This window comes from Crassostrea angulata, chromosome 4 (genome assembly GCF_025612915.1).
Source record: "Crassostrea angulata isolate pt1a10 chromosome 4, ASM2561291v2, whole genome shotgun sequence".
NCBI classification, from domain to species: Eukaryota; Metazoa; Mollusca; class Bivalvia; order Ostreida; family Ostreidae; genus Magallana; species Magallana angulata.
In genome coordinates, this window is record NC_069114.1 from 38,069,617 (window position 1) to 38,357,974 (window position 288,358).

Here is a 288,358-nt window from a genome sequence, read left to right on the forward strand (position 1 = left end):
AGAATAATATCTCATTTCATGTTCAGAAACATTTAAAAGAGAAAAAATAAATAATGTTACTGTTCAATTACACTTATCTCACTTTTTTGGGTAGAAGTGTCCTAATAAGAACTATTTAAAGTTTCGTACAATTACTAGTTTATTCATAGCAAAATAAAATATATAAATACTGAATATTATTGGAAAAACGTCGTAAAAAATCAAAATAATTGAATCCCAAAATATTCACCTGTTAATATTTTAGCAATTTGGAAGTCAAAAGCTGTCAATTGATTATGAATGTTTGTTGTGTTTTTACAACACCTGTATTCTATGAAATTGGGGGGGGGGGAGGGCTATTCTTACTTTTTAATATTTCTTGAAAATAGGTAATATGTTCGATCAGTAACAAAAATCAATCTCCCACTTGACTTGTGTATTGTTTGATTTTTATATTAAAAATTAGTGAAGATACGGAACAAAAAAAATAAGATGAAAATCAATTTAACATTGCATGAACTAGACCATGCTTTCCGTTTTGGTCACTACATAATCATTCTAAATAAAACGAAGGTAAACTTAAAGAAAAAACAACAACAGGTGAGTTGTTGATTGTCATTCTCTGTAAAGATTATTAAGCAACTGAAATAATGGTTCCTCTCTGAATAATATGTATTATTTCCAATTTGGTTTTAATATAGATGAAAAATTGTAAAATTGCAAAAATATTATGAATGATAACAGATAAAGTTTAAGAGATTTTTAAATGTTTTTATTTACACTTTTGATATAATCTTATTGTTAAATTGCAATATATTATGAATGATAACAGATAAAGTTTAAGCGATTTTTAAAGGTTTTTATTTACACTTTTGATATAATTTTATTATTGTTAGATTGAGCAAACTTAACATAATGATTTTATTTTTTTTTTAATAGTGCTTTATTTAATTTATTTATTTTAAAATCAACAACTTATCTTGCATGGCAATTAGTTTCTAGTCTGTATTTGAATTACGCACTTTTTTATAATATGAATTTTAGACTTTTCCGACAAGAATTTCTAGAAACCCCATATGAATCATGTTGTGTAATATTTAAAGATAGATTTCAAACTATGTATTTATAATCGAAGCAGTTCTAAAAATTGTATGGATCCAAGCACTATTGATATCGAACTCTAGTCTCGTTCAACCAGACTCTCGGCTGTCTCCGTTAATCTCCGACAAGCAAGAGAGTTTCTCTGCTTGTCGGAGATTTACGGAGACAACCGAGCGTTGGGTTGAACGAGGCTATATTAAATTCTGGCGTAAGAATACATGAGACTATAAAAATATCTAAATTGTTTGTATTATATAAAATCTGACTATTTACCAAGTGTTTATTGATAAGTTTCCTTGAAAAACAATGCTTCAGCATACATTACATCGATTTTTTCTATTATTTTCAAGAACTAAGTCTTAACAACGGTTATGATTTGTGCTTAGGTCCGAACACTGTTTCACTTTCGGTTTGCCAGAGTAACTGCATAGGAGAGTTGATTAAAATCAACTCCCAAAAAGTATAGTCATGTGTGCAAATGTTCAAAATACCTTGTGGTATTATCTGCACATTAGACATTGGCCAAATTTGCATTTGATTTTTAAATGGTTAGTACGATAACAATATTGAAATTTTTTCGTTTATAAGTTTGAAAAAGGCTCTAAGCTTTTATCTATTTGAAGATACGGAAGAGTTTTTGTGCCATGGTGACAATTTTAATCACTTAAAGCTAGCATATCAAAATAACACTTTAATGTCTAAACTTGGCATTGACCCTCTTGTGAATAGTTGTAAAAACGCATTTGTTTCTCTTTTCTTCGTAAATAATTATATTTTGTATATACTCAAAAGGTTTGAAGTATTCTGTGTCAATATCTACCGAATTCATGATCTTCAAAGGCCAGAATCTAAATCTGCATATGAAATGTATCCGTTTATCGGATTTGTAGGAATATATAAGAAAAAATGACATTGCTGAATACTGTCAACCTTTAAAAGGCCATTTTGATATTACAGTGAACTTTTCGCATGTATATACACTAAATTTAAAACAACATTTTCACTCTCACTTGTTATGATACAAATAAAAAAAGACAAACATTGTTTGTTTACGTCTTTTCTTGATTGATGACAGTTTAGAATATATATTTCTTTAATTTTTAATCATAAATATCATAAATATGTATCTAGTTTCTTTATTAAAAACATAACACCATTCATAAACAGAATGCATGAAATATTTTTATTTTCTTTCACTACACAGAACACCAACAAAAAGAAAATTTAAAACACTGTGTTCATTTTTTTCCTCCATGCCAAAAAAATATTTTTTAACATGTAACGTAATCTTGATGACAAAGTAGATAACATTTTCATTCCCGAAACTGGTTTATATCGCATCTGTAGCCTTTTTCCGCCGGAACTGTGGAGCAAGACTTGGCTTTCTGTGTGCGTTTTGTAAGAATTGCGTTAGGTTTTCAATTTGTTCACCGGAAGGGCACGCTAGGTTCCCGCTATATTTCATACAGAAACGGTAATTGCTTCTTTATTATCGTCCGATCAAATCATTAAAAACTATCCACGTAGGTCGTAATAGAGCATGATTGAGCTTTGCGTCTTGTAACATTTTCTGTCATTTTGAATCCTTGTAAACGACCTGCAGTCAGCTGTCGAAATCTCAAGAGAGAACCATTTCTCTCTGTATAGTAATCAAACACAGGCGTCACCCCGACCCCACTGTGATCTCTCAAGTGCTTATGAAACATTTGTACCCAGCTAAATGCTTTCCTTTCTGTCAGGGGAGATGTATATTGTCTGTTCTTCTTTGACTGAGCGCTTCTTACAGAAAATACACGGAAAATATCTTACGAAAGTACTTTTTTCTAATATTTTTATTAGAGGGAACATATGTCATCTTCTAATCAAATGCACATTTTTTGGTACCGATTGGTTTTAGAAAAAAAACAGTTTGTTCGGCACTTGTGAATCAAATCTATTTCCTAAGTGGTCTGGGAACGCTCACATGCCGCTAAGAGACGGAAACAAACATCCCAATTGAAATAAACACGACACCCCGATACATACACTCTCCCCCTTTTCCCCATTCCTTATTACTTTCGATGGCTCTTATGTTAGTTTCAGTTTTTAGTTTTTGACTTTTGGATTTTAATGAAATGATCAAACCACACGTTACGTGCACAAAAAGTTTCATAGGGTCAAATCGCTACAGATGGCTGACTTTTTTCCGGAAAATCCTATTTTATCTTACTTTTATCAATTGACACACCATTGATTTGAGAGAAGATAATTTTTTTTGTATTTTTTGAATATATCTAACTTTTATCAATTGACACACTATTGTTTTGAAAGAAGATGATATTTTTGTATTTTTTGAATACATAAGTATGATTTGTTTTAAATAATTTCATAAATCGTTAATCGAAAAACGTAACAACATATGCATTTCAACATGTATTTCCAATCCTCTGTTTTTGAAAAGGTTGTATTCCATTATTTAAGAAAATATAATAAACGAAAAAGACCTTACAAATAAAAAGAAGAAATAGACCCCTGTCTTAACTTTACATTTTCGTTTATTACCAAATCATTTATCAAACATTCTCTTCAATTTATATTTTTATAATTAGTAATATTCGATAATGATTAAATAAAATTTAGTCATCCATTATGATTTATAATTTTCAAATTTTTATTACCTGAAATTTAAAAACATTCAATACCAAAATAAAACAGTCTTCCGACTCTTTCTTGTAGATATTTTATATCGGATGCTGGTTGCAACAACAAAAACCATGAATCATATGATAATAAAGGCATACACCGGTTTATTGTTCGTCGATTTTCACGTACAGTAAAGAAATAACTCTATCATAGAAGGCGAATAGATGCTGTTTTCAAGTCTGCATGTGTATACTTAATTACACTTAATGCTATCTTAGAACGGGGCAGGAATCCCGATAAGCCACAAAAGGTCTTCACGCGATCGCTTTGATAGACAAGGGTTTCACCGGGGGTTGGCGAAATTCTCGTCAAAGAACAAAATAACATCTTAATCGTGTTTTGTTAGTTTGCATATCACTATATCACTACATTTATAACGCTCTTCTTAAATGAGATTCTTTTATTTTGATTTTATCGTGGAAATTAGCATAGACTTTTATATAAAACAAGATAATAAATAGATTGATCCGTTTCATCTTTTAATTCACATTTCTACCTCCCGTCGAAAAGAGTTCTAAATTCAAACATTTTGGATCGCTTTGTATATGAAACATTTAATTGCAATGATAACATATGGTAATTAGAGTGGAAATTAATTTGGTTATGTTATTAAATTTTTAATCCAACAATGTCGATTTCAACGGGGGAAAAGAACATCAAACGTTGGCTTATCAGAAGTTGACTGCAGGGTTTTAAGATTTCAAACTTGACAAGCAGAAGTAGACTAATTTTCTTTGCCACAGCAACAGTACAACATATCAGCAACCCCTGCAATGAAAAAGAAAACTACTGCAAACCAATTGTGTAATATTTTCTAGCTTTCCTACGTTCGTTTGAAATACTGCTCTCTCATCTTTGCAGCATCAAATCTGTAGTGATTCAAACATGTTAGTTTTTAATCTGAGTTAAAAATTTTAATAAATTTTATATATTTTAACTGACTAAATTATATCTTTTAAAAAGTCGAACTAAAAATGATACTAAAATGGGTTTGAAAACATACTCAAATATAAGGAAACACAATGTATTAAATGTAACCGCAGTTTTATATACTGTTGGTTATTTATTTGTATAATTGTCAGACTTACACAAATTAATACATATACAGTGTAAATAACCCTGTATGTTACTTGATTTGCGTTGAAGTTCATTTCTAATTGCTGTGTTTTATTGTACTAATTTAAAAAAAGAACTTTGCAACTTAAATAAATTATATACAAGGATAGATTTTTTCTGAGATAAAATATGACATTTCAGAAATTTAGAGCGAAATACAAGTAGATTTTGCAATGAATATTTTTACCTAAAAAATTTATGATATATTAAATGACTCTAATTTCAAATGTTTAACATGAATTATTTGTGCACCTGGTATCAACAACAAACAAGTGCAAAAATCGTGCATCTGTTGTTGTTTTTTCACTATAGACTCTATCTGGTGAATCAGGGGAGGTATTCCCTGGGGCCATTAACATGCTGTGGTTGATTTACATAAGGAAAAAACAGTTTAGATATCACTTCACCCACAAAACAAATACAAAAAACTTTAAAAGAGATTGTGGACTCTCTGACATGGTCAGTGTTTTTCTATGTGCATTTGCATTTGATTTGTTTTTTATCCAAACATTGCCGTAAAATTAGAGCCAACTAAACAATTCGCACGAAAATTTGTTTAACATTCTTATTCTCTCTTTCCCTTTTTTTATAGACAAAGCACGTAGATTGACGAAAAAATAGAAAAGGACTACAATTTCTAAAACATCAAAGTAATAAACTTTGTTTTGGAGGAGTGTTTTGTTTTGTTTTGTGGATATTGTTGTTGTTCGGTTGGGTTTTTTTTTTTTGGGGGGGGGGGGGGGTTCTTTGGTGGTTTTTTTTTGGTGGTTTTTTTTTTGGGGGGGGGGGTTGGGGTTAGGGGGAAGTTGTTTGTTGGGGTATTTTTTCGTTTTGTGTCTGGTGTGTAAACACGAAATTTATCGTAGTTTAAAAGAGTGTTTTTAGACTCTTCTTTATAAAAACAAAAGAAAGAAACATCTTTGGTATCTAAGTTGGTCTTTTCTACCTGGTCAAAACCATCATCTAACAGATCATAAAATTCAGCCTTATTTGGTATAAAGAAACATTACTACACAAACCTATTACACGTACATGCATTTTGAAATTTCGTCTTATGAAGTAAGGATTTGTTAGTGAGTCAGACACTTATAAAGAAAAAGACTGCAGAAAACCAGAAAGGAGGTGGCAAATTGTATAACAATACGTAAAAAACAAGTGTATGAGATCATTTTAGATACAAATTTTAGAACTCTTGTTATATGTGACATTATGTATTCTATTCCTACTGTTGCTTTTGGTTTTTAGTCTTTTAGGGGCGGTAGGGGTACGGAAACATTTTTTCCTTCCCTGACTAAATTTGCTTAACATCTAAAATAAGATAAATACTATATTTTTTTAAAAAGGTTATTAACGGTTATATTATCTAAAATGCTACATTAATTTGTGGAATGAAGATTTATTTTTTAAAATTTTATGATTATGAAAAAGGATTAGATGACAAAGTCATTGATATGATGGCGAACTCTTGACAAGACTTAGATCTACTCTTATGCTTCCTATTTTTAGATGAAGTATGTTAACCTAATTTTGCAAATTTTATTTAGTTCATCCATATTTATATGTCCAAAATGCGCAAAAAAGAAATAACGCTCTGACTCATACACTGAGTGTACACAATATTGAGTTCAGGAAAAGTCATTATGGTTTAGCGTACTCGTATTTTTTAGCATCTTAGTATTTTGTATACTTTCTGAAATGAGACAATAGATATTCAATTTGCATTGTTTCCAAATGAAGAAACACAATATTTATATATTGTTTCGAAATGGAAGTTTCAATAGCACGTTAGATATACAATGTTGCTAAAGCAGTTTAATGTTCTTTCCGGAAATAAACTAATTGAAAGGGCGGCGGACATCAACCGAGGGTACTTCACCGACAATTACTTAGGAAATGTAGTCTAAAATTCTATCACATTGAAGTAAAAAAGAATTTTGAAATCCGTCGATTGTTATTTATCATCCATAAATAATACAAGACATTTATTCATGTCAGAAATTTAGCAAGCTAAATCCTTTGTGATAACATGTCTGTCAAAAGGAAGCCAATTTTATTGGTCTTGTTAAAACTGAATCATACCCTGCAAAACTTGATTAACTACAGGTGCTTTCGTAAAAAATTAATGTAAATCTCTCTCTCTCTCTCTCTCTCTCTCTCTCTCTCTCTCTCTCTCTCTCAATAATCCACAAGATGTACTGATATAAATTGACTCTCTATTTTGAACAATATGATAAGTTATTTATAAAAGAGGGGAGAATTAAAACTGTCTGCTTTAGGGAAAGATTTTCAAGTGTGGTTTCCGACCCTAAGTGAGTAAGATTTGATGACACATTTTCCCGTGATTTGCTTGGTTTCATCAGGATGGTTACTCTATCACACTTCCTAACACTTTTTAGAAAATCATTGAAAATTGTTTAAAAGTTTGTATGACCAGTCCACTTGATATTTCCATGTTGATCGAAAGTGACAATTTCCGAATCTGAAGATATATGATAGCAGGATGGTAGATTTCACCAATAGATTTCTAAATGGAAATATTGAGCTACCCAGCGCAAACGAGAAAGAGAAGTGGAGTTAAATGTTGTCCAATTAAGCATATTGGAACTCGAGTTATATACTTTAAATTGATTTAAATCTCAATTAGAATTATTTACTGTTTCAATGCGTAATGTAGCATTGGTTGATATTTACGAAATATGGATAGAGGTTTTCAAGGTCTAGGGGGTGTTCGAATTAAATCCCGGTTTGTTGAATAAGTATCAAAATATGTGTAAATATTCTTCACATTGTTGCTTAAACTTTGCATATGGAAAAGTTTGTCGACTAGTTAACTTATTTAAATCTCTTTAGCTATGAATAGAGGTTTTCAAGGTCTAGAGGGGATGTTCGAATTAAATCCCGGTTTGTTAAATAAGTAACAAAATATGTGTAAATATTCTTCACATTGTTGCTTAAACTTTGCATATGGAAAAGTTTGTCGAAAAATTAACTTATTTAAATCTCTTTAGCTATGAATAGAGGTTTTCAAGATCTAGAGGGGGTGTTCGAGTTAAATTCCGGTTTGTTGAATAAGTATCAAAATATGTGTAAATATTCTTCACATTGTTGATTAAACTTTGACAAGTTAACTTATTTAAATCTCTTTAGTTTGGATATTTAATTTGAAACGCTCAACTGAATGTAAAAAAAATTTAAAAAGCAGAAAGAAGTGATCTGTGTAAAAATATGTTTTAAACAATGCAGGTGTAATTTCGCCTAAATGTATAAACGCGTTCAAATGCGTCCTACTACACTTATTGTAAACGTAAAGATAGTACCGGGCGTAATTTTGCGCATGTAAATCTCGAAACTTGCCAAAGTTTTCTCTATCCTTGTGCGAAGTCTATATTTAGTCAGAAGGGTTGCAAATAATTTTTCTTATTACTTTTTGTGTCCCTGGGGTATTGAAGTAATTTGAACATACAATTAATTATGAATTCTTCCAATAACTTTACATCTGCAAAATATACACATGTTTTCCAAAATATTAGTTAATACTTTTTTACACAGTTGTTATTGCAAGTGAACGCATCGCAAACCTCAATAACATTCCTGGGGTCTTATTTGCATGTATTAGTTCACCTGGGGCCATAAACTCATTGGTATTTATCTTAAATCATAATACGTATTCCTCGGTACATTTGAAAGGAATATACATTTAGCTTTTTCAATGCATTTTATTGATAGTTTTTTGCTGTATGTATAGCAGATCTATATTTTTTAAAAGCATTTTAAAGATTGAAACTTCTTTGACCATAATCTTCTTAAACAAAATATAAATTTGAACAAACGTTAAAAAATTGGTCAACATGAATATTTCTCATACACCCATTAAGATAAATGTCCTGCTATGTTAACATATCTGGAGTGAAGCTAGACCAAAAACAACTTATATAACCAGGCATGTAACAAGCGAACTCATTTAAAAATTGGATGAATAAGTAATTAAAAAAAACACTGTGATTCTTTTTAAAGGCTAGATATATCAGTGTAAGTGCAGAGTAAAGTTGTCCTCTTAGTAACCACAAGGTCAAAACTTCAGTTCAAAGTTAAATGTTCGAGTGCTTTAATGATCAATCATGATTTTCAAGTTTGACTCAAAAATATTCGTACCTTACATTAGTTAACGAAACTATCATCTGAAAAACTTTCAAACATTTTTATTTCTAAAAAATTCAATAAAATTTGATCTTAAACAAAGTTTTAATCTGTAAATCTGGTGTATTGTTCATGGTTACATATGTATGTCATTGGGTTTTTCCAAAATGTTATTTTTATAAAAAGAAGGGGCAATTCTCAACAACAAAAAAAAAATAAAGTGTCACCGTAGATGATACGGTTGCCTCTGTAGGAATACGATAATGGCTCTAAACAAAATGCTCTCCAACTTAAGTGTTGTTCTCTACAAATCCCTGATGACAATAGAAGCACCAGGCACATCATTGTCTGTTACAAGAGTCAATTACAGTTTGGGTGCTTCTGGATGCATTTGGCAGAATAAAATGTACTTACATCACATGACAATGAGTGTAAATTGTAGTCCAACAAATAAAACTAGTGTATGGTTTCAAAGGTTATCCTAAAAGGAGAGGGTTATGATTCAAAGTCATAAAAGTACAAATAAATGAAACATTATACTCTTAAAAGACAGTATTGGATACAGATCTTGGTTTTAGTTTTCAGGTTCTTCATAGTTTTAGTTACTTTTGTGTAACTAATATGTAATTAAGACAGGAATAAATAGTTGCTGAAATTTTAAAAAATTTCCTGGCTACTTTTTAAAATAATTAATGCAAATTAAAGAAAAAAGCCCTTTTTCGTTTCATAATTCGTTTTATCTGTACATGTATATGGTTGTTGCTTAGAAATTACACATTTCTGCAATTTTGTAACATTTGAAGCATCAAATTGTACTTACTTATTACTTAGGCCTGTCGATGGAGGAACATAGGCCATCGAGAACAAAGTGTGTATAAAAATTAAAAATATTTGCATCTGATACGTTTAAGCAAATGCACCAAATATTTGCGTGTCTAGTATTTGTCGTTTGTATTAACAATTCATTGTATTTATATTATATGAGACTCATTTTAATTTAAGCCGCGTCTTTGAACCGAAGAAGAAGATAGGGGTATTTGCATTTCAAAACAGATATATAAAGCTTTTATATTCTAGTAAATGGATATTTATTTGGCCATGGGGTTTTTATACACATCAAACTAATCAACAAAGACTAATCGAAATGGTACATGTATGTTGGGTCAGATTAAATAGTGTTTTGTGTGCATTTAGAATCATTAGAATCATCAAAAGCTTGGACTTTGGGTAGTTGTGTCAATCGGCGTTGTGACGTAGGCTTGTCTATTTCATTGCAGGTCACTCAGCCATGGCTCTTTGAAATCAACAAGATTTGTCTGGCTTTTGAGCAAAGACTACGCAATCGGTGTATATTTCGCTTAAAACCAGCGTCATTTTAACTTGTTTCGACTCAAAAATAGAAATTTACATCCTACTGAAAGTCGGAGGCCTTGTTAAAATGGTTCTATAAATACACCAATGGTAATTTTTTATTGTCAAACTCCAAACCTTGGAGTTTGACTAGTCTGGTCAACTGTAAATATCTACTTTCTTCCACGAAATTTATTAATGACATATTATTACAGTTGCATAGACTTGGGCCTTTTTTTTGTCATAAAACTCGTTTGATAAAGACAGACACGCATAAATACCATTCTTTTACATAATAAAACTAGGTTGTGCTGGAAAACTACATTTATTATATAATTGAGCCGCGAAACAAAATAACGGCATTCAAGCAGGAAGATAAGGATCACACCCTCTCCCCTAAAGATTTTCTCAAATTTGATTTTAAATCTGTTAACTTATAAACATAATGGGTGATCCATTGTTTATAATAGGATGCGTCTTGCAAAGGAAATTGCCAATTAAAATTAATTTTCAAATCAAACTGTTAAACACGTTTAGCCCATTTTATTATTCATATTAATTATTTATTACATTTTTATAACAGATAGAACAGATTGATCACATGTCACTAGGTTGTTTTATTTTTTTTAATATATACATGTAGGTGGTGTGACTATCTGCTGTTAGGGGGACAGTTTATATTGAATTGTAACTTTTCTACAAAGTCAAACCCCAGAAGATCATCTACATCTAATGCTACACTACTGTATTTTAAAATGGTAAAAATTAAATAGCCATGGGTTTAATTTGTTGAAAATTTTTTGATATTCTTATTATATTTGTTCATGTAATACTAGTACACGAATTGTCGTGCTGTTTTGATAAGAATACATGTAATTGTTTTATACATTTTAGATATGTAGCTGAAGAGTTATTCTACATTTACAAATGATTAAGCCTAAGCCCTAATTCTCTTGCTAGTGGCCATTTAATATTTCTAAACAAAATCATCGAAACAAAAAAACAATAACAGAAGTTTTCTTCAGTAGCAAATTCTACCATAGATATTAAGGTCAAGATCTAATGAATGAGAGATGCCTACAGGTTTATGCAGTTTGATAAAGGAAATTGTTAATCAATGCTTGATAATTATATGTATGACTTTGATTTTGTTGATGAAAAACTTTTAAACTGTCTTGTTAATGGAATATGAATGAAATCAGTTACAAACCTTTATCACACGTCTGCTAATAGCAATTTATCCATTGTAGTTAGTTGTATATTTTTTTCTTCAAAATGTAAAATAATTACAGTCTTATTAATAATGATTTATCAATCTTTGTTGTAGATCTTTTTCTTCAAAATGTAAAATAATTATGTCAGTCAATATAGATATTCATATTTGACGTCATATATGGAACTAAAATTTCTTATGGCAAATTTATTTCTGCGGAATGTTTTATCTAAAAATATTTAATATCACGTTTTTAACGTCCATAGTGAATGTAAACTGCATTTTAAAAGATATTTATAAATGCAATATAAATGCTCATGATTATCGAAAAGAATTGATTGCACATATATTGGCATCCCTGTGTGTGACAACTTTTACAATTTTTAACTAGGCAGTTAAAAAAAAAACTTCAATTCGTATGCACTGTTAGGTTTCTTCATCGCTGATAATGAATAATATTGTGGAGTAAACATATTACCCCATCATTACCCAATATGGAGATTATGCAGCTATATGAGGATTATAGACAGTCTTATTATAGTAAAGGATTGGTAAGTCTGTGTAATAAAATATAATTCGTCATCACTAATGTTATGCAACACATCAAGATGTAATATTTCTCAAGAAATAACATTACATGATGAGCAATTTCGGTCAAACTGTATTCACTTAGAGAAACTATTAAATTTACTGATAAACATGCAATTATCTTGGAGGCGTCGGTAAGCTCAAGAAAAAGAAATGTGTGGGAATGAAAACGAAATCTTAAGGTCTTATGACGTACACCTAAAACTTGTGGATTACTTCTTTTAATCGCAAAAAAAATATAGATGTATAGACACTTGAGTGGCCTTTTGCTTAAATGCATAACTTTCGGGATTTTTACCTTCATAAAACATACAATATCAAACAAAATATTTCCAAAATTTGATATTCCTTATTGATATCATATTGATATCATATGTACATGTATGTTCCCACGACTTAGTATTTATGCCTATGTATCAAAGTCAAGGATTTCCAAAATAAAAGATGAAAAAAGTAATTAAATTTGAATACAGACTGATGTCTCCATGTAGATACCCACTTAATCATATGATGACCTAATTTTTAACAGTAAACACAAAATCTTACTACCAAAGCTACGGAAAAACACCATCGATAATAGAGGAAATATACGTGTCAACGAAATCCCCAAACCGGAAACTGCGCACAGCTAAACCTCTGATCCGCACTCTCCTAAACAGGAAAATTAGTCCCTAGCAAGTTATGGTGAGGCCCTCTGATCAAAGCTAGATATAAACTGCGGTCGTGCCCTCACTATTTGTCCCCAATTTAAAATCCGGTAAACAGTCACACCATTAACTAGTTACATGGTTAACTGGTACTAAAGGTCAAATCTGTATCAATACAGAAACACAATAAGAATGTACTAATGTACCTACAGTGTATACGTAGAATTTCAAACTAGAATTGACCATTTAAACTAAACGGGTACAAGTTATTGAATTCTTTTCCTAACGTAGATGTGATATTTGAAATTATATCCCTTCTTTCTTTCAACTGTATATTCTTTATTTGTATGCTCTGTTTTCTTGAGTTAATTTCAAAATCAAATATTCTAAACAGTAGCTATCCATAGATGTTTACAAAGAGCCATGAACCTCTGAACTGTAAATATTTTAAAATTTTTAAAGATTTAGATAATCCAAGAAATCTTATCGTGGTTTTGAAATTCTTTTTAACAGAACTCAAGATGATTCATGTTTCAAAATTTTCAAAGAACTATCAACAAAGAAGGAAGATCAGAAAAAATGTCACACAATAAGAAGGTGAGGCAAAGATGGTGCACAATCTTGCACAATAAATAATTGCACCCATGTTGTCTTCTATGATCAAACTAGAATGTTTGCTTTTAAGATTCTTGTGTATACCGCAATATGAAGCAGATATTAATTTGCTCCCTTAAAAACTAGAGTAAATTGCCTTGAAATCGACCTGTAAATTTACTGGATGGGTGTAAATACATTTACAGAATTTACCCACGAAAAACATTTAAATTTACAACATGACAAAATTATTTTAAAAAGTTTCACTCGGTCATAGACTTTTAACATTTTCTTTCTTTCTGAATTTGCAATCTCTTTTTTATTATTAATATATTCAGGATTTTTTTGCAAATAATTATTATTAAGGGGTGATATGAAATAGATATGAATTTCGAAAGATTTTTATTCATAAATTTCGTTTCAATCTTGAGAATGGAAAAGATAATAAAGAAAATTGAGAATCTGGTGTGCGGAAATGAATATCTGCTTTGAAGTGAAACTAATTTAAAGTTTATATATATGTTTGTATAACTCTTGGCTAACGATATTTGTTTCATAGTAAGATGAGTACTCTTTATTTTGTAACAACATGTATTAATTTCAAGGCTAGATATTTTTTAACATTCCAGTCGGATAAAAATATCATATAGGATTGTTCATCAATCCATGTTTTATATCTTGCTCGGGATAAATTATCATTGTTCTTAAGATTATTTGAAAAAAGTCAATATACACTTTCTTTAAAGACCCTTTCACGATAACTGCGGTACTGTTCTCATGCAGGGCAAATTGATATACCTTCCCGAAGTTTCAATAGGTAGATAATTAAATGACGTAATTGAAACAATTGACGTACGCCATATTTCACCAAACGTAGTAATTTAGCCCTGCAAAAGAGCAATACCGCAGTTACCGTGAAAGGGTGTATTCATTTATTATCAAACTGAAATTCAATCGATAGCAATGCTTCAAATTTTAAATTACTTCCCATGTGGGTTCTTTAAAAATATATAACAAATTGAAGAAAAAAGTAGCTGTCGTTATTTATATCAATCTGAAGTGCATCTCACTAGGACAAGATACTTCTTAAGTGTCTTCCCATGCAGTCTTTCATCTTATTCAACCAAAGCATTGATAGAAGTTGTTGTTACTCACTTAGGGGCTCTCTTAATAAAGTGTGGTTTGGTTTTCGTTTACTACTTATGGTTGTTTACTGGTAGGTTTACGTAGATTTCCCCCCTCAAATCGATTACGTTTATCAATAAGATACAAGTGAAGAATGTTAATAGTATATCTTGCATAGGAAACCAGGGGCTGTCCGATTTAACTGATTAAGAATACTCTAGTGGATTAACGCCTTTGATTAAGTGTTATCATTATGACTAATCCCGTTACTTGAACCCGATCCATTAATTTGGCAGTGGTAAACAGAATTTAGAAATTATTTTTAGTCCAAACAGAATTTTTTTTCAATCAATCATAAACATTTATTTCTCTTCCTACACTCCAGTAAATTTTCCCTGGGCGTTTTTGTATGCCGAAAATATCTTACTTTTATTTAGATAGAAATATGCATTTAATATTTAGTATAAACACTAAATTCAATAATTTTGAGAATATTTTATCGAGTTTCTTGAAGTATACAATAATGTTAAAAGTGGATGTGGGATTTTTAATAATATTACATTCTGACAGCTGACTGCATTTCAAATAACAATTCATTGTTACTTTTTATAATCAACTTTTATAACCGTATAAGAATTCTATTAGCATCAACCCATAGAACTAAATATAATTGCTTTTGATGAGAGAAGTAAATGAAACCAACTTTTCCGTAAAGTTTTTATTTTTGGAAAAATGTTCCCATACCGTACCAAAAGGCATCAAGTGGACATTAATTGCTAAAGTACTTTGCATCAAAAGGCTCTCGTAAAACAGGTGACAATTTTCCTGAAATTTAACGAAACACGCAAAAGGGTAATTTACATGTGACTATTGCAGATTGAGACACTTTGGAACTAACTTTTAATAGTGCATACATCAAAACTTAATTTGATTTCAAAGTTAAATCCACATGAAATATTTTTAATTAATTTTGGGTTGGAATATTTAAAACTTCCACTTTGTTTTTAATCACGTAATTCTACAGCATATTTTAATTCTTTATTTCTAAATTTTGATAAAAAAAAAATAAATAAAAAAATGAATTCATCTGAAGAATAGTTAATACATTTCAGTTCACATCGCCATAAAATTTACAAAGAACAAATTAAAAAAAAACATGTTTAGCAACAAAATCAACAACAAAAATATCAGTAAAAGCTTTCGAAATCAATTTAAATAAGTGCAAAACTATGGATTCTAGAAAAATAATAAATGCTTTACTTACATAAGATTTTAAAGAACTTAATATCCATGGTGTTTTATGTAAAAGGATAAACATAGTAAAAGCATATCTTCACATCTTATCTGACCAACTGCCAAAATCTGTACATGCTGTATTGTGAATATCTTGTTATTTTAAGTCTTGTTCTACTGACAATTACCAATTATCAACTCTTGATGGCAAGAGAAACTTCTGTAGAGACCGACGCGATAACAGTAGTCTGTGTCAAGTAGACTAAGTTTGGAGCAAAGAGGCAGCAACCGTTACTGGGTGTGTTTGAATGGACCCGACGTAATCATCAATTTGTGATTTACCTTTTGGTTTTTCCCAAGAAGTGTAGTGTTCAAAAAATGTTGTGTTCGTCGGCAAAAAAAAAGGGGGGGGGGGGTAGAGTTTTTGTCGTATGAGAGAGATAGAGGGGGAGGGGGGCACTTGGGCTACAAGGTTTTATAATTACATTATTTTTTTAATAATGTTTTTCAAGTGTATACTTTTTAATATAATAATTTGAAAAATTTCATTTCATTTCATTGCTTTGCTTTTTAGTGTATCACAATGTTATGAAAATAAAATTAATCTAAAAATAACTCATTTGATTATGAGTGTAAATGTCGGTATATCGAAGACATCTTTTTAATTAACGCACATATTTTATAACGTTATTAGTGCGATTTAAAATTGTCATTATGATAATTATCAAATACAAAATATTCAGTTGAATAAAAATTTTAAAACACTAAATATTTGGAAAACAATTTTTTTAAAAATCGTCTGATATTGACAATCCGTATAATTTTATCAATATAAATTGAACAACGTGGTTAAAAAATAAAATGAGAAAGGAAAAAAATGATATACTTACATTCATTCCATGTGTAAAACAATTTAACCTGCAAATAAATAAGATTATAATGCTATTAGGTACTCATGATATATCGATATTCGATAAGGAACTAATCTTGTTTTACTTAAAGAGAGACGGGAAATCTTCAATGCATCAATTGTATCGCAAGTACTTCTTCTGCACTCAGGTTTACTCGATTACTAACTTCATTGTACCGTACTATTCTCTTTTTCAAAATTAAAAGATAATTTGAAACAGGACAACTTCAAAAAACCGTTAACAAAATCCATGTGCGGAAAATCCTTCATGCCTGTGTCATGTAACAACTGTTTCTCTGGGTCGCAAATTGAGTGAAAACAGTCAAATTTTAAGGATGATTTAAAACCCATACATCTGTGTAACAAAATGCTTAATAAAACTCGCCAAGATATACTAAAACATGCATAGGAGATATAATAAAGATAGACCGGGGCCAAACAAAAACCAGCATTCGCGAGGGAGAGAGAGTGAGAGAGCGAGGGGGTAAAAAGATTAGGGCATGTGGATTTTCGCAGTCAGAAGGGGTTTTTTTTCTTTCGAATAATAGGAAAAGTTGAATGAGACATTATTTGTGGAAACTAAAGCCTCTTTTGCCATAAAGCATACGAGCTGAATGTAAAGGCCCGACGACAGGCTGACTGGATTTTGTTGTTATGCTCTATAAACTAAAACACGACATTGTGGCGATCTCACATGCAAGCCATGTCGGGCAGTGTACGATCGTCGGGTTTGAGAATAACCACCCCCTCCTAGCGGGCGGTAAACGACTCGCTCCTCGGTGATTCGGGGCATTAATCTACGTGCGATATCGGGTTTTATCGAGAAAAATGTCGTTTCACTCTTTTCCAAATGATTTCAATTTCATACAAAACAGTACTCTGTGTAAACATCCTATTCTGAAGAATAACATTAAGCCACATTGTTGATACGAAAATTGAATCGTTTAGTAAGCGCAAGAGCTTAAGAGTAATAAATAAACTAGGCTTCACACGTTGTTTCAGTTTGGTATTTATAAAGACAATGATTTCAATGAAAATAATTACAAAATAGCTGACATTTTTTCAATGAGAGAAAAATTGAAAAAATTAAAAAAGCCAAAAAAATTGAGACATCTGTTACAAAAATAAAGCTATTTATTACTACGTGACCATTTTCTTACGGATTAGAAATTTGCGACAAAGATTATGTAAAATGTTTTTACAATAATAAATGCGACTCTAAGCCTTTGTGAAATACTGGAGCTCACGACGAGGGGGGAGATTCGCCTTTTCCTGCTTGAATTTTACAGCAGGAAATTCGCCGTCATTGGCAAAGCGCGCGGTGATTGGACGACGCCTGAGCATAATTTGAGATGCGGAGGTCTCTCTATTATCGTATGGAGCAAACACTTGGTCGTGACAAACAGGCTCTACACAATCTGAAAGAGTTTTGACAAGAGAGTGTAGCATAGTGAAGTGGATTTTTGGTAGTGTGGACATGTCTATGCAATATTCCAATCATTCCGTAATGAACTTGTTAAGCCCCGGCGGTCCACCTTGTTGGCCCGAGCACCAGACGATGCACTTGGACTATTACAATGGCTATGGGATACCAATGGACAACAACAGGATGGACCAGCTGCATATGTACAACAGTAACCAGGCCTGTATGTACGGAAAGTCCCCGTCTCCCACCCTGCATTCTCCAATACAGCAGGGTTACACTTTGACAAACCTATCCTCTTCTGTATCAAACGGTATGTCTTTACCTGTGCAAACTGGCGACAACCCTAATATCAAGACGGAACCGGACTCTCACGTACCTGGAGATATCCGAACCTCACAGTCCTCGCCGGATCTGATGTCTCCCGGATCTTCATCGATGTCCACAGAAAACGGATCCTCCATCACTCCCAAAAGCGAAAGCAACGAAATCATGGAAAACCTTGACAAACGTATGTATATTGAAAAATAACATCTTCTTCTGCGGTGGCAATGTTTTTAAAATGTCTGGACTCATTGAGGCTGATCAAGAGTCTCTTGTGGCACAAGGGGTACTTCGAAATCTCCTTCTGTCTTTCAAAATTCGTGATTTGTATCATCAATATAGGTAGCTATGAAGTGGTCCACTTAGATGGTTAGGGGGGCTCAAGCATGCTTTTAATGCACGTTGATAGGTGTTACATAAATCTTATCATCTGCAAAAGGTGAGAACCATTTCCAAATCTCTTGTAATCTTGAGACGCGATTTGAAATTTGATACTCATCTTAACAACACATCTTCTTCATGTTGAAAAGTGTCTTCGTCATCTTCGTCAATTGCAACACTTGGAAACTCTTTAACAAACATTACTTCGCCTATATTTGATTATTTTTTATTCAGCATCTGTTACGTAATATGAAATGGATAAATAATATTACAATAACCACCCTCTAATTTACTTGAAATATTTCTCAGATAAAAAAATATTTCTATCACGTTACTTGATCCGAAACAGGGATTGACTTGAAAGCGAATGCGTTGCATCACGCCATGTTGTGTAAAATGATGATGCATTTTAATAATTCAACATTGTGTACGTTTTGTTAAAACGGATTTTTGTTGTAGTCCCTGAATCTAATGTCATTTTTGTGTCAATCCCTTATCTATCGGAAACAGAATCGGATGTTTCACAAACTCTGATCATAAAATCACTGGTTGGAGAAAAAAAAAACTTTTTTCCAACGATATGATTAAACCTCTAATTGCGTAAACTAAAACTATTAGACTTGTCAATCTTTAATTAAATTGGGTTTTTATTCTTCAAAAATTTAATTTGTGAATTCAATTTACATTAGTAATGGCAAGTTTTTGAAAAGTTTGATAATTGTGTGGTAGGCTTTTGTCATTAGTTGTTTTATTTTTATTACTTTTATTTATTTCTTTAGGTTTATTTAAACTTTTTTTATTCAGTCATTAAAATCATGGTTAAAAAGAAAACAGATACTGAACAATATATATTTATCATTATAATAAAAAATTTTACAATCAACTTGAGATATAGACTTTTTAAAATCCGACCGTGTAAGCTCATCAATTTGCATTCAATTTATTTTGGTTGTAAATGTTTAGCTAAAAATTGCTTCGTAAACAAATAGAAAAATGCAGAAGGCAAAATGGTAAAGAACGTGGGGCGAAAATTTTCCTTGAGAAAGTTAGTATATTAGGGCGATATCAGGGGTTGCGATATTGAATACATATGTACATACACATGTCGAAGCGAATTTGATGGGAAGATATACGACAGAAAAACGGTTTTATCACACTGGTCTCTGCAAATTTCATCCCCGTCTCCGTGGGGGCTCCGGAGCGCGGTCGAATTCACAAACATTATTTCTGTCATAATTTTCAAGTTCAAAGAAGACATACAACCCAGACCAGGGGCATTTGGGTGGACACGGGGGAGCATTTTTACCGAGATATACGCCGTGAAACGGCTCGCCACAGTTTCAGAGCGTGCAAAATTCACAGTCGCACGAATTTTAATTTGGATTTAAACATTTTTTTCGGTTTACGGTTTCCGCAAAAAACGGAAGCTTGGCTGGATGATTAGAGCTAATTATGATGTATTCAAGTACTAATGTTACAGTTTATATTATAATTAATATCTCGAGTAAATGTCTGCCAGAAAAAAAAATTGTGCGATATGTCTTTCTAATTAATGGTTTTAATTTTCCGTTTGACTTCTTTGTTTCTCAAGTGCTTGCCTTTCTTGAAAGGCTGCTATTTGCCTATGATTAGATGTACAATTCAATCCATGCTAAGACGTTTCTTCAATCATTGGATAATTTTGGAGGAGATTTTAAGTATATTCTTCTCGATATTACTATTTCACAGTGTGAATAAAATAATATTTCCTTGTTGACTTTTTTAAGATGTAGATTTTTTAAGAGGTCCGTTCCATGGCGTACTTCCTTCAGAACAGATAGTTCCATCTTTAGATTTCCTTTATCCGCTATGTGACGCCCTCTATATCCATTTTACACAAGTTTGAGAATACAGCTTTTTTTCTGCCTGCATGGTTGGTGTTTTTTTTTTCTTCGACGTAATATACACTGATAAAAATCAAATTTTGGAAGGAAAAACTGTTAATTCTTATTTCAACATTTTCTAATTTAGAATGTTACTACATTTATCAGTTGGAGATGTAAAAACCTGCGGACATGTTTGGTTGCTTGCTCAGTTAGCGGGGCTTTGGCTGGGTAAAACCGATTCGGGCTTTATTTCTTCGTTAATTTTGTGATCTTATCACTTAACATTACCCACAATTTGCGATACATTTTTCTAATTACGATGTGGAACTTTGGGCAATCAGATACGGCAGCAAAAATACTTCAAAGACGCGAAATCTAGAAAAACTACGGTCCCCCACCGGCCGCTAATAAGTCTTTTTATTTATAATCCCCGGTGGAATCAAAATATATCATTTAATTTAAAGATAATTTTTAAAATATACATGTGAAGATTTTTTTCAGTTGATATAGAAATTCAATTTTAGTGAGAAGTCTATAAATATGTGCACAATCTACAAAGCAAATTGCATAACATTTAACGACACCGAACAAATTTAAAACCTATTTTTGAAACATATTAATTTTTAATGGAAACAATTAATTTTCTGCTAACCCCTATTGTTAGGAGTCAGGAAATAACAAAATATCGAATTGTTAGTAAATTAGTTCTAACTTCTTCCTGTCCCTAAATAAATCAAATCCGTGGCAGATTTTTGCATTTAATTTTTATACACCATGCCGCAGAATCACAGATATACCGAATTCCAACGATCATCTGTGTTTAAGAAAGACAGAGTTCATCGGGTTCAGGGGATGTTAAAAAGGGGGGAGAGGGAGGAATTGATACCTCCACGATAGCTGTATTTATCTCATAACGTTTACGCTTGGTCGTCGAGCTCAAAACTGCAGAACAAGATCACTAGATCGCCATATTTATTGGACATTAAATACTCTTGTGATGTTTTACTCCGCGTGGTGGCGCACTGTCATGCTAGGATAAAAAATGTCGGGTATTTCACGTGCTCCCGGGGAGGAATTTAACAAATCAATTAAGTTTTATGATAAAGTAATTAGAATATTATCAGCGATGGGCCCAGTAAAGTAAGAATAAAATGGGGGAATTTGAGGTGATGGAGAGCGGTATCATATGTAAATTCATGTATATCGATAGCGCGTGGATAGGAAAAATTTTCATTTCTTTCATAATTAATATCCAAGTTTAAGTTATAATTCTTACATATTAAAAGTGAATGAAAAATTTGACCGAAAAATCTATTTGCGATATGAACATGTATACCAGCTCTCGTGTTCTGTATAGAATGGAAAAATCAGATTTAAAAAAAATAATAATACATAGAATTATTTTAATCCTTATTAGAAATTTTACGTGTATTAATGAAAACAAAGAAAGCTTTTCCTTGACTGGAGTTTCATAAAGATACACACCGCACACTATCAGAACCGCTGATAAATCGCGCTATTTTCTATTTTCCTTTCGGAGGAAACTTGGGGAGTTCGTGAACAGGGGGATATCCGCTTATGGGGGTCTCGTAACCGGATACATTTACAGATCAGGGAACACGCGCGTGTCGCAAAGAGTCGCGCTAAAAAAAAAGGTTCACCCGTTTAAGCACTACTCATGCTTCTAAAGTCTGCGTCAATCTGTTGAGTAAACAGATTTATTGATTGAATGAAGACAAACTTCCTTTGTTTGTTAATATCTATAGCATAATCCTCTTATCAGTGGGGTAAATTTCTTTAATACAAATAAATAAAGTCCGGAAATATGGTACTTTGGGGTTATTTTTACTTTGAATGTATATATTATTTTGAAACAACAATTTCAAAATTAGTTTGATAATATTTATAGTACATTCTTAGACACAAATAATACATGATACTTAATACTTATTACTCAACTGCTGTATAGGATTTTGTAATAGAAAAACATAATGTGCATAATACATTTTTCTTCCAAAAAAAATTATAATTTGTAATGTTAAATTAATTAATATATGATAATAAGAATATTTTTCATATCAAAATGATAATTTGGCATAACCTAACAAGCCAAAAGCTATGCATTTGGACGTACTCAATATGTTTTGGAATTTTGTATCAATTATCGTTTGATTTCTTTCATCAAAGAAAAATAATTATATTAAATATATAAAAGTTGGAAATTGTAAAATAGATAGAAAACGTATTTGTTATTGCCGTTAAATAAGTTCTTCGATATTAATCAGTTTTATCAGAAAATAATGCTGAGAAACATGGATATATTTGACAATTTATCTTTTGAACAAACGGTGATTTGATTCCTTTATCAAGAGGAACATCGACAGTAATTTCACCAATAAGGAGAGATATTTATATTTCAAGATAGTCCACACGAACGCCATAGATTCTTTGCTTAGTTGTTCACAAATCATCACACTGCGTTTTTATTTATACTCCGATAAAAGAAAAACGATGATATTTTGTCATGTGGTTGGCTTCTCTTGAAATAACGTTTACAAGAAAAACAAGCATAAAAAAGCGATCAGAAAAGAATGAATGCGATGATAGTCTTGAAACTGCATTTATTTTGTAGCATTTTTTGAGTTGGATAAATAAATGGCCAATGTAAAATATTTTTAATTGTTATTCATCGAGAACCCCCTCTTCTTACAATTAGGAAAATTGAGAGAGTTTGGATAAATTATTTTTTAAGACTTTTTAATTATTTGAATGGTAAAAGGATTATTGTGTGGCATTCTTCATATTCATGTAGAAACTTGTTATGAAAACGAACTTTTAAGTAAAGGGACGTGTGTTTTCTGTTCACGCTCTTCTGTCGAAGATGAAAAACACTTCTTATTACTCTGTCAAATATATGATAATGTAAGAATGATCATCCAAATAATAATGATACGAGTTAATTGTATAAACCGTTAAATCAAAATTACCAGATAAGATTAGCCAAATTTGTACATACAGCCGTAAACAGAAAAAATCTTTTGCATGTGTAAATTTATATAATTTAATGGAAAATGTGACTTATTGGCCCAGTGCAGTTTAGTTTAATGTTTATTTTGATTATAAACAGTATAAATTACATTGTTTTTAATAAATACTGTCACTATATTAAACGATTACTTACTAATTTGCTTACTTATTTACTATTGTTCATAGACCTATGTGTATCAATTTAAACGTATTAGTTTTGTCTATACAATAGGCGTAAGAGCTTAATGTACCAAGAAATAAATACACTTCTTTTTAAATTCTATAATCTGCTTATTTCATAACTATTCTCGAAAAAAAAAATATATTATAGAATTTTCCGCGGAAGACGATCAACTAAAAACTTTTTTCAAAATGTTGGGGAAAAAATCTCTCGCCATTTTTTTTTTGTTAACTTTGTAACCGACAGTTAAACGCTGCTTTCATTATTCATTTACCAATTTCTGTTTGCCGACATTTTAAAACTTGACAAACTGTTGCTATTAATTACTTGGAAGCATGGGGTTTGTCTATCTTAAGACAGCGAAACTTCCCACAAGAAAGTCAGAGTTTCAGATTTTTTTTCTTTCTTCCTTACCATTTTTCCCGGCATATGTTTCGTTTTGCTAATAATAACTTAAAATATATTAATTGAGCCCCAACACTTAAGTGTGTCTTGCGACTGTTGTGTGAAGACGTGCCTTTAGAAAGGGATAATTTCATCGGGAAAAGAAAAATATTATTGAGAAATGATATATAAAGATGTTGAGCCTCCACGGGCCTGCCGAGAAGCAATTATCACAACTGTTGTTTTCCCTTTATGCGGGTTTCCGCCCCCTGCAAGCAATTGAAGATTTTCTTTAAGTATCGGGTGTAAATCATGCCGTTGTGGGTCTGTATGTTCAGGCATAACTTCTTAATAATTATTGTTTGTGAGCTGTTAAACGCTACAGGAGGAATGTCGGGGTGGGATTGATGCGCGCGTCAATCAGAATTCAAAAAAAGAAAAACTGAGGGAAAAAATCCTGGAAGCACTTATGAAACGTGTAAACGGCATCAGTCGAAATAGCGACAGCATCATTAAACAAATGGTATCCATTAGATGAACAACTGCTCTTACTTTTAATACACAAAAAAGAAGCATTTGATGAGTTACATTTTTCATAACGAGAAGATGAGAGTTGTTCATTTTTCTTAAGTGACATATACAAACGGAATTTGAACTTTGCATTTTTGCGTATTTATAAGAGACGTAATAATTGTTTTTTGTCGGAGAGACGAGTTCACGAGTTAATTAAATGAATTTTTTTCATGGCCCTTTTTTCTATTTTTGCATTTTACATTGATTCTAGAGAACAAAATATTTCAAACGCAGTATTTATACTCTTATTAGTTTTATACGTTGAAAACTCTGAAAATATATGCCACGAGACCTTGAGCAATGTATTTTCATTTTTAGTTCTTTGAAACAATTCTGTCAGTTGTGTTTATAAGTTAATTGATTTGTGTTGACAAGATAACCAGTTTACGATAGGTTTCCTCTAAAGACATGGTCGCGCGCGCCTTTTCCCCGTCACTCCCTTTCCTAAGAGGATTACAGCGCGTCTCTCTTCCCCCTTTACTTATTGCAAGGGAAGCTGAATGCTTTGATCTTTGTGCGAGTTGTGCGTGGTCCTCTCCCATTGTGACACAGGAAACGCTTTGTCATGTAGCGACAACAATTATTTCAGAGATAGTTTTAATTGTGTACATACTTATAGAATAATATAATTTAATGAATATATAAATTTTAATTAAAACTACAGTGCAAACCAAAAATATATTAGATTACACCAAGTTTATTAAAACGCTGCTGCCAGTGACACACTTTTATCAGATAATTTTGTTGCGTTAAAATCTTTAAATAATTCCGTCTTTTCTCAATAATTTTGGTGGAATTTTTTCTCTGCCTTTTCTATATCTTAGAATTGTGTATAGTCCTTGAAATTATCGTATGAACATTGTATAAATTGTATTTAATTTCTTGATTTTTTTCTTCTTCAGATAATGGAAACTGTAGTCAAGCCCCTTCGCCATTAGATGAAAACGACAACGACAAAACTTCGGAAAAGTCCGGAGAATGCAATCTTATGAAGCAGCGTACCCGACGAAAACCCAGGGTGCTATTTTCTCAGGCGCAAGTGTTCGAATTGGAAAGAAGATTCAAACAACAGAGATATCTATCCGCGCCCGAAAGGGAACAACTCGCTAACTTACTCAAACTGACTTCAACACAGGTGAAAATTTGGTTCCAAAACAGAAGATACAAATGCAAACGTCAAAGGCAAGACAAGAGTTTAGAACTGTCTTCCATGCCCCCACGACGAGTGGCCGTTCAAATGTTAGTACGTGACGGTCGGCCATGTTTGCCGCAGAACGTCCCAGGGGCCCCTTATTCCGCGTCATCATATAGTTCCCCCTATTACCCTTCTCTGAACAGTCATGTCTCGTCGGCCGTTCCTATTAACCCCATGCAGCAGAACCCGTATGCAAACTCACAGATCGCCCAAGGGATACGGTCTTGGTGATTTTTTTATATTTGACATCTTTTTCGTTGTAAATATATTCTATTGTTTGTAAATAAGAGTTGTATTTTCATATAAGAATTATGTGAAAAGGGAGTTGTGTTTCATGCCAAGTCCATTTCATTTTCTGATTTTTTTTAATGCATCGACTAAAAATCTTATACGATTTTTTGGAAACATGTCATGAACATGAATTGTATCTCGTGTGACTGGAGAGTGCTGCAAGATAAATACGACTGAATATGAAATGGATTCTTAAATGCTCTTTTAATTTTTTGAAATTAAGAGAAAAATGGATCATTTATATTCATTCGAAAATTGTTAACAATTTGGATTATTTTTTTATTTTACAATTTTATACCTTCATATATTGATGCCATGTTTTTGAACAAAAGAATTGTTTTAATTTGTACAAATGATGATGAAAAAAAAAATAAAGATTAACAAACCAATATCAATCTTTCATCTTTAACTGGCTTGTCATACAAAATTGTAGTATGAAAATTAAATACATAAAAAAGGGTGGGATAAGACAAAAATGTGAAATGAAAAAAAATAACTCATCAAATAAAAAAAGACATTCCTTTTTTTAATTTGACTAATGAAAAAGATTCACGTTTTACGAAAAATAATAATAATGTAATAAAGTGAATGTAATAACAAAGGATAATGTAATCAGGTAATGATTGTAATAAAGCATGGTAGTTCTTAACAGCTGATTATGAATTCAAGGCATGGCAATCACATATCATTATACGTGCAAATATATGCAGTAAGAAAGATGGAGCTATTTTCTAAAGAAACAGTCTTTGTTTTGTCAAGCGAGAAGTGCAAGTGCCCATATAGCATACTGTGTATCCTGCAGCAATATACAGTACCTACCAAAGAAAAGTTGAACTCTTTTCCTGACCAAATCTAAAATTTTAAATATGGAAGAACGATGGCGACAGGTTTTGCGGCAATAAAAGGAGAGGACCCAGCACTTTGTATTCTCGGTCATTACTTATTTCATTGTTTCATTACTGAAAAGGGGTTCATAGCTTGCTTAACAAAAGCTTTAGAAGGACAAGAATTGTGTTCTTTGGATTATTTTTTCATTTCATTGCTGAGTAGGGCGTTCATAACTTCCTTAAAATTATCTTAAACGGAACAAAAATTCTGTACACTGACTTTATAGTTTATTTTTTTCATTTCATCACTGCAAAGGGGGTTCATAGCTTACTTAAATAAGCTTTAGAAGGGCAAGAATTGTGTACACTGGTGTTATGAATCTAAAACAATGTCGAGTCTGTCCTTAAGTGGTGCACACAGTTTCTCATGGGAATACTTCAGCAAATATTGTACCAGCCTCGTCATATTTAGGCGGAGTCACCTGTATAAATGAGACTGAGATATTGAATCATATATTACACATGCTGTAGAACAACTGTATACTTGTATAAGTCTTGCAACCAGGTTGTTTCTTATACGACAGCTATACTTCAATCAATTAGAAAGCAATTAAGCGCTGGTAGTGGATGGTTTTATTTCGTTGATAAAATTACTTCAGATAAGATGGCGCGATCTTAACATCGAGTGCCCCCTCTAGGGACTTGGAGGACCATTGTCAAAGAAACAAACCCACATTGTATCAAGGGACACATCCTCTAAAAATAGAACAGCTGTAAACAATGACGTATTACTACGAATCGTGTTTTGTTTATTATGCCCACAACTACTTCCCCTTTATTTTTCTATCAATTTTCTAAAATCTTTATTTGGGAAGTAAATTTGATCTTGAATGAAATCAGGAAGATATCCATGCTCTTACATGCATTTAATCTTCTGACCATCAAAACATTCGTAGATCATTTATTCGTTTATCATTGATTACTGTATTTCTGCAATATGCAATCACTATAGACATATGAATCTTAAAGTATAAATTACACTACAATTAATTCAAGTCGATTCAATTTATTGACCAATTAAGGGCCCTAAGAGGCAACAAGATGATTATACAATTAACACGATGCACAATTAACATACACAAGAAGGAAAGAGTTTGAAAGGAGATAGACAAACATTTGCATACTTAGCTTGTATTTTTATATACTTGATACGTATTAATATATATTACACTCATATATTACATACAAATCTTAAATAATTTATCACATGACGAGAAACCTATGTTTGAAATACAAATAAACGCAAAGCATTTTGTAATTACCAATAGAGTATAACATGTCTAATTCTTCACAGTTTAAAGATATGAATCAATTATAAATGAAATTGCACTTGTCAGTCTAAATGACCAGTGGACACGTGAATCAACTTTTTTTTAACTAAATGCATAACAAAGATTTTTCCGGTGAAAAGAATGCTTATAAATAAAAAAAAAAGAGGGGAAAATTTAAGACTTGGTATTTTCTTTTTTTTCTTTATCGCGTTCATTTACTGATTTCTGTGTTTTCTGAAACTTGGAGAAAACGGGTTTCATTGTCTTGGTCCCCGAGTCATTAGGATATGACTGGCCGTGAGCCGGATACGTCATATTATAAATATTCCCGTCGCTGCATGGAGGACGGAAGTTTGCGGGACCGCCATTAGTACTCACTCCCACGTTTACATTCTCAGCAGATGAATGGTGACCACTAAATTGGGGGGGGGGGCTCTCAGCAGAAATATATATACATATATATCTCAAATAAATAAATGTCGTTGTAATGGGCGGAATCTGTGAGACGCAATATGCTTCATACGTACAATTAAAATTGCTGAGAAAATTCAGCGCACGCTTTCTGCATACAAGAAATATAAATGCAAATGAATGCAGGCCTTTAAAAGTGTCTGGGTTTTTTTCGGATTGAAAAATATAATGTGAACCTTTATTAATCGTTTAAACAGTCATCAATTTTAGTTATGAGTTTATTCATTTATTATTTTTGTTTCTCTCTCTCTCTCTCTCTCTCTCTCTCTCTCTCTCTCTCTCTCTCTCTCTCTCTCTCTCTCTCTCTCTCCTCTTGGCGGAATTGACACTCAATTTAAAAAAATGAAATAAATAAACCTGATTAATTGTAAACCACAAAACCCGGATATGAAACTGAAAGTTGTCTCAATAAGTATTTTCTTGAGACTCAATTGTAAATGTACTTGAGAAAGATAAGTCGATTTCCGATGTTATAAGCACAAAAACAAATTGCTTTGATTACTCCTTAAAAAATACCGGGTAGTATCTTTTTTCTGAATGTCATTATTGATATATAATGCTCATGCGCGTTGTCAAAAACTGCCGCACAGAATGCAGAGGTTGTAGATTACAATTAAAAACAACAATTGTTGATTTTTTATGTACGATATATTTATGAATACTTTATTAATACAAAAATGCATTATATTATATCATATTGTAAATGTTTCAGACTTGTCTTTATACGCATTGTGCTATGCTTTGCACTTTAAAATGATTTTGAATTGCAATCATCAATGCAGTATGATCTTTTTTTGTCTGCAATACGGTGCTATAGTAATCATTTTGTGTTTTTGAAACCTTAATGATTAATTTTATGAAAAATTCCTAAACAGTTGGACATGTTTAATTTACTTTATGTATAGGAATCAATTTGTGACAATGCTATAATATTGAATTTGATTAAACAGTTTTCTCAAATTGTGAATAGCAGATATTGATTTAAATTGTGTCTACATGTATATATTTTTTTCTATCACTAGAATATAGATTTACATTTTTACAATAAAAAAATATATGGTCATATTGTTTTACACATATTGGTCATTGCATATACATGTAGTTTAAAATCATTGATTCCAGATTTCTGAAAATTAATTGCAATAAACTTAACAGATTTGATTAGTGACCGAGGAATAAAGAGATGATCGGTCATCGGATTTATTTATTTATTTAATCATTTATTTATTTATTTATTTTCATTCATTTTTGTATTTTTATGTGTTTGCTTCAAATCTTTTCTTTCCAAAGCATTAAATATCATATTGGCCAAACTTTGAAAATACGTCGCTTAAATATGATAATTCATCTACAAAAAAAATAGCACGTGATTGCTGAAAATCACGAGGTCGTTTAAGACGTTTTGGCGATGTGCTTTATCAACTTTGGACTTTGTCCGTAAACTGAATCCTCCGCGAGTTAATGACTGTTTATGATTTTTTTCTCCTTCCTTTCTGTATTTCTCTCTTTTCCTTCACATAAGTACTTTCCCTGAATGAAAGTAAGCCCAAAATTTATATCATAAGTGTCTGTCATTTTTATTCGTTAAATTGTTGTAAGTGTTTGTTCTAGATGCTCCGAGTTGTCATTCTCTGTGGAACGGGTGTTGAATTTCGCTGAGTGATCTACCTTATATTGTGGTGTTCCTAATTGGTTTATCTTAAACTCGTTGTCACGTACTCAAAATCTACTCAAACCACGCTGAATGTGCACTTCAAATGAAAGGGATTATTGACACATTTTTGTAAGGTTTACCCCATAAAAAGTAAAAATGCTGAAGCACCCAACTCTTATGAAATATACACAGAGAAAAAAATCCCCTTAAAATTTCATCATCATCCTCTGACCACTTTAAGGAAGTAATTCCGCACCTCCCTCTTTTCTCTGAATCGTACTCACATTTTTACAGAGCTAAATTGTGTTTTTAATGTGTATATACACATACGTACATGAATACATACCATCTCGCACATTTATTTATACATCTCTAATAATGGAACGAAAGATATAATTTGTTAACAGCCGACTACAAGCGAAGGTCGGACAAGTTGTAAATATTTCTTTTCGTCGGGAGACGTTCAGACGGTGAGGTATGGCTGCCTGTATAGGGCACCCCCCGCCAGATGGCTAGATGGCAGTAAACGTGCCGCTCACTCTCTGCCCTGCGCAGTATCAGGTCTGTACAGCGCAGACCCAACACCACGCCGCCATATCTCCGCTATAGGTTGACAACCAGACAGGCCATTACATTTGTTATATAATGAGTCACAGAATTAAAAGTAAATCAAAGTGTCGTCGAATCTTGATTGTATAGTTTGTTTATATATATTCATATTTTTTATAGCATATTTTTTTAACACCGAAGTTCGATACAGTAAAAAGTGTCGTGTTGGGAAAAACTGATACCAAATGCATACCTGTATATACAGAATATTTTAGAATCAACGATTCAGTGGTGTTCGTTTACCCCCCCCCCCCCTACCCTCCCGACACACACACACACACACACACACACACACACACACACACACATTTGCAGTTAAAATAAAATCCTGATTATGTGATTGCAAAAGATAAACATACTTTAGCGAAGAAGGGACAATATATTCTTTACAAGCATAATTTTCAAGACATTCTTCATTTTAAAATAAATAATGGGAAACGACTATAACGACAAAAAAAATAAAGGAGCGGATCGTGAATCTAATATTGATCAGATTAGTATTCGAATTCAATTTTATAATTTATTTCTATTTACGATAATTCATGGTTAGAAAACTCGTGTTAAAATTCTAAATGCGAATCTTTTGGGTAATTTGTTGCTCAACCAGTCTCCTTTACAATTTGCTTTTAAAAATGTCATTTTCATACATTAGAATACCTTTAAGTATATAGAGTAATGTGATTTCATGAAAGGGTTTGGTATTTTTTTTTATCGAAATAACTTTTTTTAACACTCAATATGGCGTAAACCTTTTATACTAAACTTATAATTACGTTTATTTCATATTAATTTGGACATTGCAAAATGCTGATCTGCTCTGATGTGACATGTAATTTAGAAGTCGGAGAGCCCGATTGTGGGCGGAAAAACCAAGACAAGCTGGGGCTATACCGCATCCGTGTCTGAAAGCATGCAAGGCCAAGCGACGAGTAAACATGTCGCTCTTGATACTGATGTTCGTTGAAGCACGCACGCGTCCTTATGTAGGGTTATGCTATGTAACATGCGCGGATCTAGAGGGGGTCGGTGTGGTTTTAAACACCCCACCCCCCCCCCCCCCCCCCCGCAACCAACATTATCCCTCGGAACGCCTTTACCCAACCCCTCCCCAAACATTTATTAATCTGATCATGCTGATATATAGCTTGTCGGTGAACAACATAATGCACAACATGATTTATTGGTTTAATGAATATCGGATAAAAGATAACTGATTTGCGTATATATAGGCTAAGCCATTGGTCAAATAGTTTTATTCCATGACAGGCACGTAGCATCGTTTTTGAAAGTGGGGGGCCAGACCCATCCAAAAAATCTTGACAAGTTTTCCAAAAATCTTCAAAATCCTAATCCGTGGGGGGGGGGGGGGGGGGGGGGTAGACTCAGCTCAAAAAAAAAATTCTTCCCTACCAAAATTGTTTTCCCTCCAAATCATTTGCTGCTGCGAGAAAAACTGGTGGGGCCAGGCCCCCCCTGGCCCCCCATGATGCTACGTGCCTGCATGATGATACCAAAAGAAATTACGATAAAGCTGAACTTCTTCTTTCCTCTAAACTCTTTCAAACAGAAAGAGCATAGTTAATTAGTTAATATATTTATTAACATTTTTATCAACTATTCGCCAAATATTTATTATCAAATTAACTTAAATATCGATCCATTATAATTTGTAAAATCAATTCTGTAAGGTTAGATTTATGCTTTTTGGTGGTGACCCTAGCTGCAGGATGGTAGCTCTCAGTCTGAAAAAAATTCGGATGTACGACCATCCGAATTTTATTAGACCGGGACCTTGGACTTCCGTCCGACTTTTTTCAGGCCGGGAGCTACAGACCTGCAGCTAGTGGTGAGCCATGCCATATTTTCAAAACGCTGTAATGATTAAGACACCACAACAATGATCTGCGTAATTGTTGATCTTGAACGTCAACAATGTAGTTAGAGATGGATTCTTCAGTTAGATACCTCTTGGAGAAACGACAAAACCCCATAATCGTGTCTGGAGTCGTCACCACAATATTTGCATATTTAATCTTCAGACTTTTTAAATGGGTTAGCAATAGGCTCCTTTATTCTCAAATGGATCCATATGAGTACTTTGAAAACATTGAAAACTCAGTAAGTTTTAAGTTTTTGTACAAACCGACTTGTGGATGAAAGGGTGAAAGAATTTCTGATATATGTTGATCAATATAGTTTATGAATATTTGTACATGTATAATGACATATTAAGAACAAAGGTAGAATGCGTGTGCGATGTGTTGAAGGGGGCGGGGGTGTCCTCCAGTTTAGAAATAATAAACTCATTGTAGATATACCATATATAAAAGCCGGTGTTGCAAATTTTGCAATTGTACCCGATGGAATCTTTGTGAATTTCGGAAATCGAAATTTTAATTTAAATTATAGCATTTCTATAGCATATACTAAAATTATGTTTGACTATCTACCATACAATATTCAAGATACGTGATACGTGCGGCGCCCCACCCACCCCATATCCCTCTCCCAACACACAAACACACTGATTAAGATTTCGAGAGGTAAAGATTTTATTAAATGTGTTTGTTTGTTTGATTTTCTTTAGGTTTCATTGTCCCTCACCCCGACCTCCACAATCACTTGTTAACACACTTCCAAAAACGATGAGCAGCAACTACTTGCTTAAAAATGAAAATTTAATATACGAATTTATAATGTATTCAACCTAAATCACTAACCCGACCCTAATAAAAGAAAGACAACTTGTTATTAAAAATGATTGTCTCTTCCAAAGGTGAGTGTGTATAGATCGGTGACATGTACTCGAATACATGTATGTTAAAACTTAGCTCCACGGGAAAATTCAAGTTGACAAACTTTCCTCCCATACAAATAACGTGCAATTTACGGCGTACAAAAACTAGTATAAAAGGTTAAAACTAGTTTAACCGTAAATTGCACGGTTTTTTTTGGGGGGGGGGGAGAACTGTTACAGTAGCTTTATGGCCTGTCAACACGATCTTTACCATAGAGCTACAGATTTGCAGCTGCCAATCCGAATTTTTCACTATCTAAAATGCAAACTAGCAATAATGTTACTTGATTTTAAAAAGTTAAAAAGGCCTGTTCTCGTAGAGCAGAGAAAAGAAAACGGAAGCAAAATTAAAGTATGCAAGGAAATATTCGCTCCAGTTTAATTTTCGCCCCTTTCGTACTCATTATCACCGGGCGAAATCCAATGTCTCAAATTATATCTCTTTTAACACAAAATCTGCATGAGCGAAGCCGTTTGCCTGTGTGGTATGGCGAATGTAACCCTGTAAATAGTAACGCCTTTTAAGATGAAAAGTGTTCATGACTGTGTTATGCATGTATCACCGTGCAACAAGTACATTGTGAAAGTTGAGGAAATATTCAATGTAGTTTGGTTTTTTTTATCCCACAGACCGCTCTCGATCCTCCACGGTTACGGGTGCTTGTGGTGGGACTAGATCAGAGCGGAAAAACCGCGTTCGTGGAGTGTCTGGAAAAAGGCAAGAAGGAGATTTTGAAATCCGAACCTACTGACTGCTTCAGCATGAAGTTTGTCACCATTGGAGACATTATGTTCGACATATGGGATGGTAAAAAAGAATCTCTTTTTCAATCAAAATATATCATTCATTAATTCCTAATATGGGGTGAAAATATAAAATATTATGCGTTTATAGTTTTCAATCTATTGATTATTGTGATCAATATTGAGGTGTGTTATTTTTTTACCCGGTAATTTAGATTTTTGAAGGGTAGGAATTTCGAAACACCTTGCATGGACATCCTATAAATCCCTTTTGATATCTTGTTAAATTTTCTTATTATAAGCTTTAGTTTATGTTTGTGTATATATTCATCTTCTCCATGAAACGCTACTTTTAAGAGTGACTAATCAAAAATCTAAATATGGTTGAATTTTTATTCTAGTTTCAGGTTCGGAATCTGTTAGGAAAGACTGGAAAGAATTTGTTAGAGATATCAGAGTTATTGTCTGGGTGGTAGATTGATCAGCCAATGAGGCGAGGTTTCAAGAGAATTCAGAAGCCTTGAGAGATTTTCTTAGGCTTAAAGTCACCAGAAACATACCAGTCCTGTTCCTTGCAAACAAGCAGGTATAAACAAGGAAAACTGATTCACCCCGGACATAAAACTATGTCAAGGGAAAATATTTATTGAGGTTGATTTTCGAATAAAATTATAATTCGCTTGAATAAAGGCAAAACAAAAGATTAATTGCTGTTAGGACTTTGAAAGCGGCATAAAAACTACAAGAGTAAAACTTTTTTTTATTTTTAACCATGTTAAACATATAACCAACTTTATCGTACCTGCGAAATTTATTGAAAATCTACCATCTGGTTCATTTTGGGGTCATACCAAAAGACGGGTATATTTACTTTTCACACTACTATGATGAACATTTTCCTCAATTTTGGAATATGTAATTACATGTAGTACGATCGTTTTCTAATAAAATATGTAGAAACGGGTTATTTCAAGATATCAAAATGCACCATTTTTTGCTCTTTATAACCTCCCCCTCTCCCCCCCCCCCCCACACGCACAAATAAAGTTTGGTTGGAATAAATAGGGATCACCCTGTCCATCCGTCCGTCTGTTCGTCTGTGCAGAATTCGTGTCCGTTCTGTATCTTTCTTTTGGAGAAATATTGAAAGTTCCACAAAAATTGCTTATGACCAAAGGGTGTGTCATAATTTTTTCCATGGTCGTTTGGGCAAATTCAAGGTCACTGGAGGGAAAAGTGCCTAATTCGTGTCCAATCCGTATCTATTTTATGGATAAAAATTGGAAGTTCTTACTTCACATAAAGATTGCTTATGACCTGAGGATGTGTATTGACCTTGACTAGGGTCAGTTGTGCAAATTCAAGGTAATTGTTTAAAAAGTAAGTAAAGTGCATCCATTACTTTCTATCGAAAATTACTTGAATTATGATATCTTCATAAACGGTATCAAAACAATTTCTATAACGGTGTAAATACACGTGGTATTATACAGGAATCCACAAAAGCATATACGCAATGATAACCAAAGTCGACCCCCTTAATTTTTTTCTGATATGCAGGATATGTATTTAATATAATGATAATATACAAGTACTAAAGGTATACCTCAGATTATCATTAGAATTATTCGTATAGTACCACCAATGCTCGGTGGTTATATAATCGATCAAAAAATAAAATCCCAAAAGTTGTTTCACTACTATATGATTATATATTTGCTTTCAAAACAAATATAATTATGTATTTGCGTGGAAAACACTAATTGCAGTGAAATTTCAAATGCATCTATAGCTTTTTTTCCAGGATTGCAAAAATGCACTGAGTCCCCATGGAGTGCTGCTGAAGATAAAAGCAGATGCCATAATTAGAAAAAGTCGTCAATATGTAGCAGTTGGGACAGAAATTCCACCAGGGGGAGTTAGAAAGGGAATATATCAGGCATATCAATATATAAAACTCTTGTCTTCCTAGATCTATATGTAATATTCATTTATACATGTATGTTAGTTTAAATTAAAATAGTAATTTTTTGTGGTAGCCCAGAGGAAAAGACTTGCCTTCTGATTGGTAGGTAGAGGAGTCGTACCTCGGTCGCGACAAACCATACGTAGCAAGCGCTCGGTGCTTTGAAAGGAAAATTGTGAGTCTTTCGGATAATACCTTAAATTCCTGGGCGCAAGGCCACGTCAGGCGTCGGCACGATAAAGAGTACCCCTTGCTTAATGGCCCCAAGTGCCGAACTTGAGGCCTTTCACTAGCAACTGTTATTTGTCCATAAACTTGAACAGGGCATAAAACCACAATCACTCTTCATGTATAATCCATAAACAATTATCCTATTCTGTAATATTAGATTGTAGAAGTTTAATTTTTTACTTATTATATTAAAGTAAGAATTTGTGATTTTTACTTATAAAAAAACCCAGAACAAAGTCATATTATTATTTTTTTTTTTTATTGCAAAATGTTTTAACGTTGAAGTTAATAAAAGCCTCATTAAGAGATTATAGTCTTTTTGTTTTGTTCTCTCTCTCTCTCTCTCTCTCTCTCTCTCTCTCTCTCTCTCTCTCTAAAGAGGGAGAGAGAGAGAAATTGACTATAAGATTTAACCTTTTTTTCAACGAGTCTCCCAAGAGTAATGCAAAACCATACTGTGTATGTGCATGCGTGCGTGGGTGTACACGCACGCACGCGCGTAGCGCGCACACACAAACACAAACACAAGTTAGTTCGCGTTTTCTTGTAAATGATATATCATGATAAAAGAAATAAGGTGTTTTTATGAGCTTTTCTGATCAAAATTTGTCCGTTGACCGTCGTCATAAATCTTATACATTTTCATCTTCTTAAAACCGCCGGCCAGTTTCAACATTAAATTTTTACACAAAGCATTATTGGGTGAAGGGGATTCAAGCTTTTTCAAATGAAAAACCATACCCTCTTTTGAGGGGTGAAATTTTTTCAGTTGTTGAATATTTATTGGTATTTTTCAAAAATCGTCTCAAAAACAATTTGCCCAGAAAAACTTCTGTGAAGGCTCTACGGGTAGTATAGATTCAAGGTCGTCCAAATCATGATCCCCAGGGTTAGGGTGGGCCCATACTGGTTGATCCAATTTTTACATAGGAATATACAGTGAAAAATCTTTTACAATTTTCTTCTCACAAACCAATTTGCCAGAAAAGCTTAAACCTGTGTGAAATTTTTTTTAGGTAGAGTAGATACAAGTTTGTTCAAATTATTATTCTCGTGAGTAGAGTGGGGCCAAATTCTTATATAGGAATAAGTAAAAAAAAATCTTTAATAAATTCTTTTTTATATTGGCAAAATTGTTCATAGTTCATAGTTCACCAGATTGTTACCAACGGCAAGTTCGGTCCCCAATGTCTACAAATGGTCCCCAATGGTAGCAATTGGTTACCAATGTTGACCTTTCAATTTCAAATGAGGTCACCAATTCTACCAGCAGCCTAGAGCTTAAGCAGGTTTGGTGGGTGACGTCATTATGCTAATTCAATATGGCGGGTTATAAGATGCCTCTAGATACTGATGTAAATAAAGACTTTAGAATAAAATATATGCATATCTTATTGAATGAATATTTTGAAGACAATCTTAGACAACTGAAGGCTTCTAAAATCGCTTCTATACCCAGAAACATATTATAATAGAAAGTATGTGATAGAGAACCATTTTGATATTCGAGCCTGGACTTTCGATAGGACGTTACTATTTCTTGCATCAAACCAAGTTAAATGATGCTTATATCGAGTGAAATATCCCCAGATTGTGTAGGAATTTATATATAAGCCAGACAAATCTTGTTGATTTCAAAGATCCATGGCGGAGTGGCCAACAAAAAAATTATTGACAGGCCTATGTCACATTGCTGTTTGATACAACTACCCAAAGTACAAGCTCCTGTTAAAATTGGTTCTAATTAATATACTTTTGCTTGCATTTAATATTTATTATTAATTTTGCAATTAATCTTTACTTACTTTGAATGATAGCTAGATTGGTAGTCATTTTGTAGACTTCTTTATATGATTGGGAATAAGCATAATAAATCACCCAATGAAGCTGTTTTAAAGCGAAATAGTCATGCTTCACAGAGGAAAGGTATTTTGTTTTGTTTTCAACTGTTTTATATGTTCAGATGGTTACAATTGGTAACTAAGTGTAACCAAAGGCTACCATTTGTTTGAACTTGACAAAAAATCGTTCATGGTACATATTGCTACAAATGGCAGCACTCGGTGACCATTGGCTACCATAGTTCACCGATGGCAACCAAATGCTGTCAGCGGTAAATCTCAATTTCACCAACGGTATAACTCTGAACGCACATGCCGGGCGGAGGGTGAGGCGTGGATCTAGAGAGGTTTACACAAGTTTCTGTTATAATCCGTTAATCGTGGTGTGAAACGACTTCTCCAGTCGGCGAGTAACGTTTGGACGCTGTTCATGCAGAAGTAATTAATAAGTAAAAAACTGATTGATTTTATAGTCCGGAGAGAGTTTTCACTCATTTTTTTAAATTAAATTTTCGACAAAATCCATTTGAAAACAAGTTTTATACTTGAAATAGTGAAGTGGAATACACAGGAAAATCTTTGAAAACTAGGTCACTGAAGCGAGGGGATGTATCAAAAATACCAGTTCGAACCGAAAGTTTTTGATCAAGTATCTCCCGTTTGTTTGATAAAACAAAGGTTTATCACACGGATGCCTATGAGATATTATATGATAATGATGAATTTATGACATGTATACAGTAAATTTTATACTGTCTATAGTAAGAGCACTCTCTTTTTTTTAAGATGATGTGCAACCATGATAGATGGTATATAGACACGGTTGACTCTAAGCTATCGAACCCATTAACGAGTGCTTTGTAATTATTATTCTTGAGTTGAGGGCGAGTGATCTTAAGTTTCTTTCCTTAAACGTATGTGGTGTAAAAAATAAGTTAAATTATCAAGAATTCACAGACTTTATTACGAATTATGATGTGGTAGGTTTCACTGAAACCAAAACCGACGACTGTGATAATATTCAAATACCAGGATATGTAACCTTCATGAAAAACAGACGTAAACTTACAAATACCCGCTCTGGTGGAATCATCTTGGCGGTCAGGGATAACATTGTTAAGTATATGAAAATAATTAACACAGACTGTAAATATGTGTTTTGGTTTAAATTAGACAAAATGTTACTAAACTCCACTGACGACTTATTATGCGGCGTTGTTTACATACCGCCTGAAGGTAGTAGATATGCATCACCCGACTGTTTTATAGAAATAGAACAAGAGTTAATTAATATTACAAATGAATCTAAATGTTTTTGTCTTATGGGCGACTTTAATGCCAGAGTTGGTCATTTGAATGATTTCTTTATTTCTGATGATTTTCTAGCGCATCTAAATGGATGTACAGATATTTTTCAACCCGATATTGTTGAACGGGCATTGGTCTTTGAAAGCTATAATATACCGCTTAAGAGAATTGTTCAAGATACCATTGTGAATAATTATGGATATAAGTTAATTGAATTTTGTAAAAATAATGAAGTCTACATTGTTAATGGCCGATTTGGCAGCGATAAAAATATAGGCGGGACAACTTGTAAAAACAGTAGTACTGTGGACTATGTTCTAGCTACTACGAATGTATTTAGAATTTTACAGAACTTTGATGTCACTGATTTTTGCAATTTTTATTCAGATGTACACAATCCTATATCGTTTTCTTTTTCATATTGTAATAAGGAACCAACCCACAATTGTATAGGTGAAAATCACCCAAGTGTAAAATTATGGTGTCCAGGTAAAGCGGACGACTTTTGTAACAATATCGATAGATCAGCTGTAATATCTATTGATAACAAATTACACGATTTGTCAATGCTTGGCGAGAACATTAGCCGAAGCCATATTACCAATATTACCAGAGAATTATGTGACGTTTTTTCCGGAGCAGCTAGAATAACATTTGGCTTAAAATATAATAAAAACTTTTCGTCGGATAATACAAATACAATGAACAAGAAACCATGGTTCAATGGAGAATGTAGAGCAGCAAGGAAGAACTTTCATTTGGCTAAACGTATTCATAAAAAATGTCAGTCATCTGAAAACAAAGACAACCTTAAAGAAATGAGTAAAAAATACAAGCACACAATAGATAAATGCATCAAAGGTTACAAAACGGATTTAACTAGAAAACTTAAGAACTTGCGCTCTACAAACTCCAAGGAATATTGGAAAATCTTAAATACATCAAAATCATCGAATAAGTGTGCTGTTGATATTAATAATATTTTTGATTACTTAAGAGGTATTAATGATTGTGAAAATGACGATGAACCCAATATAGAATATAGTGATTTTTTATCGAATGCTGAAATCGAAATGTCTGATGCTATTCTTAACAGTACCATAGGAGATGAAGAAATATTAGAAGCCGTAAAGAAACTCAAAAATAATAAAGCCGCTGGGTATGATGAGGTGCTTAATGAACACATTTCGGCAACAGTTTCTTTATTTCTACCTTTATATAACAAGTTGTTTAATATTATTTTTGACAATGGTTTTATTCCTGATGAATGGCTTGTAGGTATTGTGAAACCCATATATAAAAACAAAGGCGACCCAACACATCCTGAGAACTATAGACCGATTACATTATTAAGTTGCCTAGGAAAACTTTTTACTTGTATATTAAGCAATAGATTAGAGATATATGCATCAGAGATTGACGTTATCAGCGAAAGCCAGGCAGGTTTTAGAAAAAACTATTCAACTCTAGACCATATAATGACACTACAGTTTTTATCCCATACTCTTATGTCCATGAAGAAAAAACTTTTTTGTGCTTTTGTTGATTTTAAACAGGCATTCGACACTGTCTGGAGAAATGGTCTTTGGAGTAAGTTAATCAAAAATGGAATAAATGGGAAATGTTTTAATTATATCAAAAACATGTACATGGAAGTTAAGTCAAAAATTAGTATGAATGGCTTATCTTCCGAATTTTTCAGCTGTAATGTTGGAGTACGCCAAGGTGAAAATTTGTCGCCATTTTTATTTTCGTTATATATTAATGACTTAGAAAAGTTCATGATTGATAAAAATATAATTGGGTTACAGAGTGTTACCAAACCTTTAGAGGATGACCTGTTTATGTATTTTAAACTATGTATTCTTTTTTATGCTGACGACACTGTAATTCTTGCTGAAACGCCTGATGATTTACAAAATGCTCTGAACGAGTTTCATTTATACTGTGAGCAATGGAAGTTAACGGTTAATATAAATAAGACAAAAATATTGGTATTTTCTAAAGGTCCAATGATAAAAAGGGAATTTTACTTTAGAAATGAAATAATTGAAAATGTGAAAGAGTTTAAATACCTTGGAATTGTTTTTTCACGTTCAGGGTCTTTCAGAAAAGCAAAAACACATCTCTGTGAACAGGCACAGAAGGCTATGTATGGGGTCATTAGGAAAATAAGGCAATTTAATTTACCTGTCGAGTGTCAGTTAGACCTTTTCGATAAAGTAGTAATGCCGGTATTATTATACGGATGTGAAGTATGGGGCTTTGAAAATATAGAAACTATAGAACGTATTCATTTGAAATTTTTGAAACATATACTGAATTTAAAAAGCTGTACCCCATCATACATGGTTTATGGAGAAACCGGAAGGTTTCCGTTATCTGTTAATATATATACTAGAATGGTTTCATACTGGGCAAAATTGTTCACCGGGCCAGAAAATAAAATTGTTCATATACTTTACAAATACTTATTGAATCAATATAATAATGACTTTTCTAAAAACCCATGGATTGATTGTATACATTCTATTTTTAATAAGTGTGGTTTTTCAAACATTTGGAATGAACAATGTACTGTAAATGTTAATTGGATTACAAATGCTGTCAAGCAAAGGCTTAAAGACCAGTTTGTGCAGAAATGGTCGGCTGATATTGCAAATTCTTCAAAAGGTCATATATATAGAACTTTCAAATTTATTTTTGGATATGAAAAATATTTGAGTATTCTGCCATCAAAACTTCGAAAAATTCTTGTTAAATTCCGTACGTCGAATCACCGACTTCCTGTAGAAACTGGTAGATGGTTAGGCATTCCTCTTAATGAAAGATGTTGCACATTATGTAATAAAAATCAAATAGCCGATGAAATGCACTTTATATTAGAATGTTATGCTCTTTCATGTATTAGACAAAAATACTTGGAACCTAGATTTTGTGTAAGACCAAACACTTTTAAATTTTGTGAGTTATTGTCTACTTTAAAACTTAAAAAACTCAAAAAACTCTGTTTATTTATAAATGAAATTTTTGAATCAGTCTGTCCTCCTTGAAGATTTGTACTTTTTTCTCATATTTTTTTTTTTCTCTCTAATTTGTACTGTACATGTACCTCTGACTCTATACATACATTTGTAAATATTTATATATATATATGTGTACCTCATGTACCGTCATGTTGACGGTTTGAGTGAAAATAAATTGAATTGAATTGAGGGTGGGAGTGGGGCCGGAGTTGCTTAATTAGAGCAAACTTGGTCATTTTTCATTTACCACCAAAGTGGTATAATTCTTGGTACCCTGTGAGAAAAGAAAAATAACTCGTGAACAATTTGAATAATTGAATAATTCGTGACTGCTTAGCCAGGGGAGGGGGGGAGGGAGGGGGTCAGTGGCATGTTTTATTTGAACTGTACAATTTTCGCTAAAACCTGAAAAAGCATTTTTTTTTAAATGTATGTATTTCTTTATATTGCAGTAAGTACAATGTGAAGTCGATGTTCAAATATTCTATGTAAGCTCTGTACTTTTTAATCCCACAGACCGATCCAAATCGACCAAGTCTGCGTATGCTTGTGGTGGGATTAGATGGGAGCGGGAAAACCGCGTTCGTGGAGTGCATGGAGAAAGGCAAAAAAGGGAATGTGAAACCAGAACCTACTGCCTGCTTTAGAATGACCATTGTCACTATTGGAAACACTCAATTCGACTTCTGGGACGGTAAAAAAGAGTATTTTTTGCATTTCATGATTTCAAGAATATTTGTGGAATTCCTAAGATGCATTTGAAACATGTGAGTTTACAGTTTTGAATCTATTGCCGGATTATTTTGAACAATGTTTGAGTATGTAATTGTTTAAATTTTATTTCTTATGAAGAACATCTTGCATACATGTACATGTTACAAGTTCCTTTTTATCGTGTTAATATTTTCTTAGCTTTAAACTGTAGTGTATATTCATCTTATCCATAACGCTCTATCTTCCTTTAAAGAGCAACAATACAGCCTAAACATGGCTAATTTTTCTAGTGGCAGGGTCGGAATCTGTCAGGAAAGACTGGGGAAATTATGTCCAACAAGACACCCTTGTGATTGTTTGGGTGGTGGATTCAACAGCCAGTTAGGCGCGTTTACAGGAGAATTCTTAGTCTTGAAGTCACCAAAGATATCCCGGTCCTGTTCGTGGCAAACAAGCAGGTATTAAAATAAAAAAGAAAAGCTAATCCACTTCACAAACACACACTTGTTAGTATAACTCCAACCCCACCCCATCCCCCGAAAAAAAAGTTTGTGGTTGCTCTCAGTTGCCTATAAAAACTCTTAAGTTTAAGATGCATTGGAGCACATTTTCCCTAGTTATTCGATATTTTATATTTATAAATATTTCGGGGTTCAAACGACATCTATTCACTATGATAAGAAAAAAGCTTAAAGCACGAATCAAAATCTTGACAGATTGAAGATCGGCTAAAAATAAAACAGTCTACGGCAATAATACACTGCAAACGACGAAGATAGGATGAAAAACTGTGGGAAGACGTATTTTGATTATTCTAAATGAAAAAAAAATATTAGATTGCTTTCTTGGTCTATCAGCCTATAATACCCGCAAGTGATCAGTATATAAAAAACACTTGAAGAGGGCCACATTATAAGTACTAAAATAATGGGCAAAATTCTACAGTTTTACATCAGGTTTTTTTTTATTAAAATTTATGCAAATTAGAATATTTTTGTTGGAAAAAATGAGAGTTGGATTTAGAAACATACACAAAATGCTTGTGATATACCTAAAATTGAAATTGCATATATAATAAATAAAAAAAAATCAACTCCCATAAGTTGTTTCACTACTTTGCTTACATGTACATATTCTAACTCGATTTTTTACAGGATTGCAAAAATGCACTGAGTCCTCAAGAAGTGCTGCAAAAGATTAAAGCAAAAGACATTATTAACAATAGTCGTCAATACAAAACAGTTGGCACAGAAATCCCTCCAGGACTGAGAGCTAGAAAAGGAATTTTCCAGGCTTATCAATATATAAAACTCTTGTGTTCTTAGATATATAATGTTCAATTCATTGTATTCATGAACAGTTATTTTCTGCGGTAGCTCAGTGGTAGAGGAATCCCTTTCTGAAAAGTACATGTAGGTTGAGGGTTCCTCAACAGCGACAAACTTTAGTCAATATAAAATATTTAGCAATGGTACTTTCGCCAAGCTCTAGGCACTTTGAAGTGGAAGTTGTGGGTATTTTGGAATATGCCACAACAACCGGGATCCCGCATCGGGACAGGCATACGATAAAGAGCCATCCCTGCATGTACAATGGCCCTACATGTTAGTGCCGAACATAGGTATAAAATTGAAGCCCTTCACTGGCATATGGTAACGACCCATAGAATTATGATCTTTAATACAAAGACTCAAGATGTTTTTCTCACGTGGTAGTTTTGTAGATCTTTTTCTCATTTCATAATTATGTAGTTCTTATTTTGTTGTCCTGAAGAAGGGACGGGTTGTCCCGAAAAATTGACAATATTTTTAATAAATTAAAAATTACTTTATTGTTCGTGTCGTTGGTTGTTGTTTTATATATATAAGAAATATAAATAGATCTATAAGAAATATAAGATTAATGTCACGATAAATATGCATGTACATGACTCTATCCTTTGGGTTTTTTTTTAAATCAAATTCACCGCTTCTTATATACTTCCATCTCGAATAAAACACAACATTGACACAATTTTTCTTATATATTTATTATTTTTTACATTGGCGTCCGATACAACTAGTCGGTCATCAAAAATATCCTTTACTTTCAAAATACCGCATGCATTCGCCAAAACCAATTTGAAACCAATCGCCAAAACTTCACGACGTTTTGTCTACCTGACAAGCACCTTGTCAGTTACACTAAAATTGTGCATGATATAAACATCTTTGCTACATTCTAATATGTTCAACATCTTTAATTCTGATATTTAAAAAAATCTACTTTCTCGTGTTGTCCGGAATCCTCAAAATGAATACTACACTCGAACATAATCTACGTACCCGTATATTACCTGCGAACCCGTTCTATCACATGAATAATCATCATTACCACAATACAAAATATTTTCAATCTAAATCACTGCGTTCAAAGGAAAGAAAATATATTTTTTATGGATAGTCATGTTTAACTAGTTCTATAAGGTTCACGGCAATTTTTCGGTGATTATACGCATAAATTTTCAAACGCTGTAATGATTAAGATACCAAGACAATGATCTGCGTTAAACTTGATCTTGAACGTCAACAATGTAGATAGAGATGGATTCTTCATCAAATTCATGGGTTAAATACATATTGGAGACACGGCCAAGCTCCATTATCGTGTCTGGGGTCGTCACCACAGCTTTTGCATATGGAGTCTACAGACTATTCAAATGGTTGAACAACAGACTTACTTATGTTCAGTTTGATGAATACTTTGAAAACGTCGAAAACACGGTAAGTTTGATCATTTGATGTTTATGCACACATACATGTACAGACCTATGCATGGAAGTATTTCGTTTTTGGTGGACCAATATTGTTTGAAGATATCAACACATTTTTTTTAAATATGTAGATCTGCAAGGCAGAGATCACAGAAGGCTTGTGTAGATTTTTTTAAAAATACATGTAGTATTTGCTATATAAAGCGATATACATGTATAGTATCCGCAAAAAACATTTTGATATTTACATTATATTAGCTATGTTAATTCTTGCAAAATCGGTGTATATGCATTCATATAGTCTTTGAAGTGTTATTATAGGTGCTAATAACCGAAACATTGATTGCATGGATCCATAGGGTAGAATTTAGTGAGTCCAGACATTGGACACTTTCAAATAATCAGACTTATTCGGTTCATATCATAAATAGAGGATATTCAATGCGTTGTAGTTAAATGCGAAAGTTGCTTCACGAGTGATCTCAAAAGATTATTTTTTTTAATAAATATATTTTCACAAGTGCGGAGTACATGTACGAGTGAAAATATAAAAATAACCTGTCCCATGAGTAAAATAACTTCCGCATAAAACTACAAAACAGTGAATTTTCTGTTTATTGCATTTCCCCCGATTTTTGTTTACCCGTATTAGCCGTCTCCTGTTGAGGCCATTCAAAACAATACTGCAAGGTGAATATACATATGTAGGTCCATAAGAAAATTATACGAAGTGATCATCACAACATATATAGACAACTTTATAACTTTTATATATAAAAATTATTAGAATAATTTCATTATTTAAATGTTGAAGATACAATAATAAATAGATCGCGCATGAATAACTTAAATTATTGTCTCGGTAACCCAATACCATTTTCATTTATACTTTCACAGTGTGGAAGAACAATATCATCATTTTTATTCAATGGATACTAGTAATTAACAATATTTCACCGTTGAAAATGTAATAAAACAGCAAAAATAGGCATTGATCACTCAACCCAACAAAAGCAACCCCTCCCTCCCCAACCCAGGACAAATAATTACAGGATCGAGGTCTGCATGATTGAACATATACATGTTAGATAATTTTATAGAAAATTTTAAAGCTTGCTACTGCAAATTTGTTTGTACAAGAAACGCGAAACGGAAATGAAATGTTAACAACAAATACTAATTATACATGTACATGCACAACATAAATTACTCTCTAATTATCACCCATTTTCTTTGCATTTCACAGACGGCCCCTAATCCCCCACGGTTACGAGTGCTTGTGGTGGGATTGGATGGGAGCGGAAAAACCGCGTTCGTTGAGTGCTTGGGGAAAGGCAAGAAAGAGAACTCCATGCCTAGACCTACTGTCGGCTTCAACATCAAGTCTGTCACCATTGGAGATACTCTGTTCGACATCTGGGATGGTAATAAAGCAGTCGATCTTTTTAAAAATAATATCTGGTTTTAATCGAATTCAATTACTGTTATCATGGAAACAACCTTAAGAATAAATAAGAATTAATAAAATATGTGTAACTTACAGCTTGATACATTTTCTGATTATTGAGATGTTGTTGTGTTTAATGCGTAAACATCTTCTCCGTGAATAAAAAGAAACAAAACTTCAATGACTGTAGTCTAAATATAGCTGATTGTTTGCAGTGGGAGGGTCGGAGTTATGCAGGAAATACTGGAAAGAATTTGTCAAAGACATTGACGTGATTGTTTGGGTGGCGGATTCAACGGCCGATGATGCGCGGTTACAAGAGAATTCAGATGCCCTCAGAGAATTTCTCAGTCTTGAAGTCACCAAAGACATCCCGGTCCTGTTCGTAGCAAACAAACAGGTATGAAAAAACCAAGTATTTTGCTTTTATACCACCCCCCCCCCCCCCCAGAGAGTATTAAATTTGACGTGATTTTATCAACACGATCATTCCCCATGAGAGTTGAGGTTCCTGGCTTGGTGGGTTTTTTTTAAAGAAACCTCTTCACACTTACATGTATTAGAAATAGGTTTTATGAATTTTGTGAAAATATCATCACGTTTGGATGTTTATTTTGGCATTCGACGTTTACCACAAAGAATTAACTGGTGAAGTTTCGATGAACAGAAATCGAAGTTTACATTTTCACTGAATAAACTCTTCTTAAATTGCAATTGTTTTTTAATTAAATTCTATTTGACATTATCGATAAAGGGTAGATCAGGCAAGTATTGTATCGCGGCATTTTAACACATCGAGTATAAGATTGAATTACGTTTTGACGATTTTAAACCTAAATTATTATTTGCATTCTATAAAGCATCAAATGCCCATATTATCCTTTAAATTGGTAGGTATTTCATTGATTTTCACATTCCTTTTTTTTATCTACATAACAATGACTTGCGCTTAAAATCTGCATGAGTAACGACTGGCAGAAAGTTGCATTATAAACAATAAATTCAATAGCTACCAAATGTATTTAAATTTTGAAATGCTTTAAAATGCTGGTAGGAAGGAAGCTAGAAGGATTGAATGAAAGTAAAACTTGTTATTTCTGCAATGATCACTACCTTCATTCTGACAAGCCCATTTGAACTTTGTTTTATTCACTTCTTTATCCTATATGAATCTCTCTTTAATTATTCATAGAAAATGAGGAAAATGGGCACATTATATTCTTAATGTCTATCAGTATATTGCATATAAATAATTACATTCACAACGTATTTCCCCACTATTTCTTAGGAAAATCGATTGCAATTCAGACACCGAAAAGTATGCGATCCAGTAAAATGACCCCTCTGCGTATGAACTAACGCATTCCTTAGACAACTCTTTAAAACTGCTTTCGAATGCATTGTTAAACTAAATATCAACCACAGAACTGAAATAGCTTTAAAAATGGTTTTTTGCGTCGTTCATTTTATGTAAGCTAAATTTATTTGAGATCACGGGCTGACTAAAATCTCAGCAAGATTCGTCGGGGCTGAAAACTTTTGACTTACGTTTCTTTCGGTCAAATTTTTCAGTCTCGTCGAATCTCGCTGCGATTAGGGCTTACCTAATGCTTTTACATTTTACAAGATTAGTCGTGACGGAAAAAAATTTACTGACGTCTCTTCCGGTCACCATTTTTCAATCTCGATGAATCTCGTTGCGATTATGGCTAATGTAATGTTTTGATGTTTCATGTGCTGGCTATGAAGTTAGCGATCAGTACAAAAAAATACATGTACATAACAAGCTAACGTGGACTGTGTATTTTTCTGCAAATCAAGCCACTTTTATACCCTCAAGAATCACCAATTTGTAAACTGCCAGGGGTTTTTTGTGATCGATTGAAATTTTAATGATATTAAAAGCACTTGGATGTAAACAAATTAATGAAAAAAAATTGAAATTGAATTTCATCTGCTTTTTTTTTAGGATCGCAAAAATGCGCTGAGTCCCCACGAATTGTTGCAGAAGATGAAAGTATGTGCCATAATTAACAAAAGTCGTCAGTATGTAGCAGTTGGGACTGAAATTCCTCCAGGGGGAGTGAGAAAGGGAATTTTCCTGGCATATCAAAATCTCAAATTCTTATCTTCTTAGCTATATACATTATATAAGTGAAAATGACAATTTTTTGCAAAAATATTCTAATTATTTTGTAGATTTTTTTTACCCATATTCTTTTACTGTAGAACAGGTAATATGTTTACATAGCTCTGATATTATTATTATTCATTTTTAGATCAACATATGCTGTTTGCTTTTTTAAAACTTATAATACTTATGCATCTGTTTTAAAGTTTGCATACTTTTTTAGTGTTGAGATTAATAAATGCTCATAAAGAATATCCTTCTCGTTTTTGCTTCTTCTTTTTATTTCTTTTTCTTTTTTGTTTGTTGATGAAAACTTGAAAACTAAGAGAGAGAGAGAGAGAGAGAGAGAGAGAGAGAGAGAGAGAGAGAGAGAGAGAGAGAGAGAGAGAGAGAGAGAGAGAGAGAGAATATGTAAAGATAGATAAAGCGTAAATGCAAGATTGGAGTATGGACAAAATACTGTAAATACATATATGTAATAGGCGTTAAACTTACAATTTTTTTTGTAAACAAATCCACATTCGTATTATTTTCATGTACGATTTCGCCTACAAAATTGCGTTTACAATATTACACAATATTCAATAAAGTTTTTTTGTTTTTTTTTTTTAAACCCCAAACTGAACAATTACCTGATTTCGTGTACGACATCAATAAAATCTTCACGTTTTGTAAGGAATATTTATATAAATAGTTAGCATGCAATAAAGTTAGATATGATTCATTTAAGTATTTGAACCACTTTCATTAAACTAATGAAATCGTGTTAACATTATGTTCTGTATGCAGGTATTGTGGTACACGGTTATATTGAATATAATTCCGGCAATAATTAAGTGCCTTTTCTTAAACATTCGTATATTAAAAAGACATTAGAAAAATCAGGGACGTATATACGTCCCTGGAAACATTGGTTGTATGGTAACACGTGTTTTTTATTTCGTGGTCGCTGGACGATTCCCAAATGAAGTAAATAAAAGACGGTTTAAATTACAAAACATGTTTTATCTGATATTTTTTCCAAATCCTCTTTTATATAAATTCTGAGAATAAAATAACAAACTTGATAACAATATACTCTATTCACACCTTTCGCGGTTCAGAATATCAACTATATGTACACATAGTTCTAGGTTTGCTGAATTAATGAATTCAATGCTTACAGTCTCCATTATAAAATCAAAAATCATAATGCGACAGGTACCTGGTTTTTTTTTTCAAAGGTTTTTTTTTTTTCGTTCAAACACGGATGAAGAGGAAATAAGTTGAAAACGAGCAATATACATAAAAGGCGCTTGAACACGAATATCTTTGGAACGAGTTATTCATTTATTCTTCGAACGACTTAACTAACTGGCGGGAAAAAACTTTGCTTACTTGCAAGAATGTAAACTTTGAAGCGTTTTGTAAGTTTTCTTTAGGTTTCATGGTCCTTTATGTGTTGCTTTGTGAGAGTAAGATATTTGATTCACTGAAAAGAATCAAGTTGTATGAAACAGACGACCCATCGTTTCCGATGAATTCAGTTGTCCTTGTTGATTGATGACAGTTGTCATTATAATCTCGCTCTCTGAGAAAAAAAGACGCCAGTCAAAAATAGTTTTTAGTCTTGACGAATAAGACTATATTCATTCTTCTCATCCTTGACTTTTTATATTTTTCTGTGCTGTAAGAGTTGAGTATTTATTGTTACATTTGTTGGTCTATTGGTTTAGTTTCTGAAATGATACGTCTGAAAGTTTCACAAATACAGGATTGAAATAGAAATCATATGATACGCAAGATAATGTGGCAAAATTCAAACTTACCATACTAATTATTATGTTATTTTAATAATACCAAATAATGAAAAATAATGAAAACTGAAACAACCCCACATGATAGATATTGGATGTGTGTTTCTTCATCTTAATATCCAGGTCCAAATGAAAGTAAGATGGCAACGCCATACCAGAATATTATGGCTGGGACTTCTGTGCATCCGATCTTACAGCAGATAGACCAGCTTAATGCTTTGTACCAACCAGCCACCCCAACACAGACAGGAATTGGACCAAGCTCTCCAACAGCCAACAAAGAGAATGAGGAACTTAAACTCCAAGATGAAGGTGTTCAAGAAGCAGTCAGGTACAAGATAAGTTTCAGAATAATGTCTCCTGGATACAAATATAAATGGCCCTTAAACTTTCAGATCTGTTGTTAATGTTAGACTATTTTGTTTTTCATTAATTGCAGCTCAGAAGTATTCTCAGTTTACCAGCATAAAGAGATTGTGAAAGGCTGTTGTCCACACCCTGGTGATATTGTGGAGGCTGGGCCATTAGCGGTAACTTAATTTGTATATTTAAATTTGGGGAAGTAGATGTATCCTTTGTTTAGATGAAAAATGTTAAAGATAAAGCACTGCATTCATTCAGCATTTGGAGTTGCCCAAAATTTTTGAGGAGCATCAGACATTTGGTCTCTTTTGCAGTTCCGTTCACATTCTATCTTCTTTTTTTTTATGCCATTTTCTTTATGGAATTATTTTATTTCAGATTGAAATAGACTCTATGGGTTTAAAAAATCTATGTATCCATGTATCATAATAATCAAGTTATACATTGTTACTGAAGATTAGAATTGTTTTACAGGCGTTGAGTCAGCCGGACCCCATGTACCCACTCACAGAATCCTTGCCAGAGGAGGTGATCAAAGAGGGCAAGCTCAGCAGTCTACAGCTAGAAGGAGTGCTCTATGCTGTATGTATGCATGTGAACAGTTTGAAGTGAAAGGAGGAGCTGTTGTAAACATTTATTGTTTTGCATCTGGGTAGTTTAGAAATAATAACTAGTATTAAAAAAATAATAATAATTATAATAATATGTGTATTTGTCTGCATTTGATCACATTTCCAAGAAATAAATAAGCAAAAATTACACCCAAATTTATTGTTGTCGTCATGGACTTGGTAATTGATAACCTCACCCCAAGTAAATCAGAAACAGAGATATCTATGTGTCATAGGGTGGTTGAGTTCATTATAGCAAATAAAAATCAGTTTAAAATGTTTACTATCATACAGACAGGGGGAATAATGTTTAGTTTTAATAAATTCTGGTAAAATGTAACATAAGTATATCCAAAGAATGTATTGACAAACTGAAACAAATTGAAAGAGGTCATGCAGAGTAAACAAATAAAAAGAGATTTTTACTGAAGATGTATTGGGCTTCTATTTTAGTGCCAGCAGCATATGAGAATATTGCCGAGTGGTCAGAGAGCAGGCTTCTTCATAGGGGATGCAGCAGGTGTGGGGAAGGGGAGACAGGTAAGATAAGTCATGTCAGGGGTGTTGGCAATTGTTTTGTGGTTTTGTTCCAAATGAATTTCAAATCCTATACGTACCAGTAACTTGTATGTAGCAGTACTGTAACTTTATGTATACATGTATAAACTACTTTTATATGTACCAGTAAAATGTACATTTATAATTCTTAAAGGAGAAAATTAAAATAATCTGAAGCATCTGTGAATTCTTTTATTACTGAAAGCAAGCCATACATTCATGAGATTTGCTTGGAATGAGATGAATTCATTGTGATGCTGTTTTGTCGAACAGTTTTCTGTTATATGTATACCTGTACTGCTTTTTAAAACAATGATTTCTTTAATGCATGTGATTTTAGATAGCTGGAATTATACTAGACAACTATGCAAGGGGGAGAACCAAGCATATCTGGTTCACAATCTCATCTGACCTTATTGTAGACAGTAGAAGGTGAGGAGTCAGAGCACTGGTCAAGATTTCAATATTACAACATTGATTGTGCTTTATTATTTTTAAAGATGTGCATTTCCGTAAAGTATTTTCTCTGGGTGATTTATCTGTCAGTTGTTTATTTAGATTTTTATGTTGATTCCTAAACAAAGATGATCGACCAATATTTAGTTTTGCATCTTTTATATCTCTACCAAAAAATAAACTTTCAAAACCACTGTTAATGATAACTGAACATGTGAATTGTTGACATAAAATATGTGATATATACATGTATATGTACCAGTATTGTTAACTTAATTGCAGGGATTTAACAGACATTGGTTGCCATGTTAGAGTTATCGATGGATGTCAGGAACTGGACAGAGAAACTAGGTAGGTATATCTAAACAACTAGATATTTGTATTTAGATAAAAGATGCATATGTACAAGAAAACTTAGACATACATCTAGAGAACGTAGGTTTTTTTATGTAGGAAAATTACTTGTGTATCTATACAGATTAGGTGTTTGTATATAGAAATACTAGGAATGAAATGTGTTTATGTACATAGAGAAACTGTTCTTTGTACTATTAAATCGTAATTGTGATTGAAGATTTTTTTCACTATGGGCTAAAACTTGATCTTGAAACATTTTGTAAGTCTCTGATTATAGAAAGAATTTATTATAATAAATTATATAGTTAAATTCAATGTCCTAAGTATTACATCCATTTTTTGGTGGTACAGTACATTTACTCAAACTTTATCAAGTGTGAATGAGGTTCATGTTCTCCATCTATGTACCAGGGTTCTTGGATTGCCCGCTGATTTTAAAGAAGGCGTTGTGTTCAGTACTTATGCTACACTGGTGTCTTCAGTCCAGAGAGGTAAGATATTTCTATGGAATCATTTGAATTTCTAAAGGTCAATTTATTAGTGATTTTTTATTACTGAAAAGTATGTTGAATGGAAATTTTAAAGAACTATTCATACAATAAATACAGATTGTTTTATCATTTGTTTGTGATGTATTAGTTGTGTGTGAAAAGTCATCGCAAATTTTAACGATTCTACACAGTCTTTGCAAAAGTTTTTTGGACCACACAGGACTGAACCAAATTTTGTCAGACCGAGAAATTTGATTTTGCGACCAGAAATTGAGTATTTGACATTTTTGTGACTGAGTAAATTCTGGTCAGCGATCGTCTATTATCTGATCGGGATCAAAGTTCAAGTTATTTTTACTAAACTCTCAGTCAATATTATCTTTGTTGAAATAAACTTATGAGTAAGTAGTTGAATAAAGTGTCCCTGGGATTTAGATAAAACAGTGACAGCATGGCAGAAAATTTCGATTAAAAGAGAGCTTAATTTATTGAAGTTTGGATTTAAGAAGAAAAGAAAGAAACTGACAGCAATAAAAAACATTGGAGGATAAAAGTAAAAATTGTAAAGCTCAAAACTGGACACTGAGACATGGGACATTCTGGTCTGGTGTAAAAAATGATGCACTGGACTAGAGGCACTGCACATCGGTCAGGTCTGACGGTCCGATGTCTTTTGCATAGACTGTCCACAGTATGCTACTGTTCATGTGTAATTTCAGAGTACAAATATGTATGGGATGAATGTTATGTTTTGTTTTTCTTTATAAAGGGGAGGGGGTGTAGATTTCAGTCTGCGGTATTTTATAAGAATGTGAAACTGTAAATCTGATATACATGTTAGTCATATTAATTGTACATGTATCTTAAGTTGATGTCAGTCCAGTATAGGGGAATGATAATTCCTGTGTAAATTTTTAGATACATCAAGTATTCAACACGGAATTGATGATTTGTTTGCTGATTTGTAGGAGTCTTCAATGGCAGCAAGCAAAGCCGTCTACAGCAGCTGGTGAACTGGTGTGGAGGAGAGGAGTTTGATGGATGTCTGGTGTTTGACGAATGTCACAAGGCCAAAAACTTTGTTCCTGTATGTACAAAGTATACTATTAACTCAGAAACTTGTCATTTTACTTGTTGAAAGAGGATTTAGTCTTCTTTCATTTGTCAGTTTTATTACTTTAAAGTACCTGTACATGTAAAATGTCTTTATGACAGGTTTGCTAAAAAAAAAAAAGGCTGCATCAATGTTTTCACACTTGCCTCTGGTTTAAATTGTGTACATTTATAGCAAATTTTCCTGTTTCATACCATTTTTGATTTTATTTACATGTATGTAGTCTATGCTTTTTACCAGGGAAAAGAACAGGCCAGCACCAAAGTTGCTTTAGCTGTTACAACAATTCAGAGGTACAGTTTTGCCATGAACGAAAGAATATTTTCACATTTGCTTTTGTTTAGATATCTGAAGATGGATTTTATTTATTTAAAGTATTACTATCGTAATGAAACATTGATATACATATAATTTAGATGTGAAATTTTTTTTCTAAACAGGTTGTTGCCAAAAGCTAGAGTTTTGTACTGCAGTGCAACAGGAGTAACTGATGTTAAAAATATGGTAAGTATTCCACTGGTCCTGCGAACTCTGCAAGTCGCAAAACACAAATGCAGATGATATAAAGCAGGTCTTTCAGTGTCAATTGAAATACCTTTATCATTGAAGTATGTTGGATTTATTCCAGGCCTTCATGGAGAGACTAGGACTGTGGGGTGTGGGGGCACAGTTTCGCTCCTTTGAGCAGTTCATCGAGTTTGTCCAGAAGAAGGGACTGGGTATGGCGGAGATGTTGGCCATGGAGATGAAGATGTCTGGGATGTACGTGTCCAGGGGACTGAGCTACAAACAAGCTGAGGTAAAGATCTAGAATGCACGTCTATAGACTGTAGTGTAGGGAGAGGTACTGTTTATATACAAATGAAATTTAGTTTACATCATTTAACACTGGTACACATGTAAATACATTATATCTGATTATGTCAAATGATTTTTATCGTGATCAAAAATTTGATTTGATTTATTTATTTTTTACAAGGAATTTAAAATATATTTGTAAAGTTATTTTGATAGTACAGTTATGATCCCAGGAGTTTTTAAAAGTTATCTTGAATCTTGATAGTTTAGTACTGTGGAGATCCCACTGACAGAGGAACAGAGGAAGGTCTATGACACCGCAGCTCATGTATGGTAGGTGCTCATACAGAATCTAAGTAACCGTGATTTTAAAATCTTGATTCTCAGTGACATGATGTTAAATGAACACAAGAAAATGAAATAGCATTTATCTCAAGAGTAAGTTATTATGTGCAAATAAATTGATTTTCTGTCTTTCCCTTACAAACGAGCTTTGGGAAGCCCTGCATTGTATTACTATGATTTAAAAGATTTGCTACTCATTGGCATAATGTTAAACTTGTTGACAGTTTCTGGTCTTTTCTTCAGGAACGAGCTAAGGAAGGCGCTGGAGAGTGCCATTGTGCGGACTAACTACAGCGGCAGCAGGATCTGGTCCCAGTTTTGGTCCTGTCATCAAAGATTCTTCAAACACCTCTGGTCAGTGTGAATGATAAACCATCACGTCCCTCCCTGAAACAATTTTTTGAAATGAGCCACTATTCAGATTCCTGTTATTTCATTAAACCCTTCCCTTCACCATCTTGACAAGTTATGCAGTGTTTTAATCATATTTAGCAAAGGTGTTGCAATATGTTTACCTGATGAACAACGTGATTCACCTTATCCTATCTTTTTTTATTGCATGATTGCATGACATGTTACCTGACCAAGTAAATGTGTCAAGAATACATACAGTAAAACTTTTAGTATGAACAAGGATATATAGCGAATTCTCAGATATAGCAAAGTTTTTTTGAGTCCGCGGTAAAATTCTTAAGAAATCTTTGTAAAATTTTACGGTTATAACGAATTCGGATACAACGAATTTATGGATATAGCGAACTGATTTTGAGTCCAGTAGAGGTAAATAATAATGAAATTTAACACTTTTATAACGAATTTGTTTGCAGTTAAAAAAGTTTGCACAACTATTTAACAAAATAGTTTGAATGAATTAATTTTTGTATGATTTTTTTAATTTACAATCCGATTTTTAAAGATACCAAAAGAATGTTTTTTATTCTAAGCCTCATATTAGCAAAAATTGTAGTCTGGTTAAAGAAAATATGTATATAGTGAATTCGCTATAGTTAATATTACAAGTTCGCCATATGGATATAACGAATTATGGATATAACGAAGTAAATCCATTGGTCCTTAGGATTTCGCTATTACCAAGTTTTACTGTACATACATTTTACAAATCTATAAGGTGTTATTTTTGGGATAATTTTGGCAGTGGAAAAACTTTTTTGTTTCAGCATTGGTATGAAGATTCCGACCATTGTGAAGGAGGCCCAGACATCGCTGGAAAATGGCTGCTGTGTAGTGATAGGACTCCAGAGTACTGGAGAGGTACATGTACAAGGATTTACCAAAAGGATAGAACTTGTTCCAATTTCCCTGAAAATTTGAAGAATGAATTTTAATGTGTGTAAAGTGGAGGAAATATTTAGATGTAGGTTATACAAGTTTTCTTTTCATCTGTTTGATTTTTTAGGCTTCATTTGAGAGTGAATTTAGCAAAAACAAAGGAAAAGTGACTGGATTTGTTTCCCTTTGTAAGGAAATTTTTTCCCGATTCGTTACTCAGCATTTTCCAATTATGATAGAAAGTCAGGTAAGTATTTACATTAACAGTTTCAGATTTATACACATTTCATGTATTATATTCAATCTTTTTAACTAGCTGTTTGAATTTTAAGATAATTTTATTTGATTGTCCAAGCACTTTATGGACATTTTCTAATTAGGTATATAGCTAATTCCTTTATTTTATGTTGAATACCGATAATGTAAGTGTATTTTTTTAATGTACATTTATTATTTATAAACTCTTTTCATTTCATTTAAAAATAACATTAAAGTGAGTTGTGTGTTACTGTATGATTTTGGCGTGACAGAACAAGGAGGAAGTGTTGGTGGACGAGTGGAGTAAACAGGCCAGGGATCTGCTGCTTGGATTCGCAGAAAAAATCAATCTACCTAACAGGTATTGTCTGCATATTCCAGACAGTGAGGCATTAAAGGGTTATGAATGTGTTGTATTCTTGAAAATTTTAATTCATTTAATTGCTATTAATTACTTAATTAAAAAATTAATTGCTGTTAATTGCTATCCGTTTTCGTCCGTCGTGGTGCGACGTGCATCGTGTGTTAACAATTTTACATTTTTAACTTCTTCTTAAAAGCTACAAGGCTGATTGTTACCATTTTTGGTGTGAGGCATCTCTATGGTAAGAGGAATCTAAATTAAGAAATTCATGGCTTTACCACCCCCGGGGCGCCACATGTGGGGCCAAATATGCAAAAATAGCCAAATTTTCAAAAATGTTCTCTACTCCCACACATGCGATGAAAAAACTGGTTGCATAGTTATGATGCCCATGAAGACCTCCACCAAAATTGTGAAATTTATGGCCCCTGGGAAAGGGTTCAGGCTCTAGGGTGGGGCTAACATGGCCGTATAGTAAAAATGTATTAAATCTTAGAAAATCTTCTTCTCTACTCCCATATGTACATGTATCTGTTAAAACTAAATGCCTGGTTATAATGTCCATAAAGCCCTCTACCTGAATTGTGAATTTCATGACCCCTTTGTTAGGGGTTCAGGCTCTAAGGTGGGGCCAATATGGCCATATACATGTTGTAAAAATGTTTTAAATCTTAAAATCTTCTTCTCTACTCCTACACATGTGGGCAAAAACTGAATACATGGTTATGATGTCCACTAGCTCCTCTACCTACATTGTGAAATTCATAGCCCCTGGGTCAGAGGTTCAGGACATATGGGGGGGGGCAATATGGCAATATAGTGTTAATGCATATAATGTTTAAAATTTTCTTCTCTATTCTCACACATCTGTACAAAAAACTGACTTATAATTATGTTTACCAGGAAGTCCTCTACTGTAATTTTAATTTTCATGTCCCCTGGAGTATGGGTTTTGACTCTAAGGCAGGGCCAAAATGCATTAATAGGTGTTAATGCAAATAATGTTAATAAATTATCATCTTTACTCCCACAGCCACACACCTGAAAGGAAAACTGAATTCATGATTTTGTAGACCAGATCTTTAAGGTTTTTGCCAAAATTATAGGTTTCACAGTTCTTTTTAAAAGATTTCAGGCAGGGAGGTGGTCGTCATTACAAATTTATAATTTTTCTACTCCAGAATGAAACCTAATTAATTAAATGCATATATGAGACTCCTCGACAAGTTTGTGTATGGGTTATATACTACTCAGGTGACTGTTAAGGCCAATTGGCCTCTTGTTCTGAATTTAAATTCATTTATCTTTTTCTGAAGTTCTGAAAATGTGATGGCAGATGCTTCTCACTGCTTTTGAAATTTTCTTAACCGTTTGACTTAAACATAAAAAATTTTAGTAAAAGACACATTCAAAATTGTTTGATACTGCTATTTGTAAAGGGTGAATTGCAAGTAAATGTTATTTGTACAATTATATCTAATAAATTGTGAAGATAAACAGCATTTTAAGTTTCCTAGTGTTATAATTGTAGTCCCTTGGATGAGATAATAGACAAGCTGGGGGGACCACACTGTGTAGCAGAAATGACAGGCAGGAAGGGGAGGATCATTAGACACTCTCCGGAGGAAACGCCTCGCTATGAACTACGCACTGCCAATGCCGATAGTTACGGCGGAATCGAGAGTCTTAATGTGCAAGAGGTGAGCGATTGTTCGAGTCCAATTTTATGTGCTGTAGATTCCTAACTAAACACGAGGAATTAGAATCTGTGTTAAATCACAGAAATCACAATTCACAGATTTTAAAATCTCCCTTTTATTTTCAGACAGATGTAAACTAAATGAAACTGTGAAAAAATTTGGCTTTCACGATTTTTTATCCTCACGATTTGATGAAAACTGTTGAATCACAGAATTAAGTACTCTCTTAAATATGAAATCTACAGTATTACTTCAGAAACAAAATTTTTTTTTAGAGAAACTTGTTCATGGAAGGGAAAAAGCTGGTGGCTATAATATCTGATGCTGCTAGCACAGGTAAGTGGAAAAAGGCTCTCTTTGACTTAAAACAGTTGTACAACAATGAGGTATTATCTTTAATAAATAAGTGTTTGTCTTGTTTAAAAAAAAAAGTTTTCTTATTAAATCTTTGTTTATGAAAATTTATCAGCCATAAGATAGTTTGTGTATTCAATATCTGCAGGGATTTCTTTGCATGCTGACATTCGTTGCCCCAATCAAAGAAGAAGAGTACATCTTACAGTGGAGTTACCATGGAGTGCCGACAAGGCCGTACAACAACTGGGACGGTCACATAGGTCAAATCAGTCAAGGTCAGTGGTTTAGTTGTTTCATGTGTAAGTAAAAAAAAAAAATATATGAAGTAAGAAGGATTGACACAAAATCACCCGTTTTAGAGAAGACATAGGTTTTATACATAATTTGAAACATTGTTTAAGTTCAAATTATGGAGGGTGATATTGAGAAAAATTATTCTAGTAAAATTCATTTGTAAGCGGGTTACAAACTTGCCCCACTGGGAAACTGTACCATTTTCCTGTCATATGTATGGGGGTAATATATGTTTGTTGTGATCTTCTTTTAGTGGACCTTTATACAAGCTTTTGACTACAGACTTGGGAGGGGAGAGAAGATTTGCAGCTGCTGTGGCACGTAGACTGCAATCTTTAGGTGGGTAATGCTACTAATTATTGAATGTAGAATTATGTTTTTGAGCAGACTTAAAAAATCAAATGTTTATTGAAGCAAGAAACATGAGAACATTTGTACGTGTATTGGATTTAGGCAGTGTCAATGAATCTAAACCATTCAGCAGACATTTACTTTTTCTTAAGGACTGGTTAATTAAAGTACCTGTGCTGATTTGAAATGTTTTTAGCTCACCTGAGCTGAAAGCTCAAGTGAGCTATTCTGATCACTTTTTGTCCGTCGTCCGTCCGTCCGTCCGTCTGTCCATCCGTCTGTCCGTCTGTCTGTCCGTCTGTAAACTTTTTACATTTTGAACTTCTTCTCTAAAGCCGCTTATCCAATTTCAACCAAATTTGGCACAAAGCATCCTTATGGGAGGGCGAATATAAATTGCAGAAATAAAATCCGATCTGTATTCAAAGCGGAGAAAACCTTGAAACTGTAGAAAAAGGGGGGTGCATTTTAAAAAATCTTCTTCTCAAGAACTACTGATTCCAATTCAACGTAGTTTAGCATAAATTATCCTTATGGGAAGGAAAATATAAATTGCAAAAATTAAGGTCTAATTCTGTTTCAAATCTGAGCTATTACGAAAATAATAATAAAGGAAAGGCGTGTTTCAATCAGTTTAATAGCTTCGGATTCGGCATCCGGTAAAATGGGTAGACAAGACTTGGCCTTGGCAAAACAAAAGATTGGCAGTTATTAATCTGCCAATCTCATTAAAATGTCAGGATATTTGATGGACCAGTATATTTGTATTTGCTGTAAATATTGCTGCAAAATAATGCGTATTTGGAATTGACGATTGCCGATCTGCCCCGGCTTTTATTTTGCCACGGCCCGGGTTTGCGTACCCATTTTACCAAGACTCGTATTCCATACATCTAAAACGAGGTTCTTTGTTTAAAGCAGCCATGACATTATACGAAAAATGGTCGATCTGACTATGATGAATTTGCTTGTAGTGCAACAGTTCGCGAATGAAGGGAAATTTTTGAAACATGCAAAATATATTGGTGCCGATTTTGTGAAGTAAATTGAGGCTAAATATTTCAATGCGTTGACAGTTTTCACACATGACGTTGGTGTTAGCTTGTTCTGATTTTCGTTTCGTTTTCATTATTTATGCTTTGTAACCTGGGAACTATCGTCTGTATTTCGTGATTTTTACGTATCAAATCAAACGGAGACTTCGGTAAATCAAACAGTTAACTGTTTACCTGCGCAAATTAAGCAAAATCTGATGTATCAAAAAAGTACTGAAATAAAATTCATTCTATCGGTAATTCGGCATTATATTTTGCGTAATGGTATATTAATGCAATAGGTTTTGTTGAGATGCTCGGCATTTTCTCGAGTTTATTCAGTTTAAATAGAGTTTGGTATCGCTGTCAGAAATATGTAGGTATATACATGTACATGTATATATATGATTCATTTCGAAAAAATAAATTGTGTTCTTTATTTGTTATAGTGCATGTTTCTTGTGTTTTAATTGTTTACAATTTCTATTTACTAACCATATTTGAGTGTTAAGCTTCGAATTATAAGCAAGATACAGAGATTTGCTCACAATTCTATGTTTGTACACAGATCTTAAAAACTAAAGATTAAAAAACTAAAAAAAATTTCAATATTTATTATGAAAATTTTCAAAGTCTCTTCTTCCAGAAACCAACTTTAACAACTTATTGTATTGTAAACTTAACCTTTTTTAGCTCACCTGAGCCAAAATCTTCTCAAAAACTATTAGGCCAGGAAAGCTCAAATTTGAGTGGAAGCATCCTCAGATAGTGTAGATTCAAGTTTGTTCAAATCATGGTCCCCGGGGGTAGGGTGGGGCCACAATAGGGGGATCATGTTTTACATAAGAATATATATAGAAAATCTTTAAAAATCTTCTCAAAAACTATTAGGCCAGAAAAGCTCAAATGGAAATGGAAGCATCCTCAGGTAGTGTAGATTCAAGTTTGTTCAAATCATGATCCCCGGGGGTAGGGTGGGGCCACAATTGGGAGATCAAGTTTTACATAGGAATATTTTGAGAAAATCTTTTAAAAATCTTCTTCTCAAAAATATTTGGCCAAGAAATCTAAAATTGGCAAGTAACCATCCTTAGGAAGTGTAGATTCAAGTTTGTTCAAATCATGGTCCCTGGGGGTAGGGCGGGGTCTCAATGGGGGATGAATTTTTAAAGATAGAGAAAATCTTTAAAAGTCTTCTCAAAATTATTAGGCCAGGAAAGCCCAAATTTGAGTGGAAGCATCCCCAGATCATATAGATTCAAGTTTGTTTAAATAATAGTCCAGGGGTAGGGTGAGGCCACAATGGGGGATGAATTTTTACTTAGGAATATATAGAGAAAATCTTTACAAATCTTTTTAAAGAATTTTTGGCCAGAAAGGGTTTAAACTTGTGTAGAGGCATCCTCGGGTAGTGTAAATTCAAGTTTGCAAAATCACAGTCCCTAGTGGTAGGGCGGGACCGTGATGGCGGTTTGAATTTTTACATAGGAATATAAAGAGAAAAACTTTAAAACTATTCTGGGAAAGTGTTCGGTTCAAAACTCAGTACTTAGTGTGAAAGCAAAGGTTATGCAGATTTAAGTCTGATGAAACCATGATTCCCTAGAGAAAAATGGGGCCATGAAATGGGGGGGGGGGTATATAGGAATAGAGACAAATCTTTTTACAGGTACAACAACAAAAGGGGCTTGGTATTTACCAAAAAATAAGAGGTTGATAAAAATTGGCAGATTTTCAATTTTTTTAGCAAGATCTACTGTACTCAGTTGTCAAGATATTTTGATACTGTAATGCTAATTTGATCAGAATTAAGGCAATTGTTGCTCATGTGAGCGATGTGGCCCCTGGGCCTCTTGTTTATCAATCACCCGGATACAATAAATGTGTTTGTTGGTTGTTAAGGATGACGTTTACTCAGAATGAAAAAAAAAATTCCACTGATGATAATGAAAAACCAACTATTGTGTGTTATAGACCTTTTATTGTAGTGTTAATTTTCATTTTCAAAAAAGTAGGTCAATGACCATTGTATATTTTTGGAAAATTTAAGGAAAATCACTCAAAATTTTACAATATGATTGACAATTTTCTTAATTGTGAAAATAATACAAATTGCTCAACACTTTTGAAAATGAAATACAATTTATGAATGGCAGTGACACTAAATACATACAAAGCATTAAGTTTTCCTTCACAATTTTTATAAATATTCCAGTCCGAATTTCCTCTATCACTTTTCAAATTCCTACCCATTTTTGATCCAATTTTACAAAAAATTGAATGATGATAATACAAAAACATTTATAGTATTAAACTACTTAAATTGACCTTATTCTGTTGGCATATAATTTATATGAGGTCAATGATCAAAATTTTGAGATATGGTGTCTTTTCTTGTTTTTAAGCATATTTCAATATTTTTTAAATTCATGCCATAAGGTTATTATAATGAATAAATGAGGTAAAACTACCAAAAAATATGCAAAATTATATAGACTAAAATATAAAATCTTAACTTTTAATATTAGAGTACTTCCAAAAATGTTTAAGCAGAAAACAAAATCTGCAAAATTTAGTCCGAATTTCCTCTGTTTGGCTAAAAGTCTATTTTTGTTTTGGCATAATCCCATAATATAGTAGAAATATCGAATGTTATGTCAGTAATAATTCATTTCACAGATACTTTTTGTGTTTAGAACAAATTTTACTCATGACATTGAACTTTATAACAATCCGAATTCGAGAACTCAAACCCTGAGTAAACAACACCCTTAAAAGAAATGGAACAGGATTTCTTTGATGCAGAAATGGAATGTCTTGACAGAAGTTGTCTTTCTTTTCATGATCAATTGTATTTCATGTAACAGGTGCCCTAACCAAAGGAGATAGAAGGGCTGCATCGGGAGCTGATCTGACAGAGTTTAACTTTGATACACCCTACGGAAGGAACGCCCTGAGAGCCATGTATCAGAGTGTTTGCACGGTAAGCCGACTTCTGGTTCTAGAGCCTATGGTCAGCCTAAACAGTTTCAGAAATATTGTGAAAAAGTTTGACAGAAATTCACATGTATTTCATTGCTTACTTTTTCATATTTTTCAGTGCATTAGTTATAGGTATTTCTTTTGCATTAAGTGTTGTGTTTCATTTGAACATAAATTTTTATAGATTGTAGTTTAAAAGTAATTTCCTATAATAAATTGATTGATCAATACATAGGGGAAAATAGTGTGTTTAATTTCATGTTTATTCTTTTATTTTTATCAGAGGAAGCTTCTTCCTGGTATAAACATGAAGAGTGTATCTGAAAAATATAATGAAGAGGACTTTCTGGCTGTCATGCAGGTACAGTAAAAAATATCAGCCAATAATGCTACTAATTATTATGTCTCCCCTTTCAAAGGGGAGACATATTGTTTTTGTCGACTTTCTTATTCTTCTTCTTCTTATTAGGGTCTTCCGTTTCCAACGGAAGACCCTCTTGTTATTCTTCGGTTTCTTTTTAGGGTTTTCCGTTTTTCAACGGAAAACCCTTCTGTTATTCTACTGTTTCTTATTATTATTTTTTTTTTTTCCCGCAAATTTTGTGCACGAGATTTCTCGAACATTTTGTGTCTGATTGCTATGAAACTTTCAGGGTATGTAGATGATATTAATATCTCTAGACGTTTTTTTCAAATTTTAAAAATTCACTTCCGGTTATGAGTTATTGCCCTTTAATTGAAAATTGGGGGGTCTTTTGTCCAGAGTTGATCTCGGGAACTACAGATGATAGATGCATGAAATTTGGCGAAATTGTCGGAAACATTTTATAATTTTGCTGGCATGAAAATTTTGGTAATTTCTTTGTTAGTTTTTGAGCTATTTGTCGCCAAAGTTTAAGATTTTTTCGGGGCTGAAATTTTGTTGCTTTTTGTATTATAACCTTTAAACTAAAAATATTTTGTTAATACATATAGAACAAAAGTTGTTTAGAATAACGAGAGCTTTCATTTAAAATTAAGAAAAAAGGGCTGGCCCCTATAATTAGGGGTCAGCAGCTCATACACGTATTTTTCTGATAGCAAAAATCGTTATCATTTTATGAAAAAAAATTAATTTAGTTATTGTTAATATATTAAATAATGTCATTTGGTATCAAATTAAACAAGTTCTGTCCCATTTTTTTTTTTCAAATTTCATAAAACAAATATGTGAGAATCGTACATGAACGAGTTAATATGTCTACATAGAAACACAAGCGAACAAATGCCACATTAAGGCCCAGACATTTACTGCATTACGTTGTGTTGCGTCTTAGATAAATTGTTGTGATTCAATTTCATTTTTTTCATCTATATCATTTATGAATTCAATGAACACACATTATTTAAACGTTCTATGTGCAACTATTTGTCGGGGCGCCCCTGTTTGTGACCCCCGCGCGCGCGCCGAATGTAAACAGTAACGAACGGCATTATAGAAAAGAGAGAGCCGTAATGCAGAAGAGAAGTTGTGTATTCTTTCGGTGTACACATGCATTTTCAATTTGCTGTGAAACATATGAACATGCACAGGGAACAATACTACATATTTGTTTAAGGAGGATATTTTTCTCGTGTGAATCGTTTACGAGGAAATTCTGACAGACACACTTCTGTCGACGATCAGCCGTTGATAAGCTACGAGTAATAAAGGAGAAAAGATGGACATTAAAGTGTGTGATTTATGTGGATGTTACTGAAGAAGGTGAGGCTTTTACTCCTTTTAAAGTTTCTTGTTAACTGGTTAAAATTTAGTATATAGTATAGATGTACATGTAAGTACGTGCACACTGTTAGATGTTTTTGTTATGGTGTGGGTGTTTGTTTACTAACGTGTAATTTTTACATGTTTCATGGGTGTTTAGACTCGCTCGAGGTTCATGGGGGACTGGAAAGGGTAACTGAATTTATCTATTTAAAAAAATAACAGATTGTGAATTTTCAACTCAAAATTCAAAGCAGGGTCTAATTAGAAACATATCATATATTCTTGTGCAGAGGACTCCAAATGTAGTCATGAATACCCTGTAGACATAACTTCAAGTAAATAAAATTGTATACTTCAGACTTCAGAGTTAAAACATGACTTTAATATCTTTATGATGCCGATCATTGTATCATTAAAGAGGTATAGCAGACCAACGGGTACCCGGTACATGTACTTGTACATGTAGGTTACAAGTTAGAACTATGCCTACCATTCTACCAGTTCACATAATTTTTCTTGTTTAGCAGTTATGATGTGTACTTAAATTGTCCTTGTTAATGTTTTAAATGTAATCTTTTATTCTCTTTTTTTAATCTGACTACTGGCAGTACTGGCGTGCGAGCAGTTCTCGCCGAGGACCATTTCTCGCTGGTGCACTGTTACATCATATTTTCGTATATAATTTTATGTGTTGATAAAATGACGTAACAATGCACTGGTGAGAAATGGTACTCGGCGAGAACTGATCGCACGCCAATATTGATTAATTACAGACAAAAACTGAAGGTTGTGAGTGTTATTTTTAATTGAACAACATTGTTTAAAATAATTCTATATATATGTGACGATCAGACTAGTTTGAATACCAGTGCGAGATAACTCAGTTGGTAGAGCACCTGACTAGAGATTCAGGGGGCCCAGGTTCAAATCCCTTCATTATTTCTCCCATCCTGTTACAATATTGGTGTTGTGACCAACCCCTGGAACTAACAGGTTAACTCGATCCTGCCAGGGATGATCTTCGAGGGTGAAGATCATTTAAGGGGGAGGAATGTGACGGTCAGACTGGTTTGAATACCGGTGCCAGATACATGTAGCTCAGTTGGTAGAGCACTTGACTAGAGATTCAGAGGGCCAGGTTCGAATCCCACTTTGTTCCGTCGTTATTTCTCCCATCTTTTACATATACATGTATATCAGATATATGACAGATGATTAAGGTCATCACATGTTTTGCAAGATGCAATAAGTGTTAAAAACCTTTACTTTACAACAGAATACATTTAAGTGAATATTTATGTTTCTTATTATTATTTGGTGTGGTTTTCTTGACAGTGTCGCATAAACAATTTACCCGCTCCTAAAACACAAACTTTCTTTTTGTGGATTCAGCTTACCGCTGATTGGCTGCTGTTGCAGCAGACAAATAAGATATGCACGCACAAAACACAATGAACTTATCAGAGAATGAGTTGAGTTTATTTAAACTGTTGGAATTTGGGTATTTTTTTTTTAAATGTATACTTGTGACAAAACATATATGTGGTACATACAGCTGTAGCTTTATGAAGAAAATTTTGGTTAGACCATATATACCTATCATGCAAGTAAATGATATTTACAAAAAACTTGCAATTTATGGCGCACGAAATATACGCTAGTTTTATAAAGATTGATATACATGTAATGTACCACATTCTTTGAAAAATAATCTATTAAAAATTCTTCATTAAGTTTACTCATACATATTTTATGCTTATTACACGTAGTATTGTTTTTAAAACATGTAATTTATAAGAAAATAAACAAAAACCCTCGCTAAATTTATTTGCAAACAAAAAATACACAGTAGAATTGATAAAAAATGGTATACCAGAAGCTAATACCAGTACATGTACTTTGACGCTGTTCGGTGGGTAATATTCGTTTGTGATTTCCGAATTGAAATATTGACTGTTGCACTACAAGTATGGTAATAAACTCTCTCTCTCTCTCTCAAACTCTCTCTCTTTCTCAATTTGATAAGTGTTTATACCTATGAAAATTTTTTAATATTATATTATGACTTGATATGCAAATTTTTGATCTTGTACTGCCTAAATGTTATGTCATGTATTGGGATATGTCATACTTATTACACTGCATGGTCAGTGTATTTTTTACAGAAATACTATGCATATGTTAATGTAAACACAGCTATTACTAGTACATGTATGTAAACACAGCTAATTATTTTTTTTATTTATTTCAGCTCAAAACAGACTCTTGTTACCACATGGCTTTTACCGGTACCTGTTGATTCTTGTGGGTCAGCTCCTGAGATTAACCTGTCACCTCTATCCACATGCATATTCCTTGTGTTCTACAGACTATTTACTGGTAATTCAAATTAAATCCGATAATGCATGAACAATAATGGAACTTGAAGAAAGCATCATACCATGTTGTGGTTTGTGTTTGATAAGAAATTATGAAAACAAAATTAAGGCTGTTTAAAGAAATTCATAATTGCTGTGAAAATTTGTTTTTCAATAAAAGTGTACAATTATGTTTCCTTTATTTTTTATTTCATAAAGATATTTAGATGTGTTTACATAATTGAACCCCCCCCCCCCCCCCCTCTATTTAATTGTCTGCATTAAGATTACATGTAGGATATGTAAATGTACATTTGACTTTGAAATAACATCTGCTATGATAATTACTTTTGAAATGAACAAGAAACAACCTATTTCTACCTTTCTAAGGTATATATGCATAAAAAAGTAGAAAAACATGTCAAATTTGAACATTTTTCATTGAAATCAACTCTGTCTCCAGCTACCTGGGTGTGTTTGAATTTGATTATAATTTAAGGCAGATGTCTAACTTGTAGGTTGTAACTTACTGTTTTAGCATGGTTAGAAGAAGACTAGAAATCAGAATAGATTAGATATTCACTAAATATGATTGTTAGCTTACTTTTTTCATGAAAACAAGAAATCACAAGCAGGACACCTGTCTATTTGTTAATTAAAATGGTACAAATTATACAATAAACAAATAAAGATCACATTTTAGAATCATTGATGATTGTTTTCAAATATGTGTGAGAAATGACTCAAGGAAATTGCCACATGTTTCATAAAATTAGGTAAAACATTTCAAACCATGACTTTTTATGAAAATCAAAAGATTGGGGGGTGGGGGGTATACATGTAAGGGTATTTCTAAGTGATGTGAAGCTTTTATCATGATTATATCATGTAGGCATATGTTGTATTGAATAAGGTTTCTTTTTAAAGGTGGTTGAACAAAAGTTGACCTCTAAAAGGTCAGATAAAGATGTTTTACTATGGAGAACCCTGTAAATCTGTGTTTACTAAAGGAAATTGGAAATGGTGGGTTCACTTAAATGGCCATATTTTTATTAAACCTCAATGGAATTGGCAATATGTGGTATTCTTTTTCTCAGAATTGCATTAGCTTTCTTATTCTAAGACAAACCGTCTTTTCATAAAAATGTTAGTGTACTAAGTTAAAGATACAAGGAACAGTTTCGGATAAAGTACCGTCAATATTTTTGTAAAATTGAGAGTGACTGTACTTGAAGGTTTATCATTGTTGCGTAGATTCATGAAATGAATTTTAATGATTACCAATAGTTAGAGGGATGTCTCTTGTTGGAATTGGTAAGCAATATTAAGGCCCCTAATTTTAAGTACATGAGAAGCAGAAATAAATTGTGAAACTTGCGGCTATGACAGATATGTTGACTTTACAGTGAAATTGAAGGTTACAAACGGGAGGTTATATAACATGAAATGTAGGTGGATGGGATATTATATGCCTATTTAGTATTTACTGGGTATGAGGACAATAGCAAGTTTATTGTCCCCCAAGACAGCAAATATTTAATGAGGCAAAGCCAAGGGAAATAGTAGCTGTTGAATGGGACAATAAACTTGCTATTGTCCGAATAGTCAGTTAATTGGTATTTCATTATACAGAAGAAAACTTTATTTGTCAGCGATGCAGAATTTCTTGATGATAAACAAATTAGAGTTAAATCAAACTTTGTATTTAATACAGCGATCTTATTAGGTCAGAGGTGTTCCGAGTTTAAGGTGATATGGGACACTTCCATGTTGTGACGTATTGTTTATCGAAATAAACAATAAAATAAAGTGTAATTATATAAGTACATGTAGTTTCTTCTCAAAAATGGTCACCTAATTCCTTAGCACAGTGGGTTAGAGGGTTTACTAGGAACCTGTAAGTCATGAGTTCGAATCCCGCTGGGGTTTTTACAATTTTTACCTTTTCAAATATTTTTAAAAGCTATTTTTTGGTTAAATATTGTAAAATTTGAAAATTCTAAACCGGTGAAAAGTTTTCAATTATATAGTACTTTAATCCACATTAATATCGACAGATGTCCCATACCACCTTAAAAAGGAGGGAAATCAAATTCTGCTAATGAATGGTTTTGATGACTATTCACCATGGGCAGATAGCATGGATACTATTTTAGATTAAAAGGCATGTTTATGCGGGCGCCTTCTAGTGATCAATTTGTCGGTCTGTCCATCCGAGATGGCTTGACAGGAGCATAGCTTCTCTCCCCTTGGCCCAATCTGGCTCATACCTCATCCACAGGGTTCCTTTGGTTGAAGGATGTGCAGTGACCTTGAACCATGTTTTTAGGTATAAGGTTAAGGTCATAGCAGAATTATATATATAAAATCCTTGTCTGGGGCATATCTTTTTTCCCATTGGTCCAATCTGGCTAATACTCACAGAGTGTCTCTATGGTTAAACGATGTGCAGTGACCTTGCATGAAATTTCTAGGTAACGGGTGAAGATCATATCGGATCATGCAAAAATCCTTTTTTGAGAGCATATATAATTTCTACTAACCCCTATTTGGCTCAGACTTCACATAAGCAGAGCTTTTGAGTAAAGGGTGAAAGGGTGTGTAGTGACCTTGAACCTATTTTCAGTGAAAAGAAACTGTGAAGGTCATATCAGAATTATATTTTTAAAAATCCTTGTCCGGAGTATATCTTCTCTCCCTTTGCTCCATTCAGCCTCATACTTTACCCACATGATGCCTTTGTTCAAAATATATGCAATGACCTCGAATGATATTTGTAGATGAAGAGTCAAGGTCATATCAGATCACACAAAAATCCATATTTTAAGAGCATAGATATACTCTCCTTTTAGCCCCTATTTGGCTAATATTTTACCTTTACAGAGTTTATTGGTTAATAGCGTGCAGTGACCTTGAACCAAGTCTGTCAATGTGAAGGTCATAGCAGATCTTTTTAAAATTAGTCTTAAATAGTAGATTATTTTCCAAATATACTTAATCTTGGTCAGATTGAACAAAAATACATGTATGTTAGGGGGAATGAAATTGAATTAAAAGTTCTATGCCAGCTGGAAAAATTTCAAGTTATAGGTCAAGGTCAGAATTCTCTGAAATAACATAAGCGGGGCCCTTTGAAATGTTCACCATTTCAATGTTGTCTGGTTCATAGTAATTTTACATAGAAAATATTCACAGAAGTACAGTAAAGTAAACTTAACATCGATAAGTTTCTGACAATTAATGACGCAACGAGCACACAGTACGAAAGGTCAACCTTTTGAAAAGCAGTGAAGAGGAAAAGTTGCTCAGAATTATGTTTTAAACAAAATTGATTTTTTACATAAATTTTAATTTTGCATTCTGGGTTAAGAAAAAAGATGTTAGTTCAAGGTAAAGTAAACTTGTACCTTAAATGAAGTCAAATTTGTTAAGTCGTACTTAAACACATTGGTTTTTTTGTTAAGTCGTTCTTAAAAATGGTTAAGGGTTTTTGGTTAAGTCGTACTTAAAAACATTCGGATCATGTTAAGTTGTACCAAGAATCATTCGATTTTTTTTATCTTTTTGTACTTACGTTTCTTTGTTACTAGATTAAGAACTCTGCTTCTTAGACGTACTTCTAGCGTTGCTTTCGACATTAGCGGAAAACCCACTCGTTGCTTTGCAACGAGCTTTGCTCTAGTTATTATTATTTTTTTTCTTTTTCTTTTTTTTCTGACTCCTTTTCGGCTTCATAACTCAAAAAGTTTTCAACTTATTTAGAAGAAACTTTCAGGGATTATGTGCAATTATAATGCCTCAAAGATGTTAAAGTTTCCATAACAACGTCACTTCCGTTTTGACGTTACGTCATTTTTAAACTTTAAAAAAAGTAATTTTGTCCGCAACATTTCTCAAAAACGCTTTAAGATAGAGTCTTGAAATTTTCTGTGGTTATGAATTTGGCAATTTACATGTGCAATAAGGCTGGAAATAAAAATCCGTCACTTCCGCTCGAAACTGGAAGTGAAACAAATTTTTCGAAAAAATGAATTTTCTGATCAAATCAAAAATGAATATGTGTTTTATAAAGCTTATCAAGCTGAATCTAACACTGAAATCCATTTTAAAATCGGACAATGCATTAAAGAGATATCGGGGTTTAAAAATTGATTTTTCCGGAAATTTTGTTTCCGCGTCCTTGGTTTAAAAAATAGTGTAATGTTCAAAGTAAAGTTAACTCGTACCAAAAATAATTGTTAAGTCGTACTTGAACACATTCGGATTTTTTTTGTTAAGTCGCTCTTGAAATCAAGAAGGTATTTGTTAAGTCGTACTTAAAATCATTCGGATTTTGTTAAGTCGTACCAGGAATAATTCGATTTTTTCATGTTTTTATTTAAGTTACTCTTGTTATTGGTTCAAGAGCTCTGCTTCTTACAGGAACTTCCAGCTTTACTTCCGCCATTAACGGAAGACCCACTCGTTGCTTTGCAACGAGCTTTGCTCTAGTTCTTCTTATTCTCATCCAAATTTGTCCAAGCCGTAACTTAAATACCCTTTGACATTAAGACTTCAAACTTAGAACATAGGTAGATGGTATTGAGAAGGAGTGCACGCCACCAAAATTTTTGACCTTGACCTATTTTCTTTTTCAAGGTCAAGCATTTTATAAAAAAGAGTTTGGACTATAACACAAGATTCCTTAAACATACAATCTTTTAACTTGTATCATAGATAGATGGTATATAGTCCAGTTGAACCTTACCAAAATTTTTGACCTTGACCTTAAAATTTTATTTCAAGGTCAAATCAGAAAAAACTTCATTGTTCATCTCCTAAATATTCTTTGACAGAAGGACTTCAAACTTTACACAAAGAACAATTATAATACACTGAGGTGTACTATTGATGAATATTTGATCTTGACCTTGTTTTACTCAAGGTCAACTTGAGAAAAAATAATTAAATTTTGTCTGGGTGGTACCTTAGATACCTTTTGACATTAAGACTTCAAACTTGGAACATAGGTAGATGGTATTACGAAAAAGTGCAGGCTATCAAAATTTTTGACCTTGACCTATTATATTCTTCAAGGTCAAGCATTTTATAAAAAATATAGTCCGGACCATAACACAAGACTCCCTAATCATACAATCTTTTAACTTGTATCATACATAGATGGTATATAGTCCAGTTCAACCTTACCAACATTTTTGACCTTGACCTAAAAATTATATTTCAAGGTCAAATTAGAAAAAACTTCATTGTTCACCTCCTAAATATTCTTTGACAGAAGGACTTCAAACTTTACACAAAGATTAATTATAATACACTGAGGTGTACTATTGATGAATATTTGACCTTGACCTTGTTTTACTCAAGGTCAACTTGAGAAAAAATAATTAAATTTGTCTGGGTGGTTCCTTAGATACCTTTTGACATTAAGACTTCAAACTTGGAATATAGGTAGATGGTATTACGAAAAAGTGCAGGCTATCAAAATTTTTGACCTTGACCTATTATATTCTTCAAGGTCAAGCATTTTATAAAAAATATAGTCCGGACCATAACACAAGACTCCCTAATTATACAATCTTTTAACTTGTATCATACATAGATGGTATATAGTCCAGTTCAACCTTACCAACATTTTTGACCTTGACCTAAAAATTATATTTCAAGGTCAAATTAGAAAAAACTTCATTGTTCACCTCCTAAATATTCTTTGACAGAAGGACTTCAAACTTTACACAAAGAACAATTAGAATACACTGGGGTGTACAATTGATGAATATTTGACCTTGACCTTGTTTTACTCAAGGTCAACTTGAGAAAAAATAATTAAATTTTGTCTGGGTGATAACTTAGATACCTTTTGACATTAAGACTTCAAACTTGGAACTTAGGTAGATGGTATTAAGAAGAAGTGCACGCCATCAAAATTTTTGACCTTGACTTATTATCTTCTTCAAGGTCAAGCGTTTTATAAAATATATAGTCAGGACCATAACACAAGACTCCTTAATCATACAATCTTTTAACTTGTATCATACATAGATGGTATATAGTCCAGTTCAACCTTACCAAAATTTTTGACCTTGACCTAAAATTATATTTCAAGGTCAAATTAGAAAAAACTTCATTGTTCATCTCCTAAATATTCTTTGACAGAAGGACTTCAAACTTTACACAAAGATTAATTATAATACACTGAGGTGTACTATTGATTAATATTTGACCTTGACCTTGTTTTACTCAAGGTCAAAAAAAAAAAAAATAATTAAATTTTGTCTGGGTGGTAACTTGGATAGCTTTTGACATTAAGGCTTCAAACTTGGAACATAGGTAGATGGTATTGTGTCCAGGTAGCGTAGTGGACAATGCACTCGCTTTTCACCGCTGCGACCCGAGTTCGATCCCCGTGATCGACAGAGGTCGTATGTGATAGGGTATGGCGGTCGCCCGCTTGGACACGTGGGTTCTCTCCGGGTACTCCGCCTTCTTCCCACACCAATGACCCCCTCGCACTAATATCCGTGCCAACGAGAGATATTAATATAAGTTGTAGAACTTGTTTATCAATCGTTGTAAAATAAATAAAGTTCAGTTCAGTTCATGGTATTGAGAAGGAGTGCACGCCTCCATAATTTTTGACCTTGACCAATCTTGTGTCTCAAGTTAATTCATTTTCTAAACTGTATCATATATGGATGATATCTAACATATAGCTGACTTCATTCTTTTTCACTTATTAAATTTGCCCCACATTACAATCCTTTGGGAGAAGGGGAGACATGTGTTTTTTTGTATAAAAAAACAATACCCACTAGTTGAATGTAGAATTATGTTTTTGAGCAGACTTAAAAAATCAAATGTTTATTGAAGCAAGAAACATGAGAACAATTGTAAGTGTATTTGATTTAGACAGTGTCAATGAATCTAAACCATTCACTATAAAATACCCTGAAAATGATGTCAAAGAAAGATTATGAAACCACAGTCCAACATTAATGCCCACATCCTTCATCTTATTACATCTTTTATCTGAATGTCAAATTTTATGATGTTTGAGTATATTGTCAATGTGTATAATCATAATGCCTTTTATCTATGATGTTATTTCATTTACAGAATGCTAGAGTTAATTCCTTTATTTTTATACATTTGCTACATACAATGCTCCTATAATGTAACTCCCCTATAAAACCAGTTGGTCGGAATAAGCTCAGGTGTTGTGTCTTGTTTTTCAGGAGTCCCTGATTCTGATGGGTCTGATTGATGTCGAGGCCCTGAGGGTAGGGATCCAGATCAAGGACAAAGATGCAGGGGACGTCTCCAGATTCCTGAACCGCATCCTTGGGCTCTCAGTTGCAAAACAAAACTGTGTAGGTACTTCATGACTGTCTATAAGTCAACAAAGCAATTTATATTTTTTGAGTTTTTCTTAAATATGCTGCTGCAGAATTTAGATTTGTCTTTGAAATGGGATTCATTACTTTGTGTCACTGCATATTTAGTCATTGTTTGTCTTTGTTTTGCATTTGCCCCATTCACCCATAATTAGGCAAAATTTGAATGGGACCTTATCTTGTATTTTGATAAAATCGTTTACTCAAGGTAAACTAGTTTAGAGCTATTGGGTTATTTTAGTGCCATTCAGTGAAAGTACATGTATTTTGTGGGTGTATTTGACTGTGTATAGAGTTGCAAAACAAGTAATTTTAAGCAAAGGTTGGATGTTACTTTTGTATCATCTGTTCTATTTTAAACCAGATATTTAAGTACTTCATGGAATGCATGACCGTATCCATAGAGAATGCCAAGAGTGAAGGTCGTTACAATGAGGGCTTGTTAGATATCACAGCTTCCTCGGTGGAAATGGTGGGCAAACCTAAAGAAGTGTTCACAGAATTCAACAAAAACCACGCAGTTACAACGTAAGTTGTACATATTGAGGGACAGTATATATGTAGTTAGATTTTCATTAACAGATTATAGACTTCAAAACTTTCCCCCTGCAATAATTATAAGAGGAATGTTTGTCTTCAAATTTGTTTTTTTTAGAGAATGAAATGACAATGAGTTAATTTGTAACCTTTAAATGCATAATGTATTTTCAACATTTGAATTTGATATTCGAACCTTATTCACATCTAAATGGATATGCATGTAAAATATACTGTGTTTATGCTTTATCCATACCAAGGTGATATCCATAGTATACAGGTGTAAGATGGTATGGGACATATGTGGATATTAATGTGGATTGAAGTACATTATAATTGAAATACTTTTACTGGCTTTCAAATACATGTATCACAATATTCACTGTGGAATCATTTAAATTCATGGGGGCAAATTTTCTGCATATTAGTGGGGATGTAATTTTGTGGATGCATCGTAACAACTCTTTCACAATTTGTTTTTGTTGAGGATTCGTGGGGAATGGTTACCCACGAATACCACAAAAATTCATCCACCACAAATTCTAATGATTCCACAGTAACCAAAAAATATGTTTTTAAAAATATTTGAAAAGGTAGATATTTTAATAGCACCAGGGATTCAAACTCATGACTTACAGATTTGTAGAGATACCTCCAACCCAACTTTGTATGCGGTTAGGTGACAATATTTAAAATTACACCTGATTCTATTGCTTTGTTTGTCACAACATGGAAGTGTCCAATACCATCTTAAGGGAATATACACAACTGTATTATATCAAATCTTCTGTTCTTTAGAACTTCTTTTAGAAGAAGGATAAGAGTTCATATATGAAATAAATGCCAGCATCAAAATGATATCTACAGTACACTGGTATAAGGAAATATACACAATAGTATAATCCTGTATATGGTCCATGTAATGGGGGTTGAGAGTTCATGTGAAGTAATCATCAACAAAGAATTCAATTCTAAATCATGTGTTTATCATTCTAAATCCACTCCATTGTAAGCTATCCAAGAGAAATCTTTCTGATAATTTAAGATCTGTTGAGCTGATGGTGGACAGAGGGATGAGTTGGGAAATGGCCACCACAAGGGCAGACAACTTCAAGGGTAAATACGACGGGTTCTACGTCTCCAAACGAGACATGTACGGAAAGAAGATGTACCTCCTAGCCACTCAGAAAGAAGGCTCATCTCATCTCTTCACCATTGCCAGGCAAGTAGAGCATTGTAATTTGTTAACAGTGCACATATATGATTTGGTTGGTTACAATTGGAATTTACCCAAAAAGTTTTGGGCCGATTAAATGACATTTTTCATATAAGTTTGGGTTACTGGTAGGAAACATGCATTGCCTATATGTACCCGCAAAATGCTTGGTTGTATTCTCTATCGTTATGAACATTACTTACAGACCCAACACAGGCCTCTCCCAGTTTGATGAGGAGAAGACCGATCTGATGCACAGATACAGCCCAGTCAGTGCAGACAAAGCAGGTGGGTCAAAGGGTTCTGTAGAATTCAAGGTCTGACCAGGTGGGTCAAAGGGTTCTGTAGAATCCAAGGTCTGACCAGGTGAGTCAAAGGATTCCTAGGATCCAAGGTCTGACCAGGTGGGTCAAAGAATTCCTAGAATCCAAGGTCTGACTAGGTGAGTCAAAGGATTCCTAGGATCCAAGGTCTGACCAGGTGTGTCAAAGGGTTCTGTAGAATCCAAGGTCTGACCAGGTGAGTCAAAGGATTCCTAGGATCCAAGGTCTGACCAGGTGAGTCAAAGGATTCCAAGAATCCAATGTCTGACCAGGTGGGTCAAAGGGTTCTGTAGAATCTCTGTAAACGTATTACATTTTAACAATTTTGGTGGAATGCAGCTTCTGCTAAGTCAAGTGCATCATCAAATGTCAAGTTTGTAGGTAAATAGATGCATTAAGAAATGTGCTAAATGTTCAGACAAATACTGTACAAATATTATACCTATACAGTATTAGGATCTCAGAGAGCTGGGCTTATAAGTCATCTGACCATGGTGAAAAGTAGGATAATGAGCTGTGCACAGACCAGACATTGAAGATTGTGAAAAGTTTACCGATTTTACAATTTACAATACCAATTTTTAATAGATAAGAAAGAATTTTCTTGAATTTGTGGCAAGGGCTAAAATGAATTTTGTTTCTCCCATTCCAAAGAACATTTTCCTTGTAACACATCAATTGATACTCCTTAGAAACTTATTTTATATGAATTAAATGTTAATTTAATGTAAGGCCCACCTCCCTCTTCAACATTTAATAAGGGCCAAATAAATCTGTCATCATGCCTTGTTTCTTTAATTTGTCGACAAGATTTGGCGAATGCACAACCCTTATATTGACAATATTTCAATTCTGTTGGGAACACTTCCAAGCTTTCTACATTTTGAGTGGGTTGATACTGTCTCGTTAATTGAAAAAATTGAAAATAAAATCCAACATTAGTCAATAACAAGTAACATATGATACAAACTTGTAATTAGGAATCTAACACTTTCAATTAATGCCAGTGCAGTGAGTGGAGCATATTGCGTTACCCTTACAATCCTTTGCCATTCCCTTATAGAGGTTTTTAAAACTTTGCTATGCTTGCCGATTTTGAATTGGATTTTAGGTGGCCCTGGGGAAGTTAGATAATTTGCTGTGTGTGTGAGGATATTCAAAGCATTGGAGTTATTTTTAGGTACCCGAGTCACTTGTATCCTCTATTCCTTGGTATCTAGCAGAGAAACTCAGTACATTGTTATGATGAGCAAGGAGGACTGTATTAAAATAATTATGCCCCCTTTCGAAGAAGGGAGGGCATATTGCTTTGCTGCTGTCGATCTGTCGGTCGATCCACCAACAGTTTCCGTTCATTTTCTTTGCAAAGGATGCACATATTGAAATGAAATTTGATATATGGGTTTATCATTTTATCTATGTCACGTTTGATTTTGGGTACGATCGAGCAGTTTTCGACAGAGTTGTGCCCCTTGGATGTAGAAAAAGTCGATTTATTTGCAGTTTCCGTTCATTTTCTTCACAGAGGATGCACATATTGAAATGAAATTTGGTATACAGGTTTATCATAATAATATCTAGGTCAAGTTTAACTTTGGTTACCATCAAGCAATTTTCGTCAGATTGTGCCTCTTGGACATAGAAAATTCCAATTTTTTGCAGTTTCCGTTCATTTTCTTCGCAGAGGATGTACATATTGAAATGAAAATTGGTATACAGGCTTATCATAATAATATCTAGGTCAAGTTTAACTTGGGTACCATCAAGCATTTTTTGACAGAGTTATGTGCCTTGAACTTAGAAAAATTTCAATTATTTGTAGTTTCCGTTCATTTTCTTCGCAGATGTGTCCAAGGGAGGGGGACATAAGTGTTTTACAAATATCTCTTGTTTTTAATAATATATATTGTAGATTCCTTATTTTACACAAGTACTTAATTTTATAATCTTGCCGTTGTTTATGAAATCGTGAGTATATTTAATTGGAATATATATTCTTGGTGTATAATAAGGAATATACACTAGTATTATGTACCTACATGTTCATAATTTTACACGTACTATGCAACTCTTTAGAAATGATTTGATCTATAGGGAATGTTTTTCTAAAATTGTTTCATCTATATGCAGGGGAACAATAGCTCAAATTGCTATGCTGTTTTCGATGGAATCCTGATATTTGGTACTTTTGTTTACCTGGTATTCGTTTAAGTAGTCATAAGCAATTTCCACTGGTCTCTTAGATCATCAATGTTTTGAGAAGTACCTAATTAAGGTGCCTAGATTGAGAGAGTATTGAAATACCTGGTACATGGAATACTTTGTCAGGAAGTTAATTGAAGAATTTTGACTGCTTTAACATTGACAAAGGTCAAGGATGATTGGATTAATCATGCATTGCCCATGAATAGACTTTTGGCAAAATGCCATAATTTTATTAAGGTGCATTGCTTACCTTTTAAAATGCAATATTTGTTTTCTTGTAGATAATGTAAGTCATTCACATAAGTTTGAACAAGGTTTCTTCCTTTTTGCTGAATGCATTTGAATGTAGGTTAATTGCCATGATGCTTTGTAATGAAATAGTATTTCTTCAACAAAGTTTTAAAGAAATTTTATTACAAATTTACTAAGAGAAAGCAGTTAATGGAAATTTGCAATGGTGCAGAGCATACAGTTGCAAAAATTGGAACACGAAAAAGATACATATATCGTGTGATTAGTGATTTCTTCAGTCTAAAAAGATGATTTTTTCCATTCAAAATGAAATGGATATAGGTCAAGGTATGTGCATGTACAAAGTTACAAAGACAAATATATAAAAATCCATTATAATGACACCAGACAACTATAAACAGTCATTTACAGATGATTTTAAATAGGAGGAGAGTTGTAAAATTAAAAAAAAAAAAAAAAAGGTATTTGAAATTAGACCAAAAAAATCATGTTATTCTACAAAGAGTTCTATATAAACATGTACACAAGTATCACAATTGTAAGTGTTAGTGTATAATTACAATACATATACATATATATAACTCAATGTGGTATACTGTAAATTCCTAATTAAACGTGAGGAATTAATATCCGCGTAAAATCGCTAGAAGCCCGTCTCGTGAATTCTAAAATCTCGCTTTTAATTTTAGGACACATGTAAACTACATGAAACTGTGATAAAATTTTGGCATTCGCGATTTTATGTTCTCACCATTTGATGGTAAATCATTGAATCGCGGAATTAAGTACTCGCGTAAAATAAGGAATCTACAGTAATTGACAATTAGTAAATTATTATAATCTAAAAGGAAGTGATTATACAAATTATTACGTGTACACAAGTATCCAATATATTGCACAATGTTATCAGCAGAGATGTATATATACAATCAAATGCACTAATGCATATATCCCTGTTTGAAAAGTTGACATTGTGAGACCTAGAATGTAACATTTGCATTAGCTTCACACCGTCACATAAACAAAGAAAAATATTCCACATACAGGTATTCCATGATCTGGTACATTTTGTTATGTATCTACTGTAAACAGGGAAATATTCACCCCCATTTTATTTTTACCCCTTTCGCCCTTGTCAGCAGGTGAATTTAAGACTGGTTTAATTCCAATGTCTCATATTATCTCTGTATAAACACAACTGTGTATGGGTTAATTCAAGAAGGGGCAAAACTGTTTGCAAGTAGAGAAAGTCGAAAATTACCCTGTATACAGTATGTGAAAACCAAGGTGGTATTGTCAAGATATATTATTTCTTCACAGCTTTTGATAACATTCAGTCAGTGATTGTTTTATCAACTTTCATAGCCAGTTGGACCTTGCATGAGAAGATCTTTCACATGAAATTTTCTCACATGAATTTCATTTGATATTTTTTGCACTAGATATTACCAAATCATCTCAAATGCACTTTAACATAAAATTTACTTCACATTAGTTTCAAGTGAAATTTTCTTGGTTGCAATTCATTCGAGTGATTTTTTTTTATTCTAAATTTTTATGTGAGACACAACTGTTTGCATGTCATTGTGATTTTGTAAGCAACAAAGAATTGCTCCGTCAATTGTCTATCATGATCAAATCTTGGAAGATAGACTGTTTAATCTGTAGACTTGTGAAAGCATGTGGCCACTGGCCAAGAACCAATGATATTGGATTTCATAGAAATATAAAATCTTAATAAAGTTTCCAAGTTATGCATATGAGCACAGATTGCCAGGATTAATGGAATATCCATATTGCAATGCTTATTTAGGTTATTGGCAAAGTTGGCGTGATCAAACATGCTATAAACCAGGCTATATAAAACTGTACTAGTCAATAGTAGGCTAATGATCAAGAAATTTTTTTAACCATAGTCTTTCAATACAAGATCTATGCTATGTCAGTAAGTAGGACTGTGTCCTAAGATACTCTTATATTGGGGCCCAGGTTTGTGCAGTCATCTAAATTGGTCGATTATATACAATGTTAATGGCAGAACTGTAGGGAGATTCATTTGTTTACCAGACCTATTAATTACAATGGAATCCAAAGTATGATGGAGCTACTTGAAAGAAAAGAGATGGCCATAAAATGATGTACTAAGCATGAGGAAATTGATTAACCCCTAGATTACTATCGATTGAGGTAATTAATGCATTTTCTATCGATGCAAGTTGTCGGAATGTAAACTTAATTTGACAGAAAAATGACATATGTCGGGAGAATAATGGTGAAAATTGCAAGCACAAACCTAAACGATGCAGAACTAATGACACGGAACTTTTTTTTTTCAATATGTACAGTGATTTGGCAATATGGATTTTGTGGGGGTAAAATGCTGTGTTGCCATGGTTTTGTACTCCTTGTGTGCACTGAGCATGCCTTCAGATACATCAGATGATATAACGTAAAGTCCTTTGCATATAGTAATAAAATGGGGAAAAATGAATATTTATAAATATTAAAATCTGATTGTATTTCTTTCTTACCCACCGAGTTTGACATTGGTCTGCCAGTAAAACCCAATCAATTGCCTTTTTATTCAGTGACATTATAAAATGAACTTCCTTTAGTGTCTTAAATAATTGAAAGTTTGCAATAGTGACTGATTAGATTGCTTGCTGCCAAAAAATGACCATTAAGAAAGATTTTGAATTGCATGAAGTGAAATGATTTTAAAGTACATTTCAAATTCAAGATGATAGAATATCCTGGATGCAAAAACTACCATACACTCAATATTGACGTGCAAGTTTTCAAAATGTATGATTTTTACAGATAATACAAGTATATCACTGAATATGGTACATATAATCTATAGATCTAACAGTATGACAAAAATTGAAAAATTGGCCATTGTGTACTACTGTAATAAACTCTATATCATTCAAATATTAGAAGAAGAAAAAATCTGAGGCCTTTTGCTACAGTGAAATTGAATGTCAGTCACCACTCCATTGTCGTTCTTTTTCCTGTCACTCTGCTGGTCCCTGCAACGACTCTTGTTAAATTGACCTTGGAAGCTTTATCCAGAGGTAAACCCCCTCATCAATGTTTCCACCTGAATAAAACCCGCCATGATTTTATCATGTGATCACGTTTTTATCTGAACGGTATTGATTCTCTACCTCCCCGCGGGTAATCAGGGAGAAAAAATAAATTAATACTTTTTCCCCCTGGCCGTAGATGCTGCATAGAAATGAGTGACGTCCCTCTCTCTACCAGCAGGAGGGTAAAAATCTGTTTCTTTCAGCACATAATCTCACCAAAAAAACCAATCCTCCATAAAAAAGAAAAAGTACTGGAGTTGGTGCGGTTTTGCAATCAGTGAAATTCCTTATTTTATTGCAAGAACCTAGGGAATAGTACTGGGTTCGAAACTTTCCCAAATGTCAAAATACTCACATTGTTAAAAGAGAAGACAAAGTTACTGATTTTCCTTCCATTACTTTCAGAGTCGCCGTGGAAGGAGCATTATGAGAAGTCCAAGAATCAGTGCATGCACGGCCGAGGATGTAAACACGGAGCATCCTGCAGAGGTACAGGAGGGGGAGGCCTGGGATAGGTTACACACGATACAGGACGCGTTATTGTAGTGGCACTGCTTCTTCACAAACTCCTCACATCTCTTTTCTGTCAAAATAAAATTAAAAAACTCCTTTTTAAAGCGCTAAGCATAGTTCAGCGCTTTATTGTCGTTAGACTTCTATTTCCGGTGCATCGAATAACCGCCCCCTATCAGCAGAAGTTTACATCATTTAAACAGGAATTTGTGCACATAACTGCATGGGCTATTATAAATCTAATGTACGGGCTATTGTGAATTTAATGTATGGGGCTTACATACATCATTGCAGTGGCTGCCACGCAGTGATGAGGAAATATAGTGCGTATACAGAAGATGAAATGTTATATACATATATCTGTTATATACATACAGAACCTGGGTTAGAGCTTTTCAGAACTATCAGTACTTTGATTAACATTGCACTTGTCTTTATTTAGACACATTTTATAAATATACCAGAAAGTAAAGTTTAAACCAATTTTTCTTAATTTTTGCAAGTTTTTATGATATGATAGCTTCTTCTTCGTTGATACATCTCGCCGTGAATTAGTTATTGTTGTATAATGAATATAACAACATGAATGTTGGTAAGGCTTGGCCGTGACGAAGAGGTCATCTCGAAATAAACTGGTTGCAAATTAAAGTTTGTTTACGGTAATTGTAAATCTATGTGACTCCAATATAATATTAACAACAACTAAAACAATTCTTTAAGCTATAAAAAATGTGGTGGGGAGGGGAGTGTTTGAATAATCAGTCTCATGTTTCTTTTACACATCTTCATAAAAGTTATTAGAGACATTTTCTTCTGTTGACAGTTGGTAGCAGATGCTACACCATCCACTTGTTATGTGGCAACATCCTAAGCCACATGTCAACCTTGGAGAATGCCTTGAGCAGCAATGCCCACAAGTTAGGACTCAGGTAGGATGGTTCTTGGTAATTTCAAGCTAAAGGAGAGGTTTCAGTAAGATTTTGTTTTGGTTAGCATGCTGGTTTTTTGGTGTTTTTTTTTTTTTTTTTAAATATAAAATCAAAAGACTCAGTTTGAAAGTTATTTGATAATGTTTGACATGTCAAGTTTTCATTATGCAAAAGAAAAACATGAAAAATAGGGTTTTTTGCAATGATCGAATGACAAGAATGCGGTACTCTAAATCACCTTTACATTGAGTATATGATGGAGTGTTATACTGATTAACTTCTTATATAGCACATGTTGCATTGAATACCAAAACCAGACTAAGCAATTGGAAATTTATATACCAAATTCATTAAACATAAACTGTTAGGGTTTTTAGCTCACCTGAACCGAAGGTTCAAGTTAGCTTTTTCTGATCACCCGTTGTCCATTGTCCGTCCGTCTGTCCGTCCGTCTGTAAACTTTTCACATTTTTGACTTCTTCTCAAAAACCTTTGGGCCAAATTTAACCAAACTTGGTACAAAGCATCCTTATGAAAAGGGATTCTAAAATATTAAAATAAAGGGTACAACCCTTTTTAAAGGGGAGATAATTACAAAACAGTGAAAATAGGGTGCATGTCTTTAAAAAACTTCTTCTCAAGAACCACTGCACCAGAAATGCCAACATTTACACAAAAGCTTGTATATATAGTGAAGATTCTAAATTGTAAAAAGCATGACCCCCGAACCAAAACTGGGGCCCCAGGTGGGGTTCAAAGTTTAACATTGAAATACATTGGAAAAATGTTTAAAAATCTTCTTCTCAAGAACCACTGCACCAGAAATGCCAACATTTACACAAAAGCTTGTATATATAGTGAAGATTCTAAATTATAAAAATCGTGACTCCCGGACCAAAACTAAAGCCCCAGGCGGGGTTTAAAGTTTAATTTAAAAATCCATAGGATAAATGTTTAAAAATCTTCATATCACAAACCACTTCACCAGAAAAGCCAATATCCACACAAAAGTTTTTATATATAGTGAAAATTCTAAATTGTAAAAATTGTGACCCCCGGACCAAAACGGGGGCCCCAGGCGGGGTTCAAAGTTTAACATGAAAATCCTAAGGATAAATGTTTAAAAATTTCCTTCTCAAAAACCACTGCACCAGAAATGCCAACATTTACACAAAAGCTTGTATATATAGTGAAGATTCTAAATTGTAAAAATCGTGACCCACGGACCAAGACTGGGGCCCCAGGCAGTCCGGGATACAACTTAAACATGGAAATGTGTAGGAAAATTGTTCCAAATTCTTCATATCAAGAACCATTGCACCAGAAATTCCAATATTTATACAAAAGCTTGTATGTATAGTGAAGATTCTAAATTGTTAAAATTGTGACCCCTGGGCAAAAACTGGGCCCCCAGGCAGGGTTCAAAGTTAACATATATAAGAAAAATGTTAAAAAATCTTCTTCTCAAGAACTACAATGCAACAGTTTGGGATATCACTATGCATACATCCTTTGCAATTGTAGATTCTAAAGTGATAAAATCATGACCCTCGGACTAATACTGGGGCATCACGAGGGGTTCAAAGTTTAACATAGAAATATATAGGAAACATGTTTAAAAAATTCTTTTCGAGAACTACAATGTCATACTTTGTGAGATTACTTTACTTGGATCCTCAAATAGTGAAAGCTTTAAATTATAGAAGCGATCTTATACTGGGGCTCCAGGAAAAGGGGTTCAATGTTTCACATAGAAAGATAGGAGGGAACATGTTTAAAAATCTTATGGAGGAGATCTACAATGCTTCAATTTGTGAGATTACTATGCAAGCATTCTCAAATTGTAAAGTTTCTAAATTGTGGAAGCCGTGACCCCCAGACTAATATTGGGGCCCAAGAAGGGGTTCAAAATTAACATAGAAATATATAGGGAACATGTTTAAAAATCTTCTTCTCAAGAACTACAGTGCAACAGTTTGTGAGATTACTATGCAAGCATTATTGGCTATTGTAGATTCTAAATTGGTAAAATTGTGACCCCCGGACTAATACTTGGGCCCCAAGACCCCCAGACCAATACTGAGGCCCCAAGTGAGGTTCAAAGTTTAACATAGAAATATATATGGAAAATGTTTAAAAATTTTCTTCTTGAGAACAACAATGCTACAGTTTGTGGGATTACAATGCAAGGATCCTCAAATAGTGTAGTTGTTAAAGCCAACCATAAACCCGGAACCAATACTGGGGCCCCAGAAAGGGGTTTAAAGTTTAGAAATAACATATGCTATTAGATAGAATGTTACAAGGAACTGTTGTTCAGGTGAGCGATGTGGCCCATGGGCCTCTTTTTATTTTACACAGCAAGTGGGAGTCTACCATTAGAGTAGTGAGAGTCAAACTGAACAATGGAGAGAGGGTGGTGGGGGTCAGGTACCCTGTGGCTCTGATCAAGTTTGTGGAGAGAATGATGAAGGAGAAGAGCGACGCGGAACAGCTCATTTTACAGGCAGTGAGTATATACACATACAAGGTATATTTGTGTTGTGGTTATTTTACAGGCAGTAAGTAATTACATATACAGGGTTTATTTGTGCTGCTTATTTTACAGGCTCTAAGTATTTACACAAAGGGAGTTTGATTGTGTGGTGCTTGTTTTGGCAATTAGATCCAAAATATAAGCTGCTAAAATGCAGCTTAAAAATATATAACATGAAAGTTCTGAAACTTAACCCAAATTTAATACTTAACAAAATATCAAGTTATCCTTGTGATGCCCCTCTTGAATTTTTGCATATTCAAAATATATATATGTACTGCATTTACCCATGTAGTGTGAACAGATTTTATTTCAACTAGCATGCTTTTAAGATATCTTTAAATAATACATGAACCTCCATTGAATTAGTATGAGGAGTAAAGTTTGAGACATAATGTGATAAGGTGACATAATGTGATAAGGTGACATAATGTGATATGGTGACACAATGTGATAAGGTGACATAATGTGATGTGGTAACATAATGTGATATGGTGACACTTGACATCTCCCAAGATTTTTAAAGTTCTCTATTGTATTTGACATATTGTAGATGGGTTGGGTGAGGAAAGATCAGATCATCAGATCAATACATGAGACATTTTCATCATGTTGCTTTATGAGTTGTCCTCAAAGAATTTGTTTGTCTCAAATACAGTATATCAAAGTCTTACAGTGCTTCAAATAATGTGTCCGAGTTTCTCCTAGTCATGAAGGTCATTTGAGTAGAAAAAGTCTATTCCCTTATCAGAAGAATGTTAATTTCATTTTCAGTTTACTTTGTTCTGAGCATTTTGTTTTGACTGCTTCTGAAATCAATTTAATCAATATGTTAGAACAATAATAATTTGAATTCAATAGTCTTTAATCCTAATATGAGCTTGTTCAGGTCTGGGGGTTATTTTTTTCAAATTTGTTGGAACAAAAAGCAAATAAACCCCATATGGAGAAGGAAAACTTGAGACAATATTTGACCAGGTTTAGAATTCCTGGCATTCTGGCCTGTTGTACTGGTTGCCAGTGCACACACTAAATGCAACCTTTACTGGGTATTATTCTTATTTTGAATAGCCACCATCTCAACCTTGATTATTTCAACAGATGACAAAAATCCAAAGCCCTTCTTAATGATTGTATAGGAAATCCATATAATTGCTTATGAACAACTTTCTTGAAGACAGTTTAATGAGAGATTTATTGATTACAATGATAAACAGCAAAGTAATGAGTTCACCACAAGTCTGCACAGTTCTTTTAGGCAATTAGCTCAAGCCCCACACGTTAATGCTCAGCAGTTCTGTGTTTACATACCCCAGAAATCCACCGAAAAAACCGCCAAGGTGATAAAGACCTCAAGCAAAGTTGATGCTCTGCCGATGTATAATAGAATACGGCAAAAGAAAAAAAGGACTGCACTCTTGTTTACCGCCGAGATTGATTGTGTAGACCAGAGAGTGCAAGGTCTTTGATAGGGTTCTCTGCTGATCAATACAGAATATGCTGGACAGCCAATTTCTTGGTAGTAATAAAAGGATGAAAGGGTTCTATCCAAAAAGCAGTCTGCAATAGCAAATCTAGATCATGTAATTTAAAGAACGATTGACAATAATCGTGGGTTTCTGAATCTTGATTTCATTTATCATCGTCTGTACAATAACAAGAAGAAACTGTTTTTTAATGAAAGAAAAATGCTTAAGTGTACTGAAAATTTCTTAGTTCAAGGTTGCAGGAATGTTGCATGTTTTGACATTCAAGTTAAAGTAGAATATTTGCAGGTGATGAAGTGGAGAATGAAAAGATTCGCTCTGAAATATTGAGCAATGATTTAATTAGGCATTCATTGTAAACCCAATTTCAGATAGGAAAAGTACCAAAGAAGTTTTAATAAGATATGATAAACAATATTTAGAGAGAAAGAAAATTAAACTGATATTTGAAGTTAGGTTTTAGACTAGTGTAAATAGATATTCATTTGTTAGTTGATCAAACAGCAAATATATGTGCATTGATTGGTATGGGGTTCAAATGCAACCACATACAATGTACATTATTAATTAAGAATGACCATTTGTTATTTTTAAGCACATGTATACAGGTGTTGTAATTTGTTTGAATTAAAACTTTATTATACATGTATCAGCAGAATGGAGCCCAAGGGGCAGGATTGACCTTGAGCCAACCAGACCAGGGTCAGGTCAGACAGCTCATTGTGGAGGAGGTGACTCCTGTCAATCCCAAGAGCAGGAGCAGGGCACTCCGACCTCCCGTTACCCTCAGGAACTTTTTCAAACCAGCACTTAGTAGTACTGACCAAACATGCAGAGAAGGGGCACCTGCTACTGAAAAATCATCAGACAGTGCTGAAAGACTTTCTGAACCAAGCAGAGGAGATTCTGAGAAATCTGTGTTAAATGAGGACTCAAAATTGAAAGAGCCAAACAAACCCTTAATCCCAGTTTCAGATTCATCAAAGATTTCCAGGAAGCGGGCACTAAATGATGTGGACTATTCTCCTGTGAGCAAGAGGAAAAAACAGTCTAATTTAGCTACCATGTTTGCTAATGTGACTAAAAGGAAGAAAGAGACGAGCAATAAAACCCAGCTTTGTCCTATATGCAAGGAAGAATTTAAGGATATATCTAACGCCGATCTTAATGCCCACATTGATAATTGTCTGATTGAGTGATAGTGCGAGGAAATTAGGATAGAAATGGTACAGAATTCAGTGTCTTATTGCCGTTTTGCGGCTAGTGATTTTAAAATTGTCACCGAAGGTTCACTGCTTTTGTCTGATAGTGCTGATGCATGTCTTTGCATGAAATAGATTTTGATGGGGTTTTTTTTAAATTACATAAAATAAGACTTTTTAATTATTTTTCAGTTTGAAACTGATATTTTTAGATATGATCTTTATTGACATTATGTGCCTTAAGATAAAAATTGTTTAGTTTTTAATGCACGTGAACGTCTTTTTTCAAATTCCTTTATTTTAATCTGGTGTGCAGAACTTTTCAAAATTTAACTTGCATTAAAATATTTTCATCCTAATGCTATGGAGTTTTGCATCATTTCTGGGTGTATCAATTGAATTGATTTGAAATATTCTTTTTGTCCAAGTTCTATTGAATGGATCAATTGTTTTTGAAGATAACTATTTTGCTGACAGGTGTCTACAAACAAATGTTTTCTGACAAGGCATGGGGTCAAAAACGAGTTTTCAATACAAGTATATAGTTAATTGAATACCGATTACATTGTTAATGTATGGAAGAAAATAAACAGAGAGAGAGAGGAGAGAGAAATTCGTGTACGTTGTTCGTGTATGAAAAAAGAACTTCAAAAGAGAGAGAAAGAACGATGGAGAGATGATTACGTCTTAAACCATGGTACTTCGATGAACCATCTAAAACTTGAACAGTTAATGCAGAAAGCACAAAAATATCGAACAGATAACAGATGGTTTTTTGATGATTGAGTAACTCGAGAACTGAAGATCAAAATGAAACTAAACGCTAAGCTTCTGATACAGTGATTATAGACTGTAGTATTTGAAGTGGAGATCATATCGAGGTAATCCTCAATCACGCGCAAAACTATAGCAATTTCCTAGGTTTGAAGGCCAAGTTGCCTGTTGCAGACGGTGAAACCAATACTTGTTAGAAAAAATGCTTTTGCTGATACCGTGCTTTGAAAGATGGTTATATGTGCTGTAGATAAATAATATTTTAATTATCAAAAAACCGAGAAACCTAATTGTGATAAACATTTAAATGTGACTAATATTATTTAATGATTTAGAATGTAAGAATACAGTAAAATGAATATATTCGGGGGGTTTTTTGGTGTATTTTTTTTTTTAGAAAAAAAATATATTTTTGGGTTTTTGTTTTTTTTTTCGAAATTAAATGGGATGTGTCTCAGATACATGAGCAGATAGATTTTAACGAAACGATTCGACCTAGACGATCAAGTATTTGATGCGATAAGTTGGGGTGTTGACGTCTGCAAGATTTCACGTGTTGGAATTCACATCTCGCCGTTCCACGTTATCACTATCTCAAAACGAGGTCACTGATAGTTAGCCTGCTGTAACTGTGATGTCACACTATGAATTAAGAAGCAGCATCAATACACACTTCGAATTGGCGCGTTTCGCCCCTAGGTTTTATCTTTTCAATGAAACATCATGTCTTGTAAACGATGATTTGTGTGAATGTTTACGTTATGTTTCATTTTTCCGAATTGATGTAAAAATGGCCTATATTGTATTGTTATTTCCTAAGAAAATTCCGAACATGAGAAAGCGATTAAGAATTGCGATGAACTGATAAAGAACGATAGGATTGTAACTTTTTCCCATTTTAACCAGTAAATTAAGTTCACGTTATTGTAGATGATGTCTATAAGTTACCCTTAATAAACAAGATTGTATTGTGCCTCTATACACTGTCACAAATACCAATCATAATTATCAACTTTTTAACAGAGACCCAAGGTAATACCAATAGTATTCATTCAGCCTCTTGCAGACATTGACCTTAGTTTGTTTTTATGAAACGCGTATAGATCGCTGTTTGGTACCATTGGTGTCTGGGAAACATTGGGAGTTTTACCATTGCAGGGCGCTAACACCCGCCGCATTGTATAAGTTCCATTCGAGGGTATATCGGGGTCTTCGGTTTATCAAGGTCATACAATTTTGACCTTTAGTTGATTCCGAGTCCTAGAGCACAAATTAAAAAAAAAATGTTTATTTGGGTTTAGCTTGTAGTACTTTTAATGCACTGCTATACAAACAATTGCTTCCTTTTTGAGCATGGTGGACGAGGGAATCTGTATAATAACCCTCTCTTTCTTCTTTACCCTATACACGAAACAAGCCTAGCTTCTACTGATAGAGTTTCCGCATCATCTTTCTGGGATAACAAAATTCACAAGACTGTCGAATTTTTGAACTGTGGGTAAATGTCTCGTCCAAAATAAGGGCAACGAAAAGATAAATACATATGTAATTCAATCTCGATCGGATATTGTAATATTTTCACTTATATTTGCAATCTCAAGTGTGTCTGTGATTACACTACTATAATTAAAGTAACATATAGTCCAATACAATTCACAAATGACGTAATATGGGGGTAAGCGGGGTTTGCATGATTATACGAAATTAAAATAATTTAACTATTGGTGAAAATTATATACTAGTAAGCAGTAAGGAATCATTAATTTTTTATATTATGGGGTGATCAAATTTAGTCGGGCATGGTCAAATTCATCATAAAGCCCCCCCCCCCCATACTAAAAGGAATATTTCTTATTCCTTGAAGAATAAAGATAGAAGAAGTACGAGGACGTATTCCATGACATTACATAGGTATCCCAAAGTTGTAACGCTTATTAACCAACAAAGGATATGTGTTTTTCCACTTCCAGACAGTTGTTCAGACAGGTGTTTGATATACCATTAAAAGGACCTTTGGTAGAAGAAGGCAAGCATGATGGAAAAGTGGTAAATGCTATTACATGTTAATGGCTTTGTATTACTATATTCTAGGTTGTGCATTAATATTGGGCGAAGCCGAGCTATCTATGAATTTTACCAACCTGACATATTTCCGTAGACAGTCAGTTATAAACATAATAAGTGCTCTGCTTTGCGGTGACCCAAACTTTTTGTATGTCTTATAATAAATTACAAAACGAAATACATTGTGTATAATGAAAAGGTCCTTGCGACCACCATGTTGCTGTCTATAGTTTGCTTTTTGTCGACAATAGTCATATATACGACAATCACGTGACGCGTTTTATCCAATGACGCTGCGTCATTCTAATCCGAAGCAAAACATTTTTTAAGTGGTCTTGCAATTACTATACTCGGTTGTGCAAAACAACTTGCGCGGATCCATATTTTTATTTCAGGGATAATTGTGTTTGGCCGGGGGAGAGGGGCCCGATGCTTTTTTCACTCTTTGAATTTAATAAACGTAGATTTTTTCAGGCTGGGGGTTTGACCGACCCCTTGTAGATCCGCGCATGCAAAATATGGCGTAAACTTCTTAAACGAGGCGAATGTCCTAACTCTAACCACTAAATAATGAAAGATGTCAGTTATTTGAATGAATATCATGCTATAACAAAGTATTGTGTTTTGTTCCCAAATTGATCTACAGTTCAGACACACGCACACTGATTGTGAGTGTGCTTGGACTTGATGCGGTATCGTCTGTATTAGAAAAAAAAATGGACGTAAGAAATTGCCCGCTACAATGTAGTGTGCTTGGTAGGGCATCATTGTATGGTTTCCGAGAGTCGAATTCTTGACAAAAACGTAACAATGAAACTTGAAAATGATTTATTATTTGACTCATTAATTAAGCCCCTGTCTATGGAGCACTGCACGACTGAAGCCGGTCTTCGTAGCTTTTGACGAAATTTTCAAACTGTCTCTGCCACTGGACCATGTAATGTGTTTTCCATTGATAAAACTCTAACTTCCATTCTCGCTCTACGTCCGACATGTTGGCTGGAAGAAAAAAAAATGAAAGGCTGTTTTAAAATACTTTAAGAATTCTCGGTAACTAGAATTAAAGCTATTGTATAGATCTCTTTTTCTTTCTAAAAACTAAATAGATTATGAAATGTTCACGTTTAAAGATTTTATTGCATAATATTTTTTGTTCTTTGTATTTGCTTGCTGCTTCTATTCTTTGATATTCTGTACAGAATTTTGCCCTACCAATGAAGTCGATAAGGCATATGTTATCACATACATTTTTGTAGAACTTATGATATAAAATTATGTCTTGTTTATTGCTATAAAAAGGCAAGATTGTTTATTAAAGAGGATTGGTGGTCACCAAATTAACCATCAGATCTGCCTTGTGATTTTAGACAAGGTTTCTTTGGCCATAAAATACTATTTAGTATAGAAAATTCCTGATATTTTATATTTGAAATTTGAACGTTGTCCTATTGATGTGGTCTAAAAATAGCCACAACTCAGTCCTCTTAAATTGCATGGTCTTTACTCACATACTGAAAGCTAAAACTTAAAACAACCGTTGAATGCAGTAGTATGCCATACATATTTAGAGTTGAATACTGTTGTTTTAACAGTTTTCACAGTTAACTAATTGAACTTACCTTTCCGGCAACAAAATCTTCAGCCAGTGTTAGTATTCACTCCAAATCACACGACAATCAGGAAAACAAAGCGTTAGTTTGCAAACGGACTGTTAATAGACCAATAGGATGAAGAAGTGGTCTCGGGCAAAAACTTGTACCGATATGATTGAAAATTCTTAAATTATTCAAAAGGAGTATTACTAGAATTCAGACCAGCCGCTATCAGCATTTCTTTCAAATAATAATATGAATACTAGTAAATCATTTTCATTTCAATATAACGTTAAAACAATTTTCGGGTTATTTTTTTTTAACTAGAAAGCACTGCAATACCTGTTGTTTGCATGAGATAGGGAACGTATTTCAGCCAAAACGCGCACTTGTCGACTTTGAAAGCCTTGTCTACCGTGGGTTTTCTGTTGTGGTCATGGAACGCTGTGTCCAAAACAATGTACTCCCTCTCTTTGTACGTGTGAAGGGGCCAGTCATCCAGGCCTCTCTCTTCCCCGGGCTCTTTGTTGGGATCTCTATTGATAAACCAGAAAAGTGAGCTGAAATCTTTAGCAAAGAGTATATCATTTCATTTTTTAAATAGAAAATTTTGAGTGGTGTTAAAATACATCTTCTTCTTTACTTAATGCATGTATATGTATTCAAAACTACGTATTAAAAGAAGTATGTTAAATTGTATTCCAGATGTTTTAAACGAGTTTATCTCAACGTATGCTAAGGTTCAAACCCTGTCTGCAACCGACGGAAAATTAATTAACTTACAGCCAAACTAATTGATTATGAAATGTAATGCCATCCCCCTACCTCAAAAGTCATTTTTATAGGCCATGGATAGTATAAAATCGATTAATATCTTTATAATTTAAAAATAATCCCAGCAGTTTACTTCAGATTTAAAATTAAAGCGATGTGATTATTTGAAGATAAATCGTTGATTGCAGATGTAGTTTGACTGCACAGACTGTAAAAAATAATTAACTTTGATATGGGGTGTATTTTAGAACTTTTATTGCTAGATTTCCTTTTGATTTTGTTTTTTGTGTTCCTACAGTTATCTTGCGATTTATGGCCTTCCCGGTAGTTATTAACAAGGTTTTTTTCCGCTTTGATATCAATTTGAACAAACTCTTCGTCAGTTTATGCAATAAAAAAGATACATGTCATATTGATTTTATATCTTGTGAATAATGATGTTTTACATCCTTGAACATAAGTCAACGGCCCCTTTTCATACTTTTGATATTTTTCAAATGCAAGTTAGAGTGAAAAAAGTGACACATTTTTATAAGTGTGAATAGCTTTGATCGCGCAATATTTGAATAATCGACGCAATATCGATGATTTTGTAGATCGCCAAAATCTCACCAGTAAATGATGCTGGGTGGTCAACAAATTAGCCAGCTGACCTACTTTCAAAGTTTTAGATATGATTATTTTAGCCACAATGTTTTATTCAGTAAAAAAAAAAATTAATATATTTTAGCTTTAAAATTTGATGATTTACGTTATCAATGTTGTCCAAAAATGGCCACGGCCTCTTAAGGGAAAACTGAGCCATCAGAAATAACATCCATTGAAAATACCAAAATTATAAATAATGCATTCGCGTAAAGAATTTAATTGCATATATAATCACATCGAACACGCTTACCGGTATGGATGTCACGTGACACGCGAAGTACAGACATGTTAAGCGACTTCACAACAGGTAAACAACATCAAGTTATTATGGGAAAGGCCACCCGGACATTTGAATTTTGTTAAAGGTTACATATGAACGCATTGAGGTACATTTTTCTCCTTTCACATAAAAATAGATTTCGACAAAATACACCGGCCTCCTAAAGGAGAAAAAAGTACCCAAGTCTACGGGGATTGAATGTAAGCAATGTACCCCTACTATAAAATTAAGGAATTAGGAATCATTCTTTAAATGGGACATGGTCACGATTTTGGTCAAATTTCATTTTTCTATTTTTAATGTTTTTAATACTTTAGAAATGCATTTCTAATGATCAACCGAAATGTGAGTGCCAGTCGTAGAGATATGAGCAAGATATAGAACTCACAATTCTTTGACATGTGAACAAGGCTCTGCCCTGTTTTGTTTTGTTTTTTGTTTTTTTTTTTACATTGGTTCAATAAACCGGTAAAAATATGTTTTTCAAGCTGATTTCTCTGTTCTAATCCGTTTTAAGCATAAACAAAGGTTCCTAGTGCTTATCGCATGCATATTGGGTCTAAAACCGAAATTTGAATTTAACATTCAAAACGTAAACAAAGCTTTGTTCATATGACCAAGAATTCTGAGCTCTGTATCTCGCTTATAACAAGACGACTGAAACTCAAATTTTAGTTGACAGTTGGAAATGCCTCATTGAAGCATTGTAAAAATTTAAAACGAAAAAATAATTTTTGACCAAAATCGTGACCATGACCCTTAATGTATTATGAGGTGATCAAATACGATTGAACGTAATCAAATCCATTAAAGCCCGAAGGGCTTTATGGTAGATCTGTTCACGCCCTACTGTATTTGATCACCTCATTATATTCAAATGATTCCTTATTACTCATATTGATAAAATTTTCAGCAATTTTATGATTTAATATTAAAATAGTCATTGGTGAAATGTATTGGATCAAACATTAAAAAATCGATTGGCAGTGTTATAACAGACAAAGCGACTGAAAATGTTAAAATAATGACGTATATATTCAATGTGATTGTTTTATCTCGGATAAAAAAGGGATTAAGATTGCATATAATACAAAAAATTAAGAACATGCAGAATGAAACAAAATTTGTTAAATTTATTTTTTGTCAATTTACTGGGCCGTATTTCACATTATACTTTATAATATAAACAAATTTATTTTCTTGATATCTTTAAATTTGTACAGGTTCGGTGGGGGGTGGATTTGTTTCTTTTAAATAAATGCATAGAAATACTGGTTTTTTTTTTAATTCATTAGCTTATAAGGTACCCGTGTAATCAATAAAATTTGGTCTTGTGTATTTTGGGGGAAAAAATGCAATTTTCTAAATCCTGTGTACAGTTAGTACAAATTTACCACGCCCAGTTGTTCTTTTTAACTTTAAAATATTAAATTATTAATTGACAATATTTTTAGTGATATAGTTTTTTCTAGGAAAAGATTAATCCTTATACCCAGATTATTACCCTGTTTTGGCAAAGTTCGTCCAATACTTCATCATTTTCTTGCTGAGTCTCTTTTCCTTTGTTTCATAATTAAAATTATTGTCCAAAGGTTGACCGAAGATGAACATGATTTCGTCCCCGTGCATGACCCCCATCCACTCACCCCAGGGATTCACGGAGGAGCGATGATTGAATAGGTAGAAGTATACATTCTGTCCGACTTGTGCGTACTCACGAGCTAGATCAACGGTGGCACAGGTAAAACTGTAATCACCCACGGCCGCTTCGATCCCGTCTCGAAGAAGATACGGATCGTTCGGGTCGGTCCAAGGAGTATACTGGAACGCTATGGCGTCTAAAACAAATGTATTAATTTCTATAGGGTATTGGGGAAAATGTCTGAATTGTTCCTGCATCTTTATCTTGAACTCGCTACTTTTTATTGGACTGCTGTGTGATTTGTTGAAACCTTCCGCGCCATATACAAGGAAATAGGACCCTTCGTTCTTGTTTGCTCCAAGAAGTATTGGACAGCGTTTAAAATTTCCGTTATGAAAAGAAACACTTGGACGTTCTATGAGAAAAACCCCATCAATGATGGGAACAAATGGAAATTGTAGAATGTTAGCATTAAGAATGAAATCATTCGGTGGAAATTTATTTGCGGGAACCTGTCTCAAACATTCCAGTGTGTCCGCATCTGAATCTTTTGTACAGTTGAGTTCCCTAACTAATAATTTTCCTCTTTCAATGGCCTCTTCTTTTGTTATAGTGGCCCATGGGGCATCCGGGCCTGCACTTTGTAGAATGGCTCGTTGAAACTTAAAGCGACTCAGGGGCGAAAGGAGGTGTAATCCAATAGATGCAGCCCCAGAACTTTCGCCAAACAATGTCACATCATTCGGCGAACCTCCAAAATAATGGATATTTCTTTGAACCCAGTCAAGTCCCATAAGCTGATCAAATAGCCCACAATTCCCCGGTGCATCCGGAGAGTTGCTGACAAAAAATCCGAGGGACCCTAGCCTATATTGTATAGATACGACAATGACGTCATTTTCTACGGCTAAATATTTGCCATTATAAACGTCTAACGATATAGATCCATAACTAAATGAGCCACCGTAAATCCACACCATCACGGATTTGTTCCTGGATTCGGTGGCTTTTGGCACCCATACATTGAGGTATAAGCAGTCTTCATTCACTGGGGTGTTGGGGTTCCACATTTCGGATCCCGTAAAGTTCGGGAAAAAGGTATCGTGTAGTTGCTGACATGCTGGCGGGAGTTCCACCGTCTTTTTAGCTTCATTCCACGGGTCAGGGGGTTGTGGATGTTTAAAACGATATTTTTTTGTAGGGGGTTTTGCAAATGGAATACCATAGAAAGCGTCTAAAGTAAATCCTTTAATACGCGTCCTTACACCTATGACTTTCCCCTTGTCGGTTTGAACTGGTTCTGTAAGCTCATGGTGAGTGGCCGAAAGTAAGTCACATGACCAAAACATGGACACAATGAAGAACGTCTGGTCCCAAATTTCCATGACGTCATCACAGTTTTCACTTTGGTCTAAAACAAAACAGCAGTCAATTTGTTAACAAGTAGCTGATAAACTCAATGCTTACAGCCAAATCCAAGTCTATTAAACATAACTGGTTCATTATAATACTTTGAATTAATTTTCTGTTAAAAAAAACGCTCCTTATGTGCTCTCGAATCTCTATAAATGACAAGCACACATTCAAAATGCGAAAAAACCTCACTTTTAAAGCAGATGCATACTTACCTAGAAGATTGTTTAACGACAGGTATCATTTCCCCTTTTTAAATCACTTTTAAATACCTTCCATCAAGAAGAATCTCTTTTTACATTAATTTAACGTACGCCTTCAGCGTAAAGATTTTCACTTGACCTAATCCTCAAACGTGACACCAAAGGAAGGGAGAAGAGAAAAAATGGAATTGATCATTAAAATTTGTTAACATCCGTTTTAATATGCTAGCGGTAGCTGCTTTGTAATTAAATCTATATTATTAAGAAAATCGTTAAAGATCCGTTTCGGAATAGAATCAATGGTTGAAAAGAGTTTCACCTCCTAAACAAGTATAGTGTTAGTTAATCAACTGCGAGAGGGAGAGAGAGAGAAAGCTCCGAAGATCAGCAGTGCTTGTTTCTTTGTATAACACTTGGATCTTTGCTGCCAGGCCTATCGATAAAAACCAATGTAATTTATATATACCTCGACTTGCATTCGGTATTTAAAGAAATAAAGTACATTATATATGAAACATGACATGGAATTGACCTTCATTATTGTGTATTGTGTATTTGAGCTTGTCTGTGCGTGATGGGGCCATGCAGATACAGATGCTATTATTGATTCCAAATAATTGATGGCCGAAACCATGTGTGCAGAAATCATGTTCAATAATTTTTGACATTAAAAGTCCTGTAACATGAAAAAAAAGGTATATAACACCTACTTTCGATTCATTGTAATAAATTGTTAAACTTTTCGTAAATGCTGCAAACACAAATGTTAAGATTCAATCTTATAACATTTTGCATGGAGGGGGAGGGTGTTGTTTCCTTTATCATGCGATATTAAAGAAATATTTATACATCGATTGCAGCTGATATTACTGCAATAAAGAGGAAAACAATGGAAGAGCTGCAACCTTTGTTACTCAAGATCTAATAATTGCCTGTGTAACTGAACTAGCTGCCAAGAATGACGCGCGCCTCGCTAGATTTCTGGCGAGGCCACTGTTGGTATCATTAGGTGACTGCCAGAATATTGAGAAAGACAGACGGAAATACTATTACGATCGCAGGCGCGTTTGCGTAAAATATCTTACGTTGAAGGAAAATTATATAAACAAACGAATACAGGGAACACAACGATGTGAGCTGTACAAAATGAGGGGCTTATTTATTTATGTATTTTATTGATGAATATTTTTTAATTTCTACTGCTGAATATTTTTTTATCTTGATCATCAATCCGATGCAACTACCTCAAAAACACATCTTTCTGACATTCAAACTAGGATGATTTCATTGTGATTCATAGTCCTTGTATATGTAAATTGTGTAAAGTGTAAAGTTAGGGCTTCATTGTTCATCTATTCCATTTTGACGTAAAGTGACCATGATGTCCTATTTACAGATTGAAAAGTTTTTATGATGTTCAATTAATATTTTTATGGGAAAAAATATTTAGATCACATCCAAAAGACGTTCAACCATTACAGCCAACCCATTTTACTATTTTTCATCACTAAAACATTCTATTTCATTACTTTTTTCTCATAAGATAATCCTCATTCGTAAATGTGTTTCTTGAAAATCAAGAGGGGGGGGGGGAGATGAGTCTTTATAGTTTTACTGCAAATTTGATAGTAAATGTGTGTTCTTTCCACTACTGTGTCATGTTGTAAGTTTTGAATTTATCGGGTGGCAGTAAATACAAAATTTACAACATGACAAGGCAGTAAATACAAAATTTACATGACAACTGCAATGTTTTGCGTGTATAAGAATCGTGAAAGGTCTAGATCTTTGCCAACAAAGTGTTGCTACAACTTCTACCTCTGATTTTACTGCTTCTCATTTTAAATTGGATCAGTGCACAGTTGATTCCTTATTCGGCAATGCTTCAGAGAAAATTATGAAATGTCTCTTCTGAAACTTATAAATAAGCCACGATATGCAATATATTTGATTTTTTTTACCATTCATTTTAATATTTTTCACACTCACTGAAACTTAACTTTTCCTCCAAAGTTTTATTAAGAAGGCTGGATAGTATTGATTATTTTTAAAGACTATTTCAATCTCCCGGATGATAAGAGTTTTGTATTGAAATATATGTATGGGGAAGTATTACATTTTTTCCCCCCGCAAAAACATTTCTTTTTGGCTTTTTATTTCTCTGCGAATAAAAGTTTAATGCTAGAAAAGTCATATTTAAAATAATTGATGGACCTGAAGGGTGTTATATACCGGTATCTGGACCAACGAGCATCTTTAAGGAAAGAAAGCTCATATCTCTAGCAGTCTTATATCTAAATTGGTTCAGGACTTCCATGCATTTTTTTTAAAGAATTTTCATCAATATTTACATTATATAGTCATAATACAGGGTCTTTTCCACGAGTGAAACGATTTTACATTATTTCGTTAAAAAAATAAACAAGTTGATATGTTGATAAAACAAATATGAATCCAAAATCAAAGCAAGGCTAGTGGAGAAATTCGAATTTTACAACTGGGAACGGCTCAGTTGATGTGCCGTTGTAATCTAAGCCCTTGAGTGATCATTTTATCTCTAGAGAATATTGATTAGCTAATAACAATTATTTGGGTTTCATTGTCCTCTGCATGTGTATATGACTCCATGCTTTTGATTTCCGAGCTTACGTTGCGTTAAGTAAAACTAAGGAGCAAAGAAAAGTTTGAATGTGGAAGATCTGACATGAACTAGTATCATCGTATTCATCTTTTGAAATCGATAATACCTTTTATATTGGAAGATTGTACAGTTTATTCACATGTCGGTCCTATATGTGGTCTGAGTGAGAGATTTATATGTACTTTTAATTACTTGTAAAGATTTCAGAAAGTTAAGCAATTTTCTTCAATATGATCTCTAGAATCATTTAATTGCTGTCAAAAAGAAATTTGACATATTGCTTTGCGTCTTAAAATGGAAAAGAAATAACACCTAGTTCGATTTTTGTCTCTTGTCATAAAATAAAGCGCACTTTTAAAAGTGTTTTCGCCCTGACTGAGTTTTACGGTTTGGTTTTTATTAGGCATGATAGCATGTTCACAGCCTTCAGATAGTTTTTCTGTCGATGACAACAATTAGACATGTAAGATAAAACCAACCACTAGTAATGATAGCGTCACCGTCTTCTCAAAAATAAAATTGACATGCTTTTTCAAAGCGAAGGAGATATGGATCTTTAAAAATATAATTGTCAATAAAAAGTAAGCCAATAACAAAGAAAGCTGCGAAGTCATCTGTCTCGAAGCTGTGAAGATTTACCAGAACCAAATCGGCAACGAGGATGCGAGAGTTATCGCAAATAATCTCTCTAAAAATCATTGAACTGGAATTGCAACTGTTCAGTGGTATGGCACCTGTCATAACTCGATAATACGAAAAGCAAAAATATTATCACAGAATTCCATAAATACCTTCTTTAGAAACCCTTCGCGGTTAGTTTCGATAACGCTCTATTGCTACGTACAACAAAGCAAACCAGTGACAATTGTCTATCTTGTGTGTTTCTGGGACATAATCGTTTGAAGTGAAAATTCGGATCGACTAACGGATTGGTGTTGGGAATTGAAATATGGTAGCTAGGGGAATTGTATCATAGGATGATATGGAATGGCTTTATATCTTGTCAATTATGGGACATAAAAAATCAATTAATCAGAATTGTTTCTCTTCAATTTGAAAGGCGATTAACAAATACGTGTACGCACTGACCAAACTGAATTTTTTAATAAGAATTTCAGCGTTGACTCATTATTTTCAAAGGTATAGTGTCATAACTTAAATTATGCGCGTTATGAAAGTTGTCCTCACCACTTCCGTGTACCATTCACTTTCAAAAAAAAATGTTATTTGTATTGATATAATGTGGAATTTAGATTATAATTTCTTTAAATTTTCCGCTGTAATCTCGTATGAGTATATATTAACTTCTTATTTTGGAATATCCTATTTTATATACTGTGCATGCATATGTATTGATTAATGAAAAATTTGAGAGGGGGAAATACCGAACAAGGCAAGTATAATTTCAACAAATGAAAGTAATTTCTCAAGTGCTGCAGGGATATGGTCCCTTTTAATGGAAAATTGACATATTATTGAAAACGACAGTGGTTCTCAATGACAGACCCATGAATTGAAGCCATACAATTCTGCCGCTCTCTTTTGGGGCTCTACGAGAATTCAGACAACTGGAGGCAAAATTAACAAGACAATGCATATCATGATATGGTTAATTTGGCCATATAAAACCAATAAATTAGCATGCCGTCATTCAAATGCGCCATTTTGGCCCGCCGTGGCACATATAAAGTTGCCCGGACTATTGGAAATCTTGATACTTGGAACAATTAATGTCGATTTTACACGGTGGGAATTGGTTCCAAGACATGAAATATACATGTGTTTCGAAATAGAAAAATAAAACTACTTGAGATATATCAAACAGAATAGCAACTGAAAGAGATGCATGGGAAAGGGGCGGATTCTTTGACAGTCGGAAATGATAGAACATTTTTATATATTTCGATTATAAATATTTGTTTGAATTTAATAACTTAAAAAATTGGGGCCCTAGATCTCGATTAAGAAGAAAAAACTGTGTCAACTACTACTCTCGAGATTCTAAGGTAAACTTCTGATCAAATATGTATAAAACTTTCGTCTTCAAGTGTTTAGCTTTGTACTGTACATTCAAACAAAGCGAAGGAAAGCACTCAATAAAAATTACACACAATGACATAATGCAAGAGAAACGCCTCCATGTCAGATAGAGAAGTGTCAATATTTTCCGCTTTTTAATTGACGCTTTGAATTTCAATGAAGATAAGAAAGCATTATAAAGTACTTCAAGTGCATCAGCAAACATGATTATATTTAATCAATATATCTTATCGTAAATACTGTAATATCGCAATTAATGAACATGAAATGAAAACTAACTTTATGGCACTTTTATAGATTACCTTAGGACTTTCCAGTTAATCCGGCAAACGGTACGCAATGGTATCGTAGCATGCGGCGGTCGAGAACTGCTCCAGAAACAAGAGTTATTATCTCTCGGCACGATAAAAGACATGTTATTAAAACAAATATATTTTTTCTCAAACTCTTAATTCTTTTCAAAGCTCGGTTACAAGTATATACCTAGAGCAATCCGAAACATATGTTTTACGTTTAGATTTTTTTCAAAGTAAATATTTATACAAAAGTCTCCCAGCCAGGAACCTATCTTAAAGTACAGAATATTATTACTATGGAGAAAAGAAACCACGCTCTGTCGTCTGAAAACGTAATTTCATTTTTCCCCTTTTCATGTTATAATACATTGGATCTGTTTGTTTTTCTTAATATTTGAAAATCAGCTACGGAAAATAGGATATTGTCAGCTTGTTAATGATCGCTCCAGTTTAGTGTCAAAAATCTCAGATACAGGGATATTAGGATAATAAACGGTTGTTGGAATGAGTCCTCGCGGTTTGCGGCATCGATAAAGGAATCTATTATAACTAATATCAGTTCTCTATTTGCACCGGAATGCTTTGCAGATTTTGGGCAAGTTCCTTTTGAAAATCGACAAAACAGGTTACCTTGGCATGATTTTGTGTAAATACTTAAGCAAAATCATTTATTTTTTGCATTTCAAGTTAAATGAAAAATGGTTACTCACTTAGGTTGTTTTTAAGTCTCCAGAAAGTCCTGTTCCTGAATACACTTCATTCTGAAGAAACAAATGGAAATAGATACGGCAAATTCAGTTCGGCCGTTCAAGATTGCAGGTGATAATAAAAATTCAGTTTTTTATTCATTGCAGGCATCGCAAATGAGCTTCATTTGATAGCATTAAAAGTTTAGCGGTTGCAACTTTCTTTTCTAAGGTTCCAATTTCGTACTAAGGTCAAGAAAAAATACAAGTATTTCAAATAATTAACCCTATACTCACCTGTTCAAGTAAGATTCTCAATTAGTTGCAGGTGTTTTAGGACTTTATCAAAAAACCAAACATGCGGCAATAATCATGATGAAATATAGCTCCGAGGTCTTACCTCATTGACGGGAAAAGTTCCAGGCTCATTTGCGCTCTCCTGAGAAGCTTCCTATCGACTTCAAACCTTTGCCAGCCCCGTGGACACACTGGCACACTCGGTTCTGTTTGGGTTTGTTTTCCGGCCTCCCCGCTAAGACTCACTCCACTGCTGACAATAGAAAATACACCTATAACATTTAAATCGTGTTGCGGAAAGACATTGGCACCATTTGATTGGTTATGATCATGACCGGAAAATTTGCGATATTTCTCCTTCATCATCATCATGCGAGTCGCGTGCCCTCTCGCTCTCTCTCTCTCTCTCTCTCTCTCTCTCTGTTTTTTAATTATTAGAGAGGTATTCAAAGAAGAACTCATTACTACATCGAACCGAAGATGAAATTTACAATGTACGTATTACTCTGATTTTTCGAATAATTATTCATATTTTCAGCTAGCAAGATTGGTGATGTAAACAAATACTTATCAACAGAGCTTTACCGGGATGTTTAACTGTGCGAATAAAAACGTGAAGAAGGGAATTTTCTTTCTTTATTACGCTATTAACACAGATTTAGTTATTGATAAATCTATGTCTTTCGACTGTGAAGGCCAATCGCAATTCTATTTGCAATGATTCTACGAGACTCCTCTACTTGCGTTTCTACTTGAACACAACTCGAAGAATCCGGGTCGACGCTGGGGGAAATCGGCTCTTTATTTCCATAATAAAGATGATTAGCGTTTGCCTTATGTCTTTACATCAAGTTGATTCCCCTCTAAATGGGTACTCATTATCATCCGAAAATTATTTAAACGACTAAGGAAGATTCAATTAGATACCATCGCCGAAGAAGTCAAAATTGCAGATAATGAAAAGGAACCAACACAGAGACATCAATCACTGTATTTGGGTTTCTTTTAGTGAAAAAAAAAAAGAAAAACACTTAACGTCTCAGACTTTATAAGGCGATTGTATATCGTTTGCGAGACATGTACCGGAGAATCCGATACTGTTTTACTCGAATTTGCGTCTGTCTTGATTAAGAATGCACTTTTTTTTTGCATCGTATGACAGTTTTTATATATACGTAGTGTAAAACAAGTATAACAAAAGATGCAGCTAGTGTAGCAAGGCTTAAATCGCCATTACTTGCTGAAATGATTTTTTTTTATGTGAGAGTCAGTATCTTTCTTAACGTTTGTGGTATCGTTCAATACATCTGAAAAGACGAGAATAATCAAAGCTTAAATTTGCAAGTAAATTTCTGTAGAATATATTTGAAAATGAGATAAATTGCTTGTTGTCCGTTAATTAATTTCTTAATGCTCACTAGATTACAAAAATAGGGGGCCACATAGTTAAACTCTCATAACGGTTTTATGGAGTTTGTGTTTCCGTAAGAGGTATTTTGTTTCCTTTTCATCTATGAACGTCATCGATGCCGGCTAAGGATTTATTAATGTGGTTCCAAAGTCATAAAACTGGTTCTTAGACTCACTTCTCCATTCTATACATTTATAGTAATACACACATATAAATATAAAGTAAGACTTGCCTTATAATTGAGCACGTCAGAGGTATTATAATATTGCCCCTATATAAACCGAATGTGTCATGCCGTGACATAGTTTTCAATCGCAGCTTCTGGGGCCTTTCCGGCATGCTCGGAAAAACACCTCGAATTTATTACATAGGCATCCCTGACAACCACCCTTTTTAAAAATCTTGAGATCAATACAGTGCATTTTACGATCTGTTGAGACGTGAGCTTAACTTCATTAAAGTCAATCATATATTTGCATTGAATCATTATTTTTTGAAAGGTATAGTCTCATAACTGCAGCGGTGAGTGCATACAAATTGAGTAACGCGCGTGTGCACACACCACTGCAGTTATGAGACTATATCTTTCAAAAAATAATGATTCAATGCTTATATTTACATTTTTTTTTAACTTCTTGCCTTGTCTGCGAATGTGATTTATACGTCAAAATTTCTGATTTATTCTAAGGGTAGGTTCATGGAAGAGCCACTGTAACAGCCACAAGCGTGAACCTTGATTCTCGCTTGTGACGTTGCATTTTTCAGGCGTTCAACATTTGTGACGTCATAATAAGACTAGTCATTTTAACCTTTGGGTATCCTGTGTGTGTTGCGGCCTTATAACTGCAGTATCTTTTCACATACATTACATGCAAAAAATATTTGGAATGTAAATATCCTAAAATATACCGAAACGACATAAAAGGCTGTCTGGTCGATACTTATTCTAATGGGAAGCGGTTCCATTTTGTATAAAATTCTAACATCCGGTAATGTTTATACATTCGAGGTTGTCTGAGCTCTGTCGGAAAGGCCCGAGAAGCTGCGATTGACATAGGGCGCTTTCCATTAATGTTGCCTCGCCGGCGACGTCATCGGAAAACGGTGACGTTAATGGAACGGTTGGCAACGTCACAACAATTCCAATATGGACGATTGTTCTTTGACATCTTTAACTGTTTATATTTTGATATTTTTAACTGTTGCCCTCCCAAACAGGCACTCTTTATTTTATTATAATGAATGTTTTAATCTTAAAGAAAACTTTACCGACTTCTTTTGGAATGACGTAAATTCTACGGCGAACCGTACGCGCATAATTTACGCGCATGTAATAATTCGTTTTGTTACGGAAGGAGTTTTCTCGTTATCAAACATACTTCTTATAATTTCCTGAAATTTGAACACAGTAAAACAGATCATATCAGGCAAGTAGCAAAATTTTTTGGATGAGTCTGCCCCCCCCCCCCACTTTCAAAAACGATGCTACGTGCCTGCATATAACCAAATGATTCTATCAGTTTAATCAAATTACATATAACCTCTTTGTTTTCGCATAAAGGTCAGGTCAAGGTCACTACCTTTTTCATCAACTTAAAGGATGATAAAAATAAATGTAGTTCTTTGCAGTGATGTAGATATCTGTTTAAGATATGAGCATTTTAGTTTTCAATGAAAAATGATAAATTATCAGAATTTGCATCAGCTTATGCTACTAAATTGGAATAAATATTGAACCTAAAATTTAGCTGGCATTTCCTCTAAGTTCTTAAATTTTGCAGATATTTTGATTATTTTATTTATGCTTCCAATATTAAGATACTAGTATTTCTGATTTTTACGTTTTATGAAGATTTTATATAAAGATATAAATTGACTGATATGCTAATATATATATTGATTATTTAATACGAGAGAAAAAATTATTTTAGTGATTTTTTTTTCACACAAATCAATGTATAAAATGGGCGCTTTAAAAAACTTATAAAAATGTAATTTGGTAGGCAAGTCTTATTCTAAAATCAAATTCTGAGACCCAAGTATCTGAGCATTAGTTCAGATTAGTTTAAAAAATCCAACATCTATGTTATTATTTGAAAAATGCTAAAACAGAGTCATAAATCTACAGCAATTCTGAATTGCGAAACATGTGATTTTTTCCTACGCCAATAATCCGCCAAATATATAGTCCTTGTTAGAATCTCAACATTGATTCCTATTTCTATGTCAAGTTGCATGAGAGTAAAAAAGAAAAAAATATACTATTTCAATTTCCTTTCATCTTGATTTAATGAACAAATAATCAAATTTAAATTACGTTGGACAAGTCGAAAACCAGAAAAGACTCCTTCCTTAACCTTTGCCAAGTGTGTTGCTAAGGGTAATATAACGTTGCTGAGGGTAATAAAACGGATTATAAACGGCGTCCAAACCAATCAGATTTGGTTTTCAGTACCTCCCAGCTTTTTTTCTCCTGCTACTTGCGCTCACGAGCTAGAACCAAATGGACTTTCGTAGAATTAATTTGAAAAACTGTTGTCCTATTTTCTTGTCCTTTATTGGTGCTTATTTGACTTATGGCGTTGTCCAAAACTCTACTGATTTTTTAGTCACTTCTGTCCAAAAATATTGGGGATCAAAAGAAAACCCTCCCCCGTTCCGGATGTTTTTAGAAACACATTGTCTATAGTACTATCCATCGAAAAATAATCACATTTAAGGTAGTTAACGCGAGTAATGCAATATCTTCGTGCTGTGTTAGATGTGTTAGCACTATGAGATAGCGTGGGTGGCGCATCAATTATGTATCGTTAACCTTACACTCGCGTAACGCAATCAAGGTATGCATATATAGTAGGCCAACAAAATTTATCCGTAAACAGATAATTGATTAATTTATTTCATACAAAGGACAAATTGCTTTTTCTGCAACATCGTTTACTTTATTTGATATATTGCGATGGTTTTTGCCTCCCGGCTACTTCACAAATTCATCAATTTCCATCCTCCCACGATAATTTCAAAGATTTATTCAGTTATATAGAATCTGAAAATCTGCAGGATGGGGGGGGGGGGGGGGGGGGGGGGCTCACCTTATATTGACTACGAGTTAGTGTGGAAATGTTCGTAGAACTTTGATATTTAACTCCATGCATTGTCAGTACAGTAACGTCGTGCGTCAAATGCCGCCGGTCATTATTAGAGAACAGAGGAAAAAAGAAAACGGAAATCAAACGCTCACGAGGAGAGTCACAATTTATGTGGGAGTGTTTTCTTACAATAAACTATTCCTCAATAAACATTTTAAACTCAAACAGTTAATTCGCCCGAGTGTCAACTTTTGGTAATTATTTTTTCCCATTTGACAAGGACGTCACAGCTTTATCAATAGACCATCACTGACGCCTGTGTCTGGATGTAGGTGTATAATTCGAACACACGCTATACAGTGAAGATAAAATACTTACTCCTAAGAGTTCCCAAGACAATAACCTTGTAATTAAATGTTGCATGTCGCAAGGTTATGCTCATCACGATTTCTAAGATACGACCCTTTGAATCTGTTTTCCAGTTCCTAATTTGGAAATGATGGGGTATTTGTGTGATCTGCAAATGTTTCCATTTCATCATTAGTTCTAAGTTAATGTATGAACTGTCTTGTTATTTTCATCTTTTGTAATCGTTCTATTATCATAACTGATAATCTTTTATATTGCTGTTTCATTTAACTTCTTAAAAATTTTTCTGAATAGATATATACACAGTAAATTTAACTTCGTTATAAGCGTAATTCGTTATATCCGTCAGGTTTACAACATAAAATAGAGTCTTGAGGAATGAAATTCACTTCGCTGAAAGCGTCAATTCATTACAAGCGTTTTCGTTATAACCATATTTTACTGTACATGTATTAAAGACTTTAAAAAAATTATACATCATATATTTTATAAATGATTATAAGCAGGTATATTTTTATCATATCTCTTCGATAGATTCATTTATGTACAGTATCATCTTCACGCAAAAAAATTTCTCAAGAATCTGATATCTTTTAAAATTCATATGACGATTATTTGTCACCATATTAAAAAATTACCAGGCTGGAGAAATTACAGGTATATCACAGGTAATCTTTAAACATTGGATATTACATATGTTACCAAAAGTACTTTATATAGTGTATTTGCCATTTAGTTACGAAAGAATATTTCGATTTTCATGGTATTTATCGATGCATTTGATAGGTAGAGTGCTTTATACAGGTAGCATACCAAGGATAAATGATACAAAGGGTTATAAAAAAGACCCCCCCCCCTTCCAAGGTTCGCGAACATTTCTTGCCGCGAACAGTTCTCAATAGTCTCTTGTATACCATTTTCAAGGCAATCTATAGCGACTTACCTTAAACGCGAAAATTTATCACCACCAACTAGTTTATCTCCTAATACATAATGTGGTCGCGAATAAATGTTAGTTTACAGTATGTTATTTTAAAAAGAAATCGATACATTGAGAAAATGCCTATATATTATTGAGAATACTTTATAAGTGGAGTAACCGTTACATCATGGTCATCACCAGAAATTATATTTATTCGAACATTCGATATGTCAAGTTTTACTGAGGATACACAGTATGCAAGATAAAAATCGGTACATTTACTCTACTGTGAAAACTTGATAAGTAGAATTCGAGGTGGCTCAATTTTCGTGGTATTCGTGGGTACCTCTCACCCACGAATTTACATCCTCCACGAAAACTAATTATAAAAGATTTTACTTTTCCTTCTGAAACTGAAAACCGACGCATCCACGAAATTACGTCCCCACGAATAAGCAAAAATCCCACAGTCCACGAAAATTGGCCCCCACGAAATTAAATGATTCCACAGTATCGGAAGTAAACCGAAGATATTTGATGCAATGTGTTGTAACCAGTTTTTTATGAGTAGGATAACTGGTATAGTACCGAGAATACTTATGCATGTAAGTATTGTCATTACCGATATATTGCCAAAAATACTAATTATGTAGAGTAATAACTTTTATGGTATATTTATGAAATTACATGTATGATACAAAAATGATTGATTCATAGAACAACATTATTATCAAAATCATCAGCAGGCATGTTCACGAAGCTGTCTTAGGACTATGGTGTGTCCTAAGTACATCTTAGGATACGTCTTAGTCTTAAGTCTGTTTCTCGAAGCTCTCCTAAATTTAGGAACCGCCATAACTTTGTCCTAACTTTAAGACATCACCTACCTTGTCCTAAGACCATCCTAAAGCTATAAAATTACGTTTTTGGGGATATTGGGATGTTGTGAAGCCTTTCCTTAAGACTGGTAGAATAAAGCAATATTTTCCACAGTTCCAGCATTTTCGACAAACATCAAATTCTTAATCCGGGAGGGGGGGGGGGCATAGTCAATTATTCTATCATATATGTTCATTTTAACAAAATGATGTGGAGGGGGACCCCGAACTCTCACGACTTCCCCGTTGCTACATGCCTGCCTGGGAGTTGACAAATTAAGAATTTTTTTTTTCGCAAATACTATCTCTGTTTGACAAATGAAAGTTATTTACTTATTTTTTTTATCTACACTGTACACTAAATGACTTACATTCATTATTTTGATTATGATAATTTTTAATAACAATTATTTAAATGCCCTTTGCTATAAAAAGTAAATTTACATCGGGTTATATAAGCCATGTGTGATCATTCCTAATTTTTATCACTTTATTCTGAAAAAAAAAAAATCTTTAAAAAATGTGTAATGTTGAATGAATTGTATTTATATATTTTCGAGATATATTACAACTTATCTCTTATTTAACATGTTCGTGTATTCTATATATTGCAGATTAAAGGGGCATGGTCACGATTTTGGTCAAATTTTTTTTCTTCTGTTTTTATTATTTACAATGCTTTATATATGCATTTCTAATGATAAAAAAATAGGGTGCCCGTCGATAAATTTTAAGCAAGATACAGGGTTCACAATTCTTCGTCATGTAAACAAGGCTCGTGCCCTGTTTTTGTTTACATAGGTTCAGTACACCAGTAAAAATCTTTTTCAAGGTGATTTGTCTGTACTCTTATTCATTTTAAGCATAAATAAACAGTTCCTAACAATTAACATATTCATTTCAGGTCCAAAACTGGAATTTTCACTTCAACATTTATAATGTAAACAAAAGCTTTGTTTACATAGCGAGGGATTGTAAGCTCTGTAACTCGCTTCTAACTCAACAAATGACACTCAAGTTTTGGTTGATTACTAAAAATGCCTTACTGAAACATTATAAACATTTTAATTGAAAAAATAATTTTGACCAAAATCGTAACCATGCCCCTTTAAAGGGAAACTGGTTGTGTTTGTACGAGTACATGTGTTTCCCCATGTAACGCTTCAAATTCTATGAAAATCGCGTGTTTATGTATTACATATACTTGAATGACAAGATTCTCAAATGTTAATTATCAAATGACAATACACACGTGTTGTTTACATAATTATCTGCTTGTAAGCCAATTCTGTCAGATACATATTTAAAAAAAAAAAAAGAAAAAAAAAAAAGAACAGTTATTTTAATTTGTTGGGGCTTGTGATATTTTTTTTATTTTAATATTTCTTTGGGGGGTTCATTAAAATAAAACCAAACTAAATTGTTATTGGTAACTGATTTATATTTAGGTAAATGTAAAATTATTAAAATGTATACATAAAAATTACTGGTTTTAGGCCTTTTGTGTTAACTACCGAGACGTACAACTTTCTCTGGCAAAATGTATAATGATTCATCCCTACACAAGTCTCTCAAATTCGATCTGAATGAATAAATGTGAAAAATAAGAATGGTTGTAGAAGGTTAGGATATCCTAACTTAAGATGTTCCTAAGTAACCGTCGAGCTACATCTTAAGACGTGTCCTAAGTTGATCTTAGGATGGTCCTAACTTTTTTCCTAAGTCATATCTTAGGAACACACTTAGGTCATATCTTAGGAAAGTTTCGTGAACATGCCTGCAGATCGAGTCCGCAAAATCCTACCTGTTTTGTTGATATCCGCACTCCGTGGACCCCTCTGGAAAAGCCAAATGAAATAAACAATTGATTAGATGAATATTTGCCATGATATTTACAAGCAGTATTATACCCAAATGCAACGAGTTAAGGTGGATATTTTTTACTCTCCTGTCAGCCGAGACAGCGAATCCGTTCGTCGGTGCTGGGTTCTTTCAGTGCACATAATGTTTAGATTTTTATACCCTTATTTTTCTGGGAATTTCACCCCTTTTGTACATAGAATGTTGACCATTGTTGAATGCACTTTTGAAATAGTTTTTAAGCACGACTCATCTGAAACCGTTAAATAAAATTTTATGAAAGTTTGTAGTGATAAGAACAAGATGAGCAACTTCGCATATATACAGGATATTATTTTCTAGTAATTCTGTCCCCGCTGTTAGAAATGGGTCTTTTATTAAAAACATGAGACTTTAGTAATATTTCACACATATTATAACAAAATAAACAATAAAAATTATCTTAACTGTATTTTCAGTAATACTTTTAAACTGCTTATACCCGATTTTGCGGATTCCGCGATACCAAATTTCGTGGAATAGTTAGTATGCCCGTCTGCCAAAACGCAATACATTGTCACTAAATTTTAATGCTTTTTGTCTCAAAAGTGTTGCAAAATGTTATAAAAACAAAAACACCATGTATATTCCCCGCTTCCAAGGCGGTTTTGCATCCTTATAGGGTGATGAAATAAGACCTTTTAAATGAGTATGATGGAATTAAAGCGTCAGAATGAGAAATCTGTATCGTGTCAAACTGTTCGTCATCGTCTTTTTCATCATTCAGCTATCAATAAATTTACGACCCGAAAATTGACTTGTTTCGTTGTGATCTATTCATTTTCAATAACCCTACTGGGAAATTTATAGATTTAAGGATTCTTATTAAACATGATCTGCCCTAACCCAGTTGGATATGCTGTAATGGTATAAATTTTCATTTTTAGTACTAATTTATTTGTATCCCCATTTGATGGGATTTTGAGAGAGAGAAATTTCCATTTATATGAAATTTTAATAATCTTGCTGGTGTTTAACACGAAAATACCTGATTTACGAAATATAAATCAATTTAAAAGATTGTTTCCGTATCTCGAGTAGTGTCTGAAGATTTTATATAAGGGTCAATGTCGATTTATGCTATGAATCACTGAGTTTCGTTTTTCATTTGTAGGGATCTTGTGGTAGGAGGAGTTCGATTACAAAGAAAAATTATAAACACAATTTTGAAAAGCGTTTCCTGGTGAAAAAGTCTTGTACAAATAAGCTTGAAAAAAAAAAACCCTGATTAAATTTTCTAGAGATGGGTCTCTGAATGGGTCTTTGACAGATTAAGATATTCATTCCCTTGTGTCCTCCACTGCACATTTGTAGTCTTTAGATATTAGTTCAGGCTTGGTTTAGATTGTTTATTGAAATACTTTTTTTGAAAGGGGGGTTAGATTAATTAATCGAGAGCGACTATTAATGTACCGATCACTGGAATTGTGGGGCTTTTCTAAAGATTGAAACACGCCCCCCCCTCTCTCTCTCTCTCTCTCTCTGCTTCACAATAATTAGCAATCTTAATCTAATTGAATTAGATACAGTCAAAATTTTCAAAAGAATGCAAAAACCAATGCATGTTTGAGTATCCTTATCGTCATGTTCATATACTAGTACTTACAAATAGCATCCTGCAAAATAATTCGAATACCATTGAAAATTTAGCCCTCTCAATATATCTGTTACTATTTTAAGGCACCGATCGAAAACAACAATCGTGACAAACATGTTAATTTCAAACTTTTCTGTTTGAAGCATGAACTTTTAACAGGTTGAATGTAAGCAGAAAGTAGCTGGTTAGGTATGGGCCAAAACTACTCTCACTGAACTTAAATACTTTTTGTTTTATCAAATGCACTACGCCATTCAAGTCATTTCAATCGAGATCTTGATTGGTTCAAAAGAACAGGTCCCTATAAATTCTTTTAAGTTACGGCCATATTAATTGCGAGCGCAGCTCGCCGGCGCGCAGCGCCGGCGAGCGAAGCGAGCTCTAAGAACCAGTGTGCGCGGGAAAAAGAACGAGCTAAACCTACAGTTCATCAAACAAATTTTTTTGTCTACGCCCCAAAATGCTCTCTAATGTTTTCACCCGTGGTGCTATGCCAAAAATGGCCGACTTTTAACTCGTAATTTACGGTGACTTAACGAGGCCGAGTACAGAACGAGTACGCACGCTTTCGCGCAGCGTTTCATTTGTATTGTGACGTCATCTTTTTGCTTTGTTGACGCCATGGCGTGATAGTTTCAACTGCACATATTCAGCGAAATTTGTTGAAAATAGCTCTTTTGATGCGTAAAATTGATATTATATTGTGGAATAAACATAAATGTCTCGAAGAATGAGCTATATTTGGGCTCGGGTTGAAAACGTGAAGAGGGTTCAGCAAGCCTAGCCCTCTGACACGTTTTCTTAACCCGCCTAAATATAGCTTAATTCATATATTTCAAAACAGTAACCATGTATTTTATATTAATGACCTTTAATGTGTGATGTTATATATTTATCTATTACTAAAATATGTCTGAATGTTTTAATAATATTATAAAGATCACCATTTTCGTCTTTGTCAAATAAAAAATAGCCATTATCTGACAAACTGGGAAATTTGGCATACGAAAAACAACTTTGATAAGACCCCTGGAACAAACCAGGAGGTAAAAGATTTTTTTTATTTGACCATTTGATGCCTTTTAGCAATAACTTTAATAAGTAGAATAGAAAAAGAAATCCCTAGGGCAGAAGTTTAAGAAAATTGTAAAAAATGTGCAAAATTGATGCATTTCAAGCAAAATCCCGTAGGGACCTATGTTAAAAATTAACAAACTTTGAGATGACCCCTTAAACAAACGGTATGGTAAATGTCTTATTTTTTTATCTTAAAATAATAATTATATCAGTAGAAATTCGTGTAAAAAATTTAATTCAAAAATCTAGGGCAGAAAAAATTAGACCCGGCCTCGTTAAAATTTGAAGACACGTTTTGAGTACGGCATATACTTTGGCGAGACTCAAAAGATTTGTTACATGCTTCCATACCTTCGTATTGAGTCGAGAAACATAAACAAAGACGAACAAAGTCATGGATGACGTCACAGTGCACTCGTGCTATATTTCCCGCGATAAATTTAGAGGTGGATCAAACATCTGTAATGAGTGTACTGGCTATTTCAGTATAGACTGCGATACCTGCCTCATTGACATATGATTTGTTTTTAATCTTTTTTTAATATAGAGATTTTATATTTATATAATAGCAAGAGCCATACTTTACTGTCATATCGATCCATTTTTAAGCTAATTGTGCATGCATGTACAGTAGGCAGGTAAGTATATGAGTAGGGAGGAAATAAACAATAGGACATATTGAACTAAATAAAAAGGAATAAAATGAAAAAATAAACAGGTAAAAAAAATTATGTAGATATTGCATATAGTCAGATCATTACATTTAAAAGTGGGAAATTACACACCTACAAACAGGTACCGGTCTCTCTCTCTCTCTCTCTCTCTCTCTCTCTCTCTCTCTCTCTCTCTCTCTCTCTCTCTCTCTCTGGGTAGGGGGTTGCGCTGTATGTATCATAACCATTAAAATTAGTACCTTTGGCATACTTATTGTAGAGCAATACTCTCTCAAAAATTCTTTGAAGTTCGTTTATACCTAAATAAAACTATTAGTTGACAATGATGCAAGGTATGTGTAATTCTTGCTGCGCTCGCCAGAACGGTAGCACCGTAAAACATATTAAGTAATTTGGAGAACTCCGAGTGATGATGCATCTTCTGACACATATATTCTTGACAAGCTTGGATGCCAAACCTGAGCTGAAGGTTTCGGATGCTGGACGAGGTTGAAGTTTTTGGACCTCGGGACCAGGTTTTCCTGCGATGGTCATATCTAGGATATTACTGGTCCATCTTTTATCAATTTTGAGTGTAACATGCATCTTGTAATACTGTAACATGTATACGGCATTCGATGTAATTTTATGCAAGGTTGGGTGCTGGAGGAAGTTATATTTTGGAGCAGGTTGAAGTTTTTGGAACAGGTCACATATCTAGGTAAATAATTGGTCCCAATCTTTTCAACCGACGGTGCATGGTGGATTGAACTAACATGCCGCTATGTTCATGAAATACAACTATTTCATAGATAATGTTCAGGGGATTAATCTCGATTTTCCAGATGCCACAATATTGGCAGGCAATTATAAAGTATTTGATTGAAGTGGGTTATTAATTATAAAAGTCTTGGAGTGGGTTAATTGTATGTTCATAGGCGTCGGAACCGGGGGGGGGGGGGGGGGGGGGGGCTGGGGGAGGGGGGGATTAGCTTAGCCCCCCCCCCCTTCCCACTTTTTTTTGCAAAGTTAGACCTAACCATTAGGCACATAGCATCATAGAGGGTTCAGCTCCCCCCCCCCCCCCACCTTTTTCTCGCAGCAAAGATAACTGTTCCCAAATTTACCTTACCCAGGCCTCTTTCGTAAGTCTGAAAGGGGAATTAAATTATATAAATGCATTTTAATTAAATAAAAAAGGGGGATGGGAAGGAGTTGACACTCACTACTTTCCCGCTAAATGATGCCGATGTGTCCTTCCTTATGTGCGGTGAAAATATTGTTTGTTTTTGAGAAAATAGTCAGTTTTTGCGTTGTGTAAATTTTGAATTTCCCGCCATAATATAGGAAAAAATGACAAATCCATAAATTATCTCATACAGTGAAAAACCAGTGATATTTCTTTAGAATATCAACATATATATGTTTTTATTAATGACACTTTCGTTATATAGCGAGAAATACTATTTGTTTACGTTTACTTCTGAATAATCGGAAAAGAATTTTGACCAATAAAATGGTACCACATCACCAGCGGATCTACAACATGGCGGCCCCCATTAACGTAAGCAACTAACTTTCTATTTCCAAGATATTTGTGAATATTTGTGAATAAACTGACGATTCTGAACAAAATACCGTTTTGGTATTCGTTGTTGTCGTAGATTTCAGTACGATTAATTTTGAATACGCTTTATTTATATCTTAAACGAGGCAACACAAAAGCGGCGACAGACAGTTCAATTAACAATGTTAATCATTTGTTAATTACCGGTTGCTTTATGGAAGGACGCATATATTAACGGGATACCTTAATTCTTTATCACAATGTTTTCATCCTGAAATATCTGAGAACTCTTGACAAGTTTTGCATACTACGTTTGTTCATGGTAAAATATTGTGAATCCATCTCTTCCTCTTTTAAAAATCCTGGAGATAGTTTTTGGTAATCTCAGCGAAACTGTAACTGTCATCTTCCGAAAAGACGTCAGCCAAAATTTCAGCCTCAACGAATCTCGCTGAGATTAAGTTTTTGGATAGTTTAAATATGTAAAAGAATGGGAGCAATGATGACAGCTAGACCAACTTTGGCCCTTGAATCACTAGTATAAATTGAGGGGTAACTAGAATTACCGAAATACCCGTGATTTACCGAAATGCCCTTCAAAAACACCGAAATGCCTCATTTGAGCACAAATATTTAACATCATAGTTTAAATCTAAGTGTTTAAATGTATTTCCCCAATTTTTAGTTTGATAATGTAAGTATTTTGACATAAATAGCGATTTTTAACATGTGTAGACATTGGGTTAAGAACGATAACTCTTGCATGAATCGCTTTTCACTCGAATAGAGGTGTGAAATTTTATTCCCAGAATAAAATAACTAAGAATTAAAAATAACAGTTTATCAGCTTTATTTTTTTAATATCATATAATAATCATCAAAAATCCATATAGAGTGAAAGCAACTATAAAAATAGCAACTATTTTAAGACGTAATTCCTATCCTATTCCTCCTTTCTCTTGCACATGTATATAACACAAGTTCAAGTACAGTATTTTTATTCAAAAAATTAACTTAATATACAATAACTATCTATATAAAATACTAGACATACACTCTTTATGGCGTAATAATGGGCATTTTGGTGTTTTTGAAGGGTATTTCGGTGTTTTCACCGGGTATTTCGGTAAATCGCGGGTATTTCGGTAATTCTATGTACCGTAAATTGAGTTTCTGTATACAGGGTTATATTCGCCCCCATGTAATTAATTTTCGCCCTTTACAATACTTGCAAGCTTTTTCGCCCCCTCTTGAATTTGCCCAGATGCAATTGTGTTAACAGAAATGTAATTTGCAACATAGAGTTCGCCCAGTCTTAAATTCGCCCTCTGACAACTAGGGCGAAAGGGGTGAAAATAAAATGGGGTGAATATTTCCCTGTATACAGTATCTGACACTGGTGATCAAACTTGTCTGACTGTCACATATCCCCCCCCCCCCCCCAAAAAATACAGTGCCCGACTAATTCATTGATATTTCGCAAAGTTGTTCAATTTATAGTTGATACTACATGTATTTACAAATTGAAAGTACTGGATAGTTTATGAAAATATTTAACTATGATTTTGTTTTTAAAATTAAATTCCTGGAAACAAATTCTACAGCAGTATTTCAACAAAGCCTGGTTTCCCCACTTTTGAATCATTCTCGCAATCCTTTTCAATGTCTTGTAACTTCAAAGTCTCTGTGATGTTGGGTAATTGTTTCAGAACATATTTTATTAATTGCACCATTGAAAATATAATGCCACTCAGGAAAAATTTTTACAACCCCTGATACACAAGTATAAGCATGTCCAGATATAGAGGGAGGGTCACCCCCCCCCCCCCATGGAAAATTCAAAATTTTTTAGAATTTACATAGTAAAATTACCAAAAAGCTATCCCTTAGACCCCCCCCCCCCCCTTGGGAAATTTCCTGGATCCGTGCATTTATAAGAGACCTGTTCATAAATGTACATGACAGTTTTGATTCAAAATATTAAAATAGTTATCTAAAATTAAAATTGATTTGAAATCATGTACAGAGAGACCTGCCATTGTTTCTTATCCTGCTAGTATACACATCCCTGCATTTATTATGTATTTAGTTCTTTAAAGAATTTTAAATTAATTTACCAAACCAAGCTGAAATACCATATTATAAATCAGTTAAACTACTCTAATTATTTATCATACAATTTTTTTTCAGATGTGGTGGATATTAATTTGGGCCTGTATTACAGTGGCGTTTGCCAAACAGAAACCTGTTACTGTGTCCCTCAATGCCAAATGGTCTTCCACTCCACTGTTACTTGAAGCCAGGTAAAACAAGTTATAAGTTAATAATTCACTTTAGTAATTTTCTCAGAGAGCAGTGTGTTTTAGAGAATAGTTTTCCTGATTTGACAAAGAATTAATACAGTCCATAGCTTTAAGATTACCTATGCAAAAATCTACCCGTACACATATTTTTGATATTAGTTAAATACATTGTACTTTTGAGTTGATAAACTGTGATATTAATGTCTCCATGTTCACTTTACAGTGAATACATAGCGGGAGAAAGCAATGACAAGTTCTGGGAATTTGTGGATGGTGTTTCTGCCTTAACCCCAGAACAAGTTCAATCAGGTGTGTATACTGAAACCCAAATCTATCAATTAAAAATGATACATGTAAATATCAATGATTTCGAAACTTTTCCACAATAACCAGAGTCATGTAAAGATCTTGCACATTGGTGTGTGTGAACTGAACTGACCTGACCAGATGTTGTTCAAATTTTTATTCACCTCGTAAGCACAATTATTTCTTGACGTGATTTTTTTACTTGAAATTATCTATATGTGGACATATGGAAGAATCCAATATGATATGACTTCATTTTGCCCTAACTAAGGGTAAATTTTTTCTTGTTAAACTATTTTTTGATTTTTTATTATTTGATTGACAGACACAGAACAGTCCAATTACCACTTAATTCAAAAGTACGCTGCTAAAGTGTTGTCCCCGTTGCACGTACGACTGATGAAATTCTCCCTATCTCTACGCAGCTTCTCCCCAGCAATTGAAAATTTCCAGCAGGTACAAATATTTGCTTTTATTAGTCAGTGGTTGATAGAGTTCTATAAGCCAACTTTTACTTGCTTTGACTATTAATTTAGATTGATTAGGGATTAAATGATCTTTCACTACAGAGTTTCACCTATGATGCATAAAATTTTCACAAATAAAGACATATTATGTTTACCATTGCATGATCATGTTGAGAAATATTCATGATAACAAATTTCTTGCGTATTTTGCAAAATTTTCATGATATAACAAATAAATGTTGGTTAAAAACCTTCTTTTGAGTTAGCTATTCTTAAAAAGAATTTAATCTCCAATCAAATGAACTAGGTACAGTTGCATTCATATTTGCCCTGTTTTAGAGGGATTATTGAAAATATCACATGAAATAGAAATTTAACATTTATTTTCACAAAAATACCCATAAATTAAGAATCTATAAAGAGTTACCTGATTTAACTTTTATAAGGGAAAGTGTGGCGTCATAAACGGTGCATTTTCCCATAATTTTCATAAAACTGAGCAGAAGATATCAATTCTTCAGCTGTTTTTTGAAATGAAAACTATGTCCACAGCTGTTGCCCATGATGAAACTCTCATTATAACTTTATCATGTGATACATGTATCACATAAAATAAATTGATTTCGTTGTGGGCAACAGCTGGGGACACATTTTCCTCTTCAAAAGCTAAGAGAAAATGTGCCATTTTTCATCATATTTGATTAAGTCTTAGAAATATGCCAAAGTTTTGAAGTCATAATTATTTTTTGAAACAAGATAAAAGTGTAAAACTTAATGATATTTATATATACACATATTCAGGATCACATATGTTTATTTTCATGAGATTTAAACAACTTTTGAATTTTAGGGTATATATTGAAAGAAACTGTAGCTTCTTTGTATTATGAGCCTACCTTAGATTATCTTACTGTTATTTATTAGATGTCCAAAGAGGAACCAGCCCCAGAAGAATGTGACATGTTTGTCAGCATCAATGGAGAAAAAACTTGTGATGTCAGCAAGGTTGATGATGTCATCAAAACAGCAGCAGACAAGTAAACCTGAAAGATTTTTCTCCCACTTTAGCTTTTATATTTTGTAGCTTGTAAGAATTGAGAATAATTTTTTTTTTATTCATTTACACGTCATATATTGAGCAACATTCACTGGCATTTCAGAACAAAGACCCCTGTGTACAAGTTTGACCATGTCTACCCAGGAACAGCAAATAAGGATGTAGTGGCTGCCTTATATGGAGAACTCGGAAAACCTGGTTTTAGTGAATTGCATGAAAAACTTAAATCCCTGTCAAAACAGAAAAAAGTAACATATGTGCTACGACATTTTGTGAAGGTAACTGGCTTTTGTATGAATTGTTATTAATGTAGAGAATTACCAAAAAAAAAAACAAAAATTAAAATTTAGTGTGCATATGTTCAGACAATGACAGAATCATACAACATGCAGGTTTCAGAAAGAGCCATAGATAAAAAGATGCTGATCAGTAATGATACATGTACCTGTACATGTTTATTTTAGAATTATAGCCTTGATAGTTTTTTTTTTCCATTTTATGTACATGTAAAACATTGAACATATTATAATTATGTACAAGTTCAAGTACTTACAAATAACAATAATTTCTACCTATGTTTATATTGATTTTGTACTTAGTTTGTGCATACAATGCACTTTAACCTGGTTTTTAGCTCACCTGAACCGAAGGTTCAAGTGAGCTTTTCTGATCACCCGTTGTCCGTCGTCCGTCCGTCCGTCCGTCTGTCTGTCTGTCTGTCCGTCCGTCTGTAAACTTTTCACATTTTCAACTTCTTCTCAAAAACCACTGGGCCAAATTTAACCAAATTTGGTACAAAGCATTCTTATGGAAAGGGGGTTATAAATTGTAAAAATAAAGGGCACAGCCCTTTTCAGAAGGGAGATAATTGCGAAACAGTAAGTATAGGGTGCATGTCTTTAAAAATCTTCTTCTCAAGAACCACTGCACCAGAAATGCCAATATTTACACAAAAACTTGTATATATAGTGAAGATTCTAAATTGTAAAAATCGTGACCCTCGGACCAAAACTGGGGCCCCAGGCGGGGTTCAAAGTTTAACATAGAAATACATAGGAAAATGTTTTAAAAATCTTCTTCTCAAGAACCACTGCACTAGAAATGCCAATATTTACACAAAAACTTGTATATATAGTGAAGATTCTAAATTGTAACAATCGTGACCCTCGGACCAAAACTGGGGCCCCAGGCGGGGTTCAAAGTTTAACATAGAAATACATAGGAAAATTTTTAAAAAATCTTCTTCTCAAGAACCACTGCACCAGAAATGCCAATATTTACACATAAGCTTGTATACATAGTGAAGAATCTAAATTGTAAAAATCGTGACCCTCGGACCAAAACTGGGGCCCCAGGCGGGGTTCAAATTAACATAGATAACCTTAGGAAAATGTTTAAAAAATGTTCTTCTCAAGAACCACTGCACCAGAAATGCCAATATTTACACAAAAGCTTGTATATATAGTGAAGATTCAAAATTGTAACAATCGTGACCCTCGGACCAAAACTGGGGCCCCAGGCGGGGTTCAAAGTTTAACATAGATATACCTTAGGAAAATGTTTAAAAAATCTTCTTCTCAAGAACCACTGCACCAGAAATGCCAATATTTACACAAAAGCTTGTATGTATAGTGAAGATTCTAAATTGTAACAATCGTGACCCTCGGACCAAAACTGGGGCCCCAGGCGGGGTTCAAAGTTTAACATAGATATACCTTAGGAAAATGTTTAAAAAATGTTCTTCTCAAGAACCACTGCACCAGAAATGCCAATATTTACACAAAAGCTTGTATGTATAATGAAGATTCTAAATTGTAGAAATCGTGACCCTCAAATCAAAACTGCAGCCCCAGGCGGGGTTCAAAGTTTAACATAGAACTACATATGAAAAATGTTTAAAAATTTTCTTCTCAAAAACCACTTCACCAAAAATGCCAATACATACACAAACGGTTGTATATATAGTGAAGATTGTAAAAATCGTGACCCCTGAACAAAAAGTGGGGCCCCGGTTGGGGTTTAGATTTTAACATATATAGGAAAATGTTTTAAAATCTTCTTCTCAAGAACTATAGTGCAACTGTTTGGGATATTACTATGCATACATGTACATCCTTAAATAATGTAGATTCAAAAAATTGTAACTCCTGGACAATTGATGGGCACCAAGAGGGGTTCAAAATTTAAACATTTTAAAAAACATAAAGGAAAAGTTTAAAAATTTTCTTCTCAAGAACTACAATGTTTTAGTTTGTGGAATTTCTATGCCTTCGCTCATGTAGATTCCTAATTGGTAAAATCGTGACCCCCGGACCAATACTGGGGCCCCAAGATGAGGTCAAAGTTTATTATAGAAATATAAAGGTAACGTTAAAATATCTTCTTCTCGAGAACTACAATGCCTCAATTTGTGAGATTACTATCATGCATACAACCTTGGATAATGAAGGTTCGACAGTTTTAAAATAGTGACCCCTGGACTAATACTAGGGACCCAAGATGGGTTTAAAGTTAAATGTAGAAGTACCGGTATATATGGAAAATGTTTAAAAATCTTCTTTTCGAGAACTACAATGCATCAATTTGTCAGATAACTACGTAAGCACCCTCAAATAGTGTAGATTCGAAATTATAAAAGCTGTGACCTCAATCTAATACTGGGGCCCCAAGAGGTGTTCAAAGTTTAGCATAGAAATATAGAGGGAAAATGTTGAAAAATCTTTTTCTAGGGAACTATAATGCTTCAGCTTGTGAGATAACTATGCAAGCAATCTTAAATAATGTAGATTCCAAATAATTAAAACTTTAGCCCTGGACTAATACTGTGGCCCCAAGAGGGGTTCAAAGTTTAACATAGAAAGATATATTGAAAATGTTTTTAAAAAGTTTTTCTCGAGAACTATAATGCTACAGTTTGTGAGATTATTATGCAAGGATCCTCAAATTGTGTAAATTCTAATGTAGTGAAATCAAGAGTTATCTTTCTTTATGTTCTGTACAGTCTGAGAGTTATTTCTCTTGAAGTGGAACTCTGCTACGTTCAGTTTTTCAGGTTGTGTACGTGCGGTCCTACCGCAGTGCTACACATTTTCATTCCTATGTTACTGTTTATGTTGTTCAAGCCAACCATAAACCTCGGACCATAACTGGGTCCCCAGAAAGGGGTTCAATGTTTAAAATAGAAAAAGCATATGCTACGAAATGTAATGTTACAAGGAACTGCTGTTCAGGTGAGCGATGTGGCCCATGGGCCTCTTGTTTTTATAGAGTCCCTCAGAGAAGAAAACCCGACTCTCAGGGTATGGTGTGGAACTTGCCATTAAGAGTACGGAGTACAAGGCAAAGGATGACACCAAAATAGAAGGTAAATGTGTGTGTGTGTCTTTGTAAGGGAAGATCGAGATATGTAGTCCTTGAAGATGTGTCAAGTTTTTTACTTAAAGATTATTTTATGTAAAGAAATTAGATTTTGTACTGTAATTTTGTTAATTTGTATTATCACAGGGTTGTCTCTAAAAATTGAAGTAGAAGGAAGAAATAAAAAAAAGTAGAAAGGGGTCTAGCTCATAGCTAGAATGTGTTTGAAATGCAGAAATAGGCGGGTAATTACGCCACTTTAGGCGGAGGAATTCCCCCCCCCCCCCTTCCATGTCTTAGAGACAACCCTGCTATCAATATGAAATGAAAAAAAAGGTATTCTTAATTTATTCTATACTGGAACCTTAATTTCATTAAATCACTGTTTTCCAATGAGGAGAACATTGATTTTCAATAAATTTAGATAAATTTAACTGACATTTTGATAGATTTTCACATAACATAAGACTTATAGAAATTAAACTTAGTATGCAAAGATGTATATGTGTGTGCATGAAAAAGAAACTTGCCAAGAAGAAAGGCATTTTCACTACTAAGCTAAAACTCAAATAAATAAAGCCTGTCTAATTAATCAAATAAATAAATGACTTGAATAATGAATCACACATTTCTTTTGCATGTGCATGCATACAATAAATATCACTTTATCTTTAGAATGTATAACTGTATTTAAGTTGTTTACAAGTATAATATTTTCAATTTGATATCATAATTTTATATTTTTTTCTCTTTAGTAAAAGGTAAGATTTGAAGGATAGACAAAAAAATTTATTGATAGAAACTTTCTTCAATATGACTCTGAAATTGCTATAAGGAGATGGTGAATATACATGCATACAAGTATCAAACACTTTTACTCTATCTCTCTTCTATGTATTGGGAACTGCATACATTAACCTGTTTTTATTTACACAATACAATGTACTTTGAAGCATTGCATTTCTTTTCACTGCTACCACTTGGCACTTATCACTCAACGCTTTTTCAAAAAAGACCTGTAACACTGAAATGAGTTCTATAAAGGTGGAAGGATGTAGGTACTTTAAAACCAATAGTCTGATGCTATAGTATTCCCTTAGTTTTATCAGCACAGAGGAACAAAGTTCTGGCAATGAGCCAATTTTGAGTGGACATATACCTCTTCTTAACCTTTTGCCATGCCATCTTGTTTTAATCAGAAACATCAAGTTCATTACTTGCTTTTTCTTCACAAGAAAGTTTTCCAAGGGATAGCTGCATCAGCACTTTTAATGCTTCATCATTTTAGTACATGTATTTTGATAACCATCCAGTTTTTCCTTAGATTGTAAATGGCTGGGATATCAGATATCAAGTTCATTACTTGCTTTAATTTTCTTCACCTAGAGTGATCCAAAGGATACCTACATGTATATTAGCCTTAATTAATTTGATGGATCATCTTTTAAATAATATATGTACATGTATTTTGATACCAATTTTTTTCTTAAATTTTAAAGTTGCTAAGATTAAAGTGCTGCATGTTTTTTTTTTATTCGGAATGACTGTACTTTTTTTACTTTTTAGATAAAAAATCATGATTTACATACATTACATACATGTTCATGTTAATGTAATTATTGGGTATATATGGAAAAGCTGCAATTTTTATTCGGAATGTACTTTTTTTACTTTTTAGATAAAAAATCATGATTTACATACATTACATACATGTTCATGTTAATGTAATTATAGGGTATATATGGAAAAGCTGAAGTGTTTGGTTGAAAAAAATCTAAAATTCTATCATAACTACCGGTATACATAACTTCTATTTAACTATATCTGTGCCAGGGAAAAATCAAATTGTGGTTATATAAACCATTATTGGGCAAAAAAGTAACAATGTACAAAGTATTTTACAGTTTTTCTTAGTTTCTGAAATATTGATTTTAGGGGATGGAACCAATGTAGATGAAGAGGACCAGCTAGATGATGAAGTTCAAGGATTTGACTTTGCTAAACTGAAGTAAGTGAGTCCATGAACTTAGCTTAAATATTTATAATTGATTACCAGGGTGCTTAATTCATATAGAAACTGGTCGTTTCTTTAGAGAAGTTGTGATCTAAATTTAAACTGTAACAATTCCATAGCAAAATATTCATGATAAACTGTTGTATTTTTATGAGAATTAGAAAATATGAATAGTTGAGAACCTGTAGTTTTAAACATTTATTGTGTAAATATATTAACTTATATTTTGTTACATAAAATCATTTTGATGATCCACGTCCTGTCTGTTTTATAGAGAACTCCATCCTGATCAGAAAGAGGACTTGAGGAAATTGAGAAACCATTTGATTTCTTCCTCATCGGAGTTAGCAGCACTGAAAGTCTGGGAGCTTCAGGGTCAGTTCATAACTAGCGCCAACAACACAGTTCAGCTGTGATTTGATTACAGTTTCGGTTTTTGGGGTCAAGAGATATTTTCTGCCCTATATACCTTCTCACAAAAATGCAGATAGGGGGTTATGAATCAATGCAAATACATGTACCAAGCATTAAACACATAGTGCCCCCCCCCCCCCCCAAAATGATTTTTTTTATCTGCAAAGGAATCAAAGAGGTTTATTACTAGCAGTTTTGTTGAGAAATTAAAAAGAAAAAATTGATTCAAATGTACAGAGTTTGGGGTTGTATGCCAGTTTAATTTTTTTTTAACTTGTTGATGGCAGATTTAAGTTATCAGGCTGCCCAGAAGGTTTTGAATGCCGACCCAGAGGAGCAGATAAAGGTTCTCCAGGACTACAGCCAGAACTTCCCATCCAGAACAAGGTACTTCAAGACTCACACTGATGGACAGATGTTTTGAAAACTAAAAAGTTTTATGATTTATCTATTCTGAATGGTTGTCTGGAAAACTTTTAACATTCAGAAATTTTTAAATGCGTACTTTATGTTCTGTTATGCTGGTTAAAATTTTATGCATCGTTACTTCCCACAAAGAAGTAAAACATGTACTATTGTTATGATGACTTTTATTTTGCAGATCTTTGGTAAAAGTTCATGTAAAGAATGACATGAAGAATGAAATCAATCAAAATAAAAAGGTAATATCAACTATTATTAGTTATAAGTACTTACAATGTAAGCAATTTGTTGACTCTGCTTTTTACCTGTTCTAGCTAGGCCTTTCTATAATTAAGTGGGGGGAGGGTTGAATTACAATATAGAGGTGGAAAAACAAAGAATATCCAAACCCCTCTCAAAACTGTTGACCACAGGGCGAAAAAAAAAATTCAGATTTTATACTGTTTTTTTTATTTTGAAAACTTGACAATGCTTTTCGCCGAATTACAATAAGAGGTGGTAAAACAAAGAATATAAATGTATATAAATATATCGATGTAAAATGTAAACCACCTGGCAAAATAGGTAATAAATTTTTTTTTTATACAGTTCCTAAAACTTTCGTTATATGATTTTCTTCCATTATATGATTTTGACCACTTGTCAATGTTTTTATGCATTGTAGGTATTTGAGAGTGCCTTGAGCTTGGGGGCAGGAGAATCAGCCATGTTGTTGAATGGTATTCCTGTAGAGATGGAAGTTTACGATGTTTACACCCTTCTCGATCTGATGAAGTCCGAGGCGAGGCTAATGGAGGGACTGTTCTCACTAGGATTCAAGGCAAGTCTTCTAAAATCAAACTCTGTCCTCAAGTAGTTACAGGTAGATTTGAAATTTAGGTTGTGGCATTTATACACTAATTATGTGATGGTTATTTTAGAAGTCATCTTGAAGAACACTCTTATGACAGACTGTAAGCTTTATTAAAGGAATGATGCATTAGTTCAATTAAAAATACATTTACTCCAGGATAGTTATACAGTGTATAGTGTATTCACTTGGTCATTACTTTAGTTTTGATGAATGTATTATATGAATGTGTGATTTTGAGCATTGTAGGATTAAATCTTAATCAAAGATATCCCTACCTTTCTCTATCAATTTCATCCAACTGCCAAAATAGCTCCACATAGACACTTATGATTTTGTAGAAATACCGGTATATAAAGCTTTGTCTGTTTTTTATTTAATCGTAAATTCTTTTTATTTGCATATCTAGGGAGCAGAGTTAGAAAAGTTCATGCGGTTAGACTTAGGAGGCGACTCAAAGGAGTTTGCTTTGGACATACGACACACTGCAATCCAGGTATAGTAAAGACCTATAATTATCATTGTAACATTAAGACACACAGCTACGTGTATGTATCCAAGTAGTTTTGTCAAAAAGCTAAATGTACTTCGTATCCTTATAAAAATTGTGTACATGTACATGTAGGTGTATCTCATTCTCCTTTGTGCAGTTTTTAAATGACCTTGAAAATGACCAAAAGTACAAGAACTGGCCAAAAAACATACAAGACCTGCTCAGACCGACCTTCCCAGGGATGCTCAGACACGTGGCCAAGAACATATTCCATCTGGTATGTATATCTCAACATACTTCATCTAGTATGTCTAACAAAATGTAAATCTATAAGTCTATCCCAACATACTCCATTTAGTATGTCTTTAGCAAAACATACTACATCTTGGATGTCTATAGCAAAAAGGATGGCTTACACAACATGTAGATATTCCATGTTATGCTTAATTCGACCTTATACATGTATGTCTTATGTAACATACTCCATCTGTTAAATACAACATGCCCCATATGGAATTTCTAAGCATATAGCGTTAGCATTTTCACCCCACCATCAATTTAGCAAAAGCTCTTTTTGTGTCTTGTTTGTGTTGATATAAGACAAAAATGCAATATTATTTTCTTTATTCTTTTTTTAAAAAAATCAAAAGTTAACATATGTATTTCTATTTAAGGTCTTCTTTGTGGATCCAACAAGTAAAACAGACATAGAACTGATCAAAATGGCTGAGGCTTTCCTTGTTCACAGTGCTCCAATCAGATTAAGCGTAGTATTTGTGGTGAACTTTGACCAGGATGCAGATCCCAAGGAAGATGCCAGCGTTGCCATCTCCAGAGCGTTTGACTACATCAGACAAGAACATACTTTCCCCAAAGCTCTATCATTTGTCACAGATGTAAGTTTTTGATTCTGATATCTTTGTCCATGATTTCAGTATATTATTGTTCATATGGAAAAAGTTTTACTGTATTGATGAATTTAGCATAAAGATAAAGCTGAAGATACATGTATATATTCTTTACATACATGGACTATTTGCAGATTTATGAAAAAGCAAAGGGAGAGGAAATTACTGCAAAGATGGTGATGAAAGAACTGAAAAAGAAGTATTCCGACACGGATGTTACGGAAGTGTTCGGCAAAGATAATGATGAATATGACGTCCTCAGAATAGTAAGTGCAATCATAGAGCATCAACAGTAAACGTATTACTAGTATATATTTTTTATTTATTTTTTTTATTCATTTTCAATACAAATACATCTATACCATCATTCACACCACACCACTCCCACACATATTGGGAAAGTAAATATAAAAATAATAATACAATAATGATAGGGTCTTACTACACATTATGCCACGTCAAAGAGGCATACCCATCTTGACCATTTCTTTTGGTAAAATCTATTTTCCAACATTAGTTTCTCTAAAGAATAGTAATTTTGTAAATATTTCACAATATTCTCAAATGCAATATTAGCAGATTTTCTGGATTGCATGACTAAAGATATGTCTCTTAACTAACATGATAATTAGGTTTATAGCTAAGTATTTCTTTTCTGGAACACCAAAAATAACAGTTTTGGCATCAAATACAATTCTTTCACCAGACTTTCTAAAAATCCAATCAGACATTAATAACCATATCTGAAAAAAAATAGATGGACAGTAAAAGAAGAGATGTGTAATTGTTTCTGGTTCTAAAAAACATATTGAACATAGTGGGGAATTTTTAATTTTACACATGTGTAGTATTTTGTTAGTACCTAATATTCTGTGGATAATTCTATAGTTAAACCATATCAGTCCTGAATCTTTTGTGGCAGATCTAGGGTTTGAATAAGCCTGTTTCCAGTTAAAATCTAGAGGTAAATTTAAATTGAAGGCCCATTTGTTTTCACAAATAGGTTTATGATTAGATTTTACCATCAAGTGATCATAGATATTCCGTGCTCCTTTTTTACACAAGCAAAGTATTTTGATAGATTCAGGTTGGTATGGTTTGATTATTACTTGATGTGAAAACTGCTTAACATTTGGCCAAGCACAAATAATTGCACGTTTCAAACCTTCATAAGTAGTAAATGGAATCTTAACTGGATATTCATTAGTGATTCTCTCATAACTAATGAATTCACCTTGAGTATCAAATAAATCATGAACAATATGAAATCCTTTCTCATAAAGAGCCTTACAAAATACATATTTATTTTGAATCTTTACTTTATTATTGTACCATAGTGGCTGAAGCATGATATTGATATTATCAGTCTCTATAGTTTCCAAAAAATCACATTAATAAAATAAGGTTTCTTTCCAAAAATTATTACGAGTGGCTTTTGCCCTCTGTCTACAATATTCAGATCCAAACTGACATAGTTTATAAGTATGACACCCAGTTATTTCAGAAAAAATACTTATCCAGCTTGAGTTAGTTGTTAAAAGTCTCCTAATCCATGTTAGTTTAAGAGACTTAATAAATATTTCAACATTTGTCATTCTGCATCCCCCTTTTTCATAATTTAATTGCAATGTTTTTCGAGATATTTTGTCTATTTTATTTCCCAAAATAAAATTATACAGTGTTTTTTCAAATTGCCATATCCATTGAGTACTTGGTTTTGGAAGAGAGGTAAACAAATGTGTGAATTTTGATAAAAGTAAACTTTTACTAGTATATTTGGCATGTATGATATTTGGCATAAAATAGTTTTTTGAACATGTTGGCATGGATTTGAATAAGCATATTCCTAAATGTTCCTTTTTGTATACAAACGGTGCACACAAGTACCCGTATATGCATAGCATTTAGCTATGCACTTCGTTTAGCAGATGCCATATTCCTCCAAAAATTCCAAATAGAATAAACGGCCAAATTTAATATGTTTACATGCGGTTACTGGCTGTGTGCATTTTATCTTTGTTTTTGTCCATTTTTTTTCTCAAAAAGATATTTCTGTTGGTTTCAGGGAATAAGTTGGTTTTTTATTGAGATTATCACTAAAAGAAAATGTTCTTCTTTTACCAGGCAGCAAAAGATTACATAGAGAGGTCCGGACTGGCAGATTTCCCCCAGGTCTTGCTGAATGGCATCCCCCTGAAGAAGAATTACCTGACGGAGGATACCTTTGAAGAGGGTGTGGTGTCCCAGATAATGGCCCAGACCCCTGACATACAAAGGGCCGTCTACCAGGTAACAGGAAGCATATTTGAAAGATTAGAATTTTGTATCTTTCTCATTTAATGTGATTTTAGTTCAAAAGCGTTTTCACATCACCTATAGGGGTTAGGTGGTCATTTAATATATACTATTAAAACCTTCTGGAAAAAAAGTCCAAAAAGTATTAGATTAACCAAATATTTGGGAAATATTTTGGCTAGAAAAATCAACTGTGGATTGGATAAAAGTTCAAGTTCTAATTTTAATTAGATTGAAAAATCATAATTTGAAATCCAATTGATCTGATAAGTGATATATTGACAGTTCAGCATGAATTACCACAAAATGTACATGTATATTGTAGATAAAATGAAACTTTGTTATCAGCTTTTCAATACTAAATTCAGGGAAATCTCCATGACTACATGAATGTACTGGAATATTTAATGGAAAAGGAACATGTTCTACCAAGGCTGAACTCAAGAGTTCTCTCCCCTCCCACACAAACCTTGGACTTCTCTTCATCTATAGGTAAGCAAAATTTCAATTGACTTATACTGTAGCAACAAGTATTTAGTTGTGTTGTTCTGAGAATTGAGGGTCATACAGCATCAGATTTTGTGTACTTTGATACTTACAGATGACTCTCTGACTCTTGATAGTCTGTACCAGAAAACCTCAGGCCAAATCACAGCCATCACAGCTCAAGATATGAAATATCTCAGAAGAAAAGGTGAGATTCTTTGGTTTATGCAGATTAATCAAAAACCTGAATCATCTGACATTCATCTTGAAGAGGTCACTTATGAGACAAGTTCTCAGAGATATATATTTGTATGTAGCTGTGAATTATGTATGCATGTAACAGTTCTTTACAATTTATCTACATGTATTTCAATTTTTCTTCCCAAAAAATCAGACGAAGAAAGCCTGACACCTGTCACTGTGTGGGTCGTGTGTGATGTGGAAACTCCCAAAGGGAGAGAACTGCTATATTCTGCCATCAGACAACTTGTAAGTTTATCAGATATGGTGTATTTCAATCTCCATTAATAAATGTGGGGACATGTACATGTACCTATGGACATAAAAATTTAATAAACTTTTCAGTAAATATTTGCATGTACATTAAAGCAACATAGACAAATAATTTTAAATCTTTATAAATGTGATTGGTTATATCTGATGTAAAGTTTGAATATGTTTGAATACTAGGAAAAATGAAAGTGTCTTCACTGTAAGCTTCAATTCATTATATTAAGCATGTTTGCTGTAGCCATGTTTTACAGTGTAATTTGATTTACTCAGGGTTCAATCCATAAAAAGGAAACAAAATCAAAGGATTGATGTCTGTATCTTTTTTTTTCAACTTGGTTGGAATGTCTTTGTGTCTTTCTTTTGGAAGTTTTTAAGAAATGGTTTTGTTAATGATTATTTTACTTTCATCAAACTGGTTTTTGTTTGAAGGCATGTAAAAACAGTGTATTGGTTTTGGGTTTTTTTCCTTCTAAAGAATTATCAGAGAAGTTAACTTGATTAAAGTTAATATGATTTTTTTTACTACAGAAACATTCACATGAGATGAGACTGGGGGTGGTATTCAACCATGACTCGGTGCTGACCAGTGATCTGGCGGTGACTAAGGCGGTGTATGTGGCACTGCAGAGCCTGGACAACAACCATGCCAAGAGTCTGATCACCAAACTCATCAAGGAGGAGAATGTGGAGGCACTCAAGTCAGGAGACAAGAAGATAGAGGACCTAGAAGTTCATGTAAGACACTAATTTCTTTTTGCAATCTTTTGTTAAATTCAGTATTTTTAATTTATAGGTTATGAATGTTATAGGTTATGGCCCTTTGCATTTTGCACCATTTTATGGATGTGATCATAGTCAAATGAATTTCCTTTTATTGTACATGTACATTATACACTAAGTTATCAATCTTCATTCATCCCATATTACCCTATAGTTATACATGCACTGATAATTGTTTGTCAAAATGAATTTCATTTCATACACTTAAAAACTACAAGTTTACTTATCAATCTTAATTTCTTCCGATGATTATTTCTGTGGTTTCCTTAGGGAATGGACATGAAGAGCTACATGGCGGCCCTGGAGAAACAAACCACAGACTTCCTGAACCACCACGGCATGTTCGTCCGGAACGTCTTGGGCTGGGGGGAGGGGGATAGGGGTCTGGTGGCCAATGGAAAGGTGAGTGGACCTTTGAAGTGATATTGAAAACAAAAGAACAACACTGAAAATTATGTAGCAGAAAATCTTTGTATTGTTTTAGAAAAACAAAAGGTTGTTAAATTTGGTTCCTCATTTTGATAAAGTTTGACCTAGAGTATTATTGTGTACATCTTTGCTAGCCAAGGTTTTTGGTCCTCTTTGCTCCCCATAAACCCTTGGCGGATTTCAATACGAAAACTCGGTGATGTGGTGGCGCTATCTAGCGAGCAACTTGAGTTGCTTCCCTTGCATATTTACATTTTAATCAAATTAAACAATGGGTTATATACACATCATGGCATTAAAACAACTTGAAAACATATTGACTACCAAATATCGGAACATAATTAACAATGCTATTAAATACGAATTAAGTTATAACCTAGGGAAAGCACAGGATGTTTTATTCATAGTGTTTTGTAAGGACCTGTACCGGGAGTGAAAAAGTCATCGATTTATATGTACTGTGTATGAAAGCTTTTATGCCATAAAACCAGGTATCGTTGTCGTGAATATTGCAGACTAAAGAAATTAAATAAAACGCAGCTCATTGAACCCTTAAAAGCAAAAACCATAAGCAGAAACTTATATACTAACGGGATAGGCAACTTCTACATTCGCCATGTTTACTTCCCATGCTATCACGCAAACCTTGACAAGTTTGTAGAACTATGTTCAATCCCAGTAAAAGTGATCTGGTTTGACCATTGTTGGGGAGGCATTGTATTCGAGAACTTGTGTCTCAACTTGTTAAAAGCACCCAATGTTTACCAAAGATCACACATGTGTTTTCTTTTAAAGTTTATATTTACAAGCACTGGGATTGGATCAGCTATTCGCAGCTGCAGCCAATCATAAAACGGAGCTTGTCACCAAGTTTCGTAATGAAATCCGCCAAGGGTTTATGGGGAGCAAAGTGGAACGAAAACCCTTGGCTAGCGAAAATGTATTGTGTAAATCTGACATAACTTGTTAGGCATCACATATATAACACACTGCATATTAGATTGTTGATGAATGAATATTTTTGAATGCTCTTATACAAATACACCTCCTATATCTGCCTTAAAAAGAGTGATATCATTTTAAGTCCCCATTAATTCATTTTATTCACTTGACCTTCCCTAGGTGTGTGGGCCATTAGACGAGGATGAGAAATTCACCACTGAAGATGTGGATCTGTTGACGAAGGTGGAATACCAGAATGTGGCCAGGAGTATCAAGACACAGATGATGCTGATGGGCATCGACGGCAGCAGGTAAAATATAGAACTCTAATGTTTGGAGGCAAGATGGTTAAACGTTGATGGGCATTGACAGCAGGTAAAATAGAGCCTTTATGAATTGTGGCAAGATGGTTCAAATCACCAGATGTATGTGATACTTTGACATTGTACAAGAAAAAGAGGTGGGAAAGTAGAGGTAGTTGATGGAGAGAAAGGAAACAAATTAAAAAAGGATGGCACTAATAGGGGGAAATGAAATGAGCAGATAAAAATGAAAGAAAAATGACAAATAAAAATATAACTTAGCAATAACAAAGCTACCAATTACTACAATTTATATGGTTTATTTGTTAGCAAAAAATCTTTCATGCAGTATCATTTTCATGAACATGTATTTTATTGATCAGAATAAAAGTGACCCAAAAACAACTGTCATGTACATACATATACATGCACAAGTACAGACTGGTACATGAAAATTACAAGTCTTCATTATCTATTCAGTTTCAGTTGTTGTGTACATTGAAATTGTATGTTGTTGTTGGAATTTTTCAGAGGAAGTGAGCTCATCATGAAGATATCATCACTTTTGTCATCTAAAACCTCCACAACAGAGAGGAAAGAACTAAATGAACTGAAGGATCAGCACAGGTAAACAAGAATTCTGTTGTTATACTTTGTATGAATACAGTCAAACTTTGTTATCTCAAACTAGATGGGGCTGTTTAACAAATTAAGATATCAGTGTTTGAGATATCATAGTTCAACTGTATTTTCAATACATCTTATTCATTGGATGGCTTTTAAGTGGTTTGCATCATTGTTTCAGTGCAATAAAGCTCCCAGCAGATCCAGACACGCCGGCTTACCAGATTGAGGTTGTCCTTGACCCAGTCTCTCAGGAAGCTCAGAAAATTGCACCTATGATCAAGGTATGGAGCACTGTCAAGTTGGATGTAATAAAGCGGTTGAAAATAATTATCCTATAAAGTTATGAAAAGTTGATAAAATATTACAATTTATACATATGAATACAGATGTTGAATAGAGGTTCAGATTCTTAAATTGACCAGGATATGCACCTAACTCAAAACCTGGCAATTTCTGTATATGCTTTTGATAGTGTTTGTACATTTAGATACATGTATTAAGTTCTTCATTTCACTGTGTACATGTAGGTGCTGAGAGAAGTTGTCAATGTGGATGTGAAGATATACATGAACTGCAGGGACAAGCTTTCAGAGATGCCTGTGAAAAAGTATGTTCAGCAAACTTATATCATTAAGAAATCATAATATATCTTCCATATTCTGAAATACTCAATAATCTATTCATTAATAACAACCAATAATAATCTTATGACATGTTGTATTTTACTAGTTATTATCGCTATGTGTTGGAGCCAGACCTAACCTTCAGACCTGATGGTAGTTTGACCTCTGGCCCAGTAGCCCGCTTCACTGATCTCCCACAGAAGTCTATCCTGACCATGGGGGTCAATCCCCCAGAGAGCTGGCTGGTTGAGTCCGTGAAGGCCCCCCATGACCTTGACAACTTGTTATTGGAGGAGGTAGGGAGAATGAAGAAAACTAGGCATCTCCCAGAGGACTTCTGTCCATCTGTGTGTGTGTTGGAGGGCCTACTCAGTATAAGAATATTTTCAATTCGCTTTCACAAAAGAAGCAAGAAACACATACTTTTTTTTACATACTTTTTGTTACGGTAATTGGAGAATCCCTCCTATTGTGAAAAATTACCGTACCCTTATACATTGTGGTGCAATCCTGAGAATCCAGTTTAAAAAATCTATTCAGTTGGATTATTTAACAAAATCTGTTACATATCAAGGATTATAAATACACTGTAGTGGAAGTTTAGATAAAGCAAAGTTGTCTTTTCCCAATTACAGGTGGAAAGTGGAGTCAATGCAGAATTTGCTTTGGAGTATATATTGATAGAAGGTATGTACACAGCATGAGCTGACTTGAGTTGAATTCTTTAACATACAGCTATATTATATTTTGTCAATAACATCATGAATTCAGCTATACTGTCCTAATACCCTGGTACATTTTATACACCTACATGTACACTGTCTTGTATCATGTACAGGTCACTGTTCAGATGTCACAACTGGTCAGCCTCCCAGAGGATTACAGTTCACACTGGGTACTAACGCCTCCAAACCATCTGTGGATACCATTGTTATGGCTAACCTGGTAAAAATATAAATAAACTGTTCTCTCTCGCTCTTTCTCTCTCTGTCTTTCTCTCTCTCTCTCAAATAAGAATGTAATATGTTGTTTCTAACATGTTTGCCCCAGTATTCATTATATATCACTCATTTATTGCATGTTTGTTTTTGAAATGACAACCTCAAAAATAAATCATTAAAATCAATAATTCTGTCACAGGGTTACTTCCAACTAAAGGCTAACCCAGGAGTGTGGTTCCTGAATCTGAGAGAGGGAAGATCCAGAGACATCTATGATATTGCAGGGTAAGGCCAGGAACAAGCGGAGGAATTTTCTCTGCTTAAAGTTGAATACAACTTACATGAATAATTAGGCATCAGTATATGGGTACATAAACCCTTTGATTTCATTACACTTGATTGTACGCCTCAAATTCACAGACGACATGTATTATTCCTTACACTGCTTTAACTCTGTTTGGTTATTTGCGTGCTCTTTGGACATTTCGGTTTATTCATAATGCATTGACCCATATTTCTCATGTGACTTTTCTCCTGGCTTTGATGAAGTGCATATAATTTTTAAAATTTTATTGCAACTGAGTAACACAGTGATATAAGATGTATGTCCAAACAGGTGAGACCTGTACAGCAAAATACTTTGAACTGTTAAGAGATCTTTCGCATATGAAGAGGTTGTTGCTAAGCGCAAAATCTAGATTCTCCTTATATTTTTATTTATATAAAGGTTACATTTAATGAAGTTATAATCTCAAAATATAGTGTGCTCTTTGACGACTGTCTTTGACAATATGTGAAAGCTTTCTTTGATGATATAGCACAGTCTTTGACAGTATAATGCTGTCTTTGACAATATAGTACAGTCTTTGACAATTAAGTACAGTCTTTGACAATATATTTATGCTTTCTTTGACGATACAGTACAGTCTTTGACAATGTAGTGCTGTTACTGCTGTATTTGACGATGTAGTGCTGTCTTTGACAATATAGTGCTCTCTTTGACAGGCATGAGATGACGGACACTCCACAGGAATCAGACGATGTAGTGGTGTCCATCAACAGCTTCAAGAGTAAAATCATTAGGGTCAAGGTAAGATCATTAAGGTCAAGGTCACAATTCAAGTCGGTTATAAAATGTTAACATTGTTTAGCCCAGTGTTACAGTAATACATGTATGCACTACAATGAAGTAATTTTACCCAATATGCCATTACATTAAATATACTTCGAACCTGTGCCAACTTTCTTTACCAATCTAATTGCATGTCATTTGACTGATTAGGGATGAATTTCGCCATTTTGTAAATACACATGTAGGTTTATATTAATTGACATGAATCAATGAATTTTCAGGTGGAGAAAAAGAAAGATAAGATGTCAGAACAGCTTTTAAAGGATGAAGATGATGACAAGAGTATCTGGGATTCCATATCCAGGTAATCTGGTTCTACAAATCTCAAATGCACGTATACTTTCCTGTCCATTTTGATAATTTGTAATTGTCTGTTACAGCTTATTTATAGCTATACTGTAGTTACAGATGATATTTTATGGAGCTTCCAAAGTTAACAGTATTTCTCTATTTCCACAAGTGCTTTCCAAAAAGTATCATTGTACTCTATTGTAAGCAAGAAATTAGAATAAATATTCACTAGGCAAGAAGGATAGCATAAATAATAGTTATTTTTAAATTGATCAAAGATTTCCTCCTAATACATGTCATCTTTTTCATGATGACACAAGGATAGTGATACGTATTCATTGTAATGTTTTTCATTCGTTTTGAGTTTTTTTTACAGCTCATTCAAACCAAAGGAAGAAACGGAAGAAAAAGTGTTGAATATTTTCTCCCTAGCTTCAGGACTTATGTATGAGAGACTGATGAGGTAGGGTGAAAGTTGAACAACTGCAGTGAATCTTTTTAAATGTGAAGAAAAGTTAAAACAGAAACTTATGAAAGATGATCCAAAGAAACAGCCTTTTATATCTTCATGTTTATCACTTTTTTGTTGACAGAATTATGATGCTTAGTGTCATAAAACACACAGAATCCAAAGTGAAATTCTGGTTTTTGAAGAATTATCTTTCACCTTCTTTCAAGGTATGCAACACAAATGCTCAGATAATGGGGAGTTTCTATAGTATATGTACATGTATATTACAATATATTCCACATAAACAAATGTCCTCTTTTCAGGATTTCATCCCTAAAATGGCCAAGGAATATGGCTTTGAATATGAACTTGTTCAGTACAAATGGCCAAGATGGTTAAATCAGCAGAAAGAAAAACAGAGGGTCATGTGGGGGTATGTACATGTTAAAAGTGAGAAATCAGTGTTTAATGTAGAAGCAACTGTTTTGTTATTCATTCAACACCGAATCCATTTAGTACTTTTGATACTTTAGTATATGGCATATACATGTAGGTGATTTAAATAGTCTGAGGTGTGTTTTATTGCAGATACAAGATTTTGTTCCTGGATGTGTTATTTCCCTTGGATGTTAAGAAATTCATATTTGTTGATGCTGATCAGGTAAATAAGAGAGTTTCCAGTAATTTTAGAATTTTTTTCTATGAAGTAATATGCTTTATTGTTAAGGAGGCAAGGATGTTTTCTTTTTCTTCTTTATTTACTTTTCTGTCAGTAAAAAGTAAAAGGCAGAAAGATACTCCATACTTTAAGATTGTGAAGGTCAAAATGATTGGTAATTGACAGGTTGATTTCAAGACCATAATGTCAAGGTCTTTACATGATTAGATTGGTTTCCATTTGTTGTGAGATGATTAGAGCCTATTGATTAACTAATATTCAAGTTGCCTTTTAAAGTTTTAGAATGCTTTTATGAAGAAAAAAAATAAGTAAATGGAATAAGATTATCCCAGACATATATGCTTAAAATATATTTCATTTTCATATACCTAAGTTTTGCATTGACAGGTTGTGAGGACAGATTTACAAGAGCTGAATGACCTTGACCTGGAAGGGGCCCCGTATGGATACACACCTTTCTGTTCAAGCAGGAGGGAGATGGATGGATTCAGGTTCTAATGATTTTCATTGTCTTCATTCTTAATAATAAGCTGCACATGATAACTAGAAGTACCAGGACAAAAAGTTCTTGTTTTAATTTATTGTTCTCCTATCACAGAAGTAATCTCTAAAGTAGAAAGCTGATTGTTTTAGGATGAAGATAATAAAATGTTAAATGTTTTGTTATTTTTTTCTGCAGGTTTTGGAAATCAGGATATTGGGCAAGTCATTTAGCAGGAAGAGAATATCATATTAGGTAAGTTTATTTGTACATGTACTAGATAAAACTTGAAAGAAGGAATAATTTTGTAGTGCTGTCATGTTGAAAATGCGAGAAATTTTTGCAAGGTTCGCGCAGAAATCTTCATCACGAATTTTTCTCGCTGTGAACCATACATTGTCGTATGGTTATTATAACAAGACTGGTCTGGAGAAGGCTTGATCGTGAACATTAGTCATTGCTAACCAATTCATCGGAAGTAAATTGAGAAATAAAGTCATCACAAATTAAAGTTGGTTTATAGTATTTCAGTATTTCCAGTATACAGAATTTAGAGTCAATATTTCTTGTTTAGTGCCTTGTATGTTGTGGATCTGAAAAAATTCCGGCGCATTGCGGCAGGGGACCGTCTCAGAGGCCAATATCAGGGACTGTCTCAGGACCCAAACAGTTTGTCTAATTTGGACCAAGATCTGCCTAACAACATGATCCACCAGGTGGCGATCAAATCGCTACCACAGGACTGGTTGTGGTGCGAGACCTGGTGCAGTGATGAGTCCAAGAAGACGGCCAAAACTATAGATCTGGTAAAGAAGAGAAAGAGATCATTAGTACTGTAGATTCCTAATTAAACACCAACTTGAAGAATTTTTATCCAGTAGTTAAAATAAAGAAAGCAAAATGCATCTTTCAGGGATTTTAAAATCTGGCAATCATTTTTTGAGTAGCTGAACTATATAATATTCTAACAAAAGTGTAGTAATTGCAATTTAATATTCTTGTGATATAATACAAATCAGAGGAGTAGAGTAATGTTACATTTGCATAAATAAGGAATCTACAGAAGATGCATTTAATATGAAAATAATTTCTATGATCTAGTAGCCTTTTGGCACCATTATTTAAATGTTGTTTGTATTCAACTTGATCAGTTGTATAGTATTGTAATTGTGTATTCAAATGTTGTATATTTCAGTGCAATAATCCTCTAACAAAGGAGCCCAAGTTGAAAGCAGCACTGCGTATATTACCTGAATGGAAGGAATACGATTATGAGGTGAAAGTGTTATGGGATAAAGTGTATAATACAAACACGAGACTACAGGTCGAATACGAGCCGCCAAATATAGACGAGACCAAGATAGGTAAGAGTTTTTTTTTCAAGATGAACATACTTTAAAAGTTACTTTTTGAATTTTCTTTGCATTTAGATTTTTCTTGAACAAAAGCCATTTTTCAGATGTCCTCATTCAGTATTAAATAGATTTCCTTCATTTTTCAGGTTCAACATTACATTCACATGATGAGTTATAATAAATGTGTCACTCTAGTGACATTTGTTTGAAAGGTCATATTCCTTACACTTAGTACTTAGAGGAAGGAAATGGATGGACCACATTGTTTTTGTTACAAACTTAATAATTTCCAAAAATTGCAATTACTGAGTAATTCTTTTTAAGGTGATCTCGATGCTCGAAAGAAAGTGTGTCATATATTTAAAAGTTTCTTCAAACTGTATACATATTATTGTTTGATACAATTTAGTTACTGTGGGTAATGTGGTTAAATTATGTGTGCATGATGGAAAAAGGGATAATAAATAATCATGATTGTATCTACATAAAATGAAAATTAAATGTCGTGAAGGTGTGTTACATGTACTTCAAGTAATGTAGTCTATATTCATCAAGCCATGTAAAGGATATTTGATTTGGGGATGCATTAATTTTCATGACTTTTGTCTTGGTTTTTACAAGAAAATTGTGTCATTTTCTTTCATCTGATCTGTGTTTGTGATATCAGATTGATATGTACTCCATATTTAAATGTGTGCTGAATGAGTGTGAGAATGTGTTGAAATTCATCTTCCAGTGCTGTACATGTAAGTGTGAATGAGTCTTAGTTATTGTCTTTTGAAAACTACATTTCATGTCAGCTTTGTCCAAAGTCATGCAAATTCACAGAAAATTGTAATATTTTTATCATTATGGTAAATATTAATGATTTTGAACAGTTTACTTTAGGAAGAGTAAGGTTGTTACTTGTAATACCTAGTAGAATTTATTTTTACTTTTTACTCCAAATACATTGCTTGATAAACAATCCAATTCATACGTGGAAAAAATGATAAATGATGGTGTAAATGCAGAATGAGAGGAAGAGGTAAATGCAGAAAGAATGGAAGAATATTGTAGCCTAAACTGTTGGTATGTGGTGGTACATGTTTATGCGGTGCTTTGCAAACAGACTTTGTTGTTTACAGAAATGTACATAACCATGAATACATTATGTTAAATCTAAAAGTACATAATATTTGTACAGTTTCTGGAATGACATTAGGTGCTAGAGTAAGATGTCTTATTTACCATATACATTCATTCTGTTTGCAATTTTAGGGGAAGCTAAAAATTTTCATTATTTTTTTTTTTTTTTGTAATTTTTAATTTAATTTGATTATTCAATTGCTACCGGGGTATCTGTTTAATCTGAAGTTTTAAACATCTGACAATGTAAGAAACATTAGACAGTTGCACATTTTCTGTTCAATGTAGTATGTTTTTAAAAAGATGAAATTCACTGTTACAGTAAAACATGCTTTTAACAAAGTGCCGGGGACGGGCGATTTTGCTTTGTTATAAATGTACATGTAATTTGTTATATCCATTAGTTTCACAATATGTTTAAAACTCACGGGGAATGAAAATAACTTCATTACAAGCGTCAATTCATTATAAGTACATTCGCTTTTAGCATGTTTTACTGTATTTTGTTGTGGCAATACTAACATGTAGTACACATACTGTACCTCACTGTAGAAGACTGCATTTCAGTTAGAATTTAGTTTTTGAAATGTCTCAAGGTTGCAAATTTGGCATAACATGTATAACACTAAGCAGTAAGTTGTTCTTATACTTCCACAGAATTTTCAGGTTTATCATATTTTGCAATTTTCAAATTTTGTCAACATTAACCACATTTGCTAAAGTATTTCAAATTCTTGCATTTGAGACAAATGTTTGCATGCATCCACAATTTCACGTTGTGAGAAAGAGGTGATGATGATCATGATGATGACAGTAAAGATTTATTTTGTATGAAAGTATTCAGTGTTGTATTTATTTTAACTAATTTGGTACTTCTTTAACTAACTTAATTTCAGTCTGTATGTATGGTTTGAACCAGAGCTTTAACCTCAAGACATCTAAGGAGTTTACCATCTCTTCTCCATATCATAGATTTCTGTACGGAAACTAGTTATTCCAGTCGTTCAAATTTTAGTGAAAATTCCTCTCTGACTTAGATAAGTCGCCTAGGTGAGTTCGCCAAACAAAATTATGTTGCAATAAATTTTGCGACATTTAATTTTGGCGGCATAGTTTATACGCATCATTTTAGCGCGACATTGCAGAATTCGACGTTAACAGATTAAAGTGCTAAAGACGTCAAAAACATGTCGAAATGGTGTCACTCAATAAAGTTTGTTGTCATAATTAAATTGCTAAACTTTGAAACAATAATATATGACAACATATTTATGTGAATATACCGCGGTCTAACGCAGCAATGAGAGGCGGATAAACGTTTCCGTATAGATCTGCCATCACTTGTCAGATAATTATGTCGACTTGTCAGATATTTATGTCAACTTGTCAGATCTTTATGTTGACATGTCAGAAAATAACCATATTGACTAGAAACTCAATATTTTGTTGTTAAAGCGTGTAAGTGCCACTAACTGCCATTTACTTGGCTTCATATTATCTGAAAAGTCGTCATAAAGATTTGACAAGTTAACATAATTATCTGACAGAGAAAATAATATGGCCACTAGTTAAAGAAAATTATCATTCATATTATAAGTCGACTTGTCAGATAATGATGTTGACTTTTCAGATGTTATGTCGTCAAATAATTATGTCGACTTGTCAGATAATTATGTCGACTTGTCAAATAATTATGTCGACTTAAAAGATGATTATGTCGACTTGTCAGAAAATATTATTTCAACTGGATGGCACAAATTTGTCGTGGAAAGTGAACGTGTTAAATTTTTAAACACGTGAATAAGTGACAAGTTGACTTAAGGAACTGACAAGTCAACATAATTATCTGAAAAGTCGACATCAAGATCAGACAAGTCGACATAATTATCTGACAAGTGATGGCATATCTATGCCACCATAGAAGGATAATTTTCTTTAAACTAGTGGCCATATTATTTTTTCTGTCAGATAATTATGTTAACTTGTCAGATCTTTATGTCGAATTGTCAAATAATCATGTTATTACTTGTCAGATCTTTATGTCGACTTGGCAGATATTATAATGACAATTAAATGGCAGTTAATGACACTAACACGCTTTAACAACAAACTATTGAGTTTCTAATCAATATGGTTATTTTCTGACAAGTCAATATAAAGATCTGACAAGTTGACATTAATATCTGACAAGTCGACATAATAATCTGACAAGTCAACATAATTATCTGACAAGTGGTGGCAGATCTATGCCACCATATTGATTAATTCGTGGCGGCAGATTATATTTCGTTCCTAGGAAATAAGATTTGTTCCAACGAAATAAAGATTTGTGACCACGAGTTTCGTTCATGCAAAAGATTTTTTTTCCCTCGTAACAACCAGATTGAATATGGGCGACACATTTTGTCATTCATGCTAGCTATTGATTTGTTACACTTGCCACTAACGTTAAGATTTTTATATTGTTCCATGTACATTGTACTATAATAATAATAATAATAATTAATATATCTTAGTGCCTTTAAGGCAGAGAATTGTTTTACTGTAAACAAAAAATATAAGGCCAGGTTTCTGTGTTTATACTGTCAATTTATTTGTTACATTTGAAAAGTTTAAAGATAAAATCACGTAGTATGACCATTGAAAGGGCTCCTACATTTAATTTAGTGATTCTTTTACAGCTTTGGAAATCACCCATTCCTCAATCTTGATATGTGGCTAACTTATTCAAAGGAAATAACCGGGGGGGGGGGGGGGGGGGTGTCGTGTTAATTCATATTTGGTACTTGACTGGGAAGAAACACTGTAGTTAAAACTACTTAAAGTATCCTCAAAGTTGTGGGGGGGTTTTCCTGCCATGATTACTTCTTACATAGCAAAGAATACATTTTGATACTTATACATGTATCTACATCTCAGTTTGACTTTATCCTCAACTCCTCAACTGTCGACAGAGGTTACTTAGATTACTTAATGTAAAGCAAACCACTTTTTGTTATAATCTTTAGAAGAATTAAATTCACGTTAATATTTTACATGCCATTATACTTAATATATCGCAAGTACAAAATAAAGTTTGAATTTGGTAGAAATTATTTAGGATATGTTTATTCACAAATCAATCAAGGTAGAAATTATATTCACTACTAGCATGACTAGTACTGTTATAACATGCGTTTAATTAGCAAACACAAACTATAGTAATGTATGAAGTATATTGTTGTGTCAACAGAGCTCTATAGCTACAGATCACGAGCAGCTATAACAAATTCACGTTCATTACTCGCTGTTAAACTTCTACAGATCGAATCCATTTCTGTTATGATGTTCAACCAACGCATATATATTGTACTACATGTATTCGTGATATTTTTACTTTTTTTTTCACCTAATAAAAATTGTTTCCAGTTTTGATTTTTGACACATTTCTCTATTTTGTTCCTGTACTTACATCTCATTTTACACCTCTCATTTCTGCAGTGTATGCAAGAGGCCTATGGCTTGTGTCCTTTCTGACATATATTATTTTTCACATAATATTGCAGATATTAATATTATTCAGCGGCGTCGGAAGCAAATTGAGAGGGGGGGGGCTAGACTAATCCTCAGAATCCGAGGGGGGGGGGGGGGGGAGTATACCTATGGTATCCAAAAAAATATTTATCTACCAATTTTTTTTCCCCAAAACCTGAAATGATCCATGACTCTAACATCTCAATATTTCCATCTTTTCAAGGTAAATTTATGACTCTAACATCTCAATATTGCCATCTTTTCAAGGTAAATTTAGAAACAATTATCTTTCATGCGCGAAAAAGTATGGGAAGGGTGGGGGGTTGAACCCTCTATGATGCTATGTGCCAAATGGTAAGGTCTACCTTTGCAAAACAAGTGGGGTGGGGGAGGCTAAGCCCACCCCACCCCCACCCCGCCCCCCCCCCCCCGGTTCCGACGCCTATGTTATTTGAAAAATAATATATGTCAGAAAGGACACTTGTTTCCCGATCCATCAGCATGTTTATGTATTTGAATTTATAATGAATAAATATTGTTTAAACTATAAAGATCGAATCCATTTTTCACAAAATATTACAAATCCATTTGAATTGGGTATGTGCAATACTTTGCCGATATAATGATCGAAGGGTTAAATATTGAGTATGACGCGTGTTTCTAAATTCTGTTGTTACACGTATTAAAAACATCGAGTTCCTACATGAGGTGAATATTGAGAGTATGAAGACAGGTGTCTGTCGATATCGAGAACGGTGGAGGTTAATATCGAGATTGCGGGGCAAATATAGAGAACGCTGTGTGAATATCAGGAACTCGATCTAAGGGTCGTTTTCTTTGTGTGATCTTTTACTGCAACTCTTTTTTTTCAGGGTATATGCATATTTGCATATAAAACTTATATTTTACAAGAGTGCCACTTTGAGCTGCTTCTTCGGGGGGGGGGGGGGGGTATTTTCGTTTTGTTTTCGGGAGGGGATGTTTTTATTTTCGTTTTGTGTGTGTGTGTGTGTGTGTTGGGGGGGGGGGTGTAATTTCTTTTAAATTTTTAGTTCTCTTCTTTTCTTTTCTTTTTATTAAGCTATATATTGAAAGAGTTTAAAAAAAAAACGAAAAGAGATGAACTAGGTATTGTTCACAAAAATATACTTCCTTAAACAGGAAGAAACAATTTCCTTGCCTTAAAGTCACTATAATAACATCTTTCATGACCCCGTCCCAATAAAAGCGACATAAAACAAACAAGAGTCCCTAATATTCACACGGCGTTCTCTATATTTGCCCCCGCAACCTCACTATTAACCCCCACCGTACTCAATATCGACAGATGTACACCCAATATTCACCTCTTGTAGGAACCCGACAATAAATAAGTTAGGAAGTCTTATATCAACCCTATAATTTATCGATCAACGATTCTTGAAATGCTCTCCTACAATTTTGTCAATTTGATAGATCTATAAATATAATCGATTACATGTACATACTTCAGGAGATACGGTATACTGATCATGCCCGTTTATATTATTACCAAGGCCATTTACAAATTACAAGAATACTACAGAATGTTTACATTGTTTTTTCAGAATTTTTATAATCAACGATCACAAAAACGCGTGAAATCAATAAATATTAGTTACTGCATAAATCATTGGCAAGCTTCTAACTTAAATTCACACTTAAAATGTTATTTACATGTAATATACATATTGGAATCCGAATTAACAATAAAGAATTGTGATTGGAGTGAGTATAAATAGATACATGTAGCTGTCGTTCACTAGCATAAAGTTATCACCCATAGTCATAACCCACGGGTTTCAAGTTCTATCCGTTACAAGTTGAAATCAGTGTAACGGATAGAAAGCCCGTGGGTTCCGACTTTGGTAATCATGCACATGGAAAATGAAATGTATAATATGTACCATGCAATACACCATACATATGCTTTATAAGCTTACAAAATGGAAAATTATATAGTGTGAGTATTATAAATCAGTCATTTTAGATTAGTATTTCAGTTTATGATATAATATGGTACATGTAACCTATATATATTAAAAATTTGTCCATTCCATCGCATTACAGATATATTCTGTACACGCGAAAACTTGTTCAAAGCAATGTATGTTCATTCTATTTAATCTTTCATTTGCAATACATGAATTTGCCAACAACATTCACGAAAATAGTTTTACAATTTTAAAATCCATTCTACACTAACATTAATGCATTTGAAGGGGCGTGGTCACGATGTTTTCCTTCCGATTTACTTTTCCAGTTTGACATTTAGTAATTTCATCATCAGTTGTAACGTTAAAAGTGAGATACCATCTTCCCAAGTAAAGGGTTTCTGTTCCGCTCCGCTCTACATGAACCCAGAGCAGAGCGGATCAGAAACCCTTGACTTGGGAAGATGGTGAGATACATGCCTCGCATTTATTTGTTATGTAAACAAAAAGTCGTGCCATGTTTTTTTTTTACTATTAACAAGAGGCATTGGGGCCACACCGTTCACCTGAGGAAGTATAGCAAAGACTGAAATAAAATCTGCTTATCAGATAACTATTTATTCCCAAATAAAATTAAACACATCCCACTTGTTGTCCCATCCCACCCTCGGGCGGGGATCAAATTTAACATGAACGTATAATAATTTAAATTATATACTAGTATATCAAACGTTCTAGTTGTGTAAAAATTCACCCCCCCCCCCCATTGTTGCCTCATTCTAGTCCCCGGGGATCATGTTTTAAAAAAGGGAATATACCCTACCTGAGGATACTTTCATACAAGTTTCAGTCTTTTTGGATCAATGGTTTTTAAGAAGACATTTTTTTTTTTTTACAAATGCAATATGTTTTTGCTAGTTCTAGAATTTATGAGGATATGGCACTTTATTTTTAAAAGCTTGAATTCCCTTCATCCAAGGATGTTTATGCCTGGTTGGGTTAAAATTGCCCCATGGGTTCAGGAGAAGGAGTAAAAAGTGTGAAAACCTTACAGACCGACGCCGGACAAAAAAGTGATCAGTATAGCTCACCTGATCTTAAGGAGGCTGGGGGGTCAAAATATGATATAATATAAAGCCCTCAGATTTATTTGAAAATTTTATGTGCGATTTCTGAAGCTATCAACTACTTTTCGGTAAAGAAAAATTTCATATATTTTAATATGAAATTTGATCATTTTCTATATTTTTTATATGGAGCTCTTCTTTTAAAGGAGATCAATATTGTCTAAAATGGCAGCCACCTCCCAGCCCCCTTAAGCTCATGTAAGCTAAATCAGCTAATCGTTTTTCTTATAGACTTTTCTATCTGCAAGTTCATTATGAACATGCTTTAACGGTTCCTAGTTCTGTTACTTTTTACAGATGTTTTTAAATTATAGATAATAGATAATCTTATTTCAATGCATAATTAAGATACATGTATTTTAAACTTGTCACATTTGTCAAGTTCTAATCGAGATACAAAGCGCACAGTTCTTTGTTGTTAAAACAAGACTCATGCAATGTTTCATGTTTTTGTACACAAAAAATTCTAAGTTTATTATTAAGTCTCTTTTGTAAAAAGGTGATTTTATAGTCATATCACTTATTGAACATTGCAATTCTTCAAAAAACTCATAAACAGTCTATTTATAAGATATAAACCTATAAATTAAACTTTGAACGCCTTGTTGAGCGAAGGAATTGTCTAGGGGCAAAAATCTATAAAATTTATAAAATTAACGATTTGTCAAAATGCTTACATATAAGTAGAATTATACGATAAAACATTTGCGGTTTTTTAATGATTTAAAATGTTTTCCATTGTTAAATTGGAACCCCTCAATACGGCCCAACCCTACTCTTGAAGATTTTTACGAATTTGAATCTACACTTACTATTTTGCTCTCACTAAACTTTTCTAGGCAAATGGTTACTAGAAGAAGATCTTTAAAGATTTTATTCTATATATCCTATGTAAAAATTGGACCCCCATTGTAGCTCCACCATATCCCTTGGGATTATGACTTAACTTAATTTAACCCCCATTGTGCCCCCCCCCCCCCCGTCCCCAGGAATCAATCATGATTTAAACAAACAACAATATATTCTACCTAAGGATGCTTCCATACAAGTTCAGCTTTCCTGGCCGATTGGTTTTGAGAAGATCTTTTAAGATTTGTCTGTATATATTCCTTTGTAAAAGATGGGCCACCCATTGTGGCCCTACCCTACCCCCGAGGATTATGATTTGAACGAAAACTGAATCTACCTTACCTGAGGATGCTTCCAAACAAGTTTCAGTCTTTCTGGTCAAATGGTTTTTTGAGACGAGTTTTAAAGATCGTTTTCTTTTTTATATTCCTAATATGTATAACTTGGACCCACATTGTTGCCCTAACCCTACCCCCGAGGATCATGATTTGAACAAACTTGAATCTACACTACCTGATGATGCTTTAACACATGTATCAGCTTTTTGTGGCCGACCGGTTTCTTAGAAGACGATTTCAAAGATTTTATTCTATATACATATAAGTTCCAGATTTTCTGGTCAAAGGGTTTTTTAGAAGAAGGTTTTAAAAGATTTACTCCATATATTCCTTAGTAAACATAAGGATGCTTCCACACTAGTTACAGCTTTTCTGATCGAATGGCCGTTCATATTAACAAACTTGAATTTTCTTCACCCAATCATGCTTCGTGCCAAGTTTGGTTGAAATTGGCCTGGTGGTTCTGGAGAAGAAGACAAAAATGTAAAAAGTTTACAGACAGACAGACGGACGCCGGACAAAAAATGACCAGAAAAACTCACTTGAGCTTTTAGCTCAGGTGAGCAAAAAAGTGGGAGCATCGCCAATCGTCAAAATCCTAATTCGGGGGCTGGTGATGTTGGGTGGTGGTGTTTAAACACTTTTCTCAAAACGGGTGGGAGCAGGTTGTTCAAAATTTATTTTTCTTTTTTTTTTAAATTCAAGAAAAACATTCTTTATTCTAGATCAATTGTCTTCGACAGTAAAATAATATTTTGGCAGCAATTTTTTTGGTCGGTGTTTCATGTGGTTTAAATTATCTTCATTAAAATATGCTTTTTTGCAAGTAACAGGGTCAAACAATTCGTTCTAAACCTGGTTTAGTTTTTACATGTATTCACTAAAATCAAAATAAATTTAAAGTCTTCAGAGAATAAAATCACATCACTGTAATAGTATTAAGTATATAGTTATGTCTCATGTAGCCTTGTTTAGATAGCATCAATTAGGAACAAGCAAGTTTGTCGTAATTTACATGATACCTCTCTTTTTACACAAGTTTGACTTCAAATTATTTGATATTTGGCCTAGATATAATCATCAAAACCACTGAAATAAAAAGCAATAAATCTTCCAATTCGAAGTTTCTATAAATCTACTTTTTCTAAAGTCACATAATTATGCTAATTTACCCCCAAATTACTGATATTTCTTCCAATATCCAAATGAAAACGCGCTAGTTTGACAATTAGATCAAAAACACTTAAAGGAACGAGCAACTCTTGATTTTTTTGTCTTGTATTCTTATTATAAACATATATTTAAATACCCGACGATTTTGAGTATGACGTCAGATGTATTGTTCACGTACTTTGTATAATGTTCCATGGTAATTCTAACACAATGTTAAAATTCTTGATACTTCATCTGATACCATTAAAAGTAAACACTAAAATAGTACACAGGTTTGTCTCCAGAATCGTAGTTCTTGGACCGATGTTTCATAATGATTTGCGAGTTTACCTCGTAATACCAAATTTGAACTAATCCCCCTAATTATGTTTAGTTGAACTACTTCAAGTTGGCAATGCTAATAAGCCACTATGCCCGTAATTTCAAGATATTCAGCTTTATGCCTATTTCTGATGTAAATGCAACTCAGATTGGCTCCAAGTATCGATATTCGCTACAATTAAATTAACTTAAGTTAAATAAAATTAAGGTACTCTACCTTTGTTTATCCTTGTGCACTGATGGTAATAATCCCAACATAATTCATTCTATAGTGAAACTGTTTCAGGATCATAAGACATAAGAACTATAAACAGTCATTATAGCATGCACAAAGAATAATACTAGTAGCTCATTTTGTAACTCAGAATTAGTTAAATCTCTGAGACAAAATACAAAGATCGATTTTTGAAATTATTGTTAACTATCAACATCGCTATCTTTCCCAAAAATATTTATATTTATGGAAATATTCATAGGTGACTACATCGACTTCTTTGATTAAAATAAGATACACTCTTTTTCCAAAGTACATCGTTGCAAACCATGGTTTTGAGTAAGCCTGAGTGGAATGTTGCACGTCACATACTCATTATATTAATTCTATAAATGCAAAATGTAAGTTTAATTCATGTACACCTATAATACTAGATGGAAAGAATCGATGTAAATTACACGTGAGTTACAGACGATGTCAATGTAAGTATAGATATACTAGAATATATGCAAATACTTGAAGGTGCAACCGTTCAATTTTAAAAGTATTTGAAAGTTTTAATATTGGCGAAATAAAAAAAAAGTGAAATAAGATAAACCAAAACTAAGTATTAGATTCTCAGGATAATATATGGTCAGAGAAAAGAAGACAGGGCTAACATTGCAGACTTGTGCATTCAATAAAAGCTTTTAACTGTCAAAGCGCTATATTCTACAAGTATTACAACAACGAAGAACATAAAGAGACATTAGTCCGAAATCTGACGTTTAACTGGCTTTTTAAACGATTTTGATATTTTCCCTGGCAAGTAAAATATCAAAATCGTAAAAAAAAAAAAGCCAGGAAAACTTCAGATACATGTATTTCGCAGTAATACTTTAATAAAACATCCATTGAATATAAAATGCTGTTTTGAGCCTGTTTTTGGGAGTTGATTTTAATCAACTCTCCTATGCAGTTACTCTGACAAACCGAAAGTGAAACAGTGTTTGGACCAAAGTACAAAGCATCGCCGCTGACAAGACTAAGTTCTTGAAAATAATTGATAAATTCGAAATAATGTACGCTAAAGCTTTTTTTTTTTCAAGGAAACTTATTTATAAATACCTTGAAAATAGCCAGATTTTAAATGGTACGAACAATTTAGATATTTTTTGTAGCCGTATGTATTCTTACGCCAGAGTTCAATATAGTCTCGTTCAACTCGACGCTCGGCTGTCTCCGTAAATCTCCGACAAGCAGAGAGTCTCTCTTGCTTGTGGGAGATTAACGGCGTTAGCCGAGCGTTTGGTTGAACGAGACGAGAGTTCAATATTGCTTGGATCCCTAAATTTTTACAGAAATATATCTATCACTGATACATAGTTTGATTGAATTAAATTAATTTTATCTTTAAATATTACTTAACATGATTCATATGGGGTTTTATCAACATTCTTGTGTCGAAAAAGTCCGCAAATTCATATAAAAATGTGCGTAATTCAAATACATGTTAGAAACTACCTGCAATTGTCGGGCAAAATAACATATCATTGAATTTTAAATAAATAATCATCGATAAAATCAACTCCCGTCAGTTCTTCGAAACTTTGATTATATATCTTATTGACGTGCTTTTTGGTACAATTATTATAAACAATACCTTAACAAATGGGGGGGGGGGGTTGTGGGTTGTTCCCATCAGAAAATTTTGCTGGATCCTAGCATGTTCTACTTCATATACCGCGTTATTAGAATATTTGACAAATAAAATTTCGTTTTGAACTTGAACGCCCTCATTTCAAATATAAGGTCAACTTTTTTCCGACATGTTGATCATTTCACTCTGGCTGACGCTTTAGTTTAAACAATATTTATTTAGTAAATTTCATCATACATATTATAATAACAGTACACAGAAGATTGAGAAACAAGCCAAAGGGCTTATGTTAATCTCGCTCTCGTCATTTTACAAATGAGAGGTGGGTAAAATTTTCAATTACAATAACATTGCACATAAACATTGATTAGGAAAAATGTAGGAGAGAGAAAAAAGAAAATGAAAGGCGAAAAAAGAATAGCTGGAATTGAGTATTTGGACAATTGTATCAAACCAATAGATAATGTCTATACTAATAGACTAAGGTTACTTAAACATGTATTAATATTGAACCATAATGTTGCTTAGTAGCTCTAAATAAGCATTATATATCTGTGAACATACAGGTACATACAAATATGGTACATATGTATTTAATGTAATACAGTAGTTATAGTAAAACAACAGGTGAACTCAGAACCTTTTACTTTCAACAATAAATTTCTGGAAATGTATTACCATTGAACTATAATGTTGCTTAGTAGCTCTAAATAAGCATTATATATCTGTGAACATACTGGTACATACAAATATGGTATTTAATGTAATACAGTAGTTATAGTAAAACAACAGGTGAATTCAGAACCTTTTACTTGAGTTTCAACAAGAAATTTCTGGACAAGGTAAAAAATATTGTTGTTTTCACTTTCAGATAAATTAGCGTTACCACATAACAATAATTCAACATTAAGAAAATATGGAAGTGTCAGGATTGTATTGATCCTAACTCTGGAATATGTATTACAGTGTAATAAAAAATGGTCAGTACTTTCAACTTCGCCGCAAATACAAAGAGGTGAGTTGATTAATTTTCTTTGAAACAAATGAAGATTAAGACCACTACATTCTAGTCTTAGTTTGGAGTGAAGAGTTTGGCCTATTCTGGTACCTAAATAAAAATAATTTGGGATTTTAATCCTACTGGTATGTAAGTATGTCTTAAAGCAATGTAATGAAGGATTTGATTGCACATTTTGGGGTAAAGCATGACACTTTAATGCAATATGTTCTCATATGAAACAATTTAGCACAAGTTTGAACATACATTTCGGATAATTTTCACTTATGAGTGTCAGTAATACAAATAACAAAATGAGAAAATATATTCAAACGATTCTTATGTCGAATGTTTGATTTCGCCTTATTAAATGCGGTTTGATTTATTAAAATTTCGTTCATTTTAATGATTTTTGCCAATAATTAATATAAATATTTAAAAACAAATTAAGGATATCATTTGTATTAGATCTACCCTTGCTTCAAATGAGAGAGAGAGAGAGAGAGAGAGAGAGAGAGCGCGTGCGGGGGAGGCGAGCGTTGAAGTTCACGGGCCTCGTGTTCTCTCTTGTTCTCGAGAAAGTTCGCAGAGTAAATGAGATCGACTTCCGGTAAACATATGCATGAGTTTGACAGTTTGACTGTTTGTTTGAAGTGAGTTTGATTGCCTTCTAAATGTATTGAAATGATTTCAATTGACTGAAATAGGAAACAGTATTTTTTAATGCTGCATCAAACTGTCAAAATGACTATCATCATAGCTGTGAGAATTTGCTATATCCAGATATTGAGATATAAAGTGAAAAATACCTAGATTATAGTCACAATGTTTACATACAAATTATACGATTAAAAATAACTTTAATTCGACTAGGGCACTGTTAAAGATGACTTGATGGGATCTTTGGTATTTGTATAACTTTATCATAAATATGTATATCATGAAGTTACTACTAGCCTATTGTACATAGTGTATCTCAAAGTAATAAAGTTTTATTCTACCGGTATATTATATATATCCCTAAATTTACTGTAGGATAGTTAGGCAGCTCCAGGTTCGAATAATCTGATGGATGCACTGGGAGCTACATGTACATGTATAGTTCCTTAATCTGTTAATTATAGTATATATAGGATTGTTTAACCACAGGAGTCGGCGATTTTATCAATTTGTTGTAAATAAATGAGAAACAAGCAAAATCCTACCAGTGAGCTTCGCGAGCGTAGCGAGCGAAGCGACAGGATGGCAACGACTTTTCTAGAATTTCTTTATTTCGCTATCTAACTGATATTGAACACCAGACATCAACTCCGTGGTGTTATTTTATCAATCCCTCGCATTTATTTCCCTAAAATTATCCTTTAAAATCATTTTAAATCCATTTCTGCACATCTCGATCTTAAACAGCGGCCATTGCCAATTTCGTGTGACGTCACACTCAGAGTCGAAAATATTTCATTCATAAGATTGAAAGATGCGTTATTTAGACAAAAAAAATTAAGTGCATTGATGCTTTCGTTTTAAAATAATCAAATAAACAGTAAGATAATTCAAAATTTTACCTTATACTATGTTAAATCCAACATTCTTGTTTGAAAAGTAAGGGAGGTAATCCAGTGCTTGCCTTTGCGGGGAATTCAAAACAGATATGAAAATCGTTTAGATCGGATGATTTTAAGACACCTAAAATGTCACACAACTTTGGAAAGTCACTCTGGTAAGTGGATTTCCTTTCTTTTTATCGCACAATAACATATCATGTTAAAACGCATGAGAAAAGAACCATGTTGACAAGTCCAGTGTGTGACGTCACACGAAATTGGCAATGGCCGCTGTTTAAGATCGAGATGTGCAAAAATGGATTTAATATGATTTTGAAGGATAATTTTAGGGAAATAAATGCAAGGAATTGATAAAATAACACCACGGAGTTGATGTCTGGTGTTCAATATCAGTTGGATAGCGAAATAAAGAAATTCTAGAAAAGTCGTTGCCATCCTGTCGCTTCGCTCGCTACGCTCACGAAGCTCACTGGTAGGATTTTTGCCTGTTTCTCATTTTTTTTTTCCAGAAATTGATAAAATCGCCGACTCCTGTGGTTTAACCTTAATAATCAGTTAATATTCACAAAATATTCTGTGAAAATAGTTATAATGTGTCTTGATTTTTTCCATCACTTTTTGATGTTTTTAACGAAACTTAAACATATCTGTCAATTAAGTACAACTGAAATTGATTAAACGGAAAAAATCTGTGATTTCTTCACCGACATGTCATCTGTTAATTTTAATCAAAAGCAACTCACTGGAACAAAAACAAATTTCTTGCTGAGATAATTTATGGAAATGTTGACATATTTTGTCTTCATTCACTTGGGACACCTTGCACAATTTTTTTGAAGTTATGGTCAGGGGTACTTTCATGTTGTTTGAAATTCAATATCCCTGTAGCTTTTAATTTTGACTGTATATTAAAATCTGAGATGATAGTGGGGGAGTTTCCTTTAATTGTTACTCTCTATTCACCTCGCAACCTTGTTGTTCATCAAAATTAATTCTTTGTATCCTTATAAATATTATACTTTGTATAATTGCATCCCTTGTGATAATGTACATTTTCATCTTCAGACAACAGAAGACAAGACCATTGTGAAAGTTAATACAGACATTTCTCATTCTGTTTATTTGAAAATGATAAATACATTGTGAAAATGATGCATGCCCCTAAGGGACTGTTGATTGGTGAATGAAAATTGTATTTATTGGAAATCCTTTTCCATTTCCTGCATATAGAAATATTTGTTTTGTAGATTGAATGGGACTAAAACTACCGGTACTTTGTTTTTGGGTGTTCAATTCTTTTTTTTTCTTCCAGACTAATCTGATTGTGTGAGGAGGTCATCTTCTATTTACTACAAACGGATGACTTCTGCAGAATTTTAAAAGAAAGAAGCATCCACAACTTTTTGTTATACAAGAATTTAACTTATTATTTCCAAAAATGTATGAGGTTTCAGTGCTCAAAGAAGGATACTGTCAACCAACGGCAGGAGGTACTGAAACTACTTGCATATATACATTTAAATAACAGTGAATTAACAGTACCAGTAAATAATTGATCACTTTATTTATCAAATGCAGCAACTATATGCTTTAAAATTAAAGGACTATGTGCGGTATGGTCAAATATCTGCCCCCGATTTCAACCAATTTTTAAATAGTATCGTATGAAAATGAAATCTTCACAAATCATTGTAAAGAGGATGCCTATAACTTTAATCTTGATTTTAGTCATCATTGCTCACTCGCTGTTTATCTATGACGTCACTTAAATGACCTAATTACCGCAAATTTGCAAACAAATGAAGATATTCTCATTTTTGCTCTATATTTTGCATTCGGAAGAATAGAGCACAGGTCTGCTCAAGTGCGATTTTAACATATGTTTTTCTTCAGATAGTTATACATATTATACTAAAAAATGGTACTTGAGCAAGCCTGCGCTCGATGTTTCCCAGTCGAAAAACCATCGGAAAACAGCCATATTTTGCTACAAAACATCAATTTATCAAAATAATGCAATATTCATGACGTCATTTCTACATTATGACGTCACTGTGGTGATAACCTTTTACACCTTTATTTTCAATATGATTTTAACTATCTTTCACCTTATTTTAAAGCTCTTTCTAAAACTTTGATTTTGGGGGGCAAAAATTGCATAAAACCGCACTTAGTCCTTTCAAGATCAATATGCCTAAATTTGAAAATAGATATTGTGTAATCAATGGAATTGATGGTGGCTCAACTTTCCTGGTATTCATGGGTAGACTTTTTTTTAAAGAGTTAGACGAGTTTCCTTAATACTGTAACCAAAAATCGAAATTACATCCCCACAAAATAGCAAAAAACCGCACAATCCACAAAAATTGGCCTGGACAAATTTAAATGATTCCACAGTATTGGAGCTCATTTGATATGAAATTTATGCCAAAAATTTAATTAATAATGGTGGTAACATTAACTGTCGTCAGTTATGGTATACCCTCCGAGTCAGAAACCAAAAGCATGAAATTAGATTTATTTTTTTAGAGCAAAAAAAAACCCAACAAACCAGTTTTATCAAAATCACTCTTCAATATTTGCAAGCTGTCTTTCATTTTGATATATATGACACAACAGTGTACAATAAATTATAATCAAAGTAAAAATGAGCTTATAGTGAAGACTGTGGAAATTGTTCATTTACTTGTGTATATAGGTAAGAAGAAAACTTGCGGCAGTATCACTCTGATCAAGGGCCGCCACAACATCCTGGTGGACACAGGAAGTCCGTGGGAAAAAGACCTTTTGTTGCAAGGTACTGTAAACCTTTTATATTTGGTGTGTATGATATTTGACGCCAAAATTAGTTTTTGAACAAGTTGGCATGGATTTGAATTGGCGTATTCCTGAATGTGACTATAATTTTTATACATATATGCATGGCATTTGGTGATATACTTGATTTAATGGAAGCCGCATTTCACCAAAATTGGTAAATAGAATACACAACCAAATATAGTGTATGTTTTACAGTAAATGATTTTTATAAGACCATGTACTTTGTGTAGTTAAATATCTGTTAAATTATGTAGAACGATGTTGGTTACTTTTCACTTTTGACATGTTACAGCCCTACAGGGGTGCAGGTTGACCCCCCTGGACATGGACTATGTGGTGTGTACCAGTGGTCATCCAGACAAAGTGGGGAACCTCAATCTCTTCACCAAGGCCAAACACATCGTCTCAGGAGTTCTCTGTTTCCAAGACAACTTTTTCCAGCATGCCTTTAAGCAGGTATACATGTGGAAGACCTACTGGTATTTTGAGTGTCAGTGGTTTTCTTTGATGATATACAAATATATAAAAACATGAATGGTTTCAGGAGAATGTTCAGAAGTATAGTCCGTTCTTGTTTATTTTATACCCATAAAATATTCTTTTTTGATGATGTTAAATACTTTTAGTGGGATTTGGATCACCACACCATGGTTTTCTGGATCTGTATTTACTCTAAGAAAAAGATGATGTAGTAATTACATGTATTGGTTTTTAATCCAGTTAAAAAATATCCTTTGAAATGTGTGTAGTTCATTTAGTGAATCTTTTATTATTGATTTTTTAAAATAGCTTGTTATTAATTAATTTAGCTAATACATATAATGGAAGGGTATGTAACTAGACGAAGATTTTCAGATCATGTTTTATTGATTATATAATATACAGTAAATATGAAATGAAATTATTAATAAAGTTTGTTCTAATTGTCTATAAGGGACATAACACATGATTCAATTCTTTCACAACTTTTCCCTGATGGATTTTTTGTTTTACCCCCAAACAATCAATAAATGTAGACAGTGATTCATACATGTTTCTAAACTCAAAATAAGCTTCAATTATATCTACTGGTAATGCAAGGGAAGCGACTGGCACCAATATGATAGTTGCACCAATACACCAAATTGTACACTGTTTGATATTCATTGTACATGTAGTGTTGTTGATGGTGCATCATTTTTGTGCTGGCTGGAGACACAGGCAAGGCTTTCAATGTTACAGTATAACTGTTATTGTTTTCTTGATATTTGAAACAAATCTAGTAAATAGTAATAGTCTAGATTATGTGCTCCCCCAATGCTCAAGTTACAGGCTAGAGTTCCAGTGTATACTCCTCCAACCCTTTTTTGTAAGCATGTATGCATGCTCCTGATTTTTGGTTGTATTGTGAGGTATTATCCATATGTAAGCGTTTCGTCATCTTGATCTGCAAAGGCAAAAAAAAAAAGAATTGTTAAGAGGAGCCTATTTGTAAAGTGCTGTAAAGACAGAAAGAAAAAAGAAATCGATTTGATAGCACACAGCTAAGGGATGCATGCACACACCCACTTTTCCGCTTGCGAACCCAAGTGTATTGTTATATCCCCTATCCCATTTCAGTGCCCTCTTCCCAAACTGAAACTAAAAGAACTGAATTGAAGAGTACACTAGGGGAGGGATAAATATGTATGGTCAAGGACTTTTTAGACCTTTTTATGTTGTTTCTGCATGCTCAATACATGGGCATGCCAATAACTTTGAATGATTATGTGTAAAATTAACTTGGACTCCATAGCACAATTTTTCAAGCATGTAAGTTTCAAGTATGTTTAGGACATTTTAGTAATTTACATATTTGCACTTCTTCATTATAGCCAGTTTTCAAAGAATTCCAACTTAGTACTTAAAAATTCATAACGACATATCATGTATTGCTTTGTTATCACGATATATAATTTATGTGCTGATTTAAGCTTAGTGGGGCAGAGGTATAAAACAAGTTTCCTCTTAACTTAAAATTCAAATATTCAGTTTTCAATTGACACAGGGTATTCCTTATGAAATAGATGAAGATGTTGAGGTGGTTTCTACTCCGAGTCAGTCTGGATCTGATGTGTCAGTCATAGTAAAGAATACTCCACTAGGAACAGTGGCAGTGACAGGTTTGTATACTCCGAGTTGTCTGGATCTGATATGTCAGTCATAGTAACTAGGAACTATGGCAGTGGCAGGTCAGTACACTGGGAGTCAATCTGGATCTGACATATCAGTTATAGTAAAGAATAACTCTACAAGGAACTATGGCAAGGACAGGTTAGTATAATCTGAGTCAATCTGGATCTCCTTAAGGAACTGGAGTATTCTTGGCAGTGACAATTAAGTACACTGGGAGTCAATCTGGATCTGACATATCAGTTATAGTAAAAAATACTCCACTGTGAACTGTAGCAGGTTAGTGTACTCCAAGTCAGTCTGGATCTGATGTGTCAGTCATAGTAAAGTGTACTCCACTAGGAACTGTGGCAGTGGCAGGTTAGTACACTGGGAGTCAATCTGGATCTGACATATCAGTTATAGTAAAGAATACTCCACTGTGAACTGTGGAAAGGACAGGTTAGTATAATCTGAGTCAATCTGGATCTCTATTAGGATCTAAAGTAACTGGAGTATTCTTGGCAGTGACAGGTTAGTATACTGGGAGTCAGTCTGGATCAGATGTGTCAGTCATAGTAAAGAATACTCCACTAGGAACTCTAAAATTGACAGTTTAGTATACTCTGAGTTGGTCCCAAAAAGTAAATGACTCAATTGGAGTAATTTGTCACACAGGAAACTAGATCAATTACATTACAAAGTATTACTTGTTTGTAGGTATGATTTCCTATCAGTGATTTAGTTAAAAAAAAAAAAAAAAAAAGAAAAAAAAAAACACGTGGAAAACCCTGTAAAATATATATTTACTGTCAGTTTGTTGAATGCTGTTTAACAAACCTGTATTTACTATTGTAGGAGGACTGTTTGAGTGCTATGAGGATTTGGAGGACCCGAGTTTGTGGCAGGATAACAGTGAAGACCCCGAATCCCAGGAGCAGGGCCGGATAGACATGTTACAGTTGGCCAATCACATCGTCCCCGGCCATGGCAAAATGTTCCAGGTCCCCGAAAACTACAAGAAGCATCTCAGGGTTGTTATGTATACAGAAGAACACTACGAACAAACCATTGGCAATACTACCACTTCCAGCCACCAAAGCGAGTATGTCGTCTTTGAGAAAGATGATTGACAGGTGTCTGTCCAGTAAGAAAGGGTAGAAGAGGGTTCATCTACATAGATAGTACCACTTTAAAAATATTTCTTTTGGTGTAATTTCGTTTTCCTGATTTGTTCAGTGTTGTGATAAAAGTTAAATAATTTGAAAGGTTGTAAATGTTAATTAATTTTTTTTAATTAATGAAAAATGTTGAATTTCACTACAATAATGACCTAAAAGGAAATAAATATAATCATACTAAATCTTACATAGATTAAATCTTGTATTATACAGTGTAATATTAAATAGCTTTAAGCTTCATTTGGTGTGTAAACAAGAAGTGTTTTATTCTTGGATTGTGTGGTGTTTACTGTGTATTTATCATTTGATGTCTTTCATATTTTATTTTTATATCTAGGATGCTCTTCTACATGTATATACAAATTATGGAATGATATTTTCTATTTTCTAGAGGAAACTATATTTTAAGGGCTAGCTGTAAAAGCCTGCCAAAAATGAACATTCTGAATTGATTTACATGTAGAACCCAACAATGTTCAATGTCTCCTTTTGATTAGATTTCAAAAAGTGCTTTATTTCTAGTACATGCGTATTAGATACTGCAAGTGTAAAGAAAAAATGACACAAATGTCTTTTACAGTCACAAAGCAATGAATCTATGCATAATTGCCTTTAAAAAATTGATTTATATTGGGCTGAAATTGACTCTTATTTTATACAGCCCTTTATTTATATATAATATATTGAAGTATTTTTCAAAGTACAATGTACAAGTATGCAAAATACCTCGTAAATAATTTTGTATTTTTGAGTTATTTTTTCTCTTCATCGTTAAAAACCATGATATGATGTATGTAATGGCTACAAAATTTACATGTAGGTCCATGTGGCTTGAACCTGCAACCAATAGACATGATGATCTATGCAGTATTAGGTGATTTGATAATAACAAGAGTTTGTAAAGAATGTTTAAATAGAATTTTTTTGAACAATCAGTGATATTAACTATTTATTGAAATGAGGACATCTGTGATAGACTTGTAAAGTTGCAACATAGTATGATATATAACGATCACTGTCTCAGAATTTTTTGTAAGTACGTGTACTGTACATTCATTACTATAATACAGTATTTGTGTGATGACAAATTGATAGTTCCATTGATTATCTTTATTGTCTTTACAATATGAATATTTCTTTACATATACTGATATATTTACATCTACAGTATTTATTGTGTATTACGCCATTTTTTTCTTTCAACTGTGTAAACTTATAAATTGAAGCTATAATGAATAATGACAACAGATGCAATATTCTTATGAAAATATGGTTTGTCAATATCATGTGCATGTACATCAAAATAATGTGCCTTTACAATTAATATTTTTATCTACAGCATTTCTTCAAAGTATATTTTTGCAATTATATTAAAGATGTTGCATTTTGTGAAACTTGAAAGGATTTTTTTTTCCCTCTCCATCAAAACAGTGTTATTATCATAGGTTTAAGGGGCATGTCACAATTTTGGTCAAAAATTATTTTTTCGATTTTAATGTTTATAATGCTTCAGCAAGGCATTTTTAATAGGCGACCAAAATTTGAGTGTCATTCATTGAGTTATAAGCGAGTTACAGAGCTTACAATTCTTTACCATGTAAACAATGCTTTTGTTTACATTTTGAATGTTGAAGTGAAAATTCCAGTTTTAGACCAAAAATGAAAGTGTTAAATGTTAGGAACTGTTTATTTATGTTATAAATGAAGAAGAGGATAGACAAATCTTCTTAAAAAAGATCTTTACTGGTATATTGAACATATGTTAACAAAAACATGGCAAGAGCCTTGTTTACATGAAAAAGAATTGTGAGCCCTGAATCTTGCTTATAACTCAACAACTGTCTCTCAAATTTCATTTGATCATTAGAAATGTATTCCTAAAGCATTGTAAATAATAAAAACAGAAAAAATGGAATTTGATCAAAATCGTGACCATGCCCCTTTAAATAGGCTGCAATATATATGGTACTCCAACAGTCAGAGTTTAGGGCTAAGTTTTAGGTACCGGTAAGTCCCTTCTCTCTACATGTAATGTGGCACCCAGTCAAAGGCATCTGGATATGAAATCTCTTCCTTAATGTTATGTAAGGGGGTTGGTACTCCTTTATGTGGGATTCTTTATAAATTCCCTCTATTCCTTATATTATGCAAGACAGCTAGTGAAAGGCATCACTAACAGGTTTTTAGTATGGGAAAGTTTGTACTCTACCAGAATTTTTTTTTTTGATAATGCTGTATGCTCCTTCTATATGAGGCACCATGATAAATGTTTCTTGCTGTAAACACTTAGCACGTTATTGGGTCAAGAAGGATTGTACTCCTACCAGTAAAATTTTGGGTTCTATGATGTGGCATTTAGTCAGTCAATGAACCCATATAGAACGTGTTGTTGAATGACTTAAAAGAATGCATTCTATTAAGTACCACTTTAAAGTTTCCAACAAGTTAAGAATAGTGGGCAGACTTACATGAAAAAGAACAGGTATAAACAATTACAGGTACATGTACCCCTTGTTTTTCTTCATGATGGCACAAAAATAAAACTCGTTGCAATCGTGACAATTATGATGAAAATTTTATTTCAACCTAATGAGCCATGTTCAGTTCTTGTTGTGTTTACACATAATTGCAAAAGCAACACAGAGAGTCTGTGACATGTTTAAACATAGGACATGAAATTGAGACATCATAACAAACCACAAAATGGTGGTGTTTCACAAATAAGCTCCATTGAAATTGGGCAAGAGTTCTCTTTTCCAATAAGAGTTGATGTGTATATGGCACAAGTTTAAACAACTAAAATGCTAACCTAGCATATTGGTCTATGAACACTTTTGATTACAAAATAAATGCACACAAATTCCCCTGTTAAATTTCAAGTACAGTTCTTGTGTATTCATTAGTAAACCACATTTGCAGTAAAAATACATGTACATAAATGGATATTAAGCAGCTTCACTTGGTTTGCGTGTCATGATAAATACTGGCAACATATAAATGGGTATATACTTATTAACAAAGTAATAACATCATCTGCTGAAAATTCAATTTGGTTATAAAGTCCAATAGCTCTTAATATACTCAATGAATATCACATTGACTCATTGATATTGAAAATTAGCAGAAACCTTTTGTTATGATACAGAATGGGCACACAACATGTAGGTTGAATGTCATGAATCTTAATAAACTATATGTATTTATATAAATCAAGGAATGTAAATATCAAGATGATGACGAATAGTGTATGCATTGTATGCTTAATAACAACTGATGATAAAATATACTTCGACATACAAAATACAGGTTAATTTTAATTCAACACACTTAAAAAAGATTTTTCCAAATTATATAAATTTTCATATAAATGACAAAAATGTTAATGCACATTTTGACAATCCAGGGTGTTTCCAACATCTTTATGGTTTACTAAAATGGTAGAAGTATTTTGCCAGGGTAAAACTCAACAATGGGAATGTACAATAAATTAACAAGCTTTCAAATGAAATATTCAATATTAGTAGCATATGGATTAAGTTTAAAAAATTATTTTTTGACCGAATCTGTTATGGTTCCATGTACTTTAAATGCACCAAAACCTTTGGCTTTTTAAGAGGTTCCCATGAATTATGTGTACCAACATGACAGAATCCTTCATTCCTTTACCCCTATTAGAGTAACCTGACCCAGATGTAAATATCTGAGATTTGAGCCTTACATTTTTGAATGATTATACATTCATAACACTATAAGAGGGTTTTATCAAGACAACATTATAGGTTTTAAGGTAGGATTGCAACTTGCATAATCATCACAGAGCACTTCATAAAATAGGCTAGATGTTGTCAGGACTATTTTTGTTTTTGGTTAATTCTCCTCGATCACTACATATTCACTGACGGTCGTCGCATGATTTCCGACCTGATGGAACTCCTCATGGTACATCACCACCCGCATGCTCCTCTTGTAGTCCTCCGGTACTTTAAACATTTTGCCGTGCCCTGGAACAATGTAGTCGGCCTTTTTCAGGACCTCTATTCTCCACTGTTGTTGTAGTTCTGGGTTTTCACTATTGTCCTGCCATAGACTTGGCTCTTCAAGGTCCTCCAAACATTCGAATAAATCACCTACAAGCCAGAATTGTTTCATACTAACTTCAAAGATAACAAAATGTCTACATGGCAGAATCTTTTGTTACTAGAGCATATTTTTTTGTTTCATGATAAAAATCATGAACAGACTTATTCATACTAGTAGCCGTAAACCTACTCGAGATAAAATTTCACATGGCTCACAAATAATTGAGATAATGTTTGACTATTAAGTACTGTGGAATCATTAGATTTCATGTTGGCTCAATTTTCGTGGAATTCGTGGGTATCTCTCATCCACGAATTAAGATCCTCCACGAATTAATAAATTAGGGTAATAAAGTGATATTTCCTTTGTAGGTTTTAGAGAATACGCGAAATTAGGTCCCCACGAACCTGTAAAATTTAAGCAATCCACGAAAATTGGCCCCCACGAAATTTAATGATTCCACAGTATTATATTTTCTTGTCATATACCGGTACCAGTCCATCAATGTCTCTTAAATCTGTTAAAGATAACTTATTTGGGCTTTTTCATGAACATCATCAAACCATAAAAAGTTTGTCACATAAATTACAAAATAAGGGTGTACAAAATGGTTTTTACTGAGCATAAATTTCTTCATTCAGATTTCAAAATCTCAAGAGCCTAGCTTTAAAATATGGACACCTTTGTTCTTATGCAACCATACCATAAGAAGAACCCAGATCAATTAGTTGCCAGAAATTTTTTTCCTTTTACCTGTAACGGCAACTGTTCCCAGACCTGTGTTACTGACAATGACCGAAATGTCTGCACCTGTGTGTCCAGGTGTTGGGACCACCTCAACATCATCATCAATCTCGTAGGGAATTCCCTAAACACATGAATAGTGATATAGCTTGATTAGTTTTACAATAAAATGAACTGAAATTAAGTTCATTTATTAGTTAAATGCAGTGTTGGTGGCGCACAGTGTACACATACTTTTACATCCACCAAATATGTAAGAGTGAGAAGTTGCATTTCAATTTGGGGTTATTGTGCGCAAAAACTACAATTTTAAACCATACATGTATTTTATTCCAACTCTAGTACATATATATTTGTGAAGTTTCAAGAAAATCTACCATCTGGTTAAAATACTACAATAGCAATTTTCCACAAAGTGTGATACCGTACTTAATTGGAACATGTAATATCAATTTCTACTTCATATACGAAAAATACTAAATTCTACCATCTGGTTTTTTTAATGGGGGTCATCGCATAATATTAAAATGCACCAAATTTTGCTATACATTTGGAATATTACAATAGTAGATTGGTACAATGGATTCATCAAAAAATTAAGAGAAATAACCCCGAGTATAGCATTATTCTGTATGTAAAATTTTAAAGGTGTACAATTTTAACGTGTTCTTTTATGTTATTTCTTATAATGTACTCCTACAAGGCCTTATTTTATCATAACATCATAAAAGCAAAATGGCAATGCTCACTAACCGAACAATGGAAAAAATGGCAATGAAGAGTCAGCCTCCTTATCCAATAAATGTTACACGTAACTATAAAGAATATATGTAATGTTTCTTTTCTTCAATTAATACAATGTATTACTTTATTATTTATAAATAATCAAGAGCAAGAAGAAAACCTACTGTTTTGAAGTCATGCATGTGATATTTGTCACCCTCGCACACATCGTAGGACAGGATGTGAACAGCTTTGTCAAACATACTCAAATTCCCAACGTGATCAGAGTGGCCATGAGTGCACACACAGTAATGGATCTTTTCTGGAGAGAGTCCGTTTTTCTTCAGTCCTTAAAGACAGAAAAATAGTTTCTTTGTACATAAATGTACAAAAATCTGTTGATGATGATCTGCAAATCTCAATTTAAAATTCCCACTCTCTATGATTTGCAACATTTTTTTCTTTAAACACACACATATACCGGTACATACCATCTAGGATATGATCTCTGTCCCACGGATTTCCAGTGTCTACTACTACATTTTTTGGCCCCTTAATCAAACTTATACTCCCACAAGCTCTCTGTTGACCTTTTGAAAGAAAAACTTCATATAAAAACACATATATAAAGTACCGGTACACAGTCTTCACTAAATCTTTTCAAACTAACATGGCAATCAGACCAAAGGTCTATCAAAATATACTGACCCTCTAAATAATTTACTGGCCGCCATATATCCATGTGTATCATTAAACACATATTAAACAGATAACGAGAACTTATTACATTTCTTTTCTGTTCAGATCATTACCTTCAGTTGGCTGCTGCTCTGTAGCTCCCAGCTGAAAGAAGTTGCATGGACATCCTGGAAGCTACAGTTCTGTATGTGGTATAAACTTGCAATTTACATCGCAAAAATAAAACTGCTCTAATTTTGGTCTGATTAACCTGTATTTTCCACACAAATTTTTTTACAAATATCAATTACAAAAAATTCCTCCAGCATTTTACTACAGATATTGTCACTTTTTTTGCCTCCAATATTCTTTTAAACACCATCACTAGCCGCGTAAAGTGAAGTGGTGCAGTTTGTTTACATGGGAAAGTGGCAACTCTTGATCTGCAAGTGAAATTAACATACTTTTTTTCCACGGTCGGTTAGCATGTCTAAGAGAAAGTCTGAGGCATGCAAAGGGACAATATCAGTGGTAAATTGTTTGCATTTAATGGTTCTAATTTTTTCCACAAAATTTTTGTGTGGAAATAAGATTAATCAGTCCAAATTAAACTAGCGCAAATTTTTCTGCACTGTAAATTGCAATTTTTTAACTTTTTAATCAACATGTATGGGACTGTAGCTCCCAGGTCATCCATCCAAATTTTTTCAGACCAGGAGCTACAGACCTGCAGCTACCCCTGCAGTCTGACCAATCAACCAACTGGTGCAAAGTAATATGTCCTCATGCAGAAACAGCTCTGTTTTCTTAATGGGGGGGGGGGGGGGGGGGGGGGAGATCGATAAACCCACAAGGTTTATTCACATTGGCACAATAAAGGTGTCTTACAAAAAATACAGTCGTTTTACCGGTAACGAATATTTGCTAGTAACGAATAATTTTTAGAAAAATTATTGGTGAAAGACGAAGTTAAGGTTTCAAAAAATCCTAGCTAGGTATTTATAAAACAGAAATAAATATTCTATCAGTGTGTGAAGTTGTTTGCCATTTGCACGATTATTTACCGTATTGCTTACAGATTAAAAAGGTGACCCAGATATGAGCTGCCGCAAGTTCACGGCAGAAAAAACGAAAGTGTGAAAACAATTAAGCCTAACTAAGAAAATAAGTTTGTTTTTGGCCCCTATCTAGTGGACAATTATTACTTATGATCCATTTAATAAGATTATGCATCATATCAAATAATTATTGCGCTTTGAATGAAATTACGACTTCAAATAGAACCACGTGTAGTTTTCCTAGTAACGGTTCATTGCGATAGAAGCATCATATGGCTGGATATATTGACAGATATACAGGCAAAACAAAGGCAAATGACAGTTACTTATCATCAATTACTATAATAGAGTGTTTCTATGAAAATTTAATTTCATAAAGTAACGCAAATAAAAATTCTGCAAGTCCAGTTTCAATTTGACGGGAAAACGGTATGACAAAAAAAAAACGATCATATTATTTGTTTAAAAGACATATTCCCACAATTATTTTTCCTTCTTCATTTATAAGTCTATTAACACATACCTCTAGCATATTTTTGAAATTAATTCGCCTCAAAATATTCGGTCAGAAATAATATAGGGCGCTTGATTCGATACTGGAAAACGAATTCGAAACTAGGAAAATGGAGGGGGTGTTGAAATTACTATCTCCATAATTCATCCTTTATATTTTCAGAAGTTTGATACTACAGTTTAGAAGGACAAAGATACGTGATTTAAACAAAAAATAAAAACATTTGGAATTCCGTTAATATTAGTCGCATGCACAACGAAACCGCATACTGGTTCGTTACTGGTAAAACAACTGTATAATCTCATCTGGAGTCATGATTTTGAAACATCTCTAATATTAAATTAAAAGTCATACTGGCAAAATTTTTTACTCTGTTATTATTCATTTTACCAGGTTGGGCACAACCCCCCGTTTGGTGGTTTGAGTGAAATACTCAATGAAAACAGTAATCTTTACTGATATACGTCAAATGTTTAATTTAGGTATGGAGGGAATGTACTAAAAGGTATGAAGGCCTAAACATGCTTTTAAAAGGAGGCTGGGGGGTCCAAAAAAAATTTCTCCAAAATTCACCAAATTTGCAGAAATGTTTCGTTTAATCTTAATTTACATTTTAATATGGAAGACCACATCACAATCATCGTTAATTTTATCAATTGTTGCATCCGAAAAAATTGCACATTATGTAAAAAAAAAAAAATTATGAAAAATTTTGGAAATATAAATAAAGGCAAGAAAACATACCAATAACATCACAGAAAATTAACACAATAAGAAAAACTTAACATTATTTGTTATAAAGAAAAATATCACAATTTTACCCAAAATATATATGTCATACATATGCAAATATGTAAAACAAAAAAAAAGTAGCCACAAGATTATTTCCAAATTTTAACATAATAATAATCAATACATATGTAACTAAGATTGAGCATTTAAAAAAAATTTCGATGGTGAAATTAAAAAAAAAAAAATAAAAGGAAACTAGAGCAGAGCTCGTGGCAAAGCCACGAGGTCTTCCGTTGTTGCTGCGAGTTGAAAATATATGTGATATGGTGTCAAACGATTATAATTACTAAACTTTTAGTTCTGCTTTTGTTATAAAAACGTGTTGTGATTGAAAGCCTGCATATAAAACGTGTTTTGAAAAAGAAAATAAGAAAATGTTTTAGGGAAACTATTTGTCGCACACAGTTTATGTAATCGTAACAAACATTATTTAAAAAATGAGATATTTAATGGCGAGTTAAATTTTCAGAGGGTAGCAAGCATTGTAATAAACAGTATGTACTCATGTGTCATGTCAGGAATTGTGGGGGTTTTTTTAAAACCGAACCCGTTTACAAAACACGTAACCTTTTCTCTAAGATAACTTCTTTATTTAAATATTTGTAAATTTTTGAAGACAATGTGCAATTTAGAATTGTTGCGTGCTGACAAATTTTACAGACCCTGAAACGTACTACTACAACAAAAAAAAAGCGTGCGACTTACGTGCGAAAAACGTTTTGTATTAGGCCTAACCGTTTAGCGTTTCGTGTGAATCGTGAAGCGTTTCGTGTAAACAGTTTAGCATTTCGGACAAAGCGTGCAGAATTTCGGACAATGCGTTTAAATCGTTTCGAGCAAAGCGTGCGAGAACCATGTGAAATGTTTATCAGATTTCATTCGGAACTCTCTGACAATTTGTTTCAAAATGGAGCCCGTGTTTTACATTACATGTACTTTAAACTGTTTGTGATTGGCAAAACTCTCTTGTAGGTATTTTCATGAAAAAAAAAATCTAGAAGAAATGATATACTTATGTATTAAAAGACGACTAGTTACAGAGTACATGTATATATAACGTTTTTATACGATGTTTCAGTACTGGTACAGTTTTACCAGTAACGAATATTTGCCAGTATCGAATAATTTTTAGAAAAATTATTGGTGGAAGACAAAGTTGAGGTTTTAAAAAAATTCTAGCTAGGTGATTATAACACAGAAATAAATATTATAGCAGTGTGTGAAGTTGTTTGCCATTTGCACGATTATTTACCGAATTGTTTACAAATTAAAAATGTGCCCCAGATATGAGCTGCCGGATGTTCAAAGCAGAAAAAACGAAAGTGTGAAAACAATTAAGCCTAACTATGAAAATAAGTTTGTTATTGATCCCTATTTTGTGAATAATTAGTAATATAATTCATTTAAAAAGATAATACATCATATCAAATAATAATGGAGCTTTGAATGAAATTACGACTTCAAATAGAACCACATGTAGTTTTCCTAGTTACGGTTCATTGCGACAGAAGTATTATTTGGCTGCAAAAATTGATAGATATACGAGAAAAACAAAGGAAAATGGCAACTACTTATCATCAATTACTATTATAAAGTGTTTTTATATGAAAATTCAATATTATAAAGTGACGGAAATGAAAACTGTTCAAGTCCAGTTTCAATTTGACCGGAAAACGGTATGATAAAAATAACGATCATATAATTTGTTTAAATGACATATTCCCACAATCGTTTTTCCTTGTTCATTTATAAGTCCATTAACGTGTACCTCTAGGTTATTTTTGAAATTAATTCGCCTCAAAATATTCGGTCAGAAGTGATAAAGGGCGCTTAATTCGATACTGGGAAACGAATTCGAAACTAGGAAACTGGAGGGGGTGTTGAAATTACTGTCTCCGTAATTCATCCTTTATATTTTCGGAAGTTTGATACAGTTTAGAAGGACAAAGAAACGCGATTTAAACAAAAAATAAAAACATTTGGAATTTTGATAATAATAATTGCATGCACGAGAAACCGCATACTGATTCGTTACCGGTAAAATGACTGTACAATATTAAAATTGGCTATACATAAAAAATATTAAATACAGTTAGCAAAACATGATTTCTGTTGGAACAAGCCTTAATCAACTTTAACTTACACGAGCATGTTTTGGTAAGCATGTATCTTTTTTAATTTATTTACATCGATAACTCTTATTGAGACCACTCGCGGCACACATAACCTCGGACATCGGGTGAGACCTGCACCTGGCTGAACCTGTCAATCAAACTCTGTGTATTTGTTTTCATTGGATGGTCAAGCGTCTCTTTTTTTGTCAATAGCCAATGGAAAAATTAATGACTTCAAGGTAATTGGAATCAGTATCTGATGAAGCACACAATTTAAATGATAGAAAATTTATTAATTATTTGAACAAAATTAAATGTAAACATAGAAAGAAAACATACTGATCATTTCTATGAATTGCGGGAAGTAAGTTCTTTGGAATCCCGATTATAGATATTTTTACAAGTAATTATTTTAATTACTTAAACCACTGTTAACGGAAAACAAGACGTAATTAACGCACAGGGATTTGCCTACAATGTACACAGTCATGCAATTAATTATTAAGGGAATCTTTACGAATGGAACTTAATTCAAATAGATCATGATAATCTATATACACTGTACGCCGTTATACATGTAAGGAGCGCCGGTAATATATACGAAGATTGAGTCAAAAATTTAAATCATTTTTATTTCTTGTTCTTTTCAATACAATGTTAAATTACTTTGAAAAAAATCCGAAATAGTAATTACAACTTTCTTTTTTGTTTAATCATTTGAATTTTTTCTGAGGTACATGGATATGTACAGAACATATTTATTTACGCGAATGATACGACATAGGAAAAAAATTATCGGATGTTTGTATAACATTGTTTTCTAACGAATGTGACTAATTTAATTTTAAATATTTTTCAACATTATCAATGTAAAAAATATCAGATTTATTTCCTGTTTGTATTTTTACATTGTATTCTCTGAAACCAATAAAAATACTAATGTTAGAAGAAAAATCAAATCCCGCCGAATACTGAAAAACTGATTTCAGTTTGTAATCATACGGATTTTTATTTTTGGTATTGACTATTGAGTTACGGTAACATTTTTTTCTGGATGATTTTTTTATTTATATTTTATGTAGTAAAAGCACCATTCCAACTGTTACTCAATTACATAACAATTGATGACCCGGGGCTATATATGTTCTGAGCTGTGTGCGCTGAAGCGACACAAGATTCTCGGTCGCACGTGGCGATTGAATTAACACAGACTGACCGAATAAACAAACGGTTGGGAAAGTGAAACAAAATGTTACACATATGAAGAAGCCACCAAAAATGATTTTCGACAGATCTTGATATCGTTTCGCTCAAAAAAAAAAATACAGCGCGAGCTCCTGTCAGCGGGGCGGGAGGAGAGGGGCGGGGGGGGGGGGGGGGGGCAGCAATGAGTTCGCTTCCATAATGAAACGAACATGTAGAAAAACTACAGAAGTGATTAATATGTGACCGACAGAATCTAATCTAAAGTTGTTTAAAACTCCTGTGAATATTCTTTTAAATAATCATCGAATGCCTCAACTCAGGACATTCTTTTATCGTGCTAGCACCTACCGCAAACATGTAACATGGAACTTTGATTATAATTTGATTTGATTTTTAAACTACCTTGTACGCTATCGTATACACCAATGCTTAATCAACTGTACAAGTAAAATAAATTTATTTTTTCATCTTAAACCAAAATAGTAGTTGAAAACATGTGTCCGTGCAAAATGCCAAAATATGAAACATGAACGCGTGATAAGGTACAAGATCACGAACCAACCGCGGATCACTTGTCCAATCGTGCCGGATCTCCTCAGCCATGGGCGGTGGATGATCATCATTTAAATGTTTAATATTTAGGGGGGGGGGGGGGGGTTGTTGTTGATTTAAAACATTATTTGTACAGTTTATAAAATATTTTATATAAACAAACCAACCATTAATTTATGTCTGACGATGTTTCCGATTTGGAGTAATATCGTTCATTAATATTCATTTACACTCAAATTTAATTAAATAAATACAAAATGGACAAACTTTTATAACATAAAATTAAAACAGTTCTTGTATTTACGACTATATTAACTCAAACACGTTCATATGCATGGAAGTGTGCGTCTCGGTGTGCGAATCTTGTGTATAAATAACCGCTATGTAGTGCAGCCGTGGCTGAGATCCTCGGCCGTGGGCGAACGATAGATTACGTAAAGGTACAACGCACAGACCCACACAGCTCAGAACCCAGTAAGCCTTGAAAATTGCAGTATAATGACCTTACTCTATCATATAGAAGTTATTTTTTTTAAACTTAAAACCCACAATTTATCTATATCTATTATTGCTTTAGATTGAGAATGACATTGCTTTTATTATTTAACTGAACGATTTCTTAATTGACACTCAATCGTTTAATCCATAAAAAACATGTGTAATCAAAACGAAAACAATTCTTGGGTTTGCGGATAAATAAACTCATATATGAGAGACGCAACTCTCGTGTATTAAATAACCCCTGACCGCTAGGTAGTCCAGCCGCGACCATGGTGACCGATTTTCTCGGCCGCGGGCGAGGGAGAGCTTACGTAATGGTACACACCAGCTCTGATTCAAGGTAGATTTTAAATGTATGGAGTTTATAACTAAAATGTAATGCATAGATTTTTTTTAATTCCATATTTTGTGGTTTACTAGAAAAGAAAAACAATGATTTGTTTTCCAAATCCCGTTTTTTAAGGCTTGAGCATTATAAGAACTTAACAACAATGACTTAAACTCCTAAAAAAAGCACGTATATTCTAAAAAAAAAATTCTTATGAATTAATGCCGTTTGTATAATCCAGCATACTTTCTGCGGTGACTTTATGCCAGTTGTACGCGCAAAGACTTTCGTTAACTTGTCAAATGAAAACAGGTACATGTTAACATGTAAAGCTTTTTACACTCATACTACACAAATCACATACAAAATAACATTGTAACGACCTTTATGAGATCCCAACAAACAACTTTTCCAGCGACAGCCATATCAAAATCTTAACCGATTTTGAGTTATTAAGCAAAATTTTTTAGGGGCCATTGGTCCTTAATTTAAGGGGCCAGCCCTTTCTTATTGGTGTCAAATGAAAGCCCTCTATATTTTGCACAACTTTTATTCTACATGTCTTAACAAAATATTTTTCGTTTAAAAGATATAAAGGAAAATATGTCTAAATTTTCGCACTTTTTTGAATCCTGTTTTTTGACCCCCTACCTTTTCCTAAATAAAAAACGTAATCTAAAAACAAAAACAGATGTGCACAACTACAATGTCTCTGTTATTCAAATTCGTTGGATTCCCATTCCCTGCTATCATAGTCTCGGAGCCTTTGTCTGGAAACAAAAGGCCCTAAAATTTTTAAAAAGGGGAATAACTCTTTAACGGAAAGGGAATTCTAAATTTTATGAATTGCTAAAGATAGTGTTTTGTAAAGTACATTTGCCCTGAAAATTTGAGCAAAAACCGTTCAGAAATAAGCAAGATATGAAGCCTCAAAGTTCGCGTCTAGGAAGAAAAAAAAAAAAAAGAAAAATAATCTTTCCCGCACAATAATAGAAAGGTCTTCCGTTGGAAACGGAAGACCTTAAATATTCGAACAAAATATTTTGGAGTTTTACAAGTTACCTCCCTTTGAACAGTTAGAAAATGCTGAAAAACAGCTGAAACGATTTTTCTGCATCTTGTAACCCTTGGTTTACCATCAATTGACTCTTTAAATAATGCTTCAATACCATCATATCCATTTCTTTCAAAAGACAGTTTCAGTACAATGTAAGAGTTATTGAACATGCACCTAGAAATCATTCTTTTGATTGGCTGCAATTGTTTTTCATTTGCCCGGATGATAGGAATCGAAAGTAAAAGTTCGAGGAATGAGGCCATGTCATTTTTAAAAAATAAAATCGATCTTTTTGGAAACAAATGTACTTTGTTAATACGCGACTTCCGGGATGCATAACATTTCGATCTTTTTCTAAACACCCGTGCGGAAAAATCGACACATAATATTTTAAACGAGTATATTATTATGAAGAAAACATGTCAGAGTAGCCCCGGTGGTAAACACGATGCGCTTTTTTTAAGAAAAACGTCATCCGCGATGATCGAAAAATGAGTCCCATTTGGTAGGTAAAACAGGTATACCATTTGGGCATTTAACCACCAAATGGGACTCAAACCACCAAACGGGGGGTTGTGCCCAACCTGTTTACCGGTAGATACATACCCTGGCCTTCTGATTTGCTATATCCTTCTTTCAACACAATAACTTCATATGATGACATGGTGTCCAACCTCTGTATTCAAAAGATCATGTTAATTGTATACACGCATTGACCAGAGACATAAATTACGTTATTTATGTCTCTGCATTGACAAAAAATAATTCAACTAATCAGCTCGTAATGCTACCTTCAAAGTGAAAGCAAAGAATAAATTATTATTTTGTCTGTCGTCAGCCCGATTACATCATAATAATTATAAAATTATCATCAAAGTGATAAATATATACAACTAATAACAAAACCTTCATCAAATAACATTAAAGTTAATGTCCATACATTACCTTTCCGGCGTCTGCTCAAACGAGAAACTGCGAAGTTTCGACAGATTTCTTTGTGGGTAAATAGCCTGTTCGTAGAATTTTCTGGAAAGTACGAGTTTCACATAAAAACCAGTGGGTCGATTTTGTACTTTCCTTTTATATTAATTAATAATCATGTAAAAAAAGGAATATTTTTTTGTTTCTTAGCTTTATTTGAGCTACTGTTCTGCATTAAACTGAAAAAGGGATGACTATTTTCAAAGGACCTTACTAAAGGTCTGAATGTCAAACGACCTGAATGACCTAAACACATCCTAACAAATATCGTGAGAAATATTTCATTTAAAGGCATTTTAAAGGATTTTTCAACACTCATTTTTATTTTCTTTATTAAATACCAAGTACTGTAATCATTATAAGAAACAACTAGCAAACAAACGTTAACACATGAGAGAAGAATTTTGGAATCCCGATCCCGAGCAATTTTATCGATTTTAAAATGTGTTACTACGAAAGCCCATTGAACCCATTTTCGACTTTTTCGTAGGTAAAAAAAAAATCACGAATAAACGCAATACTTTCGCGATATAACACAATTTTTTCGGCAAATTAACGCGAAATTATCGCGTTACTTTTGCAATATTACGCAAAACTTTCGCGAATAAACGCCAAACTTTCACGATATAACGCGAAACTTTCGTGAATAAACGCAAAACTTTTGCGATATAACGCGCACCTTTCGCGAATAAAAGCGAAACTTTCGCGATATAACGCATAACTTTCGCGAATAAATGTTATTCATGTCTCTGGTCAAACATATTGAAAATATTGAACTAAAACAAATTTAATTCAATGCTCAAACATTTATAGGTGCTTTCATTTAAAATTTGTTCATTGTATCGACAAACTATACACAAGCCAGTAAAACGCAAGGCCGGGGGGTGCTTTTCCGTTACTACAGTAAATTTTCCTTTAGATGCTGGTCTCCCAACACTTTTTCATGTTGTAAGGTCTAACGTTGGCAAATTCCATTTTTTTTAAGCATTAAATATTAGGGCCACATAAAAAAATATTTTTATCTCGTAATTATGAGAAAAGATCTCGTTATTACGAGTTAATTATCTCGTTATTACGAGAAAAGATCTCGTTATTACGAGTTAGTTATCTCGTTATTACGAGAAAAGATCTCATTATTACGAGATAATTTTCTCGTTATTACGAGAAAAGATCTCGTTATTACGAGAAAAGATCTATATAAAATGGTGCGTTTCTGAAAAAGAATTCGACTGGATCACACTTTAAGTCTATCTTTTTCATTCCAGAAACGTTGATTCAATTTTGATCAATATTTAAAAATAACAACGATCATTATTCATTAATTTCTACATATCAAAATGATTGGATTTGACATTTTATCTGGTATTAATAAAAGGGAAGAACTTTATGTAATTTTTCTATTCAACATATATATATTATAATCCCACTCCGAAGTAAATACCAGGTAGTCCTATAGTCGTAAAAACACAGTTTTATTAGTTACAGATCACTTTAATGACTATATAGTTTCAGTCATGGATATGGATACACAGGATTTACCCGAATTTGTGTTTTATATGTTCATACACAACCTACATGTATATTGAAAATAATTGATTTTATATAAACATTTTTGAGTCTGAAAAAAAAATAACACGTATCCTTCTTAATTATTGACATATAGTTCAATGAATTTTTTCATCAATCTGCTTTGCTAATTCTTCTGAAATTTCTTTAAAACTGCTTGGTCCGATTTTATATCAAATTATGCGTTTTAAACGATGATCACATGTGCTAAGTAAGTGTATATTAATGAACATTGCAGTAGTTCATACACTTTATATAAAAAGAATAGAATAATGAAACGCGCCATTTCAAAAATAGATCATTTCTCGTAATAACGAGATAATTAACTCGTAAGAACGAGATCTTTTCTCGTAATAACGTGATTTTTTCTCGTAATAACGAGATTTTTTCTCGTAATTACGAGATCTTTTAGATTATGAGTTATTATGAGTTAATTATCTCGTAATTACGAGAAAAGATTTCGTAATTACGAGAAAAGATCTCGTTATTATGAGGTAATTACGAGAAAAGATCTCGTAATTACGAGATAATTAACTCATAATAACGAGATCTTTTCTCGTAATTACGAGATCTTTTCTCGTAATTACGAGATTATGAACTCGTATTAACTCGTAATAACGAGATAATTAACTCGTTATAACGATATCTTCTCTCGTAATTACGAGATCTTTTCTCATAATAACGAGATAATTAACTCGTAATAACGAGATCTTTTCTCGTAATTACGAGATATTTTCTCGTAATAACGAGATAATTAACTCGTAATAACGAGATCTTTTCTCGTAATTACGAGATAAAAATATTTTTTTAAGTGGCCCTATTCGTCTTTCGTATATTAGCCTTTTTTTTGCTTATCTTTTTTTTACCCCCCCCCCCCCCCCCCCAACTTTTGAAACCGTTTCTACGGGCCTGTATACAGCATAAGTTTTTTTTACTTTGAGTAGATGTATGAAAGAAATATAAAAAAGGGCTCAAGTTACAATTATTTTAAAGTTGATCAGACATCAAGAGCTACATGTAGATTTGTGTCATTTATTATGTTTACCACTCATTAGAATATGTATTACATATTTAATTTGCCTATTTTTTCTGTAAAAAGAAAATACTTGAGATTTTGAATTGGTACCAATTTTTACAGGTCTATAGGTTCTACATTTGGCTACCATTGGTGGAGATGGTACTGAAATGTGTGTGCAGAAGAATTCTAAAAACAATAATGACAAATGACAAGGACAGTCATTGAAAGTAAGTTGAATTTAAACATTAAGGTTATTTGCGAGTTATTCTAGTATTAACATGTTTAGCAAGATTGATGTAAACTCAATGACTTGTTATCCAATCGTGATGTATGTTTACTCTTTACAGAGAAAATCATCCTCACAATGTCAGGGGTCCTGAGGCCACGAGTGGACTCAGGACCCCTGACATTGTGAGAATGGGAGAAAATTAGCAAATTATTTACATACCAAATACTACAGTTTAAGGGAATGTTCGAAAAAACAGAGCAACGGCTGATTCTATAAACAAAAGACATTGAGAACAATATCAATAGGAAAGGTATACCAAAGAGAGGGGGAAGGGAGTAACAGGCAGAGAAAAAAAAGGAGGAGACCCGGGAGTTTTTGAAAAAAATGTTAAAAATCATGGCCCACTATTGTCTTTTACATTGGCCCAACAATAAGCCAACAAGTTGGTCCGATTAACTTATTATATACGGATTAACTTTGTATGAAGTTATATCAGATATATTTATATCTTTATATAAAAAAGATTGTTTTGTTTTATATTTAAAATTAAAATATGTTTGTTTCAGTTGTTGTTCTTCAAAGTGGTTCTTGCATGAAATGACAATATTTATATGAAAGTTTCTCGCTTATATATGAAAGTTTCTCGTTTATTCGCAAAATTAACGCATTTATTCACGAAAGTATCGCGTTTATTCGCAAACGGAACGCATTTATTCGCGAAAGTTTCGCGTTATATCGCGAAAGTAACGCGTTTATTCGCAAAAGTTTTGCGTTTATTCGTTAACATGTCTCGTTTATTCGCGAAAGTTACGCGTTATATCGCGAAAGTAACGCGTTTATTCGCAAAAGTATCTCGTTTATTCCCATACATTTCTCGACATTTGCGAAAGTAACGCATTAATTTACGAACGTTTCGCGTTATATCGCGAAAGTAACACGTTTTTTCGCGAAAGTTTCACGTTTATTCGCGAAAGTAACGCGTTTATTAGCGAAAAATATTTATACCTACGAAAATGAGCTTCGTACGTTACTTTCGTATTATAGCGCGAGAGTATTGAGAATATGGCGCAAAAGTATCGCGAGATCGCGAAACTTCTGAGAATAAAACCCGAAATTTTGAAAATTAAAACGAACTAAAAACTTTCAGAATTTACATCTACCAAGTATTATATCCTCTATTTCTTGCGGAAACTTATAGTTAATTCATAGCTCCATAGAAACAGCCGACTGAAATCTACACGCTCCATTGAAATCTACTAACTTTTCATTATCAATTATATAAATTAGCTAAAAGAAAGATGTTAATATAAACAATAAAATGCTTATATTATGGGTTATGAAGGTAGCGATCATTGCATGCAGAATTTTTTTTTACATAACCCGCATTTTTTCTGCAATGTCGCTACCTTCACATCCCGAATGAATCAATAAACCACAGGGGCCCAGTTGTCAGACACTGAAAATTATTTATAACAATTTATTTCCGAATTAAAACATATACATAAATGGTCATCCAATATATAATTATATTACATGGTATTTAGATAAAATCCATCGTTAAAATTGCCCTTTATCGTCGTTTTAAAAAATGTGTATCATATGTTCATGTACATTAACAAAAAGTACATGTATATTGAAAGACCATTTATGTATACGTGTATTTTTTTAATCAGGAATAAATTGTTACAAATTTCAGTGTCTGACGACCGAGCCCCTGCGATATAAACAGAAATCAATCACTGTAAAAAAGTCCTTAAAAAGGACTAAGTGTGGTTTTATGCAATTTTTGCCCCCCAAAATCAAAGTTTTAGAAAGAGCTTTAAAATAAGGTGAAAGATAGTTAAAATCATATTGGAAATAAAGGTGTAAAAGGTTATCACCACAGTGACGTCATAATGTAGAAATGACGTCATGAATATTGCATTATTTTGATAAATTGATGTTTTGTAGCAAAATATGGGTGTTTTCCGATGGTTTTTCGACTGGGAAACATCGAGCGCAGGCTTGCTCAAGTACCATATTTTAGTATAATGTGTATAACCATCTGAAGAAAAACATATGTTAAAATCGCACTTGAGCAGACCTGCGCTCTATACTTCCGAATGAAAAATATAGAGCAAAAATGAGAATATTTTCATTTGTTTGCAAATTTGCGGAAATTGGGCCATTTAGGTGACGTCATAGATACACAGCGAAAGAGCAATGATGACTAAAATCATTATTATAGTTATAGGCATCCTCTATACAATAATTTGTGAAGATTTTATTTTAATACGATACTATTTAAAAATTGGTTAAAATCGGGGGCAGATATTTGACCATACCGCACATAGTCCTTTGTTAGTCTATCAGTCTATTAAAGAATTATTTATTTAGCTCTACGTACCTATTTTTTTTTAGCGTTAACCATGGTGGCTACAGCTAATGGCATGTACATGTTTTTGCATCCACGATTCCGATCAGTCAGAAGTCAGAATCTCAAAGGGACTTGGACACGATTTTAGGACAAAATTTTAATTTTGATTTTTTATTTATAAAATGGTTTACTTGCAAATTTTAAATGATTGACCAAAAAATTGAATGTTAGAACTTAAGTTATAAGGGTGATACAGAGGTAAAAACTCATTGTTATGTAAACAAAGGTCGAGTCTTACATTTGTTTACAAATAATGTAAAGTATGGAATTACCATTTTTTTTCACATAATGATTTGTGGGAAACATGGCAAACCTATTCAACGTGTTTATAAACTATATTATCAATAGAAGATGCAACATTTGATTAAAACTTATACCAATAAAAAAAAACGATAACAAAGCCCGAGCTTTGTTTACAAAACAAAGAATTCCAAATTCTGTACCTTGCTTATAACTCAATATCCGACTTTCAAATTTTAACAAAGCATTAAAAATACCCATATAATCCATTCTAAACATTAACAATGGAAAAATAAAATTTAAAATATTGGGCTCCAATCGTGTCCAAGTCCCTTTTAATGTTTGCATAGAAAAAAATATGGATCAAGATGAAGGTTAGTACTGTATTGTAAAACCATGTGTACAATAGCATATTAACATTATGATTAACACTGCATTTAACAATTTAAAAATTATCACATTTCTTGCCTCCAATTGTCTAAAGAAAGAGCTAGAGCATGCTTCCTCTTTCACCATGCAGTGACCTGAATTTTAAGCACACTTAAAGTTAAAAGTTTACATTTTTTTTAAACTTGAAGAAATAAATTTTATTTCATATTTGTCAGTTTGTTCGGATATCTTTAATAAATTCTTATAACATACAGAACAAAAAGGATAAATTATATTTTAACGACTAAATATCGCGAATTTGTTGGCCTGAAAATTTCGTTCGCGAATCCCCCATAAAGATTTTTAAAAGACGGCATACATAAATGATCTCACAAAAATACGATCTTTGATTGGAGTTCCGTAATCACAAAACCTTGACGTTGTGAAGATGATTGAGATCAAGAATTTAATTTTTGATATCAGTTCTAAAATACCTTAAGGTAAGGTTTGCGGCTTGCATTTTTTAGAGGTTGTACCAAAGTTACATACCATTTTGTTCACTATACTAAAGGTTTTTTCTCATGAAATTCAAATGAATTTTGCCCGTCCCGTTTTATAACTACAAAAGGTCAAAGTTCATGATTTCCAATTTTCATTTTGATGAAATGTAAACAATTTCGTGAAAATATGTACATTTTATATGTGACTATTATGGGGGTTATTTATGCTAAAAATGTTCGAAAATAATATCACTATTAATATCATGATTCACTTTTATTAATTTCTGATGAACTATCTAAAAATAGAATAAAATGCAACAAAAGTCTTAATTTTGGACTACTATTATGTAAACGAAAACATCTTATTTGAAACCTTTCCAAGTCCACCGATTTCAGGAAAAACGTATCTTAGAATATGTGTATTAATCTGATGTTTCTAAAACACTATTCAAAACCATATGATGCGGATTTCGTTTTCGTGGAAATTGATAAAATGCTTGTGTGTCCTCTTATTTTTTCATTGAAACTAAAAAAAACCGCGAAATAAAAAAAATGAATTCAATTATGACGTCATATAAATGTTGACGTCATAACTGAAATAAAGGGTAGTTGGTGTTACGTCACAATGAACATGTGTGAGTTATCTCCCTGTAACTGCAAACCTTACCTTAAAAACCTGATAAAATACAGTCTTTATTTAAACAAAATAAATTTTTGTTTAATTTAAGATATTATTCGTCCAAAAAGCCAACATTTTATACGTGTAAAATTGTTTTCAAAACATGGATAGATGAAACACAATATTTATGAACGTAAAATAATTAAGGTTTTTTTCCTATTTCCGCCAATTTAATTGTTGAATATGATATTTTAAATTTTATATTATACCTTATTTATTTATTTCATTTTATATATTCAAAATCAAAATATTGATGCAAAATTTATTTCTTAGAGTAACTATTTAAATAAAACATACAACAGTAAGTTCCAATCTAAATAAAATATAAACTCTGCTTTTCTCTCCCTTTTCGTGTATTTAGCACTCAACTTGTACATGCGCAGACATCGAAGTGACGTGTTAGCCATCTTAGATGCGATAGACTTGACACTTTAGGGAAAAATAAATAGTTTTCAACATGCTGCGGTTAACAGCATTAACTTTAATAGTTTTTAGTGTTAGTAATGCTTTTTATTTACCAGGACTTGCGCCTGTAACATATTGCAAGGCTGGAACAAAACCCGATTGCAAGGTAGGGATCTTAAAATTTTAGAAATTAAAAAACTAACTACAAGTCTACTGTAGTGAAAAATTAAGGTTGTGAGACTTTAATGTGTTTTTGTTTTAATAATAACAATTGTGTTCGCTGTGTGGTTGAATTCATATATGATAATTAATTGCATGACACGTATTCATTTTCGAACCAGGATGTACATGTAGGTTGCTAACATAGGCAAAATTATACATGTTCGGTCTCTAACAGTCTGGTTAAAGTCACCCATCTTTTCCTTACACTCGTCTGTGTACCTGACGAGTGTAGGGAGAAGGGGAATGGTTTAACAGTCTGGTTAAAATCATCTCCCTTCTCCTTACACCTGTCAGTGTACCTGACAAGTGTAGACGTGACAAGCATAGGGAGAAGGGGGGTGATTTTAATCAGATTGGGTGTCTAAATACTCTTTTCATTGAAATAAATCTCATTTGACGGTGTCTATGTATGATTTGTATTGCGGTGCGACTGTTTTGGATGAGCACAGCATAAGAGGTTGGGACCAATTACCCAAATGGGAAATAATAGCCCGTTTTGGATATAATAATTTTCTCTTTGCCCAGACCTTGCCTTGTCGGCGCGCTGTAGTCACTATTACCCACGAAAGTCAACAAACAAGGATATATCGGCCTCAGCATATTTCATTAAACAATTAAGAATGTTATTTGTGTAACCATACTTTGTCAGAGCTAAGGAAACATACTGTAAACATTACAGCATGAACTGTAAACCAACTTTCATTTTCAAAGACTTAACTGGTCATTAAAGTTGGTTTAGAGTAAGTGTCGAACAGCTCGGTATCAAATTTTTTTTTCCTCAGAGTCAGAGTTGGCAAAAAAGCAGGAAATACTCATATTTCTTAGGACTCTGTTACAGAGTTATAACTAATATCAAGGCATGCCTTATTAATGCCAATATTTGCATTTGAAATATGTGTATGTGTGGTTGCATTTAGTAATAAACTCATTACTTTTCCCTTTTTTTCAGTCGGAAATACCAATATACGTTAACAGACTCAACTCAATTGAAACTATTGTGCCTTATGAGTATCACAAGTAAGGAAATTGAATTTGCATGCATAAACTTTGTTGAACAGTTAAAATATATCCATAAAGAGCAAAGTATACTAAGTTGTTGAAGTTTGTCACCGTAATGAAAAAATAATTACAGCTGATATTTTGATTCATATTTTAGGTTTGACTTTTGTACTGTTGATGAATCGGACTCCCCAGTGGAAAATCTAGGTCAGGTGGTGTTTGGTGAGAGGATAAGGCCTTCACCATATCATGTAAGTTGCACAATGGATTTTCTTCTATGGTTTTCTTGGATTTATCTGAGCCAATGGCTTGAATGAGTTTCATTCTAGTTTGTAGGTTCTTTGAAATTATATCTGGCTTTTTTTCAAACCACTTTCTCAAGTACAGTGATGTTAAAAATGTTTTATAAAACATAATTGCAACATATATACCTTAAAAATTCTTGTAGAAACAAATCATGTGGTTTATAAGACAGATGCCGCCTCATTAACATCTTCTATGTAACTATCAGAAACACTGACATTGGACATGTTTGGTGCATTGATTTCAACTTGTAAACCCAATATTGATAATTCGGATTTCAAAACTACATAGTTTTGCCAACATATGATCTAGTGTCAGAAATTATGTTTGATTGTAGAGCTATTTAATTTTGATGTACATTAAATTATTACATCAATTTTAATAAGAATTTTAGTGTTTTTTATTTTAAATTTTCAAATTGCAGCTATCATTTTTGAAAGATGAAAAGTGTAAAAGTGTTTGCCAGAGGGTTTACAATGCTGATAGAAAAGAAGATAAAGACAGACTCAAGTTTCTGAAAAAAGGAATTGCAAACAATTACTATCATCACTGGTATGTTTTGGTTCTATATCCTGGTGGCAAGGAACACCACTTAAGATCCTCTTCATACATGTCCTGTACTGGTTGTATTAATTAAAGAATTTTAAAAGGTTCAGAAATAGTGATGACAATGTACTCAGAAAACATGAGAAACATTTTGGATGATGAAAACATGAAACTAATAGAAATGCATGACAATTAAAGGAATATTTTAGAGAGATTAAAATGTTGTCTCTGGTCTGATATTTTGTATATGTACTCAGAGTTCCCGAAACCAGTCCAAAATCATATCGGACAATTGTCCTCTAAATATTCAAAATTTGTAAAATCTACCGGACATTAAAACTATTGCAAAAATATGCAAACTAAAATAAAAAGAGTTGTTTAAAAATGTTTCAGACTAATTTATTCAATTTCTTACTCAAAATCATTCAAATCATTCAAACTCCCTTTCAATTTCAAGAACAATTTCGTGTATCAAATAGTTATTTAATTCTTCTGGCTGCTCAATGTCACTTTCACTCTCTAAAGACTCATAGTCATATTGTCATCTTCTTTCCCTCTTCTTTTCTTTTTCACCATGTTGCTCTTTCTCTTCTTCTTCTACATTAACTTTTCTTTTCGCAGTACTCTTTGTTGCCCCCAGTGTCCATTTAATCGGCCACATTTTTTCGAAATCAAGATCAAATGTGATATGGACTAACGTGTGTAAAAGAAAAAATACGTAAATCCGGATTAACAACAACGCACGTTTTAATATTTTTTATTGCATTTTATTGAAATACTCAACTAATAAATTATCTCTGAAATAAAATAATCAACAATTTTAGACTTTCTGTCTCGTAAATTGTTTTTTTATACAGTGCTAGTCTGTAAAATTTATCGGACATTATGACCGATTAAATTTAGATTTTACCAGACCCATTCAAATTTTACCGGGGATCGGTGCGTTTCGGGAACTCTGAGTACTATAGCGTTATACAATAGGATGAAAGCTACAAAAAATGCCCAAGTAAATCATGAGGAAACTCGAGATGATATTCAGTTGAGATTGGATCAGAGTTTTAAATGGTTAATTATAAATGGAAGTAACATTGGAAATTTAATTCTATTTTCAGTGGAAAGTTCTTATAATGATGATTATTTTTGTAAATATAGGATTGTGGATAACATGCCCATTACGTGGTGTTATGATGTAGAAAACAATCAGAAGTACTGCTCCAGGGGATTTCCCATTGGTTGCTATGTAACCAAGGAAGGCAAAAGGAAAGATGCTTGTGTCATCAGCGTAAGTTGTAAAGTTCTATCTTGCAATTGGTCACATACCTGAGAGTCTAAATAGATGTAAATGTACATGTAGGTTGAAAAATCCAGTGATGATTTACTGATGGTCTCGCTGTGCGTACTTAATGAAAGATGTTTTATTACATACTGTCTTATACCTGGAATTAAGATTTCTTGAAGTTAATTATCATTTGCATACATTTTATTGATTATCTCTTTATTTTGGTCCTTTTTGTGAAAAAAAATGTATGAGTTGAGTATTGCGTATCAGAAAATCTTATCTCAATATAATATGAAGACGAGAACTTTATCTGAATGCAATTTTGATGAGATGAAGAACAAGAATGCAATTCATGTAAATGCAAGTGTTTAAAAGAATTTCTTCTTTGTTTAAAGGGAAAATATGCAGAAAAGGATACATACTATGTTTTCAACCATTTGGAAATTAAGATGTTTTATCACCAACCCAGTGATGCGGAGTGGGATGCAACTCTAGGCTCTGTAGGGGGTCGAATTGTCTCAGCCAAGGTTATCCCTCGCAGGTATAGTCATTCTGTTCCAAGTCGGGACCATGTATTGTAGGATGAAATAAAGGGAAAACAATTTCTTACTTACATGTACATGATAATGCTGTAGTTTGAAAAAACAGTTTTGTTTTGTTTTGGCAAATTAATCACACAGTTTTTGTCAAAATTAGTATTGATTGGAAATTTGCATCCATTTACCAAGTAGGGGCCTTTAAACACAAAATTGATTCTTGCCCTAAAGTATGCTACTTCTCTACTGAAATATTGATTTTGTAACATATTGTTATATACATAATCAGCAGATCTAGGTTTACATGATAGGAAGTTAATCAAATCTTTTTGCTCAAATGCAGTGTTGAGAACACACAATACCAATTTTTAAGATCTATAAGGTTTAATAAAGCACAATAGATTGAAGGATTTTTAGGCAAGGCTGTTTTACAAAAAAAAAAAAAAAAAGATAATGCATAGATATAGATTATAAGTCTTACCCCAAATGCTGATGTTTTTGTCGGTAGCTACTAGCTTAACAGAGCAATCTATAAGAAACCGAGACAATTTCATGTTCAAGTTTAAACTTTGTGCATGCCGATACAGAACAATTTGTCAAGTATAAAAATTTTTTTTTGAGATTTGATATAAAGAGTTGCTGATCATGACCTGCAAAATTTTATATTTTTATTGAAAAAAAAAGCATTGAAAGCATTTAAAATATGTCCATTGGTGAATTTAGTTGAAAAAATTAGGACTAATTTTAAATATCTGATTTGGAACCCTGCTACCTCTCAATGCATGTAGTGGAAACTCAAAAGGTTTATCTGATATTGACTTTCTCCAATGTTTGGAGCACCAACAGAATAAAAAAGTAGGAAAAATGTTACAACTGCTCTCCACACATAACAGTGAATGTGAAACTTTGTCTTATTTTTGAAGCATCAAATATCCAGAAAAAGGACCCTTCACATGCGGAGATCAAAGTGCTCCCATGGGCATTCCAGCAGAAGTTAAAGGAACTATAAAGCTGAACTACACTTACTCTGTCACTTGGGAGGTGAGAGGACAGCCCTAGTATTTAAACACAAAACTATATGCAGCAATGTACAAATATGTACATACCACAAAACATTTTGTATAAACTGGATGATTACACTATCAGCTTTGTGGTTATGCAGTAGGCCTTTCTGTTTAAACATCAATGATCCAAATGATTCATATTAACTAATGGGAACTCATGTTTAAATTGATGTTAAGTTTCTGACATTGGTAATTTATTTTTTAAGAAACTTCTTGTGAACTACTGTATGGAAAATTTCCAATGCATTTGTTTTCTTAGATTGTAACATTGTATATTTTAACTGAATTGTTACACCGTACTTGTACATGTATTGATCTGAAATGTTGGTATGATAATCTTAGTTTTCTCTTCAATTTTCTTCTAATTTTCTCTTCATGATATTTAGCAAAGTGATGTGAAATGGTCATCTAGATGGGATTACATCTTGGAGTCTATGCCCCATTCCAACATTCAGTGGTTTAGGTAAGTGAAGGCAGCTTTACTTAGGCAGAAGAAGTATTAGTATGGTTGTTGTGCATACAAGTTTAAGCATATAACTTTTAAATTGATTTGAAGCTCATTACATAGTGTGACCCGAAGAAAAAAATTGAATAGGATTACTAAATAGGAAACATCCACATTTACTCTAAAGGATCTGAGATTTCTGTTGAAACATCTATCAATCTTTCATCATTAATTCCTAACAAAATGTATGCATTCAAAATTTGGGACTTTTTATAAGAAACTCAGGTCCTTTCAGACACATTGTGATCAATATCTGATATGGTTTCTTGATTATATTTTGATATTTTACAATGTTTAGAATATCTAAAATATCAATTTAACTGCCGTCATATTACGGGAAACACTTACCGTGTGATTTGTTTTAGGCAGATTTGTTGCTATAGTGTCTGGCATCAAATATTGCACATATTTTTTTGTAAGATTATTTTGGAAAGAAAGTACTGCATTGGTTCTGTTTCTACTAGTAATGATTGAATGATTTTCCTTTCAGTATCATGAACTCCTTGGTGATTGTTCTTTTCCTGTCTGGGATGGTTGCCATGATTATGTTGAGAACACTCCATAGAGACATTGCTCGATACAACCAAATGGATAACTCTGTGAGTTGGTCTTTCAATTTCTTAAATATATTATGTATTATCAATTCATATCGTCCCTAAGATTCTAAACATGCATATGTTTTCTTGAATGTAGCTAAAAGAACAGCATATATTAAATTAGTTTGAATACATGTATTATTAATTTGAAGTCTTTTTTGTATGCTTATTACGTGTACCTGTTAGATCTATACATGAACCATTTTGTGTTTTAGGAGGATGCCCAGGAAGAGTTTGGCTGGAAACTCGTCCATGGGGATGTATTTAGACCCCCAAGGAAAGGCATGTTACTTGCTGTACTCAATGGGAGTGGGGTCCAGATTTTCTTCATGATGTTCATTACTCTTGGTAAGATTTCTATTGGTGTCATTGAATTCTAAGTTGTTTTTGGATATATGATGAGCTTTTACATTAGTATATATACATGTACCTACAGTTAATGAGAATTCTCATTGATGGAATTGAAATGCAAATCTATCAATAGTATCAGATTTTGCTCTGACTGTGAGATTTGTTTTGTAGTGTTTGCCTGCCTTGGATTCCTGTCTCCAGCCAACCGTGGCGCACTGATGACCTGTACCCTGGTGCTGTACGTCTGTCTGGGAACTCCCGCTGGATATGTATCTGCTAGAGTGTACAAAAGTAAGGCTTGCCAAGTCTCCTTTGCTGAGAACATGTTTCCTTTCGATTAGGAAAAGACCATAGTTTGTTGAAAGTTTACAATAATTCATAGATTTCATGTTGCATTTAATGAGTTGTACTTGATATGTTATATACTGTGAGGTTTTTAATGCTTATTTTTATAAATTAGACATATGTGTAATACTAAGTATATTTGATATGTGATGATAAAAAAAGTAGAAACTATTTTGCCATTCTTTTTTCCGAGGCATATATGTATTTGTGCATTAAGTCAAGTCTTTTACTTAATAAAAAATCTTCAACGTAATTTATGATTTTCAATTACAGTGTTTGGAGGAGAAAAGTGGAAATCAAACGTCATCTTTACAGCATTCCTCTGTCCAGGGTAATTTTTTTTAAATTCATAAGCAATTCATAAATAAAAGTAAGACAGCATGGAGTTTTGATTTCATTAATTTTGAGAGTAATCTACCAGTGGCAAACCACTGCCACTGGGAAAAAATTGGTGATAGTTTTAAGATTCCGGGCTTACTGAAAATTCACTAGACATAATAACAATATTTTTAGAAGTATGTGTATATTATTGAGTAGATTGTTATAATCTCCTTGGTTTGTTCCAGGGTTGTGTTTGGGGTGTTCTTCCTTCTAAATCTGGTTCTGTGGACTCAGGGAAGCAGTGCTGCCATTCCCTTCTCTACCCTGATAGCCTTGCTGGCCCTGTGGTTTGGTATCTCTGTCCCTCTGACATTTGTAGGGGCCTACTTTGGTTATAAGAAGAGGGTAAGTTTTATGTCCCCTGAGCCAAATTTCTTTATTTGCATGTTATTTGGAATTACAATAGAAAAATTTTTATGCCTGTATTACTGCAGTCTTTCAGAGATGGGTTTCATCTTATCTCTTTTTGATAATTTGGATCATAAGAAAAGGAAATTTCATTTTCCTTGTAAAAAATATGTTGATAAAGTTTGAGAGATATTCTAAAATCAGTTGTTCAAAGAAGTTCATCCAACAGTCCATTTATTGCATCTTTCTATTTTTTTTCAGCCAATTGAACACCCTGTTCGAACAAATCAAATTCCCCGTCAAATTCCTGACCAATCGTTTTACACCCGTCCCCTCCCAGGAATTCTGATGGGTGGAGTCTTACCATTTGGTTGCATCTTCATCCAACTCTTCTTCATTCTCAATAGTATATGGTAAGTAGATGTAAGATATAGTATCATTGAGTTTTTCATATGTCTGTAGAGATTAAAAGCTATAGTGAAATGGAATTAAACAGATTAAGTTAATGCTGAATAAGAAGTAGATATTGTGATGTATAACATACAGTAAATACATGTATATACTATGTACAAGATTTACATATATAATACTCTTTACTTTAGGTCACAACAAACCTACTACATGTTTGGCTTCCTGATGCTAGTCTTCATCATTCTCATCGTGACTTGCTCAGAGGCCACAATCTTACTGTGTTATTTCCATCTCTGTGCTGAAGTAAGATTCCTTATATTCTAAAATGACTAAATTGTTTTGTCCGTTGCAAATCAAAATCAAAATTATTTTTATCTTAGACTTGCTCAAGTCTCTATGTTATTTAAATTAATGATTTTTTTTTATTTCTTGCAAATTTTACTGTGCTTCAAAAATATTAATTTCTGCTCTCTACCATTCTTTAGATGTAAAATTTTTGTAAAATTTATTCTTCCCTTTGTTGTTTTCTAGCAATTAAAGTGTTCTTTGTCAAAGATTTCAGAAATAATGAATTGATGATTGAACTTTTGACAGGACTACCACTGGTGGTGGCGTTCTTTCTTGACCAGTGGTTTCACCGCGGTGTACCTCTTCGGATACTGTATTCACTATTTTGTGTCCAAGCTGGAGATTCATGGAGCAGCCAGTACCTTCTTGTATTTCGGTTACACCTTCATCATTGTGTTTCTTTTCTTCCTGTTGACTGGTGAGACATTGAGATCCTTTCTTTATTCAATATATTTACATTTATCCATTCAATTTATCTACATGTACATTTATCTGTTCAATATATTTACATTTATCCATTATGCTTGTGTACAAGTCAAGGAAAATATTAATTTAAAAAAAGAATAATTATGCCCAAAATTTATTTCGTATTTTAAATTCAACCAAAATACACATGTTTATTTTTTTCTTTTGATTGTTTTCAAGGTACAATTGGTTTCTTTGCTTGTTTCTGGTTTGTCACCAAGATTTACGGAGTCGTCAAAGTCGACTAAAGACTTAACCCTAAGTGTGTTATGAAGGAACCATTTATTGTGATACAAACAACAGACAATTGAGAAGAAATTCAAAAAAAAAAAAAGAAAAGAAAAAAGGATGAAAGAACTCTCATTGCTTATCAGATTATTATATGGATCTGTTAAACATTTTGTTATGGTTATATGTTCAAGTTTTGTGTAACTTATTCAATGGAAAACAAATTGACAACCTTAAGGCTTAGTTGAAACCTACATGTATCCTTAGCATCTACCATGGTAGTATGGTAAACATGAGTATCATAAGGTTATCTTGGCTGTGGGATTTTTTTGTTCGAAATTTGGTGGTAAAAAAAAAAAGAAGAAAAGATTGACAAAATTAAATGAACAAAATTTTCTATGTTACATATTCTGTATGGAAAGTAAAAAAAAATTGAATTTCTGAAGAAGGACTATTCAATCTAATTAAAATTAGATCTAAGGTTCACTCGTGTACGATCGCTACACTAAGATAGAGCATATCGTAGAGGAGCAGATTTACAAGTCTGATTTTAATTAGATTTAAGTACTATTATACACCATTTTTTCAAGCCAATTTTACAACTACAGTATTTCAAGTATCCCAACAGCAATCTAATGATTTACTATGGAGGTTGAGTGTCAAAATATCTTCTCATCAAAGGATTAATAAAATATTTTGAAATGTTGTATCTATAAGCAAATTTTGTGTCAACTTGCAAAATTTATTTATTGGTAACTGTTTCTAGCAAGAGGATATATATGTTAATTTTGAGAACATGTTCAAGGCATTTCATGTATGGCTGCTCATTAACTCTAATGTGTGTTGGGGTGTAATGACCATGGTAAATATGTGTACTAATAATTGCCATTTTTTAAAAAATTTGATAAAAAAAAAAGCACCAGTCCACGTAACATTGTCTTGAAATCTGTCAATAAAAAAAAAATTGTGTGCAGTGCTTTCAGTGAAAATGACAATGCTGCCTAGCAAATTAAAATCTGACAGTAGGTTATGAAAAATTAACAGATAGGATACAAATTAATGTTATATAGTGAGTGAATTTGTTTTGACAAATTGTGTTAACAGAGATTATTGTAGACATACTTGATTTTTTTTAAGGCGTCGAGCTAATGCTCGGCAGCCTTCTAGCGATCGTCTGGATTGGCAATCGTCCAAAAATTCATGCACTGCACCGCCTTTTTGATGCGCATAAAAAAATAAGTTCCTTGAAGTATTAAACGTATTACAAGATTTGTATTCCTTTTATTCAACTAAATTGTGTACAAGAAACCCAACTTTGCCTCCCTGGTTACTGACAACTCATTGCATTAGTATAAATTTGCTTAATCAAGAAATGGCGGATGAATACAATAAGGTGCAATGTAAACATTCACTAAAATATTATTTAAGTTTATCGCTTACATTTTGATTGGATACTGTGCCCGATAGAAATAAAATTTGATATGTAAATGTATTTGTTATCGGGCATGGTCTTCAAAATAATTGTAAGCGATAAACTTATCTAGAGATTTTGTTGCAATTAATAAACACGATAATGCAGTTGGTTTGGTCGAGCATTTTAGATAGCACGTGTTGTGGATTTGTTTGTAAACAACCATAGCATAGGTAATCTTGTTTCAAACGGGAATTGAAATTAATAAAAGTATGTTTTATTATTATAATTAGGGACACACTGTTAATGTATTCAAATTATGAGCCTGTGAAATGTGCAAAGACTTTTTAAAGCAGAAAGAAAATAATAATTTTTTTTTAACTTTGAAATTTCTTCGATTTTTGTAACCATGATAAGTTATTGTATTATAAACTCATCACTACATATTTTATAACGAAATATACTGATTATTGTTTTTGAAACAGCACAAAACGTAATTCATTTCCTTTTTTATTTTAATATTATTTGATAAACGACTATATATATTAGTACAGAATTTCAAATTATTGATATCATTCTATATAAAAGAAAATGTCAGCTTGACGCCTTTGTGGCCGTTCCGGCCTTTGATTTTACAACTGTTTGTTAGGTCCAGGTGTCAGTTGAAATCCGTTTTATGTTATCTGTATAGTTATGCATTCCTTTGTGTGATCTTTGATCAATTCTTTGACTTCCATTGTGGAGCCATTGAAGGACTTCAGGGTCAACAGGATGAGGAATTGCTAGAATTCTTTTGTTTCATTTTTTTTCCTTTCATCTAATGTTTGAGGCTTAGCCACTAATGTATGTGTCACATATCATTTCATTTGTAGATATCTTCTGTTAACAGCTTACTTGGTCTATACCTTTATTTTAAGGGTTATTGATTGATGATGTTCTTTTGGTATATTAACAAGTTATTATAGCATTTGATGTAATGTGCAAGCATGTATATACATGTATGTGGCGTATCTAACATGATAAAAATTGTTCAACTTTCAGTTTTCTCTGTTTTACATTCCTTAACTTTTCTCATTAAGTATTATAGATAATGGAAAGATAGAAATGAATAGATTTTCTGTTTTTTTAATTGTTTGAAGAGTTTCATTGTAAACGAGTAAAATATATACGAATGCATATATTTTTCATACATGTACAAACTAAATAGTTTGTAAGTGTAATTGACATTATTTATCAACTGTTTTGTAGTAGAGAGAGTATGTATAGGCCTTTTACATACCATGTGGGTAATAATTTGCAAGTTTATAAATATATCGAAATAAATTTGTGGAAAATTAAAGTTTTTTCCTTATGTGTATACTAACGCAATAAAAAGGAGAATATATTAGTAGGGAAGCATGTGATTTTGCGTCTGTAAAGGCAAAAAATTATGATAAAGATGGATTTTAAAGAAATGAATTACTGAGTAATCGAAATGACATATTTAAAATAGATAAAGCAGAGACGTATTGCTACCATGTAAATTTTAAAGCTTTAGAAACTGATCGGGATCGGGGTACCAAAAAAACCGCGGGAAAAGTTTATTTGTTGAAACAATACACTGATCTTGCTGAAGAACTGTTAAACAAGGTAAAGGACATCGAAGATAGATTGAAAGTCACTTGGTATTTGCATTTTCATTCATCTATTGTATTGATTATTGCATCACTTCTTCGTGTGATGATCTATCTGCGTTGACAACAAAATATACCTAAAAAGTGCACGTGGTTTTGATTACGTTTTGCCATGTGGATCACACGGGCTCGTCACGAAGTTTTTTCAACCTTTTATATATACCACCTCTATACTATAAAATACACCCTTGTGTATTTTATAGTATAGAGGTGGTATATATAAAAGGTTGAAAAAACTTCGTGACGAGCCCCTGTGTGTGGATGTCACTATAGATTTGAATTGTGAAAATATTGTAGACCATGCAAATTTCAATGAAAGATAATCTTTGAGTTTCTGGTCTGAATTGGAAAGGTTTAAGAAAATGTAAATTAAATTTTATATCTTGTCGCCTTTTATTATTTGTTAATTGGTTCTATTAAAACGACAGGCTTCTGAATTTCTGTCAGTAAGTCGTTAAATGTGTTTGATATATATAATTTCTCTATTAAAAAATTCACTTTATTTTCCAGGTTTTTATGTTATTCATGTAATTATTGGTTCCAGTACTTCACTGCATGAGGTAGATTAGTAAAGCTATAATTAGGTAATTCAAGCTTTATAAATTATAGCTAAATTCATTGATTGTACAGACCTGTTTACCCAAGAGAGGGTATATGTATATGTCACTCTTTTCATACATTTATTGCTCTCTAATAGAAATCAGAGCCCTGAGATAAAACTCTGTTATATATATCCTCTAAATAAGTTGATTAGTTTACATCCCATTTTTTTTAATCACAGGTTTTGTAATAGTTTTAAGATAAGAAACATGTCTGAAAATTGCAAAATCTACTTTGCTGGAAGCATTCGAGGAGGCAGACAGGATGCAGATTTATACTTGCGTATTGTTGAGCAATTAAAGACATACGGCACAGTTCTTACCGAGCATGTCGCCAGCCCAACAGTAGAAACTGGTAGTGTATAATTTTAGTTACATACATGTATGTTTATTTAGGCTACCTTAGTCGGTTGACCTATCATGGGAGTTTTTAACACTTTAACATTTTTACCTCCTCTAATATTAGAAAATGTAGCAAATCTTGGTAATACAAATAATCTGCGGAGAATGAATTAGTACATTTATTTATGAATTATCAATTTCACGGACCTGTTGTAAATTATGACAAGATATGAATAAAAAGAGTTAAAGCCAAACGAGATATTGAATCTATGAATGATATTTGGTCAAGCTTGAAATTAATTGGCATATCGGACATGACCTCTTGTTTCTAGGATAAAGCTTATTATTATTCTATTAGTGTACATTTGAATGCAGAACCAAATGCTTGTGGTATCTGAGCATATGAACTGTTGGGTAAAACACAATTAAAATGTCATTTTATTTAACTATTAATTTCAATGAAATGTAAAGAAAGTTGGTTAAAATTGCTGATTTCTCTACAATTTTATTTTGACGAATTTTATCCAGATTGCCTTTTTTTTCAAAAAACATAATAAAATTGAATACAAACATCCAGATTTAATACTGTTCTTTTCGTATGAATTCACTTTGATTTACTGTAACATATCTCTCAAAACATTGTAGATGAGGATAAAACTGGTTTGACTGATGTACAGATACATGACAGGGACATGGACTGGCTTAATCAGAGTGATGGTAAGGTTTTTACACATAGAAATTAACTCAATGTGCATGCTTACAAGATTTAAGGTAGCTCACTTTACCTTGAAATAGTTTCTCAAATCAACAGACAACAATTATGAAAGATAGCAGGAAATGGCTTAATTATGAAGGATAATACTAGTATATATAAAGCCAAAAAAGTATAGAAATCAAATCATAAATATGATTTTCTAAAATTTAATTCAGTAGCCTTAGGCAGATTTGAACTCAAGATCTGTGGTTTACAAGCCTGACACGTAAACTACTGATTTATCTTGGTATTCAATCAAATTGATTGATACAAATTCACAATATCATTGCTATTTTTGGACTTTGCCATTAAAAGTGTAAATGTTGATATACCGGTAGTGAGCATCCTTAGATTTAGGATATACATGTATTAGATGTAACAGCTAATATGATGGTGTTTAGAGTTGCAAAATATTGTACTGCATTTCAACAGCATCATGAAATTTATTGTACAGTCATCCCAGTGTGATATCAAAATTTTCAATATGTTGTTAATACAAATATTATGATGAATAAAACGAGTGATGATTTTACCTGGCTAAATGTTAATTCTTGTATCACTGGTGAGCAAGAATTTTAATCACAATACTGGTAAATTGGCAGAGTTTTACATGTTTATTAAGATTTTCATACATGTATTTTGAGGAAAAATGAACAAATGTCAGACCATACATGCACTTAAAACTTGGTTTCTATTCCTTGTAGTTCTTGTTGCCGAAGTAACACAGCCTTCTTTAGGTGTGGGGTACGAAATTGGAAGAGCGGTTGCTCTCGGCAAAGTTATCATTTGTCTGTTTCGTCCAGATTCCGGAAAAAGTAAGATTCTTAGGACTCTTTTAAAAAAATTTGTCATTTAAACTTCAGAACTGTTTTCTCTGAATCCTTTAGGTTGCAGGAAAATTTACTTGTTTACAACTGATTTATTGAAGTTAAATTTTCAAAATTATTTTAAAACAATTTGCATTGATATATTGAGAAAAATAACAATTTTGTTTGAACCGTGTTGTATCGAAAGAATTTTCTTTTGCAGAAATATCAGCAATGATTTCGGGGGCTGTTGGAGAAAAATTCTTTGTCTACAACTATAAAGAAGAACAAGTGCCTGAAATTTTGGCAAAACACCTAAAATAATTGTTATTTTCACTTAGTTTAAATTCTGAAATTAAGCTGTGTATAGTCTGATTAAGGCTAACTACCCATTATTATCACTGGAGATGTGCTCTTTTGGTGTCAAACATATTAATAGGAAATATTTTTTTTTTTTAATTCATCAGAAAATTTTTAAGTTTTTACCCATCATCATTTTCAATTTAAACAAGGAGGACGTTTTTTATAACCAACTTAGTAATTAGAGTAAGAGTAAGAGTAAAAAGAGTAATTATTTGGTAAAGTTGTATATTTGTGAAACTAATGAAATGATTATACATTTGGAATCTCAAAGAGAAATTACTCCTGTGTTACAAAAATGGTTGATTTTGATTGGTGCAACATATAAATTGCACAGTCAATGATATTTCATTATACTGAAATTACATTCAAAGCACTTTACATCTGATCAATTAGAACAGATTAAAGGTCAATCATCAATAATTAATTTCTTAAATTTTTTGCCATCTTGACCTTTACACTGCTCCAACTTAGAGTAGCAAAAACCAGTCAAATGTACAAATATAGTAAATATAGCTACATGAGAAGAGACTGATAAATTAAATGATTATTTTATTATTAACCAGAATTGAATGGCCAGATTGTTTATTATTCATGTTATTTAGAACTTATTTTAATGTGATTTTTACAAACATTTGCATGTAAAATATTAGCATGGTGTATCAAAATTCAGAAGAAATAAATCAAAATTTCAAAATGCAAAGGTTTACAGGTTTCTTGCTAAATATTCATTATAAAAATCCTCTGATAGTGATATTGTGTTTCAGGACCTGTATTTATTTTTGATTCAGGGAAAATTATACAAATGCTTTTCTTAAAACTTTACATAAATAAGTCACACAATTCTATTTTTGGATTATCAACAACAATGGAGACAACAAATCAGAATGTTCAGTATGATCAAAAGGATATTCATTGAATCAGATAAAAATTATGGTAAAAGGAAATTAACACTTATTCATTAGAAGGGGAATTTTTTTTTAGCAGTACATGTAGGTCTTCATCAGAGTCCATACTTGATGATATGCCTGGTACATAAAAAGTATCTACACTTAAGTTAATATCACAAATTTTAGCAGAGATATATCATATACCCATACATATACCTTCAAAGAATAAATTTAAAACATTCTATAGTTGTATTACAGGTAATAATAGTTATACACATTATACATGTATTTGATTTCTTGTAATTTTACTCCTATCTGTTGTATACTGATTAAAACACTGGATGTTCAAATGCTTGTTGATTAAAGATTTAATTGTCACAGAACTTGATGGCTTTTTTATTCCTAATCATTCTTAACAGTATTCACGTATTATTTTTCTTATGGAGAAACATTGGAACTTTTTACTTCACACAAAGATTGCTTATGACCTTGGGATGTGTAATGACCTTAATCCAAGGTCATTCGGGCAAGGTCACTGGAAGGGAAAGTGCAGAATTTGTGACCATATCTTTCTTATGGAGAACCATTGGAAGTTCTAACTTCACACAAAGATTGCTTATGACCTGGGGAGGATTATGATTTTTACCCAAGGTCACTTGGGCAAGGTCGAGATCGATGGCAGAAAAAGTGCAAAATTTGTGTAAGGTACATATCATTCTTATGGAGAAACATTAGATGTTCTTACTTCAGACAAAAATTCTTTATGACCTTGGGATGTGTCATGACCTTGACCCAAGGTCACTTGGGCAAGTTCAAGGTCACTGGCAGAAAAAGATTGCTTATGACCTGAATGTGTCATGACCTTGACCTAGGTTATTTAGGCAAGTTCAAAGTCATTGTTTAAAAATGCTTAATTCCTGTCTGTGTCATGTCTTGTATTAATGGGAATGATTATAATGTTAAACTTGACACAAAGCGTCTGTGTGTCAGGCGAAATAGAATTATTTGTTAGATTCTTATCCCCCAAATTCAAAACATTTAATGCTGGCTGCTTGACATGTGGCAATGGCAATTTCTCGGGCCTTTCTGGCAAGCTTTTTTCTGAGCTTGTTGGAAAGGCCCGAAAAGTTGGAATTTGACATATGGATAATCGTTTGATTCCAGTCATGTTTGTTTATCAGAAGGATACAAATGTCTTCATGCATTAACAGTTAAGTTGAAATAATATGGAATTTAAAGAATATAAATTGGCTTGTGTACTCATATTAGCATTATTAACAATTTAAAAAAAATATAGAGCAGCTGTCACTGATAGAAAATTGACGGTTAAATAGATAGCATCCATCATTTTCTACAATGGAAAAATACTTGAGTTATGATTTTTTCTTAGCTGGGGGTATCAGTTGTGAACTTGCTCGCAGTACCTTTAGTTACTTTTAGGCATTTGTAAAATGTCAGTTTCATATGTAAGATTCTTTGTAATTTATGATTTAAGGATGAATTTAATTTATTTGGATTCATACTACAGGCAGCATGTAGTGATCACTTTGTTCATCTGACATGACTATAGATTATTATGACCTTGTACTTAGTTCCTGGGCCATAGGTCAAGGTCTTAGAAGACCTGTGAAGACCCTTTTTCAGACCATATTTACTATAGGGTGAGTTAACCATGCATTGGAGTCCGACACATGCCTCAGTTGGATCGGACAAATTTGGTTATAAATATTCAAAAAAATGTGCATGCGCTCATGTGTTGTTCCGTATATTCCTGAATAAGAACTAATGAACTTTATCATTATTTAGAATTTGACAGTCACATTGTCAAAGAAATAGCAATATGAGCATCGTAAAATGACGTCAAATACGCCATCATTGATAGTTATGAAGAGTTTACACTAATGCATTATTTGAATGTTGTGCATTTGATCGTGAATTAGTGAAAATGCACTCTCTGTGTAAAATAATTAGTGAGAAGTAAGTTTTGAAACAAAATTTGATTAAAACAAGTCCAAGAAATATGATCAATTACTGTCAAGGTTATTTTTGCCCCATATGTTCATTTCACCATGGATCGAACCCAAATTAACAATGCATCGGACAGTTTTCAATGCATGATTTCTTTTAATAATAAGGAGATTATGTGCCCATTCCTTGTGATATACTTTAAATGTGAAGTAAAATAAATATTTTAAAAAAATTGATACAAACATTTTCTTCAGACTACTTAAAATTTGAGTTTCACGGACACAGTCTTTTTAGTCCAAAGTTCTTGTAGGAGCTGGCACGATAAAGAACCCCTCATGATAAATATTCCTTTAAACAGAAACACTAGCTAGTCTAAATTCCTATCTGTTAATTTGAGGATTTACATTAAAAGAAATCTGAATAGCAATTGAATAAATTTATTGTTCCGAACCTTTGTATTTTTGGCATTAAAACCAGAAAATGTTGTTATTTTTAATCTCTACTGTTTATGAGCTGTCCGATGCTTGGTAAGTATTGTCCAACCATTGTGAAATAGTTCAACACTTCATTAATTTGCTTTATTTTTCACTTTTTTAATAATTTCACAAATATTTCTCCAATAATTAAGCAAGGAGAAAACCTGTAACTTTTAAAACAAGATTTATTTATATTTAGACGATATTTGATGCATGAACTAAGGGGAAAACCCAAAGGTGTCATGGTGAAATCACCTTAAAGAAAAAACGAAATAACAATTACACTTCTCAGTCAATTCTATTTTTTTTCAAGAATTGAAAAGTTTATATACATGGAGGCTTGGTCCACACTCAAAATATGATTGATCATTTTTATATATATATATATATTTTCATTTTTATTCGAAACTACGACCACTTCCTAACGTTAAAACTCCCACGAGTACATGCAGTACTTTGATTTTTGATTAAACTGGGATTTAGGGAGGGCTTGACATTTTTTTTTCCCCACGACGGTATGCATTTACGGCATACACAACACATGTAAATGAATGTTATTTGTAAAGTGAAGAATTTTGGACAATAAATAATGTCCAATGAAAATTCACCAATTTCTTTTTCTCTTAGTTTAACAAATGGCGCGAAATTAGAGAATGGCGTTGTATGTAAACAAAAAGATTTGCTTTTGAGTCATGTCTCAAAAAGAGGACACAGGGGAATCTCAGCGTGTTCCTGAAATGCCATTGGACACAAATGGGTAAGTTGAATCATAATTGTGTGGTTTTTCTTTGGTTTCTCTTATAAAAGTTAAAAAATATAAACGGTCTCGATCGGTTCAGTAAACCAGGTTTGGACGGGTAACAATAGCCCATTTAGGACAAATTGGGTATGACTATTGTTCCACAAATGAAAATTTTGAAATAGGAACTTTTATGTAATTCCACTTAAGCATGCTTAAGTACACACATATCAAATTCAACAACTTTGCTTCTAGATTTTCCTTATGCTAAAGCCCACAGTTTCAGTTTATTAGATTGGTCCTGGAGAACTTTTGGATCTATGATCCTTTCAAGGATCAATACCCTAAATAGTAATTTATATAAATACTTGTTTTGTAAAAGTTTATATTTACGTTAATGGGGATGTACTATACTTTTTTAGAATTAAACTTTTCTAATTTTCCCATGGCAAAATTACCATGTAACAAGTCATCCTGTATACTCAAAGTCAGCTGGTATACTCAAAGTCAACTAGCTTGTTTACAAAAACTGAACCACCCAATCCTTTTTCTGACTAACATGTGATTCAACTCCATGCACCCCTTGGAAATCCAATGAGGTGGTAAATCAATTGATTCAAGAAGCTGAATCCATTCCTTTAGCTGCTATATTTATTTACACAGTAATTTAAAAGCTTACAATATTGATGCTGAGATTTTTCATAGGTCTATTGAAGACTATGTTGATGTTGAATTGGAGAAACTGGCTGTTTGTTTGGCATTGCCTGGTCAGATAAAAAAGAAAGCCAACTCTGCCTTAGAAATGTTGCTCAATCATGATGAACACAAAGTAAGTGAAAAAAATCTTGTGGCTCTTTTTAAAAAACAAAACAAATTATTATGCTCATTATATATAATTGATCAATTCTTGAACATCTCTCAGTTACTGTTTTCGTTGATATATATTTATATATATATGAAAATGCTAAAGGAATACTGAAATATGATTATTATTATTATTACACTTAATATATATATATATTGTAGATGATCTCAAAGTCTAGTGCAATAGTTTGTGCAATATATATTGCGGCCATTGATATAAGGTATTGTACTTTCTTTTTTGAAAATGTATAAAGATTCCTTTACCTCTTATGAACATTTATTTGAAGTGAAATCTGTATTGCAACTATATGTACTATAATTGGTTGCATTTTCATTACAGAATGCCGTACGGGCCCTCTGATCCCCAACTAGAGATTGGGTACTTGGACAAACCAGAAATTACAGTTTCAGATATCATACAGAAATCCCAAAACAGGTTGGTTAAATTTTTTAAATCTCCTTTATCTAAATACCCAATATAAGTTTCGCATATTTATTTGGCTTCAAGGACTCATGTTATGAAAATTAAAGTTTACAAATCTCTCAAAGGTTTTTTTCATTAAAACATTATTGAAATATTGTTGTTAAATATGCAATAAACATGTGCCTGCATATAATATTTTAATCACTTATAACCATCATTTGTTTAAAGGCAAAGTTATACATGAACTGGTATTAATCTTTACAAAAGTGAATTGATATTGTTAGTTTAAAAGACCCGTTAGAAATAATTATCCCTCTTGTTTAAAAACTTATAACAAATCTGTTCATAATTAAATCATGTGATAAAAAGTCTTGCTGATTACTGAATTGCTTGTAGCTTACACATATAAATAATGCTTAAACTTGTACTTTAGTTGAAGAAGTTTTAAAAATCTTACATTTGAGGCTCTGCAATGTTGACAATTACTTGCTCTGTTTTAGTGTGCCAGTATTATTTAAATGGATGAACCATTTTCGTGACGCTCGTCTAAGCGAGGCGGTCAGATTTCATCTGAAACAACTGGAGAAAGATTACTGTGTCGTCTCTGCACTGTATCATACACATGAAAGGTATTTCTAAATATAACTAAACATTGACCTGTTCGAGCAAAATTTTGCACTTTCACTTTCCTGCGCTAATATGAGGAGCGTTTGTTAATTTACCGTATAAGGAGTGTTTGGTAATTTATGAGAAGTGTTTGCTAATTTATGTGGAGTGCACGCATCACTCCATTATTTCATGTCTGAGGTCTGTAATATTGATACATTAAGCCCTGATTACATCTCTTATGAGAATGCTAGCTAAAGCATTTCTTTCTAGAATTCACAACAGAATTTGACATTCAGTGTTTATAAGACCAAAATTTTTTTCTGTGCAGGCTGTGTTGTTCCATCTTTAAAGAAGAGCAAAGAGGGTATGTTTTAAAGAGATAAATAAATGTAACTTAAAATTTATTAAATGATATTGCAAAAGATTTTGAATTTTCATAATATTAATGTGAACTAAAGATTTTGGAAGAAAAATCCACGTTTTAAATTGCAGTAAATTTTTTATGGATTTTTCGATACTTAACAATTTTTGCCATTTTCTGACAACCAGGGAGACAGATGGCATTCCATTACAGACCTTAAGCTGTGTGAATGACAAGAAGCAGCTGTGTTGGGTGCTATTTCTTCTCGCCAAGGGTACTTGCCTTTAATTTTGAAAATTTTAAAAAGTTCTTAAAGAATTTCTCATTAAATATGTTGAGCTAAGTAAGTAGTCAGGTCTTGAATATACAATGTACATGCATCAGTATATGAATGAGAATCTAACCATAGACCGATAATCTTTATTGTCTCATTACCTCTCTGTATTTATTGACCTGGTTATTGTGAAGCACTTGTATACTAAGGCTGGGACGATACCGTACTTAGCCGATTCGGTACATATCACGATACATGAAATGCGATACGATACATATCACGATACATTGCAACTAAATGAAAACATGAATAAAGGTTAAAAATTTATTCAATCTGTCGATGTTTTTCCGCATGTCCAAAGTTATTTTGATATATTTAAAATGAGCGTTGCACAATTTACAAATTACTTTAGTCTCATATACACTACTTTTTCGTAAACAAGTAATCCAAAAGTAGCTTTCTAACAGTTTTGACAACTTTACGAGGTTTTCTGCGATCTTTGTACTTTCATATTAGGCGCGCAGACTAAAAATAGCCGATATATGAAGCTCGGATATTTTGGGAAAATCAAAAAAAGTTCGCTTAGGTATCGTATTAATGGTAAATGCATCGATCCAAATATCGTCAAAATAAATACCATGGTGCATCGGTGGATCGTCCCATCCATATTGTATGCTTGCATGTACATTTGTAAATCAGTAGAAATATTATGTCTCTTTGTGTAAAGATATGCATGTATATTGTCACAAGGAGACAGTTCTCTGCTTTGACTTGTCAAATCCCGTTACTCCATTTACAATTGTGTATGTATGTATGTATTGTAGAGAGATTGCTGACCGACTGTCAGATTGTGGAGGCCTTTTACATCTTGGTGTGCTGCTATGAATTTGTGCTACGCACCACACCTGGTTTCCAGTTGAATACTCCTTATGGTATGTGAAATAACTAAATCAAGTATCAAACATGTTATTGATTCTTGTACGCATAAATCTGTATTTTAAATGGTATTGGTAATGGACTAGCAGTGGTATTCATGTATTTATGTTCTGTATGCACTTGTAGATGATGTTCAGGTTTCAGAGGACTCGGAGAAACACTCAGGACTGATGTTAAAGACTCTTTGTGAACAGTTTGATCTCTCCTATGAAGAGGTAAAGTGTGTTGGATGGAAAGGAAACAAGGAAAATCAGATTCTGTAAATTGCAAAGAAGTTTAATATGTTAATTGATCATTGTTTGTAAACATTTAAGTATGTATGAATGTATTTATGTATGAAGAGAGTCATTCTTACAGCAGCCTAAGTAAGTTAAGTGCATTTCATGTTACCTGGTAATAGGAAAAAGAATTTTCCTGTTTTGAATTATTGAACTTCGATGTACATGTATGTATGCTACAAATATTTTGAAATGGTATGTAACTTTACAGATTTCCAAGATTTGAGGTAAATATCTTTTGGATGAACGTTATGTATTATCAATTTTAGGTTAGTCTTGTGCAGAAGAACAGAGTGGAACCATGCTTTCAAAAACTATTTAATGGAGACAAAAGCTTAGAGGTACTGGTGAAGTCAGAGAATTTATAAAAATAAAATGTGAAAACTTTCACAGGGAACAAACTTTGAAACCTTATAAAATTAGTAATTTGATTAAAAAAAAAAATACATCATAAATGTACATGCAAGAGGGCAGGGTTTTTTTTTATTCCTTTGTGCAACTTCTTGCAGATCATTAGATGTGATGTAGCATGTCACTGTGTTAATAGCCTCCCTTATTGTGTGTATGTTAGCCAAAATATGGACCTAAATAGAATGTAGAAAAATCTCTGGAAAAAAAATATTTAAAATGTATGTAGCAGAGTAGTTAATACTAACATGTGAAGGCTCAGTATTATGTATGTGTTATGATTGCAGCTAACAGCCCTGACAGAGCAGTATGAGAAGGACTACAGACAGAAAGGAGACCTGAATGAGTTACTGTTCCTGAGGAATGACCCCCACCTCCAACCCCTTGAACAGAATGGGTAAGGCCATGCAATACTGTTAAATAGAAAAGGCATGCTTAGGCAATGCCTGCAGTCCAATTCATGTTATGTATATTTATATAATGAAATACAGTACAGGCGACGCGGATCCCGTATTGGCCCGCGTTACTGTCACGGTATTTTTATCGTTCCCGCGATACACCATCGCGGTTTTTGATCGCGGTATGGATTGTGACCGTGATGACACCGCGACGGTGTGATTTACCGTTATTCCTGCTGCTGCTTGTTGTTGTAACTTTACCTGTACTGTACATTACAGGCAATGCGGGTCGCGTAAATCCACGTCAAATATGCGACTTCAGATTTAAGCATAACAGCTGCATTGTAAATAAATTGTGGGCCATATTATTATAAAATCAATAAATTATATTAATTTTATGAAATAGAATTTCATGAAATCGGAAACTACATTCGAATTACAGCATAACACGATTAATACGCTGTTAAATTTTGTGATGTGTAAATAAGAACACATATCTGTATTTGACGTGCTTATTTCAGTTATTATTTCTATTAGTTGATAATCCTGTTTTTATAACAATCTTAAAATTAATTATTTTCATTAGATGAACTCGTATCAATGCAGAGCAATTTCATCTTCTGATTTTATAAGTTGACACGCATAGCGCCGTAAACTGTCAATACAAGTGTATGTTTTAAATTGAGAAATGAACAAATGTCGGGAATCAACTAACAAATCTATTTTTCCATTCAATAATAAAATTATCATTCATATATAAAGTTGGTGCTGCGCTAAAGCACATGGAATCATAACGTGTTATGTCAGTATGCGTTCTTGTGTATACATATAAAGTTTAAGTCACAATCATTTTCTGTGTATACATGTAGTGATTAACAAACTTAGGGTAGAAAACGACATGCCCTTGAGGGTTTTCACACCTATTCACGACAAAAGAAAAAGTCTATATCGCGTACGGCTTCGTCTAATCGCACAACAACTTACAGGAGAGAGAGAGAGAGAGGAGAGAGAGAGAGAGAGGCGTTTAGGCGTAATTTAACGTACACTTATGTGAAATATACTAATACTAAATATTCATAAAATTAGTATTCATAAAAGAATATGGTACACTGTGATTGAATCCATCATGCAATTTCAAATTTGAGTCCACGTGCTGCACCTGTCAATCAAATCAGCCCGCTAGCTCTACCACGTGTTTCCTCCATGATAAGGTTTCGTTCTATTAGTTTTATTTTTAATAAAGAAAATAAGAAGTATGTTTTTTTTTACAATGTTCGTGATGCGTGATATACTGTGTTTGGAAAGTTTAATTCGTTGTGTTTTTTCTCTATCTCTCGTTTAGTTTATAATGGAGGTTTTTTGCGGGAAGGGACATCTTCAACACGTTTAGCGGTTAAAGAACGCAGTAAAATGAATCAATTATTTGATATAACTGTTAGTAATATTGTTTGATATGCATGTAGAATTCTTCTTGGTCAATCGTTACACAGATTATCTACCTGCCTCATTCCTGTGTATTCTGTGCGTTCAAGCGTAGAGTGATTTCCTGTCAGTGCGACCACCAGTTTCACACCTTTGTGTAAAACAATTGGGACTAAAGTCAAATAGAGTTAACTCCGACAGTCATAAAGCGGTGGGGGGGGGGGGGTAAAGTTACGATAACAGGAAACAGGTTTACATATTTGTAGTAGCTTTCAATAAGATTACATGTACATGCACACATAAAATGATATCAATACATTTACTGAAATGTTTTTTTATCGGCATGAAATATCAACAGCAAACTTCCAAAACATGTTCTTAATTTCTTTGAAATGTGTAAGAACATAAGAACGGTTTAACAACATTTCCTTCTCAAAAAAATTTATCTAGTTATTCTGTTGAGAGAGAGAGAGAGAGAGGCTCGGTCGCGAGCCAGCGCTAACCTCCGTCACGGCAGGTAGCTGGTACACCATCACGACACCATGACGTGGGATACCCACAATATCTTTCGATTACATAATTTTATGCAACTCTGGGTATCTCTAAGGCTCCTTACTCTCTATTTGTTATAATTCAATTCAGAGAGATACACGTTAATTTGATTTTTTGCATTACAATGGGGCGTATTCGAAGGTGGCAAAGAAGTTGATGAGAAAGGAGAGGCTGGTAGACACTCGGTATCTTCCATTTTTTGCAGCTTGACCCTCATGTCCTGCTCACTTCCAGTATGCAAGACCACAGCTCGATTGACTTCCTCAGGCCAGCCCCAGAACGCCCTACTCATTTCCACACTGAATATTCAAGTCAGACTGAGTCTTGTAGAACACACGGCTTCACACTTAAAGATTGTCGTCGCAAACGTAACGCACTAGGAAGTGGGAATCCTCGCGCAATGACAAACGACGAGCCATACATGTACCTAAAGTAACGCAACACAAATTCACTAGAACATGAATTCACAAAAAACATAGAAGACTTTGTAAGAAATGAACGGAAAGTGCTAAAAATACTGGGTTGGTAATTTTATGGGAAGCCCTAATTTTTAATCCCTTGCTCATCATTAGTTGACACGCATGGACTTCAACAGCAAACAATACAAATGTAGGGGGACCAATTAATTGTTAAGAAAACACAATCCCACTGCGTACAGTCACATTTATAATTTTATTGGCAATTAAAATCATTTCATTAAACTTTTAAATCTAACGACCTTTTTAAAATATGATAATGGATTCGAATATCTATTATTTGCAATTGCTGCACAAGTATTACATTAAATACTTTTATAATTTATTTAATAGCTATGAAATAAAAAAGATGAGTAAAAAAGACTCCAAGTATTTCGATTATAATCTCTGTCAAAATCTGGTTAAACATCGTCATTAAATATAAAGAAACATGCAATTTATTTGTCATTCGGGGAGATAACTCCCGCTTGTATACGATACTCTTCCATCGATAATTTTACTGTGGCGGGGACAGGTAGATGATGAGTTTACCGTGATGGGAACGCGGTATACCTGTCTCACCTGGCCGATCACCTCGATGTGTTTATACCGTGACGGGTCGCGGGAAACACGGGATCCGCGTTGCCTGTACTGTATGTTCAAATCAAATCATGCAATACTGTTTATGTTATACACAAGCACATGCTGTAGGGTATTGCTTTAACTTTTGTTGTTGTCTTATTAATTCAATTTTAGGATAAGATAAGAATCATTTTTTTTCTCAATTCTGAAATATTTTGTAACTTGCCTCGTTATATTTCGGAACTTTGTAATTTTGGTCCAATAACTAAAACAGATTGAGCTCAACTACTTCTTTTTCCTCTTAATCATAGCAATCTGTCATCACCAAGAAATGACGAGCCCGATGGACCACCCATCACACCTGTCAGGTAAGCTTTGTTTATCTGGGGGAGGAGGTGAATGCATGTATATACCAGTAGATTTTTGCCTGTTATCTTCTCTACGGTTATTAACATTTTTAGTCTCAATCTTGCACGTTATAGTGACTTGATAGAGAAAATAAACACATTGTCTGTGAATGGAGACTGTGTAGAGCCAACCCTCAGGTACATTTGTAGATTCCCTCCTTCCAATGCCTAATCATTCAATGGAGCTGGAAGAGTCCCCTGTTTTCTTTTATTCCTTACAAAAGCTTGATATTTTGAAAATATATTCAATGGCCATGGGTTGATGTTTTCTCGACTGCATTAACAAACTGCAGAATCTCCACTTCTATTAAATTGTCATTGAATTATTATGTATTGGAATTTTTATGAAATTTTGTAGTTTATTGATGGCTTGTTAAATAATAAAGGATCTTACTTTCGTTTGGAGTTAAGAAGTTTTTAATTGGTTTATGATCTTATTCCGTTTTATTATGCATGTGTATTTTGTCAGCACTGGCATTACTGTAAAATTAATTACTGGTTTCTTGAGAATATATTCTTTGGATTTGGGAAACTAATTGTTAATCAGTTATTACGTGTACATATATCGCTTTAATAAGGCAAGCAGATTTGAAATGCATGCCATCTGACAAGATTATCCTTTACAAGTTCAGAAATATAATGTACATTTACATGTAAATGTATATATTCAAGTATTGACATACATGTATGCATGTAAAGTGCCAAAAGATTTATGTGTGAAAGATGTGCTTACATTACAGAGCAGCTCTGAACACTATACAGAACTTGAAAAAGATACTTTTCAGCACTCGGGATGAACCCAGTCCAGACCTCTTAGTTCATTTTAAGGTAATTTTTACCAAAGGTGCTTTGGCTCTGAAACGTTAAACAACATGCATATAGAGTGACTTCATGTAGGAGTTGAATTTTAAAATGAATTTCTAAAATTTTCAATTTCTAAATATTGCTTGAGGCCATTAAGTAAAAAGGTAAAGGTGCTTGATTTTATGTTAAACACAGAACTGCTCTCAGAACCCAGTGTCGTCAATCAAAGAGCGACTCAGTGGTTTAGAGACAGTCTTCACCAACACATTCGCTGAGCAGACAGACAGAAACCAGACAGCCATTGCTAAGCAGAGATTTGTTCTAGCCAAGCGTCTGTATTACAGAGTAATGGAGTCCATGCTAAATCATGTAAGTATTGTGGAGTCCACAACTTGTCAAATCCTTTTTCATGGGAGAGCATCCATTGTTACATTTAAAGAACATGTAATGGAAATTGATTTTAATATGTAGTAGAGCTTTTATTTCACTACATTTTGAAATACATTTTAAAATTGAGAATGCGCATATTCATTCATAAGAATAGTGACTATGTATAGAATGTAATGGGACCATAAGTTGATGTATAACTATGATTTTTTTATGAACATTGACAATAATAATTTGTTTTGCAGGAGAGAGAGCGACTGTCACAGACAGATTTCAGCAAGCTGCTGAACATTGACACCTTCCACGTCTCGCTGCTGGCCTGTTCCCTGGAAATCGTGATGATGACTTACGGAGCTTCTTGTGAGTTTAGAAATTACATGTGTGTTTGAAAAAACACATACATTTTCATGTACAATATACATCAGTATGTTTGTGTTGAAACTAAAATACATGTACATGTAAAGATTTTTAGAAAAACCTCTCACAGAATATCCCATAATGAATGATATTTTTGCAACAAAAAATGTCAGTGAATTTGATTTTTTAATTCTCTCTCTTGTCACTTTAAAATAGGGAATGCTTCATTTGGGACTGTGTGTGCTGGAGATTCAAAATTCTCTTTCCCTTGGATAATACAGACATTTGGTCTCCATTGCTATGACTTCTTTAAAGTGCTGGAGAGTTTTATCAAAGCAGAACCAATTTTGACCAAAGAGATTGTGAAGGTAACCAATGTAATATTATCTACACCTTCCTGTCTTGTTTTATGTACTTAAAAGAATTTTGTTTTCAAATGTTTGGAATTTCATTTGTAGCACTTACAAAATTTGGAGAAAAGGATTTTAGAAGAGCTGGCATGGACCCCAGTAAGTATAAAGTGGACTTAGGTCACAAGAATGTCAATTCACACTTTAACTTTGAATTAATTCAAACTTGAATACCAAAAGAAGTGTTGATGTCATACAGACACATCTGATTTTCTTCTTAAAAAAAAATTAATTGTTTATTATTCTTATAATGGAATTCTTGGTATCCTCTGTTCATTGACTTCCAGGAATCCCCTGTGTTTGGAGCTCTGAGTAAATCTGAGGCTCAGGCTGTCCAGTTGGATCCCCCACCCCTCCCACCGGTCCAAGCCACTCTGTCCTCAGCTGACATGTGGGTATCTTAGTCAGAGTAAACCACTAATTCATCAGTGCTTTGTATAAGGAAATATCTTGTACATACATGAATAGCTGCGCATTCTGTTTCTCATTCTTTCTAGTTCTAACCAGTTTATTGATTGATCAAAACTTTCAGCAACCTAAAAAAGAAAAATCATGATTTGTATCAATTGTATGAAAGAATCATGACCGATAATTTTCATAAACTCTGATGTTCTAAAATTAGCTTGTCATGTCACGTGCTTATGAATATTTCAAAGTTGGGTGTTTATTGACTGGCCTGGGCAATAAATGAATTATTATGAATTTATATTTAATACTTTTCAATGCATTTGATTTATACTGTATAACTTGCAGAAAGAAGATAACTTTTTTAGCTTAATTGAAAAAAGCAAACATTTCTTTCTTTTAAAATTTTCATTTCAAACGGCATATATATTTTTAAATAAATCATTTGTCAAGAGAAACAGGTATTTATAATTTTCCTTGTACTCTTTGATTTGTACTTCAGGTAAAAAGGCTAAATGAAGCACATATACTTTCATATATACACATGTAAGTGTATTTATGAATTATTTATGATTTATGCCTAGGTATTTGTCTCCGATGAGAGTTGTGGTCAAGAGTAAATCATCTTCCTCCTTGAGTGGACAATCGCCTCAAAAAACAGCCTCCACTTTCTCAGGACATGAACTGCCCAGTCCTGACAAATCCATGGGAAAAAAGTCCCAGTCTCTGGCCATCTTCCTCAATAAAGGTATTGTATGTTGTGTATCAAGTGTTATCACTGAGTCAGAAGAGCTGTGGTTCAGATGAACAAGTTTCCCCTTGTGATAACTCATTTTCTGCATTTCTCTTTGATTACCAAACTTTTCTGAGGGTTTTTTTCCATATTTAAAGTGTATTAATCTTCATATATTATGAAATTTTAAGACAAATTTCTGATTAAATTATGATGAATTAGGAACAGTAGAGTTTGCTACATTTAAGTATAAAAATTGAAAAATAACTTAAATGTTTTTCAACTGGATAAACCTTATTGTATTTCAATTATTATGAATTTAGCAAAAGCAATATATTAATGAAGCCTAAATTTTGAGTTATTTTTATTCAGTTTGTCGGTTGGGATACCATCGGCTGGAGCAGCTGTTCTCTCTCCTGTTTTTACCCAAGGATATTGTAAGGACATATTTGTTATTTAGAGAAACTGCAAAATGGATGTTTTAAGCAGTTGAATGTCAACTTATCAAGGCGTTTGATGAATTTGATCATTTAAGAGACATGGATAACATTTTTAATATAGAACAGTATATCTGTTTATTTTGAAACTACTTATTGTGGCATGATATAAAGTGAAAAATGCTCATTTTCTTTGGAAGATTATTTTTTAATGAAATGTCCCTTATAATTTTGATGTACATTGTAGAGTGAAGGTTCATCTTACAAATTCATATTGTGTTCATTTTTAATAGCAACAAAGGATCTGGACTTGTTTGGAGTACTGTGTAACGAAAAGAACTGGTTTGCTAAAAAACCGCCATCTAGATCAGGTACAAATACATGTAATGATATTTAAATATGCAAGAAGTTTTAAAGTGGAAAAAAACCTGTATGAAATAGTATTAAAGGTTTCAATTTTTCTTTTTCTAAATCCACAAACAGGTAACATTATACATACACTTTGAGTGTTTGTACATTTACATGTGTTTATGTTTTTTCTTTCATAGATAATGCTATGCTCTGTGTATGGAATATGTAAGGTGATGGAGAGAGAAATTAAGTTCAAAGACATCATCAGGACATACAGTGAACTTCCCCAAGCAAGTCCTAATGTAAGTACATAAAAAAAGAGCAAGTTGAAAAATTCACAAGAAGCATGCAACATTGATCCACATGTGCACAGTAATTAAATTCTTAATTTTTGATTGGGTGTACCGGGGCTAAAATATTTGGTAAACACAATGAAAATGAAGAAAAGAAGGAAATATTTTGGAGTTTTGTCCATTTTTGACTAATAAAATATATCTAGAATGCCTACAGTCTCTCCAAAAACGGAGCTAAATAAGCTCTTGACCTCAATCTTTTAAACCTGTAGGCACCTTTCATTTACTAGATCTTGACCTTAAATGCACAATCAGAAAAATGGGAGATATTCAAATATATAGCTAAAATTGGTGAATTATTTGTCAAACAAGGCTGTTAAAGTAATATAACCAGTAAAGTTAATTCTGAAAGATTCATAGCGATACTATTTTTACCACCATGGATACATGTACATATACAGGTAAGTGAGCGGTACATTTGGTTGACATACATGTGCTTGTATGTTAGACTGGTCCGTATTTCAGATTGTTCTGATGAATTGATGACGCTAAATTAATTTTCAGGTTTATCGGCGGGCTCTGATAGAAGGATGTGAGTACGACTCAATCATCGTCTTCTACAACAGAGTCTTCATGCACAACATGAAGAACTTCATACTTCAGTTTGCTCCAACCAGACAGGTAAAAACCATAATCCACATACATATAGTAATAGATCTGTACGTAGGTAGCAATCATAAAATATCAAAGTATTAATATCAAAGAATTAAAGTGAAAAATTGAATGGAGAGGATATATGACAAAGGAATATGATGGTGGTATACATGTATTTTGTAGATAAAAAGGAAGGAAGATTCAGAAAAACACATACCTGTAGTATTGTTATTTTAGTATTGTTATTTTTTTAAAGTCTTCATTGTACTTCAAGTACATGATTTCTCTGCTATTTCAGTCCCCTGCTCCAAGGAATATTACCTCCCCTGTCTACAGGTGAGCTCAGATTTTATTGTTCGTCTTTTACTATCTATTATCAGTACAAAAATAGCAACCAAGCCTCTTTATCAATAAAGAAAAGTCTGCAATAAAAGTTTTGACATCAAATGTAGTAAGAACCTAATGAAATACAACAAGGAGAACAATATATGAATAAAATTTGTCTCTTCCTCACGCTGTGCTCTGTATGAATTGATAGCAGCATGTGATTTCTTCCTACAGCATAGCATCACGACGCAACTTTTACGTGTCGCCGCTGAAGGACTCCCCATTTAAACCACCGCTGTCCCCCAGCCAGATGACCCCCAGGTCCCTGCAGCTATACAGTTTTGGGGACATTAGCGGGGTAGGTCAATAAAAGAAATCCAGTGATGGAAATTCTGATCATCATACTAATTGAATTTCTTGATTGTGATGCCTTTAACCTTTTTCAACAAAATGCCTCTCATTCATACATGTACATGAAGGTAAACATCTTTCTATTTTTGAAATTAAATTTTCTTAATTTTCATTTCAGTAAATGTGATAGAAATAGTTTAAAATGGTTTTTTTTTTTATATTTTTTAATGAAACATGTACATGTACTTTATAGGCCTTGATGAAAAAAAAAATACTCAAATATTTTAGAATTTAATTAGCAAAATCCCCTGCAATTACAATGTAATTCAGCTCTGTGAAATAATGTTTTACTTCCTTTTCAGTCCAATGAGAAGCTTCAAAGAATAAATGAGTCCATGTTGCGAGCTAAAAATGGCCTCACAAAAACCACCCCCAAGAGCCAGAAACGATTGCACTTTGACCCCCCACCAGAAAGGTCTGGATCAAGTTGATAAACAGAAAAATGCTCTTAACTATCCTCACATTTTTTTCTTTAAAAGTTTGAATGCAATTAAGTAGATACTAATCTTGCATTCAATCAATTCAGAAAAGGTACTTGTGTATTTGTTGACCATTGTTTACCTATTTCAAAAGCCTTAAGGAACACATCATTTTAGCTTTGATAATGATGATCTTGTGCTAAAAAGTGACCAGCCCAGTGCTATTGTCATTAATCTGGAAGGTTTTACATGAATCTGTTATAACTTGTTTATGTACATGTACCTTGTTTTACAGTTCCAGGGCTTGTTTTATTTGTTCCCTTGTTTTACAGTTCTCCAGCAGCTACTCAATCATCAGAGATTCCTACCGTGGTAAAGAAGGTCAAGATGTCGGAAAATTCCAGAAACCCCCCTTCAGGGTAAGTTCCATGTTCATTCTTGGTTTGAAATGCATTCATATCTGTTATCCCCATCAATTTTTTGTCAAAATGAGTAATGAAAAACACTTGTATACTTATTTACAGATATTCTATGTTTGTAAGATATTAGTGTGAATAAATTTTGCTTAACTAATCTTTAAAAGTTAACAGGATATTATCACTTTTTCTGAAAGGTAACTGTGACACCTTTTGAATTTTTCTTTCTACATGTGAGCTCCATTCTCAAGTAATGTAAGATTAAATAGATGTACTTCCGGTATATTTACCAATTGATGTTTTTATTTTGTTCCCTCATCATAAAGATATAAAATATATCATAAAATCTGACGCTGATGTCATTCTGCATTTGGAGGGGCTGTGTAGCAGTGCTGGCACTGGCTAGCACTTGCCAGAATTTCTTGGACAGAAAATTAATTCTTGCAAGGACTCGCAAGCACCTGCTCTACTGAACAGGCTTCTAGTAACTGTTGTGACCCCAGCAGGGTCAGATCAAGGCATTTTCACAGTTCACAGATTTTATGACATACTGTGAGGTATATTATGAGTTTTCTTTTCATCTACAGGACAGAAGAGAATGGTGGGGATGACTCCCAAGAAACTTCCCGGTGACTTCCGATGAATATTAGCTTGTGAATTTGGTAGCTACTTCTTAGTGTCTTATCATTGTTAAGGTATTATTACATCAGTAAGAGATTAAATATGTGTAGATACATCATCTATATATGAACATGTATATCAAAGTTCATTTTTTTAGGAATGTGAGATTTTTGTTGTCTGAACCAAAGTATTTTTTAGTACATGTAAAACATCAATTTATTTTCATGAAAATGATGACATTGATGTTGTAAAAATAAATTTGTTTAATTTCCTTAAACATTTTTAATATCATGTGGTAGAAACCAAAGAATAATCCATTAAAATGTAAGAAAGTTTTTAAAAAGAAATGAATTCATTTTCTTAGTTTTAATTCTGTGTGATGTGAATATTAATATGAATATCCATTGGCTGTCCAATTGTATTACTAGTAATGAACATACATGTACTACTTAAACATAGTAACATGAAATCAAGATAAATTTTGTCTAAAATAGATGATTTTTCTGCACAGATTGTTGATGTGATGAAGATTGTAATAGTAGCTTTGAAGATATAGACGGTTTGGGTTGTGTTATGTAATCGTGAACCACTACAATGTGAACATTATTTTATTTCTTGATCATGTTACCTTTAGTGAGATTGTCAGTTTTAATTAGGTCTTTATTTTAAATTATTGAGTGTTATATATTAATTTGTAGCATTGTTTTTTTTCTCCGTTTTATCATGATCACCAATGACTTTCAATTACAACTTGAAATGAATTTGTTAAGTTTTGAGTCAATAAAAAATATTTTTTGTTTTGGAAACTGTTTTCTTTTGTTTGAAAATTGTCTAGATACCAAAGAAATTGTATTGGGGATACGGGGGAAGGCATTACCTGGGATATGAAATTCATGACCCACTTGTTGATCTACCATCTTGAGTTCTTGATTTTTCTTTTTCCCATTTGCTCTTTCACTAACTGTTAAAAACGAAGACAGCTCATCTATACATTAGAATGGTGATTCAAATATTACTCTTAAAAAAGAAATTTAAAACTTGTAATAATCATTTTTACTTTACCAGTAATGTTATCAATTTCTTAAGTTTTCAGTATTATTCTATGTACAGTTCAAAAAAGAGGACTAACAATGAGATATTTTTTGGGAATCAGAAAATAACAATCTCGGTGAATAATACATCCTAGAAATGAAACTCAAATCAAGAGTTAAAATGACAGTTCCACATCACGTTCGCTAATGAATCAAAGGAGTCACGTTTCCGTGAGAACATGTCGCCTTCAAGGCTTTGACAGCAAGAACAAGTCTATTGTAAATCCTCAGAAGGCACATTTCTTTTCATATTTCTTGCTGAGCTGTCATATGAATTGTTTTAAGTACCACTTCAGCCTCGAAGTCTCGACACTTACGTACACTTTCAGACGTGTACAAGCACTGCAATGGACGTGTGAAGTTTAATAGATGACCGTTGCTATATTCAGATTTTCTCCAATACTATGGCTACACGTCATTCAGTATGGTGGTGTTGAAGCTAGAAAATATATTGCTTTCATAGTTGTGTCATTTGCTTTCTTTGAGTTCTTTTTCTTCTGTTTCTTGCGGAGTTTCTTTTGTCTGAGTCTCTCTGCCTTCTTTAGAGCTTTTTGTTGTTTTCGCCATTGTTTGAATTGACCATTCATTTTCGTCTGCTCCTGTAGAAAGCTGTCGATTTGTTTACGAGTTGTCTCCACTAACTGACGTTTACGCATGTCACTGAGTGAGCTCCATATTCGTCGTTCTTTATCAAATTTCCTCTTCAGTCTTCGGATATTTTTCTTGACGGGTTTCATCAGTTTACAGCTCGGCAGAAAATTACGCTTACACTGTCAAAAAAATAATCAATGAATTTTTCGTCGTAATACTTAACATTAATTTATTTTCGGATAAATGTTGGATATACTTTAAGAAAATCTTATTCAAACAGTAAAATGCTTAATGTTTTATGCTTTTTTTGTATTTTTGTTTTTTGTTTTGGTTTGTTTCTTGTTCTTGCGAGTTTCAGGGCAGTTAATACTAGTAATCTGCTACCCGCTTAAACGGGCTCTGTATGTATGGACAAAATGTCATGAAAAAAAATGGCAAAGGAAATCCCTGAAAATTTAGAATTTGTGATTTTATTATAAGTCCCTTCAAATTTCAACGATGATGCGTGTCTGCATTTGGCGCTAACCGGAACATTGCGGTAGGGGTAGTCATATCTGAAGCCCTGCACAAGCCTTGATCCCCTTATATGATGATTATGAACATATACTGTCTCGATGAAACGTTAATTTACAATATATATGCTGTCGAGTGCAACAAATGAACATGTTATTAATAAAAAAAATATAGCGATTTTTTGACAAGGATATACTTGCTTTTCGGTCCAATGCTTTGTGGCGGATCTTGGATTTGTTGATGTCGATTTCAACAAGAGAGGCTTGTTCCCAGAAAATACGGTCTGATGTGGATCGCATATTAGCTGCTGAAACAATATTTAAAAAAAACATTTATTTAATCGTAACGACATGTAAGGTAGGGGCTGTGGTAATGGGCTATTTTGTATTTGGCCCTGACTTTCAAACGAAAAGTCACAATTCATCATCTGGAGCTCTCTGGTCGATAAGACATAGAATTACGCTCAAGCGCATGGCTTAGGATTTCCGAAGATGCTTCGACCAAATCTTAAGAGAGAAAAGATCTCCCCTTCCCCCTGAGTTTAGTTTAATCACCTTGAGTTTGGTACGGTTTGAAGGCGTAGTTCAGATGGGGCTCCGTGTACCCCCGTTCAATCTCCGTCCTGGTTTCCAGAATCTCAGCCTCGTATCGCATCAGCGCGCCCTCTATAGCCCTCAACTGACCAGTCTTGTACTTCTTGACTTCCATAACACGTTTGGCTGTCGAAAGTCGAACGATCTGAAATTACAAAAAAAGGCTTCAGATCAGTAAGTGGCGGTCGTGTATGAATTGATGTGCCCCCATTTCCTTTTTAACCGGGTTTTCCAACGGAAAAATCCGGTTATTAAAATGGTGAAAATGGCGGGCAGGCGGCTGCCAAAAGGGTACCCTCATTGTACGGATAACTCCTCCTACAGTTTTCAAGATAGGAAGTTGTTCTTTTGCAGATTGATTGTAAATGAGAGGTGTGCATATTGCTAGGATTTTGATTTCCAATAATTCATGCAAAAAAATACCAGCTTTTGAACTTAGTCATTGTTGGCAAAATATTTCATATAGGGTACCCTCATTGTACGGATAACTCCTCCTACAGTTTTCAAGATAGGAAGTTGTTCTTTTGCAGATTAATTGTACATATATCAGAGGTGTGCATATTGCTAGGATTTTGATTTCTGGTTATTTATGAAAAAAATACCAGCTTTTGAACTTAGTTATTTTTTGGCAAAATATTGCTTTAGGGTACTCCATTTCACTGGATACGGGTTGACATGTATTATGGATACAGTTCACATAAAAGAAAACCCGGTTTGCTGTCGCATTGACAGCTTTTCACTTGTTTTTCGTTTTAAGTAGGAGTGAGAAACCTTATTTTTGCCCAGCTTTTTATGTTCATAAAAAACACATAAAAGCTTTTAGTGCTGCATTGTGGTCCTGTCATGTTGCAAATTTTGAATCGACACAGGGGCAGTAAATACAACATGACATGTTGTAATTTTTTTTATTTACTGCCACCCGGTAAATTCAAAATGAGTTGTCGTAATTTTTTTATTTACTGCCACCCGGTAATTCAAAATAACATGTAATTACAAGTACCTCAAAAATGACGCTTTCAGAGGAGTGAAACATTCTCGATGAGACATAAAAACCCACAACCGATCAATTACTGATAACAAACCTTAGTATTGGCCGGTTCTCCGGCCACTGCTTTAGCATGGGAAAACCAATCCCTCATTGATAGACTCTGGTATCGTGATTTCTTTAACAGAGCCGCCTTCTTTTTCTTGTGGAATTTCATCTCGACCAGGACAACCTCCATGGTCCCTATGCTACGGTTCTTTAAGTAGAGTTCTCTCTCGTTACCCGCCGTCAGTAAGGCGGTAAAATCGTTTTCTAGCTCCAGAATGTCCACTTTATGTCGGTAATACTCCACATACGCCCGGATGTATGTCTTTTTATTGAATGAAAGCATGCTTGCGATTTCAATCTGAAAAAATGTTCTGTATGCTATATACCTATAGGAGCTTGTCTCCTGGATAATGAAATAAAAATGGTTTTGAAAAAAAAAATTCAAAAAATTCGTAAACATGAACCTTAAATTAACACAGCATTTTAAAAAATTTTGTTTGGATTGTTTGCGTGTTTTATTAGGTTATCAATGGTCGAATTTGAGAAAATAAAGCTACATGTATAAAAACTGGTTTTGACAAATCTAGAAGAAAGATCCTTCTGATTAAACCCGATAATAAAATTTGAAGAAAAAATACCGGTATTTTTAAAAAAAAAGTAAAAATAAAAATTTGATTGAGTGACCAGTTAATGAACAACTTTTCTTTGATACTTACTGCCACACACTCCCCTTTGTGAAGCAGTCCTAGTTCAGAGACGACTGTCGAGTCGCACAGCCCGACATAAGTAAAGATGTCGCTGGCCGACTTAACTTCAATGTTCTGTGTATCGTTCAATACGTAGTTCTTGGCAGAGTCGAGCTTTTGTCCTTGGACTTTCGGCAGAAAGCTAGATGGAAAAATATACTCATTGAAAAGTGAATTATATTATCTATACAGAGTGTGATAGGTAAGGAGTATTAACATTCACAATCTTTCAAAAAAGCGACACTCTCTCCAGTTCCATTTTCCCAAAGTCAAGAGATTCTGGTCCGCTCCGCTTAACATATGATCCGCTCCGTATAACATATATGAGCGGAGCGAGCGGACGAGAAACTCGACTAGAGAAAGATTCTGATCCGCCCTGCTTCACATAAATGAAGAGTGGAGTGGAACAGAAAAATTTGACATGGGAAGATGCACCAGTGCTCAATTAACAGATTACAATGTGCAAGCACTTTAAACAAAGGCATGCTAATGATTTACAAAACAAATTCAGATGCATTCCATATGCCATTTGATTTTTTTTAAAATACACTGTATTGGTATTCCAAATAAACAAATGAACATTTTTTTTCACAACATAAACGTTTGTACGAGTAAATGTTCAAACGAAAGATTTCGTAACATGCTTTTTGCACCCAAAAAACTGTGTTATTTGCGAGGAACATTAAGCAAATAAGTTAGAAAATATGTATAATTTGTATAAAAAATATACAAAAATTCACAACAACAAGCCAATCAATTACAACAAAATGACTGCCTGTAAACCATCATAAATGCAGTCTGAAAATGGCATATCTTTTTAAATTCCTTCCTTTTGTAACTTTGAGATTACATGGCATGAAATATGTATAATTTGTATAAAAAATATACAAAAATTCACAACAACAAGCCAATCAATTACAACAAAATGACTGCCTGTAAACCATCATAAATGCAGTCTGAAAATGGCATATCTTTTTAAATTCCTTCCTTTTGTAACTTTGAGATTACATGGCATGAAATCAAGAATAGTGACAGTAAATTGACATGGAACCATATTTCCCCATGTAATTCAGTGAAGCGAACCCTTCAACTAGGGTATGGCCATCTTTCCAAGTCAAGGGTTTCTGATCCGCACCTCTCGGGAAGTGGACTGGAGCGAAAACATTTGGCTAGCGAAGATGGGAGTATATAGCCTACCATTGCCTGACCACGGGGACTCCTGGACTGATCTCCTCCACGTAATGTGCGCACTGCCCGATGTCCAGCTCCATGTTGGGAATCTCCTGTAAATTCCGAGTGTACTCAAATGCCAGGATGTTCAGTGTCTGAGCCCTAGTACTGACGAATAGAAGAAAGATAAACCATAGACAATAAATGATATGATGATATAATAATATATCTCGGAGAAGATTTATAAAGGTAATGCCTTCTATACCATCCGTTTATGTGATGCATCATAAAATATTGTTTAAATCAAATATTATGACACATTAATTTTAACTTCACACATGAAATTTTAATTGATAAAACGAAAACAAATTTGAAATATCCATGTGAAAAGTGACATTATGATGATGTCAAACCGTTGGTTCATAGTCTCATATTCAAAAGTAAATTTTATGTAATGATGAATATTTCATATATATATATATATATATATATATATATATATATATATATATATATATATATATATATATATATATATATATATATATATATATCATAGTCTCATATTCAAAAGTAAATTTTATGTAATGATGAATATTTCATATATATATATATATATATATATATATATATATATATATATATATATATATATATATATATATATATATATATATATATATATATATATATATATATATATATATATATATATATATATATACACCCCGTTATATTTTGGACGATTTATGATAAAGGTGCAGTATAGGTCAAAGGTAAGGGCTATCATTTCTCTTAAGCGTCAACTAATTTAAACTCACATGCACAAGATCTACCGATTCTCAAGTAAAAAATAATATAATATATGTACTTGTATTTCAAAACGTATCATAGTCATATATAACTACAAATTCTTTGATATCACCGATTTTATTTGACGAAATAAAAATTAAGTCCAGTTTCAGCTATTCTATATATGCTTTTATAGAAGCATACTGATTAACCCTTGCTTTCTCCGTTCATCATACATATGTTTTAGCATATGCCCTACATAATGGCTACATTATTGTAAATGTCAAAATTTCCAGACACAATTCATTTCAAATGATAAAGCACCTGAAAATCTGCAAAAAAAAACCCAGAAACATAAGTATTTCTTTTCCCCCCTGTTTTTACCGAACGTGGTTCGGATTTGGAAGAATTGAGTTTTTGCCAAAACAAACTGAAACAAATGAATTTGATGCGATGGGCCATGGATTGGAATAATTAAAAGATGCACCCTTTCGCCGATTTTCCCAGTAAAAATGGGGGGATTAAACGCGCTTGATTCCCGTTAAGATAACTGAGATTCTGGGCGAGCCTGCATCTCATCAGGTTAAACTTGAAATTCCATAGACACTCTCGTTATGAACTTAATTACTTCTCTCTGTTTGCGACTCGGAGAGAATTGGATCAGATCACAGAGGTAATCCTCGTACTACGTGAAATCCACAAGACTGACCCACGGGGATCCATGTTTCTTTCCTTGCATGTGGATTTGTTTCCACCCACTTCCATGTATTGTAACATTAAGGCCTTCGAGAATTTGACAATAATACCCACTTCACTGACATCTCTTCAAAATTTACCGATTGGATACATATTACATCTGTCGGTCGTTAAATATTTTTTGTGAAGCCTTGCTTCTTTTTCCCTTACCTTCATCCATTTTTATATTAAAATGAACATATGTATATTGAAAATACAATTCTAAATAATTTTAAAGAAAGAGGAAAAGAGCTAGAATAATTCGGGTTCCTAAAAGATTCATTTCACAAATCTCTGTTCAAATTATGAGCAAAAAATAATGATTAATATATTTCTATTAAATACTGACAGTATAAATTAATTTAAATTAATATACTTACAGAGCAAGGAATAGGTAATTGAGCAGAAGAAATAATATAGTATCACAAGTGATGTCCATTATTTACATTTATCCCAGCCTCCTCCGATCGAGAAATGCCGAAGCATTCCAGCGTACAACTTTATTTACGTTGTGCGCGCTCCCCAATACGTAACAGTCAACAAATGTTTCAGATAGAAGCAGTTATAATCCAACGTATTAAGATGTTGGGGGATCATAACATGCCCTCTGGTTTCCATCAAACCAAATGGGAGGGACCTGAGCACACGTCACATTAACGTTCTCGCCGAGAAGGTCAAATTGCTAAATGCGCGTACGCTTAAAAAGAAAAGGTTCTCCCGTTGCACTCCTATGACGTTCCCTTTCAATCGATTTGAACGGAAAGATTTCACAGAAAGTGCGTTGCTTCTCTCTTCATCCAACACTTTGTAGCTTATTTTAACCATCTTCCCAAGCGCCAATATACTTTGCCCCCCCCCCCCCCCCAAAAAAAAAAAAAAAACCCAGAACGGATTTTAACGTTCAACCAACTTCAGTTAAAAGCGCGTTGGATATTTTCATTTCTAGTATTTATAATCGAAACACGTCGTGACATCAGATATTGCGAATGAAGACGTTGTTAGATCTAATTAACATATTAAAAAATATACATTCTGACCCCCCCCCCCCCCACCTTGATCTAGACATCAGCAAAACGGGCGCTCAGGAGCGCTTGTCCGAATTTTTCCGTAACTCCCTTAATTAGACCTGCTCTGTTGAAGTACATGTAACATCACTTGTACATGATTTATAATGGCACCGAAGCACCGAACAAACCTAAATTCATATCCAGCATTTTCTACTATAAAATCGAACATCTTTGCCTAGATTTCTTTGAAAATTTTCATTAAGCCCAAACACTGCTTGGTTATAATTCTAAATGATGATTTAAACAACAAGTGCATACTTATGTTGTAGTTATATCAAAGTCCATTTCCAAAACCCAATAAAAGTGATCCTTCAAAGTACCAACAAAAATTGCTTCGTGTACAGTGAATTTCTTAAACTCTTGATCTTTACAATTATGCGGTGATTTTCCATGGATTTATATATAAGGATTTTACCGGGACATATATTAACATTCATTATTGATGCCTAGCCGCCAATTCGCTATATCCGTAATCTTCGTATTTGAATAAAACGAGTTTTAATGTGTACATTGTCCCCTTTACATTTCAATGGAAACTGAACACCTAATATTAATAATAAGCTACAAATTAAGATAAAAAGGGTGGATTTCCGTTTGGGGGGAGACAGGAATCTATCAAGAATATTAAGTTAGAATAAAGAAACAATAACAATTCAAAGACACAAATGTAGATTTTAATTGAACTATTCATTCAATAGGTCATGAGATTTACACATCATGATAACTCTACTTGAAGATGTCACTGTATTAAATCAACATTCAGCTCATATACACCCCTCACACTGACTCACAACATACAGAATTATGATAAGGAAAGTCACAATGAAAAGTATTCCCAACTTCCCCACAAGTAGCACCACTATACAGACAAGTTAACTCACTCCAGCTCTCACAACAATACACAGTAAAACACAGAAAGGTGATCAAAAGGAAAATATATATTGCCTATTGTAAAGCCGAATGGCATTTGCAATATCTCCAAAGTTCAAATGATCATTAGATCTACCGGTAAATAATTTAATTCTTCTTGTCCTCGGCAGAAATCTTGTTTTGAAGAAGTCTGATTTCCGGCTCGAATAAATCAAAGCATAATGTTCCTTTCTCATCAAAGTAGCTGGAAACACATTTTGAAAACTCTTTTGTTCTTTTGATTCCAGTTTTGCCGTCAATGAAAGTCATGCTAAGATGGTACATGTCATCATATCTACAAAATCCAAGCAAAAAGATGTACAATTCTTCCCTATGGTTTTAGTCTGTTATAGACAATTATCAACTTTTTCTCTTCATATTTAAATTTTGTACAAAGGACAAGCATGTGTACACAGTAGAAAAGAAAACCACACAGAGTAAATTCAGAAAGATAGTCTTACTTCTTTAGCATGGAGGCTAGCTCCCACTTATTGTCAGGGTCTATTCCAGCCTCATCCTTCTGTAGGGCCACCAGGAAAATCCCCTTCTCTACGTAGGTGGTGTACACGGTCAGGACCCCCATCAACACAAAGTATCTACACCCAGGCTGAGGAACAACAACATCCACACAAGTGTACCCACCAGCTTAACAACTGACATGTGTATCAAAACGGTTTCATGTATTCATTGTATACAGGGTTATTTTCGCCCTGTGTTATTTTCGCCCCCATATTACTTGCAAACTATTTTGCCCCGTGTTGAATTCCCCCAGATAAAGTTGTGTTTAAAGAGAGATTATTTGAGACATTGGATTTCATCCAGTCTTTATTCCCTCCTCCCATCCCCCCCCCCCCCCCCTTTGCTGACAATGAGGGCAAAAGGTGCAAAAATAAAAAGGGGGTGAATACCGGGTATATATCTTCCTGTATACAGTATATGTGTGAACCATACATATACATGTACATATTGATACAAAAGTATTTTTTGAACAATATTTTTAGGTATCATGAATCATGTAAGAAGTCACATTCCGTCTTTAATGTTCTTTAAACTTTCCTTTCAAATTTCACACTAAAGACTTATTCACCTTTAATATTTATGCAAATATTAATTATTCATTAATATCCCTTTAGATTTTTAACACTTGAAACATCCACAAACATCTTCATTTGTGAATCCAAAAATATTTTCCAAGGGGATGGGTTTGGTGGTTGGGTTATCATGATGTTTACCAAGGACGGGGGGGGGGTCCAAGACATATCTAGGTAAATTTACTATTGAAATTGAATTATATAGGGGGGGGGGGGGGCAGTCCAACGGAACCCCCACCCCCCAAAAAAACACTTCTAGATCTGCGCATAACTGGTATCCATGCATAACAAATATAAAGGAAATGGGGCAATCAATCAGGTGTCAGGTAAGTTTTCATTTTGCTAAATGAAGTCATTACTACAAATGGTGACTGAATTATATTTATCTTTTTTTTTGGGGGGGGGGATAAAAAAGACATTTTTTTAATTTCTATTACATGTACTTCTTTCTGGATGACACTGATGAATAAATTTTTTCGAATATTTCTTGATAAAGTGTTGGTTTGAGTATAAAGGATACGATAGGACACACATGATGAGAACAGGACGAGATTCAGGGAAGGGTCGCAGGAAGTCCCAAACTAGTGCAAACAGTGAGAATCCGACGGCCACCGTGCAGATCAGCAGGCGCATGTCCATCAGCTTGTGGGATTCCACGTACCCAAACTTCTCCTTCATCACCTGAGGGAAGAATAAAGCAAATGGAAAATTACTTCTCTAATTGCGTTCGAAATTCAGTTCAACACTTTACCAGAATGCCTTAAGATCATTTGAAAAGTACTTGTTACTACAATAACACATTTCCTGTTGATGTTTAGCAGATTCAACTCCGTTGCATAATAATCTGCTTTCCAGTAATCTGCTTCAACAGAAAAGCAGTAAATTGAATTTTTACAAAAGGTTCGTTAGCACTGACTTTCCGAACAATCGAACCACTTTCCCCAACATTGCTGTGATTGTTTAACTTCACCTTTTTGGCAGCATCATCCAGTGCATTCTTGACGGCAGCTGAGTCCCATTTGTCAATTTTCACTGGCTTCTCGTCGATTTTCCACTGCCGAAACAAAACATTAAAATAAATATTCCCTTTCTGTTTCTCCTGCACTCTCTCCAGTCAGAAACAATAATCAGTAATTGTCATGATAATAATAAAATCAATTTAAAATTGCACAGTGCAAAATAGTTTCCTACATATATTGTACATGTATGTAAGGTATTAATGGGGCTAATTAAGGTACATTATTATTTGCTGGGAGGGGTGGTCATTCTGTAAACTTTGCCATGAAATGTCAATGCAAGTCAAGAACTAATAGCACATTACATCAAAACAATTTATGAGATTTTTAAATCTTGCTTAGAATTTTCCCATTTTTTCTGTTTTCTTTAAATGCTAAAGTAAATTACACTGGAATCTGAAAAAAAAAATCTATTTTGTGATTGAAATAAATTTCATTAGAGAGAAAGAAACATTTGTATATGGGTATAATATTTGTACAACACCAAGCTTAATAGTGTACCGGGGAATATAAAATGTTGCTGACTTTAAGTTCTAGCTGCCAATTGTCCAAGACTCTGTTGGATTTTTTTTTAACTCCCATGTCCAGTAGTTTTACAAATATGACATCACAGTGAGGTGAAAAAGCAGGATGAAAATTCTGCATTTTATGATAGCTTACATCCACTTTGCATGCATCATATATCACTTTGTAGCCTAGCCCTTCAAAAGTTGTATCTTGCTCTATTGAACCTAACTAATAATGTTACCCTTGTATCATAGAGTCAAACAATTATGTGGCTCATAAAAACACTAATTTCTGTCACCAACAAACAAGGCATGCATTGTATTAACAGGTTCAAACCTTGGGATCTTTCTCAACCTCCTCTCCATTCTGATCATAAAGAAAACAAGGAATTTGACACAGTTGTATTGAAGAATTTGTACAGAATTTGTAACATGAAGAGAAGTAGTACACATAAAATAACTTTTTTTTTTCACCAACACCAGATAGCTTATCAAGCTGTGCTCTAATTGATGCTCATCCTTGACATTTAAAGTTTTGTATTCTTTAGGAGATAGTTGATCATTATCTGAACTACATTTTGACAGGCAGGGAGACTTTTTTGCTGCCCTCTCCACATGACTGATAATCAATAACTGCCAAAACAATATACATAATTACATGAATTTGAAATACATTCCTATATAATCCTAAGAGCTACAAAATGTATAAGTTTATAGGTATCATGACAGCTTGCTCACAAGTGCTCTCTGACCTTGATGAACTTGTACACATTTAGTAGGTCAGGGACACCAGTAAAAGTTCTCTGGGAGAACTCATCAATAGGTAGACTTCTCTGCCCAAGAGAACTTAAACATATACACAAATTTTAGACACATTTTGAAGGTGGTCAAGGAGAAAAAGTACAATTTTACAATTCTTAGTTTTGGTTGATTTTTTTTATCATACCAGTACTTTTTTCCTCTAGTGTAGGAGTACAAGCTATCAAATTATGACTTTTCTTTCCCAATCTTGATTTTTTTTCCTTCTAGAACAAAATAACTACAAATTATATTTTTTCATTCATAATCAATGGGCACTCAAGTGATTAGTGTAACCAATACAAACTTTGCCCAAAGACTAGATGTTAATTCTAAACGAGTGGGGGTTCTAGAAGTTCAGAAAAACAGCAGCTGCTATAAATAAGGAAAAGAGTTGATTTTTTTTGCACACCTTATATAACTCTACATGTACAATAGCACATCTTTTAAATTTTGCATTGGAAACATTTTCTGGAATTTTTAATACTAAGACAAAGGATGTCTGATTTTTCCAAAAAAAAAAAAATTGTTTTCAATATTTGAATATCTACAGAAAAAAAAGATTTTTCCTTGCTTTCAATATTCTAGGTAGAATAAAAAAAAAATTCTTGGCAAAGGTGACTGACTTGTAAGGTGAATGGCTCTCTCATTTTTAATACATATTTTGAATCACTGAATCACTCCTTTTGATATCAATATTGTAAGACTAAGAGACTTGCCAAAGAAAATATGATAGATCATAGCTTCAGTGGGTTCTTTGGTGCTTGATGGGTGGGTTCAGAACACGAAATGTCAATTGAAAAAAGAAGGTGATTGACCTCTTATTAATTGGTGATTATTTGCATGGATATACATTAAGTTAAAAAAATTCCATGGTGTTTTAAGGCAGTTGCTTGGTATTGGAGCATGCTGCTCGACCTGTGAAAATGTAAAAAGAGGGCAATTTTTCAGAAAATTTTGAGATAATCCCTGGCTATTCTATTTAGTGCTATATTTAATTTCATTATTTTTACATGTTTTATTCTGATATGTTTAAAGCTGCTTGGTCCGATTTTATATCAAATTTAATGCACGCTTTTAAACGATGGCTATGCTTAGTATATGTATAATAATAGACATTGCAGTAGTTTTCCCAGTCAATTAAGCCAAATTTCAATGAAGAAAAATACGTACAAAATCTGCTAACAAAACAAACGACATTTAAAGGTACCGCGTTATTTCGCCTCATGTTAAATTTCACCCCTGACGACGAGACGGGTATGGTTGTATTACGAATTGACATCGCTTTAAATAAAGGTCGAAATGATCAGACAAATGATCAGACAAATGATCAGACAAATTACAAATAAACATGTGTACGTTTGTTTGCCAATATATCTAAAGTCTGCTTTCTTTACAATCGACGCATAGCATGCGGGTTGAATAACCCCAATCATTCAGGGGACGAAACCATGCGGTTTCCTTCTCTAAACATTCCCGTGATGCATTTTGGTTTGTTTTTTCGTTTGCCCAAAGAGAAATTATTTTTATTTACTTTGAATATTTCTAACTTTGAAAGGAGATTGATTCTGCTGGTGTAAATAGGAGAAAGTCCATAACTTTGTAAGATAAATGATTTGTATGAACAAAATTTTGATACTGTAATTACGAAAAAATCGGACCAAGCAGCTTTAAAAATTTGCAAGAGTCAGGATCATATGTCCCCTGCATGCAAACAAATCTTCGCGAATTTAAAAATCCACTGATAAATTAGATCACATATAATTATGAGCACTTAAATCTGATCACAGGAGTCGACGATTCTATTTTTTTGGCAATGGCCGCTGTTTAAGATCGCGATGTGCAGAAGTGGATTCAAAATGATTTTGAAGGATAATGTTAGGGAAATAAATGCAAGGAATTGATAACATCACGGAGTTGATGTCTGGTGTTCAATATCGGTTGGATAGCAAAATAAAGAAAATCTAGAAAACTCGTTGCCATCCTGTCGCTTCACTCGCTATACTCACGAAGCTCACAGGTAGGATTTTGCCTGTTTCTCATTTATTTTCAAGAAATTGATAATATCGCCGACTCCTGTGATCTGATTCACATTTCCTTGACAAAAAAAAAAACTATTCTCTGCCACCTTTACAAATGTGATTAACGATTCCCGTGAACGTAGTTTATCTTAAAACGTAGCATACACCCTTTTAATTTAATTAAGGATTGGACACTGATCTGTATTGAAAACAATTTTAAGAAAAATGTGTGCATATTTCTCCATATGTCAACCGGTACCCTCTCTATTATTGATGTCGTTTTGGTCAAATCTGTCACCAACATTGTTGAAAAAAAAATAAGATCGTAAGATTGAAAAATATAGTTTTTAAAAATTTTAAGTATTTTAAATTCATATAGATAAAAGATCCCAAAAAGCATTAAACTACCTGAGATTTCATTTTCGTTGCAGCAGGAAGTACACGTTCAATATAAAAATGAGATTTCGATTCCGAAGTTAAAAGAATGGGTGCATCGATTTACCCAAAAGGACCCAAAAGAACCCAAAAGGACCCAAAAGGAACACAAAAGGACCCAAAAGGAACACAAAAGGACCCAAAAGGAACACAAAAGGACCCAAAAGGGGCCTGGCCCTCCCCACTTTTTTAAACCAATTTTTTAAAATTTACATATAAAAAATGGAATTATCATGGAGTTGGCCCCCCCCCCCCACTTTTTTGAGAGTATGTAAAAAATTGATATGTAAATAGGGAAATGAGGAGTGAAATTGAAGTTATATAGTACGCCAGCCCCCCCCCCCCCTCCCCCCCCCCCCCCCCCCCACGGATTAGGATTTTGAAGATTTTGGGAAACTTAAAATTTTCCTTTTTTCTTTCTTTTTTTGCTTGTCAAGATTTTTGGGATGAGTCTGCCCCCCCCCCCCCCCACTTTCAAAAACGATGCTACGTGCCTGCAAGGTACACCGATATGTCATCTAAATTATTAATTAAAAAAATGAATTTCTTGATAAATAAGTTAAATCGAACTTGGTCATTATCGCATGTGAATCAAACTGTTCTTATCGCTTTTACACGACGCCCTGCCAAGGCCCAGACTCAGTTTTTCCAAGCATACCAGTCTAACAATAAATCAAACTTATTTACAGTCAAACATTTTGAAATTCAGTCACAATCGGGTAGTCATTCACACGATCGGTTAGTCACATTTGGTATAGTCATAATTTATCGATAAAAGTAAAAACGGTGGGACTGATTCTGAAGGTAATATACATTTTTTTTCTCAAGTGTGCAAGATACATTCAACACAGAGTACTTTGTATTTTGGATGGGGTTTATCAGGGACGTATATACTAACGTTAGTATATACGTCCCTGGGTTTATACAGGCTTTGCCTGTTGCCCAAACCATTTGATTACTCAATAAAATATGTTTAAAAACCAATATATGTAACTTATGCGAAGCCAACTGAATTGGCGATGAATATCACTATCTGCTTCACTATCAATACGTACAAAAAAAAGCTAATTTAGAATTTTATTACATCATGATTTATTTTAAAATTCATATCAATTAATCATTTCAATCCAAATCCTAAACAATTAAGCCTTCTAAAATATGTTACAATACTACTTAAGAGGTTGGTCGCTAGAATAATTACGAATTGAATTGACTGAAATAATTGGGAGAAGCCATATCACTAATCAGCTGCTTATAGTTAAATTATTTTTAAAACAACAAGATAATCATTGTGTTGTTTTAAGAATTAACGGCACGTGTATGGGTAGTCCTCCTCTATACATACAATTATCTCATTATATCATAATTGATATTAATGGGCTATGCGGAGTCGACAATTTATTACTATGTATAAAGTTAAATACGAGGGTTGTTCAGAAATTATTGAGACAACTCCAATATTTTCTTTTCTAGTCGACGAATTTTGGTGAAAATTGGCATAGACACTGAAGAAACGCCAACAAATAATAAAATAAAGTAATATTAAAAGAATATTTAGTATTTTGTTTACGACGGTAGGTAAACAAGTCGGTGGTCGGGGTACCCGGCGCAGCCATGAACTCAGAGATTTAACAACTTAAACATCTACTTTATAAGTGTCCGTAGAATTACAGTTAATGATAAAAGAAATCAAATTAAATATTTTTATTTTGCTATTCTTTGCGACTAACTGTTGATTAAGTTTCACTGATGTTCAAGTTGAAATACGGATATGGTACACATATATTTACCAAACAATAGAAATCTGACAACGACTTTACAATGAATTTTGACGTCAAGGCGGCGCATTCAAAACCGTCCATCTGGTGGAAATCTCAGAGGAAGGCCTTTAAAGGCCACGCAAATGATTAAAAAACTATACGATGACAAGACAAGATATAGAGCATCAACTCATCAAATTTTTTTTTCACTTGAATTAGACCAAAGGGATTAATTATCAAGTACTTTTGACACACTAACTGTTGTCAACAGTTCCGAAACATATAAAAAATGACTGCAGTAGACATTTACAGTAATTAGACTTTCGGGTAAAAAATAACTTGATTTTTTCCCTAAAAAAAACAAAAATGAAAGAAGTTGTAATTGATAACATCTTGAAATGAAAACACAAGAAGAGAAATAAAGAATAATTTTTATTTCCGTTCGTTTGTAAAGTGTTTAAAACACATTAACAATAAGAAGCGTTAAAATGACGTTGCGAAAAGTTTGCGGTTGCGCCGGGTCACTGGACGAAGGCACGTTGGTCAGCTTGCCAGATATGATCTATTCAGGCCAGGGACAAGAAACTTTTCACATTTGTAATCTCTATCCTGATTTACGTTTTGGTGAAATTTCAAGAGTTAATCTTTTTTACTAAAAGAATACGAGAAAATGTCTCAATAATTTCCGAACAACCCTCGTAGGCTGACTTTTATAAATATTGGCCGACGATTATTATAATTTCATCATGCATTTTATTAAATCCACATTTTATATCTATCGATTTTAAGCAATGCCAATATTAATATTCACATTCATTCTCTTAAGATGTTACTGACTATTTATTAAACATCCATCAATTTCCTGTATATTATAGACGTAAGAAATTACTGATCCGATAGAAGTTTAAGAATTTCTTTGTTCACTTTTTCACAATCACTATGAAACCATTTTTTAACAAACGGCACAGAACAAGCAAGAACGTAAACAGTTCTTTTTGCACGCACCGCATGGCCACTCGTTCTTCTTTTTGATAGTCTGACGGCGAACCATGATGACAATCTGAAAATACCAAGCGACAAAAAAAAAAAAATTAAAATAAGAAAAAAAAAATCCGGTCTTATAACAGTTATCTTTTTCTATAAAATCAACTTAGTAAAATTTTACTAGAAAAATAAATTTTTAAAAAAAAACTATCTGGGAATATTAATAAATGTAAGCCAAAGGCTTATTTCTTATATCGGCTAAGTGATTCAAATTCCAGTCCGAAACTTGTGTGATGAGAGATAAGTGAAATGAGAACCTACTTTTATAACACCAACGTCTCGTAATTAAGTTCTCATGATTTAATTAATGAAATTCTATTGGATATTTTAATCAACTCAATTATGCACGATCATTTGATTGGAACAACTTATAATAAGTAATTAGTTAATTAAATTACTAAAAATAATAAATTTTAACATTTTTATCGAAATAAATATAAAATCTTTATAAAATCGTTCCCAGTATTTCCTTTTGGGTTCTTCTGTGTTCCTTTTGGAATATAAACACAGAAAAAGTTCTTAATTTTAACATTTTTTTAAAAATAAATATAATATCTTTATAAAATCGTTCCGAGTAATTCCTTTTGTGTTCCTTTTGGGTCCTTTTGTTTTCCTTTTGGGTCCTTTTGGGTGTCTTTTGGGTCCTTTTGGGTGTCTTTTGGGTCCTTTTGGGTCCTTTTGGGTTCTTTTGGGTCCTTTTGGGTAAATCGATGTACCGAAAAGAATTGATATCGGGATCGGAATTGCGAAATTTCAATATCCGGGGCACTTGCATATTTTCAGAAAGCAGATCATTGTTATGAATTGTAAGACTCTAACAGGTATTACTTAGTAAGATATGAAAGTTTTCTGTTGCAGAAGTAAAAAGTTTTCGGGTCTGATGATTTTTAAATGTTTTTTTTTAACACTTATTTATTTTTTTCCAAATGTAAACCCCATAGTAACGTAAGGCGTCTTGTGGTTACCAATATAAATCATAGAAAAATACGAACATGAAATTTCCAAAAAAGATATTTACTCTCTTTTAAAATAATGTATATCGACATATTTTGGTATTATTTTGTTACTTATTACATGTTTCTCAAAAGTAAATTTCATGAAATAGAATATTAAATTTTGATTTTAAAACATTACCCTTTTTTTCATACAATCAGCAGACACAAAAAAATTTCTAATAACAGCAACGTGGCATTTTTATTTGAGAGCTTATAAAGCTGTAAACAAAAGAGAGATGATTGGTGAAGAACTTTTGATCAGCCAATGGGGCTCGGTCATCTCGATCCCCCTTCTTAATTGTGTATTTTTTCCTAAATAAGATCTGTAACTATAATTGACAGACATTGGACAAATAGGATTCGATTATCTGCAGTCATATACAAAGACAAACATTTTGTATCTTTACTTATAATTTTATAAAAAGCCAGGTAATCAGATATTTTGGACTACTCCAAAGGTTAAATAACGGTAATATGATTTAGAAACAAATGATGGTCTCAACTATCTGTGTATTCTTGCCTGAGATGGATGTTGATTATTGCATTTTATTTATTTTTCTTTTTTACAGATTTTTTCTAGCTGGTAAATAAAGAAAAATGAGTGAACAATTAAAGTACATTATGCAGGAATTGGCCAAAGAGCCATTCAGCAAGACCTACAACTTGATTTCATTTGATTCCCTGGAACCATTACAACTCCTGCAAGTTCTGACAGATGTTATGAGTGTTATTGACCCAAAGGTATCAAATTATGTGAAATATGTATGAATAAAATCATGTAGACATGATGTTGCAATACATTATGGTATACATTACGGTAGAGTTCATGTCCAGATGATTGGATAAGTTTTTGAATTATCAAATTGCATGAAAGATATGTTTTGATATTAATATACTAGTAGTTAGATAACAGAGAGTATACTCAGTCCAAAGTGTACTATATAAGTAATAGATCAATCATTAAAAAAGTTAAATTCTTCTTTGTAGGTATCAATTATTAAGTTGTTGATATGTCGCCTCATATTGTTTATGTTTTGATAGGGAAATTATACATTGCCGAAAATGTATGACAATATGACTAATTTATTATTTAAACCTTGTAGCAAAAAGTTGATATCCGAGAAGAAGCCCCTGATCAGACTGCAGTTCGGATGTTTAACACCTTGAGAATCCTGAAATACAAACCTCCAACTGAGTAAGTGTTCAAGGAAGGTCCAACTTAAACATCCTTAGCCGTTTTCTCGACTTCCATATATGATTTTAGTATGAAAATACATGTTAATTTCCATTTATATGTCCCTTAACAAATTCTAATTTTCTTTTTTCAGAGATGTGTAAGTACCTTTTTCAATAGTTTTTCAACATCAGGCTAGGTATGAACTAGAAAAGAAAATCTGATGATATACTGTATTCCATGATGGAAACATATTTCCAATTTACAAATATGGGTGTGTTTTGTGTTTTATTAGACATGTATTTTATTTCACTTGTGTGATTGCAGACAAATATTCCGAAGTGGCCTGGTGCAGGGTGATAAGTTAGTCATCTACCCTATACTTGAATGGCTGCTGAAACGCATTCCAGACCTCCAGAAAAGGGCCCATCTGGCTCGGTTTCTGGTGAAGGTGGACGTCCCCCCAGAGATCATGGCGGAGGACCCCATCCCAGATCTCTATGCTCAGGTACATTTTGAACTGTCTTTACTGATACAAAAATGACCTTTTAGTCATATATGCAACACAAGTACTTAATTTCGTGATTCCGCTGCTTTGCATCAAATCAAGAGAATAGAATATAAAATAGCAATTACTAATTTTTTGCTAAAATTTCCAATAGTTCTAAACTGTCTAAAAAATAAAAGCGAGATTTTAAAATCTGCGATGGTTGTTTCTCGTGATTTTACTCGGAAATTAATCCCTCGCATTTAATTAGGAATCTACAGTTAGATTGTGCATCTACTTTATCATGATTTACCGTGTACTATTGAGAATCCAAAACTTTTGATGTATTTGTTAGAAAAGAGGATTATTTATGACCAAAAAGTGATAACTAAGGGTAATGTTTTGTCTTTAACAGTATGAAGAGTCTATGGATCAGTTCAAAGATCTACACAAAGAGGCTGAAGGATTAAAGAATGCTGGCTATAACACCGGAGAAATCAAGAAAGACATCTCCAACATGGAGGACGAGAAAGAGCAATTGATTAAGCGTGTTGAAAGGCTCAAAAGAAAGGTACATAATCATGGCTATTGATTTGAAAAAATTGAAGACATTCACCAAAAATACAAATTGGTGTGTGCTACTGATGGTTTAAACTCAAATTTAAAAACTTGAAATTTTATAGAATACCTTTACAAAAATATCATAAAAATAAGAGGACTATAATCGCACAGTATCGTGTTATTTTTTTGTACTATTTGATAATGAAAAGATATACTAGCATATGCATAATGATAATCATCTTTTCAATAGGTGGAGTCTCATCCCAATTCAACCACCATGATGAATGTGGCCAGAAATTTACGACTGGAACGAGACCGCGAGAAGAAGCTTGCTGAACAGCGGCAAGAACAGTCCACACTGGTAAGTTCTGTGGAGTCAACAAAATCAAAAGCAGAAATGCCAGTGTTTAAAATGCATATGTTGTTTTGGTTATCATTTAATTGTAGATATTTTATGTTTACTTATATATAAACATAAATTATATACAAAATTTGCTTTGTAAGAATCATCTCCTTTTACAATTACTCTTGATATTTTGACTTAGCTTTGACATTAATGATTTTGCCCTCTCTCCTTACATTAGATTCAACATGAAGATCAGAGAATTCGGCGACTTCAGTCTCAGCTAAATGACACCAGACAGGCCGCAGTAGGGGCTAACCCTGAAGGTGAGTTTTTGTCATACAGGCAGTCAAACATTCTTATAGAATTTAATGATAGTTTTCGATCTACCTTCTCTCACAACCTGTAACAGGGAAGATAATTGTTTGTGTATTATTGTTGCAAAAGTATTGTATATGTATATTGTACATGTAAAATTGTATAAAGACATGATTTAATTGTTGAGTAATTGTAAAAATACAAAAATGCTGGATTTTCATTTATCTTTTTGATAAAAGCTTGTAGTTTTAAAAAATATTTACTTCACCCCTTCATTATATCTATGTGTGTTTGTTGTATGTTGTAGTGATGCTGCAGAGGCTGGAGGAGGAGACCCACACCAACAAGTACATAGTGACAGAGAAGCTGCCCAAGGAGATGGCCCAGCAGAGGAAGATCCTGCTCAACCTACAGAAGGTGGTGGCTGAGCCGGCCATGGGACAGTCCGACCTGGATAAGCTCCATGAACAGGTACAGCACCACATGGCAGTACACCACAGTACATGGCAGTACACCACAGTACACCACAGAACATCACACACATTGGATTGTTACTGCACCACATTACACAGAACACAATACATTGTTACCACTTCTCTTAACATTGTATTACACCACATGTTGCATTGTTATTGCATTGTCCTTTTTCTTTTTTTTTTTTAAAGAATAAGGAATTATTGATTGTTTCTTTGAGCATTGCTGCTTTGTGTCAAATGCTGCTAAATTGGATATTTGAATTGCCATTTTAAGAAGGGAAATAAACTGAAATTTTCAATTTTAAACCCCCCTAAAAAATCAAATTGAGTTATTCCCCTTTTAAAATCTTGCAGTAAAAATAAAACATCTGCATGCAGCATTATTTTTAAAGAATTTCCCTTATAATTCTAGGAGCAATAGATTCTGCGTGTTATTACATTTTCAAATCTGTAATATTTTCTTGAATAAAACTAATGTTATCACGAAATTTAGTAAATCCTGTTGTCTAATAATTTAAGTAGTAAGACATTTGTTCTCTTTAATGAATATTTCTTGACCAAAATTGTTTTCCCACTTGGATATTGAGTGTAAAGCCTTATTTTTTATGGCCATGTTATTGTACTGTAACATCTTCTTTATATACCTGTACATGTATACAGTATTACTCTTTCAATTTGTGGGATTTTGTTTGATTGCAGATCACTGATCTGACAGAGGAGATTAAACAACTTGTCGAAAAGAAACTGCGGACAGAAGACCCAACTGACAACAAGTCGGCCTTGTTCAAGCAACAGGTAAGACCATGCCTGGTATTAAAAACTATCTTAGTCTCTACTAGTGACCGTAAAAGTTGGGTAAGGAGGTTTTGAATTAAATTCAACACTGACCAAATAATGACTTTAAACATATGAATGCTTGTTTCTTTTCAATACTAACAGTAAGATGAGATCATTTAAATTTTTCATGAAAAACACCAAATAAACTCCTGATAAACATGTTTTTGCTTTTCCTAGGCTGCTATAATCGCCGGGAAGAAGGAAGGAGCTCTGACTAACTTCCGAGATGTCCGAGATATGTATCACAAGATGTCCATGGATTTGGAGCAAAAACGTGAAATTGCTAAGGAAGCCGGGGGTGGTGAGGTCCTGAAGGGAGAAGATGTAAGTTAAATAAAGCCAACAAAATCAAAGTTTTGTTTCTCACTCAGGCAAATCCCATGTGGTCAAGTGCTGCCACATTTATTAATTTTATTGCCACATTGAAAAGGGGAATAGATTAATTTGTTTAAATACATGTATAAAAATTGAATTATTCCCTTTTGCAAATCTTGTTAATTTTTGTGTAAATTCTTTGTATTCAGTTTTTTAAAGCAATTTGGCTTTTTATCCAATAAAAAACTTTAGATGTCTCAAACAATTTGAGAGAATGCATATGCATTTACATTTTCCTCTAATTTTATTTCACCCCATTTTAGATACCCTGGTATGGCATAACGTAGTTATGGTTAAAAAGAAATGATCATTCAGCTCCTTTTTTTTAGCCCCATTTAAAAGGAATACATGTGGTATTATACATTTCTTGCCCCAAAAATTAAAGTTCTCAAGAGAGCTTTATCTTTCGTAACTTTTTGTCACAGTTCAAGAGATATGTTAACAAACTGAGGAGTAAGAGTACGATCTACAAGAAGAAGAGACAGGAGATTGCCGAGATCAGAGCCGAGCTGGGAGTGCTGTCTCGTACCGAGCAGATCCTACGTCAGAAGGATGAGTTCATCACTAGAAGTCTGGTCAGTTGGCTGTGGTTCATAGAATTTTCTCCAAAGTATCCTTGTAAAATCTCATAATGGCAGAGAGATTAGCTATCATGCAACCCCATTACTTTGCAAATGATTACATTCAAAATATAAAATTGTCAGATTCAATTTAAATTAAAGTGACTGCTATGAAGTTACACACCAGAACATGAGTGAATTTGTTCTGTTTTATTTACAGGAGGCTGTTGAGAACAAGAAAGGAGTAACTGGGTACCGCCAGACTCAGGAGGAACTAGAGAAGGTGTCCGCAGTCAAGAGCGAACTGGACGAGAGGAAAGGGAAGACCCTGGAGGACATCTCCGACATGGTCCAGCGACTTACACGAACCATAGCCAATAAAAAGAACTCGCTGGCCCCCATCATCAAAGAGCTGAGACCAATGAGACAGAAGGCTCAGGTAGGCATGGAATAACAATGATATATATTGATGAGACAAAGGGCTCATGTAGGCATAGAATATTGATGATATAGAGGACTTAGATAGGCATAGAATAACAATGAGATATATTGATGAGCCAGAGGGCTCAGGTCGGGATAGCATATTGATGAGTCGTTTGCATAGTTTGATATTGACATACCGGTACATATAATTTGGTAAGACAAGGGGCTCAGGTAGGCAGTGTCTAATATTGACATACATATATGTCTGAGACAGAGTAAGATAATGATAGTCTAAAAGTGAGATACATTGATATGACAAAGGCCTTAGAAATAAATAGTTTACATTGTTGAGATATATTGATGAAGTATAGTGCTAAGTTATAGTTTAGCAATAAAAGGCACTGATAGCAATGAAATGCATTGATTAGATAGAAAGCTCATGCAGAGATAGTGTAATAATGAGATATAATGATGAAATGGAGGACCTTTGTAGAGATAGTTAAACAATGAGATATGTTGGTGAGACAGAGGGCTCAGGTAGAGAATATTTTACAAGTTTTTAAACACAGAAAAAGAAAAGATTAATTTATTATCAAGAGAGGAGAACTAGAGATTGTTAATTTTATCAGAGAGAGAAAGAGAGAGAGACTAGTATGCTGATGCTCAGAGTCTGGAAAATATAAAATGAGATTGAGAGTTAAAATAATGTGTTATAAATACTTGACAATTTCAAAGGAGTTGGATATGATTTATTGAAATTACATTATTTACGATGAAAATGGTCGTGATATGCTCTAAAAAATTTCAAGTTTTAAAGTGAGCTTCAGAGCTTACTGTGGAATCATTAGATTGTGTGGTGGCTCAATTTTCGTGGAATTCGTGGGTACCTCTCATCCATGAATTAACATCCTCCACGAATTAATAAATTAGGGCTATAAAGTCATATTTCTTTTTTGTAGGTATAAGACAGTTCACGAAATTTCATTCCCACAAACATGTATAATTTAGGTGGTTTGAGACATCTGTCAATAATAATGTGGATTAAAGTACATTATGATTGAAATAGTTTCACCTGTTTTGAATTTTCAAATTTTAGAATATTTAATGAAAAAATATGTTTATAAAATTTTTTTGAAAGGTAAAAATTTTAAAATGCTCAGCTGGATTCCAACTCATGACTTATGTATTCGTAGTGAATCCTCTAACCCACTGCGCTACGCTGTTAGGTGACAATTTTGGGAAAGAAACCTCTTATAAAACTTACGCTTGATTTTATTTTGATAATAGTACATCACAACATAGAGATTTCCCATTCCACCTTAAGCAATCCCTGAAAATTGGCCCCCACGAATATTTTATGAATCCACAGTTTTCCTTGACAGCTGATTTACAAATTTTAGTTTTGCATAAGAAATGCTCAAGATAAAACATTTAAAATGGAAAAATAAAATTTTCAGATCAAATTATAGCTATTTTTTTTTTTTATTAAATGACCTCCAATCCCATTCTTAGATGTAGAGGGTATTGAGGATGAATGAATGAACAACACTGCAAATTGTACATTGGAGGGGGGGGGGGTTATTCATTCATCATGAAACATTCAGGAAATAGAACAAAGATCTATTTTTAAAGTGGAAAATAATTTGTGCTGACATTAATCAGTATTCTTCTCTTGTTTTCCATAAAATATTCATTGAGAGGGGGCCATTGTGTAGACTTCATGCTGATCTGATTTGATATTACCATGTTTGTGTGTCATCAGGAATATAAACCTCTCATGAATATGTAAGATAGTGACATTTACTGAAGTTCGTTAGTCTCACTCAAACCAATGAAAGTATAGTTGTCTGGGGACCAGTTTATTGTTTCGGTGATAGAAAAACGTGCTGCTTTGATGTACCTTTGCTTGTTTGTCCTCTCGTTTTATGAAATATCATCCATTATACCCAGTCCCTTCGTCCATTGGAGGCCATGCAGTCAGGAATAAAAATACTCTTACAAATCATCTACATGAATTCTATTTACCTGAGTGGACATTTTTATGTTGTCCTCTACATGGAAAAAAACATTTTTTTTTCTGGATGTTTGCATGTTGCTTTGAATTGCAAGGGCATAAACACAATTTTCATTTATTTGGTCCTTTTCTTTAACAATGTTCAGAAAGAAGAAAATGTGTGGCCTATGACCCATGTTTATATGTACCTTAAACCCAAAACATAAATCACCCTGGCTCATGAAACCCAGAAAAAAGATGATAAAGTTCCTGTGGTCTTTTCTGTTTATTGACTTTAAAGATTGAGGGTAAAAAAAAATCCAGAATTTGCTTTTAATATTGTTTGTCAAAACACATGTATCTACATGTACCTCAACTCAAATATACACCTTAAAAATCTTGAATTATATTAATCTTTTGTAAAGGAACAGAAGGAATACATCGAAGAAGTTGAATGATGGTTCTTTGTTGGTGTCTGATAGATTTAATAATGAAAATTTCTTGCAGAATGGTGATTTAAATGCATGGAATAAATTGTTTATCATAACATACTGGTTAATATATACCGTACTTATATATTTGTCTCACATATTAATTAAGAGTCTGAGACTGTCAGGAATTTTATGATCATGCATGTATATGTATGTACATGTATTATTTATGGCACATTCTAATAATAAGATGATCCCCCCAAATTCCTTCTTAAGAAATTCTTAAAATGATTTGACAGAATTTTCATATTTTAAGTTGATCAAGCCATCTGTATTACATGTACATGTACACTGGATGTAATCAATTTGGATTTTGGGAAAATCATCATCAAGCATATGAATTATAATCAAGTTCTATTGAATTTGCAGGAACTGACCAACAAGCATGCAGAGAAGAAGCAGGCGTATGACACCGCCGCTGCCGGACTGGAGAGTAACATGGCCAAACTGGAACAGGTAGGGTCAGTCACTGATGGCTTTGTCCCCCAATCAATTGGTGTCACCATTAATTCAACCAAGTTCTTTTGTGGCTGAGACAGTACCAAGTTCTACTGGCTTCTAAGTCTTGGGTCAGCCATAAATTTCCAAATGATTAGTAGGTTTGTGGCAGTGGGAAAGAGGGGGTTTGCTGCAGTTCACGTTGTGGTTACAGTAGGTGATGGTTTGATGGACTGGTTTCTGAAGTTTAGTTAGGTCATCAATAGTCTGGGTACATTTGTTACTCGGTGATTGAGCTATTTAGATTGCTCATCTCCATTATTTTTTGTAGAAAAAAGGAACATAAGCTTGTAAATTTTGAAATATATCATACAGTTGACCAGTAGTACATAACTTGTCACAAAAAAGTTTTGGGATGATGAATGTTAATGAGAAGGGAGTTTTATAGAAATACTGGTATTTAGGAAACACTCACATTTTTCATGATTATATTTTGTTTTGCAACAAAATTCAAACAGGTTTATTAAAATATTAGTATGCATCAAAATGGTTTCTGACCATTTCACAAGCTCACAAATGCAGAGCCCTGGAAAGTATGATTGTGGTGCAACAAGGGACTATCATATACAGTATTACCTATATTCAGTATTGCTTTACTATAAAGACAAGCTCGTGCCATGTTCCCTTAACTGTATGCCACTGTGTGATACACAGGAAATGAGTTGCCTTGACATAAAAGTTTTCTGTCCTACAGGAGGTGCGGGCCTACCATGAGGAGTGTTCCCAGGAGGAGTCACGCTACCACTACCTCCACTGTATGATGCAGATGGTTGAGATCCAACAGAAGAAGGTGGCTGACGAGATGAAGGCCTACACCTCGGCCGACCCATACGCTCGCAAGAAGACCTTCAGGTGAGCATAGAGGTTACACCAGCAGTCCTCTTCTTCATGTCTTTTCTTAAATAATGGTCCTGTAACTGCCGGATTTTGTTGGTTTACTTTGAAGACAGCTTCATTCCCAGTCCTATTTTATACCCCTTAAACCACACTATCTTGGGGTAAAATCAGAAACCTTTGGCAAAAGTTGAGCATTTTGTAATTCAGGTTAATATTCGTTAACTGAGAATTTTTTATCACTACATAAACAAATGCAGAATTAAATCTTCTCTAAAACTCTATACTATGTTTTTAAAGAAATGGAAACACAATTCAAACAGAGGGAACTACTGTTAGCATATAAACGTAAAATTATTTGTTCCTATACTGTTAAATGATCTAAAAATAGATCCTTTAATTTCTTTTCATCCCAAAACTAGAAAAATGTGACCCATACATAGCTGTTCTCTGAGAATCTGTCATTTTCTTGTGGCACTGAATTTGGTTAGAAATTGAGATTTCCAGAATCATAAAAATGACCATTTTGATGCCCCATATTTGATTCAAATACCTCGTAACCACAGAGTTGTTTTTGTCAACAAGCTTTTTAGGTGTGTTTCATAACAAGTTCTAGAGCTTGCCATGCAACTTTGAATTATTGCCTTGCCTTTCATTAAAATGAATCAACTTAACCACAGAGGTGTAATTGTTTTCAAAACCACAGCATTTCATAACCAGAGGTAGCATACATATGCGAACATTCAGGGAATTACTTGAATTTCATTCGGAAAATATCAAGAAGAGATTGTTTTCTTTGAATAGGCATCTGTTTAATTATTTTTTGTGATAATTGATTATCAATTAGATAAAGGTACCTTATCATTTGCCATGACCTTCTAAAAGTAGTTACTGGTTATACTACTGAACCAGAGATAGAATAGCTTTCAAAACCACAGCATTTTACAACAATGAGAAGATTATATATATTCTTGGAATTTCATCTGAAAAATATTTCTGTATTGTTTTCTTTGAATAGGTGTCTGTTTAATTAACATTTTTTAAATAATAATCAGAGATTGATAAAATGATATAGGTGCCTAAATCATCTGCAATGAATTTTTCAAATTTGTAACTGGTATCAATTTTAAAAGAATTTAAAGAGAGTGTTGATGATGGCTGTATTGTATTAGACTCTCAGAATGGTAGGTAATGTCAAACTTTCTACAGGATTCTGTAATTGTTTGTTTTATAAATAACAACATGTACTGTAAAAAAGAAAACTATTTAAGGGGTAGGAAGTATGTTCCCACACCATTGCTGTTAATCTGTTTGTATGGATCTATATTTCTAACAATTAAATAACAGAGATGTTTTATTCTTAAATTGCATTCACTTTTCCTGTAATTACTGTAATTTTACAAGGAGCAGTGATTCTGACATTGCATTCATTATTGCAGTAATCCCTGTAATCATTTTGCAAAAATTTGTACTTAAAACCTTGTGTTCATTATTGCTGTGATAAATGTAATACATGTACATGTAAACTGTATTCAATTTGCAGGGACTTGTAATTCTAACATTGCATTCACTATTGCTGTACATGTAATAATTGTAATTATAGTAATCAATTTACAGGGAGCAGTGATTTTAACATTGTGTTCACTATGAAATTACTGTAATCAATTTACAGGGCACTGTAATTCTAACAGTACATTTGCCATGACATTAATTACTGTAATCAATTTACAGGGACAGTACATTTACCAGGACTGTAGTAACTGTAATCAATTTACAGGGAACTTTTATTCTGACAGTACCTTTACAATTACTGTAACTACAAGGAGCTGTAATTCTAACAGTACATTTACCATTACTGTAACAACTGTAATAAATTTACAGGGAGCTGTAATTCTAACAGTATGTTTACTATTACTGTAACAACTGTAATTAATTTGCAGGGAGCTGTACCAGAGGAAGGTTCAGGAGCAGGAAAACCTTGGTAAGGGTCTAAGGGAGCAGCAGAAGACCGTCCGTGAGAACCACGGCCCAAGTCTCCGCCAGATGAAGATGTGGAAGGACGTGGAGCGGCTACTGGAGTGTAAGCGCCACTGCTTCGAGCTGTCCGGGGGGCTGAGTGGAGGCCTAGGAGGTGGAGGGGTCTATGGGGAGCAGCCCCCTGCAGTACTTGAAGAGGACCGCCTGGTCATGTGATCTGTTTCATTTCTCTGTGAACATTAAGGAATTATTTACTGACGTGATAAAAATAGGGAATTATTTATTGACCTGATTAGAGATAAAGTTATTGCCTTTTTGATCTGTACATCATTCCATCCTAGATTTCTTTTTAATTGTTTATTAAAATGTATGTTTTGTGGTCAGAAAAGTGGGTCTTTCCTTATTTATTTTTTGGCAGGTGTGGTTAATCTGGAAACATGGTATCACCATAATAAAAGAAAAGATAGTTCTAAATCAGATTATAAATACATGGTTATTGTATTCTCTGTGGATTGGTAAGAATAAACGTGCCAAGAGTTCAGTTACCAAAATAATATTTTTTTCATTGGATTTTAAATGTAAAAATACATGTAATAGGAATATGAGCTCAGCTTCCCAAAGAATATTTTTATGGTTCATTGGCCTGTGAATTCAGTATTCTGGGTATTAGCTGTCCAGCTAACTAATCTGAATGTCTATCAGTTCATCTTGGTCAGCGGCTGAATTTCTTACTTAAAAAAAAAATAGTTTCAGTATGAAGAACCCATGTTCTGGGTTAAAATATCTCATGAATAAATAAGTAATCAGGATGAATTTTATCGCCCCCACCCTAAACACATCATGATTTTGAGAAAGGCACATTTCAGAGATCATCTTTTCCTTCAGGTGTTATTGGATTTAAATATTATTCATTCATCTCTTTGCATAGACTAATTATGTTGATTTTTTTAATGGAGTTGAGATTTTGAGAAGTTTATTAACCATTCAATCAAATATTGAATTCAACTTCCTGAAATTGAAAGTTAATATGTTTTGATCTTTGATTAATTGCAGAGAGAATAACTGTCATCCTGCCCGGTCATTGGCGGTTTTTTATTCTTCAATGTAATACAACGCATATGGAGGGGATTTACCCAAATGGGGTGGAGTTCTCAAGATGTTGAAATAATTAAACGATTGCTGGGTCAGACTGCTATAGTCACGTGTAATTTCCTAAGCGTGGTTCCTGGAAAGTTTAATTAATGTAATAATATTTCTATTTTGATTGAATGAGGGACGGGAACTTTAAAAATAGATTGATAAATCAGACAGTACCACCAGACCCGTTAGCGGCCACTAAGTCAAACGGTTCTCATGGTTATGTAGGAGTTAGGTATGTTTGAGTTACGCCACACACTGTCACTATCTAAATGATTACAACACAATCGCCCCATATTGACCGTTTAATGTTTGAATGTGGTGAAGTTTTAATTTAACCAGATGGGAATTTTTCGTGTCGATTTAACACCGGAGGGAACTTGTTCCAGATTTAACCCAGATCTGTCTTGGCCAGTATGAGACCCACGCACGGCCTGGCGCACGGATACCACCCCCGGGGGCGGTGATCGAGATTGCTGACCAGATAAAATCCATAGATCGCTGAGTTGTATGAATTGGGTGGGGCATTATAATGATGATGATCTCATTGGACATAACTGTGATCTATATTCAAGACCTATCGGTACGAATATGGAAGTAATTCAAACAATTACTTTTTATGATTTTGGTGCTAAATTCCAAGTTACCCAAGTTATTCCTGGTGAATTTTGGGGCATACATTATTAATTTTTTTCTTATTAATATTTATAAGCGAATTTATCTTCCGTTAAAGAAAAGGGGAGAACGTTCTTTTTTGTATTCGGTCTTTGATTTTATTTACGATTTAAACTGGAAAAATGTAATAAAAAGTTCTCAAAATAAATCTAGGAATTTTATGCTATAAAATAAACGGCACGTATTTTAATTTTATCGTTTACTAGCATCCACTGTTTTCATACCTTTCATATTACAGAAAAATGATGACGTACATTGTACATTTATATGATTTTAAATGTATCAAATTCTGATGTCTCCCTTCTTTAAATGAAAGAGAGAGAGAGATTAACTGTGGTGATGTGGTTCAAATTGCAAGGACACATTGCAAACAGGCATGACCAAGTACCATGCCTTATGGCGGTTGGTGTCTTGAAGACCTTGGTGCCACATGCTTGTAATTGTATTTTATTTTACATCAAAACAGAGGATATTCCCAAAACTACAGGCCGTGCAGCCACCTTAAAGAAAGTCATTATAATCAAGTCATAAAACAAAAGTTGACGCCAAACGGTTTGGTGGTGCCAAAGCACTATAATTACATGTGTGTGACCATACTCATAAGATCACAGAGATACATGTATAAGAATACACGAGGCACGTGAAGTACATGAATGATGAGTTTAATCGTACTGAAATATGTAAGCTAATTTTGCAAATACTATTCTATATTTGGTATACACTCCATATACTTTCTAAAATTGCCCAAAAACATATACGTTGTTTATGCGGCTTTATGATTAATTAGTACTAATTACAACTAACGTATAAAGTCTGCACTATAACTGTTTGAATGCGTATATTGTGAAATGGAATTCTCCAGTTTGTGTCTGGTTCCGGGAACCACTTTTGAATTCCAGTACTATAAATGTCATAAGGAATACACTGTCTATTAATAGATATTTCAAGAGTCTGAGGACTGTGCATTATATCATGCCGACAACATATTTATGTTTCAAATCTAGGAATAGAATACCATTTATTTTCATAATAAACTTCTAATTCTAATTTTGGTCCCCCCAAAAAGTATCTCTTTGAAAACCACGGCGCCGTAATATGGTGTACATATTATAACGATACAGATTAAGTGATACACACGAGCAGCTAAGTTAATCTAGCTCCCTGCGGTTGTAAAACAATGAACTAAACAGAATGACAGCCCGCGGTCCTGCCTAATGGCACAATTCCGCACGTCTGGATGATGGTTCCGCATCATTGACTTTTTACCTGTACAATGATCCACGGACCGTGATAGCAGTGCCCGCTGTCGTCGGCCCAGAAGAACGTACCGATTCCTCACACTGACAGGGCAATGCTACAGACCCTCACAGAACTAGTTCCACAGAGTCTGGAAAGTTGTTTCTTTGAAATTTGGTGATTGCATTCTTTGGATAACAAAAAGTACCTTCTTTTCCAAGAGAGCGTTAAATATTCTTGGTGTTTGTACGGTTGACCAAATAATGGAAAACAGTGAGGAGGATTTTGTTTGTTTCTTCTTGTTTGGATTATTGATATCCCTCTAGATATTTTCCTGGGTATGGATAACACACCGTCTTGGGTAAAACATTTCGATGAGAACTACAGACTCGCCACAAAAAATGAAACGGAATTTTCACATAATAACTCAGCCAGTGAACTCGATACACATGCGGTAAGTTAAATTTTGGGGTGTCAAGTGACCCCTACCCGTTTTTGAGTTATGTTGCCTTAGTTGTTGTTGAGTTTTCTCCTTCTATATTTTATTCTCTCCCTCTTTTAAAATTGATGCAGTGTAAATGGGAATTACGAGATGAAAACTTTGAGGAAACACTTTTTTTGTGAAGCCAACTTAAAGGTTATAGATACAATTATAGCATTATTAATATAGGTATTGCAATTATTTTCGGCTCCCAAACTTTTGACAGTTAAACGAATAAGGTTCAAGTTTCCTCATATTAGTTTAAAGCCTTATAGAAGGAAATTAGCATTTCCGAGCGAAGAAACTGACACTTGAGAAATGATTTGGTTAGATTTTCCTCGTGTTACAAGAGGCCTGCGTTAATGTCATCTACATTTCCATGATTAATTAAATATTTATTAATAAAATATTAAATTTATTCAGCAAACTAATAAGAGAAAGGTGTTCAAAAAGATCTATTAACGCCCATTGATTCATGATATGGGAAATTATTTAGGATTTTTAAAGTGAATCTATCTGTAGGAATGAACTCGACAGCATACAAATCTCATAAGAAACTTTGTTTTTAAAAAAATCGTTTTTTAATTTCAATTTTGAGTTCAGAAGACTTTATTTTACAGAAAAATATTGCAAAATGCACTAATTAAGAAATATGTGATAGCCTAATTAGCAGACACTGATCATAACAGGTCTCCCTATGTCCTATCATTAGCGGCGACCAGTGCGGCCTGGCCACGGTTATATAACTGTCACGTCGGAGCCCTTGTCCTCCCAATGTAAATGGAAGAATCGTGTAGAGGAGATATAAATGTACAGTAAAAAATAATATCACTACCCAACAGGGCCCAGGGAACAGGTCAACCCACAGCTTATACGATAACCATCGAATATACAACCTGCATGAATAAGCAATCTCTCTCTCTCTCTCTCTCTCTCTCTCTCTCTCTCGTTCAGTAGACTCAGACGAGAGCATTTATTGACGAAAGAAGAGGGGAAGAGGGGAGGAAGGTAGAAAGTGTAGAGTGGCAACTATAGAGCATTTCAAAAAACACATTACCATTCATGACTGTATGAAAATTTCCCCTATCTACATATATATTTCTATGAAAAAAGTAACGAATATGACATGTATGTCACAGATCCAGTAGGATCAAAACGGCATGATTCTGTAAATGCAGATTTGGACGTTTTTATATCCACCGGTAAAAAAATCTGGGACAATAAGGTCAATAAAACGGAAATAAAAGCCCAGTGTTTCGTATAACGGTAGACTGTCTTATGTAGCCGAGGGTGCACTCATTCAGATATTGACGTATCAATCACTGGCCTTTTCCGCTAATCTAAATGTTTAAACTGGTCCACATACGCCCCCACCCCCCATATTTATAATCTCTTTATTCTCCTAAGATTCTCTACATGTAATGAAAAAGCTATTCGTACACTTTTTATTAATATTTTTTTGTATTCTATTGGTATAGTATTTATTAGTAATTTTTTGTAATACATTGCACGTAAGGGAAAGTCTAAATAGTTTAAAGTTTATGTCAACACTAGGAAATGACAATTTTAGTGACCCTTGTAACGAACAAGGGCATATATTTTATCACCTGTTTCCCTTTTCTGGTCAATGACATTTGCGTGCAGAAGAAAATAAATTTTCCTTTGTACGCCACAAAACGTGGTAATGGGTAAGTGGGGAGAGGGGGATAAGGAAGGAAAAGAAGACGAAGAATTCCCCAACGTTTCTTAAAACAAACATCCACATATCTTTTATACATAAATCAAACTTTTAAGACTTTTCAGTAATCAAGTTTGCTCCAAGCTTAAAAGCTGCAACCATGTTTTTGCTGTTAATGTTCATTTGGATTTTTCTGAAAAATTAAACTCATTTTCCGATCATAATCATTCAATGCGAAATTATCGCTTTACTTCAATGTTCTATGAATTGTTCGTTTTAATACATGTATTGTTTTTGGCAAGAAAACCACGTAAACAAAAAAAAGAAGGTATAGGAATCATGTCTTCAGCCTGATGTCCGATGACACTATGGATACGGTGATATATCGAATACGACATAATTATTGTTTACTTTTGATGAGATTTTTGTTTCCCAAATCTCAAATTTTCATAGATTGACATCTCTTCAAAGCCACACTTTCCGTTCTTGGTCTGATTTTCACAAAAACTTGAAAATCCGCTGATACTGTAAACAGGGTTATTTTCACCCTGTTTCAACCTGCAATCTTGAGTTCGCCCAAACAAAGTTGTGTTAAATGAGGGGTATTTTTGACGTTTGAATTTGCCCAGTCTTTAATTCGCCCACTGACTATAAAGGCGAAAGAGGCGAAATTAAAACGAGGGCGAACATTTCCAAGTATACAGTAGATATCCTTTAACAATAGAATTAAGGAGTCTCAATAGCAGAGGAATGTCCTGAAAAGACTTAAACCTAAAGCAACTCACTTTGAAAAAAAATTCAATAAAGTAACACTGATTTGTTACAGGTCTTAAACCGTGGAGCGATTTATCCCAGTCAATCAATACTATACCGTGTCCATCAATAATAGCTCTAGATCTCCCGAAGGTTAGGGTGTCCAAAGGATAATTTTGTTTGCCGAGGTAGTGGCTGAAGACTATTTCAGTACTTCTACTGTGAATTAAGTTTGAATTTATCCCCCTCCTTTACAGAATCTGCACATGAGTAATGATTTTCCTTAACATGTTATGGCATACTCTCCCCCGAAGTAAGGACACAAAAAAGTAAAGGTATATGGACTGTTTTTGGCGTCCTGATGAACAGAGGTTTGTTGTTGACATAGTTGATTACTGACCATGCTGACATTGACGTCTTTGGACGTAATGAAGCAAAACGCCCTGATTGGTAGTTTTAGATCGAACCCAAACTAAATCTATGGAATACACAGTGTATCGAACACCATTGCAATTTACTCATGAATGGCATGGAATGGACACGATATTTTGACTCTTGGGAACTGGTAAGATTGGAGTAAATTTTCTTTTTCATCTTCACTTAAGTAATTTCTTCTATGATATTTCCTCTGATGTTATGAAAGGATTATTTGGCACTTTGGGTTTATCAGGAAAGACATCTAACGCTGGAAATTTCATTATATTCGACGCTGACATTTATAAAACCGTGTTAAGGTGTGACCATGAACCCTATAATGAATTATAACGCTGAAATAACTAGGACACCAAAGTGTGCAGTAAGCATCAAAACCAGCAATGTTGGTTTTTGGGTCTGTCAGTAATAAATGCCTATACGGTCTGCAGAAACCGCAAGAATTGCAAAGCTGGATCGACGAGCGCGACGTATTCTTAAACGCCCAAGCTTAATCACTGTAGGGCTGGGTTAATGATCTAGTGATGGTACAACTTGCAGTAGATCATGTTGATTATAGTGTTAAAAATCATCGTGAATAGAAAGACACATCGAATATTACCGTTGATTCGTGTTAAAAATCATTCGAGTCCATAAATAGAAGGACACATTGAATATTTCTCTGTTATGTGTTATTATTTGTCACTACTACTGTTATTATGTTATACCAAAACGCTGACCACAAAGCGTGTTGATTGACGGAATAGGGAACATGCAATGTTATGATGTAAAAACGATGAAAATAAGCTCAATGATATTTTGCATACACGTAACGGTAAATCATGCACATGTTAGTGCATGTGTGTTTGTATTAAGTAATTCATCCAATTAAAAAGATGATTATGTTATGAAGATTTGGTGCATACTTTTTCAGTATAGTTAATGCGGTTTAAATATCATCTACTATTTTTTTAAATTAAAACATTTGCTAATATTATCTGTCCACCGTCTAAAAATACTTTTATGTGCCGAGAGTACAATCTGTAGCTGAAAATTTAATTCCTCATTCATTAAAAAAACACTAATGTCATTGATGAGAGAATAAATCATTGCAATTTTGGTCTATCAAAAAAAACACGTCTATTTATATTTCATAACGATTTCTCAATTAACCTTTAACATGCACATTCACTTAATTGAAAAATTAAGTTTAAGTTGACGGACAAAATGATATTTTTAGAAAGAACCGTTTTCTTCAGCAAAGTTAAATTTTAGAATGAAGTATGTAATATGTGGTAAAGGCTATCTTATATTTCTAGTTCGTCTAAGAGACCTTTCCCGTATCCAATGAACAGATTTTAATCTACGAAATAAAACTTGTCAATCTGATTCATGGCCATCCCCGCCCTGCTTTGCATTGTAGGCCTTCCAAGCCAATTGCCCTATAAAACATCAATGAAAGCGTCATTCGATAAGGGGAAAAAAGTATGCAAAAAACCCGGTTGACGGAAATGTAAATAAAGAATGTAATCTATTACACGTTACTACGAAACACGCGCTTATTTTGCTTATTAATATGTTATTCGTCGTCTGTATACCAAAAAAAAAACTGCCAAATTTTTATCTGACTTATTATTTTTTTCAATAATCTTACGACAAAAATGCAACCGACAACTTTGTGACACGACAGAAAGCAAAACCGACACCCCCTAAACAATTAACTCTAAAATATAATTATTTCTATTATTAATTAAAATTCATAGCTATAGTTTAAATTTGGAATAGAAGATCAACCACCTATATCTTCTAGGTTAATGTCAGTTTTGTGGTTTTCTCGGCCCAAATAATATCCAATGATGCTCGCACTACTCAAATGCATCATTCTTATGCCTTTAAAATTCCAGCAAATGAAACGATATGGAAAAGAGCTTTAATAAACTATCAATCTATCCTGAGGTATGATTCATTCTTATTTATATTTTGATAATAAATGTTCACATATTTCTTGTTAATTTGATAAGGGACCACCGAGAGACAATGCGAAATGGCAAGGTACCATACATGTATGTCAGAATATGCCTCCATGTTTAAAAACCAAGGGATTCACATACACTCAAAAAGAGTGAGATGCTATTGATAAGACACTATAAAAAAGAACAAATTCATGATATTTTGAGATCGATATTTCATTTTATAAACTGCAATTCATTCATTGTTATATTTACCATGTGTGTGTGTGTGTGTGTGTGTGTAGATCACTGCCTGTTCCTTCAAGTAGGGTCAATATTCTACATGGATTCTCTACATGCACCCCCTTTTGTGATTTTATATCGAAAGTAGTTTTATTATATTGTTTATATATAATATATTATTCGTTTTTTTCTTCAAAATTCCTTTATCAATTATTGCGACCTGTGACAATGATGTTAGAAACATGATATGTCACCTATGGGTGGGGACAAGACAATATTCTATATTCATATTCACCTAACCATATTCGTTGTTTTGCCATTTCACGTAAGAACATAACTATGTTCATCAAAAGTTTTCCTTGTTTTGGTAAAGGTGAGCAATATATACCGGTGACTCACAAAATACATGTTCATTTTGCCATAGCTGGTTTATCTTTCAGTGAACAACCTTAGCAGGAAACAATACAACCGCGTCACGATTTGTGATATCATATAATATAAGAGATAGTCCAAAGAAAAAAATCACTCGTTACAATATACAGTAGGTATAACACTGAAAAATGACCACATCTAAACATTTGGTTAATCGTCAGGTACAATGACTTAAACATGATGTAGATATATACCCTTGCATGTTGATCACCTTTCTAGTGACAACACGCGCAGGCAGATTTCAATTCTTTCAGTTGCAATTAGACGTAGCCTTCGATATTTTATTTTAAGTCATATTTATTGGCAGCTGTGTACGAATTAATTCTCGGTGTCCTTCTTTTCCGCATAAAGTAGGAGTGAGAGACGTTATCTTTTTTCTGTTAGATTGTCTTAATTGTTCTGTGTTTTCTTTGTAGAGGCAGCTTCATCACAGCCAAACTTACGCGGGAGATCTCTCGGGCCGGAAGCTGTCATCGAGTCAGATTCTGCCGCGCATCCATACAGCTCAATCAGATTTAAGTTGCTCAATCTCAGAGGATGAACGGAAAGTGAAAAAGAAGCGTCGCAGACGACAAATTGACGAAACATCCGGGTACAGCACCACCTCGCTAAGCGAGGTTTCGGAAGTGGACACGCCAAAAAGGCGCGCAAACAGACGACCAAACCAGAATAATCCAAACGGTCGCAGGGAAGACTTACCAGAAGATGGACGATTACCGACTAGTGCTAATCAACAAAGAAGGCGGGAAAATCTGTCGGACGATCGTAGTGAGAGAAGTCGTGTTAGTCGAACTTCAGACAATCGAAAGAATAGCCAAGCTTCAATGGTATCTAATACTCCTCGGAACGATAATCGAAAAAATAGCCAAGCTTCAGTTTTATCTAGTACAAAGAGAGAGTGTGATAAAGCATTAGTAAGAAACAGCCGCATTCGTTCTACAACGGACAGTCTAGCTACTAGTGTTCATAGTGGCAGCAAGCCAAATCTGTATGATAACAATCAAAGACGCATAAGTTCCTCCTCATCCCGGCTAGACATACAGTCTCTAGCCAACAGGAAACTCTACGGGTCCAGGGAAACACTTGACCCTTTCGCTTTCATCCAACCGGCTCCAGAACCGTTTGGACGAAAAGTCCGGAAAACTTGTCGTCCAATTCTTGGATTTTTTGTGATGCTTATTCTTGCTGCCAGTTTAGGGGCAGCTATATACTTTGCAGTTGAGTTAAAAAGTAAGGAAACTACACGATTTATCCCATCTCCTCTGATGTCATATAAAAGTTTAAAACGTTTGCCAATTGTCAAAGTAAAATTTTGTCATGTTTTGATTGACCAACTTTAAGAGTTTTAAAAGATATAACTGACTTTGTTTCTTTTTTTTCCAGAAACACACGAAAACGAAATCGGTAAGCATATTAATATTTCTCCATTAAAAAAAAAAGAGGTTAACAGGTTTGTCCATAATGAGGTAACTTATTGGTATTTGATGAAGGCTTCAGGCGTCCAGTAAACCAACCGTCATTTCATACCTTTTTCGTTACAGAGATGCTTCGTGCCAATTTAGCTTTGAAAATAAAGAGTAGTAATTTTTACGACAGTCTGGAAAACCTCTCATCCAAAGACTTCAACAACATAGCCATGGCATATTGCCAACAGGTATTTTATAATTTACTTTCTCCTTGATAATCGAAGTCGAAATGATTTCCAGTATCATTACATGTATTGTACGCCGTTCTGAACTCTAAAGTCCAAATATGTATCTAAATTATTAATTTGGCATATCATTAATAGACATTCATATGTATATGTCAGTGAGTAATGAAAAGAGATGATCGATCGATTTACAATGCAGGTTAACAATTATCACGTTCAGCCTATTTTGAAAGGTTAATACTTATAGGTCAAGAGCCCTGGAAATAAGTACCCCTCCCTAACTTGTATACAAAACGCAATTGAATAATTAAGAACTGTTTTCTTTTGCATGGCATATTTATAATGGTCTTTAAAGCATATTCATTTAAACATCGAACTTGTTTAATTATCATTATTGGTGCAAGTTATGTGACAGAGAGAAGTTGTGGTTAGAAATCAATGCAAATGGAGGAAAGAGCGATCGCGGGACAGACCGACTGTGACAGACAAATTGCTGACCAGTCCACACCCAAATCGTGCGACTAATTCCAAAAACTGTCTCAATGTGTACCATAAACCCAGCAAGCATATAAAGTTGTTTTAACATGGTGTAAAACGTACGTTAAATAAGTATTAAATATTCCGAAACTGAATACGTAGTATCAACCCAGCAAGCATATAAACGTTGTTTTAACATGGTGTGAAATTAACGTTATATAAGTGTAAAAGATTCTTAAACTCAAAATGTAGCATCAACCATGGAAACATATAAACGTTGCTTTAACGTTGATACAGCAGTGGGAAATAAAGTTAATTAATGTTTAAAATTCCAAAACTCTCATCAACCCAGCAAGCAGATAAAAGTTGTTTTAACACGGTGTGAAATTAACGTTAAATAAGTGTTTAAATTTCAAAAACTCGATACCAAGCATCAACCCAGCAGGCACATAAATGTCGTTAAAACGTTAATACAGCAGTGTAAAATTGACGCCGATAAATAGTGAAAATTCCAAAACTCTCAGTAGGTAACATTGATCCATAAGCACATGAACATGGTTTTAAAACGATATAACAGAGTGATATTAACGTTGAATGTAAACGTTGAGGCAACTTTAAAAATAATTGTTGACGTCGCCACCTAATAGCAACGTTGAATCACTTTTGAAACAAGGTCGCGTGCCTGCTGAGAAGAACCTTTAAAGAAGGCGTGTATTGTTCAAAGAAGGCTTTCTTAGTGAATAAAGTCATCTGAAATGGCGTTTTGCCAAAGTGTGATTATTTTACTCACGTATTTGCAGAAAAAATATTCAGCTATTGACTTAAAACATCTGTTACACGCCGTTTGGTGTGTCTATTTTAGCAAGGTATCTATCTAAATAAGGACGCGTGATGTTAAAAGTCATGATTCATAATTTACATGCGAAGGAACGATTTTAGTTTTAATTCTGCCGCAGCAGTTCAGAAAGTAAGGAATTAAATTTTAGTAGTAAAATAGAGGGTTGCAGCTGCGGACTAAGATAGATGAAGACGTTCTATTGATGCCTTGTTTGCCACAAGGAACGAAGCAGATAGGTAACAGAAAAGTAATATTCGAATATGCTTGTTTGGATATCTGGATAGCTAAATGTCACTGTCACGTTGTAATTTTCAAATTGATCAGCATGAGGTAATATTAAAAGTTACGGTTATGAAAAATCATTACAAAACAATGCTGCATGCAGACTTTTTTCTCTCGAAACGTCACGAATGTTTCGAAACTTTACAAAACAAGCTCAAGTCACGTGGAGCAACGGTCCGCGTGTTTTAATGCATTTTTTTTTTAAAAAGACGTGCATTTTTATACCTTTATGTCATTGAATTTAACGCATATCAACACAATACATTTACCAAAATTATCACCTCTTGATATATCTGGCCAGCAACCTGCATTCCACAGCAATCATATACAGTTGAACTAATGTTTACCGAAGTACAAATGCATAATGTAGGAGAAAAAGCGAAGAGTATGCTAATTACAAGGAAAATACCAAAACAGCGTGTCAGAAGCATGCTTTTGTCACAAGAAACACCCAAAAAGCACACGTTCGCTCTATGGCGATCAAGTTGACGAAGAAATGTCTACAATACAGACCACCATAAACAATGCAGATAACGCAGCTCTAGACATATTCATACCACAACCAATGTCATGGTGCCGCTTGTTAATGGAGAAATGCGCGGTGCTATTTGCATTAGAGCTTTGTTCTTTATAATCATTTGTTTTTGGTGGACAGGTTTTATTTTGGGTCAAATGTGAATGTCTCGTTCACTCTCCGTCACTATTCTTTACTTCTTTCTGTTTTTCCTGAAGGGTGAAAATTGTTTGACCTTTTGTTTTTAAAAAAAAAATAATTGTCAATGTTTTTTTCTTCTTAAAAAAGTACTGTAAGTAATATATTCTTTGACAGGGCTAAAACAGGAATTGAACTGTATCATAAAATAACTGTTGATATGATAAAATATCAGTTCGGTAGAAGAATCAATACACGATTAACACCTGTACAAGGATAATTACGATGAGTTTGTCGTAGATTAGTGGTACGACGCACAAGCGTGATTTCTTCTTTAGATTGTTTTCTACACGCCAAGACTTGATCGGGGGCACCATCGACTGTTCTGATTTATTCCTTGATGTCACCATTATGTCCTCAGAGTCGTCAGTTAGCTATCGTGATATGATTGTCAAGAAAAGGCAACAAAATTCCAGATTTAAACAAACCTGTCACCTGCTATGACAAATTCGCGGACGACTCGCGGATAAATACTTTACGTTGTGGTTTGATACAAAAAAAATTATAAGTAGATATGGGGAATTCAGTTATTTCAGCAAGGAACACGAAAACTATTTCTTATTATTACATGAATTATTATGACGAGTTTACGCGTAGCATAAAAACGTTTAATTTTATAGTTAATGAGGAAATTAAACCGTTTAATACCATTAACGGTCCGCTAGCAGCTTGGTATAAGCACAACGGAAACAATTTATAACGACCGGGGTCTTAAAGATACCTGCTTTAATTTGACACCAAGAAAATACATCATATCGCTGATTACAATATCAAATAAATGTATGATATATATATATATATATATAGTAGAAATTCATTAACCCTAATTTTATGATAACGTTGAGTTTGATAAATGCAACATTGCGAAATCTAAAAACTGATTAAAAATGATACACTGAATAATATAAATTTTTTCATGTTTAATGTATTACAAAAATTGAGCAGCGGACTTAAAATTATACTTATATATTAAGAGGAAGCTATTGGTCATTATAGATTTCATCATTCTCAAAGTTAACAATTTATTATTTAAAAAAATTGTTGTGAACTTTGTTTCCTCATAAGAGTTATTGAGTATTTTGCAGTCACTTCCATTTTTTCTCTAATGTATGTAATATACTGGTAAAATAATGACTTCATGGACGACAATTTGTTAAAAGTTTTATCCATGTATTAAGGGAATTTTCTATGTCTTTTTGAAAAATCGGTCCAGGGAGGAAGCAATGTTTTAAAATCACAAAATTAATACTGATGGTAAAATCATGACAACTGGTGTCATTAAAAATATAAGTTTGCGTGGCCAAAATCCGCCAGTTTTATTCACGAAACTAGAAAACAGGTTTTTTCAAACCATAATTTTTTGTCACGCATGGAACATTTGTTCCATAACAGAAGAGTCATTAGTCAACAAATTATAGGACAAAAGACAGATTTGATGCGAGAGAAAGCATGTCATGTTTTTATTTGTTTCTTTCTTCCAGATGGATACATATTACAAGAAGAGTCAGTTTGAAACAACGTATCGAGGGTGTGAGGTCTTGTCCATTAAGTAAGCGATTCCGACTTTACAATATAACTTAAACAGCGTTAAATGATAGTAACACAGTTTCTTCTCTGCTGATCTTTTCTTGTTTTTAGAAGGAATTAAATAATGATAAGAATAAGCACAAAGAATAAAGAATCTATTGTTGCAATTTAATTTCTTTTCGTACAGAGATGAACACATCAATTTTACATTGTTCTTTGTGGAGAAAGACGCCTCAAAGCGAGACATAATATCTGTGATAGAGACTTCCGCTCCCAAAGTCAATGAAACAGCGGCCAACGTAGCATTGGTGGATCGCTTTGAAATTGAACTGGACCAAGTGAAAATAAAAATAGAACGAGAAAGAACGCCGGTTGATTTCAATAGAATACAAGATAAACCTTCAACTCCAAAAACCACTACCCAGAAACCCACTACGGTAAAACCCACCACCAGAACGCTTCAATCTACAAAAACTACGTCATTGCAACCTCCATCAACGACAGAAATACCAATGACGTCATCGCAACAAAACGTCACTAATGTCACTGAATCTACCACCACTTCGAGGTTAACTACAGCAGTATCAACCAATCAGAGCACAGCGCCCGAGAAGGCCACCGTAGAAATGTGTAAGTCTTTAAAAAAAGAAACCTATAAAATATTTAGGTAGGAATTTGTACGTGATGTACAGAAGTCGTAGAATACAAAGATTTATCAATGAAATGTTTCTGACTATAGTAGACCGACGAAGCCGTATTGACTGAAGGGTGTTGAACAATTTTTCTTTTTTTCCACTAACTTAATCGACTTTCGTAATTTATCATTCAAGCACATACTTTGTGGGTCGGCTAATTAGTACTATTAACCTAATTAAATCGACTTGATTCATTTATTCATTTAAGCACAAAGAAAAATGTAATTAAATTTTCATTAAGTAACTATATATTGGGACACCGAAACACTGTGTAAATCATGTTATGTTGACAGAGTTCATTATAAAACAATATACATATTGTATGCGTCATCATTTTATTTGATAAAAACGGTAACGTATATAAATTACTGTTAAAAAGAACAATATTGCATGTAGGTAATATAAAAATCAACAACCTATGCAAAAAGAATATCAATTAAGTAAAAGAAGACCATGTTTATGAATAAATTATACGTCGTGGTTCTTGTTTCTTTTTAAAGTGAAAGCATGGGATCCGTGCCAATTACTAGAGGGTAGTTTCTTCAGACATCCCACAGACTGCAATCAATATTTCCAGTGTGAACACAAAAAGTCTATCCTACAAACCTGTACAGGGGCCCTGGTGTTTGACGTGGACTCCAACAACTGTGTCCATGACAGACCAGGCATTGTGTGTCCGGACCCCGCCAAGGCCCCGCCTAAACCCACGGGGTACGAGCCTATTACGAGGAAAATCCCTTCCACCAAACCGACGACAACACCCGCTACCACCACCACTGATAGTGTGTTCTCCAGCAACCAAACGAGGCCCGAATACCCCGGTAGACCAGGTAAGGATTTGTGTAAATTATACTTTGCTTTAATTAATATTTCCAATCTTATTAAGATTAATCTTGTAAAATTGCTCCTTTATAGCGTATCGTACATCCTTTTTTTTTTTAAATTTGAAACCTTTTGGTAGCCTTTTTATATTAGAAAGATACGATATTTTGCTTCAATCAACTTATATGCAGATCACTAGCACTACGTGAAAAATTCTGATTGACATGCCGTAGAGCTACAAGTCATCACATACAAAAACTTACAGTGTACGGCGCACAAAAACGTGCTGAAGTTTTAGACTTTACTTATTTCCTCATTTTGTGAAACTAGTAATTGTTGATTAAAGAAAAATCTGTAGACATTTCACTTTTGGTTTTTAGCCGGGCTCTGCTGAAAGCAGAGTCCTGGCTATAGGCAGGCAAATCGCCAATGTTACTATAAATAGCACAAATAAACAAAAAACCAAACAGCGTCAAGGTAAAGCTTCCGCCATACCAAATAGTTACACAAAGAGCCACGTTGGCATTTTGTTTCTTTTTTTTCGAATGAATTATCTATCTTTTTTAGTTTTCTTATTAATAACGTGTTTTTAAAACATTACTATGCATTTTAGACACATACAATGCGCATGAATTTCCATGATCTACTTTGCTGCGCGATGAAGAAACGGGGATTGAATATATAGTGCTTGTTGCAAAATTCAAGGCAGCAACTGTTAAACTGTTTAACTTCTACTAGACAGACATATTTTTTGTTTATAGCCGCTTACAAAATTTGGTCGCTCTCTGATGCTTTGCCGACATTAAAAGCATGAGAGAGAGAGAGAGAGAGAGAGAGAGAGAGAGAGAGAGAAATTTTCAGTCTTTACAACACAATATGCATAAAGACACACCAAAAGAGCCCGGCTTTCAGTACTTCAGTACTTTGATGTTTCTTTGCCTCTGAAATTCTTTAATACACGAACACCAGCCCTGTAAAATGAAGCAGTGTGATTCTTTACATGCAGAAAGTCTGAGGCAAATAACAGTAAAACGTTTTCAGAATTGTCATCAAATATACTCTACGACCATGCAGTTATCCCAAATATTCCCATTGAGCTTCAAATCTGCAAACATAATCCACTAATCGTTGAATTTAGTGCAATATATCCTACTTTTCCATACAAAATATTATTGACATTGCTTTACCTTGCAGAATATGAACGAGAACCTTGTTTGAAAGCAAAAGCTGGAACGCTTCACCCTCATCCAGATGACTGCAAGAAATTTATACAATGCATTAGCCTCAACCGAGGGCAGGAGCTGACGTGTGCCATGAATCTTGTGTATGACCCGGACGCTAAAATGTGCATCCACCCGAAAAATGACTTAATCTGCCCAGACATTCTACCCTGTTTGCAGAAAAGCAATGGATATTTTGCTCACCCTTTCAACTGTTCATTATATATTCAGTGCGAGTCAGGTCGAGAAAAGATTCAAACGTGCTCACCTGGACTGATTTGGGTGGCCTCTGTGAACAGTTGTATGTATCCCACGGACAGTAACTCGTGCAAAGACAAAGTAGTCACGTGACAAACCACTTTCGTGTGGGACGTCATCCTTAGTTATCATTATTATTATTTTATTATGATCACCATTATTCTCATACCGTTTTGTTGTTATCATATTTTTGTAACATATCAGAAAAAAGCCACACAAACGTGCATTTGTTATTTAAACAATTTCTGATTCATGTTGTTTTATTATATTCCTTACAGGAATAATAAAATTGTTGATTGAAAAATGTCTATTATTTCACAAGACTCAATATGCGCTTATGTGTGAAAAAATCATCAAACAAAACAAAAACAATATATTATGATAGTGCTGAAATCTAAACCATGTATTAGTAAACCTATTAGATACACACAGAACATAATACAAAATTCGATGTATTTTTAAATTTATTAAATCTTAAGTTGAGACAAAATTGTGATTAAAAAGAATGTGCTATACGATCCAGGAAATAACTAAAAGCAGAAAGAGTACACCAAAATATAAAAACAAAAAACCCCCCAAAATACAGCTCTTGATATACTTGAATTCAATTTTCAAACGCATTTTCGACAAATATCTTGAATTTTTTGTGCGATATTTCATTAGATAATTCTAGGGCTGCCCCCCCCCCCCCCCCCTAGTACTGATATTAAAAGTTTCAAAGGAATAGACACTTTCTCGACCCGAGATTCAATTGCAATTCCAGTACTTTGTACTTCGAAACAGAGGAAAATCCCAGTTATTCAAATGGTGAAAATGGCGAACGAGCAGCTGCCAAAAGGGTACTCCTTTTGCAGTTTTCAAGATAATATATCCTTGTTTTACAGATCAATTGCACATATAACAGGAATGTGCATTTTATTTGAATTTTGATTTGCTGTTGAAATTTGGCATTTATTTTGCAGAATATTGCCTTCCTCTGAATAGGTAGTGTTTATCAATTTAGGGTTGCCAAATAAATTATGGATACTGTTCACATAAAAGAAAACCAGGTTTACTGTCAAAAAGACAGCTTTTCTCTTCTTATATCATGTTAACAGAAATGTTGTTTATTGTTATAAACGGGAATGAGTCTATCATGAATGGCTCAAGCTGCATTTGTAATCCTTCACACACATTCTCTACAAGTAATTCTGAGATTCGATAACAGAACTTAAAAAAAATACTATTCCCCGAAAGAAAAATTTACATACAAGTCAACATAATAGTACAGCTATTATTAGTCAAAAATGTTGACATTGTGGTAATTTTATAAATATGGACACAGAAAGATAGATATAAATGTCATGATATTAGCAGACGTTTGAAGATCTGAAAGGGCACCACAATTTTTGTCTCTGCGACACTAAAGAAATGGATGACGGTAAAAGGGCGTGCCTCTATCAACCGCACGCGCTGTTATGCGTATGTACATAAATACTGACTGTATATATAAATCATACACTGTGCACCTGTATGTTTGAAACGTGATAAAAATAAATGCAATGATAAAAAAACCCGTAAAATTAGAAGGGCTAAGCACTAAATAAACGTAGTTTAAAATTTACTTTCCATTTAAATGCAAAAATGTTCTAAAATTTCTGTAAAAGTAGGAGTATTTGTAAAACAGATAAATATGAAACTATACAGCATGTCTGTAAGTTTTTTTTGCAAAAATGGTGTTTCTAAAAAAATCCCACTTCTTCATTAGAGGTATTTGTTATAGTTTTCTTTTTCTTCAACATCAGTGTAAATAGATGTAATCAAAATACATACATACATGTATCATCAATATATGTACAGTTAAAATCTTTCAATTATTCAAAATAAATTAAGAATTAAAAAAAAAACCGCAACCCGCAAAAATTATACTAAAAGGTTAATTTATAGGATAAAAAACTAACGAATAAACAAACCAAACACCCCTAGCATGAATTATGTTGTTTAAATCGTAAATAAAAAATACCAACTAAATAAAAAACAACATGCAAAACTTGATTAGATTTAATTTAATTCACCTCTTCTTAATACCTGACTACTTGAACAAGTTTCATTCATTAACTTTTGCCTGTGCATAATAAGCAATCATTGTCAGTGCTTTGATGTGGAGAGTGTATGAAGCCGTGTCTTGTTATTCCTGGCATGTCTACTTCACTCCTCTTCTGTATAAATATCCACCAATGCTTTGCTACAATTAACATATCTATTTCTAACAGGTATATAAAGCAAAGTTCATTAAAATTTCTTCCAATGAAGAGTCCAACTCGTCCACAAAACGACCAGGAATACTCTATTACAGTCACAAGAAATGGGATGCAGTTGGTACTGGAATTTCTACAAACCAACGTTGGTGTAATGAATATGAAATTTTGTGTTATAATGTATATGGAATTTCTTGATAAGGAAATTTTTTTATTTAAACGATCATTTTGTAAATTAGTTATCCCTGACCCTGGGTCAGTGCATGTATGGGTGAATATAAAGATAACACTTTACAAATTTCAAAATTTTTATGATTGCATCATCCCTTAACATACGTAAATCTTCAATAGGTAAAATACAAATGTAGATGACAACGAAGAGAGAAAACAGAAAGAAAGATGTATACGGAAAGAAAAATGACCTATTTTCTATCAAATTAAGTGCCATTTGAGACGTCAGTCCAATATTTTGTATTTAAGGTACTTCACTACACCGAGACTTATACTTTTTAAGACACTACGTCACAGATGGCGATTTAAATGTTTTGTTAAATTGTTTGTATCAATTAATTTAGATGTGTATCGTCATAGCTCAGTGGTTAAATTATCATGTTTGTGAACCGCAGGTCATGAGTTCGAATCCACCTGGGGCTTTTGTTCATGTTTACAGAAGGAAATTTTTTAGAATATCATTTTTTATCTAAAATTGCACATTTTTTCGCCTTTTGGCATATATACTTCTTATTCATCATGCTTTCTATCATAATCAAGTAATTTTCTGCCGATTTGAGAAACTATTTTAAAGTGTAGTGAGGCACCTTAAGAAATTTTTTTATTTGATGGCAAGAATAAACATATCAATTGCATCAATCACATTTTTTAATTTACATGTATCTTTCAATAATAGAAAATAATTCCATGATTTGTTACGTACTGTCCCGAGACAATGATATTCAATTTTTTTATTTATGTATTTATTATTCATTCAAAAATGTATTATTTTACTATTTCCTTGCACTATTAGGAATTACATATTCAAGTTTTAAAAGTTGTTTATTTTTTCAAAACGAATAATAAATGAAAACTGTTTAGAATGTTGGCTACTTCACGTCAAAAAGTGGGCCCCCTATGACACGACAAAGCCCGATAGAGGCAGGGTCATTAATAAAAGCTGTATAAAATATGAGTACATCGTGACCAGATAAAGTACATTTAAAGGTAAGGGGGCGTTATTGGAAATTAAAAAAAAACTTGTACAAAAATACGAACAAAACAAAAACGAAAACAATTATAATAATCCATAATCCATCGATTGATAAATATGAATTATCTGAATATAGCGGTATACTTGACCATCTTAGACAAATAACTGCACAGTAATAAAATTTAAATGCTTGTAATCGAATAATGTAATGTGCAGGTCAATTATTCGTTTGATTATTTTTTGATTTCAGTAGTCTGTACTGTGTACTAAAATCTGATATTTTACAGGAATGACAACAACAGAGACACAAAGATGTTTTTATCTGGAATGAAAATAGAGGATGTGTTTTGCAAAAGAAATATTTGTTTTAGTTCATGGAGCTTATACATATGATTAGTTATGTGGACTGACCTGCATTGAGTACATAAGAGATTGCAATTACACAGAATGATATAATTTCCTCATTCTACTGATATTATTTTTTTATTTATATCCATTTCCGCATTTTTGGAGAATAATGTTGAATGAGTTTTGAATAAAATGCTGAGATTGATTAAACTGAGGGGTTCACTTTTTTTAAAGACAACATTTCCTTGAATCTATGTTAATCGTAAGTACTTTTCAAAATATTATTCTAATAATGAATTGTTTAATTACTAGAAGAACTAAGAACTAAAACACATTTATTCTGTTTTCTTCTATTGGTCTAAAAATGCGAAATTCTCAAGTCAATTTACTCTACTTGCATACTAAACCTGATTAAAAAGATATAAATATTAATTTGAACTAAAACAAAGCAGAAGGTTGTCCTTGACGTAAACAAGAATAGAAAAGTATTTTGATATAGTTAGACTTCAAACAAATACTATTCTAAACAAATATTCAATTTTTTTTTTAAATGTCATAAATAAAATGAGTCCATTAGAATTTTTTTTTCAACAAAGACCGATTCGTTCTAATGATTGATTTGAACATATTTTATTGTACACACACATAAAAGATACATATACAAATGGTTTGGACACAAGTTCTGACAACTTATAGGTCTTTACGTTCTAATGATTAATATATACTAGTACCTTTGCCATCGTAGGTATTACACTGGGTTGTGTCCTGAAAAAAAAATGCATTTCAAAATATCATAATTACTAAATATACATGTATATTATTTAAAGTAAATACAATAATGTGCAAGATAATTTATTATTTAATTGTCTAAATTAGGATGAAACACGCACGCTAAGGTTTTATTCCCACCTTCATTTCACACCTGCTGTATATTTAGTGTGGAAATCATTTTATTTTTTTTAAAGGATTGAATTTAATTTACTGAACCTTCGGTTTTGATTGTCAGGGGGTTTAAAAAGTACAAAAGAATATGGTAAAACTAAAGAAAATTACATTCGATAATTTATTTATGAATTTGAACCCAAAATTCGCAGTTATCTATGTGTGTTTGTTTCATCGACTAATGTTAAAATACCTTATAAAACAGAAGATAATTTTTATATGAAAGTAAGAAAACTTCAAAAATTTATCTTGGCTAGGTTCTAAAACAATACTAAATGTATCGTGTGTAGCAATTTGTATACAGATACATAAAATGAAAAAAATGACAATAACAAACCATGAACCATCTCAAAAATCCATAAAACGAAATACAAATTCAAAGCAGAACAACACGGACCTCCAAATAGATGGAGGCAGGATCAGGTGCCAAGTAGGAGTGAGCATCCTCTGCTGACCGGTCACACCTGCCGTGTGCTCTTTGTCGTAATCGGGAAACAAATAAATATCGGAAAAATAAAATAAAATAAAATAAAAATTTCACGAAAATAACACAATGCAATATTCAAAGTCAATTCAGCTGCAAATGATAAATCATTAATAAGTTAACCCTCAAGCAAGTTATAGATCATTGTGTACTTGCACACATTCTTTTCCTCTACAGGATTGTGAAGTTTGTAAAATTTTATGAAATGTGAAACAATGTAAAACTATATTTGCATTTTTTTAAACAGAGAATTCATTACACGTATCTACATACATATAATGATAAACAATAGCAACTTTTATATCATAATATGAAATTCCATTTAAAAAAATAAAATTGAATGGATAAAATGAGAAATAAATGACTCATTAAAATGCCATATACTGTTTCAAAGGCTGTATTTCCTTGTGTATCATGCGTTTTATTTCAAAAGCGTGAAATTTATTCTTAAAAAAATTGTGTACTAAAATTGTATGCAGATCTTCCACATTTCAAGAAGTCTTCATTCTTTCATTTTATTGGTTAAATATGTAAATTTCCATTTATTGTGTTCTACAAGCCTTATGATATTTATGATGATGAATTTAATTTTACCAGTAGCCTTAGCCTGCAGGGGATATAAAAGCAATTTAATATTTGATGGGGATGCAGTGTAAGCTATTGAATATATGACAATTTTAAACTATATTTAGAAGGGATACGGTCAACTCTTTTAAAGATATCTTGATGAAAGTGTGTTTGATATGTATAAGCATGTGTCATTTATGACAAATACTTTTGAATCATATCACTTCAACGCAAAGAGAACAAAAACACGAAACCATGACAAAGAATTCTCAATTAGGTGCAAAGAATGAAATTCTATTATGCCTTTTTTGATGCATTTCTTGTTTCTGTCTTGAAAAATATATTGTATTTTGGACATTCAAAGAAATATATTTCAAAGGAGTATTTCTTAAATTCATTGCATTTTCCACACCGGAGAAATATATGCGTTGTTTGGGTCATCTTCTCTATTGTGTCTTCAAATTACTAAATTTTACATTTATTTCTATTTTTTCCCTTATGTAACAATTCAACAATATCTCGTAAATAACACGAAGAGAAGCAACTCGATTTGTCATGGATATATATTGATACCATTTATAGACAAAGAAATCTATTGAACATCTACAAAGAGTATGTAACAGTAGCCAAGTTGATGGCCAGAGAATCATCAGACACAACCAAAAGTCCAACTATAATGGAGATTTTTTCCAGTTTACAATCGCTCAAGGGGAGATTTCGATCAGAATACTTTAAAGACTTGCGAAGTGGCCATGTTGAGATCTTGAGCATATCTTTATTGTACACAATCTGCAATTGTGTTCTTTATATAGTATTCATTCTTTTGCAAAATAAAATATAATGTTCAACTAAGAAATGAGAGATCTTAACAGGTCCTAAAAATTCAAAGGGGATGCATTATTATTATTTGTTTAGTTTTTAAATAGAGCTTTTTGAAGAACGTGGGCTGGCTATGCTTGAAGTCGAAATTATTTTCAATCATAATGTTTATAAGAAATCACTCTTTGAGCATTATGAGGTGATGATTTTGTTCAGGGCGTGGTCTAATCCAATAAAGCCCGAAGGGCTATGTGATAGATTTGACCACGCTCCAAACGAAATTATCACCTCATAATATTCATATAAAGCCAATTTAAAAGCACACTTCTGCACTTATAAGCAATTAGAATTCCCTGAATGAATTCTTGTAATGTGGGATCTTGAGCACCCTTGAATTGTAGGATGAAGTTGATCTTGTCCTTTCCACCCTCTTGGCTTAAAAAGAAGAAGAAAATGGTGCGTGATTTTGAAATCATAAAGAATTAAAAGAATTTGTTAACAATTACATAGATATTAAAAATATAAAGTGACAAATTTAAAGTTGCAACACCCACACAAATGCCATAACCTGGCAGAGCTCATAGATGTATCAAATCTGTCTCGAGTAGAGTATAGGTCAGTTAACTGGAAAACAGAAAAAGTGGTATTTCAAATTGCATACAAATCAGTTGGAGGGACCATTCAACAACTGTAACATGTCTTTATTAATTTCATTTGAAAATTTTAAAAGTTGGACGTTCATAACCACAGAATGGTATCGCCAGTGATTTGAACTTTTGAGATTCCGTGATGGCCATTAGTATATGTCAGATTCTTCAGTACAAATGTTATATTAATCAGCGTCTTCACTGAAAGATAGCAAAAAGATTGTTTTTAGTCAAATGATTGATGATGTGTTGAGTGGAAATGTATTAAACCAATTTTAGCACAAATTTTGAGAAATCGCTAGATTTTAACAAATTGCAAAAGCTTGCAGTGCAATTGAACTTTTTTTTTTTTTAACTCCAATTATTAATTATGTGCTGAGTGGAAACGTATTAATTGTTATATCACAAATTTTGAGAAATCATTAGATTTTAACAAATTGCAAAACGATTGCTGTCTGTAAAGTTCAAATAACGCACGTGGACTCTCTGTGGTAGGAGGGGCGGATGTGGTGGTGAAATCTGTACGATTAATGGCGATTTTGTTGTATCCTCGGTGCAGGTAGAAGAAATTGGAGCCAATGAACATCAGATCTAGGTTTTCCACGGTATAATGGGGAGACCCTCCTCTAAGTACGCCTGTCGTCTGCTCACGTGACACCGAGTCCGTGCCATTGAACACCATGGTGAAGGTCAAAGTATGAGGATGAACTGCATTACATATAGATCAAAGGTAAACAGTCTTTATACCGCAAAGTTCAAAGGTTAGCATTAATACCACCATTTCAAATCAGACTGATGAGAATAAATAGGGGGACATATTTAACAGACAGTTTGAAAGTAAGCAAAATTAAAATGTAAAATGTTTCTTCTAAAAAATGCGGTTTTATCTGTATTTTGAAAAAATACCATTAAATTATCTTTTGTAGGTTGTTTGTTAATGGATGCTCCTTTTCTTTTAAAATAGATTTTATTTGAATAATTATTTTTGAAACTATAAATTCAAAAACACATTGCTAGTATTGCAAGACGGTTGATTGCTTCTCATTACTCATCCAAAAGCTGCGACATGATAAAAAACCCGTAAAATTAGAAGAAAAAAGCACTATATACACGTAGTTTAAAATGTACTTCACATCTGAATGCAAGAATTCTCCAAAAATCTGTAAAAGGAGTATTTGTACAACAGTTAAACAGATAGATATTAAACTATAAAACAATAAAATCTGCTTTGTTGTTAGTCCTATTTTGCAAAAATAATGTTTCTAAAAAAGTCCCATTTCTTTATATGATTTGAGAAGGTATTTGGTATGGTTTCCTTTTTCTTCAACACCAGTGTGAATAGGTGTTATCAATAAACATATTATCAATATTCTAGTATATATAACTAAAATCAAACTAAAAGTAATCAAACTTAATATAAAGATTAGGGGGAAACCACAACCCGCAAAAACCACACCAAAAACGATTAATTCCTTTGAGAAATACTAACAAATAAACAAATTAAACACCTCCTTGCATGAAATATGTTGTTTAAACTGTAAGTAAAAATCAAAGTACTGAAGTACTGTCGGGAGTTGATTTTATTGATTACTATCAATTCTAAAATCAACGATATGTTATGCAAATTTTAATAATATGAATTCTCGAACTTTTCCGACAAGAATTTCGAGAAAACCCCATATGAATCATGTTGTGTAATATTTAAAGATAGAATGAATTCCATCAAACTGCAGTAATCGAAATGTTTCCAAAAATTGTACACGTCTGGATCCAAGCAATATCAAACTCTAGTCTCGTTCAACCAGACGCTCGACTGTCTCCGTTAATCTCCGATTACCAAGAGAGACTCTCTGCTTGTCGGAGATTTACGAAGACAGCCGAGCGTCTGGTTGAACGAGACGAAATCTAGCGTAGGAATACATGCAACTACAAAAAACAATTGAATTGTTCGTACTAAAGAAAACCTGACTATACTTTTCTTTTGAAAAACAAAGGTACAGCATACAGTACACCGAATTTATCTATTATGTTCAAGATCTACGTCTTGTCAGTGGTGATGATTTGTGCTTAGGTCCAAACACTGTTTCACTTTCGGTTTGGCAGAGTAACTGCATAGGAGAGTTGATTAAAATCAACTCCCAAAAAGAACCAAATAAAATACAACATGCCAAACTTGATTAGATTTAATTTAATTCACCTCTCCTTAATACTTGACTACTTGAAAAAGTTTCATTCATCAACTTTTGCCTGTGCATAATAAGCAATCATTGTCAGCACATGTGATATGGAGAGTGTATGAAGCCGTGTCTTGTTATTCCTGGCATGTCTTCTTCACTCCTCTTCTGTATAAATATCCACCAATGCTCTGCTACAATTAACATATCTATTTCTAACAGGTATATGAAAAAAGCTCATTAAGATTTCTACCAATAAAGAGTCCAACTCGTCCACAAAACGATCAATAATACTTTTATTACAGTCACAAGAAATAGGATGCAGTTGGTACTGGAATTTGTACTAACCAACGTTGGTTAAATAAAATTTGTGTTATAATTAATATGGAATTTCTTGACAAGGATTTTTTGTTATTTAAAAGATTATACTGTGAATATGTGTTATGTATCCCTGACCTTGAGTCATCACTTGTATGAGTAAATTTAAAGACTTTACAGATTTTGAACATTTTTTATAGTTGCATCATCCCTTAATATATGTAGAAATGCAATAGGTAGTATAGATGACATTTGATTGAGTGTAGACAAGGGGGGCAAGTTACATAAAGGACAAAGGTACAGTGTAGATGATATCTAATATAAAGTCTCATTAAAGGGACTTGAGCACGATTTGTGATGTAGGTTTTCTTTTTTTCTTTTTTATGTACAAATTGGTTTACTTACTTGTATTTATAATGACTGACCAAAATTTGAATGTTAGAAGTCAGGCTTCAAGCAAGATACAGAGGTAATAACTCGTTGTTATGTAAACAAATCTCTAGACTTATAATTGTTTACAAATAATGTAAGGTAAAGAAATTAAAATTTATTTTACAAATATAGACTGGCGGCAAACAAGATAAACTGATTCAAGCTGTTTATAAACAATATTATCAATAAAAGGCACCATTCAATTGAAAACTATAGCAATACAGCACACATGTAAACAATAATAAGAATTAAGCTTTGTTTACAAAACAAATAATATCAAACTCTGTTTCTTGTTTGTAACTCGACATTTGATTTTCAAATTTTGAGGAATCATTTACAGTACCAATTTTTACCATTCTAAACATTGAAAATAGAATAATAAAATTTGAAAACTTGGAGTTCAAATCGTATCTAAGTCCCTTTAAGAGATCAATCTAATATTATCTTTTGTTTGCTGGCAAAAATCACATTAAGATTTCCAAAAATCTTTTTCAAAATACATAATAATTCAATGATATTTTTAAAGAATTATATGTATTCAAATATCGTATTGAAACAATAACATTCAAGATTCTTATTCATTCATGAACAAAAATGTTTTAATTAACTTGCACTACTACAAGGAATTACATACTCAAGTTTTAGAAGATGTTTTATTTTTTCAAAATGAATAAGAAATAAAAACCTTCAGAATGTTGGCTACAACACGTCAAAAATTGTGCCCTCTATGACACGACAATGCCCAATAGAGGCAGGGTCATTAATATAAGCTGTATACAATATGAGTACATCGTGACCAGCTAAAGTACATTGTATAGAAGAAAAGAAAAATACTTTTAAAAATAATAATTAATAAAAAAAAAAATAGAATCACATTGAATTATTATGAATAAATATTATAAATTACCCCCCCCCCCCTAGAAAATCTAACAATATTCCCGAAAATCTATTATTAATTGGATTGAATTAAAACGGAGCAATCCAAGGTAAGTTTATAGGTTTTTGATTCATTTTATGGAATTTATACAAGTACAAAGAGACGTGGTCTGACTTTATCATGAAAGCAAGTAAATGCTATTTTTCTATAAGAATGTAACTTCCTATTCTATTGATACTGTTTTATGGATTAAAATCCATTTTCATATTTGATAAAGCTCACTTAAAATGTGTGTGTGTTTTGTGTGTATTTTCTAAAATACACAATATCCTTGAATCTTCAATGAGGTTATCTATTGTAGAAATAAATTTTATTTAACTTCTATCATATCTAGAGGTACTAAAAACCAAATAACATGGATTTAAAAATTTGAAAATATAAGAATTAATTTGAAACTACGTACTTCAGGCACTATAAACAAAACTTTTCAAACAAAATAAAAAAAATGAAATTCATAAATAAAGTACGTCCATTTGAATTGATTTAAAAAAACGCCATAAAACGATTTTTTTAAGGATTAACATTTTAACATTGTGCCATCGTTTTTGCCCTGGTTTCTGTCCTAAATAATTACTGCATTGTCCTACTGGTAACACATCCCTACTCGTCTGGAACAGCTTCCACACTAACTGAGCTGATGGGAGACTTCAACAAGGATTAGCAAGACTCCTGTATTCGTTCTTAATTCATGCGAATTTGTTAAGTTGTATTCAACGGTTATAATTTCTAATACATTGCATAGTTTTCATCTGACTGGTGAGAAATTTGGCTATAAATAATGTCATGTGATATGTAAATGAGAACTGTCAAGCAATTTCATCAGTTGTATATATCCACTATTGTACTAAAGACCATCCACTCATTTTTTTTCATTCATAGCAGAACAAGATTTACTCTAATTGGTCCGAAAAACCATTGATATATTTTTTTAATTATTACAATAAAAACGAGCCAAATTACATGTATTGACTCCAATTAGGCCCCGCCAATTTTTTTTACATCATCGTATGAAAATTATCAAAATCGTGGTAGAAGATAGAAATTTCACAAAAAACATTCATATAAAAGATTTGTTTTCAAATATCAAATTTCTTATTTTCCACATTTATTTGATCGAGATAATTTAATAATAACAATAATATTTCAAAGCTAGCTTAGTGTTTCATAGTTACCTATACCTGTAAACTTTAATTAAAGATTTTGCTGAAGTTAACATACACATGAACAATAAAAAATTATGAGAAGATACAAATCATAACAATGTCCTAAATATAATGATGATAAATGATATTTTTAAAAAAGAGAGAGAAGGCAGGTAATTAATTCTTGCATCTTTTTTTCTTCACATTTTGATTTCACCAAAAACAGTTTCCAGACATTTATATGCTAATAAATAAAGTAAGATGCTATGAATAAATATCTATTTCAAACACACTTGATCGATCTTCTTTATAATAGATGTCCTAAAATCTAAGTCCCTCACATGTACATTGTACGTTGATGCATGTAAAACAAGAAGGTCAATTCACTTCTGTTTATCCGTAGCGACATTCAGATTTTGCATTTTCTTGTCTTTTTGTACGTCTCTACTTCATCTTTTCTTTAAACTTTGTGTCTGCAAAAAAAAAACCTGTGGCATAAATTTTGATAAAAATACTATTCAAACGAACTTCGGAGATGAAATTCATTTTCAAAGCTTTGTAAACATTAAGATTCTCTATTACCCCGTATTATTTGACATCTATGCTAGTAAGTAGAAGACGAACACTAGACCCAGTTTTTTCTGATGTTGTCTGCAAAAGAGCACAAAAAAAATAATACAAAAAAAACAAAATGCAATTTATAAGATATATACTGCATTTTTTTGAATGAGTGATTAGATTTTTAGATCGAGTGAACCATATACTATTTCAGCTATTTGTAAGAAACTACATGTACGTTCTCTTCCAAATCTAAGCATTCCATTTTAAAGATGATTATTCAAGTCATTCATTGAGTTTTGTTTAAAACATATTTATTTGATGAATTATCCAATTAAACCCACTTTTTCACATAACTGTAACCCCCTAAATTGGAATAAACAAAAGAATAAACCCAACTTTAATTTGTAACGACTTTAATTCGCGATTTACCTGGGATTGAAAGAATCATTCATTATTACGAGTGTTGGAAAGTGGGACAAGGGACACCGTTGGAACAAGATTCATGGTCTAGTACGAGGAGATAGACAGAAAAATCTCACACTGAATAAAACGATCTCACACCGATGATCAATGAAAATGCGAGAAAAACTAATCCTTGGCGACTAATTTTCGCAACCAAGCCTTATCTACATCTGTGCTGTTATTAAAGTCATAGGACAAAGACAAGATTGTGGCTAGAAATATTCACGACGACAAGGATGTCGCGAACATAGCGAAAATTTCTGCCACGCGAACAAATGTTGGTTTACAGCAAATGTAAACAAAATGATTGAGTTCATTGTCTTCCAATCTATATGTATAACACGTGGACCATTTTTCCTCATTTTAGATACATGTAGTACCATACAAATATGTCTTTTTAAAGCAGGACTTTAACATAATCTCTGCTTGTATAATTTGATAACCACTTACTGTAGGTTGACTTGTAAACGAGCAGCATGGGAACTTTTCTAAAATAAACAAAATGTTTTATCAATACGTTGACTTTAAAACAAAAAATAAAATGATACCTTTTGCTTTATGGTCCCTGAATGCTTGTCTTCAGGTTCCTTGCTACTTTTTTTTCAGAAAACGAATCAAAATTTTAATTATCTTATTTAATCTACACATTTGATAAAGATAACTTAAAGTATTAAAGCCCAATTAATTTAAATGATATAAATAATTAACATGCTTTATAGCTTGCTTATATTACAGCACTAACATGACTGTAATAAGGTTTTCCATTTTGTTGATAAATTGTCTGATGTTGTTTACCTTTGTAGAAAATTATCATAGGTAATAAATGAATTGTTCAATTGCTCAAGTTGTATTTGAGAACAAAATGCAGTTTTCGCGTTTATCAATAAAATCATTGCGAGATTTGCAAAAGGTTTGCTTGTACAACTTAGAACATCATTGATTTCATTTAACAAAACCAAATGCATAATAATACATATTATACTTACTTTTATTTCTGAATGCTATTATTATTATTATTATAACAATCAGGAACGAGATCGCATTAACAGCTGCTATTATGGTCGCTGTTTCCCTAAAATTATAAAATAGCGATGTAATTTTAACTTAACATTTTGTCTTGTTTCCTGTATCAAGATAATTTAATCAAAACCTATAATTATGACACAGAAGCATTTAAAGAACTACTTTTTTTGTATTTCTGACAGAAAAGTTTAAAATAATTTACTATATTTTTATCTTATCTTACACAAAGCCAGGTTGATCAGTTGCTGATGAATTTGGCATTGTCGATAAAACCACGCCGTTTGTTACAAGATTATAGCAATCAGGAACTGTAATTTAGATAACGAAACTATGAGCTAACTCTTAAATGAACCGAATTGTCTTAAGACGTAATTTATTTTATTTCTCAGCAATATGTTATATGAACTTCTGTGACCATACATTTGTACGCATCCAATGAGTTATAGATCATTTCACATTTGGGAAATGTATTGTTGCAGGGAGTCGACAGCTGATCTTGAATTACTCCACCATGAACATTAAACTCTGTGCAATGTCCTGTAAAACGTAGAATAAAAAAAATCACTTAAACGATTTCTTATCCAACCCCCTCCCCCAATAAGAAATTAAATGAACGTACTTGTCTTTTCTCTGCAATATATTTTGCTTTACCGAAAATTATTCTTGAGGGTGCACACACTTCCACCATTTCATTTCTGAATCCGTTGATAACACAGTGGTACTTAAATTTTTCAACAGAATCACACTTTTGCCTGGATGCTATTCTTTCACAGTTCTTTTTACGGGCAGCAATATCCCACTCTCTCTTCGAAGTTGGACAGGATGTAACAATTTCTACACTGTCGACAGCGTCCTTACAGTATCCACATTCACACATCTATTACAGAACATTGTGTGTATACCAAAGACATGAACGGTAACGATTTTTAAAGACAATATTAATTTAAGAAATAAGTATCATTTCGGGCTTTATAAAGGTTTGATCACGTGACCAACCCGTATTTATATCCCGATGTATATCCAAAATATGATACCTTATTTCCTATATTTACATTTGCTACAAATTATGAAAATAACAATGCTCCATATTTTCTTTTTTTGTGATGACCTAGAAAGCCGCTTCGATTAAGATGACGTAAGAAAAAAATAGTATAACAATGTTTCAAGAATTTGATTATCATGATACTATAGTATATAAATATGACACTACTTTTGACAAGACAACACTTTTTTACTATTATAAGTCAAACAGAAAAGAAAATTCCCTTGTACAATTGAAAAAAAAGATTGAAGCTTGGTGGAATAGTACCACTTCTGTTGAAGTCACAGAGCGGTTGGAAATTTGAAAACAAGGCGATTGTTAGTTGACTTAAAGTCTACGTAGGCATTTTCAGGGGAACCTCTATCGCAGAATCACATTCAAGAACATAATGATTTTCCTCCGACGTTATAGAGGAAAGCAATTTTAACTTCTTTTTATGGAAAAAAACGAACGAAGAAGCACAAGGAGTTACATTTGACCGTAAATGGACTAAACACGAAAGGTCTGTGATACTGCGTTTGCGGTTTTGCTCGAGGCTTGTTATACGAGTCAGAAAAGAATTTAAAGTTTCAACTCCGTTGACAAATTGCGATTGTTTTAAGAACGCCTCGTTACGATGTTGATCCATAAACATTTTTCTGTTTACAGGCATATCCTAAATACATGAATCATTTATCCCCACAATCAAGTTACATTTTGTAAGAAAATGAATGAAAAAAAACTTGGTATAACAAAATACAGATATTTTTTATAATTTATGCCTAGATTATGTTTTCATTTCGATATTTATTAGGTGTTAAGGTGTGTTTCAAGTCGTTAGTTTGATTACATAGAAAAAGTAGTGACCTAGATTAGTCATGCGTTAGTTTCACCTCTTGCTGTTATGCAGGAATAACAGCAGATTGCGCAAACATTGTTATATAAAGGAAAACATTTGCAAGTGTAAATATTCACATATATCTGGTGTTATTGAAAATTAAAATCGCTTTTGTCAAAGTATGCCTAGTTAAAATTGGTTATTGTTCATTTCTGAATCTTATAACAAGTCTTGATCAAAATCACAAGCTATATCACAGACCTTTCGTGTTTAGTTCATTCACGGTCAAATTTCTTCTTCTTCTTCTTCTTCTTCTTCTAGTATGAGGTTGACCTCATCAAATGAGTGATAACAACTCCAGTGTGGTTTAAAACAGGATGCTTTCCCTTTTAAAAACTATTAAAAGTATTCACAAGATAGCTGTGTCGTCTACCATGGTTGCAGCTGAGTCAAGGGGACACTGGAAAGTTTTGTCCTGATTTCTTCTATGGTAGGTGCTGCTGTAACTGGCTCTGGTAAAAGATTCCAGTCTGTCACCAATCGCGTGAAAAAGGAATATGTGTAAATTTCTTTACTGGCCCGCTGTTGTCTGAGTCTGTTGTCTGAGTCTGTGACTCCCCTAGTTCGTCTGTCTCCGGGTACTGTCTCTAGGTTTATGTATAGAAGCTGATTTCTGATCTTATAGCATAGGACTACTCTGTAAATGGTGACACCGAGTCCGTGCCATTGAACACCATGGTGAAGGTCAAAGTATGAGGATGAACTGCATTACATATAGATCAAAGGTAAACAGTCTTTATACCGCAAAGTTCAAAGGTTAGCATTAATACCACCATTTCAAATCAGACTGATGAGAATAAATAGGGGGACATATTTAACAGACAGTTTGAAAGTAAGCAAAATTAAAATGTAAAATGTTTCTTCTAAAAAATGCGGTTTTATCTGTATTTTGAAAAAATACCATTAAATTATCTTTTGTAGGTTGTTTGTTAATGGATGCTCCTTTTCTTTTAAAATAGATTTTATTTGAATAATTATTTTTGAAACTATAAATTCAAAAACACATTGCTAGTATTGCAAGACGGTTGATTGCTTCTCATTACTCATCCAAAAGCTGCGACATGATAAAAAACCCGTAGAATTAGAAGAAAAAGGCACTATATACACGTAGTTTAAAATGTACTTCACATCTGAATGCAAGAATTCTCCAAAAATCTGTAAAAGGAGTATTTGTACAACAGTTAAACAGATAGATATTAAACTATAAAACAATAAAATCTGCTTTGTTGTTAGTCCTATTTTGCAAAAATAATGTTTCTAAAACAGTCCCATTTCTTTATATGATTTGAGAAGGTATTTGGTATGGTTTCCTTTTTCTTCAACACCAGTGTGAATAGGTGTTATCAATAAACATATTATCAATATTCTAGTATATATAACTAAAATCAAACTAAAAGTAATCAAACTTAATATAAAGATTAGGGGGAAACCACAACCCGCAAAAACCACACCAAAAACGATTAATTCCTTTGAGAAATACTAACAAATAAACAAATTAAACACCTCCTTGCATGAAATATGTTGTTTAAACTGTAAGTAAAAATCAAAGTACTGAAGTACTGTCGGGAGTTGA

The 288,358-nt window shown here is 33.3% G+C and overlaps 16 protein-coding genes, 1 long non-coding RNA gene and 1 pseudogene across 23 annotated transcripts; 12 read left to right on the forward strand and 6 right to left on the reverse strand.

Annotated features, from left to right (window-relative positions):
• Positions 1-2,242: 2,242 nt before the first annotated feature.
• LOC128179947 (uncharacterized) lies at positions 2,243-17,900 on the reverse strand. Its single transcript, XR_008243168.1, has 2 exons — positions 16,656-17,900; positions 2,243-4,530 (listed from the first exon to the last, which is right to left on the reverse strand). It is a non-coding gene; the product is annotated as an uncharacterized LOC128179947 (long non-coding RNA).
• Positions 13,281-37,257, forward strand: LOC128179946 (ADP-ribosylation factor-like protein 3; annotated as a pseudogene).
• On the forward strand, positions 18,025-26,708 carry LOC128179945 (homeobox protein Nkx-2.5-like). The gene is made up of 2 exons (XM_052847638.1): positions 18,025-18,609; positions 25,736-26,708. The coding sequence occupies exons 1-2, from the start codon at positions 18,153-18,155 to the stop codon at positions 26,257-26,259; spliced, it is 981 nt and encodes a 326-aa protein (XP_052703598.1). The 5' UTR covers positions 18,025-18,152; the 3' UTR covers positions 26,260-26,708.
• Positions 37,258-41,171: 3,914 nt separating the features above from the next.
• On the forward strand, positions 41,172-45,701 carry LOC128182258 (uncharacterized). The gene is given in 6 exon segments (XM_052850849.1): positions 41,172-41,267; positions 41,655-41,688; positions 43,618-43,818; positions 44,129-44,240; positions 44,242-44,296; positions 44,993-45,701. Coding segments are annotated over 6 exon segments (669 nt in total). The 3' UTR covers positions 45,164-45,701.
• A 666-nt stretch (positions 45,702-46,367) lies between these two features.
• LOC128181098 (ADP-ribosylation factor-like protein 3) lies at positions 46,368-50,420 on the forward strand. Its single transcript, XM_052849368.1, has 4 exons — positions 46,368-46,600; positions 47,837-48,014; positions 48,253-48,437; positions 50,007-50,420. Exons 1-4 carry the CDS (start codon positions 46,421-46,423, stop codon positions 50,172-50,174), a joined length of 711 nt encoding a protein of 236 aa, XP_052705328.1. The 5' UTR covers positions 46,368-46,420; the 3' UTR covers positions 50,175-50,420.
• A 1,082-nt stretch (positions 50,421-51,502) lies between these two features.
• Positions 51,503-91,834, forward strand: LOC128179507 (uncharacterized). 2 transcript variants are annotated; one of them, XM_052846933.1, is made up of 31 exons: positions 51,503-51,574; positions 52,088-52,295; positions 52,404-52,494; positions 52,802-52,909; positions 53,392-53,478; positions 53,837-53,928; positions 54,235-54,303; positions 54,721-54,800; positions 55,769-55,887; positions 56,155-56,207; positions 56,355-56,418; positions 56,543-56,713; positions 56,978-57,045; positions 57,301-57,411; positions 58,236-58,329; positions 58,475-58,594; positions 58,878-58,966; positions 60,501-60,669; positions 60,945-61,005; positions 61,172-61,301; positions 61,574-61,659; positions 65,573-65,688; positions 65,971-66,048; positions 77,024-77,158; positions 77,547-77,710; positions 78,765-78,941; positions 79,141-79,223; positions 85,213-85,296; positions 86,144-86,249; positions 88,611-88,758; positions 90,926-91,834. In XM_052846933.1, exons 2-31 carry the CDS (start codon positions 52,105-52,107, stop codon positions 91,469-91,471), a joined length of 3,690 nt encoding a protein of 1,229 aa, XP_052702893.1. In that variant the 5' UTR covers positions 51,503-51,574; positions 52,088-52,104; the 3' UTR covers positions 91,472-91,834. The 2 variants fall into 2 exon arrangements, with proteins under 2 accessions (XP_052702893.1, XP_052702894.1); XM_052846934.1 differs by having other exon boundaries at positions 90,929-91,834.
• Positions 91,835-95,109: 3,275 nt separating this feature from the next.
• LOC128179508 (acetylcholinesterase-like) lies at positions 95,110-107,117 on the reverse strand. The gene is made up of 5 exons (XM_052846935.1): positions 106,928-107,117; positions 106,552-106,602; positions 99,111-100,659; positions 96,247-96,440; positions 95,110-95,311 (listed from the first exon to the last, which is right to left on the reverse strand). Exons 3-5 carry the CDS (start codon positions 100,631-100,633, stop codon positions 95,172-95,174), a joined length of 1,857 nt encoding a protein of 618 aa, XP_052702895.1. The 5' UTR covers positions 100,634-100,659; positions 106,552-106,602; positions 106,928-107,117; the 3' UTR covers positions 95,110-95,171.
• A 13,063-nt stretch (positions 107,118-120,180) lies between these two features.
• LOC128180379 (UDP-glucose:glycoprotein glucosyltransferase 1-like) lies at positions 120,181-147,172 on the forward strand. The gene is made up of 41 exons (XM_052848447.1): positions 120,181-120,283; positions 122,477-122,589; positions 122,813-122,898; positions 123,221-123,351; positions 124,287-124,399; positions 124,523-124,697; positions 127,687-127,783; positions 129,712-129,784; positions 130,065-130,165; positions 130,492-130,591; positions 130,806-130,866; positions 131,292-131,447; positions 131,887-131,973; positions 132,128-132,247; positions 132,645-132,866; positions 133,013-133,144; positions 135,003-135,167; positions 135,542-135,665; positions 135,775-135,867; positions 136,054-136,148; positions 136,701-136,907; positions 137,223-137,354; positions 138,504-138,634; positions 139,157-139,252; positions 139,431-139,533; positions 139,780-139,859; positions 139,982-140,171; positions 140,511-140,562; positions 140,714-140,820; positions 141,016-141,101; positions 141,822-141,906; positions 142,170-142,252; positions 142,616-142,702; positions 142,833-142,917; positions 143,014-143,123; positions 143,279-143,351; positions 143,757-143,860; positions 144,049-144,105; positions 144,425-144,656; positions 145,046-145,214; positions 145,352-147,172. The coding sequence occupies exons 1-41, from the start codon at positions 120,236-120,238 to the stop codon at positions 145,381-145,383; spliced, it is 4,593 nt and encodes a 1,530-aa protein (XP_052704407.1). The 5' UTR covers positions 120,181-120,235; the 3' UTR covers positions 145,384-147,172.
• Positions 147,173-159,030: 11,858 nt separating this feature from the next.
• LOC128180314 (metallo-beta-lactamase domain-containing protein 1-like) lies at positions 159,031-167,550 on the forward strand. Of its 2 annotated transcripts, none has more exons than XM_052848303.1 (6): positions 159,031-159,109; positions 161,331-161,508; positions 162,717-162,815; positions 163,131-163,294; positions 164,865-164,979; positions 165,827-167,550. In XM_052848303.1, exons 2-6 carry the CDS (start codon positions 161,457-161,459, stop codon positions 166,099-166,101), a joined length of 705 nt encoding a protein of 234 aa, XP_052704263.1. In that variant the 5' UTR covers positions 159,031-159,109; positions 161,331-161,456; the 3' UTR covers positions 166,102-167,550. The 2 variants fall into 2 exon arrangements, with proteins under 2 accessions (XP_052704263.1, XP_052704264.1); XM_052848304.1 differs by having other exon boundaries at positions 159,050-159,066.
• A 1,155-nt stretch (positions 167,551-168,705) lies between these two features.
• LOC128180315 (metallo-beta-lactamase domain-containing protein 1-like) lies at positions 168,706-181,577 on the reverse strand. 2 transcript variants are annotated; one of them, XM_052848305.1, is made up of 6 exons: positions 181,442-181,577; positions 181,103-181,172; positions 172,188-172,286; positions 171,882-172,045; positions 170,983-171,097; positions 168,706-170,276 (listed from the first exon to the last, which is right to left on the reverse strand). In XM_052848305.1, the coding sequence occupies exons 2-6, from the start codon at positions 181,158-181,160 to the stop codon at positions 170,017-170,019; spliced, it is 696 nt and encodes a 231-aa protein (XP_052704265.1). In that variant the 5' UTR covers positions 181,161-181,172; positions 181,442-181,577; the 3' UTR covers positions 168,706-170,016. The 2 variants fall into 2 exon arrangements, with proteins under 2 accessions (XP_052704265.1, XP_052704266.1); XM_052848306.1 differs by lacking the exon at positions 181,442-181,577 and having other exon boundaries at positions 181,103-181,268.
• Positions 181,578-188,863: 7,286 nt separating this feature from the next.
• On the forward strand, positions 188,864-198,717 carry LOC128180289 (transmembrane 9 superfamily member 2-like). Its single transcript, XM_052848264.1, has 17 exons — positions 188,864-189,065; positions 190,071-190,138; positions 190,278-190,371; positions 190,848-190,975; positions 192,122-192,251; positions 192,644-192,789; positions 193,708-193,825; positions 194,235-194,311; positions 194,844-194,952; positions 195,165-195,297; positions 195,472-195,591; positions 195,919-195,976; positions 196,212-196,371; positions 196,636-196,787; positions 196,977-197,088; positions 197,380-197,551; positions 197,779-198,717. The coding sequence occupies exons 1-17, from the start codon at positions 188,952-188,954 to the stop codon at positions 197,844-197,846; spliced, it is 1,959 nt and encodes a 652-aa protein (XP_052704224.1). The 5' UTR covers positions 188,864-188,951; the 3' UTR covers positions 197,847-198,717.
• A 2,052-nt stretch (positions 198,718-200,769) lies between these two features.
• LOC128180290 (2'-deoxynucleoside 5'-phosphate N-hydrolase 1-like) lies at positions 200,770-205,044 on the forward strand. Of its 2 annotated transcripts, none has more exons than XM_052848266.1 (5): positions 200,770-200,866; positions 201,692-201,864; positions 202,497-202,568; positions 203,310-203,420; positions 203,635-205,044. In XM_052848266.1, the coding sequence occupies exons 2-5, from the start codon at positions 201,720-201,722 to the stop codon at positions 203,733-203,735; spliced, it is 429 nt and encodes a 142-aa protein (XP_052704226.1). In that variant the 5' UTR covers positions 200,770-200,866; positions 201,692-201,719; the 3' UTR covers positions 203,736-205,044. The 2 variants fall into 2 exon arrangements, with proteins under 2 accessions (XP_052704226.1, XP_052704227.1); XM_052848267.1 differs by having other exon boundaries at positions 200,786-200,901.
• A 2,670-nt stretch (positions 205,045-207,714) lies between these two features.
• LOC128181086 (retinoblastoma-associated protein-like) lies at positions 207,715-223,638 on the forward strand. Its single transcript, XM_052849354.1, has 28 exons — positions 207,715-207,862; positions 208,550-208,673; positions 208,871-208,929; positions 209,049-209,144; positions 209,633-209,761; positions 210,070-210,105; positions 210,291-210,376; positions 211,201-211,308; positions 211,439-211,527; positions 211,860-211,931; positions 212,286-212,395; positions 215,719-215,775; positions 216,555-216,642; positions 216,814-216,987; positions 217,251-217,365; positions 217,579-217,730; positions 217,821-217,871; positions 218,060-218,163; positions 218,762-218,925; positions 219,283-219,347; positions 219,641-219,718; positions 219,896-220,000; positions 220,556-220,699; positions 220,944-220,981; positions 221,207-221,330; positions 221,686-221,798; positions 222,135-222,221; positions 222,806-223,638. The coding sequence occupies exons 1-28, from the start codon at positions 207,798-207,800 to the stop codon at positions 222,849-222,851; spliced, it is 2,679 nt and encodes an 892-aa protein (XP_052705314.1). The 5' UTR covers positions 207,715-207,797; the 3' UTR covers positions 222,852-223,638.
• Positions 223,639-223,867: 229 nt separating this feature from the next.
• LOC128181085 (uncharacterized) lies at positions 223,868-230,779 on the reverse strand. Of its 2 annotated transcripts, none has more exons than XM_052849353.1 (7): positions 230,484-230,779; positions 228,604-228,744; positions 227,377-227,548; positions 226,710-227,018; positions 225,589-225,772; positions 225,235-225,338; positions 223,868-224,700 (listed from the first exon to the last, which is right to left on the reverse strand). In XM_052849353.1, the coding sequence occupies exons 1-7, from the start codon at positions 230,540-230,542 to the stop codon at positions 224,350-224,352; spliced, it is 1,320 nt and encodes a 439-aa protein (XP_052705313.1). In that variant the 5' UTR covers positions 230,543-230,779; the 3' UTR covers positions 223,868-224,349. The 2 variants fall into 2 exon arrangements, with proteins under 2 accessions (XP_052705313.1, XP_052705312.1); XM_052849352.1 differs by having other exon boundaries at positions 223,871-224,700; positions 225,235-225,341; positions 230,484-230,774.
• A 1,049-nt stretch (positions 230,780-231,828) lies between these two features.
• On the reverse strand, positions 231,829-237,991 carry LOC128182017 (signal peptidase complex subunit 2-like). 2 transcript variants are annotated; one of them, XM_052850609.1, is made up of 6 exons: positions 237,920-237,991; positions 235,030-235,059; positions 234,141-234,224; positions 233,691-233,851; positions 232,541-232,675; positions 231,829-232,374 (listed from the first exon to the last, which is right to left on the reverse strand). In XM_052850609.1, exons 1-6 carry the CDS (start codon positions 237,929-237,931, stop codon positions 232,188-232,190), a joined length of 609 nt encoding a protein of 202 aa, XP_052706569.1. In that variant the 5' UTR covers positions 237,932-237,991; the 3' UTR covers positions 231,829-232,187. The 2 variants fall into 2 exon arrangements, with proteins under 2 accessions (XP_052706569.1, XP_052706570.1); XM_052850610.1 differs by lacking the exon at positions 235,030-235,059 and having other exon boundaries at positions 237,920-237,989.
• Positions 237,992-242,060: 4,069 nt separating this feature from the next.
• Positions 242,061-253,572, forward strand: LOC128181581 (intraflagellar transport protein 81 homolog). The gene is given in 15 exon segments (XM_052850037.1): positions 242,061-242,174; positions 242,315-242,486; positions 242,849-242,946; positions 243,247-243,427; positions 243,822-243,977; positions 244,218-244,328; positions 244,552-244,636; positions 244,936-245,099; positions 245,804-245,899; positions 246,119-246,265; positions 246,742-246,891; positions 247,097-247,315; positions 250,153-250,239; positions 250,976-251,133; positions 253,056-253,572. Coding segments are annotated over 14 exon segments (2,049 nt in total). The 5' UTR covers positions 242,061-242,174; positions 242,315-242,342; the 3' UTR covers positions 253,309-253,572.
• Positions 253,573-256,026: 2,454 nt separating this feature from the next.
• On the forward strand, positions 256,027-270,892 carry LOC128182560 (uncharacterized). The gene is made up of 8 exons (XM_052851275.1): positions 256,027-256,594; positions 262,504-263,317; positions 263,471-263,491; positions 263,629-263,741; positions 267,529-267,596; positions 267,762-268,204; positions 268,770-269,099; positions 270,286-270,892. Exons 1-8 carry the CDS (start codon positions 256,481-256,483, stop codon positions 270,660-270,662), a joined length of 2,280 nt encoding a protein of 759 aa, XP_052707235.1. The 5' UTR covers positions 256,027-256,480; the 3' UTR covers positions 270,663-270,892.
• An 11,467-nt stretch (positions 270,893-282,359) lies between these two features.
• LOC128180202 (uncharacterized) lies at positions 282,360-285,743 on the reverse strand. The gene is made up of 7 exons (XM_052848121.1): positions 285,518-285,743; positions 285,287-285,403; positions 285,090-285,174; positions 284,830-284,915; positions 284,294-284,331; positions 283,403-283,471; positions 282,360-283,293 (listed from the first exon to the last, which is right to left on the reverse strand). The coding sequence occupies exons 1-6, from the start codon at positions 285,741-285,743 to the stop codon at positions 283,409-283,411; spliced, it is 615 nt and encodes a 204-aa protein (XP_052704081.1). The 3' UTR covers positions 282,360-283,293; positions 283,403-283,408.
• Positions 285,744-288,358: the final 2,615 nt, after the last annotated feature.

Coding starts and splice junctions, on each gene's coding strand:
- LOC128179945 (XM_052847638.1), top strand. CDS start 18,153: ATGTCTATGCAATATTCCAATCATTCCGTAATGAACTTGTTAAGCCCC. Junction 18,610..25,735: donor CATGGAAAACCTTGACAAAC/GTATGTATATTG, acceptor TTTCTTCTTCAG/ATAATGGAAACTGTAGTCAA.
- LOC128181098 (XM_052849368.1), top strand. CDS start 46,421: ATGGATTCTTCATCAAATTCATGGGTTAAATACATATTGGAGACACGG. Junction 48,015..48,252: donor TCTGTTCGACATCTGGGATG/GTAATAAAGCAG, acceptor GATTGTTTGCAG/TGGGAGGGTCGGAGTTATGC. Junction 48,438..50,006: donor TGTTCGTAGCAAACAAACAG/GTATGAAAAAAC, acceptor CTTTTTTTTTAG/GATCGCAAAAATGCGCTGAG.
- LOC128179507 (XM_052846933.1), top strand. CDS start 52,105: ATGGCAACGCCATACCAGAATATTATGGCTGGGACTTCTGTGCATCCG. Junction 61,302..61,573: donor CATAGGTCAAATCAGTCAAG/GTCAGTGGTTTA, acceptor ATCTTCTTTTAG/TGGACCTTTATACAAGCTTT. Junction 85,297..86,143: donor ACACGGAGCATCCTGCAGAG/GTACAGGAGGGG, acceptor TTCTGTTGACAG/TTGGTAGCAGATGCTACACC.
- LOC128179508 (XM_052846935.1), bottom strand. CDS start 100,633: ATGGAAATTTGGGACCAGACGTTCTTCATTGTGTCCATGTTTTGGTCA. Junction 96,441..99,110: donor ACGAACTTTGCCAAAACAGG/GTAATAATCTGG, acceptor GTTTATCAATAG/AGATCCCAACAAAGAGCCCG. Junction 95,312..96,246: donor CTATCTCATGCAAACAACAG/GTATTGCAGTGC, acceptor TTTTTCTTCCAG/CCAACATGTCGGACGTAGAG.
- LOC128180379 (XM_052848447.1), top strand. CDS start 120,236: ATGGTACCACATCACCAGCGGATCTACAACATGGCGGCCCCCATTAAC. Junction 140,563..140,713: donor GGAGTATATATTGATAGAAG/GTATGTACACAG, acceptor TATCATGTACAG/GTCACTGTTCAGATGTCACA. Junction 141,907..142,169: donor GTAAAATCATTAGGGTCAAG/GTAAGATCATTA, acceptor ATGAATTTTCAG/GTGGAGAAAAAGAAAGATAA.
- LOC128180314 (XM_052848303.1), top strand. CDS start 161,457: ATGTATGAGGTTTCAGTGCTCAAAGAAGGATACTGTCAACCAACGGCA. Junction 163,295..164,864: donor TCCAGCATGCCTTTAAGCAG/GTATACATGTGG, acceptor CAATTGACACAG/GGTATTCCTTATGAAATAGA. Junction 164,980..165,826: donor AGGAACAGTGGCAGTGACAG/GTTTGTATACTC, acceptor TTACTATTGTAG/GAGGACTGTTTGAGTGCTAT.
- LOC128180315 (XM_052848305.1), bottom strand. CDS start 181,160: ATGTCATCATATGAAGTTATTGTGTTGAAAGAAGGATATAGCAAATCA. Junction 172,046..172,187: donor CAGAGATCATATCCTAGATG/GTATGTACCGGT, acceptor TCTGTCTTTAAG/GACTGAAGAAAAACGGACTC. Junction 170,277..170,982: donor GGGAACAGTTGCCGTTACAG/GTAAAAGGAAAA, acceptor TCTGGCTTGTAG/GTGATTTATTCGAATGTTTG.
- LOC128180289 (XM_052848264.1), top strand. CDS start 188,952: ATGCTGCGGTTAACAGCATTAACTTTAATAGTTTTTAGTGTTAGTAAT. Junction 189,066..190,070: donor GAACAAAACCCGATTGCAAG/GTAGGGATCTTA, acceptor CCTTTTTTTCAG/TCGGAAATACCAATATACGT. Junction 195,592..195,918: donor ATCTGCTAGAGTGTACAAAA/GTAAGGCTTGCC, acceptor TTTCAATTACAG/TGTTTGGAGGAGAAAAGTGG.
- LOC128180290 (XM_052848266.1), top strand. CDS start 201,720: ATGTCTGAAAATTGCAAAATCTACTTTGCTGGAAGCATTCGAGGAGGC. Junction 201,865..202,496: donor CAGCCCAACAGTAGAAACTG/GTAGTGTATAAT, acceptor AAAACATTGTAG/ATGAGGATAAAACTGGTTTG. Junction 203,421..203,634: donor TCGTCCAGATTCCGGAAAAA/GTAAGATTCTTA, acceptor TTTCTTTTGCAG/AAATATCAGCAATGATTTCG.
- LOC128181086 (XM_052849354.1), top strand. CDS start 207,798: ATGTCTCAAAAAGAGGACACAGGGGAATCTCAGCGTGTTCCTGAAATG. Junction 209,145..209,632: donor ATACAGAAATCCCAAAACAG/GTTGGTTAAATT, acceptor GCTCTGTTTTAG/TGTGCCAGTATTATTTAAAT. Junction 219,348..219,640: donor TGTTTTTACCCAAGGATATT/GTAAGGACATAT, acceptor CATTTTTAATAG/CAACAAAGGATCTGGACTTG.
- LOC128181085 (XM_052849352.1), bottom strand. CDS start 230,542: ATGGACATCACTTGTGATACTATATTATTTCTTCTGCTCAATTACCTA. Junction 228,745..230,483: donor AATTACCTATTCCTTGCTCT/GTAAGTATATTA, acceptor TCTATTCGTCAG/TACTAGGGCTCAGACACTGA. Junction 227,549..228,603: donor GTCCCCGTGGTCAGGCAATG/GTAGGCTATATA, acceptor TTTTCCATCTAG/CTTTCTGCCGAAAGTCCAAG.
- LOC128182017 (XM_052850609.1), bottom strand. Junction 234,225..235,029: donor AGGTTGAGAAAGATCCCAAG/GTTTGAACCTGT, acceptor TTGTTTCGGCAG/TGGAAAATCGACGAGAAGCC. Junction 232,375..232,540: donor CTAGCCTCCATGCTAAAGAA/GTAAGACTATCT, acceptor TGGATTTTGTAG/ATATGATGACATGTACCATC.
- LOC128182560 (XM_052851275.1), top strand. CDS start 256,481: ATGGATAACACACCGTCTTGGGTAAAACATTTCGATGAGAACTACAGA. Junction 268,205..268,769: donor GAAGGCCACCGTAGAAATGT/GTAAGTCTTTAA, acceptor TTCTTTTTAAAG/TGAAAGCATGGGATCCGTGC. Junction 269,100..270,285: donor CGAATACCCCGGTAGACCAG/GTAAGGATTTGT, acceptor TTTACCTTGCAG/AATATGAACGAGAACCTTGT.
- LOC128180202 (XM_052848121.1), bottom strand. CDS start 285,743: ATGTGTGAATGTGGATACTGTAAGGACGCTGTCGACAGTGTAGAAATT. Junction 285,404..285,517: donor ACCCTCAAGAATAATTTTCG/GTAAAGCAAAAT, acceptor TACGTTTTACAG/GACATTGCACAGAGTTTAAT. Junction 284,916..285,089: donor ACTGATCAACCTGGCTTTGT/GTAAGATAAGAT, acceptor TTATAATTTTAG/GGAAACAGCGACCATAATAG.